The following is a 288358-nucleotide window of genomic DNA, read 5'->3' as shown; positions in this document are numbered from 1 at the left end:
TTTGAGCAGCAAATCACAGAAAACTTGACAAACAGTGGCATAAACCATAAGTGTAATTTTTCATTTTCTTATTAGGTGATTTGGAGATAAGCAGTACTTAGATAGATACAGTGGTTCAACAATATTATTCAGGACTCAGGCTCCTTTGCTCTTTTCAGATTCTCAGCATTTGTCTCTTTCTGTCTTATTAGAAATGCTGTCTTTCATTTGAAGGACAACTGGCTTAACAAAAATGGGAAGCACAAAGAAGAAACATTTTTTAGAGTGTCTCAAAATATTATACAGGTAAAAGTGTTCTCTGGCTTATGAAATTACATATTGGATTCGTTTGGTAGGAAATTTCATTTCTTTCAGAGGAAATAAAATAATCCAGCTAAGTTGCTCAATTACAGTAGCCTTGTATTGAATCATTCTGCTTGCCTTTTACTCTAATTATAAATACTTCTGTTATAATAAAGCTTTCCATGAAGATTTTCCTGTAGGGGAAGAAGACCATTAGTGGGCCAGAAGACTACATTCCAAGGTGGTTAAATAAATTAACAAATCACAGAAACTTTGAAGCTGTATGAAACTCAATTCATATCTGGACTTGGCCATATACGAGTTGTGTGAACATGGATGGTTTATTCAATATTTTTGACCTTCAAGTTCTTCATCAATAAAATAGGAGCCTCCATAAATAAGAGAGTCAATGTAAAAGTTCAAACAAATAGAAGGAATGTACTGATTGGTTTCAGGAAGAAGGGAAAAAGGAAGTTAGTTCAGAAAGAGGCAGAAAGGGAAGAAGGAAGGAAGGAAGTTATTTTTCCATTATTTAGTTGATGTTTTGACTTATATATAAGTACTATAGGAGATTAGTTAGAATAAGTCAGTCAAAAGTAACCCCTGAAATCAAGAAATTTTTTGTTTGGGGTCTAAGGCCTAGTTTTAAGCTCTGGAACTCAAATCTGTAAACTACTCCAAGTTTCTTTGCTCAAGCAGGCATAGTCATCGCAAATGATTGCTCCAGACTGCACATTGTGGATATCATACTCAATAGCTTTCTATTGGGTGTAATGTCTAGACTTGTTCCTGATTCTGCACAAAGAATGACACCAACCAGGTCCCCGCCTTCTAGCAGTTATCCTCTGAGATAGTCAGTACATATATACCCATACTGAAGCGTGGAGACAGCACCAAGATGCTAGTGGCTATAATATGATATCAGTTCAAACAGAATATTCTTCCCCCCATCAATGGAATTTCATTTTATCTTCCAATGGCAGAATGCAGATTAAAAGTCTAGTTGTCATCCTGCATCTCGTTACTGACTTTAGTCACAGAAAAACCAGCTATCCTGAAAATCACTGAATGTGATCAACAAGGACTCAAGCATATGGGAGTTAGTATTATGTGTGACAGAATACAGAGTATTTTTCCTTAAGCTAAAGAACTTTACCAAACATCATTCCCAGGTTAAAACAGCATACATTTTGATAGAAGCTGCAAAGAACATATTTTGTTTGCAATCTGGCTGGCAGAAAGGGGGTACCGACTGCCCATCACTGGGAAGAAAATGATGGGAAAGTTTTCATTAAGACTGAACCTGCAAACAGCTGTCAACCAGGAGGTGAAGCAGGATAGTCATAAATTATGAGGAAGATGGAATTACTGGGCCCCAGCTAATCCCTAAAGAAGATACACTTGTTTTAAAAAGGAAACAGTAATTAATAGGAATCAAAATTATTACCCAAAAGAAAGCTTAATTCCAAAAGGAAAATAGCTTTTTATCATGAATCCAATATTCTAATAGTTAAAACATATATTAAACTAGCATTTGTCTACAAATGTCTCTCCCTCAACACTCCCGTATCATCCCCCACAGAAGCCCGTCACCAGACTTACACATACATCAGCAACCAAAAACCTGTTATTCTGTCTTCCTCATTTTTCATGATAGACAAATGGAATGTGGAGAGTTTGAAATGCTGATGGTTTATCCAATGGAAGTGTTTAGAGATGGAGAGAGACATGGATTTGTTGTTCTGGCTCTCTGTAGGTCCCTGAGATGGATCGACAGGTATCTTCATCCAGATCCTTGGTTGGTCATTGTTCCCAGATTCTGAGCCACCAGTGGCCTAGATTTAACTTTTTCTGTTTCTGTAGATTCTGGTCGACATCCTCACGTACTTTGTCCACAGCCTGTGTCTGTTTTCTCCCAGCACGTATAAGCCAGAGCCATTTAGAATGCCCTCAACTATAAGGGTTTCTAAATTTCTCAGGAATCTACGGAGAAGTTTCTAGGATTTTGGAAAAGATGTTTTGGGAGTGGACTATACTTTGCTGCACACTGTAGTAGTTCATTATCCCTAAAGGAAATTATTCTTTGTGAATTATGAACAGAACCAAGATGTCATCATTTTACTACTGACCCTTCAACTAAAGCTATTATCTTGTCCATGGAATGATACCCAGGCCTGTGGTTATACAGAAATAGCTTATCCGTTTCTTCTTAGAGTCAACATTCAGCAAATATTGATAGCAGCTGTTGCTGCTGATGTTTAGTTGCTCAGGCCTGTCAAACTCTTTTGTGACCCCCATGGACTGTGGCCCGCCAGGCTCCTCTGTCCATGGGATTTCCCAGGCAAGAACACGAGTGGGTTGCCATTACCTTCTCTAGGGGATGCTTCCAACCCAGGCACTGAACCAATGAATCCTGCATTGGCAGGTGGATTCTTTACCACTGAGCCATCAGGAAAGCCCATTGGCCAGGCTATTTGGGTTTAACTTTCCTAATCTCCCTTACAGAAAAGATCCCTTCCCAGAATTCAAATTTCTTATAATTGAAAAGATACTAAGCAAACTGTCAAACAAAAATAGGAGTTTTTCAGATAATTGTGCAAAGAGTTTTTCTTTGGCTTGTATAGGACAAACATCAGTAGCTGTTAATCTGTATTTCTAAAAACAAACTTTCCTGTCTTTCAGACAGTTCAGACCACAGTACTGAGTGGTTTGACTATAGCTCGAGTAGAAGGCTTTTCTGATTTAGAAAACCGCTACTCGTATTTGAATATTCACTTGTCCATCCTCACCTGATTCATTTATTTACTTGATCTATCCCCACCGGCTTCCCTAGAGCAATTCTGGTGGCTAGGTGATTTTTTTAATTTAAATAAAAAACAGAATGAGCTAGCCACGCATCTTCTCTTGTTTTCATTTACAAGATGTGCTTGCTTAATAAAGTAGAAATGCTAGGAGAGATGACAAGTTCAAACTGGGTGGCAATTTGGCCAAACCTGAACTGCAGGGGGAAGGTGTAAAATGGTGGATGAATGAATAAAGTGGACGGGCAATTTGGGGTGAGTGCTTTGGGGACACCACCTGCTAAACACTGAAACCTTTAGAAACATTGCTCATGTGGAGAATGAAGGGTAACTGTGGGCAAGAATTAAGAATTGTAGATGAGTCCACTGGATGGAGACCGTTAACAGGGGGAATACACTGAAGTTACCAAAGTGAGGACAACTGTCTTGTTAGCACTTAATTAGGATGATAGGTGTATCCCTGGTACCCTATCAGGCCTCTTTCTTACTTTTAAATTGTAAGAGTTGGGTTATTAGGCATGGTCTCTTTAATTACCTTTATATTCACTTGTCCAATAAAACTGATAACAGTCATAGTGTCCTTCAGACTCAAAACATTAACTCTACCAGCAGTGCAGATGAATAAGAGAGAGAGGACCCTGTCCACCTCTAATGGGGCTTTTCAACCAGCCCTCTAATCAAGCTTATTGCTGTGAGCCCTGAAGATCCATACAATTACATGAATATTGGAAGGAAGGCTTTACTCTTTCCCTCTAGCGTCCATATGAAAGCTCAATCTCACCCAACACAACACATGTAAACTACTCAAGAGACTTCTAGGAAAAGAACACCTGGCTGGACTTGGATTCAGTACCCAACATCCAGTCTATGCGATAATATGTACCTGACATCAAAGTCATTGGTTATTTTAGGAAATCTGCATTTTGGGGCTTCACTGTGAAAGTGTTAGCTGCTCAGTCATGTCCAACTCTTTGCAACCCTTTGGACTGTAGCCCACCAGACTCTTCTGTCCATGGGGATTCTCCAGGCAAGAATACTGGGGTGGGTTGCCATTCCCTCCTCCAGGGGATCTTCCTGACCCAGGGATTGAACCCAGGTCTCCCACATTGCAGGGGGATTCTTTACCATCTGAGCCACTAGGGAAGCCCAGATGCTCTTGAGCGCTTCATTATATTAATGCACAGAATTCAGAACATTATTCCACAATGGTTATTATAAAAAATTTATTCATCTTACTTGATCTAATAAAATGTTTCCTCCATAGAATTACAGACAGGAGCCTAACTGACTGAATTTCCACATTGGCACTTATTTGGGCTTTACTGAAATATGACATCTGTGAATGACTGGAGGAAGAAGTGAACACAGCCCCTCTGGGCTGGCCAGAACTAGGAAATGTTTGGCTTGCCTTTTTAACACAAAAGAAGCCTGAATTCTAACTCAGGCAAGATGGTTTTTTGAGTTCAAAATCTTCTCAGTCTGCTGGCTTTCCAAATAAAATCGCTATTCCTTGTCCCAATAACTCATCTCGACTTATTGGCTTGTTGCTTATTGTGCAGTGAACAGTAAAAGCTTGGACTCAGAACAAATATTCTAATAAAGTGAAAGTCTCTCAGTTGTGTCCAACTGTTTGCGACCCCATGGACTATACAGTCCATGAAATTCTTCAGGCCAGAATGCTGGAGTGGATAGCTGTTGCCTTCTCCAAGGGATCTTCTCAACCCCGGGATCAAACCTAGGTGCCCCATATTGCTTTACCAGCTAGGCCACAAGGGAAGCCCAAGAATACTGGAGTGGGTAGTCTTTCCCTTCTCCAGCAGATCTTCCCAGCCCAGGAATCACACTATGGTCTCCTGCATTGCAGGCAGATTCTTTACCAACTGAGCTATCAGGGAAGCCTATTCGAATAAAAGGATTTTAATAAAGGGAATAACTACAAGGGTGAGTGCTGGGTTAAAGGAACCAACAAGAGATACCAAGGCACGCAGATATTAACAACAAAAGGAAGTCAAGGCTATCACTTTGGTTAAAGAAGCAAGGAGAGGAAATAGTGTCATCAGAGCACAGTGAAGTCTGGAGCCACAGAGGAGGATCTGCCAGGGACGAGCTGTGGTACTCAGCTACTCCCAAAGACAATCAAAGAAGAAAGAGAGAGGACATGAAATACACTGATTATCTTTCTTCTAGCCCTTTCATCTCCTGTCAGTGTTTCCCTTTGGCTGAGACCAATCAGAATTCAGAAAGGGAGCAATCTTCTGGGGCACAAAGCAGAGAGGATAATAGATTGCAGAGAGGGCAACAGAAGAACCATAACCACCAAGACTCAGGAAAACACAAGAGAAGGCAAAAAAAAACAAAAACAAAAACAAACACAAAACTGTATAGAGTCTTCTAATCATCTCCTCAAATTCCTAGAATCTTCTGAGTAAATTCCTAAAAAAACCATTAATACCTATAGTTTTTACCAGAAAATTCATGGGCCTGTGCCAAATGGCTCTGGTTTGTACATGCTGGGAGAAAACAGCCACAAACTGGGGACAGAGTACTTGAGGATGTTGTCCAGAACCCACAGAAACAGAAAAAGCCAATGCATTTGGTGGCTCAGAATCCACCCTTGAGTCCTCTTCCAGTCACTACCAGCCTCCTCAAGGACAACCACTCTCATGAATTCTATAAACAAACATTAGATTTAACTGATTCAAACTGTATACAAGTGGGAAAAGACATTTTGTGTGTCTGCTTTCTTTCATTCAATACTCTGTTTCTAAAATTCTCCTATGTTGTTGCATGTAGATGGAGCATATTCATTCTCACCGAAAGAAGTAGGGACTTCCCTGGTGGTCGAGTGGTTAAGAACTCGCTTAAGAACCCACCTTCCAATGCAGGGAAACATGCCCACAGGGAGACTAAGCCGATGTGCCACAACTACTGAGCTGATTTGCAGCAATGAATGTTCTGAGTGCCCGCAGCTAAGACCTGATGCAGTCAAACAAACAAAATAAATATTTCTTTAAAGAAAGAAGTATACGAAGTATATGAAGATACTTCAACTTATTATTGATTCTACTATTGAGCAGGCTTCCCTGGTGGTTCAGATGGTTAAGAATCTGCCTACAATGCAAAAGACCTGGGTTTAACCCCTGGGTCAGGAAGATCCCCTGGAGAAGGGAATGGCTACCCACTCCAGTATTCTTAGCTGGAGAATCCCATGGTCAGAGGAGCCTGGTGGGCTACACTCCATGCGGTGGCAAAGAGTCAAACAGAACTGAGTGACTAACATTTTCCCTTTACTTACTTTCTTTTCATGGACAATTTTGCACATATGAATTTTGAATATGTATTTGCATTTCTTTAGGGAATGTAAGCAGGAGTAGAATTATGGGGACATAGATATACATATTAATATGTCAAATATTTTCCCCAGATAGTCCAGTGATTGTTCCTATTTATAGTCCAACTAACAGTGCACAAGCATTCTGGTTACTTTACTTCCTTACCAGTATTTTGCATTTTTTTTTCTTTTTTCACTTTAGCCCTTCTAGTAGATATATATTCAGTTACATTGTGGATTTAACTTGCATTTTTCTGATGACTAATAAAGTAAACCATGTTTTATATACATATTGATCACTTGGATGTTCTCTTCTTAGGCATTCCAAAAGTAATTAACAGAATCAATTATTACAGAATTAATTAAAGATAACTAATACTGGCATAATTACCAGTGAAGTGTCTATTCCAATATTTTGTCCATTTTTTCTATTGATTTTTATATTTGTTTCCTTTTAACTGGTAAAAGTTCTTAGTACATGATTGCAAATATTTTCACCCACTCTGTGAGTTGTATTTTTTTACTACCTTGGTGATATCGTCTGATGAACAGAAGTTCTCAATTTTAATATCCAATTTACCATTTTCTCTTTCGTGTTTCAGAGGGTTTTTTGTCCCTGTCTAAGACATTTTCACCTGCTCTGGGATCATGAAGATGTAGTTCTAAAAATTTTGTTATTGTTTCTTTCATATTTACACCTTGATGTGGATGTTGATTTTTGTGAGGTAGAGTCAAGTTAACTTATTTTTCATATCAATATCATATTGACTCTGAAATATTTATTCAAAAGATCATTCTTTATCTATTATATGGCAGTGTCAACTTTGTCAAATCAGATAAGCATTTACAGGCAGATCTGTTTATAAACTTTATCTTGTTTCATTGTTCCTTTTCTTTTCATACTTAAGCCAGTATTGCATGCATGCATGCTAAGTCACCTCAGGCATGTCCTGCTGTTTGCAACCCCATGAACTGTAGCCCATCAGGGTCCTCAGTCCATGGGCTCCTCCAGGCAAGAATACTAGAGTGGGTTGCTATGCCCTCCTCCAGGGGCTCTTCCAGACCCAGGGATGGAACCCATGTCTCTTATGTCTCTTGTATTGGCAGGCAGGTTCTTTACCACTAGTGCCATGCCCTTTAATTAATGCTGTAGTTATTAATTATTAATTCTGTTAATTACTTTTGGAAAGAGGTAGGTAGGTAGAATAGGGAAAAGGAGTCCAAAATGGTGGTGGCTAAAAGACAAGGAAGGGAAAAGCCCGCAAAAAATAGAACAAAAGAAGGTCCGAGGACCGGAGTGAGGACCTCAGGTAAAACAAACAACGCTCCTGGCTGGCCCAATGTACATAGGACAGGCCCAGGGAGAGATAAACATATAAATAGAGGAGCCAAAGCTAGCTCTCTCTCTCTCTCTCCCCTGGGCACTGGGGCGCTCTTCTCCTCCTGTCTTCATGCCTCGAAGATGGATTTTCCTGCTCTCTTCTAAATACAATAGAGCTGTAACACTGAGCTGTAACACTGATTTGTCTAAGAGCTATAACATGGTCTATTCGAGACCTGAGAGCTATAACACGGTCTATCCAAGACCTGAGAGCTGTGACATGCGGAGGGGGCTTTAATGTCCGTCACTCCAAATCTTTGTTGTGGCAAGACAAAGAACCGAGGAACATATACTCGAGTGACAGAAAGCCTGAATATTTTCATCTGGAGTGGGGACTGTTCAACCTACTACTGGTGCCCTGAAACTATTTGTTGAATTATCAGGTAGATATTTTATATTTTTATTTCAACAGATAGAGTTTAGTAATTTTAAAAGTTGAGAAATATGGTGTGCCTGTTTTTTACACAGAATGTAAGAGTATATGAAATTTCTACATGAAGATGACCCCCACTAACACTAGATAACACGTTCCTATTTTTTGTTTTTCCACAAGGACTTTTTATGGAACAAAGATGGGGGAAATGGCATTATAAAAGTTTCAGAAAAATTAATTTGGTAAAGTTCAATACTCATTAGTGATAAAAATTAACCAAACTAAAAATAAAAGGAAAATTCTTCCACCTAATAAAGGTCACTTATGAAAACCCTACACCTAATGTCATATTTAAAAAAAAACAATGTTTTCCCCCTAGGATCAGGAACAAGGCATGGATTCCGCTCTCTTTACTTCTATTCAACAATGTTCTAGCCAGAGAAATGAGACAAAAAAAACAAAAGGAAAGGAAAAAATAAAACTGTATTTTTCCACAAAAACACTGCTATAGGTAGGTAGAAAAAACTACAGATAGAATCTATAATAAAAAATATACAAGAACTAATAAATGAAGTTAGGAAAGCTGCAGGATAAAGATCAACATATAAAAACCCATTGTATTTCTGTACATGTATATTATGATACTGTATAATCACTTCAGAAAATAATAAACACTTAGAAAATTTTAAAAATTTACATACCACTTTTAAAATCTTTCTGAAACATAAACTGCTTGGGGACAAGTTTTTAAAATATGTGTAAAGTCTTTTCAATGAAAAGCATTGTTGAGAGAAACTGTGTGCTTAGTCACTCGGTTATGTGCGACTTTGCAACGCCATGGACTGTAGCCCACCAGGCTCCTCTGTCCATGGAATTCTCCAGGCAAGAATACTGGGGTGGGTTGCCATGCCTTCCTCCAGGGGATCTTCCTAACCCAGGGATTGAACCCACGTCTCCTGTATTACAGGCGGATTCTTTACCAACTGAGCCACCAGGGAAGGCCTGAGAGAAACTGAGTTGGACCTAAATAAATGCAGAGTATACTCTATATATATGGATTGGAACATTCGATATGGTTAATGTCAATCCTTCTGAAAATTAGCTATAGATTTGATGGAATCAAAATCAAAATCCTAGCAGTTTCTTTTCTAAGAATTGACAACTTGATTCTAAAATATATATGGAAATGCAAATAGCAAAAACAACTGTGATAGAAAGGAGAGCCAACTTGGAAGAGTTATTGTTCTGACTTCAAGATGTACTATAAAGTTATCAGACATGACAGTGTGGTATGAGCAGAAAAAAAGAAATTTAGAGCCATGGAACAGAAAAGAAAGTTCACAAATCCATATATATAAGGTCAATAATTTTTTAAAGAGATAGTAAAGTAACTCAATGGAGAAGGACAGAATATTCTAAGAAATAATTTTGGAATGATTGGATACTCATGAACAACAATTAAACTTGACTCTTAGCTCACAACATATGCAAAATTAAATAAACAGAATACATACCTCTACGTAAAAGCAAAAGTTATAAAACTTCTAGAAGAAAACATTGAGAGGGTAGCAGGCAGGAAGGCCAGGGGTCTCCAAACGGAGGAAATAGCCTGCAAGTGTCAGACATTTTTACCTCTCTTATTAAGCTGCAGGAGGAAACAAACTAGCGATATATTTTTCCTTCTCTATACAAATTTAAAAGGAGGTTTCTCTTAACATACTGTGTTGCCATAATGACACCTGGTTTCACCTGAAGTTAACTATTCTCAAACCTAGAGATAACCAATGCCTTTTTCTTATGGAAATGTTTGTCTTAAGCTAAAAAGCAGAGACATTACTTTGCCGACTAAGGTCCATCTAGTCAAGGCTATGGTTTTTCCAGTGGTCATGTATGGATGTGAGAGTTGGACTGTGAAGGAGGCTGAGTGCCGAAGAATTGATGCTTTTGAACTGTGGTGTTGGAGAAGACTCTTGAGAGTCCCTTGGACTGCAAGGAGATCCAACCAGTCCATTCTGAAGGAGATCAGCCCTGGGATTTCTTTGGAAGGAATGATGCTAAAGCTGAAGCTCCAGTACTTTGAACACCTCATGCGAAGAGTTGACTCATTGGAAAAGACTCTGATGCTGGGAGGGATTGGGGGCAGGAGGAGAAGGGGACGACAGAGGATGAGATGGCTGGATGGCATCACGGACTCGATGGACATCTGAGTGAACTCCGGGAGATGGTCATGGACACGGAGGCCTGGAGTGCTGCGATTCATGGGGTCGCAAAGAGTCGGACACGACTGAGCGACTGAACTGAACTGAACTGATGCTAATGTACTATGCATTTACCCCAAACTCTGTCTTCAAGTCGGTTCCGCCTCTTGGCTCAGAACCTACTTGACCAACCAGTATGTTATACTCAGATATTGTTCCTCTAATCTATGTAAATGAAATTATTTGTATGGTGATCTGCCCTTCTTCAAGAATCAAGTTAATCATTTTATGGCCCAGGATGATCCATCTGATGCCAAGATTATCCCAAAATGCATCTTATGGGTGAGGGCCTGGTGCCATTCTGAGTTTCAAGACATTCCTTTCTTTCATTAACAGACTGCTAGTGACTATATAACATCTAGCTGAAGACTAGCAGGGGGGTACTCTTTCTGCTCTCTTCTGATGCCTATGTCAGAAGCTTTCTCTATCTCCTTTATACTTTAATAAAACTTTATTACACAAAAGCTCTGAGTGATCAAGCCTCATCTCTGGCCCCGGATTGAATTCTTTTCCTCTGGGGGCCAAGAATCCTGGCATCTTTGCGTGATTCAACAACAACTTTTCAACATGGGAGAAACATTGTTAACTTTAGGATGGGAAAAGATTTCTAAGAAATGACCCAAAATGAACAATTAAAAATGATAATTAGGCACCATCAAAATAAAAAACTTCTCTTTGAGATCAAGAGAAAACAAAAATATAAACCACCAACAGGGGGAAAATATTATGCATTATATGTGAAAATGAATCTTAACAAGGTTTTGCACCTGAAATCCAAAATTTATATGACTATTTTCCTATTCTTCCAAGGTATTCTCCCAAGAATGGCACATAATTTATGCCGTAATGAAGCAATGGACAGCAGATAATATATGTAGTAGGTGCCTTTGGGCATAAGTGGTTAATTCTTTCACAGAAATTCCACTGAGAAAGAATGTCAACTCAATAATAAGACAATTAACCTAATTGTAAAATAGTTTATGAGTCAAACACACTTCATGAAAGAATATATGTGAATCATCAATATTACTATGAGAAAATTTTCAACATCATTAATCATTAGAAAAAAGTACATTCAAACTACAGTGAGATCTCACGCACAGCCATTAAGTGGATAAAATTGAAGACCCTGGCCATACCAAGTATTTGCAAGGAGGTTGAATGGTTCGAATTCTCATATATTGTTTTTATTTTATTTATTGATTTGGCTGTGCCAGGCCTTAGTTGTGGCCCACAGGATCTTTGATCTTCACTGCAGCATCTAGGATCTTCAGCTGCAGCGTGCAGGATCTTTAGTTGAGGTGTGCAAATTCTTAGTTTTAGCATGTGGGATCTAGTTTCCTGCCCAAAAATCAAACCTGAGCCCCTTGCATTGGGAGCACAGAGACTTAGCCACTGGGCCACCACGGAAATCCCTCTTAGACATTGTTGATGGGAACATACATCAGTTTGGAAAGCAGTTTCTTATCAAGCTAAACATACTCCTACCATGTTACCAAGCATATCTATTCCTAGGTGTTTACCCAACAGAAATGAAAACACACATCTACATAAAGATTTATACACAAATGTTCCCAATAGCTTGATTCATAAACAGCCAAAACACCAGAAACAAGCCAAATCCAATTACATGTTGACAGGAACACATAATCCTGGACACAACCAACCCAAAACCTAACCTGGAAACAACCCTTCTAAAGCTTCTGATTTAAAGTATCAACTTTAAGAGTTCCTTTTCTATCCTATTAGAATGTGAAGATGAGAGTCCATAGAAAGTAAACACTTAAATGAATGAGTTTGCTCTTGGATTTGCTCTCACACTTCCCTCTGTGAAGCAGGCAGAGCAGGGAAAGGAGACCATTCTTTGTGTCAGTGGTTCTCAATCTGGCCTGCACATTGGTTCCATCAGCAGAACATTAAAAACAGAAACAAAAACAAAAAAAACAGTATCTGGGTTGGGTTCTACCCCTACAGATTCTGATTCCATTGCGCTAAATATTGTCTAGGCAAAAGGATTTTTTTAAAGTTCCTCTCAAATGCAGGCGATTCTCATACGTAGCCAAGGTTAAGTACTATTGCTGTTTTTGAGGATAGTCATTCTGACAGGCATGAAGTGATATCTCACTGTGGTTTTGATTTTCGTCACCCTGGTGATTGATGATGTTCAGCATCTTTTCATGTGCCTGTTAGCCCTTGGATGTTTTCTTTGGAATACTGTAAGTCAGCTATAGCTCATGTTTGTTAAATAAAGAAGTTTTGCTGTTGACAGCATCTCTAGCTCTTCTGCAGTGAGTGTGATATATTAGAAGAATGCATGGGATTATTATGACAACCAATTACGATCACACATATAACAGACTTGCACAGTACCTGGTATATGGGAGATGTCCAAACATTTTTTCCCACATTCCTACTTCCATTCCAGTTTCCCCTCTAAAACTGTATTTCTCAGGGAGGCCATATTCCTTTTAGGTGACAGCTTCACTATTAAAATGGGCTTCCCTGCTGGCTCAGCAGTAAAGAATCTTCTTGCCAATCAATACAGGAAACAGGGGTTTGATCCCTGAGTTGGGAAGATTCCCTGGATTAGAAATGGCAACCCACTCCAGTATTCTTGCCTAGGAAATCCCATGGACAGAAATCCATGGGATCTCTGGAAATCCCAGAGGAGCCTGGCAGGCTATAGTCCAGGGGATCACAAAAGAGTCGGATATGACTTAACAACTAAACAACAGCAACAAGAATCAACCACCAGAATCATAAATCCTTTAGGAGTTAGGAAAAAAGCAACAGTAGGAATGAGAAGAGGGCTGTTCATAGGCAGGATGGATAGATACCCAAATGTGGTATTACCTAATTAAAACTCTTACTGTCTGTCCCTTAAAGGAAGCCAAAACTGTGATAAACAGAGGTCCTTCCTTGGTAGTCAATTTGTTTCTCAAAGATTCTAAAAAGAAAGTTAAAGTAAAGAAAGTAAAAGTAAAGTAAAATGATGGTGTGAAGTTACGATCTCTTTTTAAAATATAATTTAGGCAAATCACTTAGACTTGTTCCACCGTCCCTTGGCACTCTCTCCAGAGGGGATAATATGATGTCTCCTTACCAGACAGGTGCAGTGGGAAGACTGGACAACTTTCCACAGGCCCCTCAAGATGAAAGTCATCTGACAAACTGAGGAATGGACTTTTATAAACTTCAGAACAAAGTTATATTCTTTGCAAATCAAAGAGTGAGCTTGGTCAACAGATATGTTTGTCCTCTTTGGGATAAGTTTAAAAGTTGAGTAAAAGTCAACATCTCTATATAAGGTACATCCAGCATTGTTTAAAGATAAATAGCAGGTCATCCAGGGGGCAGTGTGGCTGTGTTATCCATACAGACCACTGAAGCAACCTGAAGCAATTTGCTTCTTACTGACTTGGACTATAGTTTAATAATGCCATATTTGCCTTTTAGAACACGTGTCAAGCAGGCAACTTCATTTTCCTTCACATAGGAAATGAACTGATGCTCCCACAAAATGACTTGCAGCAAAAGACATTAATGGCTCTTCTAGTCTATTTTATCAGAAGAAAGTAAAGGACCACATGAATACCACATGATATCAGTCATTTCCTGACACACTGGCTTAGATTAATAAATAATAAAATGGGAAGTAACTAAGTTGTCATTTAAGGGCTATAATAAGCTTATTTGTATAAAACAATGTTTTATCTTATGGTAGGTATTTACCATCCACCAGGAGCTTATTTCCTACCGAAAGGTGTGAAGGTTCTAATGGTCCTGCTTTCTACTTGTTGAAAACGGAGTGTTTCAACAACTAGATATTACTATATATTCATTCCATATTTCTGAGACACACATTCTGTTTTCCCAAACAAACTTGGAAATTTTATATTGGCTCCTAAAATCTTGTACTGATGTACCTTCCAGAAGGTATTAACTTTGGTGCTTTAAATGGCTGTATAGTCAATATGTCTGTATTGTAACTTTTATGGAAGTCTTTACTGATTTCATAGAGAACTATAGTGTAATAGCAAATCATTATCGTGTGCTTACAAAGCGTTCTACTTTATCTGCACAATAGCCACATGTATTAGGTAATTATTCTTGTTTCACAGGTAAGGAAACTGAGGCACAAAGCAGTTAAGTAATGTGCTCAAAGTCCAAAAGTGAGAATTGTTGAAACTGATGTCTGAAACTAGGCAGCCTACCTCCCGAGTTTATGTCTTTTAGTCCTATGCTATAGTGCCCCCATATTCATTCTTTTATAACATCTTACTAACCTTATTTAAAGAAAGAAACAAATCTTTTTGTTGCCAATTCAGGATCCCAACCATAGCTCCAAATCAACTTAACTTGGTTTTGCATCCAAACCCACCTGTCTTTACCCCTTCTTGCACACGCTTTAATTGTTAGAGCTCTTGTTTCCTCTGCATTTTAGTTGATTTTGGTGATTAAAGAGCACTGTTCATCTGAAACAAAAGCAAAGACATTTCTGCCGATAGCAAAAAATGACAGCTGAAACAGCATTTAAAGTACATCTTGAATAAATGTTCAAAAGCATGCCCTTAGGGCAATTTCCTGTTTTACTGGAAAATCTACTTTGCTAGTGTCTGATAAAATTGTATGAACAGTGGAAGCTTAATTCTCCAAGGCATGTTCTATGAAGCATTTGACAGCTTATCTGATGAAATCCACTCTCCTACCAGTTCAGAGACCATGAGCCCCTCATGGAGGAAGCCCAGTATGAATGGCTCTTGTAGCCTCAGGGCTGATGTTATTAGTTCCTAAATGAACTGATTAGTGTTTCGTTGACTTAGTTCCCAGCATCTCATATGCTTGACATGCCAAAGATTTCCCATTTTGTATAATCAAACCACTGTTGGAAATTACTTGCTTGTGTGTGGAAATCTTATTACATCTATTTAATATTTTGAGCCATCTAGGTGATTCAATAAATTTAGACAAAATTAAATAACAACTTACAAGAGATAAGATGAGGTGTCAGTCCAGAGCCACAATTAAATGTTTCACTTCCTAAAACTATGGCAAGAATAAGTAAGAACAAGCATTCAGAGTGTCAAGTGGATGCCCCAGTGCCTCAGAACTAAGACTAGGTGGTAGAAAAGAGTATGACACAGAAATGTGCCTTATTAATAAAATACTCCCCATCGCACAAGTCAAAAATACATCAACAACTCTTAAAATTCAAGTACATGTCCTTAAAATTTTCAACCACAGATCCAATGATCTATACCAAGCTGATTAGCCTATTCTGATCAGTAATTCTGAGCTTATGATTATACACCTAACCAGTATCAGAGTCTTTGAACTCTAAGTATTTGCCAGAATTTACATATGTGTGTGTGGGCACGCATCTCCCACCCTCCTTGGATCAAGTGCTAATTAATACTGATCAGCCTGCATAGAGAACAGTATTTATGACCTGATGTAAACCAAAGTGATCTAACATGTATCTTTCAGGAAGCCATCCCAGCAACAAGCTGGATAACCAATAGCCTCATTTTGGGATCTCCACAGAATTATTTTGGGGGTCCTCATGGAACTGTTTTTTACTTTGGTGTGCTGTCATAAAGGACTGGGCTGTGCTTAGTCACTCAGTCGTGTTTCGACTTCATGGACTGAAGCCTGCCAGGCTCCTCTGTCCATGAGGATTCTCCAGGCAAGAATACTGGAGTGGGTTACCATGCCCTCCTCCAAGGGATCTTCCCAAACAGGGATCAGATCCAGGTCTCCCACACTGCAGGCAGATTCTTTACCGACTGAGCCACCAGGGAGACAAACATGAGAATTTGGGGTTTATTTCCCATATAGATGCATGTAGAAGGGAATGGCACTCCACTCCAGTATTCTTGCCTGGAGAGTTACATGCACAGAGGAGCCTGGCGGGCTACAGTCCACTGAGTCACAAAGAGTCAGACAAGACTGAGAGACTAACATAAGCACACCATATAGATGCAACAGAGAAAGTTATTTCTCATGCTGTATTGCATCTTTTATGAGAAAAGCCAAGGATACTTTTCTGGGGTTTCAAAATTGCTCTACTTTAGAATAATTGGTTAATTTTTGCCTTATGAACACTGTAAAGAATGTTTTTCTTTTTCTCTTCTAGACAGTGTAAAACCAAAGTTGCAGCTCATTCAAGAATATGCACCAGTTTCTGATGAGCATTGCATGTATTTATCTGAGATTCATCCTACATTTTTTTATTGACCTACAGTGGAATTTTGTACTCCAAGGCCAAATTTGCCTGTTACTCCAGATATCTCTTGATTTCCTACTTTTGCATTCCAGTCCCCTATAATGAAAAGGATACCCTTTTGGGGTGTTATTTCTAGAAGGTCTTGTAGGTCTTCATAGAACTGTTCAACTTCAGCTTCTTCTGCATTACTGGTCAGGACATAGACTTGGATTACTGCGATATTGAATGGTTTGCCTTGGAAATGAACAGAGATCATACTGTTGTTTTTGAGACTGCATCAAAGTACTGCATTTTGGACTCTTTTGTTGACTATGATAGTACTCCATTTCTTCTAAGGGATTCTTGTCCACAGCAGTAGATATAATGGTCATCTGAGTTAAATTCACCCATTCCAGTACATTTTAGTTCACTGGTTCCTAAAATGTCAGTGTTCACTCTTGCCATCTCCTGTTGGACGACTTCCGATTTGCCTTGATTCAAGCAAACACCCTCTTCCAACAACAGAAGAGAAGACTCTACACATGGACATCACCAGATGGTCAATACTGAAATCAGATTGATTATATACTTTGCAGGCAGAGATGGAAAAGCTCTATACAGTCAGCAAAAACAAGACCAAGAGCTGAGTGTGGCTCAGATCATGAACTCCTTATTGCCAAATTCAGACTTAAATTGAAGAAAGTAGAGAAAACCACTAGACCATTCAGATATGACCTAAATCAAATCCCTTACAATTACACAGTGGAAGTGACAAATAGATTCAAGGGATTAGATCTGATAGACAGAGTGCCTGAAGAACTATGGACAGAGGTTCATGACATTGTATAGGAGACAGGGATCAAGACATCCCTAAGAAAAAGAAATGCAAAAAGGCAAAATGGTTGTCTGATGAGGCCTTACAAATAGCTGAGAAAAGAAGAGAAGCTAAAGGCAAAAGAGAAAAGGAAAGATATACCCATTTGAATGCAGAGTTCCAAAGAACAGCAAAGAGAGATAAGATCAATGCAAAGAATGAGGAAAGATAAGATCAATGCAAAGAAATAGAGGTAAACAATAGAATGGGAAAGACTAGAGATCTCTTCAAGAAAATTAGAGCTACCAAGGGAACATTTCATGCAAACATGGGTACAATAAAGGGCAGAGATGGTATGGACCTAACAGAAGCAGAAGATATTAAGAAGAGGTGGCAAGAATACACAGAAGAACTAAACAAAAAAAGATATTCATGACCCAGATAACTACAATGGTGTGATCACTCACCTAGAGCCAGACATCCTGGAATGTGAAGTCAAGTGGTCCTTAGGAAGCAAGACTATGAACAAAGCTAGTGGAGGTGATGGAATTCCCATTGAGCTATTTCAAATCCTGAAAGATGATGCTGTGAAAGTGCTGTACTCAATATGCCAGCAAATCTGGAAAACTCAGCAGGGGCCACAGGACTGACAAAGGTAAATTTTCATTCCAATCCCAGAAAAAATCAATGTCAAAGAATGTTCAAACTACCACACAATTGCACTCATTTCACAAGCTAGCAAAGTGATGCTAAAAATTCTCCAAGCCAGACTTCAACAGTACATGAACCGTGAACTTCCAGATGTTCAAGCTAGATTTAGAAAAGGCCAAGGAACCAGAGATCAAATTGCCAACATCTCCTGGATCATTGAAAAAATAAACATGTCTTTCTGCTTTATTGACTATGACAAAGCCTTTGACTGTGTGGATCACAACAAACAGTGAAAATTTCCTAAAGAGATGGGAATACCAGACCACATGAACTGCCTCCTGAGAAATGGATATACAGGTCAAGAAGCAACAGCTAGAAATGAACATGGAACACAGACTGGTTCCAAATCAGTAAAGGAGTACGTCAAGGCTGTATATTGTCATTCTGCTTATTTAATTTATATGCAGAGTACATCATGCAAAACACTGGGCTGGATGAAGCACAAGCTGGAATCAAGATTGCCAGGAGAAATATCAATAACTTCAGATACATAGATGACACCACCTTTATGGCAGAAAGTGAAGAAGAACTAAAGATCCTCTTGATGAAAATGAAAGAGGAGAGTGAAAAAGTTGGCTTAAAATTCAACATTCAGAAAACTAAGATCATGGCATATGGTCCCATCACTTCATGGCAAATAGATGGAGAAACAGTGGAAACAGTGAAACACTTTATTTTCTTGGGCTCCAAAATCACTGCAGATGGTGACTGCAGCCATGAAATTAAAAGATGTTTACTCCTTGGAAGGAAAGCTATGACCAACCTAGACAGTATATTAAAAAGCAGAGACATTACTTTGCCAACAAAGATCCATCTAGTCAAAGCTATGGTTTTTCCAGTAGTCATGTATGGATGTGAGAGTTGGACTATAAAGAAAGCTGAGCACTGAAGAACTGATGCTTTTGAACTGTGGTGTTGGAGAAGACTCTTGAGAGTCCCTTGGACTGCAAGGAGATCCAACCAATCAGTCCTAAAGGAAATAAGTCCTGAGTATCCATTGGAAGGACTGATGTTGAAGCTGAAACTCCAATACTTTGGCCATTTGATGTGAAGAACTTACTCACTGGGAAAGATCCTGATGCTGGGAAAGAATGAAGGCGGGAGGAGAAGGGGACAACAGAGGATGAGATGGTTGGATGGCATCACCGACGCAATGGACATGAATTTGAGTAAACTCTGGGAGTTGGTGATAGATAGGGAAGCCTGGAGTGCTGCAATCCGTGGGGTCACAAAGAATCCGACACGACAAAGCAACTGAACTGAACTGACGGTGGATTTACAGTGTCATGTTAGTTTCTGGTGTACAGCATAACATTTTTATGGATTATTCAGTCCATTAAAAGTTATTTTAAAAATAATCGCTATATTTCCCTGTGCTGTACAATATATCCTTATTGCTTATCTATTTTATACATAATAATACACATTTCTTAATCTCATACCCCTATCTTGCAACTCCCCCTTCTGTCTCCTGACTAGTAACCTCTAGTTTGTTTTCTACATCTGTCAGGCTGTTTCTTCTTTGCTATATTAATTTATTTGTTGTAATTTTTAGATTCCATGCATAAATGATATCATATAGTATTTGTCATTGTCCGGCTTATTTCACCAAGCATAATATTCTCTAGGTCTAACAATGTTGGCTCAAATGGAAAAATTGCATTCATTTTATGGCTGAGTAATATTCCATTGTGAAGAGGAACTAAAAAGCCTCTTGATGAAAGTGAACGTGGAGAGTGAAAAAGTTGGCTTAAAGCTCAACATTCAGAAAACGAAGATCATGGCATCTGGTCCCATCACTTCATGGCAAATAGATGGGGAAACTGGAAACAGTGGCAGACTTTATTTTGGGGAGCTCCAAAATCACTGCAGATGGTGACTGCAGCCATGAAATTAAAAGACGCTTACTCCTTGGAAGGAAAGTTATGACCAACCTAGACAGCATATTCAAAAGCAGACACATTACTTTGCCAACAAAGGTCCGTCTAGTCAAGGCTATGGTTTTTCCAGTGGTCATGTATGGATGTGAGAGTTGGACTGTGAAGAAGGCAGAGCACCGAAGAATTGATGCTTTTGAACTGTGGTGTTGGAGAAGACTCTTGAGAGTCCCTTGGACTGCAAGGAGATCCAACCAGTCCATTCTGAAGGAGATCAGCCCTGGGATTTCTTTGGAAGGAATGATGCTAAAGCTGAAGCTCCAGTACTTTGAACACCTCATGCGAAGAGTTGACTCATTGGAAAAGACTCTGATGCTGGGAGGGATTGGGGGCAGGAGGAGAAGGGGACGACAGAGGATGAGATGGCTGGATGGCATCACTGACTTGATGAATGTGAGTCTGAGTGAACTCTGGGAGTTGCTGATGGACAGGGAGGCCTGGCGTGCTGCGATTCATGGGGCCACAAAGAGCTGGACACGACTGAGTGACTGAACTGAACTGAGCTGAATATTCCATTGTATATGTACATACTACACATTCTTTGGCCATTCACCTGATGATAGGTATCTGGGTTGCTTCCATATCTTGGCTATTTAAATAGTGCTGCTAAACAGTGCTGGGAAAACTGGACAAATACATAAAGAATGAGGTTATAACATTTCCTTAGACCAATACAAAAATAAGGAGGACTGAACACTTAAATATAAGACCTGAAATTATAGAACTCCTAGAGGAAAATGTAGGCAGAACACTCTTTGACATAAATCATAGCCATATTTTTCTAGATCTGTCTCTTAAGGCAAGATCAAAACTAAGCAAATAAGACTAATTCAAATTGAAAGTTTTTGCACAGCAAAGGAAACCATTAACAAAACAAAAATACAACCTACTGAATGGGAAAATATTCACAAATGATTTGAGCAGCAAGGGGTTAATATTCTAAAATATATAAACAGCTTATACAACTCAATATCATGAAAACAACCCAATCAAAAAATGGGCAAAAGACTTGAACAGGCATTTTCTCAAAGACATGCAGATGGTTAACAGGCGCTTGCAAAGATGTTTAATATTGCTAATCATTAGAAAAATGCAAATCAAAGCAACAATGAGATATTATTTCATACCTGTCAGAATGGCTAGCATGAAAAAGACTGCAAATAACAAATGTGGTGAAAATGTGGAGTAAAGGGAGCCCTTGTACACTGTTGATGGGAATGTAAATTGGTGCAGCCACTATGAAAAATAAAACAGAAGTTCCTCAAAAAACTAAAAATAAAATATATGATCCAGGAATTCCACTCCTGGGTATAAAGCCAGAACATGCACCCCAATGTACATCCTACATTTTAAATCTCACCTATTCTTGGGGTGTTTATCTTCTTGCACTGATTTGATCACAAACATCATCTAGATTCAGAGTGTGTATTCCGGTCACTTGAAATTTCACTGGAGTTTATCAAGGCATAAATAGATGAATGAATGTCCTGGGGTTAAGCACATTATTTACATTTCAAGGTGATTCTTGTGATTGTGTGGCAAGGCTGAAAATGGGAACAAAGATACAGTTACTGATGATCATGAAAATCTGACAAATTCAGTAACAAAACATTCCATTTGCTGGCTCTATAATACCAAGATAATTACTTAATTTCCCCAAGTCTCATTTTTTCTTAATGAGAAAGGTGATATTTCATACAGTTGTTACAAACTATTATTCATTATCTAATCATGAGATCATTTATTCATTAATTCAACCAGTAGAGTAGGTTGTGTACATACTACAAAGTGCTCTGCATACTAGGAACAGAGCAGAAAATAAGACAGGCAAGGTTCCTTCTTTATTCTTATGAGAGGAGATGGAAAATAAGAATATAAGCCAATAAACAAGATCATTCCAATAGAGTAAGTGCAGTGAATGCTGACAGAGAAGTTGGTCATAGGAGTCTTCTTAAGAAAGTGACACTGAGCTGAGACCCAAGTGATGAGCAGCATCAGTTATACGAGACAGAGGGAGGAGCATTTCAAAGCAGTTCAGGCCAAAGCATCAGCAGATTTAAAGGCCACGAGATAGAAACTCACTTGTTTCCATCAAAGAAAAGGAAGAAGGTCACCATGCTGATTATGGTGGGTGAGAACAGAAGGATTGGGAAGAACCGAGAACACATCCACCACCTTCTCTGTACTTGGCATACAGTCAGTCTTCTTATGTGGTAGATGTCAATTACTGTGTTTCAATATGTTTAAACATAGACTGGAAAGCAAAGATTGTTTGAAGTTATTTTTGCCACTCTCAGGAGTAAAACAAACAAACAGAAAATACTTCATCTAGTTCTGCCATGAGCCAAGTCATAAAGCAGAAAGTAAGAAAGATGATGGGTAGAGTGGGACAATGTCAGTTCCCTGAAGAGGCACCTAGGATTTGTCCTCTGAGCATGGGCATAAAACAAGAGCTGTGTAAAGGTGTATAAAATGTCATCACCACACCTCCAGGGTCCTCACAAAGTCCTGACTCTTGATGAGGGTACAAAACAAGGACTGAGAGCCACAGTGGGTTAGTCCTCAGCCCCTCTCCTCCAGTAGCAGATACCCCACAATGGAGCCTCTGTTTCCCCTCTAGAAAAGGTAAATTTAAAAAAACCCATAATAGAGTCTCTGCTTTTCAGGTGCTTGATAACTACTAAGACAAGGTTATTTTGTTGTTGTTCAGTTGTTAAGTCATGTCTAACTCTATGCGACCCCATGGATTACAGCATGCCAGGCTTCCCTGTCCTTCACTATCTCCTGGAGTTTGCTGAGATTCATGTCCATTGAATTGGTGATGCTATCTAACCATCTCATCCTCTGTCACCCCCTTCTCCTCCTGCCTTCAATCTTTCCCAGCATTAGGGTCCTTTCCAATGAGTTAGCTCTTCTTATCAGGTGGCCAAAGTACTATGCGTACACTCTGTGCACACAAGACTATGCACACACATAAAGAGAGAAATGACTATGGTGCAATAGGAACAATTACTACTCTCTGCAAAAACTGACCAATAATACGCAGTATATGCCATGTTTTACCAACATTCCATCTTTGAGGATGTATGAAAAATACCCTGGAAATTTTTGTATAAAATCGTCCTTTAGAAAAACAATAGATCTTTATTACATAAGTTAACACAATTGTATAGGAATTTTGGGAAAACATGAAGCCTTTTGATCATTTTAAACCTGTGATACTATAGCCAGCATCCTGAACAGCCTTAAACTCTCATATGGTTTGTTTTGTTAAAGAGATAAATCCAGAAGCCAAACTCATATAGCTGAATTATCTTCAGCATCTAGAATCAGGTAGAATTCTTTCTAACTTTTTTCTTTTTGCACGCCCAGTTGCTAAATCATGTCCAGGTCTTTGCAACCCAATGGACTGTAGCCTGCCAGGCTCCTCTATTCATAGGATTTCCCAGGCAAGAATACTTCTCCAGGGTATCTTCCCAGACCAGGAATCAAACCCGTGTCTCATGCTTGGCAGGCAGATTCTTTACCACTGAACCACCAGGGAAGTTCCACCACCAACACGATGGGCTTTCACAATGGCGAACATGTTCTATGTAAGAAAACTTCTGATCTCAACCGAGAGAAACAAAGCAACTACTGAAGTGTCACTGCTCAAATGCAGTTCTGCAGGAGCTTGTATTTCCCCAAGGGCCCCAGGAACTTCACAGTAGAGAACATTCCAAACTCTGTGCCCTCCGGAGTGTCTTGGGGACCAAAGAAGCTGGTGTTTAGTTGAATCTGATGCCCTGCAACTGAGCACTTTTCATCAAGCATCACAGTTCATAAACTCATGAGAAAAGATGGTAGGATCTCCCTTAATTCCTAAAGTAGATAACAAATGTAGAAGGAAGGATTCTATTTAACTCCTACTCTGGGGAAAATTTATAGATAAGATAACAAATGGTAGAAACACCACAAAAAAACAAAAATACAGAAGATCTGATGTGACTTCTTGATATCTATGTGAGTTTTTATGAGATAAGAACCATCTGGCAGTTGTCTGCAGTTGGGGTTGGAATTTTGGTCTTGTTCCTCTGTCGCTGTTATTGTAGTTCATTTTATGTGGAAAAACAGCAGCTAGAGTGGCCTTTGAGACTTTACTTTTAACCTTCTCTTCTAAGATCTTAGAACTTTCACATGGTGGACATAAAGCTGATTTATGGGGTTCTGAAATCTGTCATAGGCTTGGGGCTTTCAAGACTTTCCCAGATGATAAAGAATCTGCCTGCAATGCAGGAGACCCAGGTTCAGTCCCTAAGTTGGGAAGATCCCCTGGAGAAGGGCATGGCAACCCACTCCAGTATTTTTGCCTGGAGAATTCCACGGACAGAGGAGTCTGGCAGGCTACAGTTCATGGACTCGCAAAAGAGTCAGACACAACTGAGTGACTTTCATTTTCTGAAAACAGTCAAGTCTTTGTAGATAAGCATTCTGTAGCAAGTTGGGTGAATTTGCTTTTGCTATTTAAAACTACTGATACTTCCTTAAAAAGAAAACCAAAACTAGCCTTGAAACATTTCTTGTAACCCAGTGATTCACCTAGAACAGCAAATACACTCATCTGGTTCTTTTATAAGATGTTGGGATACTAACACTCCAAGTTCAAGTTCATAAAAGACTGCAACTTTCCTAAAATGCAAAATATTTCCCTCAGTTATTGGCTGTGGGAATTTTTTCCAAGTTATTTTTTTCCAAACGCACAGTTCATTTTGTAAAGATGAATCTTTCTAACAGGACTTGATTGAAATCATGAGACCCACATTTGACAGTCTGCTTCTCAACCCACCTTGAGCTTCAAGATTCAGTAACGATGATGGGCCTCTGTGGTTTATGTAACAGATGCTTCTTTGTGAAGCATAAGTGCAAACTGAAATGTGGGTAGCAAGGCTTTTCAGAGTTCACACGGATCTCCCATCCCCATCTGTTCTTAGCCAAGAACCTCCACACTGGCTCTGAGTACATGTTTCTAGAAGTTCTTATTTACTCCATTTAAAAACAACTCAGAGCAGTTGCACCTCAACTTACATCATTTGGTTTTCAGGCAGCCTTCTCAGTGTCAGCTCAAAATGTCCCCCACAGTCTAAACCAAAAGTTCACTGTACAAACTTGGGCAAGATTCAAAATATAAATCACAGGTGCTTGTCAAGTTCATGTAAGCACTTGAAGGCTCCCCAAGGACACGTGCACAGAAAAGCTGACTACCTACAAGAGACAGAGAAAGGCCAGCTCGGGTCAGTGTGTGGGTCCCCTTTCCTCCTGCACCTCTCAATGAGTCCAGAGCAAAGCCTACCTCGCCTTCCTCTTTGTGAGCAGCAGGGGAGTGTGACAGACACAACCTAGGCAAAAACCAAAGTTGTAACCTTGTTCCGGGGACGTCTTGGAGCACATCTTGTCTCTGCAGGCTCACTCACTTCCACGAAATAAACAAAAGAGGCAGCAGAACTCAAACTCTCCGGAGAGTAATCCCTTCCAGGACTCAGCTTTCTGAAATGCCATTATTTGTCACTCGGCACGAAAGTCTTCTATGTCCTGAGCAGTGACTATGCAGGAACAGTCCTACCTACACAGGAGGACCAGGACCCGCTGCCAGAAAGCATCTCAGAGACAGGCAGGGAGGACTATGAGAGCGAAGGGACAGCCTGGTGAATCATGCACAGAGGGCAGGAACTCTGCAGCTCCACGAGCTGCTGAGGACGCAGATTCCCCAACTAAGAAGATACTTCACAGAAAGAGGAAAAGTCTGGGGAAAAGGGAGGAGTCTGAGAGAGATCACAGGTAAGATCCATAGAAGTTTCCACGGAGGTCTTCTGTGATGCTATGTGCAACACCAGAACAGGAATGGGTCCTCTCTGTCCTCAGCCACACAGAAGCAGAAGAGCCAGAGGAGAGTCGGGGAATCACCTGGTGGGAATTCCTAGAGAAAACGCCCGTGACGCGGCCATCACTGGTGTCAACTGTGTCTTTACAAATTAAGACCTCCCCTTCCCCCCAACACACATTTGTTGTTCAGTCACTAAGTCTTGTCTGACTCTTTGTGACCCCATGGACTGCAGCGCACTAGGCTCCCCTGTCCTTCACTACCTCCTGGAGTTTGCTCAGACTGATGTCCCCTGAGTCGATGATGCCATCTAACCATTTCATCCTTTGTCTCCCCCATTCTCCTCCTGCCCTCCATCTTTCCCAGCATCTTCACATCATCTGTAAAATCAGAAAACCAAGGGAAGTAGACAGAAGAAAGTAGAAATGTACAGAAAAATTAAGAGAATGTTGAGAGAGATGAGAGATGGAGCAAGGTGAGAGGGAGAGAGAGAAGCATGGAGGTTGGGTGCAGGGCACAGAGACTGCTTCTCTTTTTTATTGGAGTCTAGTTGACTTACAATGCTGTGTTTCTGCTGTGCAGCAAAGTGGTTCAGTTATGCATATATATCCTTCTCCTGTTGATCACAGGATATGGAATATATTTCTCTGTGCTATACAGTAGGATCTTGTTGTTTATCCAGACATTGCTTCTCTTTAAAAAGAAAACAACAGGATCGCTTCTCCCAGGGAAAGTGTTCTAAGCATGGGGACTACTAACTTTACCCACACTTGGATGAAGCTAACATTTTCAATTGAACTATTTTTATTTCTCCAGAATAAGAGAAATCCAAGGAGATAGATGCCCCTCTTTTGGCATAAGCTTCAGCACACAGTGGCGCAGGTGGTGTTTGCATGACTTTTCTAAAACTTCTTAGAGAGGGAAAGTAAAGGACTCTGCTACTAGACCCTTTGCATATGTTATTCCAGTAAATTCTAGTAGCAATTTCTTGATCTTGCCAATATTATTCCTACTTTGTGTAAAGAAATAAAAACTCAAGAGGTTGACTGAGTGAAGTTTGGACAGATGGAAATCAAGGATTTGAACTCAGACTGTTTGGCCCTGGAAATTATGTACAATCACTTTATCCCACACTGCCTGTGAGTCCAAGCACCTATAACTGAAGAACTCACCTCCTGTACTCATTTATTTTATGAAATCGAAGTTTCATGCAACTTCACAAAGACCTTGAACTCTGGCAACCTCAGCTATTTTAATCTTAACATTAATGTATTACTAAACAAAAACAATATTGCTTTATTTTTTAATTCAATGTATTTCTTAAAGTGAAAGTCACTCTGTCATGTCCAACTCTTTGATACAATCCATGGAATTCTCCAGGCCAGAATACTGTAGTGGTTGCCTTTCCCTTCTCCAGGGGATCTTCCTAACCTAGGGATCGAACCCAGGTCTCCTGCATTATAGGAGGATTCTTAACCAGCTGAGCCACAAGGGAAGCCCAAGAATACTGGAGTGGGTAGCCTATCCCTTCTCCAGTGGATCTTCATGACCCAGGAATTGAACCAAGGTTTCCTGTATTGCAGGTGGATTTTTTACCAACTGAGCTATCAGGGAAGCCCAAGCCAGCTATTTAATTGCTGCTGCTGCTGCTGCTGCTGCTACTAAATCACTTCAGTCGTGTCCGACTCTGTGCGACGCCATAGACAGCAGCCCACCAGGCTCCCCCGTCCCTGGGATTCTCCAGGCAAGAACACTGGAGTGGGTTGCCATTTCCTTCTCCAATGCATGAAAGTGAAAAGTGAAAGTGAAGTTGCTCAGTCGTGTCCGACCCTTCGCAACCCCATGGACTGAAGCCTACCAGGCTCCTCCATCCATGGAATTTTCCAGGCAAGAGTACTGGAGTGGGGTTGCCATCACCTTCTCCATTAAATTGCTAAATAATATCAATTTGCTAAATTCCACCCCACTGCTGCACATCAGCGACTCTTGTTGAGGTGACCAGTGGTTCTCTCCTGCCAAATCCAGTTGTCCAGACAGTCCTCACCTCACAGGACCTGGTTGATAGGATTTGACACTGGTGATTATTTCCTCCATTTGAAAGTCTTTAGTAACTTAGTTTTCAGAAAATTACACAGTCCGGTTTTCCTTCTGCCTCAACTAATGGCCCTCCACAACCTCTCGTGCAAGCAATTTCTCCTCTTCTTCCCCCTTTTTTAGCCACATCAACTCCCTAATTTATTTTATCTGCTGTTTCAGTTTCAAATACCATCTGGATATCCCAGACACAAATTCTGCCATAAGCTTCAGATTTACATTTTGAATTGCCTAGACATCTTCCAATGAATCTCTAACAGGCAGCTCAGATTCCGTGTATCAAAAAAAAAAAACAAAATCCTTGCTTTCCCCTCAAATCATGATCCTCTCTCAATCTTTCCACTTTTAGTAAATGGAGCCTTCGCTAACCCAGTTGCTTCGGCTAAAACTGCAGGAGTCATCCTTAAATTCATTGACCTCTTACATAGTGTATCAAATCCAACAGTAACGCTTTTGATGTAATCTTAAAAAAAACGCTGAAACTGCTAAGAGAGGACAATTTAAATGTTCTCACCCGAAACAAAACAAAATCCAGTAAATACATGAATTGATTAATGCATCAATAGTAATTAACTTTTTGAGGGGATATTTTCACAGTGTATACAAATATAAAATCAGCACATTGTACACTTTTAAATCTTGCAATTTCTTTAATCATATCTCAATGAAAAACTGTATAAAATAAAATAATAAATTTTATGGTAAACATTCTAAAATCCAGACATTTCTTCACAATCTATTGCCATTTTCCTAATCCCAGATTCCATCATCTCTCACCTATACACTTCCCAGGTGGCACTAGGCATAATGAACCCACCTGCCAACAGAGGAGACATAAGAGATGCAGGTTTGACCCCTGGACCAGAAAGATCCCCTTGAGAAGGGCATGGCAACTCACTCCAGTGTTCTTGCCTGGAGAATCCCATAGACAGAAGAGCCTGGCGGTCTACACTCCATAGAGTCACAAAGATCAAACACGACTGGAGTGACTTAGCCTGCATGCACACTCACCTATACCATTGCAGTAACCCCCCCAACCCCCAACCCTAGCTTCTTCTCTTACGCTTTGAAAATATATTCCCAACACACTCAGAATAAAAGCCAGCTTTTCATCTACAAGTTCTTACGTGACCTGGTCCTGCCAGTCTCTATGATCTCGTAGCCCATTCTTCCCTCACTCATTCTTTTCCACCCCCTTCTCTTGGTTCATCAAACACACAAACTCACTTCTACCTCAAGCCTTTGCATTCACTGTTTCCTCTGCCTAGAATGCTCTTTCTCCAAACCTCCTCATTCATCCATCCTCTCATTCCATTCACTTCTTTTAAAATGTTACCGTCTTAAAGAGGACTCCCTTACTACCCAACCAGAGATCTTCCTCCATCTTTGCCCTGAAGTGTACACTGTATTTTGGAAAAGGCAATGGCACCCCACTCCACTACTCTTACCTGGAAAATCCCATGGACAGAGGAGCCTGGTGGCCGACAGTCCATGGGGTCGCTAAGAGTCAGACACGACTGAGCGACTTCACTTTCACTTTTCACTTTTATGCATTGGAGAAGGAAATGGCAACCCACTCCAGTGTTCTTACCTGGAGAATCCCAGGGGTGGGGGAGACTGTTGGGGTCACAGAGTCAGACAAGACTGAAACGATTTAGCAGCAGCAGCAGTACACTGTATTTAGTTTCACTGGATGTCCTAACATATAACATATTGTGTGTTTATTATTTGCCACCCAAGTTACTAATTCCATATGAGGAAAGACTTTGTTGCATTTGTTCTAAGTGGTATTTATAGTGTATAGAACAGTGGGCATGCATGCTCAGTCATAACTGACTCTTTGCAACACCATGGGTTATATAGCCCACCAAGCCCATGGGATTGTTCTGGCAAGAACACTGGAGTGGGTTGCCATTTCCTCCTCCAGGGGATCTTTCTGACCTAGGGATCGGACCCATATCTTCTGCATCTCCTGCACTGCACGCAGATTCTTTACCCCTGAGCCACCAGGAAGCCGCATATATCAGTACCTAATACATATTAGGCCCTCAAAAAATACTTGTCAAGTGAATAAATGAATCAATGAGTTAGTATTGGGGAATAAAGTGGAAGGAAATGGAGAAAAAAAAATGTGCAGAAGAGGCCTGGGTCAAGTGACATTGGGCCTCAAAGGCCACAGGAAGGAGTTTAGGTTCTGTTCTAAATACAGTAGAAAATCTACATTGTACCTTAATGAGAGATGAGGCATTATTTAAATAATGTTTTAAAAGATGACTGTCTGCTTTGTGGAGAATGACATGTATGATTTCATGCAATTTTTGAAAATGTATGTACAAACCAGATTTTGGAAACTGAATAATATTCTCAAGGCATCACAGTAATCCTTAGACTCATAAGATAAAGAATCCATGGAAATGGAACTACTGTTTATTTTATGGAAACAGATTTTCCTATGAAGGTGGAATAAGAGCAGAAACTACTTCAGATATGCCGTACATAGATGCAAAACATCTTAATTTAAAAGAAAAATAATTACTTCAAAATATCTTAATTTTATCCTCTACAACCTTATGGACCTAGACTTTTTTTTATAGTCTATTTGAACAAGGAGAAAATTTAATCACACTGTTAGACTTCTTAAAGTTACTTTTACTTTAATCAGGCAAAAATAACATATGGATATAGAAGAAAAGGCATAATGTGAAGAAAATGAAGACAGGGAATTATAAGGCATGGAAAAATTTATCTTCACAAGTTAGACACATTTAAGCTTATTTTATCTCATCAGAACAATATAGCTTCCCCCAAACAAGAAAGGAGGCTTGCAACTGATTAATAAACTCAAAACAAACTTTGAACTACACAGAGGAAATATTAAACATTATACATCTTTGCTTTGTGCTGGGGCAATGGGAAGCCATATTTTGTGATATTCCAGTCTCAAAAGTGGTTTAAACAGAAAGTATGTTTCATGCCTGTTCATGAGAACTTTTTCTTATCAGCAACATTCATGTAATAAACAGCCATTACTCTAAAGGCAATTCCCAGGATTGGGAAACTGAGGCAAAAAATGTGCCTGAACAGCATGGGAAATGCAGCCAATTAATAATAAAAAGAGGCCTCGAACTAAGGGTCCTAGTCTACCCTTGCACAATTCACATTTCCTTTTAAAATGTTTACATGTAGAAGATGGATTCAATTAAGATAATGGAAGAAACCAATTCTAACCTCATGAGTCGTGCACATAGAAATATGAAACAGATGAGAAGTTCGTTTGCAACCAGTTTTATTTCAGGAGAAGGGAAGGGGGACACCCCTCCCACAAAAAGGAAGGGTGAGTTTGAGGCAGACTTCTTCATTAAGAACTAACAAATCCAAACCAAAGACATTTCCTTCTGTGAAAAAACAATCAGGCAAATGTGGGTCACATGTGAGTTAACCAAGCAAAATTGGAAGGCTTGCACATCGTGTTGACAATGCATCTGCATAGACACAAAGTGAAGCAGAGAATGAGAATGAAGGTTTTTAAAATTTATTTATTTGTAATTGGAGGATAATTGCTTCACAATATTGTGTTGCTTCAGCCACACATTAACATGAATCATCCATAGGCATGTGTATGTCCCCTCCCTCCTGAATCTCTCTCCCACTCCAACCCTATCCAACCCTCTAGATTGTCACAGAGCACCAGGTTCAAGAAAAAAGAAAATGGAAAATGAAAATCTGGTTCTTTTTGGAATTTTATCTCCTCTTCTTAACTGAGGACTTTCCAGGTGACTCAATGGTAAAGAATCGACCTGTCAATGCAGGAGACATAGGTTTGATCCCTGGATTGGGAAGATCCCCTGGAGAAGGAAGTGGCAGACCATTCCATTCTTCTTGCCTGGAAAAACCCATGGACAGAGGAGCCTGGCCAGGTACAGTCCATGGAGTCACAAAAGAGTCAGACATGACTGAGCTAGTCTTAACTGAATACCAGTCCCAAAGTGCAATGTTCTTGTATTGATGGTAAGCTCCTTGAAGGCAAGAGATATGTCTTATACTCTTTTTAATCTCCAATATCCACAACTCAATGAGTGTTGTGATGTGTTTGTGCTTAGTTTCTCAGTTGGGTTCAACTCTTTGCAACCCCATGGACTGTAGCCCACCAGGCTCCCCTGTCCACAGGATTTCCCAGGCAAGAATACTAGAGTGGATAGCCTATCCCTTCTCCATGGGATCCTCCCAACCAGGGATAGAACTGGGGTCTCTTGCATTACAGGCAGGTTCTTTACCAGTTGAGCTTCCAGGGAATGAATGTTAAATAATAATAATTGAAGAGAAGAAGCAGAGGAGGCAGAAGAAAAAGAAAGTGGAGGAAAATAAATGTGTTATTATCAGAAGGCTTTGAGCTTGCAATAAGAAGTATTAATGAAGAAGCCAAAACCAGGGCTTGCAGAATAGGGGACTACCTTCCTTTAAGTATTTAACTTTAATTGCTATGTCAAAGGTGATGCTAAAGGTAAAGAATGCTCCTGGCAATGCAGGAGACATAAAAGGTGCAGGTTCGATTCCTGCATCGGGAATATCCCCTGGAGAAGGAAACAGCAATCAACTCCCATATTCTTGCCTGGAGAATTCCATGGACAGAGGAGCATGGGGTGCTATAGTCCACAGGGTCACAAAAGGTCATATGAAGGGACTTAGCACACTCGCATGCACACTGTGTTAAAACCACTCTTCTAGCGTTAGTAGAGAGCACTGTCTAAATCCAAGTACACATTCCAAATGCAGCTTTACAAATTGGCTCAGGATCATAATTCCTTCTGGATCTCAACAAAATTGAGATTGTGGTGGGGGATGGGAAAATGACCTCCCCGCACCCCTCATTCCACAGGCAAAACTTCCCAGGGTCTCTTCCAGTGCCCTGGCTTCTTTTGCTGGCTTCCCTCTCCACCAGCTCTACAAGGTGGACAGAGGGGAGCTATCATCACCTCTGGAAGCTTGCCACTCACTTATGTTTCACATACTAAAAATGACCAGAAGGAACCTTTGATCCCTATAAGAAAAGGACAACCCCTTTTACTGAACCTATCAATGGACACAGCTGAACTCACAGAGCTGCTGTTTTCAAGCAGGATTTGACACTGTAAGCTTCCAGAAGGTAGAATTCTCCTGGTTTCTGCTTGTAAAGTACACATCAGTGTCTCTTCCACAGTGTGTCTTGATACTTCTGATGGTAATGATCACTCTGAGTGATTTGGTTAAGCTAGATAATAATTTTATCCAAGGAAGCGTTACTCATGTCTGGAGAGACTGTACTGATCAAAAGATTCTAAAAGTAGGAATCTGGTTCAGCAGGTGAGCCTGGCAGATACTGCAAGTCCAGGCGGGCATGGTTCAAAATATTCAGCCAGTTAATATAGGAGGAAGAAGGGTAGAGCCACACAAGACACCAGAAATGAGTCCTGTGAAAATAAAGGGAGGCAATGATCTGGGCTGACAGGCTCAAGCAGGGATTTTCAGCTAAAGGGATCGGATTAAACAAATGCGCTTATCTCTAGCTCCCTCTCAGCCCTAAAATTTGGAATGAAGGATAAAAATGATACTAATTAATAAAAACAAAAAGCATTATAGATGGGATAATAGGAAACAATATATGTCAATATCATTTTGGAAGTTGGAAATTCCAAGAACTAATTATAATTGATTTAATGGAGCCAAAAACTGAAGTCAGTTCTCAAAAGAATGTGAGAGGGGGGCTGATACAACAGAATTCATTCAAATCTTTGTAAGAAACAGACTTCCAAGTCCACTTCCTGGCTTTCACAGCTGGGTGACCAACACAGACATGAGGCATGAGATTTATTCTCTCTGAAACTGGACCAGAAAGGCTCTGCCAGAAGAGGGGCTGAGAGAGGTCAAGGGTGAAACACCTCACTTAAAACAGGGGATTGTATTACATTTTGCATATTGAATAATGTCTTGCTGTGTGAGTGAACAAACATTCCCAGGTCTGGAACTGCAACCAGAAGGTTGGGGCTTGGGAGAATAATTTATGAGGATCCGTAGGTATAAATTATCATATGGGCAGAGGGCTCTGTCGCCCTGGAGATCTTGTAATGAAGGCACCTCATTTTTCTTAGTCAATAATAAAATGAGAAAAAACAAAATGCGATAACCAAAACTCTTTGGCAAGCAACTGTTTTTATAAATACTTTACCTTGGAGAATTTCAAACATATACATAAGTAGAGGGAACGGTGAAACAAACCCATTACCCGCATTCAACAATTATGAACCTCAGCAATTGTTAATTTATTTTCTATTGTATTTCTTATTTACTCCCTTCCTTCCCCGGCACTTCCTTCTTTCCCTTATTATTTTGAAGCAAGTCGCACACATGTCATTTCATCCACAAAGAGTTCAGTATTTCTATCTGAAAAAATACATATTATAAAACTTCATAGATTTAGAACTAGAATATAGGTATGAACATTGATCAAAGATCATTTTGATTGGTTGAGTTTTCTATATTCAGTTCTTTTAAATTAAAAAATAAGAAGACTAGACTTACCTGCTGGTCTGTTGGTTAAGCATCCGCCTGCCGATGTAAGGGACATGGGTTCAATTCCTAGTCCGGGAGGATCCCAGGGTAACCAAGCCACTGCACCGCAGATACTGAGCCTGTTCTCTAGAGCCTCGGAGCCAGAACAAGAGAAGCCACAGCAATGAGAAGCCAGCACACCTCAAGGAAGAGTAGCCTGTGCTCACCGCAACTAGAGCAGGCCTGCAGGCAGCAAGGAAGACCCAGTGCAGCCAAAAATAAACAAATCTTCAAAAGAAAAAGGTAGATCACAGAGTCAGGACATAATGGCATAAAAGCCAGTTAGAGACATCATCAAAATGCCCTTAATTAGCCAGTGCAATATTTAAGTGACTTCCTAAAAGTGAGGCACTGCTTGGAAGTAAAGTGTAAATGAGTACCCAGAATGATATGGAATCAATGAGCTTCAAAGAAGTAGGCATTTATGACTCTGTGGATGGTAGGGTTTTATAAGATCTGCTACTTTCTCCAGTGACTTGGGGTTGTGTGAGAGCAGCTAAGACAGGAACATTTTTCCTTAAATGATTCGAGCTGGAATTGGCTGAAAGAAAAATGCATTCAAGATTTAGAAGGTGAAAGGGCAGCGGCAGCCATGTTTACGCTGGGAAGACTGGTCATGAGCCAAGTGCTATTGTGCCTCTCATCATGCACATTGTCACGGACAGGCTGGCTCACCTTGGCGGTGTAGGGCAACATCCAGGCCTCAGTTCTTTCAGCTTCTTTCAGATCTTACCCTTCAGCTCCCACACAGTAAAGAGCAAGGAGCATCAGTTCTTTTGCAGTCACCCACACCATCAAAGTAGAAAGCATGGAAGCAATCAAAGAAGACCACCATGAGTTCCAGCAAGAGACCGACACAAGTACCCGCTAACCTTCACTGGGTTTCACTTTGTCCTTCATCTCCCACACTTCATGCCTTTCTTCCCTCCGGCTTCTCCCACCTGACCTAGGCCCAGTACTAGCCATGAAGGCAGCGTTTTTACATAATGACTTAACAAGCTCCCATAATTACACAAAGTCAAATCTCTATAATAAATCTTTTTTTTAAACCACTTCTGCTTCTCTGATCAAATTCTTGCTGATACACCTGCATGAAATCGATTAAAAATGTATGGTCTAAAGACATTTGAGGAATTGCTATTGGCTTCCATTTTGCATCTGGGCTCTTTTAAGATAGCACATTTCTCAAAATCAATGAGACATAATGTCTCTGAAATGCACGTGTAATCTTAATTGGCGCAATATGTTAAACTTCCCACAGCCTGCTCAACTTCCATTATTTAATTTGATAAATTTATGAGAATATGTGAGCATTTAGCAGAGGGGGTTTGGGGACCTTCTTGTTAATAATTGTGGGTAGGCTTAATGGGGTGGAAGTCAAAGGAGCTACTGTTAACACTTTAGAAATAGAGATGTTCAGTTGAGTTTCCTATTTGTCTATAGGGATGAGGTAAACCTTGACTTCAAAGTCAGTTTAGGGGTTTCTAGAAGGTATTTGTGAAATATGGGGCCTGGCTGAGAGGATGCACATGAGAATTTCATGAAAATGAAACACTGGAAGAAGATAAATGAGGCAAGAAGCAGAGAAAGCTACCCTGTTGCTTCATTTGTCCCTTTAATCCTTTGCCCAAAAATATTTACTAAGAACAGACTACTATTCTCTGAATATAAGGTGGGCAACTGGACAAATGACATTCTGCCTACGTGAAATTTATTCTTCCTGAATGTGGACTTACATGAATAAATGGACGAATAATTTAAAAAAAAAAAAGCAAGCAAAGAAAGTGACATAAACAATACAACATAAATCCATACAGTGATAAGTGCTATGAAGACGGTAAAATAGGATAACTGGGGAAGAAAGTAAGAGGGAGGAAGAGTATCTATCTTGTTAGGGTAGTCAGGGAAGACTTCTCTGAGGAGGTGACATTCGTGCTAAGACAAGGTGATAATATTGAGGTGATCACATAAAGATCTTGGGGAAGCGCATTCCTGGCAGGGAAACCAGTAACCACAAAGGCTCTAAGGTTGAAATGAGCAGAGAAGTTGGACATGGCTAACGCATGAGGAGGGTGAAGATTTGCAGGGCTTTGTGAGTCTTACTCATTTCTGTGGGAAACCATGAGAAATTTGAATCAGGGACGAAATCTAATCTGATTTATATGCTGAAGAATCTGTCTGCCTAGAGGGATGAGAGTAAAGGACCAGATCCCAAAGGATCATTAGTTTTATCTTAAGGTCACCCAAACAAAAGCAAGGGAACAATCTGTGAGCATCCGTAACAACTAGGTAGTTAATGGCTGGTGCGCTGCGGTCCATGGGGTTGCTAAGAGGCGAACACGGCTTGGTAACTGAGCAACAGCAGCACTGAGTGGCAGCTGGGTCATGCCGCCACCATGTAATATCATGTAGCAATTCGGTATCAATACTGAGTTTTGCTTAACTGACTCAGGAGGTTAAGTGGACATTCTCCAGTTCTGAGACTGGGGACCCTGATGAGAGCCTCTGAGGCCTGGAGTGGTATTGCAACCACAATCTCCACGGAGGATAGGAGTCATGGCTAGAGGGAATTATTCATCTCTGATCACTGTCAAGTTAGAGGGTTCAGACCTCACGCCAACTCTTCTGACCTGAAAGGGGTTGAAAAGACTGTTAGGAATTCAACATGAAGAACTAGGCTTACAGGCAAGATGCTTAATCACTTGAGAAACATCTCAGTTGTGACTTATTTATCTCCTAAGTGACTTTGTTCTGTTGCCCTGTTTATTTCAAATATTTGAAGCTCGAATTTTACTGCTCAGGAAGACTGAAGACAAAACCCTTATGTTATTTGCAAAGCATGCTCGGGCCTCCAAATGGGCTGTCAGAGGAGGGCAACAAGCATGGGTATGCATGGAATGTGCCAGAGAGGCTAACCTAGTTCTGAGGCTAAGAACAGCCAGCAGCCCAAAGCATGGTGTCTAAGTTCAAGCAGAGATGTGGTTGTGATCCAGGCTCTTTAACTGAGAAGAGGTCTGAACCTGTGACTTATTAATAAATAAGGCATAGGTTCAGGGCTTCCCAGGTGGTACTAGTGGTAAAGAACCCTCCTGCCAATGCAGGAGACGTAAGAGATACGGGTTCAATCCCTGGATCAGGAAGATCCCTTGGAGGAGGGCATGGCAACCCACTCCAATATTCTTGCCTGGAAAATCCCATGGACAGAGGAGGCTGGCAGGCTTCAGTCCATGGGTCACAAAGAGTTGGACATGACTGAAGCAACTTAGCCTGTGCACAAGGCATTGATTCATATCCCGTTGTGGAGACATGAGGATCCTGAAAAGTTTTGAGTGAGGAGGGAAGAAAACCATTTTTGTAGGTATAAGGGCAGGTAGGGGTTAAAATGGCACCCCATTCTAGTACTCTTGCCTGGAGAATCCCATGGATGGAGGAGTAGGCTGTAGTCCATGGGGTCGCTAAGAGTCAAACACGACTGAGCGACTTCACTTTCACTTTTCACTTTCATGCATTGGAGAAGGAAATGGCAACCCACTCCAGTGTTCTTGCCTAGAGAATCCCAGGGATGGGGGAGCCTGGTGGACTTCCGTCTATGGGATCGCACAGAGTCAGACACGACTGAAGCAACTTCACAGAAGCAGCAGCAGGGGTTAAAATGTAGTTGCAACCCTAACTCAGTAGCTTGTGGCTGGGTTGCAACCCTAACTCAGTAGCTCATCCCAATGAGACCATAAACAGGAAAACTGAGCCCCAGGCAGAACAAATCCTAGAATTACTCCAGAAACAACCTGCTTGCTGAGGCCAAGCTGGTCTGTACACTGATCAAGTACCAAGCAAGACTGAGCTTCCAGCTATAATTCTGTAGCTCCTGCAGCTGAGGAAGATAAGTGGAGGTGTGCTGGGGAGCCAGGTTGCAGGCAGGTAGATTAATCCTGGCTTTCATAGAAAGTATCCCTTGTTGTTCCTTGCTGTACGTTGCCCTTTACGCTTTCTGTGCTGACACTTTTGCCTGCTCATCATAACCTGCTTTGCACAGAATAGGTTTATAAGATGCTAGGATTTTAGGTAATGAGATATCAAGTACTAATTAAAAAGTTGACTTCTGATTGTTGAGATGAGGCATTAGGTTCAATCCCTGGATTGGGAAAATTCCCTGGAGGAGGGCATGGCAACCCACTCCAGTATTCGTGCTGGGAGAATTCCATGGACAGAAGAGCCTGGTGGGCTACAGCGCATGGGGACACAAAGAGTCAGACAGGACTAAGTACACACACACCCATTACACTCCGCTAATCTTCTAGGAAGGACAGTGATGGAAAATCAATTTATGTTTTGGGCAAAGCTTTTGCTTCAACCCTTACACTGTCTACTTCGACTGCACAAACCTGGGGGTGGCAAACATTTTCTGTAAAAGGCCACCTGGGAAACATTTTAGGCTTTGCAGGCCGTGTGGTCTGTTTCGCAACTGCTTGACGCAGCTACAGACAATATGTAAACAAATGAACATGACTGTGATCCATTAAAACTCTATTTACAAAATCAGGTAGTGGGCTGGATTTGGTCCACGAGCTGTAATTTCTAACCCCTGGTCTATATCATCACTCGTCAAACATTTCTGATCACACATCATATGCATATATATAAACAGACACAGGCATACATACACACATACATACATGTGTAAAAATAATGTACATAATATAGTATTTATATTTTAACATGCACAGACAGTAGTCATTTTAAAATCCCGAGATGAAAATGTAAGTGAAAGTTCTAACATTTTCTTCCCATCCTTTCAGCTGATCAGCCTGCGTTACTGGGGGACACACACTCAGCTGTCACCTCTGTAAACACAATGTAAGCAAATGAGTGAGTGAATGAGTGTGTTGTATTTGTGCACACAGATGCCTTCATTTGCATTACGATCCACTCCATGGTCCAAATAGTGAGTAATAAATAGAATAAATAGGGCTTTGAAGTCAAGTACAAACCTAGACTTAAATTCCACCTCTCCCATTTGCTACATGACCTTGGAGGAGTAAATTTCTCTAAGCTTAGTTTTCTCTTCTGAAAAGATTAACCTAAAAAATATATAATTACGTTTGACACGTGGATTAAAATTTATTTTCAAGTGTTCAGTGAAGTGCCCAGAACACAGTAAGAACTCAAATCTGTGTCTTTCTCTTGCTTTTCCAGCAAAATTAGAAGTCAAGTCTAGCTGACATGTCACGTCTGAAGCCATAAGCAATACTAGAGTTTTCCCATCTTCCTCCTTCAAATCACACCTCTTCTTCCTTCCCATCATGACCCAACCTGTTACCTGACTCCACCCATTCGAGTAGACACCACGCAGTGGTGTGCCCACGAGAAGAAGGGCTTCCCTGGTGGTCTAGAGGTGAAATCTACCTGCCAATGTGGGAGACATGGGTTCGATCCCTGGTCGGGAAGATCCCACATGTCTCAGAGTAACTAAGTCCTCACATCACAACGACTGAGCCTGTGCTCTAAAAACTGTGCTCTGCAAAAGGAGAAGCCCCCACCCCACCCTTGCTGCAGCTAGAGAAAAGCCTCCACAGCCACAAAGACACAGCACAGCCAAAAATTTAAAAATGAATTAAAAAATAAAATTATAAAATAAAAAAATTATTGATCAAATTTCCTTGTGAATAAAGATATAAAAATAAAATTTTTTTAAAGGGCTCTGGGATTCCACACTTCACTTCTGCCTCCTTAGCCCTCACAGAGATCATTCCCTACATCATAATTTGCTACCTACCATCCCCCAAGAGATTGGCTGATGTCTTTACTTTCTCTGCATTCTTTAAAATCATTTTTCTTGGTGAGGCAGCTGGGCCTAGAGTGGAACCCGCACCCACTTGACTGCACTCACCAGCCTAAAGAAGCTATCAGACTTTCATTCCAATGTCCAGGGTTTTTTCTTAATCCTTTGGAAATAATCAAAACATCTTCTGTGAATCAAAAGAGCATTAACAGAAATTAGGATGTTAATGGCAGAAAGATTTCTGCAGAGTAACACACACACAGCGTTCTGGTCCTCTCTGGCCGTCCGCGTTCATGGCTAACCTGTGATATAAAAATCAGATCCAATGGACTGTGCCAAGCATGTCATCCTATCTTCTCTTGCCTAGAGAGTGACTAACTTGGGCCCAATAAGCACAGACATGTCATTTTCCTGAATCACCTTGATGTAACTCTTACTCGAAGGAGAAGGGGACGACAGAGGATGAGATGGTTGGATGGCATCACTGACTCAATGGACATGAGTTTGAGCAAACTCAGGGAGACAGTGAAAGGGAAGCCTGGCGTGCTGCAGTCCATGGAGTCTCAAAGAGTCAGACACGACTGAACAACAGCAACTCTTACTACATCTTTCATGCAGAGAATTTTCAAAATGCTGGTTTATACACAGAAACCATGAAAACCCTTAGAAAGTGTAAGGCAGGCACTGAGACAAGATGCTAAGGCTCTGTCACAGCCAGAAGAATTGGATGCAAGATCCTTTCAATAAAACCCAACAGAGAAACACACGGTCATTGTTCTGGACGTTTATCAGTCCTGTAACAAGACGAGCCAAACACAATCCAGACCAATTTATCTCAGCAGGATGTCCCAGGTCATCTCTCTTAGAACAAAGCCCTCCTGATTCCATATGGAACAGGACAAGCCCGTCCTGATTAGACAGAGAAGCGCTGGTAATATGATCTGAATCAGGTTCCCAGGACCCCAGTGAGGCCACAGGAGAGAATCCATGTGAACCTGCCCTGAATGCTCAGAAGCACAACCAGAAGCTTTGTTATTGATATTTTTAGCTGCCTTTGTGTTCCTAGCACTTGGCTGGATATGCTGGATGGATACAGGAAGATCAAAGACTGTCCTTCCCTTCAAAGAGTCCCCATTTGGGAGAAAATAAAAACCTCCTGGCTGCTGAAGACTTGCTTCAGTTTGCATTTCCACACCCTCTGGAAGCCTCTCCTTTCCCCCAGTGATTTCAGAGGCACAGCATCAGCTGGGCACAATGGAACGAAATGGAGTTTCTACCTCAAGAGGCTGGGAACAGATAAACCGAGTCTTTTAACAATAATTCTGAGACTTCTCTGGTGATCCAGTGGCTAAGAATCTACCTGCCAGTGCACGGTACACGAGTTTGATCCCTGGTTGGGAAAGATCCCACCTGCCGAGGAGCTGCTGAAGTCGTGAACTCCAACTACTGAGCTTGTGCTCTAGAGCCCGGGAGAAACAAGAGAAGCCACCGCCCCTGCATCGTAACTAGAGAGTAGCCTTTGCTCACCACAACTAGAGAGAGCCCGTGCTCAGCAGCGAAGACCCCGCACAACCAAAGATCAAGAAATAAAAACCATAATCCCTATCTGAGGCTTACTTTTTAGATGCATCTCAATTTGATGACTGTAGTTCCAAACCACCAAAAAGAACAAAATATAATGCAAGATATAATACAATAGACATCTGAGTATCTATCCCCCCCAATTTAATACACTTTAACATGTTGCCATTTTGGCTTCAGAAATTTATTTTTAAAAGTATGAAAATTATAGTTTTAACTACAATCCCAATCCCCCATCTCCTTCCCCTCCTAGCCCCAGGACAATCAGAATCCTGAGTGTAGGATTTATCCTTCCTTGTGAGTAGTTGCAAGTTTTGTTATAAACATGTACACAGGATACAGTATATCACTTTGTTTCAAATGAAAATTTTATCATTTTGCATAAATCCTTTGCCACCTACTTTCTTCATTCAAAACTATGTTTCCATTCTATACTGATTGGATTTCAGTATAGTTGAAAAGATACATTTCCAAGATTTTTCCATGTTATTTCATAGACTGCAGCCCATTCACTTTAGCTACCATAGTTCTCCACTGTGTCCCAGGGCTTTTTTTAATCCACATTCCTACTGATGCTATTCTAGATTATTTCCTATTTTTTATTGTTATAAAAATTACCTCAGTGAGTGTTTTTCTCCTTGAATCTTTTTACTGTATTAGGCATGCATGTTGCAAAGTTGCTTTAGTCGTGTCCGACTCTTTGCGACCCTATGGACTGCCAGGCTCCTCTGTCCATGGGATTCTCCAGGCAAGGATACTGGAGTTGGTGCCATGCCCTCTTCCAAGGGATCTGCAGACTCAGGAGTCAAACCCACGTCTCTTATGTCTCTTGTATTGGTAGGCAGGTTCTTTACCACTAGCACCACATGGGAAGCCCCATATCATACATCTGTCTTACCTTTTAGTTATTTTAACCATCTCCTCCTTTTGGGTGTAGTTATGAAAAAAATAAAGGACAAATGTTCAACCCACCCCTTCACCTAATCTTTACATGTGCGTCTGTAACAACCTTATGTGCATTCCCAGACATTTATTCTGAATTAAGAAAAACTAAGTTTGTTGACAGCAACTAAAAATATCTCTAATAGCAGCAAAGCACGTAGAAGGCAATGGCACCCCACTCCAGTACTCTTGCGACGGAGGAGCCTGGTAGGCTGCAGTCCATGGGGTCACGAAGAGTCGGACACGGCTGAGCGACTTCACTTTCACATTTCACTTTCATGCATTGGAGAAGGAAATGGCAACCCACTCCAGTGTTCTTGCCTGGAGAATCCCAGGGATAGGGGAGCCTGGTGGGCTGCTCTCTATGGGGTCACACAGAGTCGGACACAACTGAAGCACCTTAGCAGCAGCAGCAGCAAAGCAATCAAGCATTCATTTATTAACTTTCTGAGGGTTGTTTTTTCCTAAGGACTTGCCTTTCCATGACCAAACGGAGAAGATCTACATTCAGAAAAGCTATCTAATTTCCAAAATATGGTTCTTTCTAGGCCATAATAAGAGAGTTTTTTTCCAAGGTATCTTTAAACTGCGGTTTAAAATGGTTGATTCTGGAATTTCCTAACTATGGAAACATACACCATTCTATGTTCCTCACATGCCCATCATGAACTGCTCTCCTTCAAACAATTGCCCATTTCCATTTCAAGCACTGAAATGCCAGTCTTACCAGGGCGGTGACTCAGTCACCCTGGGCCACAACAACCCTAGGGGCCAAGTTCACTTCCAGGAAAGAGAAGAAAATGAGCTCAGCACGGCTGGGCTGTTCCTGGAAACTGGTGTCTGAGCCTTTGAGGACATGAGTGTTGGTGATGTCTTTTTAGGTTCTAGGACTTAGGAGATGGGGAAGAAAGGGGTGGGATGATGAAGAATTACAGTAAGAGGTGTTTGATTTTTTTTTTAAGACTTTTTTCCGCTTTATTTCTCCTCAGCATTTTATTTATTTATTCATTATGTTGAGCTGTGCTGGGTCTTCCTTGCTGCATGCAGGCTTCTGCTAGTTGTGGCAATGGGGTCCCTCCCTGGTTGCGGTGTGCAGGCTTCTCCGTGGTGGCTTCCCTTGTTGCGGAGCACGGGCGCTGCGGCACAAGAGTTTCAGCAGCTGCAGCTCCCGGACTCTAGAGCACAGGCTCAATAGCTGTGGTTCCCGCGCCCAGCTGCCTGGTGGCACGTGGGATCGTCCCAGATCGGGGATCGAACCCGTGTCTCCTGCATGGGCAGGTGCATCCTTTGCCACTGAGCCACCAGAGAAGCCCCTATTTTATTTTTTTTTTGGGGGGGGGGACTTGGAGTTTTATAATGAGATATTTAAAAGAATGATTTAAAAAAAAAAAAAGGAGCCTGCATTTTGGAGCAAATCCAAAACCGGAACGCCCAGCTCCAGCAATTTTGTAGTTTGGGGGATTTTTCACTAGGCGGTGTGTTACTCCCCCTCTGCTCCAGAATATCAGGCTCCTACTATCCAAATGCCACTCAGGGTCCAGGTCAAGTGCCCAGAGTCCAGAGCGTGACCCTCTTCCAGTGCTGCCCATCTGAGAGACGCCTCCTGCCAACCCCATGCAGCCAGTAGGCCTCCTGCATTCCCTACTGGTCCCAGCAGCCAAAAAAAAAAAGGCCACCAAGCTGAAGGCCTGTTACCTGTCCCTTCCAGAACCAAAGCATTCAGCTGCATGTGTGACCCACACCCCCAGACCTCGTCAGACTCTTCATGTGTCCACCCTCATCAGCTTAGCTTTCCCATCTCCACAGTTTCTTGATCTCATCCCACCCCACGCTGGACACTTCTTCCATCCAAATACATCTAAGCCCCTGGACTCCTGGCCTGTCTACCTACAAGTTTGACTATGCACCAACCTATCTGTCAAGTACCTTGTCTATCACCTCAAGGTCAACCAGAGCATCAGCAGTTATTTTTCACTTCATTCATACAACAGGTTTTGTTGTGCACCTACTAAGTGCCTGGCACCACAACAGGTCTAGTAAGAGGGCATGGCCTTCGTCTTGGCGGGGGTGGGGGTGGGGGCTACCATCTATTGTGAGAGACCAAGAAGTCAACAGGCCCCTATGATGCCAGCTGATGAAGGGCTATGAGATCCACCAGCCACAGGCCTCCCCTCTCAAAAGTGGTTTCAGGTAACTCCTGAAGCAGGACGTGGAGATATGGAGAGGGTCGAGGAATGTGAGCTAGAGCAGAGCAGCACAGAGGCAGAGGCTCAAAGGCAAGAGAAAGCAGAGCAAGGGAAAAACTTTCCATGTGACCCTGGTAAGAAGGAGGGAGATGAACTCCACACATGGGTGGCTGCTCTTGGTGCGCTTCAGGCCCTTTAGAAATGTGGAAACAGGATCTGGCTAACCCAACCCCTCCCCAGACAGAAGGGTCAGGGTTAGCACCTGTGACGATACAGCCCTAAGTGAAACAAAAGGCAGGGAATTCATTCCACACCCAACTAGAATGTTCAGGCCCTCCTGCTTACTTCCTAGTGACGGAGCCACAGGGTCAGGTCAAATCCAACAACAATGTTAAATGGTCATGGTGGGTCGCCACAAGATCGTAGTGTGTCCAGGGTAAAGACAAGAAGGGATTCAAAATACTATGGACCTTTCCCTATTCATCATTACCTTCAAGCCTTAAAAGGCCTACAGTCTAAGAATGTTTTTTACATGTGCTGACTCACTCCAGGCAGGACTCCACTCTTACACTAGTTAAGAGAGTGACATCGGTCCACCCAAGTGGTACCACAAAAGCCTCTGGTTATTAGCACATGTAGCGAGCCAGGTGATTGAGGTTCAAGTTCAGCTTGGAAACTCAGAATGGCACTTCACAAAGAATCTGAGTCGGCGTCTGGACTTGATGACTCCATTTCCTCAGGGCCCGTGGCAATTTGGCTTTCCATGGATCACCTGTGCAAGAACATAGGCCAGAGATGGACAGAAAGGACAAAAAAGAAAAGGAAAATGGAATAAGAGAAATCCAAGAGGAAAGAGAATTCCAACTGATTCTATCGGATCCGACCCCAAAATAAATGGCAGCTCTTTTGGTATTGATGGGATTGATTCTCAATAACCAAGCATAAACCACTTTTTGCTTACACCACCAGTACACTATAAATAATTCACTTAACAGAATTCCTATTCTCTGCAAAACAGCATGTTTACAGTTAATCCGAAAATATAACTAAAACAGATGTTGCCCTCCTGTGGACTGAACTGGTATTGCTAATTATCTTGCAAGAATTTTAAGTGAACTTCTGAGGATTACGTTTGTAATCTGCACCTATAATTGTCTGTATTAATTCACTCAAAAATAATTATTTTTTTCATAAGTATATTTGTGTTTCTTTCTAACGTGAAAATGTTTCCAGATGGCCTATTTAAACAAAATGTGTCCCTTCACAATGGTTTTCAAATCATGAAATCAATTTTTTGAAATTCATTTTGTGAGTCATGATAAATTTTTTTAAAGAGTTATAAAATGGAACAGAAAAGAATAAGTAGAAAATATTAGAAAGGATTTAAAAGATAAAAATCCTCAGCAAGACCAGGGCTCATTAAGAAATGGGCATTGTGAAGTGTAATTGGTGCAAGACTCAAGTGACCGAACAATGTAGCATATGCGTATCTTAGCTGTTGCTGTCTTGTCTCTAAGTCATGTCCGATTCTTTGCCATCTTATGGACTACAGACCACCAGGCTCCTCTGCCCAGGCAAGAATACTGGAGTAGGTTGCCATTTCCTCCGCCAAGGGATCTTGCCCACCCATCGATGAACCTTCCTCTCCTGCACAGCAGGCGGATTCTTGACCACTGAACCACCAGGGAAGCCCATATCTTAGCTAGAGGAGGTCTTTTGCTCTTTTCTTCACTAGTATCTCACTCGATTTTCTAACACAGGGTGGTGAATTTGACCGTCAACCTAACAGCAAGGGACTTCCCTGGTGGTCCAGAGGCTGACTCCCAGCTCCCAATCCAGGAGGCCTGGATTCAATCCCTGGTCACGGAACTAGATCCCACAAGTCACAACTAAAGATCCCATATGAAGACTCCCTCCTGCTGCAACTAAAATCCAGCACAGCCAAATAAATATTTTTTTTAAAAAAACGTAGCGGACCAATGGATGTGGAAGATAGAATTCTAAAGTGGCCCTAAGATTACTGCCCCCTGGTGGACAGTTTCGGTATAATCCCACTTGCGTGCGTTCCCTGCAGGAAACTAAGAGAATCGCTCCTCTGATTAGATTACTAACCTATTGACTTTTGAGCTAATCAAAAGAGATTATTCAAGTGGGCCAAATCTAATTAAGTCAGCCTTTAACAGGACTGGAAAGTGAAAGTCGCTCAGTCGTGTCCGACTCTTTGCGACCCACGGAATTCTCCAGGCCAGAATACTGAAGTGGGTAGCCTTTCCCTTCTCCAGGGGATCTTCCCAACCCAGGGATGGAAGCCAGGTCTCCCTCATAGCAGATGGATTCTTTACCAGCTAAGTCGCAAGGGAATCCCTAACAGGACTGGGCCTCCCATTAAAAGGACAGGAGCCATGTAGCCAGGTAGGACCTTTAGGAGCTGAGCCTAAGCCAGGCTGACGGCCACCAGAGTAGGGCCCTTGGGGCCACCATTGTTAAGGACGTGAATTCAACCAACAGCACGAACGAGGATAAAGGAAGAACCCGAGCTTCAGAAAGCGAGGCATCCCGTGAGACGCCTCCATTTCAGCTCTGAGAAGCCCTGAGCAGACAGCCCAGTTCAGCTGAACCTGGACTTCTGACCTATGCAAACCATAAGATAATAATCTTGTGTTGTTCTAAGCCACTAAGTTTATGACAGTTTGTCAGGTGCAGCAATAGAAAAATAATAAGAGTTAATGTTCCACAATTTAATGTTATACTTGACAATCCATCGTGAAGCAAAATACAGCTAGTTTTATCCTTTGCAAAAATGTGGGGCCTTTTCACTGAGTATGAGTTAAGAACTTTCAGTGTTACTTAGGGTGCTTGTCACGTGCTCTGAATTCTTAATCGTAACTGTATCATTACAGTAGTCCAGTTGTCCTTCAAATCGATGTTATTAGAAGGTAAAGAGAACTGCATGCAAAATTCAGAGTTATGCTCAATTTTAGGTTAAACTACTGGATCTAAAAATATGAACTGTATAAAAAATATTTCTCTAATCAACAAACTGATTTTATTTGCATCTCATTCTAAAAAGAAAAAAGTACAGGATTTTATAATATCATCTTATGTTTGTTTAATTGTGCAATGAAAATAATAAACCAAACAGTATGCTCTTTCAAATAGTCTTAAAAACAAAAGTTTACACACTTCAAAATTGAGACACCCAGAAACACAAAATGTGAATTTATTAATGTCCCTTGAATATTATTTAAGTAGTGAAGCAATTGGTAGTTTCTTAGCCATTCTACGACTATTAGCCTCATATTTGCTGTATTTAGAAGTTTATCATGTAGCAAAGGAAGAGATAGCAGCCAACAAAATGAAGTTCTTCCTACACATATAGAAACGTTTTATGAGACTTTCATGCTAAATATGCTAATGTGTGAAAAGCTCTTTTTTGTTTGCTTTTTAAACCTTTTGAACCCCTTCACTCATTTCTCTCACCCCACATCCCCCCATTCCCATTTCTGGTAACCACCAGTCTCTAAGAGCTTGGTTATTATTTTTTGATTCCATGTATAAAAGAACATACATTATTTCTCTTTTTCTCTGACTTAGTTCACTTTACACAATAGCTTCTGGGTCTGCCCATAATATATAATATTCTACTGTGCGTGGGTGTTTCCTTCGTGATATACACATGTCACATTTTTTTATCCATTTATACTTCCATGGACACTGAGGTTGTTTGCATATCTTAGCTTTTGTAACTAATGCTGCAATGAACATGGAGTGCATGGAACTTTTTGATTAGTGTTTTCATTTTCTTAGGATAAATATCCAGAAGTTGAATTGCTGGATCGTGTGGTAGTTCTATTTGTAATATTTTGAGGAACTGCCATGAAAGTGAAATGTGTTAGTCACTCAGTCATGTCCAATTCTTTGAGATTCCATGGACTATAGCCCACCAGGCTCCTCTGTCCATGGAATTCTCCAGGGAAGGATATTGGAATGGGTAGCCATCCCCTCCTCCGGGGGATATTCCCTACCCAGGGATTGGACCTGGGTATCCAGCATTGCAGGCAGGTTCTTTACAGTCTGAGCCACCAGAGAAACCACCATACTATTTCATATTAGCTGATATTCCCAGAAACAGTGCACAAGGGTTCCTTTTTCAACACATCCTCACCAACACTTATTTCTTGTCTTTTTGCTAGAAGCCATTCCAGCAGGTGTGAGATACCTCACTGTGGCTGTGATTTGCATTTCCCTGATGATTAGTAGTGTTGAGCCAGCTTTCATGTACCTGTCGGTCATCTGTATGTCTTCTATGGAAAAATGTCTACTCAGATATTCTACCCGTTATTAAATCAGATTGTTTGGGGTTTTGCTATTGAGTTGTATGAGCTCTTTATATATTTTGAATATTAACCCATTTATCAGATGAAAATGAAAGTGTTAGTCGATCGGTCATGTCTAACTCTTTCTGACCCCATGGACTGTAGTCTGCCAGGGTTCTCTGTCCATAGAATTTTCCAGGCAAGAATACTGGGAGCAGGTTGCCATTTCCTTCTCCAGGGGATCTTCCCAACCCAGGGATCGAACCTGGTCTCCTGCCTTGCAGACAGATTCTTTACTATCTGAGCCACCAGGGAATCCTGTTTATCAGACAATTTGAAAACGTTTTCTCCCAGCCAGTAGGTTGCCTTTTTATTGATGGTTTCCATTGATGTGCAGAAGTCTTTTCATTTGAGCTAGTCCCACTGATTTATTTTTGCTTTTGTTACTTTTCTGGTTGGATTCAAAAAATTCTTTGCCAAGATTGATGTCAAGGATCTTACTTCCTCTAGGAGTTTTAGGATTTCAGATGTTACGTTCAAGTCTGTAATCCATTTTGAGTTAAAGTTAATTTTTGTGCTTGGGTAAGACAGTGATCCTCTCTTTCTTTTGCATGTAGCTCTCCAGTTTTCCAATACCACCTATTGAAGAAACTGTCCTTTCCCCCTTGTACGTTCTTAGTTTCTCTGTGCTAATGTATGTGAGTTTATTTCTGGCCTCTCTATTCTGCACCATTGATCTAGGTATTGTTTTCATGCCACTATCACACTGTTTGAATTGCTGTAGTTTTGTAGTAGAGTTTAAAATCAAGGAGTGTGCTGTTTCCAGCTTTGCTCTTCTTGCTCATGGCTCCATACAAATTTTGGAAGAGGAACTTAAAAGCCTCTTGATGAAGGTGAAAGAGGGGAATGAAAAAGCTGACTTAAAATTCAACATTCAAAATACTAAGATCATGGCATCCAGTCCCATCACTTCGTGGCAAATAGATGGGGAAACAATGGAAGCTGACAGACTTTATTTTCCTGGGCTCCAAAATCATTGTGGATGGTGACCGCAGCCATGAAATTAAAAGATGCTTGCTCCTTGGAAGAAAAACTATGACAAACCTAGACAGCTTATTAAAAAGCAGAGATGTTACTTTCCCAACAAAGATCTATATAGTCAAAGCTATGATTTTTCCAGTAGTCATATATGAATGTGAGCGTTGGACCATAAAGAAGGCTGAGCACCAAAGAGTTGATCCTTTTGAACTGTGGTACTGAAGAAGACTCTTGAGAGTCCCTTGAACTGCAAGGAAATCAAACCAGTCAATCCTAAAGGAAACCAACCTATTCATCCAATCAACCAATATTCATCAGAAGGACTGATGCTGAAATTGAAGCTCCAATACTCTGGCCACCTGATGTGAAGAGTCTACTCATTGGAAAAGACCCTGATGCTGGGAAAGATTGAAGGCAGGAGGAGAAGGGGATGACAGAGGACTATATGGTTGGATGGCACCACTGACTCAATGGACATGAGCAAGCTCCTGGATCTGGTGAAGGAGAGGGAAGCCTGGCGTGCTGCAGTCCATGGGGTTGCAAAGAGTTCGACATGACTGAGCGACTGAACAACAATACAAATTTGGGGATTGTCTGTGCCATTTCTATAACAAATACCACTGGAATTTTGATAGAGATTGCATTGAATCTATAGATTGCTTTGGATAGTGTGGACATTTTAACAATATTAATTGTTCCAACACATGAGCGCAGAATATATATTTCCATTTATTTGTGTCCTTTTCTTTTTTTTTTCTTTAATGTCTTATAGTTTCAGTGTACAGGTATTTAACCTCCTTGGTTAATTTTATTTCTGGGTATTTTATTCTTTTTGATGCAATTGTAAGTGGGATTTTAAAAATTTCTCTGACAGTTCATTATTAGTGTATAGAAATGCAGCAGATTATTAAGTATTGATTTTGCATCCTAAAACAAATTCACTTATTCTAACAATTTTGGATGGCATCTTAAGGGTATTCTATGTGTAATATCATGTCATCTGCAAATAATGACAGTTTTACTTCTTCCTTTCCAATTTGACTGCCTTTTCTTTTTCTTGCCGAACTGCCATGGCTAGAGCTTCCAATACTTTGTTGAATAAAACTGTTGAAAGTGGGCATCTTTATCTTGTTCTTGATCTTAGAGGGAAAGCTTTCAGCTTTTCATCATTGAGTATGATGTTAGCTGTGATCTTGTCATATACGGCTGTTATTATGTTGAGCATGTTTCCTTCATACCTGCTTTGTTGAAAAGTTTTTGTCATAAATGGATGCTGAATTTTGTCAAATATTTTCTCTGCATCTGTTGAGGTGATTATATGATTTTTACCCTTCATTATGTTAATATAATGTTTCACATTGATTTGCAGATGTTGAACCAGCCCTGCATCACTGGAATAAATCCTACTTGACCTGGATATATGATGCTTTTAATGCATTGTTGAATTCAACTGGCTAATTTTTTCCCAATCTTATGAGAAATAATTGACATATATCACTGAATAAGTTTCAGGCACAGGGCATGATGGTTTGATTTACATATATTGTGAATGATTACCACAATAGATTCAGCTAACATCCATCTTCTCATAGAGATATAATTTTAAAAAGGGAAAAAAATTTCTCCTGTGATAAGAACTCTTAAGATTTACTCTTAGCGTATCTATCTGTGTCAGTTTCTGTGTCAATCATAGTGTTAAACATTACATCCCTAGTATTTATTTACTTTAAAACTTTCCTTTGTAACTCTGGACCAGCCCCGTCCAATTTTCCCTCCCCCACCCACACGGCAAGCCTGACCTATTTTCCTATGAGTTTGGTGTTTTGGGTTTTTTTTTTTTATTCCACACAGTAAGATCATACAGTATTTACCTTTCTCTAACTGACTTGTTCAGTTTGCATAATGCCTTCAATGAGATTCATCAGTGTTGTCACAAGTGGTGGTATGTTCTCCATTTTATCACTGAATTACACATACACACACACACACACACTCACATATATATATATATTGCAACTTCCTTTTCCATTCATCCATCTATGGACACTCAGGTTGTTTCCATGTATTGGCTACTATAAATAATGTTGCTATGAACATGGGGATACAGATATCTTCTCAAATTACTGTTTTTGTTTCCTTTGGATATATTCCCAGAAGTGGAATTGCTGGATCATATGGGAGTTCTAGTCATAATTTTTTAAAGCTCTTCCATAGTGTTTCCATAGTAGTTGCATCAATTTACAATCCCACCAACAGTGTATTACTTTCCCCCCATATTCATGCTAGCATTTGTTGTCTTTTTTCTTATGATGGTCATTCTAACAAGTGTGAGGTGATATCTCATTATGGTTTAATTTGCATTTCCCTAATGGCTAATGATGTTGAGATTCTCTTCATATACCTGTTTGCCTTTCATATATCATATTTGGAGAAATGTTTATTTGACTCTTTACTCATTTTTTAATTGGTTTGATTTTTTTTTGTTATTGAGTTGTGTGAGTTCTTTATATATTTTTGATATTAACTCCCTGTCAGATATGAGGTTTGCAAATACATCTTCTCATTCTGTAGGATGTCCCTGCCAAAAATATTTAGAGCATGTCTGCCCTGCAGACACCAGCAAGAATCAAGAAGACTAAGTTTGCAGAACCCCAGACCATAGAGGAGAAGGTGGGGAGGGAACAGAATCTGAAAACAGAAAGATTATTTAAAAGATGACAGACAAAGCAATTAATTTCTTCGGTCCTTACCTTCACTATATGCAATCAAGGGACTAACCGTAGCCTACACTTTTAAGAGATGGGGTGTTTACTTTTGGATAAAATGAATAATGATTCACCTCCAGGGCCACCAGACACAAAGGAGAGGGATGGTGAGAAGCTATCCTGAAGTCAGGGGATTCAAGAAGATTCAGCATCCTCCTCACACAATGGAGGACCTACCATCAAGCTTATTTCCCCAAAGCAAGAAGTCAGAGGGTCCCTCTTTGGAGATACTAAACCACCCTAGAGTTCTGACACTTGGGAGTCATCACAAGATCACAAAAAGCCACTGATCAAATATTCAGCATTCAAAGAATCCATTGATCAACAAGCCCCATAGACACGTCTGTCTTTCCATCAAGCTTAAGTGCCTCACTGCTAAATATCATCAGTCTCCACATGCCAGAGAAAGACCAAAAGAAACAAAAAGAAGCTTTGAAGGAACTGAGAAAATAAAAGAAATGGAGGAAAATTTCAAACAACTCTATTAACTTTCTCAGAAAGGGAAAAGAACATACTGCTTCCATGAAAAAATAAAACAGAATACTATGAAAAAGGAATAACAGAACACTAAAAGGAGGTCATAGGAATTCAAAATAGCCTAAATTTAAAAAAAATAAAAACTGTTTGAAACATATTAGAGGAGATCTCAGGAGAGAAATGCAAAAGAATGGATAATGGAAGAGGAAAGATAGGAAAGTCGTAGTAATAACAGCAGCTACAACACAAAAATAGAAAATAGGCATGAGTTTCATACAATAGAATTCACAGTCTATGGCAAGACCAAAAAAACTACAAACATAAAATTTTTTCTCTGCCCTTTGGCTTCTTCCCTCCTCTCTGTTGTGCACTGTGTATCTTGCAGTTAGGCATCAGCGAAACCTCCTTCATGGGCAGAAATACCTGCTCCGCTGTAAAGCACAGCATTCTCCTAGCGCCCATAAGACAGCTCCTTAAAAGAGAACATTCCTTCTTGATCTTGCAAAGAGTCACTATGGCCCACCACCTTGTACTTGCAAATCTGGATTTTGTAACTGTCAGTAATACTTCATTTAAAGTACAGTCCTGCTTAAAACACACACTCACACACACACACACACACACACACACACACACACACACACACACAGAAAGAAGCTCCAGTTCTTGGAACTTTCCGAGATGGTGTTCCTGTGTCATAATCCTCAATTTGGCTCCAGTAAAATTTTCCATTTCTTCTTAAATCAACTGAGTAATATTTCGTTGACAGTTTTCAGATTTCCAGACCCCTTTGGGCACCAAGTACAATGTAACTGGTACACCAAAGGGTCAGAAAATAAAAGGGGAAATATAAAGGACTGAGAAGAACAGCATGGGATTTCTGAGTACTGACACTGGGATCCAGATGACAATAAAATGCTGACATCAAAATTCTAAATGTAAATGACTTTCAAGTTGGAATTCTATGTGACCCGTCAAGTCACCTTAACAAAAGCATACTTAAACCTGATATGTCTTCAAAGCATTATATCTTCTGTACACCCTTTTTCAAGGAAGCTATTGTTGTTTTTCAGTTGCTAAGTCGTGTCCAACTCTGTGACCCCATGGACTGCAACACTCCAGGCTTTTCTGTCCTTCATTGCCCCCTGAAGTTTGCCTAAACTCATGTCTATTGAGTCAGTGATACCATCCAACCATCTCGTTCTCTGCTGTCCCCTTCTCCTGCCCTCAGTCTTGGGTTGACCCAAAAGTTCACTCAGGTCTTTCTGTAACATCTCTAAAAAAATCCGAATGAACTTTTGGGCCAACCCAATACTAATAAGTGTGCTCCATGAAAATGCGGAATATACTGAGAGTGATCTGGTGTTAGGAAACAGGAGAGCCAGTCCAGGAGAGAAGCAAAGGAAACTCAGCTGTGCAGCAGGCTCAGGTAACAACAGAAGGGAAGAGGCTCCAGAGCAATGTCTGCAGGGAAAATAAAGAAAAATTGGGATTGATAAATCAGACATTTTTTGACTATCAGAGCTGTATGGAATGTACAGCAGTTTTTTTAATGAAATGGTTATTGCATAGCACAGGGAACTCTGCTCTATGTTAATGTAACAGCCTGGCTGGGAGCGGAGTTTGGGGGAGAATGGATACAGGAATATGCATGGCTGAGTCCCTTTGCTGTCCACTTGAACCTATTAGTATCACAACACTGTCAATCAGCTATACTCTAATACAAAATAAAAACGGTTAAAATAAAGAAATAGTCATTATCTCCTGGAAAATACAGTATATGAAGTCAATATTGCTGAGGTTAAAAGCTTGTTTAATTATACTGGGGAAATGGAGGGAAGATGTGGAAGAACGTGGGTAGCCTTGAGCAGTGCTCACCAATATTCCAAATCGCTTCTGCTTCCTGGACACCCAAGATCTTGTTTCCTACTTCCTGTGCAGCGAGAGAGGCCGTGTGAGCAGCTCTGGTTACATGGAGTGGAGATGGCCCACATCCCTCTCGCTCTGGGGTACTCGGGGCTTGGTCTCTGTCTGACTCAGTTTTCTCTCTGCTTTGATGAGCCCTGCTGCTCCCTGTTGAGAAAGTCCTGTTATTGGAAGGGGCAGCATGACTACTGTGTAGCAAAGGCTGCTCTGATTCCACTGGACCCCAGGCAGTGGTCCCCAACCTTTCTGGCACCAGGAACCAATTTCGCGGAAGACACTTTCTCCACAGAACTGGGCAAGGGGCATGGTTTGGGGATGATTCGAGTGCATTACATTCATTATGCACTTTATTTCTATCATTATTATTATTATTATCAGCTCCACCTCAGATCATCAGGCATTAGATCCTGGAGGTTGGGGACACCTGCCCTAGAGCACACAAGAGAAATGGCTGTTTTTAGCCTGAAATGTGGAGATTCGTTGTTACTACAAGATAATCCACATCAGGGGTTAGGAAAACTTTTCTGTAAAGGGTCACAAAGTAAACATGTTAGGCGTTGCAGGCCATGCCTCGTCTCCGTCACATATGCTCTACACAATTCTATAAAAATGTAAAAATCACTATTAGCTTGTATGAAGATTGTGGGAAGATGGGCTGTGGGCCGGGATCAGTAGTGTGCACTGTCAGCCAGCCAGTTGTGTCTTTTTTGTTGTTGTTAATTTTCATTTTAATTGGAGGCTAATTACTTTACAATATTGTAGTGGTTTTCACCATACATTCACATGAATCAGCCATGGGTGTACATGTGTTCCCCATCCTGAATCCCCCTGCCCACTTCCCTCCCCATCCCATCCCTCAGGGTCGTCCCAGTGCACCAGCCCTGAGCGCCCTGTCTCATGCATTGAGCCTGGACTGGCGATCTATTTCACATATAATATACATGTTTCAATGCTATTCTCTCAAATCAACCCACCCTCGCCTTCTCCCACAGAGTCCAAAAGTCTGTTCTATACATCTGTGTCTCTTTCGCTGTCGCATACAGGGTCATCGTTACCATCTTTCTAAATTCCATATATATGTGTTAATATACTGTATTGGTGTTTTTCTTTCTGGCTTACTTCACTCTGTATAATAGGCTCCAGTTTCTTTGAAGCTGGAGAAGGCAAAGCTTTGTCACCCAACATAGCAGATGGGGAGATCTGGGGACTTAACACCCTTTTGTCTGCCAGAAGACGCTGAACAAACATCTCAGCTCTGAGTGGGAGACCCTCTGGGGTGTGCTCACTCTTTCCCAGAGTATAGTTATGGGCTTCAATTTTGGCAGGTGGCCGAATAAACCCCCTTGAGTGCCCCCTTTCCTGGTTCTCCCGATTCCCACTCACCTGTGGCACGTCCCACACCTCCCAGTTAAACTGCTGACCGTTGTCTCAGAATCTGACTCTGTTGTCATTTTTCACTCAGTCATGTGCGACTCTTTGCAGCCCCATGGACTGGAGCACACCAGGCTTCCCTGTCCTTCACCATTTCCCGGAGTTTGCTCAAACTAATGTCCACTGAGTTGGTGATGCCATCTAACCGTGGCATCCTCTGTCCTTCCCTTCTCCTCCTGCCTTCAAACTTTCCCAGCATCAGGGTCTTTTCCAGTGAGTCGACTCTTTGCATCAGGTGGCCAAAGTATTGGAGCTTCAGGATCAGTCCTTCCAGTGAATATTCAGAGTTGACTGCCTCTGGGAAAAGTCAGATGAATAGATCTGTGCGTAGCAGCCCAGCTGTTACTGCAGGAATGGAGCCCTTCTGTGCTACTGACTTAACTGTCAAGCGGTGAGAGATAAGGAAAACGACATCAGAGTGGTGACCCACGTCATGCCCCTGTCACAGCAACACACCTGTGATAGCTTCTCATCTGGGAGGCTGCGGAGAACGGACCACAGCCCCTACTCACATCTCATCATTGGACATGACGTTCACCGAAATGGCTCTGCCAAGCCCGTGTGTTAAACTGGCTTAGCTCTGGTTAAACACTCTTCTAGGAAGGGACCAAACTCTGCCTATCTTCTCCAGGTCTCCTATGTCTTTCCCTTCCCTATCCACAGTCTGAAGGCAAGCACAGTCATCTCTGTGGTGGGTATGATGCGGGGGTCCAATGGGGGTGGCTCCCTCCCCTGCAGAGAATAGCTGAAACCCTTATCCCTCAGACTTTCTTGCTGTAAGGATTCCAGATGCACCCCAGGCTCCACTGGTCAGATGCTCTTGCAGGCATGTAATTACCCTGGGCGTGTGCGTGCTCTGTCGTGTCTCTTTAATGTTGTTCAGTCACTAAGTCGTGTCTGACTTTTTGGGTCCCCATGGACTATAGACCTCCAGGCTCAGCTGTCCATGGAATTTTCCAAGCAAGAAATACCAGAGTGGGTGGCCAATTTCCTACTCTAGGGGATCTTCCCAGCCCAGGGATCGAACATGCGTCCTTGTGTCTCCTGGGTTGACGGTTGGACCCTTTAGCAAACATCTGACGTTTTGTGGGCAAACATGGAGGCACTGGCTTTATTCTGTGGCAACATCAGCAGGAGTCCCTTATCTGATCAGTGCTTTCATGGGTGGGACACGTGGGCACATGATCCATCTGCTTTTTGTTGCCATAGATCTGGAGGGCACGGTGATGAAGCCTGGATGCAGCATGTCCTGGTCCCTGGACCAGAGCATGGACAGTGCATTAGTGGAGCCAAGGATTCCGGGGCAGCTTCTGATTCTGTCTGCCCCATCCCTCGTACCATTAGCCCGTCTCCTGGTCTGCAATGCGGGGTAAGGAGCTGTTCTCAGAGGCCCACCTGTCTTTCCAGTGATCTTACAGGCATTCATTTCCTACATCAAATTCCTTCTGCTTCAAAACAGCTAGTCTGTGGACCCTGCACTGAACCCAGGCTGATGCCGTCTTAGATGGCATTCTTGCCTTCCAGTCTTCTCTCGGCAGGAGTTGGCTCCCTTCTGCACTCTGCATGGGTTCCAAGTCCCCCTAAATTAGCCCTTGCCCACGCCTTCAGCTGAGTCTCTTCCAGCGCTCCGCTGCATGCAGCAGGCTGCTAAATGGAACAGCTCACCAGACTGACCAAGCATTTTAGCATCTGTTCTTGCACATGCCATTTCCCTGCTCATGTACTGGCCCCTCCACAAGGAATGACCACCCCACTCTGTGCTCACTTCCACACTTGGCTCTCCGTAGTCCTTTCTCCATGTAAAATGAATTTTAACTTCACATTTGTACAAGTTACTTTTTTGGCTAAAAGCCAGGGTTCACATCTGAGCTCTGACACCCAATAGCTCTGTGACATTGTTTAACTTCTCTAATAGGTAACAAAGACACATGGCATATGAGCTCATGTATATCCTAAACAGGAACGAGAACGAGCTCCTAAATTCAGAGAACAAACTGCTGGTTCCCAGAGGCTGGTGGAGAGTAGGTTAAAAATGGGTGAAGAGGGTCAAAAAGTATCCATTTCCTGGTATAAAATTAATTCTAGGGATGTAGAAAAACAAAATAAAGTGGGGATGCTAATAGTATTTAGAGGCTTCCCGGTGGCTCAGCAGTAAAGTATCCACCTGCATGCAGGAGATGTGAGAGACTCTGGTTCAGTTCCTGGGTCAGGAAGATCCCCTGGAGGAGGTGACCTACTCCAATATTCTTGCCTGAGAAATCCCATGGACAGAAGAGCCTGGAGGGCTACTGTCCATGAAATCAAAAGAGTCATATAATACAACTGAGCATATGACTGAACATGCACACACAATAGTATTTACATCAGTGGGTGTTTTAACTGTGCTTTCTTAGATTTGTTATGTCTGTTTGGCATCCGTTCATCAGAGTCAAACTATCAACCAAGTGTTGACCTCTCTCCTGAGTGGGCAGACTGGCTGCTTCAAGGCCGGGTCCCCAACCCCTTCTTATCCAGTTCTCACACACCAAACCCATACTCCCCGGTCCTCATCAAACCAGGGCCAAGTACTACGCAACTAGAAACACCTTATAGCAAGCCCCCGCCACCCTGCCCCTGGAACTATTCAGATCAGCCAGTTCTAGACTGTTTATTCTGCCTGGCTATTCTTCCTTGCAGAGAACCCAGCTAGAGACTCCAGCCTAGACTTCCGCCTCCTGACCACAGCCTGGCTCTGCGTGCTGTGACCTGCCCCTTCCTCTCCGGAAATGTGAGTCATAAAAGTCTTCTTTCAGTGGATCAACCTCCTGATGTCATCACTCAGTCACTTCCACAAATTAAAACCACACAGGTGTAATTTTAGAACAAACTGTGTGAAGATTAAATTAGAAGAAAACTTCTAAAGAGCTTCGTGGAGTGTCGGGCACATAGGAAGAAAAGTGTTAGTGTTACTATTAATAAATAGCTTCCCACTGAACTTGGGAGTAAAATTCAAAGCCCTTCCTTATTTGAGGTTCCACCAGCTCCTGCTCCTGCCTCTCTCTCCAGCCAGGGCTGCCTTTGTGGGCCGGGACCTGTGCAGTGGCACGTAGCCTGGTGCTCAGAAGGGCCCTGTGGTTGGTTTAATGCTGTACTGCTGCCATCCTGTAATTCTTAGTGTGTTTTCACACTGTTCATTGTGAACTGGGCCCACAAAACACGGAGCCAGTTGGGCCATTAAGGTCCAGCCCCACCAGCGTTTTTTGGCCCTGTATACACTCCCAAATTTTTCGTCTTTACCAAAAATAACTATCCCATTTGTCTTCATTTGATGAATTCATATGCATCCTCAGCTTAAATCTCTAAAGGCCTTTCTGGAGCATCCTCCCCACTCCTCCCATCCCTGTTATTCTGTATCTTAGCTCCTTGCTTGTCCCTTTATAGGAAAGACATGGTATTCGTTAGATCTGAATTTCTCTCTTACTAGAATCAAGAGTGTCACTTCCATGAAGGCAGAGACCACAACTGACTTGCTGGCTGGGTCACCCTGGGAGCCTCTCAGAACAAAACCTGACAGCCTCAGAGATTTGTTGGCTGAGTGAACTCAGAACCTGTTTTAAGATCAAACTGCTGACCTTACAGAAGCTGGTCATTCCCTTGGTCCGGTCACCACTCTTTCTCTAAATACATTTTATCATACAGTGTTGCACTGTTTACATGGCTAAGTCTGATTTCTCTGAATTTTAAGGAGTCCCCAAAATCTAAATATTGTCTCTTCTCCCTAGTCCCTGGCTGAATCATGAATTTCACATACAATTAAAGAGTTAGATGTAAGGTGATTTGGGGGTCCTTTTGTTACCTAGGAGGATGATAAAGGTAAATTATTATTTGATAGGTTAAGAGCGCAAATTGTCATTTTAGGGGTTAACCACTAAAAGAGCAAAGGAGGATTAGGGTATAATTTTCAAACAGGAGACAAAGGTAGAATGAAAATACGATCTAAAGGAAGACAAAAATGGGGGAGAAGGAATAGATTTAACAAACAAAACTCATTAAGAAGGTGACAGATTTCTATCTAAATATGTCAGTAATATTTTATATACAATGGCTTAAATGATCAAGTTCAAGGACAAAGACTTTCATTATAGGTTTTAAAAAGTACTGAACCGTATGCTGTTTAACCTAATAATAGAAGTTTGAAAGCAAAGGTTTAAAAATATATGTCATACAAACACTAAAAGAAAGATGTAGCTATTTAAGATCTGAAAAATAGATTTTTAAGACATTTTAAAAAAAAGATAAAGACTAGTTCAAAGGTAACAGGTTCACTTTGCCAGGAAGATGAAAGATACTAAATATGTACACACCAAATCCTGTGGCATAAGAAGACATACAGCAAAATCTGACAAACTATAAAGAGTATATAGATAATCCACCGATAAAGTAAGAGGTTTAATCATGCTTTTGGAAGTAGAAAAAACACAACATCAGATTTTTAAAACATGACTGGACTGGACTCCAGGCCCCAGTCAGTGACTTTACCACTAAGATTTATCACATACGTAAGGGAGAAATAACTCCAATATTAAACAAATCCTCCCAGCTACAAAAACACAAAATACTCCCCAATTCATTTTATGAGACTAACACCGTCTTCATTCCAAAACCTAATAGGGACAGTTTGAGATGGAAAAAGTATAGAACTATTCCAAAAATTGGACAAAACTTCTAAATATTAGTAAATCAATCTATTTTTAAGAAGAATAATGCATTATGACCAAGTTGGATTTATCTCAATAATTCAAGGTTGATTCAACATTAGAAAAATCCATCACAAAGTCATCACATTAATAGATTAAATGAGATAATCAAAAAGCCAATGCTCTGTGGCAACCTAGAGGGGTGGGATGGGGAGGCAAGTGGGAGGGAGGTTCAGAAGGAAGAGGATGCATGTAGCCCTGTGGCAGATTCATGCGTTATATAGCAGAAACCATTACAATATTGTAAGTTAATTATCCTCCAATTAAAAATAAAATTTTTTAAAATGAGAATCACATTTTAATAGATGCAGGAAATTTGTTAAAATTCACATTCTTTTATGATAAACAGCTCTTTAGCAAATTTGAAACCTAATGGTAAAACCAGAAAGCTTTTCAGTTAGCAGAAAGATGGGTATCTGTTATCATTTATATGTAATACTTCATTGAAGATCATAGGCAAGCTATAAGAAAGAAATATAACATTCATACATTTGACTGTGTATATGAAGATTCTAAATATAAATTAACATAACTTACATACATTTAAGGTGGTTGAATAAAACATTTGAAACCAACCATTAGGAATGAAAATTTTAAAATATCATAAGTATAACATCACATAAAGAAGTATCACAGACCTAGAAATTAATCTTGCAAAAGGCATTTCAGTCCTCTGGGGAGAACCTGCATATTTTTATTGAAAGAGAAATTAAAGAATACCTCAGTCCGTAAAAGAAGAGGTAGACCATATTTGAGAATTTTAAAATTTAGTATGTAAACAGTCAATTTCCAACATATTGAATTACAACTTCAATGCAATCCCATCAAAATTCCAACAGGGTGTTTTTCTGGCTAGTTTATTTAAAAATACATACGGAAATGCAAAGGAACAAGAATATCCATGACACTCTTAAAGGAAAAGATACCAAAACTACTCTAGTTAGCAAAACCTAAGTATAAGGCTGTTTTGTGCTTAGCTGCTTAGTCGTATCATACTCTTTGTGGCCCCATCGACTGTGGCCCACCAGGCTCCTCTGTCCATGGAATTCTCCAGGCAAGAACACTGGAGTGTGTTGCCATTTCCTTCTCCAGGGGATCTTCCCAACCCAGCAATCGAACCTGTGTTTCTTGCATTGGCAGGCAGATTCTTTACCACAGAGCCATGACGGAAGCCTGTTATGTAGCAATAGCTAACTAGTACAGATGTCAGCTGGGCTAGATTGGCTGAGTTCACTCAGCACCACTGTTCCCTTCTGTGTAGGAGAACTGAGCTTCTCAGGACCCCTTTTCCTGTGTGAGTTCCGGCTTATTACCCAGTGTGAGGACTGCATGTGAGACAGAGGGTGTCCGTGAGCTCAGCCAGAGGACCATGGTTTTCAAACCTTCCCCACCCACAGCTTCATCTCTGTTGGAGGAACTCCATCCCTCTAGGGGCCAGCCCAAACACGTAGGGTTTTTCTTTTGGTTTCTAACAGTACATCCAATCCACAAAGAAATCCTGATAGCTACAGTTTTAAAAGGCAGCCTGAACCTGACCATTTTATCTCCTCCATCACTATCCTGCTGGCCTAGCTCATCCTCTCTTGCCTAAATCGAACAGTTCGTCTTTATGCATCTCCATTTCTCAGTCTGTTCCCACCAAATATGAGTGATACTTTTAAAAAGTCAAATCATGAACGCTGCTACTCAAAACCACGAACAGCTCCCATTCCAGAGTAGAGTCAAAGCCTCGCTGTGGCCCACATGCCCTCCACAGGCCTTTCCCTGTCTCCTTTCTGCCCTCATCTCTACCGCCTCCCTTGTGTTCCTTCTGCCTGCAGCCACATGGGCCTCTCTGCTCTTCCTCAGACATCCCGGACAGATGTACACTGTCCTAAGCCCTCGCCTAGGCGGCTTCCTCATTTCCAGCAGCTCTTCTCAAAGATGGCCCAGTCAATAGGTCTGGGGTGAGCTTGAAGATCTGCATTTTTAGTAAGCTTCCAAGAAATGCTGATTCTAATGCTGCTAGTGTGAGGACCACGTTCTGAGAAGCTGTACCCTAGGGCCTCTATTGATGTTCTCTTCTATGCATCTGGAATAAATGTTCTATACTACGCTAGAGAGAATTGTGAAAATGACCACCAACATCATTTTGTGTTCAGTAGAATTCCAGGTGAAAGAGGCTGTGAAATAACTTTAGGGCTGGCCCTCCAGCTCTAAGTCTTTGTTCAGGTGTCAACTTTTTAGTGAGATCTACCCAGATGACCCCACTTAATAGTGTGATCTCTCCCCATCTCCATTCTCTCAACTCTCCGTACGTTCAGCTCTTTCCTTTTCCTTTTTTGCCATAGCACTGAAGACCTAATGTATTGCAATTTACTTACTTGTAAGTGGTTTAGTATCTCTCTCCTAACTTGGAATGTAAATTCCAAGGTGCAGGGATCTTTGGTTTTTATTGCAAGGGCTGAACAGACTCTTTTGAATATAAATGAAATAGTTGATTTGCAAATGAGTTAAATTCTTTCATCTTCTCAGCAGAATATAAACTCATTTTTTATTAAATGTACTGACTTGACTACGTATGTTCACAGCAAGACTGCAGTAATGGTAAAAACCAGACTTCTGAGATCAGATATACCTGGATTCAAAAGTCAGCTTCACTGTTTTTCTCCATAGAACTATGTAGAAAGGCACACTTTCTAAAAATAAAAATCTCAAATAACTTCAGAAAAACTCTATTTTAAAACTTAGCATTAAAACCTTTACCTAACCTTCCCATAGCACCTTCTGGCAAAAAGTTTTCCAATATACATCAAATAAAGTGTAGACTAATAACAAACACCTTGCTGTTTCACTGACACTGAGAAAGTACTTCAAGTTCAACCCCCATAAAATACTGGCATCTCCACTGACAGTATTCACCCAGGAATGGGTTTCTAGTTCTTTGGGTTCTAGTGACCTTCCTACGTGGGACCCAAACCCCACTACAAAACTAAAATCTCACATCTCTTATCCCAAGCATTTGAGAGAAAGAGTTGTTTACAAATGTGAATACTCTGCCTACCCACTTTAGGTCTGACCGACCTGTATAAGAGCATTGCAACGCTTTCACAACTGCGGTGAAACATAGGCGTGGGGCTGGTATCATTTACGCTGCACATCCATGCGTGACCTGATATTGCCGAAATAGTCTTTATTTCTGAACATTCCAAAACAGCGGGGTACACAGTAACAAATATTAAGTCATATCCCGTAAGAAAGCATTCATTAGTGCAAATGGATTTTGTAAAAGGTCTATCAAAAAGATTTATTTGCTTTAAAATGCATTCATTTCCAGAAGCATTGTTAATAAAACGTTACAGTTTCATCCTCTGTAAAAGTATTGAAAATCAATTGTGGTACAGTAGCAAACATTGCAGATATTAAGTGCAATGAGCTCGTGATGCCATTATAAATGTCAAAGCCAGGAATGACAATAAATTAACAATGAAAACAACAAGACCCATTTCACACTGCTGTCTGGCTGTCTCCTTGTAATGCTTCAGCTTACATTGTGCTCATTCAACAGAAAATTATGTATCAATTGTGTGATGGATTTTTGCTGATATATCCCTAGAGCTAAAAAAATAGTACCTTACCACAAAAATATTTTTATGGCACAAAATTTAAGTTGTTCCATAGTGGTTCACATAGGTGTAAAAAGAAATAGGCACAAAAAATAAAATTCCTGTAAACTATAAAAAAGTAAATTTCAAAGCATACGTTATATAACCTAGTTGTAAATATGCAATGTATTAAAATACAGAACATGTAATGGGAAGATGTTTAGAACATGTAAGTAAATTGAACAGGTTAAAAAAAAAAACAAAAACCTCAGATGGCAAGGAAAGCATTATGGATACACCTCAATTCTCTCAAAAAGGATTCAGGTACATTATCAGTTCTACAAAAACTTCCTAGCTCTAAGTGTCACAATACTGCAACCGTGGATCTGTGACCACTGCAGTATCTCAGGCAAATATTTAAGTGCAATAATTAGTCTCTGGTGATTGGTCCACTGAAAAACAATGCAGTAGATGTGTTAAAATGCAGAAGGGAAAGAATATCCTGACACCCGCTGTTACCCAGCCAGCTGGGTAACACGACCCTCATTTCCAGTTCTTTCCCACTCCTTAAGGGTACAGAAAACAGCATCAGTAGCAACCGTCTCTCCAGTTTCCATCCCTCAGCGTGCTGAGTGAAGACAGAGGCTTTGGAGGCTGAAGGAAACTGTGAAGGGATTAAAAAAGGAAATGGCTTGTAAGTAACCAAGCAAGTCCCGTCACTCTCTCTGGTCTCCCCACCCCCACCCCAGCAGCGACAGCGTGCTGGCACTTTCCCACGTGTGCCTTGGGGCTCCGGCCGTCAACAGGCGCACTGCAGGAAAACCCAGTTCTCAGCACGTGCCACGAGTGTCGTATGTGCACAGGCAGATGTGTAACGTAAGTGGAAAATGACCAACATCCTTAACATGTAGTAAGAGCATTTTAAAATCAGAGAAAGATAATACATGACAGAAAAATGGCCTGTAAATATCAGCGGTTGCTTCACTGAAAATTTCTTCATGTAATTCTATTTGTATTCAATCTTACAAATAAATAATCAAGAAACTTGCCTATTACGTTGGCAGCGAATTTTTAAATATGTTAAAACCAATGTTTGCCTAAGTTTGGGGAACCAGACCCTCTATCTGGCAACGACAGCCTATCCAGGAGATTAGTTCGAAGACAGACATCCAAGGACAAATATACTGTCCACAGTTAACATAAGCATCAAACAATGTGATTCTATTCAGTCATGAATGAAACACAGCCCTGCATTGAACTAACACGCATGAAAGTGATTTCCATCTGGATAGTAACATTATTTATTTTGTTTTGCAATAGTTTCTAAATTTGCTTTTGATCTGAGCACCTATTATGCATCAGAAAACAAAAAATATACATACCTAATGCATAAATAAAGGAAAATTTCTTATTCCCACATCTTTTGCGAACTGTCACCATGGTTCCCCCTCCCTCTCCTCCTTCAAATACTAATTTCTTGTAAGGTTTTTATGTATTTACTGCCTCCATTGTTGCATCATCTAATCTGTCAACTCACTTTTATGGAATTGTTTTTTAACCATAAAACACTCCAGCAGATCCACTTCAGAAAGGGCACAACGTGACTGTGAGCTCATTGAACATGTGCCTGGCAAGCAATGTGGAATTTAAAAAATTCTACCTGGAACATACCAAAGTTCCCAACATAAGCTAATAAAGCCCCAACTAAACATCACTACGATGCTTTTAAAATCAAGACTGTGGGAGGAGGGTGTGTTGTGTACATGCCTAATATCATTTGTGACCATTCTGATTAAAAAAAAAGATTGAAAAGTATTAAATCCAGAGGCAGGAGGTCATGAGTCAGGGCACAAGGGGAAGAGTTACCGACCAGGGTTAGACAGAGGAAACATCACGGTGGTGCCTGCAGACCACAAACAGGGCTACAAGGAAGAACGGACCAAGGCTCTCACCTTCTGACAGGCTGTGCAATTTTGCTTCGAGGCAGGTTACTCCCATTTATTGCCAGTGAAGGTCTTGGAAGTGCACTGCGGCCCATGACGCCGGAAGCTGCAGCTTTGGTGGGGGTGGGGATCCCAGTGTTGGAGTATAACTGTAAGCTGTTGGATAAGGGCGCATTACTGCTGCCCTGGACGGTTGGGCTCACGTAGGCCGTGGCTTTAAGAGGCTGCCGCACTGACGCTGGGAAATGTCCCACGCTGTGCATCCTGTGCTGGAGCTGCCCTGGGGACGGAACTAGGAGGAAAATGAACATTGCACGTTCACCACTGCCTGCACAGGTGCCACGTTCAAAGACGCTGATGCTGTCTGAAAGGTTTTAAATGCACATACAAAGGTGTCTACATACTGGGCCCAGCTTCTTCTGAAACACAATATATATAAAGTGTTATCGTTCAGCAGCTAAGTTGTGCTAATCCAACTCTTTGCAACCCCATGGACTGTAGCATGCCAGGCTAAAGGCACCCAAACGTTAAGCCTAGAGAGAAATGAAAGCATGATATGAACACACTCATGTAACCATACCCACATCAAGACAGCAAAACACTGCTGGCGCTTCAGCAGCTTCTCACGTATCCTCTCCCAGTCAACATGCCCCCCAAGTGACTGTTACTTTCACTTTTATCACCACAGATTTGTTATTCCTATTTTGATCTTCATGTAAATGGAATTACAGAGTATGTTCTCTTCCGTGACTGGCTTCTTTGACTCAACATTATGTTTCTGAAATTTATCCATATATTTGCATTGAGGTGAGGTATTCCACGGAATGTATTTTATAATCCATTCTCCTGATGATGCAAAGCTTGGTTACTTCTAAGTCTGGGGTTTTATGAACATTCTTGAATATGTATTGGTGTTCAGATGTATTATATTACAAGTATATTCCAAATTTATAACTATTAGGATAAATGAAGTTAGCAAAGCTGCTGAACAGAATATCAAAACAGAAAAAAATCAGTTGTATTTCTAAATTATCAGTGAACTAAAATTTGAAAAAAATATTACTTATAAAAGCATTTTTAAGATAAAATACTTAGGAATAAACTGAACTACATCTGTATTAAACCTCTATATAGGAAGCTACATAACTTTGACAGATAAGAAGATCTAAGTAAATGAGGGGATATTCCATGTTAATGAATTAGAAAACTAATATTGTTAAGATACCAATTCTAAAATTTATCTACAGATTAAATGAAATTTCAAAAAGTCTATCATTTGAAATGAAACTCCAGAAGAGTTACTTCAGGAAGGCAGTCCTATTAGTCCCTTTAACTCTCCTACACACAAGACAGATAACTACATTAAGTTTAAAAAGAAATAATACAGAAACTAGTCAAGATTAATAGACACAATCCTAATTTTACAAATGAGAAAACAAGGATCAGAAAGGATACATAGTTTCCCATGAACTTATGCCCAAGCAAAGACCCAGACTCCAGCTGCAGACCTAGTGCCCTCCTTCCGGAGTCGCCTCTCCAACCTTCTCTGTTCACTTTGTTCACTCCAGAAGGCATACCAGTCCAGAACTTGCTCTTCATGAAACACAAGCGTGATGTTTATATACACGTACGATGTATAAAGGATATTCGCTTAGGGATCAAAGTCAATGAGAACAGAGTCCTGGGATCTGAAACAAGTTCATGACTGACCTCCTCTTACACATTAACACTCAAGTTCTTTTGTTTTCTCTCATTATTATGCTTGAGTTACACACAATGATTTTTCTATTTCCTTCATTTCTTTATGTTTATTAATTGCAATTCTTCTATAAAGAAGAATTTCCCCTCTTCTCCATTTATTCAATTAAGTATGAACCTATGATTATTTAATCTATGGGTTATAATCTTTTAATATAATCATTTATTCTGTGGCTCAATCTGTGGCAGGTTTGGTCTCTAGTAGTTTCATTAAGTTGTTTCCTATATCCTTTTGACATGCTCTTTCATCATTTTTTCAGGACTTCCATCAAGATTTTCCATTGTTTGTAGGGTATGTTCTATTTTGGGTTACTTTGATTTTTCTGGCACTCAAACTGTACTACTGATCCACATTGAATTAGAGCTCAAAAAACTCCTAAGCATTACCCTAGTTGCTACTGTGACTACTGTATTTCCCCTTTCTATGTTTATACTGTTGACTTTTATACTCAAGCACAGAACTTCTAACTCAGTTAAATTTCATCATGATGTATCTGGCCACCTGTCCTAACCTCCTGACATAAAATTAGAAAGCAGCCCTCAGTTTCCCACCATTAGTTCCTAGGCTATCTTCTGTGTCTTTACACAGGCCTTTAATTCAAATATTAACAGATGAAGCCCTAAGATCCAGCCCTACAGCGTTCATTTACACATTTGTTCAAACATCTCCTGAGAGCTATGGTCGACGCCCAGGAAAAGCCAATAAGCTAGTATGGAAGATAAACATAATGGCAGTCAAGTGTGACACACAGAGCGACGCAAGCAGCGACCGGAAACCTGACCCGTTCTCAGCATGTTCTGGAGGTACCTGGGGTAGTGTATCAGGGGCACCAAGGCGTCTGCTGGGTGGAAGCTGAAGACATCTGGTTGACAGTGCTTGGCCACACACTTGGCCTTCCAGGTCTGGGCACATCCGTACTGGGCCTGTGGCCTTGAATCTGCCTCCCAGGGGTCAATCTTGGACTTAACCCTGACTACCCATACAAGTCAGAGAAGGCAATGGCACTCCACTCCAGTACTCTTGCCTGGAAAATCCCATGGACGGAGGAGCCTGGTAGGCTGCAATCCATGGGGTGGCTAAGAGTCAGACACGACTGAATGACTTCACTTTCACTTTTCACTTTCATGCATTGGAGAAGGAAATGGCAACCCACTCCAGTGTTCTTGCCTAGAGAATCCCAGGGATGGCAGAGCTTGGTGGGCTGCCGTCTATGGGGTTGCACAGAGTCGGACACGACTGAAGCGACTTAGCAGTAGCAGCAGCAGCAGCAACCCATACAGGCAGCATGGGTTGGGGGTGGGGAACCTGGAGCCAAGACATCCCCACACAAAGTGAGAACACAAAACACTAGACTGTGCTGTCACCATGCTCCTCATCACTGGGTAAAACACACAGAGAATGAAAGGCTGTGGGCAAACTGCAATGGGGCAGCTAAATCCTACTCTTCAGTCACACTAGAACAGAACTGCATTTGCCCTGGGAAAGCTATGGACTGATGCAAAACAAGACCACGGTAAGAGCTGGACAGAAGAGCTGTGCTTTCCTCTGAGTAAACATATCAAGTGCACAGCTAGAAAGAAGCAGGACTGCGCAGAAAACATTTTTGTATGATGAGCAGAGAGATCAATCACCATTCAGGGCTTCTACTTCTATCCTTAAGTATAAAGGCTAACATAATTTGCTAATTATTAATTGGTAACATATAATTTGCTAATTATTAACAGGCACCAGTGAAAATACTTCTTAATGGTGAAATACAAAATAAAAGTCACAAGGATAAAGGTTTCCTGTAGTGTTCAGAGAAAGAAAGAAAAATGAAATAGTAAGATATTTTCCTAATGGTGTTATAACTAACTGAAAATTACCAAAAAATCTGTCATACTTACTACAAGACTGTATTCTTGAAAGTCCATTTGCAGCTCCATGCAAGCTTGAGTCAAAACTCTGACTATTCCGCACGGTGACTGGAGAACTCCCGTTGCTACTAACAGTGGTTGTACTTGGCATCCGAGCTAGGTTAGGCATACTTCTTCGGAGCTTGTCTAGAAAAGTATTTTACTGTGTTAAAAAAAAATCACTACTTTTATGCTGATTAAGACACTAGATTTCAAAAGTAAATACAAAGAGAAATCATATTTTGTTCAATGACAAACAAATTATCACACGTGTTATGAACTCTAAGAAGCTAACTGATTATCCCTCGTATAGGGAGACACTTAATGTCTTCAGAAAGGCTCCACCAAACAAACAGCTAATGGAAAGCATTTGTTCTTTAAAAAAGGGAGGGATTAGCTAGTCAATTAGCTGTCTGTTCTTAGATAAAATTATATCAAAATGAGGTTAGACAATAATCTTACAGCCATTAACATAAAAAAAAAACCTACAAATTGTTACATATTAGTTACAAAAAAAAAAAAAAAACACCTAGAGGTGTCAAACCAACTATTACTGAAACTTCTGCTAGAACATCAAAAAGGAAGAAATTCTTAAAATTCTACCTTGAGATGTTTTGAGATAGCCACTCATCACATCAACATGATCACATTAACTTCTAGGAAGTTTTAAGGGTCACGAGTATGCCACCAAATCTTTGGAGACTTCAAACACTTCCCTTTCTTTTTCTTGCTGAATACACCTTCTACCACCAAGAGGCAGCAGAGGGTAAGCCACGCACAGACCTCAGTGAATTTTAATTCAGCCACTAAGCATCTGAGCCTGTACGCACACACAAGACTGTAGCTCTACAATGTAGACAGTTTCCTCTTTATTAATACCATGCCCACAAGCTAACGTATATATATCAGGTCATTCAAGCTCAGAAAACAGATATATTTGAATACTAAGCAAAAACTCATTCAAGGACAAACCTGATTCCTTTTTCTCTCCTTCACACAGACACAGCTCCATCTCCATCTCTTAGATCCCTGAAGTCACCTATCTAAAAAGGGGTGTTATCTTCCAAGTTTCACCTCCCTTCCTCGTCCTCAACTCCAAGTCCCGTCAATTCTGCCTCGTAAATATTTAGCACATCTCCCTCTAGCACCTTAGCACAGACCTCATTATCTGTCATCCACATTTTCACAAAATCCTCTTAACGGGTTTCTGTGCACCCTGTCTGTTCCTCCCCACCGTCCATACACCTGGTGACTTCCAGCCACTTCCTAAAACCGTCCAATCACGCCCCTTCCCCTTCCTCTGAAAGCCCAAGCTCCTGGGCTGAGCAAAGACCCTTCCAAGGTGTGGTCCCTGCAGACCTCTCCACCCTCACCTCCTGCTGCCCCTGCCTCACAGCCTGCTTGCCAACCCGAGTGAACCACAGAGTTTCCAAATACTTCACGTGTTCCTGCATCCATGAGCATGCTGGTCCTTCCTCTTGGACACCATTCCTCACTTCGTAGAATGAATGAATGCATATTTATGCCATACAGTGGGCTTCCCTTATGGCTCAGCTGGTAAAGAACGTGCCTGCAATGTGGGAGACCTGGTTCGATCCCTGCGTTGTGAAGAGCCCCTGGAGAAGGAAACGCTATCCACTCCCCATTCTGACCTGGAAAATTTCATGGACTGCATAGTGCATGAGGTCACAAAGAGTCAGACATGACTGAGCAACTTTCACTGACTCGTGGTATACAGTGTGTTAGACAGGTGAGTTTCCAACTCTCAATGGGATTATAGTCTAGACCATTATTTCTCGATCCTTTATTCTATTATCCATCTTTGGGGGTCCATTAAGGAATAAAGGCAGCAGCCAGTTACCCACCAAACATCTCAAGCTAGCCTTCCCGTCAATACAGGTCCTCAGACTAACACCACCATGTAGCTGACTGCCCTCCTCCCCCCACAAAATCCTAAAAATTACAGTTAGCAAATGTTCTGTAAGATTTAATTATTTCTCATTCCTAGCAAACTACTCCAAATACAGTAGTCCCTCCCTTTCTTATCAGCAGGTGATACGTTTCAAGACCCTCGGGAATGCCTGAATCCATCAATAGTATTAATACATAGTACTGAACTTTGTAAAGCTTGCCTGGTGGCTCAGATGGTAAAGTATATGCCTGCAGTGCAGGAGACCCAGATTCAATCCCTGGGTTGGGAAGATCCCCTGGAGAAGGGAATGGCAACCCACTCCAGCATTCTTGCCTAGAGAATCCCATGGACAGAAGAGTCTGGCCGGCACAGTCACGGAGTCGCAAAGAGTCAGACGCAACTGAGTGGCTAACACACACACTGAACAGGATGCTTTTCCTACACAGGCACTGACAGGCAGGTAGTATACAGAGCCTGGATACACCTGACAAAGGGAGGACTCGCGTCCCACCTGGGACACAGCAGGAAGGCACAAGATTTCCTCACAGTACTCAGGACAACGCACACTTTAAAACTTACAACTGTGTATTTCTGGAATTTTTCCATTTAACATTTTCAGACTGCAGATGACCATGGGTGACCGAGGTAAGTCACAGGTAAAGAGGGACTACTGAGTGCTCCTTTTAATCCCATGAACCCCAGAAATATTCCAAGGACTTTGAAGAGCCATCCCTTTTGAACCCAGGCAGTGTAGGAGCTATGGAAATGGTGAAGTATTAACACACACTTCTGTTTTTAATTAAATTAGATCAGTATTATAACAATTGTTTTCTTCCATCTATATTATTTTAATAATTTAGAAAAATAATTGATAGATTAGTTTCCAAGTTACAACTCTTATTCTACAGTTTTGTTTAAATAATACTGTGGTAACAAATGAAGGTTCAGATATCTGAGCCATATCAATAAAAGTTTAAAAAAAAAGTGGAGATGAGGAAACAACCTTTACTTTTTTAGCACTTTTAACTTTTTCAGAAATTTTTGTTCCGGGTGAAATAGTCATAGTTTCCTTGATTCCTTATAACAAACTTAGGTTAAAGGATTACATGTTACATAAAGGAGAACGTATATCAGATGACTTGATGTCCAACTATACCTGAGTTATTTGTCTACATTTTGCAACCAAATGAATGAAAACTCAGAGACATGGAAAGACAGGGAAAAAGTATAAGTGGTAGGCCAGGCTGGCAACTCAGCATCTACCAGCCTTCAGGGCTTATGTGCTCAGCCATCAAGTTGATCTGCCCGAAGTTCAATCCAGAGAACAGCTGTTATCTTCCATTTCCTTTGCATGCAGAGACCAGCCCTTTTAGAGAAATAAAACTACCACAGTCAGACACTAGGCTGAGATATGTTTCCATTTTCCTAATAGGAACCATCATAACACAGGTTTAGGTAAACCCAATCGGTTTCATAATGGTGTTGAATGTAAGTTAACACCACTTTTCTGAGGGGGAACAATGATCCCACTGATAATACTAATCAAGATGCAGGGAGCATCTGCTGGATAGGCAGGATGTGACCAAAAAAAAAAACCCTTCACGGGAACAACTCTGGGTGCGCTCTCCCACAGTTTTAATGATCCAGTAGTTACTGTCTTTGATATAAGCTTAAATAAATTGGTCATCAGTGGCAGTCACTTTACCTGCCACAGTTTTCTTTTAGATTTGAAATCTGAAAGTATTAAAGAGATAAGTTCTAACTATTAAACCTTAAATATGTTCAAATGATCTCTCAATTCGCATGAATAATTACAAGTACAAAGGAAGATAAAGTAAAAACTTAGTACACGCTGGCAGGTGATGACTAGTACAATTTGTATCTGCCCTTGCAATATTTTTAAATAACTTGCTTAAGTGATCATTTCTGGGCCCAGGTGTGAGAAATGGTGCTGTATAATAATTCAAAAATATTAGTTTATAAATACGGCTTGTTTCTCTATATGCTATAGGAGGATCATTATCGTAAAAACATACCAGGCTAAAATATCACGATTATTCTCCATATAGCTCTTGGAAGTCATGATCTAACTCCTGGGAGTGGGGAAGGAAGATAAATGATGAAGAGGGAGGTAGAAAAAAAATACAAAAAATACAAAAATACATATATTCCAACCCTCTGTGCTGACATCAGGACACATACCTTGCTGTCACCACACACAACCTCAGCCTCCATATCTGCACTGCTGTGCAGACTTAATTCTAGATGTCAGGAAGTCAGGGGAAAGCACGCCCCAGCACCCCCTAGGTCTCCACGTGCATGAGCAGCATCCTCGCCAAGCATGGTCGTCCAGGCTCACCATCCAGCACTCTGAGCCAGAGGCAGGCGGGGAGAGACGCGGGGTTTCGAGAAAGACAAGGGAGGGTGCAGCTCTGTGTCTCCAACTCTATGAAGCTCTTCCATGAGCCCCTCAACTCCCGCAACCCTGCCACACTATACTTGGACCAGGCGCAACATAAAGATGCTTCCCATTTCTGACTCCATCTGTTACATCACAGAGGTTTTCTTGAAGCTGTAAATCTCTAAGTCTGGGACACGGAATCAGAAGCTGATCAGTCAGAGACTTAAGTGTACACCAACTGAACTGGTAAGGTCTTGAGGCTGTACTTAAGGTCACCTCGGAAACATTTACCCATTATTTATACTGACCTTAAAACCCATTTCTTGGCCACATAGGAAAGATCTGAGCATATCAGATACCAAAGCAGCATACAACCTACCTCCTCCGTTGGTCCTATTTGGCTGCTGATCTGGAGTCTGGACTTGAGGTGAATAATACTGTTGCTGCTGGTAATTATTCGAAGGAAAATACTGGGAACTGGGGCTCCTCCTACACTCCCGAATGCTGGAGAAAGTCTGTGAATGGGGTATTCCTCTTTGGAAAGGGGAACATCTTGGAAGACGGGGCTGAGGTGGTGGCAAATGATCAAACTCCTCCTCATCCTCCAGGCTGAATCGATCATATTCTTGATCACTACATGTCCCTTTTTTTCCTGAATTCAGTGACACACTGGAACTGTGTCTCGACACGGATGCTGAAGTAGAAGCATAATCTTGCCTGAGACCTGTAAGAACAACAGGAAATGCTATTACCTTAGGAGGCACTGCAGTTTGGCTTAATTATCGAGTTCTAGTTCATCAAATACCGCAGGAAAATTCACGCCAAGCACACGATTCAAATGGAGACCCTCTGTCTTGCTCTTAGTTTACTAAAACCCAAGAAAATAGACACATTTACCTACCAAACAGACAGCTAATACTAGACTATCCTGTTTTAGGGGGAAAAAAACTTGACCTAATTCCAGGGATGATTAAATACATGGCTCTCGTTCATCAATCAGTGTCTGTCAATATCCCTAAGCAATTCCTGATGAAATCTGGAGAGATGCTTAGGAAGGGTGCTTAGGAAAACCTATTCATCATCATTAGGAGCAGTTAACTCTGAGTTAAGACAATTCAAAGAATCAACTCTCTGCCCAGGTAGGAGCTCCTTCTGCTCCCCACCCCAGCTTTCAAAGTCAAAGGAAAGTCCAAAACCTAAGGCACAATATTTTCTTAACAAGGTCACTTCTCTTGTTCTTTTTGTTACTAATATTACCTTTTTGAAAGCATGCTGACACTTCAAAACTTCAATCATTTGGGGTCATCCTCAATGACAGTCATCTAAAAATAGTCAACCTGCAAGTCTCTGCTTATTTATCTCATTGCCAACTCACAACTTTTTTTAAAGTGGTCTGTGCCTGACTACTTAACTTCTGAGGCTGACATCTCATTTCTCAGCTACCTATTTTTTTGAAAGAGTTACTGTCAGTTTACTGTTACAAAATATAAAATGATCACTTTTCCTCTCAAAATGTTACCTTATTAAATCCTGCACAAGCAATACAGTGTTTCTCATAGTAGCCTTGCTCAATTCTAACAGCAGGAAACTGTTTTTGCTCAAATGATACTTAGCTATCTCTATTTATGTTGGCCTGAGAAGCTAACTCCAAAATAAGCTGAGCCCAGTTCTGTGATCTACATCTTCTTCTGCCTTTTGATACCATTAACACCATGGAAGTCGTTCATGCTCAGATTACTTGCTGTAACTTTACTGCACAACCGTTTCCAATTATCCCCTAAACTGTCCCATTTCTAATTATCTCCTCTTCCATAATTATCTATCTTTAGAAGTGTATGTTTTTTATTGAAACATAGTTAACTTACAATGTTTTGTTACCTTCTACTGCATGGCAAAGTGACTCAGTTATACATGCACAGATACATTCTTTTCCATTAGGGTTCATCTCAGGGTACTGAGATAGTTCCCTCTGCTATCCAGCAGGTTCTTGCTGTTTATCCACTCAATATATATTAAAAAGTCTGCATCTGAGAAGGCATTTTTAGTTGAATTTTTATTAAGATAACTGCACACTCACATGTAGTTCTTGGGAATAATAGAGATTTTTTTGTGCATTTTGCCCACTTTCCTTTGATGGTATCATTGTGCAAAATCATAGAATAAAAGGACAACTAAAATACTGGCAGTATACAAACCCCTCTGATTTAGATTTTCCCAGTATTATTTATATGTATGTACATGTGTTCGTATTAAATTCTATACAATTTTATCACCTGTAGACTGGTATAACTACCACCACAGTCAAAACTGCGACAGGCTCCCCAAATCCCTCACGCTGCCCTCTTAGAACCATGCCCACCTCCCTCCTGAGAGCCCACATCATGTCCCATGTCCCTGAGCCCAACAGCCACTACTATGCCATCCATTTCTAAATTGTCATTCAAAAATGTTATCTAAAGGGAATTATACAGTATGCAACCTGGGGCATCTTTTTCACTCAACATAATTCCCTGGAGATGCACCCAAAATGGTACGTCTAACAGAATTTCTTCTTTCTTCTTGCTGAGCAGTACTCCACAGTATGGAGGTATCCCAGCTTGACGGACCACTTATTATTGAAGGACATCAGAGATCATTCTGGTTTTTAGCTATTATTATAAATAAAGCTGCTAGGAGCATTCATGTACATGTTTTCTGTTTTTGAACACAAGTTTCCATCGTTCTAGGATAAATGCCCAAGAATACCATGTGCTGGGCCTTATAGAAATGGCAGTTACTCTAAGAAACTGGCAAACTAGTTTCCACAGTGGCTACACTGGCAATGTTTTTACATCCACGTATTTTGGCTGGAGTATATCTCAATACTGCACAATGGTCATGAGGCTGAGAAGCACTTAATTGCTCCTCCTCCAGAGTAGGGTGGTATAAGAGAAAGAACAGAACTGTTTGCCCATTACCTGCGGGAGAAATGCCTGAAATCTTAGATTTCAAGTAGAAGCCTCTAGTGTAAGACATTTTCTAGTTTAAAAAGAAGGACATACTTTCTTCTTGCAGACGAGCCATGATCTGAACATCTGTGAGGTCCTGTAACTTGTATCCCATGGAGATAGAATCATCTTCCAGCTCGGAAGTACTCAGCTCACTGTCTATGGATGACTGGGGACTGAGAGGGGAGCCCCTGGATGTGTAACCTGAAAATAAGGAAACATGTTTGTTATTAACTCTAAAGAATGGATATCTGTATGTGCTTTACATTACAGTTCATACATCAATAGTCAGCAAATCAAGGCATTCTCCAATCAAAGGACACAGAGTGGTTGACGGACATATTAAAAAAGAAAAAAAGACTCCTTTGTATTTTTCATAAGTCACCAAAAAAATGACCAGCACACCACTGTGACAAGACAATGGCAAGACAATATGCATGTTTTCACATGTTTGTAATTCACATACACAAAACCACTCATTTTCTGTTTTTTTTTTTCAAAGTGAGTTTTCATAGTTCAAAAACCACTCTCTGCTGTACACTACAAAAAACTGTCAAGAAGGCAGATTTCAGTGGATTTTACATACATGTATTTTTTACCACCATAAGACAAGAAAATTCAATACTGCTAAACCTGCATCCTATTAGCTTAAGTATATACCTACAGGCATTAAGATGCACATGCTGTACACTTCCAACTAATACTCAGACACGCTTGTTGCTGGTAACAATGGATTATATATTTTAAAATAAATTTTAATCTGGTACATTTTTTAAACAGGTGCAAACAGCAGTGCCATACATGGATAAGAATATCACACATAAAAGGCACATGTCCACACAAAAGCACATACAAAACCTGCATAAACCTTTATCACTCTATCTGTGATGACAGAGTCCTCACAGGAGACTACAAGTCACTCAGGAAAGTAAGTAGTGACTTGAGATAAGACAACCAAGGAAGGAAGGACCCAAGAGAGAAAACTGTAAGAATGGAGTCACACCAGTGCTCAAACAATGAAGGAAATGTTGAGACGGCCATCACATAAAACTGTGACTATTCTTTCTACATAACCTTGACTTAAAAAGTGATCAAAAAGTTTTTAAACAAGATATAAAAGTCTTACAATCTTCAACCATAATAAAAGTACCTCTAATTTTGTTCAACATTTAATTTTAAAAGCACATTTGGAAATACATATATGTAATATATACATTTGATAAGGAGGGAAAGCTGCCTGCTATACACAATGAAGAGCAGATTAATGATACTAAAGTATAAATTAATGCTAGCCTTTTTCGTACCCAATGTAGGTGTACAGCAAACTCCCCATTGTGACAAAATTACCCTCAAGCTTTTCAATGAAAGGTGGATTATTTTTTAAGCTGTGTTTGGTGACCGATTCACAAAGTAAGCAGCTAATCAAGAAGTTGAAATATTACCTGTTCTTTCAGGTGTTAGTATTGCTTTATTTGAGGTTTTAGAGAAGCTGGGAGTATTAATGCCATTGCTATAAGGGCTGAGTCTTGCCACAGGACTATAAGGAAAAGCCAGTGAGACATTTGAAGGGAAGAGACTTCGCCATCGGCTGGCTGTCACAGAAGCAGAAAATAAACAGCAGCAGTTAGCTATACAGAAGCAAACATGGACTGGTCAGAGAGAAAGAGAAGAGGTCAAAAAAAAAAAAATAAAGAGACAAAGCAACTTTTCACTCTTAACTGACTCATTTATCTTAGGGAAAAATGTGTAAAAATGGGCTATTTGTGAATAAGGGTCCTATTTCTACCACCATGAAGAACAAATCAATCAGAAGCACCTTGATCACAGTCAGTATGTCTATATAACAATGAAAATTTGTCTTTCATTTCCTCATTATGAATGTTTTGTTTTTCTATTTCTGCACAAAAAACTTAAATGTTTTAATAATATAAAATGTTAAGGTCAAAAGAAAAACTCAAAGCAATTTATAATTACAGAAACAGTTCTTTTAATATTAACTGTTAATGGTCCTATAGTTTTTTCCTCAAGGTTTATTTTCAACCCATTTAATATTAACAAATGTTGATCAAAATATTTTTATGAAAACTTGTTCGTGGATTATGGAAGAAACAAAATGACTACCGCATTTCTGAATGGGCTTGAGGCCAAAACAAATTTTATGGAAAAATGATCTATAAAAATAACACAAGGGTGTATATACACCAAAACTTACTGACAGTTATTTTAGATAGCAGGCGTAGAGATAACTGATAATCTGTTGGATTTTTTTTTTTTCATAAAAAAAATTTCCCAAATTTTCTGCACTGAACATGTTATTTACATAACTTTTAAAGGTAGGATTACACATATTATTAATTTAATACTATAAAATAAGGAAGAAAGGAAATGGTAACCCACTCCAGTATTCTTGCCTGGGAAACCTCACAGACAAAGAAGCTGGGCGGGCTACAGTCCATGGGATCGCGGAGAGTCGGGACATAATTGAGCAGCTGAACAAACAGATACAGAAAGGAATGTACCTGCATGAGCAGGTGATCTAACTGTACATTATCTCACATGCCGTAATTAACATATTTCCCTCCCCCAAAATTCCCAGGACCATAGGATCATAAAAACACTCTAAATTGTAAAAAAAAAAAAAAAAAAAAAAAGTCACATCTAAAATCACTCCCTCTCTCTTCATGGAGTACAGATTCCTGAGCTAGTCAAAACACACTTTCCTAAAAAGCAATCACTTAGATGTATATTAAGTGGATACTTAGTATATATAAAAGCAGGATAGGAGGGAAGAAATAAAAAATATAAATTATATTAAGTTTCACTTTGAGCAGTAACTTGGTTATATTTGCTGGAAATTTGATAAAACTTGAAGAAACATGTATAAAAAGGACTGCTCTGAAACGCACTCCCCAGGACACTTTTAATGAGCAATGCTAATGAGCAAATAGCTGAAAAGTGTTCAAAAATGGGAGGCAGTGGGGTGGAAAGGAAGAAGCTGTGGGCTGTGGGCAGGCAAGAAAGTTAACGAGCTTCAATCCCAGGGCTGGTGAGGTCCTTGCAAAATATCACCAAGGTTATTTACAAGAGCAAAATGCTTCCTGTTACTTCAGGAAGAATTCTTGAGAAATAGTAACATCCCATATGAACAACTACAGAAGTACCTGTTCCCTATGCAGATGAAAGAACTAGCTGAGGAATCTGCATTCAGCAATTCTGTTTTCAGAATCCACACTTTTCAAGAACTGGACTCTGCCAGGAAGCCACGTTCCTGGTTGACACCAGTCATGACCCTTATCTAACATGCAACTCTCTGGGGGTTAAGGAGTCCTTCCCAACCTGCCCAGAGCAGAGATGTGCAGAGCTGGTTGGTATTCCCTGCCCTAAACCACCAGATATGTACACTGAGCCCCAGACACACTGAGAAATAGTAGTTAAGATGCAATACCCACTATGTAGTTTGTCTCATACCTTCAAAGTTTCTCATTAACAATTCTGTATTAAAGAAGAAAGAAATGCCCAACTGCTCTCTGTGACTGCTCACTTGCCTAACAGATGATGTTACATCACACCAGTCTGATCACTCACCAGATTACAGTGACTGCGTGTTCTCACCCACAGATGCAAGCGACAACGCATCACAACTAAACAGCATTCATTACTCTGCACAATGACTTCTGTGACCCAGCCACCCAGCATAATGGCACAGTGATTGTGGCTATGACAGCAAGATCCCAACTAAGAACACAACTAGCCATCTATTGCGAGAAAGAAAGCTCTGCATTGTCCTCTTGGCATGGAGGATTTTAAGAAAAGGGAGGAGAACTGTTGCGGAGGCAAGCAAACAAAACAATGATGTTGTATTCATGCCCAAGGCTGTGGTGCAGGAGGAGAGGGGAGTTGAGTGGAAGCCGCTGCTTCCTAGTTATTCTTCACTCTGTAGCTGAAGAACTGCAACAACTTTAACGGGAAGCATTTTCATAGAGATTAAAAACAAACAAAAGAACTTTTCATAAGGCAGTTTTGCTTTTCCCAATTAATTAATGGATTTTCTGCATATAAGGATATCAAATTATTTGAGAGGCTTGCTATGATGATCAGAATGACCCTAAGAATCTATGTTTGGAAGTGAGAGTTGGATGGTAAAAAAAACCCAAGTGTCCAAGAACTAATGCTTTTGAACTGTGATTTTGGAGAAGACTCTTGAGGGTCCCTTGGACCGCAAGATCAAACCAGTTAATCCTAAAGGAAATCAGTCCTAAAAGCTACAACACTTTGGCCACCTGATACGAAGAACTGATTCATGGGAAAAGACCCTGATGCTGGGAAAGATTGAAGGCAGGAGGAGGAGGAGATGACAGATGATGAGATGGCTGGATGGCATCACCAACTCAATGGACATGAGTTTGAGCTAGCTCTGGGAGTTGGTGATGGACAGGGAAGCCTGGTGTGCTGCAGTTCATGGGGTCGCAGAGAGTCAGACATGACTGAGTGACTGAAGTGAAGAAAGGAGCAAGACAATTTTTTGATGAAGGCCAAAGTAAGTGATAATTTGGCCTTCTGAACAGCTAATTTTCCTATCTTCCTACTCCAGAGTTTTAAGTAAAAGGCTTCTTCAAGTCAGATTAAACAGACTTGTTTGGCAAGTCTTGACTTGGCAAGTCGTTCATCCCTAAATGCCTAAGTTCAACTTTCTGCCAGAACACTTCTGTCTGCACCCGTGTGGTCCTACAGCCACTTCCTTGATCAATACCCTGGCCATCTCTTGCTAAAGCAGCACATCTATTCCTCTACAAACTTCCAGCCATCCACGCCGCCCTCAGCCAGCCTGCTCTGAGCATCACCCGCAGGCTTGTGGCGGTCACCAACCACTTTAACCGCTCTCCTCCTTTCTCACGTAGTGCAGTGGCTTTTCACCAAATACAACATCTGGAAGGTAGTACAGATCATCTCACTCGTACCCTTATCCACTCTCCTGCACCCCATGGCCCACATCTAAATAGTTTCTAAAGCTTTCTTGTTAAGAATACAATTGGTGTTGGTTAACCTTTCAACTTTGCCACCTTCTATCTAATAAGCATTTTCTATTGAAATAAACGTGACAAAGTATCAATACTAAATTGTGGATGGATCCCTCATCTTCCTAGAGAGAAGCTAGTTTGAGTGTCTAATGGCCTATCAAGTTATTTTATGTACACCTTCAAAGTTATCTAACTTCAAAAAATAAATTACACTCTACCTGTGAAGCTATTTTTTATACATCATTAAGCAAAGTATGACTTCCTCTGCAAAAATCAATTTGATAAATGCTCCAGTGGTGATAATGTCAAGAAAAATCATAACAGATAGGTAATGGGACAGGTTTAAAAAAGAATGTAAAGATTTTAATTTTCCACACTAAATATTCCTAACAAAAATTTTTCCAGAAACAATGACACTCCATATCTTGATCATCTTTGCTTAGATTCATTGTAAATATTTGAATTTTTGTTGAATATATATATATATATATATGCATATAATCAAAATCTAAGAATTCAGCATGGCTTAATTCACATAAAAAGAATAACTGATCTAATGTGAAAATCCTAGTGATAATCCTCAAAAGGACAGTATACATCAACCTAAAAAAGTTCAAAATAAAGTAATGCTCTACTGTGGGAACCGTCATTTTCACACTTTCCCCTCATTACAGACAGAGCCAGCTGAGTACCTAATACAATGTCCAACACATAAACTTTGACTGTGGTTAAAATCTTGGCAACTTCACTAATATTCCCCTATTTCAAACCATTCTACCATTCCTCCTTTCACATCTAAATGATTCTGCCAACTTTCTTAAACCTACTATAACTACAATTTAGTGTATCTTTGAAGACAAAGGTGAGTTGAGACATGTCAGTCCAGCTTGAGACCAGCTGAAGCTATACCTGTAAGAGCACTTCCTAGTAACTGCTCAACTGCATCACACGTGCAAAGCCAAGGAGACATGAACAAGAGATGCATATTCAGGGAATGGCCAGTGTTAGGACAGAAGCAAAGGGAATGTGGAGAAGAATCGGGGCTAGAGACATTGGAAGGATCTACTTACGTCCTGTCACAGGCAGCAGGGTTCCCCAGCCTCCAGGATCTAATGCCTGGTGATCTGAGGCAGAACTGATGTAATAACAGAAATAAAGTGCACAATAAAGGTAAGGCACTTGAATCAAACTGAAACCATCCCCCCATTTCCAGCCTGTGGAAGACAAAAAGGTTGGGGACTGCTGGTATACAGTATTGGCCTTAATATTCAACTAGTGTTTTGACTTTGTAAAGGAGAAAGTCATGACCAGCTATGCTATTTTATGATGGCATAAACAGCCATACAGATGATGCACTAATTGGGTAGAGACTGATGACTGCGAGACGGGTTAGGAGGCTTCATAGCGGAGCTGGTAGAGACCTCACAAGGTACAGTGACATCTAAGCTCAAATGGAGATACCTGGTGGCTCAATGAATACAGGGAGCAGAGCAAAGAAGGAAGGCAAGGCCAACACCATGGATTCTAAGACACAGATGTCACCCACTAAAATGGGAGAGATGAGATAAGCATGCTTAAGAAAAAATGAACTGAATTCAAGGACATGCCTACATGCTGGTGCTCAGTAGAGTCAGAATTCAGCAGAGAGGGCTAGAGACAAAGAGACCAGAGGACATCAACAAGTAACTTAGGTGAAGCCACAGGCATGAATGAAAGCACCCAAGGAGACTGTAAGGAAGGAAAAGAGAAGAGGCTTAAGGAAGGAGCATTTAAGTGTGAGAAAGGGAGAATGAGCAGAGGAGGCAGGAGACGAAGGTGGGTTTTGTGGCCTCTTATCTGTAAATCAGAAGGCAACAACGTGTTGAGAAGGCAGAGGCTGGAACAAAGAATCTGTGAAGTAGTAATGACCTGGGACAAGTATAAGCTATTATGTAGGCGAGTCTGGACAGCATCTCTCTGGAAGAAAACTAATCTCAACAGGCAATCCTAAACAGAACACATGACATTAGCAAGTGTCCTCTTCATGATTCTCTAAAGGGCATTTATGTCCTATTGGGTTACGATAGTTGAACTGTGGTGGTTGTATTATTCACAGAAATGTCAAAGTGACCACTTGTTATAAATAGTAAGGGAAAAAATAAAAACTCTAGTGACTAAAGGTTATTTGCCACTAGGGAATTTGAGAGATCCAGGGTACAATCTTAGTAAGAGGAGTTAGATGTGAGTCTGGAAGGGCTAGATGGCTGTGTTCAATGCCAACAAAAGTCAGAAATCACAGCAACAGGCCAACGCAAGAACTGGCAAATGTTTTCTGTAAAGGGCCAGCCAGTAAACACTTCAGGCTTTGCCACCATGAGGTCTGTGCTGCAACCACTCACCTTTGCCCACTCTACCATCATGGCATTAAGCTAACCACAGAGAAAACACACATGAGCGACTATGGCTATGTGCCAACGAAACTTCATATATACCAAGGGCTGAATTTAATAGAAAATATGGGTCATGAAATACTATTCATTTCTTTCAACCATTTAAAAATGTGAAAGAGGCCATACAAATACAGGTAGGAAGCCAGATATGGCCATTATCTACCAACCCTTGGGCTAATACACATACCAGTTTTTTAATATTCCCTCTGATAAATATATAGGATTAATATTCTAGTGCAAGGGTACGTCAGAGGTTGAGATGTAACAGTGAGGGCCGATAGCATGCTTCTTCACTGTCATCTTTTCCTAACATGTTGTAGTAAAGACACACAAAAGGCTGAAAGACACTGGACACCAGAGCTCCGGTCTCCATTTTGCCAGATGCTAGTTCTCAGATCTGGAGCAAATCTGTGTAGCATCTTTGTGTTCCTGTGTTCTCGCTGGAAGAGAAGGTGTGATCATCGGAGGGTAACAGGCAGGGCTGTGGTGAGTGTGAGACAGAAGTTGGCAGCATGTGTTCACAAATCGCAGAGCATTTTTTAAGGAAGACTACAGAAAAGGAGGGGTGGCCTGTGAAGAAGGCTGAGCACCAAGGAATTGATGCTTTTGAACTGTGGTGTTGGAGAAGACTCTTGAGAGTCCCTTGGACTGCAAGGAGATCCAACCAGTCCATTCTGAAGGAGATCAGCCCTGGGATTTCTTTGGAGAGAATGATGCTGAAGCTGAAACTCCAGTACTTTGGCCACCTCATGTGAAGAGTTAACTCACTGGAAAAGACTCTGATGCTGGGAGGGATTGGGGGCAGGAGGAGAAGGGGACGACAGAGGATGAGATGGCTGGATGGCATCACGGACTCGATGGACGTGAGTCTGAGTGAACTCTGGGAGTTGGTGATGGACAGGGAGGCCTGGCGTGCTGTGATTCATGGGGTCACAAAGAGTCAGACACGACTGAACTGAACTGAACTGACAGAAAAGTGACAGCGAGTTGGGGCAAAAACATTTTATTAAATTCTGAGGGAAAATGTCCTAGAAGCTAGGTGGAAGAAAGGAAGAATGCAGAAGTGATCCACTTTTCCTAATACTTAGGCAGTTTAGCCTCGCTTCTCAAAATGATACGTATGCTTTTTACATTATAGCTCATTTAAATGAGTCCCCAGGCTTAATCTTTCCTCAGCTGTTACCAACTCAAACAAAGTACTGAATCCTGAACCTTCAACAGTTTGGCCAGGATAGGTCAACAGTTCTCACTTATTTACCCAAAGACTATCTCAGAGGAAACAAATGTCCCAAATGACACATTTTCTAAGAAACCCTGTTTCTTCAAAACCACAGGCTCCTAAGTCATATCTCTGACTCTTAAATAATGTTGTTCTTTCCCATAGAGTCTCAGAAGGCAGAGGAAAAGGAAGCAAGGAGGGATTCACACGCACTCAATCCCTCCTATTTTATCCTTTCTTTTATGCAACAGGTAGGCAGCCCTCAGGGCGTCCCAGATGGAGACAGTGGTAAAGAACCCCCATGCCAGTGCAGGAGACGCAACAGGCACGGGTTGGACCCCAGGTTTGGGAAGATCCCCTGGAGGAGGGCATGGCAACTCACTCCAGCATTCTTGCCTGGAGCATCCCCACAGTCAGAGGAGCCTGGCGGGCTACAGTCCATAGGGTTGTAAAGAGTCAGGCACGACTGAAGCGAGTGAGCACACAGGCAGCCCTCGGTTTTAAGCCAGGCTGAAGATTTCAACTATACAGCCCTTACAACACCAGTTACAGGGGGCTCCAGGATCACTGAAGGGCGGGCGACAGAACTCTTCTCGTATTGGCAACAGACCACAGCATTTTGATCCAAGCCCACACGTCACTGGGGCAGGAAGAGCTCTGTTTTCACAAATCATTCTCTCCAGAATAAACTTCCTAGGTGATCATATTACAGCTTTATGTATCCACAGTCCGCAGAAATGCTTGGCACACAGATGCACTCAAGTGTTTGGACTAAGCTTAAACATGGGAATTAAAAACCCTGGGCAAATGCAGCATTTTACAGGTTCACTATTACAAACTGACTGCGCAGACAGAGGTAAAGGTTTTCTGGACTTAAGCTAACAGGATGTAAGCATTGCCGACTTGGCTCCCACCTGCGCCAGGCCCCTGGAGTAGTAACATACGGCGTGTGGCTTATCTGATCCACTGTTATTACTTGGTGGACTTCAGTGGCATCCATTTCTCCATGGCCTGATAAAGAAGCATATGGGATCTAGGGGGTCCTATTGCTACTCTGAAATAGGTGATCATTAGTGCTCTTTCCCAAATACAAAGTAAAGAGGGTCCAACTCATATGCATGTGCCAGGGGATTCACAGAGAGGTTAAAGACCTAGACGATGAGGTCCTTAACTGGTGCACTCTCACAGGCTGCCTCATCAGAGTCAGTTGCTCCTCACACCCAAGTCTCTCCCTCTTCCAATTACACCTAGAAAAACCTACTAGGTTAACTTGAATCTTTTCCGACAAGTTCAGTTCATTCAACCTATGATGACAAATGTAATGATTTAAAATTATATGTTTTATACATAAATACATATACCTATGACCCCAGAGCATGCTGATACTCAGTATTTAAACTTCTAATTATATTCAAGTGTAATAGTTTATAATTTATAAAAACATGACTGCCACCACTAAGTAACATTAATGAAAGAGCTCATTTAAGCATATAAATAATCCCTAAAGATAGTCAAGAAAGTAATTTCAACATTAAGATTTAAAATGTATTAGATTTGAAAGGAACTAAAAGATGTTGTATATTCCCAAAGATTGGCAGATAAACGTTTAATACTTGTTGAATACAAGTTACAAAATTTCACCACGAAGGAGCATTAGTTAATATTTATTCTGTAAGGACCAGTTTCATAATCACTCTTAATCTGAACTTCAGAGATAAACTAATATTGCTGGTTAAAGGATTCATCATCACGATTCAGGCATTAGGCCTTTGCTACTTTTCAGACCCTCACCAGTCCCAAGACCACATGCTGAACACTCTTGTCTCGCAGCTACTACTGGGTCCTTCTCAGGTCTTCCCTAACCAGGACAATGGTCTACAAGTCAAGCTGGCAAAAGAGGGCTGGGAAGAGAAATTCTGTGGATTGTCAACTTGTTTCCACTTAATCACTGGTCAGAACTGAAGATAAGCTGCCAGCTTTAAGTGCAGCTTTAAATCCAGTGTTATCCGGGGCTGGAGTGACCTCTACAGCTTCACAAGTCATCGTCATCAGACTTTCCATCTGCAATTAACAGGGGAGATTAAAAATAAATCTAAACTTGGTAGTAACTAGACTTCAAAGGCATGTTTAAAAATTCCCTTGCAGAGAAGTCAGTTCCCTCCCCAGGTCTGATTGCTATGGCTTACATCAAATTTAAGGACAGTGAAGATAGCCACAAAATGTGAGAAGAGGGCCTATGTGAAAGTAACAACGGAACTGCGAAGAACAAGGGGAAAGAGTGACTGAAGGCTCTGTCAGTGACGCACTGTTGGCACGTGGACTGCACACAGCTGTTCTCAATTTTGACGAGAGCCAAATCATGACAGCTGGTCAGAACAGTTCGCAAGTTCTACACGGCAGTGATGAGCAGGGAAGATGTTACAGATTCTGAGGCTATGAAGAAACAGGCTACATGACCTCACGTCTGAATATGGTGAGTTCCCCCCAACCAACACTAGGGACAAACTGAAAAGAAAGTGTGAGTCGCTGAGTCGTGTCTGACTCTTTGTGATCCTATGGACTGTCAGCGCACCAGGCTCCTCTATCCATGGAATTCTCCAAGTAAGAATACCAGGGTGGGTAGCCTTTCACTTCCCCACAGGATCTTCCCCACCCAGGGACCAAACCCAGGTCTCCTGAACTGCAGGTGGAGTCTACCACTGAGCCACCTGGGGAGCCCAGATAACCAGTAAGAGTCTTTCTGGCCATGAACACGTACAGTCTGCTGAGAATCCAAGCCCAGGAGGCCAACAGACAGCACCAGTAGACGTTCCTAGAGAGAAGAGTGCTAGAAATGGGTTCTGGACCATCCTGCCTGTCTAGTGTCTCATGAGCTGGGGTACTCTTCTGTCAGGAAGGGGCACAAAACATGTGGCCAACATTCCAGTGCCCTAAAAGGCCTCTGACCTACTAATCTTGAGCGGTGGTAGAAAGGAAACCTAAACAGCCAAGTTTTGACATAGCAGAAACATTTTTCGGCCCTAAAACCAACCACCTCCATGATTTTATTAAAATATCTGCATGGAGAAGAACATTAAAATATACACAAAGGTCAAAAACAGATCCCTTTTCCAGGACTGTTGCTTTGGAATTCGCAACAACTATGTAATTCACATGTGAATACAACTTTAAGTAGACAAACCACCAGCTTGTTTGTACCTGACTCCCTGCAGTGAGAAGTTTCGACATGTAGGGCATGCTCACCCTCTCCAACCTTTTATCCACAGATTTGATGGTTCTATCTCAATGTTGTCAAGGTTTCCTGTGAATTCGTTCTGTGCTAAAGCTGGGTTTAAGGTTACCACTGGCTGTTAAGCCATATAAATGTGGCATTACAGTGTTTTGGTGTAGTAAGTACCATTAACTGGAGAACTGAGCATTGTCAAAGGCCCCAAGAGAAAAAGCAAAAAGAGAAATAATTGTTTGGCACTAGACCCGAACATCGCCAGCCTGCAGAGTCAATTCGTTTTCTTGTATTTCTTGCCTTCTTCTAGGTCATCTCAGTGGCCAATGTGTTTGAGAGCTGATCCATCTTTTTCCCGGTACTTTTTCCATCATGAAAATAAGGTGCATAAAGTAAAATTTCCTAAGTCTTCACAGATCCGAAAACTTCTTCCCATTGTCTCCATAACTCATTATTTGCCTGGGTACAAAATTACAGTTTGAAATGAACTTTCCCTCAAAACTTTAAAGATATGTTGAAGAGAACTTATTTCTTCCTTAGCACATTTTTAGGATTTTCTAGTTAACCCTGGAAAATCTGAATTAAACCAGGATGTCAAGATCTTTTTTCATCTATCCTAGTGTACACTGACGGCTTGTCTTTTTTTCAGCTCAAAGAGAATTTCTTCCGTTATTTACTGATTCTTTCTTCCTTTAAACTATCTGTTCCCGTTTCTACAACTGTTAAAGATGAGAGATTCTGGGTCTGTCCTCCAAGTGCCCTCAGTTCAGTCGCACAGTCGTGTCCAACTCTTTGCGACCCCAAGAACTGCAGCACGCCAGGCCTCCCTGTCCATCACCAACTCCAGGTGTTTACCGAAACTCATGTCCATCGAGTCGGTGATACCATCCAGCCATCTCATCCTCTGTCGTCCCCTTCTCCTCCTGTAACTTCTCTCAATTTTCTCTTTTGGGGAGATTCCTTTGCCTAATTCAGATAAGTGGCTTGGTTCTTAGCCCTCTCCATTTGTACTTCAGTACTTTTGAGAAGTTAAAATGGATAAAAATAGTAATACTTTGACCACTGCTCTTCTGAGCAAGCTGTTCTTGTTTGAAAACTGTATTACCCTCTTAAATAGGAACGCACTGAGCTCTCAATTCCCATAGTTACTTCCTCCTACAAAGTCATTGATCTATTTTGTTCATGTCTTAAGTTTTCTCAAAACACAAGTGAGACTTGACTGCTGGTTCATTATTTATGAATAAAGACTAAGTTAATCTGAATACGTAACTAGCATGAGTTTCTTCTGCACTAGTATAGGTATTACCCCAAGCTGCCTCTAAGAAAACAGACAACAGCCACTACGTAAACAGGTGGATTGTTCCATAAGCAAGCTCCCCACAGGTGCCTGGACAGAGAGCAGCAGAGGGGCTGAGATTCCCAACCACACAAAGGAAAGAGGTCTCTCTCTGAGGGGAGGAAGGTGGAAGGAAGGCTTTCAGAGTTCCTCCAACACTCCTCCTATCCGCTTCTTCAGTCTAACACCTGGCGTCACCTCGAGCTCTACCTCTCAATCAGATCTCTCTGCTTCCTGTAAGAATACATACCTGGTTTTACCCTGAAGATGAGACACCCCACCACTTGTGGTCATCAGCTTCAGCACACACTAGCAACTCCTACTGCGAGAGTATCCTCTTCCTGATTCCACTTCATTATCCAAAAAAAAAATGCAATGAAAATGGAAGATCATACATGGTCACACTGCATGTGCACACTTACACATGTATATGAACACACACACACACACACACACACACACAAGATGACTAAAACCTGAATGTCATACGATTTATACTTTTAAACACTCACCCCAGTTCACTGAGCTATACTCTTACAGCTGTAAGAAGTGGAAAAAGACTACACTCACAAGTATTCAACACACAGTGGCAGGAGCTCCAAAAATCAAACACATGATACTTGCCATTATATACTAGTTTAAAGCACCATGTATTATAAATACACGAGACTATCAATGCCTTGTATTTTCAAAGTCAATTAAGCACAATGCAGTGTTTGGCCACATTTTAAACTCCTGCTTCTCACAGGAGGTCACACAAGAAATTCAGGATGTTAATGAGAGAAGCAGAAGGAAACATTTTTAAGTTTAAGCTAAAGGGACAGGGAGGCCTGGTATGCTGCAGTCCATGGGGTCACAAAGAATCAGACACAACTCAGCGACTGAACAAGTTAAAGAATTATCTGAAGAAAATGCTAAAGCCTAACTTTAACATGCCAAAGAAATTTCAAAAGTCGCTATTTCAACTTTCCAAATCTCGCCAGATTTCATGAAACGCTCAGTCGTGTAAGCCAATTTAGACAATACCCTGAAGATTTCCTGCCTGTCCAAAGTCACGCCACTCCTTTGCCTAAACTATTCAAATGCTTCCCGACCATCTCGAGAGAGTCCAGAGTCCTCGACCCTAGTTTCTTGAGTCACTCAGCTCACGTGTTCTCTCTTCACTTCCCTGAGCTCCACTCCCACCACAAGGGTCTGCCAGCGCCTCTTACATCACGAGCCTCGTCCCGCCGCAGGGCCTTCCTACAGCAGCTCTTGTGGTCTGGGCTGCTCCCTGCCCTCCTCCCTGCCCTCCTCCCCTAGTATCACCAGCCGAACTTTTGCTGAGGCTCTGACATGTCACATCCCCAGGAAAGCATTTCCTGGCCATACCCCCTCAGGGCCCTGAACATCACGATGCTTGTTTTAAGGCAGGGGCCCCTACCTTTGGGATCTAACACCTGATGATCTGAGGTGGGGCTGATAATAAAGTGCACAATAAATGCCATGTGCTTGAATCACCCCAAAACGCCCCCAGCCCGGTCTGTGGAAAAACTGTCTTCCATGACACTAGTCCCTGGTGCCAAAAGGGTTGGGGAACAGTGGTTGAGGGAAAGGAAACAAAGAGAACGAGAGCTGCAATCCGTGTCAGCCGTCCCTTGTACAGGATCACCATCTCCAAAGGCCAGGCGGACAGTTCATCCCATTACTGCACCCTCAGCCCTCAGCACTGCGCCTGCACCGAGCAAGTGCTCCATACATTTAGTTCACGATTCAGCGTCTGAATCATCTCTGATCAAGGCCTAGTGTCTCAGGAAAGGGGTCTACAAATTCTTCCAGAAATTGGCTGTCTCGTAAGCAGTCCCAGGGCTTCCCTGGTGGCTCAGTGGGTAAAGAATCTGTCTGCAATGCAAGAGATGCAGGTTCGATCTGAGGTGGGGAAGATCCCCTGAAGGAGGAAATGGCAACCCACTCTAGTATTCTTGCCTGGGAGACCCCATGGACAGAAGCCCTGGCGGGCTACAGTCCATGGGGTCGTAAAGAGTTAGACACAAAGGAGGGGCTAAACACACAGAGGCCCCAAGAGACAAGTATGAGCACCTACCAAAAGAAAATTCTATTGCCATAAAGACAAGTGCAATCAATCATCAAGAGCTGCGCGAAAAGCAGTCAACAACTGCTTTGGGAGAATCTGTTTTGTTTTTTTCTCCTTAGGGTAGATAACAAAATAGCATATCAATTATGTCTTCATTATAACAAATGTTATTACTGTCATGTAAGTTATTGCTTATTTTAATAAATAAGCTTATTTCTAATCATGGTAGAAATGCAAAACAAAACTAAACCAAACAGAAACACATGCATAATTGGCAAAATAAAAGCAAGGGCGACTGTTTAGGAATGTGTGGCAAATGACATATCCATGTTGCTGGATATAAAGGGACGGAAAGTGTATTTCATGGGAACACAGTCCCTATTAGTGTGTTACTTCCTGTACTCAACATACTTCCCAATAACGAGGCACACACACTGGAGCTATCCCAAGTCCCAAAGCAGAGCGAGGCAGTGATGGAAGCACATGGCCGTGATGATGCAGCTTCGATTTTCAGCACACAGAGATAACAGCAAATGTCAAGAGACCCTGTCTCCATAGAAACATTTTAGTGTGATTCCAGATTACTTCTCCAACAAGAAAGGGAACCCTTTACGAAGCTTACCTAAAATGAACTGTATGGACTCAGTTTTAATTTTGTCTTCCGAATCCGACAGAGCACCTCAAGACTGGAAACACGAGCTGATGGAGATAGCATCTCAGGCCACGCAAGGAGAAACTGGACAGGCTCCCGGAGACAGACACTCGATAAGGTTCTTAACGTTCAATTTGTGTGGCTTTTGCTAATGAAAAAGGCCACCTTCAGAGCACTGGGTTAGCTGACAACTTCCTTCTTCACTGGCTAAACTTAGAAACACTCCATCATAACAACTAAGATAAGAATGGGAACTGATGTCATATGAAGATAAGAGGAAAAACTCTATAAAGAAGCAATATCTCTTCTCTCTTCACATTTGCTTAGGACATCTTCCCAGGGGAAATGAGAGACAGTCACAGGGAAACATGACCCAAGATGGCTAGGTGTGCAGGGTGACACTGTTGGTGAAAACTATACCCATGCTCAAGTGTGACCTGTCCTGATTCAATAGCTGTGGACATTCAAGAATCTTAAGGCAAGATAAGCTTTTATTAACTGGCCCCAAATTAACTGAGCCACATTATTGGGTGTTTCATATTACTTAGATAGACTTTTTGATCATTACTTGGTTATTTAACGTCCCAGTCTCATGACATAGACTTAACAAAAGACTCTAGATAAGCCTTATTCCAATTTAGGATATCATGTGAGTTAATGCTACCCGTGAAAGTTCTATAAGTATTTGTTGTTTATATTCTAAGGGGTGGGGGAAGTGGGCAAGAATGAAGACAAGTGTGTCAGAAATGGAACAGAGATCTAAGAAAAGGGATAAAGAGGCCTCTTGAATTTCCTACTATTACTGAATAAACTATACTTGTAAAACTTCCATTTGAGACCCCTAGCTGTACCAAGTATCTTTATTTATAGGTAGAGAAAACAGTCTCACTCCCAAAGGAGAAAAAAAAAAAAACATTATTCACTGTCTATCAATAGCCAAACCAAGAGGATTCCCTGTATTTTTTGTTTCACTCTCTAAAGAAAGAACTACATATTAGGAATGTGTCCATACATTTACATAGCAGTTCCCATTTTTCAAACTAAGTTCCCATTCAACATCTCCTGAAGTCTCTCTAACAGCCCTGTGAAATCTGTTAGACGGCCCCACTTAAAAGCAAGACACTAGAAACGCACGACAGGCCTGACTACGGGGTTAGGTAGGGCTGCTGCACTGGGAAGCGCCACACCCGCTGGACCAACAACTCTTCCACACATCCCTTCATTCAGCCGTGAACAGTGTCTATTACACGCCAGGTTCCCTTCTACAATTGGTATGGCCAACAGAACAGAGTCCTGTCCTTCGGCAATTTAGATACAACCCTGGTCTCAAAGAAGATGGTCAGTGATGTTTGTTACGTGAAGATGCTGATGGTTCAAGAGAGAGACAGAAGTCTAAACAAAAAGAAAAACACTTTATGACTGAATTACTTGAGACTTCTAGAATACATGGCATACACTACTCCATTTGACCATGCATGCTATTTTATAAAGTTTAAGTTAAAAGTGTAATTTCTGATGCCAGTTAATTAGCTGTAATGATTAGCTATAATTACTCCAATAAGAATTCTTCAGTATGGAGGATTAACTATGATTTCTTCTCTATTCTCTTACAAAACCACCATAAAACTGCAGCTAACCCAAGTCTAAATCCACATGGAGAAGAGGAGAGGAAATATTATCAGACTAAGAAGAATCATTTTATTTAGAAGTTTAAAAACCAGACAAACATTAGGTGATGGACACAGTTGGGTTTCAACATTCTGACAGTCCACAATGGAGGATAAGTGAACAAGGGCCTGGTAAAGCTCTGAAACTGAAGGTACAGGTCCCAGAGGGTACGGCACTCTACCCTACCCTACCCACAGGGAGTCTGTGGTAGCAGACACAAGATGACTGAGGCAAAGTGTATGGGAAAAGCACCAAAACCCTTAGGCTCCCTTTCTGGCTCATGCAGCTGCTCCTCTCCTGCTTTATCAAAGACAGGTTTCATCACTTAACCTGAAATACAAAGCTGCTAGATTTACAATACTTCACACAAACAAGTGTGCCTTACGAAAAGACAGGGGGATCAAGAGACTGTCTGTGAACTAGCTTGTAAACTCCATGAGGACAGACTTCAAATATGTTATGGGCACTTCTGGATCCCCATCACCTGCAATAGTGCCCAACACATAGCAGGTCCATAATAAATACGTGACAAGAGTTTAGCAGATGCGCTTTTTAAATCTTCCAAGAAAGTAGAATACGCCCTGCAAAAAAAAAAAATCAAGAGTAAAAAAAAAAGGAGAAAAATATAAAATCTGAACACCAGTCTAGGAAATTCAGCATCTGACTAAAGGAGTAGCTAGAAAGATACAGAGTAAACTGGAGGGGAGGGATGATCACAAAGAAGCAACACATGAAATTTTGCAGAACTAAAGTTTCCAGATTAGAAGTGCCCGCTGTCTAGCACCAAAAAAAAAAAAAAAAAAAGCAATTTCAAAATACCAGGAAGAAAAGATTTAAAATATTCAGTGTACTTTAAGCAGAGCGATCAAAAATGAGAACGGTATAGGACTTCGACAGCAATCCTCAAGCTAAAACATAATGTGACACTACCTTCAACTGCTGGAAAGGGTTTCTAACCAAGAAATCTAAATGCAGCCCAAAGAACAATCAAGTGTAAAAGACAGGTCCAACAGAGTCACTTTCAGACATACGACATTTTCAGCGTTTACCCCCCACATATCCTCTATCCTCTCCTGCTCCCCACAAAAGCCAACAGCAGAGTATACTTCACTAAACTAGGGAAGTTAAGGAAAAGGGAGTCTCCACTATTAGCAATATGATGCAGAAGAAACGATGCGGAATTCCCAGGATGAGGGCCAAGGAAGTCCCACCATGATAGATGCGCACAGGCCTACGGAGAACAGGTAAGGCTGCGGGGAGAACGGAGGCCGCTACCCGGAGAAGAGTTAAACCTCATGTAAACCCTTGGTGGGCATCCACATCTAACCGCACTGGGAAGGTTTCATTTGGAGAGTCAGAGGATAATTAATTACAAAGGTCACTAACTCTAGGAAAAACAAAGTTAAATAAAACAAAAAAGAAACAATGATAAAATACTGCATGGCTTAGATATGACTCTTGCTATCATAATCAGTATTCATGTATCCTAAGATTGGTAAAAGCTACATGGGAGAATATGCCGAGAAAAGAAAATAGCTGGGGAGGGTGAGAGGTGGGAGTTAAAAATGAAACCGTCACCACTCAAAGTAGAAAGCCAACCGATAAGGACTAAATTGGATAACTCAGGCAGTAGCCATAAAATCATGGAATTTAAAAAGTGGGTAGACAACAAAACCAGAAAAGCTTTTAAGAAAGTGCATCTGGGTAATAAAATGGGCATGGGACAATGGGGTGGGAACTTGCTATTTTCCTTATTACGTCTAGAGGACTAATACTCACTAAACTATAGATGTATTGTGCTATATAACATATTAAGCTTCAAAAATTGTTTTTCATCCTTTGGACCACCTATTCTAATCCATTTCTTCTTCTCTCATAATGGGATTATGGATCATGGATCTTTGGAACAAGAGCATTTAATGTTACAGCAAAAGAGGATTTAGATTTATATACAAATTTAGTAAAGGACTAATTTTGGATTTGAAAAGCTAGTTCCCTGCTCGAACACTTTCATATGAAAGTTAAATTACACTATGAATTAGACTGTAATTCATGTCCTCCTGACCTCACAATTCTGCCTGAGCCCTTTGCCAATGAAATGAAAACTAGATAAGGCACTAGATAAAATTTAGATAATATCTAGATAAAATATCTAGAGTAAAAAACTAGATGAAAAACTAGATAATAAATCTAAAGTCTCAAAAATAACCGATTAGGATTATTTTTCAGCTACAATATGCTACACTGTGTTAAATCACCTTGTGTGCGAGTGAACTAAAGCAGGGGTCGGCAAACCTATGACCTGGGTGGCCTAAATCCATCCTGCCTCCTTTTATAAGACCACCAACTATGAATATTTTTAACCATTAAAAGTGGCAAAAAGCAAAAATTTTAAAAACAGTGTATTTATTGACACATGAAAAAACAATCCCATGGAAACTCAATTCTCTGTCCACAGCCTTGTCCATCAATGTTTGTATATACAGCTGTTTTCTAGGGATGGCAGAATTGGATGGCCCACAAAGCCTAAAATATTTCCTGTCTGATCTCTTTCATATTGTTGATCCTTGACTTAAAGGATTCTAACTGAATTTTATTTTTATTTCAAATGAAACTGAGCCAAATGCATAGATGAAAACATACACAAAAGAAGTCCTTGAATCAGAGGTGTCTGAATAAGGAAACTTAAGGATACAACCCTTGAAAGAGAAAAGCCCAGGGAGTTTGCTGATCTGCTTAGGGCCATTCAGGGCACTGGGACCAGAATCAAGAGCAGAGTGTTGGCCATCCTCTTACACATGCATCTGTCACCAAAGTTTTAACCCTAAGAAAATGAAATGCAAAAAGCCAAAATGGTTGTCTGAGGAGGCCTTACAAACAGCTGAGAAAAGGAGAAGTGAAAGAAAGGGGGAAAGGAAAGATATATCCATTTGAATACAAATTTCAAAGAAGAGCAAGGCAAGATAAGAAAGCCTTTCTCAGTTATCAATGCAAAGAAATAAAGGAAAACAACAGAATGGGAAAGACTAGAGATCTCTTCAAGAAAATTAGAGATACCAAGGGAACATTTCAGGCAATGATGGGCTCGATAAAGGACAGAAATGGTCTGGACCTAACAGAAGCAGAAGATATTAAGAAGAGGTGGCAAGAATACACAGAAGAAATAGATAAAAAAGATCTTCACAACCCAGATAATCATGAAGGTATGATCACTCACCTAGAGCCAGACATCCTGGAATGTGAAGTCAAGTGGGCCTTAGAAAGCATCACTATGAACAAAGCTAGTGGAGGTGATGGAATTCCAGGGAAGCTACTTCAAATCCTAAAAGACGATGCTGTGAAAGTGCTGCACTCAATATGCCAGCAAATTTGGAAAACTCAGCAGTGGCCACAGGACTGGAAAAGATCAGTTTTCATTCCAATCCCAAAGAAAAGCAATGCCAAAGAGTATTCAAACTACGGCACAATTGCACTCATCTCACACACTAGTAAAGTAATGCTCAAAATTCTCTAAGCCAGGCTTCAATAGTACATGAACCATGAACTTCCAGATGTTCAAGCTAGATTTAGAAAAGGCCAAGGAACCAGAGGTCAAATTGCCAACATCCACTGGATCATCAAAAAGCAAGACAGTTCCAGAAAAGCATCTACTTCTGCTTTATTGACTATGCCAAAGCTTTTGACTGTGTAGATCACAAGAAACTGTGGAAAATTCTGAAAGGGATGGGAATACCAGACCACCTGACCTGCCTCCTGAGAAATCTGTATGCAGGTCAGGAAGCAAATCAGGAAAGGAGTACGTCAAGGCTATATACTGTCATTCTGCTTATTTAACTTATATGCAGAGTACATCATGCGAAATGCTGGGCTGGATGAAGCACAAGCTGGAATCAAGATTGCCGGAAGAAATATCAATAACCTCAGATATGCAGATGACACCACCCTTATAGCAGAAGGCAAAGAAGAACTAAAGAGCCACTTGATGAAAGTGAAAGAGGAGAGTGAAAAAGTTGGCTTAAAGCTCAACATTCAGAAAACCAAGATCATGGCATCCGGTCCCATCACTCAAATAGATGGGGAAACAATGGAAACAGTAACAGATTTTATTTTCTTCTCCAAAATCACTGCAGATGGTGACTGCAGCCATAAAATTAAAAAACGCTTGCTCCTTGGAAGAAAAGCTACGACCAACCTGATGCTACTGCTAAGTCGCTTCAGTCGTGTCTGACTCTGTGCAACCCCACAGATGGCCTCCTACCAGGCTCCCCCAACCCTGGGAATCTCCAGGCAAGAACAACACTGGAGTGGGTTGCCATTTCTTTCTCCAATGCATGAAAGTGAAAAGTGAAAGTGAAGTTGCTCAGTCGTGTCCGACTCCTAGCGACTCCATGGACTGCAGCCTACCAGGCTCCTCTGTCCATGAGATTTTCCAGACAAGAGTACTGGACAGAGACACGACTTGGCCAACAAAGGTCCATCTAGTCAAAGCTATGGTTTTTCCAGTAGTCATGTACGGATGTAAGAGTTGGACTATAAGGAAAGCTGAGTGCCAAAAAATTGATGCTTTTGAACTGTGGTGTTGGAGAAGACTCTTGAGAGTCCCTTGGACTGCAAGGAGATCCAACCAGTCAATACTAAAGGAAATCAGTCCTGAATATTCACTGGAAGGACTGATGCTGAAGCTGAAACTCCAATACTTTGGCCACCTGATGCGAAGAACTGAATCACTGGAAAAAACCCTGATGCAGGGAAACACTGAAGGCAGGAGGAGAGGGGACGACAGAGGATGAGATGGTTGGATGGCATCACCGACTCGATGGACATGAGTTTGAGTAAGCTCCAAAAGTTTGTGATGGACAGGGAAGCCTGGCATGCTGCAGTCCATGGGGTCACAAAGAGTCAGACACAACTGAGCGACTGAACTGAAATCCTTTGTTCCTACTCCACTCTTCAAACTTTCTATTACTACATCACTTATTCCGTTTTAGTTAAAATGCTAGTAAAACTTGCTGATTTCTAATTTGGCCTTCCCCATAGGTGGCTCAGTGGTAAAGAATCTACCTGCCAATGCAGGAGACTCGGGTTCAATCCCTGATTTGAAAAGATCCCCTGGATGAGGAAACGGCAACCCACTCCAGTATTCTTGCCTGGAGAATCCCATGGACAGAGGAGCCCTAGCGGGCTACATTTCATGGGATCACAAACAGTAGGATATGACTGAGCATGATACACTTAAAAAGGATGTCTGTCCCCATTTTCTGCTAACTACGCCAGTAAAGCAGTATGGAATACTACTTAAGACCAGTCTTCAGTGTTGGGGAGACCCAGGCCCTGGCTCTGCTTCCTAGGACCACTGTGTCCTCATTAATACTTTAAACTTCTCTAACCGTCCCTTTTCTCACCCCTGAAAGTGAGTGGAGTCACTGCCTCAGATAAGCACAGTTAGAACACAATGAAAGATGTCAAGAACTTAATGTTCTAACTGTCCGAATTAAGAGCTCGAGAAATGCTGTCTTATCATGTCCACATTTTATAAACATTTGTTACCCTTCAAGAGTTTCATAGGCCATGTTCTCAAACCTCAACGTGCTTAGGAACTGCACTGGTGACCTTGTCAATGTAGATTCTCTTGGCCCTACTCCCAACTACACTGATTCTTTCATCTGGAGGGTTAAGATTAACGCTTAACCCCGTTTTCAACCTCCAGTGTGATCTGGACATGAGTGATCCATGGAATAAAGTGTTCCTCAATAATGAAACAGATACCAAGAGCATAGGAAACAAGCAAAAGTCTCAGTAATCACAGCCATAAGTACTAGCCCCCTTTATCAAAACAGCCAAGAGCTGAGTACTGCTCAGTCCTTTTGCTTTTTCTTTCCCTGCTACAACTGTCCTGATTTTTTTTAAATGTATGTTGGGCTCCATAATTAATGTTACATAGAATATGAGACTATCTCACAGTTTATAAAGGTTAGGACTTCCAGTTACACATCCAAGTAAACATTTAGGGAACTCAAAAGTCTGTACCCAGATCCCAGTGGAACCCCAGTTTGCTATCTTGGAATTCAGCCACACAATCTTATAACCATCTGAAGAGAATGTAAGACTGATCCATTTTATTTAGTGGTATGTTTGTAAACAAAGAAAAAAATAGAAAAATATGTATTCCTACAACCCTCAAAGGAGCTGAAAACAAGCACAGAACTAAATATACTCTACACTGAGAAACCCTCTTGTGTAAACATGTGCAGTGAATTGCATGCAACACCCCCCCTCAGGGTAAGGTGCTTCAGTTAAGTGTCTACTCCAAAACCAGCAACAAGACCCAGTGGACAGTGGCAGGAGTTTGAGAAGGTGGATAGACAGGTCGAGGTTACCTTGCTCCAGTCTAAAGCACAGGGAACGCCTTGCCGCTTCCATCTCCGGAGTCGGGTTATCTAGGACATGTCTACACCACTGCAAAGGGCTCAGGGATTTCTCTGATGACGGGAATGTCTTTGAAGAGCCAACGTACAACCTTAAAAAAAGAAATCTACATTATAGGGATTATATAGCTATATCGAGATTACCTCTCTTCTACTTGAGAAAACAACATGTATTTAACAGTTTCTATAACTTAACATTTAATTATTTCAAAATACCAAAGTTATTTTTAACAGACAAACATCCCCGAGTAGAAGATGACACCTTCTGTAGCTTGGTGGCAATGAGGACTTCAAAAAACTACGGAACATTGTCTCAGCGGGTCAGAGATCTGAGGCTTTTGTTACTGAACTGACCTCGAAGGGGCCACCATGAGGATTTGACCAGCTCACTTGTATTTCTGGAAATGAACATTTCCAACGCATCTCTTTGATGACAGCATTTTCTGTGACCTTAGGCTAATGCATATAAACATGATGTGGCAAACTAGGCGAATTTGATTTGCATTTAAAAAAATAAGTCTAAAAACAAATGAAAGTCAGCTATGTGTTGATTCCCTCAACCCTTAAATATATCAGGTATGTCCCCTGTCTCAGGTCTATGCTAAATTTGGTAGGTCCTTACTTCTCAATTAAAACCTGACCACTTTCAAAAATCTGTTTTGGGAAGGGCTCATGCCAGCACACTATTACACAGAAGTGGGCAGGATAACCACCCCAGAGGCATTACAAGTCATAACATGGATTTTTCTCTCCTGGATGTACTGTTCAAAGGTACATTTTAGAATATTTTCGAGTGACAGGGCAATACAAAAAGCTTTCTCTTCAGGCTTAACCAGCAGGACTAAAAAAAGGAAGAAAGAAAATTACAATCACAGGCTCCAGTAATTGACCTTGCTATATAAAGCAGTACTCTAATTACAAATCTCATTAAAGTAAAACTCTTTCAAGCAAAGTTACCATAATTCTAATGCGGTGGTATTCCTGAAATAACATACTTTGTTATTCATTCTTTTATGTTACAGTCTGGTCCACCACCTATCAGAGTAATTTATCTCGGATGGTTGAGGAATGTACTATTTAGCAAATTTCCCTTATAGTTCACGGTTGGCAAGCTTTTTTCTATAAAAGACCAGCTAGTAAATATATAGGCTTTGGGGCCACGGTTTCTGTTGTAACTACTTAATTCTGCCTCTGCAACCCCAAAATATCACAGATGATAAATAACAAGTATGGCTGTGTTCCTATAAACTTTATTTATAGATACGGCATGCTGAATTCCCCATAATTTTCACATGTCACAAAACAGTATTCTTTTGATTTTCCCCAGTCATTTAAAAATGTAAAAATCTAAGCTGATCAGCTACATTTTAAACCAGGCAGTAAGTCCAATATGCCCATGGGACACGGTTTGCTGACTCCTGTTTGACAGGAACGTTCTAAAATACCTCTTTTAATCAATTTAATAGTACTCCTTATATATTATTCTTCCCTTAGAATGTGGCCCACAGTCCTGCCTTCACTGACAATATATTGGTTAGTTCCAAATTCTTATTCCTGAGTCCCACCTTGGCCTGCTACGGCAAGATGATTAGCAAGCTATGTGGATCCTTGCCTTTCACCATTCCTTGCTGTCAGACCCCTAAACTATTACCACAAAGCTCTCTCTATACCCCTAGGTAAACGTTAGTCTAGGCCAGTTGTTTTCAATCTTTGACGTATCAAAATCTGAGGATTTGTTAAAACACAAATTGCTAACACCTGATCATTGCTGGCAGCTCCAACCTACCTGATTCAGTAGGTCTGGAGTGAGATCAAAGAATCTCAACATCTAACAAGTTCCCAAGTAATGCTGATACTGCCATCTGGAGACTCTACCTTGAGAGGGATGTGCTGGGCTGAGCCAACTGTGCCAATTCCATTAATCCCATCTGCCCAATGATCAGTTTAAGCACACACACTAGACACACTGAGCAATAAAAACTAAGGGGAAATACTTTGATGGGCATGTGAGCAAGTTTCTCCCCGTGTTTAAAGGGGTCACAAAAGACCCAATTATGTTTCCTACAACAAGTACACTTTAAAAATAAATGCACGTGTTAAAAGAATAACAGAAAGACAAACAAAACCTACCCACAAAGAAAGTCAAGGCTCAGAAAGTTTCATTATCTAATTCTACCAAATATTTGAAGAACAATTCTTCACAAATTCTTTCAAAATAATAGAAGAGAGAGGACATCCTAACAGTCTATGAAACCAGCATAACTATGAAACCTAATACCCAAACCAGATACAGACATTACAAAGTAAGAAACTAAAGACCAACACCCTTTATGAACACAGAACCAATAGGTCTAAATGTTTTAGCAAATTCAGTACAACCATATGTAAAAGGAATACATCATTACCAAGTGAGATTTATCCCAGGAATGAAAGGTTGGCTTAACATTCAAATATCAGTGTAACTTACCACATATACTAAAATAGAAAAACCATATGATAATCTCAAAATACAAAGAAAAACATATGACATCCATTCCTGATCAAAACTCAGTAAATTGGAAACAGGAGGAAACATCATCAGTCTTACTAAAGACGTCTACAAAAAAAGCTTAGAGAAGGAAATGGCAACCCACTCCAGTATTCTTGCCTGGAGAATCCCATGGACAAAAGAGCCTGGCAGGCTACAGTCTATGGGGTCGCAAGAGCGGACATGATTTCGCAACTAAACCACCACATAAAAAGGCTCCTTAATGGTGAAAGGCTGAACACTTCCCCCTTAATATCAAGAACAATACAAGGTTTGCAGGTTCTGGCCACTGCAATCAGGCAACAATTTAGCTTGGATAGAAACAAGTATATCTGTTTTATGACATGACCATCTATGTGAAACACTGAGGAATAAATAAAGTGAAGTGAACGTTGCTTAGTCATGTCCGACTCTTTGTAACTCCATGGACCATACAGTCCATGGAATTCTCCAGGCCAGAATACTGAAGTGGGTAACCTTTCCCTTCTCCAGGGGATCTTTCTAACCCAGGGATTGAACCCAGGTCTCCTGCATTGCAGGCAGATTCTTTACCAGCTGAGCCACCAGGAAAGCCCAAGAATACTGGAGTGGGTAGCCTATCCCTTCTCCAAGGGATCCTCCTGACCCAGGAGTTGAACCAGGGTCTCCTGCATTGAAGGTGGATTCTTTACCAACTGAGCTTATCAGGGAAGCCCGGAATATACAAAAAAATACTAGAATAAGTGAGCTTAGCAGCAAAAGTGTAGGACACCAGATCAAAGTACAAAAGGAAGGAGCAACTAAAAAAAAAAAATTAGTAACTATCAGTATTTTTGAGATTTCACTTCCCATTTACAATAGCATAAAAAAAACGTAAGATGCCTAAGGATAAATCTGACGAAAGATGCAAAGACCTTTTCCTTGAAAACTACAATCATCCTGAGAGAAATTTTAAAAGATATATATAGACAGGCCATGGTCATAGGTCAGAAAACTAAATATTGTGAAGATGTCACTTAGCCCTAAACTGATCCATTTAACAAAATTCCAATCAAAATCTCAGCAGGCTTTTTGTAAAAGCTGATTCTAAAATTCATATGTAAGTGCAAAGATCCTAGAAGAGCCAAAACAATGGATTCAGAGAGCTGCTGCTAACTAATTAAGACTTATTACAAGGCTACAGTAATGAAGACAATTTATCAATAGGATGACATGAAGATAAATAGATCAATGGAAAAAATAGATGGTTCATAAATAGAAATACAAATATATGGAAAACTGATTTTTGACAAACTACAAAGACAATTCAATGAACAGGAAGCAGTGTTTTGAACCAACAGTGCTGGAACAAATACATGCAAAAGGTGAGCCTTGATCCATACTTGACACAATATCCAAAGTTAACTCAAAACAGATCACAAAAATGTGAAATCTAAACTGTAAAACTTTTAGAAGAAACCATAGACGAAAGTCCTGCTGTCTTTGGGTTGGCAAGTATTACTTAGACACATTTTTTAGACTGCAAGCATGATCTAGGGGAAAAAAAAAACAACTGGACGTCACCAAAACTAACAAGTCTGTCTGCTCTTTCAAACAGACTATTAAGAGAATGAATCACAAACCATGGATTGAGAGAAAATACTTACAAATCATTTATCAGATAAAAGAACTTATAAGGGGAATATATGTGAAATTCTGCAAACTCAATAAGCAACCCAGTTTTTAAAAAATTAACAAAAGATTTAAACAGACATTTCACCAAAGATCTATGGATGGCAAACAGATGTTGAAAAGATGCTCACCATTACTCATTAGGGAAAAATGAGAGCCCCAGTGAGACACTGCTACACAGCTATTAGAATGCCTAAGGAGAAGACTAGCCATAGCAAGCCTTGGTGACAATCTGGTGCAAACAAAACTCTGCTACCCTGCCAGCGGAAATATAAAATTCTGGCAGCTTCTTTAAAAATTAACATACACCTACTCTCTGATCCAGCCACTCAAAAGTCATAAAAGTATTTACCAGAAAGACACAAATGCTGTGTGTCCACACAAAGACTTAATAGCCCCAAACTGAAAACCTAAATGTTCACAAAAAGATGAACAGATAAGACAAACCATTATTGTGCCCCTATCATCTAAAACCCTCACAATAAAAAGAAATGAACTAGTGATTCATATAACACATGAATTTCAAAATGATTAAATAAAGTCCCCTACATCAAAACCCTCAATTCACAAACTTTCAAAGCTGCAAACATGCATTCATATCTAACTAGTCACGTTAAGTTATCATAGTTCACGTGACTGGCATACGCTGTCAGTGAACGTGCACTCATCCTCTATAATTGGTTGTTCTTCTGTGTACTTTTCTGTGCAGGACTGTATAGAGGACACTATCTTTAAACCCATGATGTATGGAAGCAAGTGTAAAAGCAGCAGTGATGTAGTGGGTACTACTAAGAAGCGACAAACAATAACAATGGAAACCAAAGTGAAAATAATAGAGCGAAGCAAGGCCAAACAGTGGTAGAGCTGTTGTGCTGTACTACGGTACTTTTTAAGGTACTCTACTTAAAGTCTAAAAGTGTATTTTCCTTGTTTATGTATTAATTGTGTTAAAAGTATTATAAACCTATTACAGCACAGTACTATATAGCCGATTGTGTTAGTTGAGCACCCGGGCTAACTGCTGGACTTAAACAAATGCACTCTCAGAAAGAACTCATTTATATGCAGGGGACTTGTCATATCTTGATTTAAAGAAGCCAGACCAAACAAAAAAAGGACATGCTCTGTGATTTCACTGATAAAAAAGTGCAGAAAATGCAAACTAACCTAGACTGATAGAAAACAGACCAGTGGCTGAGTTGGAGGTGGTCAGGATCAGGAGAGAATGAAATACAAGGGGCCACGAGGAAGTTTGGAGTGTTGGAATATATTCAGTATGTTGACTGTGGTGATAGTTTTATGGATTATACATATGTCAATATATACAAAATAGTACATTTTAAATACATGCACTTTGCAGTTCACTTACACAGTAATGAATCTTTATTAAAAACGTCACAAGACAACAAGCAGCTGACTGCATCCTGTCCCTCAGTGAGCCTGGAGCTGCCATCTCTCAGGTAGGTGCCACAGCCCCCACAGACATGAGCCACAACACTAGCCACTGTGCAACTTCCTTCTATTTCAGTTTCTTTTAATAAAATTTCCTCACTGCTTAATACACAAGTTCATGCCCTGCCTGAGCCTTGGATTGTTTACAAACCTCTCTCAGCACCCAAGTGAAGTGCTGCTCTGCACATCACCTCCAGCCTCTCCCGGGACAACTGCTCCTTCCTCCTGCCGCTAGAAACCTCCACCAACCAGCCTGCCTCGGCATTTCACACACTCCCACCAGTTTGGGGTTTTTTTTTTTTGGTAGTGTGTTTTACTTTTAGCTCGCAGGGATCCCCTTAGAAAGATGTCCTTAATCTCTCCATGCCCGCGTAATCTGGTTCTCTCATCTGACCACATGGCCTTACAGCACACTGAGAAGCAGCACTCACGTCCCAGAGGCATTTGTGACTGCTCTGGGACCCGCTCTGCCATGCTCACGTACAGGGAGTTATCTCTTTCGTCTTCCGTTGTCCATTCATGCTTTCTGCTACTATGTCTCACCCTTATTCTGCAGTTCATAGAATCTGGAGGTGAGCCTATGACTGAAAGCAAAGAATTCACTTGAAAGTCTGCATAAGGAATAACTGGGACCTCAGATCACCTCCTCTGCTGCATACGCACAGTCCCACCACTCCTCCACCACAACCTAAGTCCAGAGGCTCACTATGTGGCTAAGGGTGACCCAGAGAAACTCTGACTTCAGGCACGCCAAACTTAGCTGAAAGAGAGAAGAAGCACTTCACTGAACCAGAGGGACGAACTGAAAATCTTCTTGCTAACTTGCCCTGTTTTCCCCTTTACATTCCTAAAGCTGACTGCCTTCTATCTCCCAGGAGTACAGAAAGTTTATGTTTGGAAACCCAGATGAACTCAAGAGAAGACCTAGAGGTAATGAAACCTAAACTGACCACCCAGCCCATGTCTAGTAAAGTCAGCCAAAGAGCTCCACCCACAGAGCCTTGACAGATCCATTTCAATACCACCTTTGGGTATGAACAGACAACAGAAGACATCAGATACGTGGAATATTCCTTTTAAGAAAACCATGAGACTAAAAGTAGAAGCGGAAAAAAGAACTGAAGAGAAAAACAACGCAAGTAATAGATGAAAAGTCCAAGACAATTATAACTGACATCATCTGAGAAAAAAATGTTGTATTCACAAGACAAAACCAGGATATTTACAAAGAAGTAGCTCCTTCTTTCTTGGCAAATGAAACTATTAAACTTGTTAATAGAAGAAACAAAACATTCAATAAGTGAGCTTGAAAGATCAAGTTGAGGAAGTCTTCCAGGAGCAAAACATAAGGATTAACAACAGGAGAAGAGGGATAAGAAAATTAAATGATTGTACCAGGCAGGGCCAATCGGACTATTTTAAGTTCTAAACAACATGAAAGTGAAGAAAGTTTTTGTAAAGGCCAAAAATTGTCCAAAGTTGAAGGCAGGCCATCAAGTTCTAGATTGAAGGCACCCACAAATGCCCAGTGCAACAAATGAACAGACCGACCCATACACGGTATACAATGACACTTAAGAGCCTTAGGGATAAAGAAAGAAAACTAAAGAAAAAGTCACAAAGAATTTACCATCCAAATCACAGTGCACTTCAACAGCTGTAAAACAATAAAAACTGAAACAATGGAACAGGGCCTTTAAACATGAGGAAAAATAACTGACTTAGACTTTTATAGCCAGCCCAACTATGAATCTTGCATGAGAATAGAATATGGACATTTTCAAATACACAAGATTTCAAAGTCCTTCTCATGCATGTCCTTAGAAAGCTATTGAGGCTGCACCCCACCCACAAGAATAAATGAAATTCTGAGACAAAGGTTTATGAAATAGGAGATCAGTACTACCAAGAAACCTAAGGAATTACCAATGCCAACAGCACTGTGCCTCTAGTCTAAGGAGCCATCAGTAAAGGATGGAGCGATGGAATTAAGGGTTCTAGAAGGGATGGCACTACAAAGCAAATTTTTAAAACCAGATTTAAGGTATTATCAAATATTTCTGAACTTCTTGAGAAACTTGATGACTCCAGGAGCATGTTTAGAAAAATAATTAGTAACTAGTAACAAGGGATTAAAGAAAGTGAAAAGAAAAGAGAGAGGCTGTTACTAACTCGTGGGAAGAACAAAGAGATTAGAGAAAATGAATTAACAGGGCTCAGCTAGTAACAGTCGAAACTAATGATTTAAGGGAAAAAACTATGAAAACACTTATGAGAAAGAAAAGAACATGGCAGATGAAGGGAAGAGTGCTTAGTCTTTATTTTCTAAAACAAGTCTATAGCTTTTGAAGATCATGTAGTGTAAAGACTTTAGAAATAAAGAATGAAGAAACTGCTACAGGAGTATACAGCAGTATCTATATGGAAGACTCAGGGGTATGAGACAGTTGAAGACTGTTGCTTTCTGCAACAGGTCTCTGTATAGATGAGTTTTTTGTATTATTTACATCCTATTTATTGTATTACTTTGACAGAACTTTAGAAGCAGTATGAAAATATATGGCATGAAGACAAAGGATCATTTTTAAGTCAGCTTTGTTTTAACAAAGTTCCCAGGATAGTTTTGAGCCTACTCTTTCTCTGGCTAGGGCTAGAATTGGATTTAAAAGGAAGTAAAGGGCAATTAGTTATGAAGACCATGTGGTTACAAACTCCCCGAGTATGTCTCCAAAATTACATAAGCAAGGTAAAACCTGTGTTTCTCATAAATGGCTATCTCAGCAATGTTTACAATATCCTAATTTGCCACTGTTAATACAACATACCTCCTACCAATTGCTCTTTCACCTTCTACTGCTTCATTGATGGTATGTTAGAATCTGGCAAGAATATCTAAAAAGGCTTAGTCTAAAACTTGAGGATCCTACAAATATTAGAAAAGCTATCATTTAAAATGTCACACTCTAATTTTCCTTCCGTTCTCTTCAAACCTTCCAAAAGTTAATATTCAAAGCCTACCATAATAACCCTTAATGCTTCAAATGTATTTCAAAATGTCTAGAAAAATTGTCTTGGCTAATCTCAACGTTTGGTTCTAAAAACAACCTTTTTACAGATAATCAAAAATAAATGTTACCGCAAAACAATTACATGCGTGTCACAGACCTGTCACGGAAGAGGAAAATGTGTCAATTTTCAGACAAGCCATTTTAAGAGGCTTCAATCGCTAGAAGTTTTATATTAAGGAAAGGTAAAACACGGTAGCTGATTAACAAGCAATCAATCTTTAGTCAGCTTAGATTCATTAGCACATGCTAGGGTTAAGCCTGTCAGAAATCTACCCCCACTAAACTATTTAAACGGCTACATCAAGTCTAAATTTTAGTTATTGAAGGGTCCGAAAGCAGATACTCCCTCTCATTTACATTTAGATCTAAACTCTATTTCAACCTCTCCCTGCAGGGTTTTCAAAGTTATTCATTTAAGAAGGCACATCAGCACAGACTTCAGTCAACTCCCCTTGCTCTGAGAAAACACTGCATATTTTCAATTAACATTGTCAGAAAGTGAAGTACCCTCTGGTCTTTTCGCTGAAAATCAATTATGAAAAAAAAAAAAAACCAGTTTAGGTGGTCTAATTTAGCTGTGCCATATGTATAGCACAAGGTGTTCAACAGCTTTGATGCAAAACTGGCAATGATTTTAGCCAGCTGTCCAGGGTCTTGATGTTATACAAGGAGGACGAATATCTCATTCACTAAGCTTTCCGTAATTTGTATATACCACCATTTTACCCTTGTATCATTAAGAACTTTTCTGTCCTTCCCAACTGAGCAAGCTAAAATCCCTGCCACATCCCTTTTACATAAACCCCAATACTCTGCTAATTGCCACTCCACTAAAATAAATGCTTCCTTATATGGTTATATTTTATATCAGCTGGCATGTTTTGATCTTGGCATTGTCTGAATATGTTCGTCTTCTGGTTGAGGTGTGCAGGCCCTGAGATGCCCCAGCACTACACTATTCTCAAGGGAATTGTGCTCCTCTACTTGTTTTTCCAAATCCATTTTGCTTTAAAACAGAACAAATCGGAGTTAGAAAAATCTAACTTTAGCCATAATGCACAAGTGCACGTACTATTTCAACGCAGGACACATACACATAAAACTGAAATAAGTTTAATCAAGCCATGTTTGCATTATAAGATACAGATACTCTGATCCTAATTTTATAGTCTATTGCACTTCATTAAAAAGTAATACAGGTCAGTCCATGAAATGGACTTCACAGCCTACTAATGGGTCACAACCACGCCTGGAGGAAAAAAAATAATCAATGGTGTAAACGCTTTTGAATCCACATAATCTGATTTTTAGTCAATTCTTTCAGTAAATAACTGAGGAAGTTCACATAAGTTATTTTTCCTTGGCGCTTCAGTCCCTTAACACTGAAATAGGTCAGAGAAAGGTCTAGTATGCACTGTTCCCATCACCACTCCATACCGGTCTGATTCCCTCTCCTGGTCCTAAGAAGGACCCTGGTCCTTTTTAGCCTGGTGACACTAGACAGAGAGCCCTTTAAAACATTCTTTTGTGCAGACCAGCAAATCATCCATGTGTGAACTGGGACTTTAGTCCTTTTGAGCTTTTAATTTGCTGCTGATGATCAGTTTCTCTGCTGTACTTTCCAGTCTGTGGTCTCCTGAAGAGCTAAGGCTGTCAAGTTCGTAATATGATGGCATCCACAGTAGAGCAGGATGTAAAGTTTACTATAGGATTATAATAACTGGACTTAAGATTCTGAAACCACCATCAACTTAATTTTCACAAATTTAATTCTAGCAGAACTGTGCTAAAATAACCAGACTATACTGAGGCAAAGTTAAACACTTTAAAATTCAACTAAGATAACAATTTGAAGAAATTAAGACAATTGTTTTGTTTCAAAGCTTTTCTTCAAAACAAAAAGCAGAACACATCGTTCTTACATCCAATTTTTTTTTTAATCAGAAGATGCTTTTAGGTTAAACAACTTGTTTGGGAAAAAAGGCCTATGAGATCTGACTGATTAATAAACTATCACCAAGCAAATATTATTCTGTTATTCACCTTTTCTACGCATAACTCTTGAGCCAAATTTTGCCTAGGTTGTAATAGAAGATGAACAGTTATATTCTAAGATTTTATTTGAAGAAGTAGACTTACATAAAAGAAATTCTATAATGTTCAATGATTAACCTACATTTGTGAACATACTTTCCGGAACTATCCTTCTCTATGACATTTAAGCAGGAAGTACTATTCTAAATAATCAATTTGTTTAACCCATTAGGAGAAAGTCATGATAAAAATGCATGAAAAATTGTAGGTAATAAAAGTTAACAGTAACTTATTCCTTAACAGTGTTACTTTAATAATGAATCTAAAAAGAAAAGATACAAATGAACTTACAAAACAGGAAGAGACTTATAGACTTTGAAAACCAACTTATGCTTGCCAGGACAAAGGGATAGTTAGGGAGTTTGGGAAGGTCATGTACACACTACTATATTCAAAACGGATAACCAACAAGGACCTGTTGTGTAAGACACAGAAATCTACTCAATGTTATGTGTCAGCCTGGATAGGAAGTGGGTTTGGGGGAGAAAGAATCCATGTATATGTATGGCAGAGCCCCTTCACTTGTATACCCGAAACTACCACAAAATGTTAATCAGCTATAATCCAATATAAAACAAAAAGTTTAAAGTCTGGGCAAAAAAATGATCCAACTGTTTGCACAGGGGGACAAATTGGCAAGATACATCCAACGAAAGCTAAGTGTAAAAGTACTGATGTGTACATTTGCCTGTTAATTTGTGTAATTATCTTGAAGGTAACAGGGTTAACTGAGTCACAGCAGTAAATTAAGGACAAAACGGAAGACCTTTGTGACTTTATGTTCACTTCTGTGTTTTGTCTTTTGCCATGAATATGTAAAAACTTTAAATATTTTTAAAATAATCAAGTACCTATTTTGTCAGCTTCAATTGTTCCTTAATAAACAGGGGTGGGAAGTAAAGCTGCTCTCCTGCAAACATATCAGGGAAGCCAAACGACATCACCAGGGTGGGACATGAGGTTTATAGGGATGAAGAACATCAGAGAACTCTTCAAGCATCAACAAGCGGGCTTAGTTTTGAAAAGTAAATCCCGTTGACTGCTTGTTCCGCAATAAACCAAGTACTGCAATACAAAAATCTCAACATATAAAAGTGCTATGATAGGAAGTTTTCTATGAATCAGGCGACTTAAAAAAAAATTTAAGTGCATCCCACTAAGATTAAAAACCTCTCCCTGTTTTTCCACTTGGGATTCTAACCTTGGTTTGTTCTGAGGAAGATAACTCTAAACAGTGTGCCATTTGTCTGTAGAAACATCTGTAAAGCGTCAAGGCACTGATTTATTCATTCACCTATATATTTGATGAGGGAAATTAGTAAATCCTGCTACAACTCAAACCTGGTTAGATTTGCTTCAAATCATCTGAAGTGCTAATTGGCTAATCTCACTAAGTAGGTGGTTTTTTAAGTTACTTTAATGCTGTTTTGACAAAAATTTAACTACAAAAAGAAACCCTAGGTATCAAAATACTAGCAACAGTTGGAGGATAACAAAATATAGCTGAAATCCATTTAATAAAAGAAAATATTACAATTATATTCACAACGTGTGTGCTAGTAAATCTAATACATTTGTAAAATAGTAAGTGTATCATAATAAGTTTTAAAATGCTAATAGTTCTAAAGCACAGGATCGATCCCCATCCAAAACACAGTAAGTTTCCTTCTATTATTTAAGTACACATCTCCAGAAAAGGCCAAGTGGGGACTAATTCAATCTAAAATAATTTGAAAGTGGGGAAAGGGCTTACAGTTACTAGGTAAGAACCACCATGAGGGCATCTTCTGGTGCCATATTCAGGCTGAATTTGAGGTTACAATACAGCCTGGGGACTTTACAAAAATGAAACTGTTTAAGTTCCAGAAAGCAGTGAGTGGCTTCAATATTCACACCCTGCGCCTCCAGCCCAGCTGCCTGAACGTACTCAGAAAGAGGGTGCCTACCCCTATTTATAGAAAGAGTTCCAAGTATTTTGACTCTCAGAATCACCTCAATTGGTGAACCTTACAGTCACAGCTCTCACCTTAAGAATGTGAAAAAAAAAAAAAAGGAACCAAAAAGGTCTCCATCTTTCATTCCCTCCTGAGCAATCATGGAACAGAAACACAAAGAAAGTGAGGAAAACCCAACGTGAAGACAGGAAGAGGACCTGAGATTAAAGAGAAAAGGACTACAACTGTTCTTCATGCCACTGCTAAGTAGAGGTGAATGCCGTTCACTTACCAGGCCTGAACCTAAGTCCCACCTGATCTGAAGGGTCTACTCATCTGACCACATCACACTGCCTCTAGTGACCGAGGACAACATGAACCAACCAAAAGGCATGAAGTGACTACTCCATGAGCAAGCACCATTAAAAATCAGAACTATAACCACTACCGCCCCCAGGTACTCACTCAACTGTGAAAATAGAGCTAACAGATTTCAACCGAATAAGGGCTGCCAGCCTCAAGTTTTCTGATAAAGTTCCTAAAAAAAATTAAATAAAAGCAGCTTCTCTAAGCTCACTTTTCTTGAATCACCATTTTTTTTATTTAAGCAAGTTCCTCGGGTCCTAGGTAACAGTGCCTTCAAGCTGCTCACACCATTCCCCGAAAAGAATTTTTTAAAAAAAAAAAAAAGACACCATTACTGATAGGAAAGCGAGTTCAGCACACTGCGAAAAGCAAGTCAGTCTCTGAAATGAGAAGCTATCAAACGATGCAGCGAATGAAGACAACCAACAGACAGAACGAACCTGTTCGAGAGAGAACCATCACTAGGTGGCTTAGGGTACCAAGGAGGTAGGGACAGCACGCCAATGCTGCCCAGCCTTGCTTTGGGAGGACAGAACAGTATCAGCGGAGATAGAGGCCAACCCCTACCCATCCCCCAAAAGACTGACAAAAAAAAAAAAAAAGCAGGACTGAGTGACAAAAAGACAGCGTGGATTTTGCAGTTAACGCTAACGAGGAGCTTCGTACCCAATCATCAGCAAAGAAGACAAAACAAGGAGATGAAAAGGACCAGCTCATCCCCAGACAACGGGTCAGCCTGGTGATGGATCAGCCTGAGCTATGAGAAAATAGGTTTCCACCCTGGTCAACAGCCTCTGCTTACCGCCCAGCTCAGCATCAGCCAGGTCACCCCGTCTACGGACGATGGCTGTGGTCCCCCTTCTCCCGCCCAGCCCTCGCCCTCCCCCGGGGGTCGCAGCGAAGCTCGGCCAATACCAGGTGTAGTCGTCCTCGTCCCGCCAAGCGGCCAAGCTCTCCAGGTCCAGCGGCTCCACCTCGTCCAGCAGCGTGGGGGGCGGCGAGGAGGGCGCGGCGGCGGCCCCCGGCGGTGTCCCCGCGCCCCCGGGCTCCGGGCCGCCGCCGCCGCCGCCCGCGCCGAAAAAGCCCGCCGCAGGCTTGAAGTAGACGAAGGGCGCCTCGGGGGGCTGCGCCAGGCTGCAGAGCAGGGAGGGCGCCGGGCTGGGCAGGCAGTAGGTCCCCGGGAAAGCGGAGCTGGAGCCGCCGCTGCCGCCGCCGCCGCCCCCCGCAGCCAAGGCCAGCCCCAGCCCCAGGCCCCCCGAGGCGGTGGCGGCGGCCGGAGGGCTCCGCGGGGCCAAGGGGCTACAGGCCCCGGCGGGCGGTGGCGCGGCGGGCGGCGGCGGCGGCGACAGGAGCAGCAGGTGCGGGGCGGCGGACGCGGTGGCCGTCTGGCTACGCAGCTGCTCGTTCTGCTTCTCCAGCATGCGCACCAGCTCCTTCAGCTTCTTCACCTCCAGCTCGGTATTCACCACCTGCCCGGAGCCCGCTCCGGAGCCGCCCCCCGCCGAAGCGCATTTCACCTGCTCCGCCATCATCGTGGGCCCAGAGGGCGCCTCGGACACCCGGGGAGGGGGTGGGGCTGTGCCGAAGCGCCGGCTCCTCGCGGCGCAGGGAGAAACTACGGCTCCTTTCCTACCGCCCCGGCCCTGACGGCCGAACACGTTAGGCGGAGGCCGAGCGGGCGATTCGCATCAGCACCCGGGCCCAGCCTCCCGCCGAAGCAGCAGCAGCCGCCGAGCCGCTCTGCACATGCTCAGACCGTCCCTCCAGTCCCCTGGGCGCCGTGGAGGCTCCGGGTTTTAGCCGCGGCCCCCGGGCGGGGCGGGGCGCGGGCGCCGGGTGGGCGGGGCCGGGGTGTAGGACGAGCCTTTGAGGTGGGGGCCCGCGGCGCTCGCGAGGGGCGGGGCGCGGGCCGGGGTCCTTGGGCCCCGCCCCCAACCCCAGGTGCCTGATTGGACCCGGCCAGCACTTTCCCGCCACCGGCACTTCCTCTAGCCGCGGCCGGGGAGCGAGCTGCGCCGACTTGAGAGCCAGGGGCTGTGTTCCAAAAAAGCAGGCGCTGCAGGTGCCTGCCTCGGCGGGAGGCAGCGAATGCCCGCAGGTTTGCTCTCTTGCCAGAGCGCCTGTGCTGAACGACAGCATCTACTGGCCACTAGCTGGTTAAACCAATAGAAATCCAAAAGGCCAGGGAACGTTGAGTACCAAAAAGTAAAAACGTGGAGCGGAAAGGCTTTGAGATGATGCTGTTAAGCCCCTAATTGGTAATGCAAAAACAGAGTGGCGAGAGAGCGAAGAGTCCAGGAGAAAGAAAATCGCCCTCACTAAGAGGGGGAGAGTGACCAGTTGGTAAAGAGCCAAGTGTTCAGCTTATTCTAAAGTCGTCCGATTTGAACTGTTCTGCTACCACCAGTGTTTAACACGAAAAAGAGCATTTTTATACCATGTATATATTCATACATTCATTAAACAAAAGATCTTTGAGCTCCTAACTCTGTGCCAGATACCGTTCTAAGAGTTGGCCAAGCATTCAAGTGAACAAAACAGACAAAAAATCATTGTGGGAGAAACATGAGTAAAATTGAATGATGTTCCATCTGTTAAATAATTTACAAGCTCTTAGGTCAGACTTGCTGGGGTGGGGTGGGGGGGGGGTGGGGAAGAAAAGCAGAAAACCTAGGAACTCTGAGCCCGGTACCCCTGCGAACTGCCTTTTCTTCCATCTTCCGGAAATTATTGATAGATCTGCTTTTAAACGGGGTTGGGGGAGGGTTCTTAAGCAGAAGAACTGAGTCAAGTTTCATTCCATTAATATTGACGTAGCATTTGCGGGTGTTTAACACGGAGAAAAGTCTGAGGGCTTTATTATAAGACACTTCCGCACAACTGGCTCTCATCCTCAGATGATACACTATCTAGTAAAGCTCTGGGACTTTTCCATACCAGTCTGTGTGACCATGTACCACATCCCTCTGGAACTGCTCCCATATTGTTTCTGTTGGTTTTATGACAGACACAGCTCTGTGCCTTCCTGCTCAGAAACACTTGTGTCTTGTCAGTTGCCCATTTATATCTCCAACTTGTGTGTGTAGGGAGCGTGATCTCCATTTCACTTGCTTGGTGAGGTATTCCGTAAATCAGATAAATATGTGTAATTGGTTCCCTGAGTCTTCCTACCAAGCGTCCCAGCTTGCTAGACCACCGGAACCACCTGTATCACCCATCACCTTTCCAAGTTTCAGTCTAGCGGCTAGATATTCTGGTTATTACTAAAACCTGGAGAAGTGGAGTAATTCTACCGAAAGTCCTAAAGTAAAGAATCTATGGAAGGATTTTCCGCATGCTCAGTGGCAGATGCAGAGAGCAGTATCCTTGCAACACAAAGAAAGGGAGACAACAGATACAATGAGAACAAAGAGCTGCTGGGTTCCACAGTAGCAAAAGAAATTGGGAATAGGCGCAGAAGAGCGAAGGCAGTGAGAATTAAGACCTAAAGAAAAGGAGTCATTTTTCTGCAAAATTTATATACCCTGGAGGAGAGAAAAAAATCTCGCTCCTCCCCCATATACTTAGTAAGGTGTATAGAATATATCCAAGCAACCAGTAGTCAATCCTGAGAACTGTTTTCTAAGTAGCAATTCGTATTTTAAAAAATCTTTGTTGTTTCCAAAGAGAGCATTCCTTGAAATTTAGACCTCGGAGAGATGAAACGGTCCCATCCTAAGTTTCTATACTGCATTTCTTCTTCCAAAAAGAAAACTTTGCCCTCTTCCTAACTGTTTTTTAATTGTGAAGAAATTCAGGTCTAGAGAAATTTTAAATCTTCTCTTTCTTTACTATAAATCACCTCTTTTTTTTCCCCTTCTGGGAATTACATATGTATACACCCAGAAACACTCAAAATGCACACTGATTTTAAGTTGCTTATCTCCAGGATGCCTGTCTCTTTAACTCGTAATTAAAGAGGTTGATGGTGTCAAGGTTTCAATTAAGCAGTCTTGATTTTTTTATTTTGATGCAAATTTGTAAGCTGTGTGTGTTGAAAGAAATTGCATGCCTAGCTTCTCAATTTTAAAATATTTTTGTTTTAAATGAAATACATGGGGTGATTGCAGAGATTTACAAACAAGATATGGAAAATAAAGGTGCATATTTCATTAAAAACTTTATACTTTAAGGATACATTTGAAACATCATAAATTGATGAGAATTATCCATCTATCTCACATTCAAAATCAGATAAAGAACCAGTGCTTCCCATTCCTTACACTCCAGAACTGTGGTCACTGGGTCACTCTAGTGAAATTCAAGAGAGAAAATAACTTATTTTGATTTGTATTTTTCATATATACCTGTAATAGTATCTATGGACATCAAATTGATTCATCCACAAAATTGCAAAGACAGCATAGTTTCTTCCTGAGTCTGTAAATCTGATTCTCCATGTTAATCTAGGAACAGTCCATTCTCCTAGTTTCACAGATAGGCTAACAAAGTTAGATTACTTGCCCAATGCAGTCTTGAAAATGACAACAATTCTTGGCACAGTTTCTGGTAGCCCAGCCACCGTTCTCTTTGTGCCTTTGTCTCAGAGTGAAATTCTACTAAGAGTAAGCCCCTTATGTTTTAAGTGCAGATTTTCCATCAGTGCAATGGATATACCCTAATATGACCACTACATTCATTCAGGTTGATAAATCCAAATACCATAAGGAGAGAAAATCACCTGATACGTTACCAAGGGTTGTGTACTCAATCATGTCCAATTCTTTGTGACCTCATGGACTGTAGCCTGCCAGGTTTCTCTGTCCATGGATTTTCCAGGCTAGAATACTGGAGTGGGTTCCCATGCCCTCCTCCAGGGGATCTTCCCAACCCAGGGATCAAACCCGTGTCTCTTGCATCTCCTGCATTAGCAGATGGATTCTTTTACTACTGTGCCACCTGAGAAAATCACCTGAAGATTAAAGATCCCCAGCTCCATTTTCAAGTTCATTTAGAAAGACCACAGTCTTTGATTATTTTTTTTCCTCTTAATTGAGATTCCTGTTTATCCATGCAAAATAGTTCTGAATAATATGGGTCCCCACTACCCTTGTCCAGTGCCTAGCAAGTCTAGCACTTAGCAAAAACACATTGAAGTGTCTTTTTAAAGAATAGATGAATAAATAAATAAATCCCCAAGTTCTAGCTGAAATTTAGACAAAACCCTAATAGGTTACTTCTATAAGCCTCATTTGTCATATGGTAACAGCATGGGAGGATTAGAAGGCTTTTTGCAGACTCCATGATAATTATTTCTTGTCTGACCTAATTAAAGGCTAGAAAAATGCTTGCTGCATTAATGTATGGATTTTAGAGTAAGGGAATAACACAGAGAGAAAACAAAAATATATTAAGCCAGAATTTATGTAAATCAATCTCTGTATGGGTTGCTCCATTCAGACCCCACCCAACTCTACCACTAGAATTCACACCAACAACCCCTGTAATTATACCCTGTAAGATTACATATAGTGGTAGTTACTATAACAATAATAGTAATAATAATTCTGTTGACTTGGCAAGGTATCCTTGTCAGAGCCCTTTTTAATGAACACTTATCAGGTATCTATTATGTTCAAGTCACGATGCTAGATAACCTTTTAAAAGTAAGACAGTGTCTCCACCACCAAGACCTTATCGAGTTGGTGAAAGAAGCATATAAACAATTGATTAAGACTTAGTGTGTTATGTGTCATGATAAAAATACAAGTCAAAAGCTTAAGGAGTGCCCAAGAAGGAACAATTAATTTTGGCTAAAATTTTGGGAAGACTTCATGTAGAAAGTATATGTTATTTCATTTGATTCTCCTTAGCAAGCAAGCGAGGCATTGGGCAAGTACTGTGATATTCATTTATCAGACAGAATCTGGGCTATTTCAAAGCAACAACAGAAGAAGGATACAGCACAGAGCTCTAACTCCTGATCAATATCATTTCCTCTGTGGTCAATTTGTTTTGTTTCTATGACTCACTCACACATCTACCATGCCCACTAAAATGAAACTTTAAATATTTACCTTAATTGTAGCTAGGGGTCTTACTAAATGCCACATGTTCTAAGCCCTTTACTTGTATTAACTCATTTAATCATCAAACGCCCTTTGAAGTACTTTCTATAATTAGTCTTGTAAATGAGGAAACTGAGGCACAGGAAGTCAAACAAATTACCCAAAGTAGTGCGCTCAGTCGCTCAGTCAACCCCATGAACTGTATTCCACCAGGCTTCTCTGTCCATGTGATTTTTCAGGCAAGAATACTGGAGTGGGTTGCCATTTCCTCCTCCAGGGCATCTTCCTGACCCAGGGATATAACCCTTGTCTCCTGTGTCTTCTGCATCAGTAGGCAGATTGTTTACCACTAAGGCACTTGGGAAGCCCCTGCCCAAAGTTACCCAGCTACAAAGTGGCAGAGCCAGGAATTGAAAGCCAGGCAGTCCCAGCCTGTTCATTGCAGTATGTCTTTTCTGGTCTTAAGCTGATCCCAGCAGAATACCATACTCTGTTCTTAATAGTTTATCAAGAAGAACTATTGACTTATGCAAAATCAATAGCCAGGAATGCCTTGAACAAAGTCTGATTCATTAACAAGCAAATATTACTGGAACTTAAAAAGTCACCAAGCACAGATGAGAAAACAGTAGGTTTCCAAAATCAACAAAGTTGCCAGTGCTGGTACAACAATTCTGACAGTACAAAGGCTATTCATTCAATGCTTATTTCTGCACAGATGACAAAACAGCATGAACTGTCACTGCTTTGTACTGTATTTCTAGGCATTTGGATTCTTCACATGTCAAAACCGCTCTTAAGAATACTCAGAGGAAACCGAGTCACAGCCTATGTTGGGTTTGAACAGATCCCATCATGATTTTGGATGTATTTAAAAATTCAAAAATGTAAAAATAATTTTTTGAAGTTCATAAACATTTCAAAATCTGAAACTTTCAAAACTAAAACAGACGCTTTTGAACAAGTTGTTCTTTTTGAAAGGAAACATATAAGGTTACTTAAACCTTGAAAAATAGGCATCTTTTCATTTTTCCTTCATTTTTTTAACTTTATAAGAGAAAAATGAATCTGGTATAACTTGAGTCTTGCTGGCAAAAATTGGTACTCTATATTACCATTGCACTGGATGTCTAGAGCTTTTGAAAGTGTTTGAATTTTGAACAATCTAATTTCTTGTTTTCCTCAAATGTTTCTCTCATCATAAAAGTCAGTGTGGTAGTTTTCTTTCTTTAATTCAAAAGAGCTCTTTTTTTCTTTGATAATTTCCAGAGCTTTTATTAAAAAAAAAAAAAAAACTTCTTTGCAAGAATTTGTGATCGTACTGGAGTGTTAGAAATCAAAGTCAGAAATCATTTGAAAGTCTGACACAGCAGAGCAAGAAGTCTTTCTATGATAGTGAGTCCTTTAGTTCTCTTTCAAGTTACTGGCATAGCTGCAAGGACATTATGGGAATCTAAGCAAAACGCAATACAGAAAACAGTGCAGTGTTCTCTTGGCATAGCATCACATTCTAGAAATTATCAGTATAAGCCAGCCTCAAAGAAGTCACTGCAAGTTTACTCAAAGTAAACCTACTCATGCAAGTTTACTCAAAGTAAACCTAACCATGGGCAGTGCACATAATGAATTTTCAGAAAATGCAATAATTGATACCCATAACCAGGTTATCTGTGTTTCACTGTTACACTCATCCCAAATCCTTCATGGAGGCAACAGTTATAATCATGTCACTGAAGGACTTTGTCATCATGATTACAAATATATTCTTACTTCTCATCTTCAGGAATATTTTTTGTTTGTTTAGTTTCAGAAAGGAAGTGTCAATTAACAGAAAATACTTTATTATGAACTAATTTTAGGGGGGCCACAGCACGTGGCATGTGGGATCTTAGTTCCTCAATGAGGGATTGAACCTGTGGCCCCCTGCATTAGAAGGGTGGATTCTTAACCACTGGACCACCCCGAAAGCCCCAGAAAATACTTTATTAAAAGATATGATACCTTTCATCAAAAGAGAATGCAAAATATCTCTGGGGTATATTTACTCTGAGAACTAAATAATACCAAACAGGATGAGGGGGTTAACTACTAGACAGATCTCCAGCTTTGTAGCCAGTTTAAAGCCTCTGTTTTCAGACTGTAGGCTTTATTTAATGGTAACTGTAAGCATTTTCTATTAGTTCATGAAAACAGTGTCTGAAAGTTCTCCTGTGCTACTGAAAACCTGGAAACAGAGAAAACAACGGACAATAAAATTTTAAAAGATCAGGCTCAGTAGGTGATGAGACCAACAGATTGCAAATACAGATTCAAAGAAGAGAGATCTAAATTAATTTCGTTCATTGAGGACAGACATCTTCCACAGAGTATAATGTGGAAACCTAACTTGAAAGTGAGATGGTAGCAAGCTGTCTCTAGGATGCTGCGGCGTTGCACACATGGACACACAGGGAGAGAGCTAGAGTGGGACTCAGAAGACTGTTGTCTTTGCTCAGGTACCTATCATTGTTAAGGCTGTGGTAAACTATTGATTCCTAGTTCACCAAGGTAAAGGTAAACTTGCCTGCCAATGCAGGAGATGTAAGAGACACGAGTTCAGTCCCTGGGCTGGGAAGATCCCCTGAAGAAGGCCATGACAATCCACTCCAGCATTCTTGCCTGGAGAATTTCATGGACAGAGGAGCCTGCCAGGCTGCAATCCATAGGGCTGCAAAGTCAGACAAGGCTGAAGCAACTTAGCATGCATCATTGCCGAGGTAAGATTAAAGTACCTGCACAACCCGCATGATAGCTCAGAAAGCTACTGCCTGAAAGTGGCAAAAATTCCTTCCATCCACATTTCATCACCCAAAGCAAGTCACAAGGTTACATATACTTTTAAAGCAACAGGAGGAATGCATGTAAGAATTAAAGATTTTAAAATTTAAAAAAATAAATAAATAAAATAAAATGTTAATACTCATAAAGAAAAAAAAATAAACAAATACTAATAAAAAAAAAAATTAAAGCAACAGGAGTATGTCATGGAACTTAAACTGTGGACAAACCCCTGTGTCTTTGTTTTCTGAAGTAAAATGCTGCCTCAGTAGTTAATGACTGGGAAATGCAAAGGAGTAGAAACAAACAATAGCTGTTGGACTGGGGAACTAGTAACAATTTAGATTATAATTCTGCCACAGAGCAGAATCACTGAACTCGCAGTTCCCTGAAAGATATAGATAAAGGCCGGACACGCATTCCTGAGTTATTTTTACAGGAAGCAGACCCCCTCCAGATGAAAACTGCGGACCACAAGAACATAGACCCTAGACTAGTTAAAACCAGAAGGTTGATGACATTTCAGACTTCACCTTGATGCCAACCAATCCAAGAACTGTCCACAATCACGCCCCACTCTTTGAACACTATGAAACTCCTCCCTACCCTCTCCAGCGTTGGAGGGCACAGTTTTGAGGGCATTAGGCCACTGTGGCCCCCTTTGCCTGGCAAAGCAATAAAAGCTACTCTTTCCTCCTTTACCCAAAACGCTGTCCTCATGTTTCTAATCGGCACCAGTGACCAGAGGCTGAGTTTTGGCAACGGTATCCTGTGACCTGAAGGAGAACTGGAACTATTTAGCGTACAGCACTGCCTGAAGTGAAAAGTGGAAGTGTTAAGTCCGTCCCTCAGTCGACTTTTGCAACCCCGCAGACTGTAGCCCACCATGCTTCTCTGTTCATGGAATTCGTCAGGCAAGAATACTGGAATGGGTTGCCATTTCCTTCTCCAGGGGATCTTCCTGACCCAGGGATCATTGCAGGCAGATTCTTTACCATCTGAGCCACCTACGATGCCCATAGCACTGCTCACTACAATGTAATTTTAAGTAAATGTTTCCTGCTACTAAATAAATTGAAGGCTGAGATTTATCTTAAATATTTTGGCTGACTATTTTAAATTTTGGAATCTCCTGCTTTTATGGTTATCTGGCTAGAAATTCATTGTGGTTATATCTTGAAATTATTTGTAATTTAATAATATAGTTTTCATTTAAATATATATCTAAACTTTCTTATTATTTTTTACTCAGTTCAGTTCAGTTCAGTCTCTCAGTCATGTTCGGCTTTTTGCGACCCCATGGACTGCAGCACGCCAGGCCTCCCTGTCCATCACCAACTCTCAGAGTTTATTCAAACTCATATCCATTGAGTCAGTGATGCCATCCAACCATCTCATCCTCTGTTGTCCTCTTCTCCTCCTGCCCTCAATCTTTCCCAGCATCAGGGTCTTTTCTAGTGAGTCAGTTCTTCGCATCAAGTGGCCAAAGTCTTGGAGTTTCAGCTTCAACATTAGTCCTCCCAATGAATATTCAAGACTGATTTCATTTAGGATGGACTGGTTGGATCTCCTTGTAATCCAAGGGACTCTCAAGAGTCTTCTCAAACACCACAGTTCAAAAGCATCAATTCTTCAGCACTCAGCTTTCTTTATAGTCCAACTCTCACATCCATACACGACTACTGGAAAAACCACAGCCTTGACTAGATAGATCTTTGTTGGCAAAGTAATGTCTCTGCTTTTTAATATGTTGTCTAGGTTGGTTATAACTTTCCTTCCAAGGAATAAGCGTTAAAAATTTCATGGCTACAGACACCATCTGCAGTGATTTTGGAGCCCAAAATAATAAAGTCTATCATTATTTACACTGTTTCCCCATCTATTTGCCATGAAGTGATGGGACCTGATGCCATGATCTTAGTTTTATCAATGTTGAGCTTTAAGCCAACTTTTGCACGCTCCTCTTTCACTTTCATCAAGAGGCTCTTTATTTCCTCTTTACTTTCTGCCATAAGTGTGGTGTCATCTGCATATCTGAGGTTATTGATATTTCTCCCAGCAATCTTGATTCCAGCTTGTGCTTCCTCCAGCCCAACATTTCTCATGATGTACTCTGCATATAAGTTAAATAAGCAGGGTGACAATATACAGCCTTGACACACTCCTTTTCCTATCTGGAATCAGTCTGTTGTTCCATGTCCAGTTCTAACTGTTGCTTCTTGACCTGCACACAGATTTCTCAATGATTCCTTATTTAATGGCATTGTGATTAGAAGTCATTGGCATATAAATCAGATTCACTGACTCTTTAAATTGAGATATAATTGGCATATAATATTATATTAGTTTCAGGTGTACAACATAATGATTCAATAACCATATGTGTTGTGAAATGACCACCACAGTAAGTCTAGCCAACATCCTAATGTATTTACATTTTTTTCTTGTAATGAGAACTTTTAAGATCTACTCGCTTAGCAACATTCAAATATATAACATGATATTTTTAATCTGTAGTCATCAAGCTGAATATTATATCCCCATGACTTATTTATTTTATAACTGGAAATTTGTACCTTTTGACCACCTCTCTACCATCAAACCATGCACTCTGTATCTATGAATTCATTTTTTGGTTTTGTTTTATTGTGTTTTGTTTTAGATTCCATATGTAAGTGAGATCAGACATTATTTCTCCTTGTCTGAGTAATTGATTCATTGAAATTTGTTGAGACTTCTTTTGTATCCCAGGATACTGCCAGCATTTGAAAATAATCCGAGTGTGCTTAAATAATATATGTAATTCTATTTGTTAGGTGCAAGATACAAAAACACTATATATTTATACACATATAAATATATAATACTTATCTAAACAAAGTCTTCATGAAATTATATATTTATGAAAATATATTATGAAATATATAATTTGTATAAATTTATTTGAAATCAAGTCATTAATGTTATTCAAATCTTCTACAGTCTTGCTAGATTATCAGTTATTTGGTTGAAAAATGCTTGAATGTCTTATCTTGATATTGTATGTATAAACGTATATATTCGTTGTGTTGTATATTTGTGCATATATGTTCAGTTCAGTTCAGTTCAGTCACTCAGTCGTGTCTGACTCTTTGTGACCTCATGAATCACAGCACGCCAGGCCTCCCTGTCCATCACCATCTCCCAAAGTTCACTCAGACTCACGTCCATCGAGTCCGTGATGTCATCCAGCCATCTCATCCTCAGTCGTCCCCTTCTTCTCCTGCCCCCAATCCCTCCCAGCATCACAGTCTTTTCCAGTGAGTCAGCTCTTTGCATGAGGTGTCCAAAGTACTGGAGCTTCAGCTTTAGCATCTTTCCTTCCAAAGAAATCCCAGGGTTGATCTCCTTCAGAATGGACTGGTTGGATCTCTTTGCAGTCCAAGGGACTCTCAAGAGTCTTCTCCAACATCACAGTTCAAAAGCATCAATTCTTCAGCACTTAGCCTTCTTCACAGTCCAACTCTCATATCCATACATGACCACTGGAAAAACCATAGCCTTGACTAGACGGAACTTAGTCGGCAAAGTAATGTCTCTGCTTTTGAATATACTATCTAAGTTGGTCATAACTTTTCTTCCAAGGAGTAAGGGTCTTTTATTTTCATGGCTGCAGCCACCATCTGCAGAGATTTTGGAGCCCCCCAAAATAAAGTCTGACACTGTTTCCACTGTTTCCCCATCTATTTCCCATGAAGTGATGGGACCAGATGCCATGATCTTCGTTTTCTGAATGTTGAGCTTTAAGCCAACTTTTTCACTCTCCTCTTTTACTTTCATCTAGAGGCTTTTTAGCTCCTCTTCACTTTCTGCCATAAGGGTAGTGTCATCTGCATATCTGAGGTTATTGATATTTCTCCCGGCAGTCTTGAGTCCAGCTTGTGTTTCTTCCAGCCCAGGGTTTCTCATGATGTACTCTGCATAGAAGTTAAATAAGCAGGGTGACAATATACAACCTTCACGTACTCATTTTCCTATTTGGAACCAGTCTGTTGTTCCATGTTCAGTTCTAACTGTTGCTTCCTGACCTGCATACAGATTTCTCAAGAGGCAGGTTAGGTGGTCTGGTATTCCCATCTCTTTCAGAATTTTCCACAGTTGATTGTGATCCACACAGTCAAAGGCTTTGGCATAGTCAATAAAGCAGAAATAGATGTTTTTCTGGAACTCTCTTGCTGTTTCCATGATCCAGCAGATGTTGGCAATTTGATCTCTGGTTCCTCTGCCTTTTCTAAAACCAGCTTGAACATCAGGAAGTTCACGGTTCATGTATTGCTGAAGCCTGGTTTGGAGAATTTTGAGCATTACTTTACAAGCATGTGAGATGAGTGCAATTGTGAAGTAGTTTGAGCATTCTTTGGCATTGCCTTTCTTTGGAATTGGAATGAAAATTGACCTTTTCCAGTCCTGTGGCCACTGCTGAGTTTTCCAAATTTGCTGGCAGATTGAGTGCACCACTTTCACAGCATCATCTGTCAGGATTTGAAGTAGCTCCACTGGAATTCCATCACCTCCACTAGCTTTGTTCATAGTGACGCTTTCTAAGGCCCACTTGACTTCACATTCCAGGATGTCTGGCTTTCAATTAGTGATCACATCATCATGATTATCTGGGTTGTGAAGATCTTTTTGTATAGTTCTTCCATGTATTGCCACCTCTTCTTAATATCTTCTGCTTCTGTTAGGTCCAGACCATTTCTGTCCTTTATCGAGCCCATCATTGCATGAAATGTTCCCTTGGTATCTCTAATTTTCTTGAAGAGATCTCTAGTCTTTCCCATTCTGTTGTTTTCCTCTATTTCTTTGCATTGATCGCTGAAGAAGGCTTTCTTATGTCTTCTTGCTATTCTTTGGAACTCTGCATTCAGATGCTTATATCTTTCCTTTTCTCCTTTGCTTTTCACCTCTCTTCTTTTCACAGCTATTTGTAAGGCCTCCCCAGACAACCATTTTGCTTTTTTGCATTTCTTTTCCATAGGGATGGTCTTGATCCCTGTCTCCTATACAATGTCACGAACCTCATTCCATAGTTCATCAGGCACTCTATCTATCAGATCTAGGCCCTTAAACCTATTTCTCACTTCCACTGTATAATCATGAGAGATTTGATTTAGGTCACACCTGAATGGTCTAGCAGTTTTCCCTATTTTCTTCAATTTGAGTCTGAATTTGGTAATAAGGAATTCATGATCTGAGCCACAGTCAGCTCCTGGTCTTGTTTTTGTTGACTGTATAGAGCTTCTCCATCTTTGGCTGCAAAGAATATAATCAATCTGATTTCAGTGTTGACCATCTGGTGATGTCCATGTGTAGAGTCTTCTCTTGTGTTGTTGGAAGAGGATGTTTGCTATGACCAGTGCATTTCCTTGGCAAAACTCTATTCATCTTTGCCCTGCTTCATTCTGCATTCCAAGGCCAAATTTGCCTGTTACTCCAGGTGTTTCTTGACTTCCTACTTTTGCATTCCAGTCCCCTATAATGAAAAGGACATCTTTTTGGGGTGTTAGTTCTAAAAGATCTTGTAGGTCTTCATAAAACTGTTCAGTTTCTTCAGCGTTACTGGTTGGGGCATAGACTTGGATAACTGTGATATTGAATGGTTTGCCTTGGAGACGAACAGAGATCATTCTGTCATTTTTGAGATTGCATCCAAGTACTGCATTTCGGACTCTTTTGTTGACCATGATGACTACTCCATTTCTTCTGAGGGATTTCTGCCCGCAGTAGTAGATATAATGGTCATCTGAGTTAAATTCACCCATTCCACTCCATTTTAGTTCGCTGATTCCTAGAATGTCGACATTCACGCTTGCCATCTCTTGTTTGACCACTTCCAATTTGTCTTGATTCACGGACCTGACATTCCAGGTTCCTATGCAACATTGCTCTTTACAGCATTGGATCTTGCTTCTATCACCAGTCACATCCACAACTGTGTATTTTTTTTGCTTTGGCTCCATCCCTTCATTCTTTCTGGAGTTATTTCTCTACTGATCTCCAGTAGCATATTGGGCACCTAATGACGTGGGGAGTTCCTCTTTTGGTATCCTATCATTTTGCCTTTTCATACTGTTCATGGGGTTCTCAAGGCAAGAATACTGAAGTGGCTTGCCAGTCCCTTCTCCAGTGGACCACATTCTGTCAGACCTCTCCACCATGACCCGCCCACCTTGGGTTGCCCTGCAGGCATGGCTTGGTTTCATGGAGTTAGACAAGGCTGTGGTCCTAGTGTGATTAGATTGACTAGATTTCTGTGAGTATGGTTTCAGTGTGTCTGCCCTCTGATGCCCTCTTGCAACACCTACCATCTTACTTGGGTTTCTCTTACCTTGGGCATGGGATATCTCTTCATGGCTGCTCCAGCAAAGCACAGCATATATGTTCATGATTTATATCTTGTGTATAATTCATTATTATGTAATTTTTTCTTTGGGCTTCCCAGGTGGCACTAGTGGTAAAGAACCTGCCTGCCAATGCAGGAGATGTAAGAGACAGAAATTTGATCCCTGGGTTGGGAAGATCCTCTAGAGAAAGGAATGACAACCCACTTCAATATTCTGGCCTGGAGAATCCCAATGGACAGAGGAGCCTGCCAGGTTACAGTTCATGGGGTCGCAAAAGAGTTGGAGGTTACTGAAGCAACTTAACACTCATGCACACCTTACCAAAAAATTAAAAAACACCAAGGACAAACCACTGTTTAATAGGATTGTAGTAGAGTTTGAAAACTAGGATAAAGGATACTTTTTAAATAAACATCTCAGAATTGTACTTGTGATGGTTTTCACCCCTTTTTTGGGAAAGCGTGGAATGGAGATGATGAGGAAGGTTTACATTTAGATTTGTTTTAAATTTTAAAAGCTGTTCTTTTAAATTTACCATCTGTTACTTCAGTGCTTCCAAGTGGCTATGGTAACTGTTCAGGGCTTCTAGACTGAACAGTGGTATAATTGAGTATGGCTTGACCCCTACTGGGCCGTTCTCATGGAGGGAGATCAGCTTATTGTGAATCTTGTCACATTACAAGAGGGTTCCTTTGCAAAAATGTTAGCCTTCTGGTTGACGCATAGCAGAGATAAGAATTAGTTATAGACTTTCTGGTGACTCATTTGAATTACAAGGTGCTAACCCTGCAAAGAAAATTCTGTTATCTTCCTGAGAGAAACTTCTCTATATACCCCAGTATTTCAACATTTTGATACAGATCTTAAATAACACTAAGTAAATATGCTTAAGGTATGTGAATTAGTTTTTGCTAAGAACGAATGATTCATACTCTCAGTGTTAAGTTTCCATCCCTTTTCTGGAGGTACTTTTATTTGTTGAAGAAATTACTGGAAATATTTTGCTGATAGTGGTGTTGATAGAGCCATTTGGAGATTGTGATGTGTGCACCATAATATGGGCTATGGGGGAAAGGAGATATTCACTAAGACCAATGAGTTTAACCTTACAACCTTGAATTGAATTGTAATAACAGTGCAGATTCATGTATATTTTTTGTGAAAAAAATTATTTTTAGCACTATCCACTGAAATGGGCTAGAGATATTGATCAACCCAATAGCGATGTTACCCTAATGCCTAGAATTTGGTCTTTAAACACCATTTTCCACAGAGAGAGATATAGGTCCTTGAAAAAAGAGGCTAATAGGAGGTCTAAGGTAGGAAATATACTAGATAAGCTTGAAAAGTGTTATCAAAGTCTAGTTGGATTGTGTGAAAAGGACCTGGAGCCCACTTGAATAAGCGCCTACCATTCAAAGATCAGACAACTTAAGTATCAACAAGGAACAGTCTCTGACACGGATTGAAACACATCAAATAATGTTTAAATCCTGGGGTTCAAAATAATACTTGAATACATAGATAATCTTTGGAGAATACTAGGGCTTTGAGTTATTATTTTGGAAACTGTTAACTAAACACTTCCCTGGTGGCTCAAATGGTAAAGAATCTGCCCACAATGCAGGAGACATGGGTTCGATCCCTGGGTTGGGAAGATCCCCTGGAGAAGGGAATAGCAACCCTCTCCAGTATTCTTGCCTGGAAAACCCGTTGGACAGAGTATCCTGGTAGGCTACTGTTCATGGGGTTGCAAAAAGTTGGACACAACTGAGGGATTAATACTTTTAAATAAAGGATAAAGTCTTTATCCTGCCTTTTCTATACATATTCAGACTAACCAAATTGTGGATGAGAGAAAGTATCTTTTTATAGATGTATTCTGGCTAATAAATGAAAAGGGGAAAGTAGAACGAAAACATCACATTTTGAAATTGCCATGAAATTGTTAATACCACCAAATGAAAGACAGTATGTGCTTCTGATGAAAGTACCCAATATCACTTATGAAGCAGTCTTCATATAGACACACACACGCATAGCACCACTACCACTACAACCACCAGCCTCAAACCTAAACTTAACCACATCTCAAGACAGAGCAATACGAGGGCCAAAAACATGTCGAAAGCCATCGACATATAAACAGTAGGAGACTTTCTGAGACAAGCAACTCAACTTCTCCTTCTCCCCATCCCCTTCGTTATTTCCTCCTCTCCTACAAAACGACAAAACTGCATGGTGGAAGAAAAAAGAGATGGAGGGGAAAATCGTTAGATTAAGAGCCAAGAGCATATTAATCAAATGCAAAAAACAGAGCTTTTGGAATCGTGATTCAAGCAAACTTAGAGAACAATGATAGTATAAATTGAGACATGTGAGCACTGCCTGGAATTGGAGTAGATTAAAAAATTACATTGGAGGAGGGAGATGCACTGATAATACAGTGTCAGTGTTTTAAAAATGTAAACATAGTAAATTGCTATATTGAAACACTTTCATGAGGCTGAGGTAAGTGGGAGTGGGGATGGAAGAGTGGAGGGGTGGAGGAGGTGGGAAAGGAAAGTTTGTTTCTTTCTTTTGCCAAAAGAATATATAACTTGTGTTTCAAATTCAGTTTTAATGCACCCTGAACCATGTATATGAGCAGTTTAACAATTAATGGATGATACACTTAGGGCACATACCTAGGGGAAGTTTCTCTGTAGCCCGTTTTCCTCAACTAAATGAAGTGTATTGGAACTTGATGGCAGATTCAATCATCTGCATATATACTAGAGTTTATAGAATGTGCTTAGTTGCTCAGTTGTGTCCAACTCTTTGCGACTCCATGGACTGTTGCCTACCAGGCTCCCCTGTCCACCGGGATTCTCCAGGCAAGAATATTGGAGTGGGTTGCCATGCCCTCCTCCAAGGGATCTTCCCAACCCAGGGATCAAACCCAGGTCTCCCCCATTGCACACAGATTCTTTACTGTCTGAGCCACCATGGAAGCCCAAGGATACTAGAGTGGGTAGCCTATCCCTTCTCCAGGGGATCTTCCCAACCCAGGATTCAAACCAGGGTCTCTGCATTGTGAGTGTATTTCTGTACCAGCTGAGCTATCAGGGAAGCCCATTTATAGAACAGAAGTCTCAATACCTAATGAAAGAGTTAAAATACATATGTGCCTGCATTTTGGTATTTTGTGTTTGTTAAAATTTGGTAGAATCCTAATTTTTTTTTTCACTTTTCCTCTTTAAATTAATCATCCAGCATTGAGCTAGAAGACAACCACAAGTAAAATAATAATAATAATAAAGGAGTTTTTGAAGCTTAATATTTTGAAACTTACATATGTAATCTTCCCCCCTGTAGTATGTATTTCCTTTACCATATCAAAGTATTATGGAATGAAGCACATCAGCAGCAATTCTTACAGTATTTCTTGAATGACTTTGCTTCCACTTACAATTGTTGAAAATTTTCCTGGGTTGTGACATCTCTGAAAAGGTAAGATATTAGATCCAGAAACACATGCATGTAAAGTGTATGAAACACAGTTGATGCCCAGTGACTGGAAGTTACTGTGTCAGAAAAAAATAATTAATATTGACATATGCATTGATTTTCCCCATTTCCCTGCCTATTACAGAATATCTGCATTGGTGAGCCCCGCTTGCCATCGCTTCCCACTTCCTAAAGAGGATGGATAATTTTGCGCTGAATTTAAGCCTAAATTAATGTCTAAACAATGTGATGAGAAAGAAGAGAGAGAAAAGGAGGAGGGTGGTATTAGGTAGGCTATGAGTTTAAGAGGTTTTTTTGTTTTGTTTCTGGTTGGGGGAGATAGGATTGGGGATGGGGAAAGAGGACTTTAATAAAAACGGATGTGTTTTTTATTTTTTAATTTTTAATTTTTAAAATCTTTAATTCTTACAAAGATTTTAAAAATTAAAAAATAAAAAACTAAAAAAATTTAAAAAAAAAAAAACGGATGTGGAGCATGTATTTGGGCCCTCTTGAATGTCCTTTGAGAGTCACTACTGAAAGGTGGAATTCTCCTTAATTACATTTCAAGAGTTGAACTATGCTTCTTGAATAAATGTAGCACTGTGATGGGACTGAACCCTGAGTGTCTCTGGATTTACAAGATTTACAATACTATTTACTTGAAATATGTGTAGTAAAGGATTAGCATTGCCCAGAGAGCAGTTTGCCTTTGACTCCTGGGAGATCCCTGGAATGCCCTGCCTTCTATGTGTGTCTCTATTTGTGGGGGCACCCTGAGCCACTCCAAATGTTCTATTCTAACTCTGAGATTTGTGGTGAAGGCTTTGGGCCACATAGTATGAGCCCTATCTGGGGTGGAGGTAGGGGGCTGTAGACTAAGGTCAATGATGTGAGCCATCAACCAAGTCTACCTGACTGAACCCCAGTAAAAACATCTCAGCACCAAAGTTGAGATGACCTCAGGTTGTCACAACTTGGTGTGTATTGTCATACATAATTGCTTGGAGAAACAGGCATGGGCCACACAAATCCGCCTGGAGAAGACACCTGAGGACCTGTGCCTGGCATTTCCTAAATCCTGCCCTGTGTGCTTCTTCCTTTGGCTGATATTAATCTGTATCCTTTCACTATAATAAACCATAACCAGGAGTATGACAGCTTCTGGAAGTCCTTCCAGTGAATTATCGAGCTGGACAGTGGTCTTGGAGACCTCTTGAACTTGCAGTTTGTGTCAGAAGTTTTGGGGGCTCACAAACTTTACAGAAGTGCATGGTGAAATCTATTTCTACACAAAAATGTAAAGTGAAAAAAAAATGTATGGAAAATCATAAAAGTGAAAAAGAGGACTGCATTTTAGAAAGGAACCTAAGACTATAGACCAGTATGCTATTTATCCTGCACTTCCTGGGTGTCTCAGTGGTAAAGAATCCGCCTGCCAATGCAGGAGACACAGGTTTGATCCCTGGGTCAGGAAGATCCCCTGGTGAAGGAAATGGCAACACACTGCAGTATTTTTGCCTAGGAAATCCCAAGGACAGAGGAGCCTGAGGGCTACAGTCCATGGGGTCACAAAAGAGTCCAACATGACTTAGCAACTACAACAACAACAACAAGCTATGCTTCCAGAAGAAATATTAGAATATATATACAAAATAGCAAGATATAAAAAATAATATGGATTTATCTTAATTTTACGTTTTTTAGAGTAGTGATAAATATAGTAAATCAGGGGCATATAACAAATAAAATACATATCAACTTTGGTGAAATTGTTATTTGGTGCCAGGGTTTGACTCTTTCAAGCATCTCATGTTAAATGAGATCCAAAAGGACTCTTCCTCAAGTTCAATAGTGACACACGTGCACAGTATAAAAAATAACTTAGGAAAGAGGAAATGTATACAAATGCAAGCTAGGACAGAACTTGGTTTGCAAATGTATGGCACAAATTGATCCAGAATCGTAAAAACCACAAGTTAAGTAGGAGTTAGCAGTGCGTCATTGTAATGCCAAAAGTTAATAAAATACTGAATTATCTAAATAAGAGAATGGCATGTGAAGCTTAGTCTGTCACTGTGTTCTATTCTGGTGAGATCATTTTTAGATGACTGCGTTCATTTTAAAACCCCACATTTCGTGAAAGAGACTTCAGCATGTTGGGTTCCAATCCTAGCTTTGCCCCTGACAGACTGGCTCTAGCATGGAGCTGTTCAGGAACAGAAGTCGCCAGTCCTCTTCATTTCTGGATCCTGTTAATGGGCGTACTGGGTCAGAATCATACTTAAATGGCCACACAGATCTAAAATTCTTTGTTCATCAAGGAAAGACATTATTGGGACTTTCCTGGTGGTCCAGTGGTTAAGGCGACATGCCTCCAAGGCAGTGGGTGCTGGTTCAATCCCAGAGCCAAGGTCCCAGGAGCCCTCCTAGCCGAAAAACCAAAGCATAAAACTGAAGCAATGTTGTAACAAATTCGAAAAAGACTTCAAACGTGGTCCACATCAAAAACTCTTAAAAAAAAAAAAAGACATTATTAACAGGGATGAGGATTGGGAGGTATACATCACAATGTCTTTGTATGCCAAAGCATATTTTATTTATAGGAGACCCTGGGTTACCATCATCCAGCGATAAGCTCTCCGGAGGAATGAATCAAGAGTAAAGCTCACTGGGCTCTGTGCCAAGACTACAACCTGCTCTCCCAATGCATTTCTCTGTCTTCATTTAGTGCCAGAAACCTTGACACCTATTGCTTGGCTAGGAGACAATGTCATGACCTTCCTGCTGTTGTTTTTGTTGTTCTTCTCAGTCCCATGGACTGCAGAACACCAGGCTTCTCTGTTCCTCACCATCTCCCAGAGTTTGTCCAATTCATATCCATTGCATGGTGATGCCATCCAACCATCTCATCCTCTGTTGCCCTCTTCTCCTGCTGCCTTCAATCTTTCCCATCATCAGGGTGTTTTCCAACGAGTCAGCTCTTTGAATCAGGGGGCCAAAGTATTGGAGCTTCAGCTTCAGCATCAGTCCTTCCAAAGAGTATTCAGGGTTGATTTCCTTTAAGATTGACTGGTTTGATCTCCTTGATTTCCAAGGGACTCTGCTGTTAAGCGTGGCTAGTTGAATGTGAGTCACAGGAGTGAGGGCATATTCTTTATCACATCCTTTCTTTTTCTCTTGTTTCAGCCAGGGGCACAGTCACAAGAGCTAGCTTTGATCATGAGATGCTAGGAATGGCAAAACAATACGCTTTAGACAATTTTGTGGACAGAGTCTCCTGTTTTCTTATGAGAAAAAGAAAAAAAAAATCCACCGTGTTTGAATCACTGTATTTTAGAGATTCTCTGTTATAGCCACTTCGTTGTGCCCTGACTTATTTAGAAACTGGTGCTGGAGATAGGCTGCTATCAAATAAAAGCCTGAAACAAGTGGTATGGGCCAGCTGTTTGTGCAATAAGGAGCAAGGAAGTGTTGCAGGCTGGAAATTTGATGACCCTTGTTATGCCATGGAATAACATTTGGCAAAGTTCTTGCCTACTTTACCATCTGAGCAACCAGGGAAGTCCTGCCATTTGCAACAAGGAAATCTTGCCATTTGCAACAAAATGGATGAACTTGGAGGACAGTATACTGGTGTATACTTAAATATGGGTTTCCCTGGTGGCTCAAATGGTAAAGAATTTGCCTGCATTGCGGGAGACTTGGGTTTGATCCCTAGGTTGGGAAGATCTCCTGGAGAAGGGAATGGCAACCCACTCCAGTATTCTTGTCTGGAGAATTCCATGGACAGAGGAGCCTGGTGGGGTACAGTCCATGGGGTCACAAAGAGTCGGACATGACTAAACAACTCTTGCTTACTTTAGCTTTGGAGCCCGTAGTTCTAGCTGAAAAGATTGAAAAAAAACTCAGAGAGTCAGTACATGTTTGCTGTTCCTTACTGCATTTAACAAGATACCATGACAGAGATGAAGCAGGTGTCCATTAGCCAGTCTGCAAGCATAAATACTTAAGCATTGCAGTTCTGCTTCACTGAGAGCTGCAGTCTAAGTTGACTGAGAGTTCAGTGTGTGTGTGTTCAGGTGCTCAGTTGTGTCCAACTCTTTGTGACCCCACAGACTGTAGCCTGTCAAGCTCCTCAGGCCACGGGATTTTCCAGGCAAGAATACTGGAGTGGGTTACCATTCTCTTCTCCAAGGGATCTTCCTGACCCAGGGAGGGAACCCATCTCTCTCGTCCTGCATTGGCAGATGGATTTTTTTTTTTTTTTTTACCACTAGCATCACCTGGGAAGCCCAGTGAATGAGCATTCAATCAAGCTAGAAAAGCGAACTTCAACTTTATGACAAAGAGCAGAAGACAGCAATGTTTCTCAGAGACTGTACCAGGCCTTCCATTAAACACTCTCCCTCAGACAACGCGAATCAACTTAACTGCAAAGGTCATTTAGTTGAAGGAGAGGGATGAACTAAGCATAGTTCAGTTCAGTTCAGTCACTCAGTCGTGTCCAATTATTTGTGACCCCATGAATCGCAGCACACCAGGCCTCCCCGTCCATCAGCAACTCCCAGAGTTCACTCAGACTCACATTCATCAAGTCCATGATGCCATCCAGCCATCTCATCCTCAGCCGTCCCCTTCTCCTCCTGCCCCCAATCCCTCCCAGCATCACAGTCTTTTCCAATGAGGCAACTCTTCGCATGAGGTGGCCAAAGTACTGGAGCTTCAGCTTTAGCATCATTCCTTCCAAAAGAAATCCCAGGGCTGATCTCCTTCAGAATGGACTGGTTGGATCTCCTTGCAGTCCAAGGCACTCTCAAGAGTCTTCTCCAACACCACAGTTCAAAAGCATCAATTCTTCAGCGCTCAGCTTTCTTCACAGTCCAACTCTCACATCGATACATGACCACAGGAAAAACCATAGCCTTGACTATTGAAAACATTATGGAGGAAGAAAATGGCAGCCCACGCCAGTATTCTTGCCTGAAAAATCCCATAGGCAGAAGACATGGAGGACTATAGTCCTTGGAGTTGTTAAGAGTTGGACATGACTGAGCAACTAAGCACTAGCAGGTACAGTGAAGGTAACACAGAGTTCCCATACGCCTCACACAGAGGTTCATCTATTATGAATACCCTACATTAGTGTGGTTGCTTTGCCACAATTCATGAGTCAATTATGAACTAAAGTCTTGGATGTGAGGGTGATCTGGCTGCAACACCTGTCACCATACTGATCACCAGGGATGATGTGGTTGATCTGTCTGACTAGGTAGGTGACCTCCCTGTCTCATCACTCCCTGTGTGTCCCTCCCAACGCTGCACACTTGGTCCGCCCTCCCAGATGGAGGAGGACCATTCTTGGGTCGAGGGTATACGAAACGCGTGCTCCCCTGCTAGAACCTGCACACAAGCTCTCAAGGTCCGGTTGTAGAAAAACGAAGGGTAGCCAAGCTTCCAGGACTCCAGACACATCCTAATGAGTCTACATGTGGCAGTCTGCCTTTGTTTAAAATTTAAAAAAAAAGAAACAGTAGAGCCTCTATTTTATCCTGAATTCTTTGGGAATAAAGGGTTCTTTCTTGTTCCAGGGTCTCATCCAGGAACCACATTACATTTAGTTGTCATATCTCCTCAGGCTCTCTTTTCTGGCTGCAAACGTGTTTCAGACTTTTAAATTGTTGATGTCTTTGACAGTTTTGAGGAGTACGGACCATTCAATAAAGATGTGTATTTTCCCCGGTGGCTCAGTGGTAAAGAATCTTCCTGCAAGGTAGGAGACATGGAGAAGTAGGTTTGATCTCTGGGTTGGGAAGACCCCTCTGGAAAAGGAAATGGCAGCCCATTCCAGGATTCTTACTGGGAAAATCCCATAAACAGGGGAGACTGGTGGGCTATGGTTCATGCAGTCTCAAAGAGTCTGATATGACTGAGCGACTGAACACACACACACACACACACACACACACAATATGTTGGGGGAAAGAAGGCTTCAGAGAGGCTGTGCTATTTTTATCGTATCCTATCAAGTGCATACTAGTAATGTGATCAATTATTGTTGGTGTTAATTTCGGTACCTGTCTGAAGTTTCGATACCTATATTTTGTTTGTCAGATCCCTCCTCTGTAAATTGCTTTTCTTCCTGTCCCATTCTGTGCTCTGGGAGGTATGTACTGTGCAGCCCACATATAGAAAGTGAAGGGTTATGCTCGACCTCCTTGAGGATGGAGTAGCTCCATCAATTATTTGGAATTGTGCATAGGAGATTTGTGTCTCCTCCATTATTTACTTATTCAATCATCTATTTATACCAGCACTGACTCGCAAACCTTTATTCTATACTTTGGGTTATAATTCAATACTATGTTATTTATTCAGTTGCTCAAATGTCAGCTTTGGCCACTGGGAGCTCTTTCAGTCGACTCCTATGTCCCTTGGACATATCCATATCATTCCTGTGTACCTCTGTATGTGCACGTGTATGTTTGAGCATTTCCTTATTTCCTGACACTACAAGATGTTCTGGGTGCATCTTCTCTACATCCTGCCCTAGCCCTAAAACCAACCATTTCTCCGAGGACCCTTTGTCCCTTTTATTGGGGAATGGTATTAAAAATCAAGATCTGGATTTATTGCCTCTAAGCTCTGTCAGCTGACAGAGCAAGAAAATAAATGTATGTATACTAACCCAAGTATTAATAAATGTGTATACCTATAGATATTTCTATATGTAATCACCTGTGTCTATATTAAGGTAAACATGAAATCATATTGATGTCTCTAACTCATTCATTACCACAAGGATCCTTCCTGTTTCCTCCCCTCTTTATCTGCAATCTCCAACTCCAAAGGTAAGAAATCTGGCTCCCAACAACTATTGTCTCTTTACTAAATTATCAATTCCAGTATATATATATACTGGTTTCAGAATTGTTAACTTGACTCCATGAAAAACAATTGGACCCACTAGAGTATAGTGTTCTTGCAGTTACTTGTGTCTTTAGTCTTCCACACTCCACTCATTTCCAAAGTTACTAAGGTCAGCACATTTTCCTCTCAGCACCTTTCCTGAGACTGTTTCACACATTTGCGATACTATTGGATTCTTTTGCAGCATTCCACATTCCATCCTGGGATCCCTTGCTCCTAAACACCTAAATAAGACTTAAAATGTGCATTTGTTAAAGTTCATTCTTTGAACTTCAAAGTTCTTTGGGTTTTGACAAGCGCATTGTCATGTGTTCACCATTACAGCATACAGGATAGTTCGACGGCATTAAACGTTTTCCCCATGCTTCACCTATTCAGCTCTCCATTTCTCCAGCCCCGTTCCCCCGAAGCCCCAGAAATCACTGATCTTTAAAACTTACTCTTTCTTGCACCTTGTCTCTATGGTTTTGCCTTTTCTAGAATGTTACATAAGTGGTTTGGTTTAGTCACTAAGTCACATCCAACTCTAGCGACCCTATGTACTGTAACCTGCCAGGCTCCTCTATCCACGGGATTCTCCAGGCAAGAATATTTGAGTGGGTTGCCATTTCCTTCTCCAGGGGATCTTCCCGACCCAGGGATCAAGCCTGTGTCTCCTGCACTCCAGGCAGATTCTTTACTGACTGTGGTACCAAGGAAGCCCATTACATAAGTGGAACCATACAATATGGTTTCTTTTTCAGACTGGGTTTTTTTCACTTAGCAACATGCATTTAAGAAGTGTACCTGTTTCTGAAGGTTTGATAACTCATCCCTTCTTATTGCTGAATATTATTCCATTGTATAGATATACCACAGCTTTGTTGAGACACTTGTTTACTGAAGGACATCTTAGTTTCTTCCAGTTTTTTGATGACTGTAAATAGAACTGCTATAAACATTTATGTGCAGCTTTCTGTATGAACATAAGTTTTCAAATTAGTTGGATAGAAACCCTGGAGCACAATCACTGACTTATGTGAAAGAACACGTTTAGCTTTGTAAGAAACTGCAAACTGTCTTCCCAAGTGGCTGTGCCATTTTGTACTTGCATCAGTAATGAGTGCATGTTCCTGCTGCTCTGCGTCCTTGCCAGCAATTGGCATTCTCAGGTTTTAGCTTTTAGCCATTTGAATAGTCAGGAAGTAGGCTCATCATTATTTTAATTTGCATTTCCCTAATGAAAAGTGACACTGAGTGTCATTCACGTTTATTTGCCATCTGTATATCTTCTTTGGTTAGGTGACTCTTCAGATCTTTTGCCCATTTTAAAGTTATGTTTGTTTGTTTGTTTCCTTAGTGGTTAGTCTTCAGAGTTCTTTGATATGCAGAACAAATTCTTTATCAGATATGTACTTTGCAAATATTTTCTCCCAATCTGTGGCTTATCTTTTCATTATCTTAACAGTGTCTTTCATGGAGCACACATTTTTTTAACAAATTGAACTTAAATCTTTTTTTTTTTTATTTTATAGATTGCACTTTTGATGTTATATCAAAACACTCTTAACCAAGTTTAAGGTCATGTTGTTTTTCTCCTGTTTCCTTTGAGAAGTTTTGTGGTTTTGCATTTTACATTTAAGTCCATGATCCACTTTGAGCTAATTTTTTTAAAAGATGTAAAGTCTGTGTCTTGGTACTGCTTTTTTCTTTTCTGTACATGGGTGTCCAATTATCTCAGCACTGTTTAAAAAAACTATTCTTTCTCCATTGAGTTCTCTTTGTACTTTTGTCAAAAATCAGTAAACTATATTTGTCTCAAAATAATTTTAATCTGTTCATGAAACCAATTATATTCAACAATGTCTTAATGAAACAAATTTAAAAGGCATAAATGAATTCGATGAAATATCACCATTCATTTGATGATGTACATTTTTAATAATATATTATGAAACAACCACAGCTTATCTCTTGTCTGCTTCTTCAACCTCATCATTTCATGCTCACTAATTCCAGCCTCCTGACAATCTTTCTGTAATTGCCAAGGTCACACTTGCCTTAGGGCCTAAACACTTTCTTGTGGGAGACTTTCAATCCAATTTGCCTTTTATGGACCTGAAGGGTCCTTGAAGCTGGTGATCTTTCCTTTTCTCTTGGGAAAAGAGGTGAAATTAACAAATTGTAACTGTCAAGAAAGTTACATTAAGATCTGTATGTTCCTTTCAACCAGATACATTATTCATATTGCCACAAAGGAATAGAACATGTAACATTTATAAAGTTCCTGTGAGAAGTCTCTTCTAGACCTGAAATGATGCTGCTCAACTGTTTACTGTCTCTTTTTGGAAAACAGAAAGGAATTCGATCCTGAGTGCTGCCTCAGATGAGGTGAGCAGTTGTCATACCTGGCCCATTGCTTCCACTTCAGGTGAGCATTGGTTCAGACCCACCTCTGACACGCTCACTCCTTTATCCAGTGAGCAGCTTCAGCCTGAGGACCAAGATGGAGTAACCATTTGGTGTAACCCACCCGTTGGCAGAGACCTGAAAGCTATCTACGTAATATCTGAATATTGTTTTGCATGCGGAATAGAGGAAGCTTAAAAATCCTTTGACTGTTCTCTGTCTCTTGGCATCTATGAATTTGGATCTCATATTTAAGAGAAACAAGGACACATTTAACCCAGAAAGTGGAATGATTTTGGCCAATCCTAAAATATCTCCTCTTGGAGTGCTTTTCCCCAGGCTAGTTCCTTCTCATCATTCAGCTGTTATCTGAAATATCATCTGACAGTATTACTTTTAAATACTACCCCTTGACCTGGTTGCTGTATTTTATTTCCTTCATGGTCTTATTTGCTTTCAGAAATTATTGTGTTTATTTACATTTTGTCTTTCAAATTGCTCTTCCAACCTTTCTTTAGAATTTAAGTTCCATGAGGGCAGGAGTCTTGGCTATTTTGGTTACCATGGAGATCTGGGACATAGATTCTAAATGAAGATTTTTAAGTTATTGGAAAATGAACAAATGAATGAATGAATGATGGTAGATTATAAGCCATGCATTTTTTCCTACAGACTCTAGAATGATTGGATTTTCATGTATGAATGAGAATGTTTCAAAGGCAATGAAGTTAGAAGATCTTTCCCAGGTGGTATTTATAAGTGATGCTGATAATCAGTTTCCTCTATAAATTGAGACCATTGCCTAACTCAAGAGGCATCTGAACATTTCAATAATATATCAGAAGCCATACTTCTCAAACAGCAGGACAAAAAGGTCCAGTAAACGTGAATCAGGATGGTGCCCAACAGTTGTGTTGTGACAAAGTCAACAAGCAATTCTGTAGCACATACAAAACATTCCACAACTCTTAGGTATCTAACGAAAGAGTTATCTGAGAAGGGGGTAAGCGTAGATTTATAGATCATGCAGTGTTTGGGCTGGGGGGGTACAACAGCACATCAATGTTTTAAATCTCACATTTTAAGTAGCAGGAAATAGACTCACGAGACAAATGGCCAATGCAAGTTAATACAGGTATATATGAGTGAAAAGACTGACTTAAAACTCAACATTCAAAACACTAAGATCTTGCCATCTGGTCCCATCATTTCATGGCAAATAGATGGGGGGAAAATGGAAATGGTGGCAGACTTTATTTTCTTGGGCTCCAAAATCATGAGGATGGTGACTGCAGTCATGAAATTAAAAGACGCTTTTTGGAAAAAAAAGCTATAACCAACCTAGACAGCATATTAAAAAGCAGAGACAGCACTTTGCCAACACAGGTCTGTCTAGTCAAAGCTATGGGTTTTCCAGTAGTCATGTATGGATGTGAGAGTTGGACCACAAAGAAAGCTGAGTGCCAAAGAAGGGATTTTTTAGTACTGAGGTGCTGGAAAAGAGTCTTGAGAGTCCCTTGGTCAGCAAGGAGATCAAGCCAATCAATTCTAAAGGAAACCTTGAATATTCACTGGAAGGACTGATGCTGAAGCTGAAGCTCCAGTACTTCGGCCACCTGATGTGAAGAGCCAACTCATTAGAAAAGACTCTGATGCTGGGAAATCTTGAGGGCAGGAGAAGAAGGGGGTGACAGGGGATAAGATGGTTGGCTGGCATCACTGACTCAGTGGACATGAGCTTGAACAAGTTCTGGGAGTTGGTGATGGACAAGGAAGCCTGGTGTGCTGCAGTCTATGGGGTTGCAAAGAGTCAGATATGACTTAGCGACTGAATAAGTGTCTCTGGGAACTGTTGAATGCTATGAAATAGGTAGAATACTAAAAATAATTTATTTACATTATACCAAATAACCAGTATATTCAGTATACACAACAAAAAATATATATCACAACAACAAAAAATAACATTAACATTGTTAGTTTGCCTCAATGTAGACCAAACAGTCACTTGTTTTGGTAGAGCTCTGAATCAAGCTGAGCTGGAAAATGTCCCAAATGCTCATGATTTTCTATCATAGTAAACAAGTCAGAGAGTGCCCCAGTTGTGAGAACTGGACCATCTCATCACTCATATCTAATTATAGGAGTGATTGCAATAAAATAATTAGGGATGCACGGATTACTTCTTGAATAAATTTTTATTTCTTGGCCTTAGTAAAAGAAAAAAAAAGATTTTAACAGATTCTATCTCCAAGATTACTAGATAAATTTTATTTTGTTTTTTGAAGAATGTTCTCATAGTAGAGCAATTAATTATCTTTTAGAGACATCTTTTGATTAGTAATAGAATCCAGGACCTGGTATTCTGAGATGTCGGCACTTGTGTCCAGGAAAAATATGCCAATCATAACATAATTCGCTGCAAATAAAAATGAGATCTTACAAATTGTTTTAGAAATCTGTCATTCCTATGGTGCAAATAATCCCAGACATAATGAAGCGGACTTGGTAAAATCAGCAGCCCTTTTCACTTCACTCTGTATCTACTCTATTTTTACAACAGCTTTTGGTTTAATTTAATACATTATTGTAGAAGAAAGGGTCCATTAAACAGCTACAGAAGAGTGAGAATCATGCCCCTTTTAGGTTGTTTTTTTTTTTTTGAAGTGAAGCATTCAACAGTAGAGTCCTTTAAAAATGGTATTCAAATGATTTTTAATTACTACAAAGGCATTGAGATGTTAATACACTTTCTATAAAAGAGAGGGCTACTATTCTACTCATCCTTTCCTGCCACGAATTTCAACTCTAAGAAAATTATTTCTTTTGATCCACTCTGATAGCATGTAATAAGAGAACAATAAAACATATGGCTCAATTACCACCACTTCTCATCCAGCATGAATTAATGAATATCAAATTATTATTAATTGTTTTTTCTGGCTTCCTCTCCATAGGACAATGATTACACATTGCTGTGTTTTGATAAGTATTTAGTGTTTAACACTTTGTAGACCAGTGTCTAACAGGAACAGATGCTTGAAATCATTATATGAAAGAATCATTCTTTATATTTAGCAACACTTAGAAAATAACGTGATTATCTTTTTGGTCTCCTTAGTTTGTCAGTTTTTTTATAACTGCCTTAAACTCCCTTAGAATCTCACCCTCTCTCAATGTTCCATATGCTTTCCTTAGAGAAGCAGTTCCTATATGCATATAAAATAATGTATAAGTGTGATGTCTCAATTTTAATAATAATAATTTCATACAAGATTACCGACTTTTCAATTCCTTAAGAAAAAGCTCTTTAAAAACCAATGTTATGGCTTGAGCAGACAAAAAATTAAGCAGCATAGCACAGAATACAATAAATTATGATCGCTACAATTGACAATATCAATGTCATTGAGTACTATTTATAGATGACGCACAGGAAGATTCTGTGTAACTGACCGTTTTATTTTTATAAGCCATCTGTAAATATAAGGTGCTGTGTAGTAGGAATAGGTATAGCATGCTAAAGAACATGTCTTTGTAGTCCATTACCATTATGTCTCATAGATCATTTACAAATCCGAATTTTGAAAAGAAAGCGTAACAAATTATAATACGTAAACTATACATGCCATGTGATTTTTACCCATTGCCAATAAATGCATGTGTTTGTATTTATAAAACATGTTCTATAAAACTTATATCTGTAATAAACTAAAGGACGACAGCAACATTAAATTGTTTAGATATCCTATCTAGTTCCACATGCTTAACAAACACAGATTTAGGTATGATTCTAAAGATCAAACAAAACTTGCTTTATAATCTGAGAGTTTTGGAGCAGAAAGTGACCTCACCTCAGAAATCATTTTGTCCATTTCCCCTCATGTTACAGATAATAGCACCAAAATCTGAATAGTTTAAGTGATTTTCTGAGGTCCATACACCTTTATACACTAACATCTTTCTGCCAGACTTTATCTTTCTGCCAAAATTTCTGTCAACATTTCTTCTGCACATAAGAAATGTACATATCTTGCTTCCTTGACAGTTTTGTCAAGATGTCAGTAACATCTGTAGATCCAAATCCCTAGGGAAACAAAGATGAGAAATTGGGAATCTTGGTCTCTAATGGAAATTGTGATGCACAGCCTAATACTGAGCAGAGATGGACCTGGTCAAGGCTGACAATGCTCACTGCCATCAGAAACATCCTTTCTTTGATGTTGGTAGCTAGACCACTTGAATTTTTTGTCTCTAAATCTAACCAGATACCAGATGGTTCCCTTTATGTATGTGACCTTAGTATAAGCAATTATATTATTTATGCAATAGCAGAATTGTTATACAAAGAGTCAGTCATTGGTGTAAAAGCTTTTTTAGATTACATGTTCTTATAATAAAAATTTTAATTCTTCAGTGAATACTTTCCTCTTGATTTTCATGTGCCAGAATTACTGAATCCACTTGGCTGAAAAATGTAAAGAAAATAAGTTATATATACAAATTTAGTACAAAAATAAGCTTATAACTAAAGTTTTAAAAATAATTATTCATCAGTGAGGGTGGGGGTGGACTAAGCAATGTACTTTTACCACCTACTGAATTCATCACTGCGGCAAGGCTTTTGGTCATACTGTGAATATGAAGCACTGATGCCCTGTATTCATATTTATGACATGCTTGAGAGTCATGTCTTGATAACTTACATGTACTATAAAAGTACACACAGACAGGGAGGAAGACACAAAGACATCTGAGTGTTTTGGTAACCACATCTCCTAAACCATTCCATGGACTCTTGGGACTGAAAGTTTTAGAGCTGCCACCATGCATATCAAGGCCCCCTGATGTAACACTGGATCCTGATAAGGCTGTTCAATGAGGAAGAAAAAGGAATATGAGAATGGCTGGAATATGAGAAAATAGAAAGCCAAGTATGAATATAATTAGCTTTGTTCTTGTCATTGATTCTGCAGCCTGATGGAACGTGGGTTTCTGAATATTTTTCAGAGCATTTTCCAGCTGTAGCCTCCAAGCACCTCATTAATATCACACATTTGTCATTAAATTCCATATTTTGGATCCCATGTAACAACCGCAGATGTTCTTTTCCATTCGCCACCAGCAGGAAACTTTCCCTTTATACACCATTAACTTTAAAGTTTCCATTTAAAATTAACATTAAAAGGTGTTTAGTTTAATAACCAAATTAAATTATAAAAGTATATTCCAGTGCAAATGTAAAAGGTCATTCACAGAAATGCACTTTAATTCTAACAATGATCTGAGCAAAGAAGATATATTTTTGTTTGCAAAAAACGGAAAATTTCCTACAATAAACGACCTACGCTTATTTGTATCTATGCCTGGTCTCATATCAGAAGAAAACATAAATTTTGACTTATTTTATACCATAAATGGAATGCTACCACTGTATCTGCAGCTGAATTTTTAATATAATTAATAAAATACTTTCCATTTTTGAAATATTTCAACGGTATCTAAAGCTCATTAATGTTAGTGATAGTTTCTCACAGAGCTCAACACTTACCTACAACTTTAGAGTAGCAAGATTCACAATGTATTGTCTGTCTATAAATCCAAATACTGTCACCTGCTTGTAGGTTTTCCAAAGGTTGTTTGCATATTTCACACTAAAGGAAAGGTATGTATAAAGTTTACATTAGATACAAAGTTTAGATTCTTGGTTAACAGGATTAAAAAAATAACATTTTACTTTATTCCGTATCATCCTTTATAGCAACACTCTGATGAAGAGAACCATGAGAGAAAGTAAGAGTATACTTGTCTGATCCACACACCAAACTTTCCAAACAAATTCTCTCATAAATCCCTCTACTATGAAGGCGTGCATTTCAGGGCATACCTACTACTGAAGTTCCTACCTAACTCACAATAGAGTAGATAAATATTTTCAAAAATTGGTCATGCCAAAGACAAGATCACTGTTGGATATTGCAAATAAGAACACTAAGTGTATTTGTGTATTTATTGTTTGCTTACTAATGGAGAGCTATGCTGTCCTGATATAGCGTCATTGAGCAAAACAAACTTCTGACTCCAGACACAATTTAGGGGGAAATTTGTTTCAAGTTATGCTGGTTAAAGAGGCAAGAAAGGTTTAACATCTACCTTAAACCTGTGCTCACTGGAGCAAGTCTACTGCCAACTGGCTGGCTTTCAAGTTCATCGACGCAAATTGTCATAGGTCAGTTAGACATGTTTAAGCCAGTTCAGGTAATTCTCTATAATTATGGCTATAGAGTAATCTGTCTTTTCTTAGGAGTATAGGGATATTTTTATTCTCAATAGTATTTTATGATTAAAATGACAATGGAAATAAATCATCTAAAATATAACAAAATGGAAATTATTCCTATTGACCAAAGGCAATAATCAGGAGAATTTTCTTCTTTAAAAAGTTTTGTGCATGATAATTTAAAATAAAGAGCCTTAGACTAATTTTTGTTCCACTGAATAAATTTGAATAACTTCAAGGAAATTTTACTGCCTTATAATGAAATAATTATGAAATTTTCATGTCTTACTTTATATAGAATTCTATATATGATGGCCTAAATTTGGATTTTGTTGCCTCAAAATGAGGCATTGAATTTGTTATTACTTTGTGTCATTGCCTGAAGCTAATTGAAAGAGAAGCAATCAAGTGTCAAAGTATTGGGCTGGCCAAAAAGTTCATAACATCTTATTGGAAAACCCAAACAGACTTTTTGGCTAGCCTAGTATTACATCTACCTGACTGAATCAGATAATTTTCATCAATCATAGAATCTATCAGCACTAGAAAGGACCCACAGATTCAGGCTGTGGTTCTCAAACTGGCTGCCTGTCAGATCTATCTAAAGTGAAAGTGAAGTCGCTCAGTGGTATCGGACTCTTTGCGACCCCATGGACTATAGCCTACCAGGCTCCTCTGTCCATGGGATTTTCCAGGCAATAATACTGGAGTGGATTGCCATTTCCTTCTCCAGGGGATCTTCCCGACCTAGGGATCGAACCCAGGTCTCCCTCATTGTAAACAGACGCTTTACCGTCTGAGTTTCCAGGGAAGTCTAAGATCTATGTAAGAAGTCTTAGATCTATCTAAGAAGACTTTAAAAACACCAATGCCCAGAAATAATCTCTAAGATTCATGATGTAATTGGGGCTGGTCTCAAGCATTTTATTTTTCTCATCATCTCCCCGAATGATTATAATGTTCATCCTGGCTTGAAAACCACTGGTCTGATCAGCTATGTCATTTTACAGATGAAGAAACTTAGGCTAAGCTAATTTAGGTGATTGTCCAAAGACACACGGCCACAATTAGTGTCAGTTAGAACTCAAACTCAGGTCTTCAGGTTCCTAGCTAAGTGCTCACCTAGTTGTACCAAGAACTATATTGTTGACCTACCTAATACTTTTGTGAAAATTAAAAGAAATGGCATATGAAGGCACAAATTGTGAAGCATCCTACTATGTATACTTTATTATTATTATTATTATTCTACCAAGACACTGACATTGACAAGTTGCTCAGTCATGTCCGACTCTTTGCAACCCTATGGACTGTAGCCTACCAGGCTCCTCTGTCCATGGGATTTTCCAGGCAAGGGTACTGGAGTGGGTTGCCATTTCCTTCTCCAGGGGATCTTCCTGACCCAGGGATCGAACCCCAGTCTCCCGCATTGTAGGCAGATGCTTTACCATCTGAGCTACGAGGGAATCCCAAAAGAATTTTATGAAGGAGGAGAAGGAAGTGAAAGTCACTCAGTCATGTCTGATTCTTTGCAATCCCATGGACTATACAATCCACGGAATTCTCCAGACTGGAATACTGGAGTGGGTAGCTTTTCCCGTCTTCGGACGATCTTCCAAACCCAGGGATCGAACCCAGGTCTGCTGCATTGCGGGCGGATTCTTTAACAGCTGAGCCACCAGGGAAGCTTATTTCACTACTGCTGCTGCTGCTGCTGCTAAGTCGCTTCAGTCGTGTCCAACTCTGTGCGAACCCAGAGATGGCAGCCCACCAGGCTCCCCCGTCCCTGGGATTCTCCAGGCAAGAACACTGGAGTGGGTTGCCATTTCCTTCTCCAATGCATGCAAGTGAAAAGTGAAAGTGAAGTCGCTCAGTCGTGTCTGACTCAGTGACCCCATGGACTGCACCCTACCAGTCTCCTCCGTCCATGGGATTTTCCAGGCAAGAGTACTGGAGTGGGGTGCCATTGCCTTCTTCTCTGGCTCATTCTACTAAGCCATATATAATTATAATTAATCATGCTCTCAAAGGCAGACTGAGTTTTAACTATTGTTAAGCCCATCGATCCTAATTTTATGATGTAAGAAGCCAGTAACTTCTTCTCAAAAATTTCTTTTCCTTTTTGGATTTCATTATATATTTAATGCAATGTGGAGAAGGCAATGGCACCCCACTCCAATACTCTTGCCTGGAAATTTCCACGGACGGAGGAGCCTGGTGGGCTGCCGTCTCTGGGCTCACACAGAGTCGGACACAACTGAAGCGACTTAGCAGCAGCAGCAGCAGTATGACTTATGAAAATGCTGCAAAAACTTTTCTAAAGAGAACAAATGTTTATCTTTTTATAGATTTAAATATGTAGAATAAGAGTTATCAACGTGTCAGTAATCAACTCTAAGCCTAAAGTCAAGAGAGTAATTATAAACCTTGGAGTTTCAGGCTGAGAAGTCAAAAAAATATTTAAACAGTGCATTATTAATGTGCATGACAGTGTTTCTGAAAGTTTTAACTTCATCTCATATATTCCATTAGATAATTATTTTTATTCTAGTCATTTTGCAATTTTGTATGAGGATTAAATGCAAGAAACATAGCCATACCTTGAAGCAAGTCGAATGGCAGCAAATTTGTAATTCATCTAAAATCATCTTGGTTTCTGTGCCCAGGGGTTTTCGACAGTAAGTGCACATGTCTCTCTCAATGACAGACCTATAGAGATGTAAGCAGTTAAAAATAAATTTGTCATCATGAAGAAGACAGATGTATTCCCCATAAAGTCATATGGCAATAACATGTTAATTTTATTGATACTTCAGTAAACTGTGTAAAAATCATGGAAAGTTGAGGACTTACTTATCCTAGTAATAGACTGGATTCTTCTAGTTATTTCAGAATGATATCAAAGAATTAACATAAAAGACAGTTTCAAATTATTAATTCATTAGCAATCAAAAGTGCATCTGAGCAGGTTAAAGATGTTCACAGTTTCCTAATTGAACTAGGTCATAAGTACCCCCTTGAAGCTAGAAGAGGGTTTTAAATTATTAATGTACATATATCATAGAAAAATTATGTTGAAGATTAATATAAAAATTTAATTCTCAAACATTCAGTAGTACAAAAATAGAAATCCATTCAAGAATATGTTGGTAAATTCACAAATGATGGATACCCTGGACTATAGAGTCCAGAATCACCAAATTCTCCCTTGCTGATTCTCTTGGTGTCATTGCAAGACTCAGAATATTAGGGTGACTTTAGTGACAAAAATTCTTTGCTATTTACTTTGGAAAAATAATGTTCAATAGTAAGTAAATGATTAGCAAGTTCTAAAGCCCTCAAGTCACATCAGAGCCTTAATAAAGGGTCAATAACTATGTGATTCTTATCCTTTTGGAAGGTCTTAGATAGTCTTAAATAGCACCTTGGGCAGAGTTTACTAGTCTCAGGGTGTTAGCATAAAAGCCTAAAATTTCCAAAGTACTGGGGTAGTGAAATAAAATAGCTAATACTTATAGTGCTAATATGCTTAACCTGTGCAGCACATTTTCCATGCACTTTGCATATATAAACCTGTCTATTCTTCATAACAGCTCTGAGAAGCAGGTTACTCTTATTTTTATCATTATTGTACACAAGAGGAAGCTGAGGCATAGAAGGGTAAGTCATGCAGCCAGTGAGGGGCAGAGGCAGGATGTGAATGAAAGCAGAGTGGCCACAGAGCCCTGGGTTGCCTCTGGGCCTGCCCGTTGGCTGGGCTCACTAGATGATAAGAAACTGGTTATGCCCAGAAACCATGATCAATCCTATCATCAGGACCAGGACTCAAAGCAGAGAGGAGGCAAAGAGGATGGGAAGAAAGGGTAAGAGAGGCTCCTCTCTCCATGGAATTCTCCAAATAAGAATCCTGGAGTGGGTAGCCATTCCCTTCTCCAGGGATCTTCCTGAGCCAGGAATTGAACCCTGGTCTCCCACACTGCAGGCAGATTCCTTACCAACTGAGTCACTGGGAAGCCCATACATATGTACACACACACTTAAATTTCCCATTTAGACTGTAAACTCTTCAAGAGTAGAAAGCAGGCACTTTCTAGCATCCTTGCATTCCAGAGACACAGAGAGGAGCTGGGAATATAAAGAAGAGCGAGAAGGTCTCCTTCAGGGAGAAGTTGCTTTCCACTAGGGTAGCCAGGTGGCTGGATGATCACCATGTATTACGGACATGTGAAGAGTTAGGAGAGCACAGCCAGATGAACAGCTAATCTCTGGGGTGAAGTAGGAAAGGCTTGTCAGCATAAATGCCAGGTGAGTTAAAGCTTGAAGGTGAAGGAGCTCTCAAGGGGAGGTGGGGAGGGGCATGATGGAAGGGTTCTAAGCAGAGTGAACAGAACGTGTCAAGGTGAGACACAATGAGGGTGGCTGGAGTGGTTGAACTTTAGTCCCTATTCAGCAGGACAAGGTTCTGAAGGCCCATAAATCCTGTGCAGAGGATTTGGTCTTTATCCTATAAAGCGGTACTGGCCAATTTACTGTGTGTGTGAGCTTAGACCACAGCACTTTTAATGTGTTTTCCAATATAATCATTATTATAAACTTAATATGCAGAAAATGATTTGAAACCACTTAAAGTGACGAAAGTACATATAACGACTTAAAACTCTAATTTATTAAGAATTTAAATTGTGATCATAAACTGAAGCAATGTTTAGTTCTTGGGCACAATTAGGAAGAAAACATACTAAATTTAGTGTTTGCCCTAGTACTGGGTCTCTCAGTCATAAATTTTCATACCCTAATAATTTAATGTGTGTGCATGCTCAGTCACTCAGTTGTATCTGACTCTTTGTGACCCCATGGACTGTAGCCCACCAGGCTCATCTGTCCATGGGATTTTTCACACAAGAATACTGAAGTGGGTTGCCATTTCCTTCTCCAGGAGATCTGTTTGACTCAGAGATCAAACCCATGTCTCCTGTATCTCTTGCATAGGCAGGCAGATATTTTTATCACTGAGCCACCTGGGAATCTCTTATTTTATATATAGTAGTATATATACATCAGTCCCAGCCTCCCAATTTATCCCTTCCCTCCCCCATCCCTTGGTAACTATGAATTTGTTTTCTACATCTGTGACTCTATCTCTATTTTGTGAATAAGTTCATTTGTGCCCTTTCTGATTCCCCATATGACAGACACCATATATTTGTCTGTCTCTGACTTAGTTCACTCAGTTGATAATCTATAGGTCCATCCATGTTGCTGCAGATGGCATTATTTTGTTCTTTTTTTATGACTGCATTAATGCTGCTGCTGCTACTGCTTCAGTCGTGTCCGACTCTCTGCGACCCCATAGACGGCAGCCCACCAGGCTCCCCCGTCCCTGGGATTCTCCAGGCAAGAACACTGGAGTGGGTTGCCATTTCCTTCTCCAATGCATGAAAGTGAAAAGGGAAAGTGAAGGCGCTCAGTTGTGTCTGACTCTTAGCGACCCCATGGACTGCCACCTACCAGGCTCCTCTGTCATGGGATTCTCCCAGCAAGAGAACTGGAGTGGGGTGCCATTGCTTTTTCCAACTGCATTAATGACTTGACTTTAAATGGGATTGACATGATTAGATAAGAAGTGTGGGGAAACAGCTAATTTCTCACAATAATCAACATAAAATGTTACCTGACTGTCAACGGAGAATTGACTTTTGCTCTGATGACTGAAAAAATTTCAAGGACCACTTGGGGAACAGGAGTGAAATTCTTCATATGAAGAGCAATACTTTAGTGAAGGATGTTTTCCTTCACTTAAGCTAACCGTTAAAATATGAGCCCACCAAACTCTGAAGTTGCTGATGCTTTTACTAAGATCATACTGTTAGTCAAAGATCTTTTCAGAGTATTTTGAAAAATCTAGTTCTGCTTTTTTTTTTTTTTTTGCTTATCTAGACAGTATTTGTGGTGCTCACGTAGTCACATCAAAGAGCTATGACTTAAAGGCAAGACACTCATAAGACCCTTGGTAATACAAGATCTCACAAAAGTGACCAAAAGAGGATATAATTTTGATGCCTGGTTCATCTGTGTTTCCCTCAGCAAATGGGACATAGGTGTTTTGTTTTGTTTTTTTTCCTGGAGTCATTTATTGAGTATCCATGAGGTGCCAAGGACTGTGTTCCAAGCTGAGGCTGTGCATAAAAATATGTCCTGACCCTCAGTGAGTCTTATTTCAGCACCAGCGATAGAGAAACACCGTCAACAGAATATCGGACATTTGCATTACAGCTGGTTTCCAGTGGTTGGGTTGCAACATGAATTATTTATTTTCTTTTTCTCTGCTGGAAGTCTGCAGACTCGTGTCACATGAGTGTCACCTATTTGCCCCACTGAGCATTACATGCTAAAAGAGAGTAATCAAGAGCAAAATTCTGGGGTCAGTTTACCGGCATTAAATTGATGCTCACTCTAACCCTCCCTCCTGGGCACTGAGCCCATGCTCGGAGTGGGTCGTAGCAGTGCATCCATGCAGCTGTTTGTAAGGTGAGCTGGCTCTAGAAGACCACAAGGAGAGAGGGCTGAGGACACGATCTAGGGATGCAGTGAAGCCTAGAGGCTAATAATGTGGGGGCAATGGGGACCCCAGGGATCACAGCAGAGACACTCGCCTGGGAGCTAGCTGTAAACACAGAAAGCTCTACTGGAACGAAGTACATCAAAATCAGAGAATGACGGCCAGGAAGCCAAGCAACAAACTCCTGGATGCAGAGGTGGTTGTACTTCCTTCCACTCATACAATCAGCAGTAGAACAGTCACTCTGGGGAGGGGCATCTTCAAGTTCAATGGACAATAAGAATGCTATATATATATATATATACATATATATATATAATACTTGTAATACTCTAGTATATATATAGTATATATATATAAAACACTTGTAATACTTTAGTATATATATACAATATATATACTTATAATACTTTAGTATCTATATATAAGTATATATATACTTGTAATACCTTAGTGTATATATATATACACTAAAAATATTAAATATATATTATAAGTGAGTACATGTATACATATCTAATAAAAACATGTTATTTATAAAAGTAAATATACACATATATATGTAACCCACCAGGCTCCTCAGTCCATGGATTTCTCCAGGCAAAAATTCTGGAGTGGGTTACCATGCTCTCCTCCAAGGAATCTTCCTGACTCAGGGATCGAACCTAGATTTCCTGCATGGGCAGGCAGATTCTTTACCATCTGAGCCACCAAGGAAGCCCAAGAATATATATGTTTATTAATATATGTGTGGATATGGGTATATATATACTTGTATGAATGGAAGTACAAATATACTCACCTATCTGAAGTCGAATAAACAGTTTGTATGTATTTTCCAGAGACAGTCTCCTGATATCCATCCTTTGGTGATTTGCTAGAAACAAGCACATACGGACATGTGAGAACTGGGCTATTTCCCTAGTGTTGAAGTATTGATGTATATTAATACCCCTATGTAGGCAAGGAAGCGTGCATACACACACATACACACACTCGCTATTGTTATTCTTCGTGATGTTATATGTCAGGACAATGTACTAACCCTTTTTTTTTTTAACCTGGAGAAGTATTGATATGCAAGTTACCTCCAAGGTGACATAAGTTGACATATACCCCTAAATAAAGAATGGGGCAAGGAGAGCGCAAGCACAAGTGTAAGCAGGAAAAGCAGTTATCGTTTTTCATGAAATTTGTCCTTGCACCTCCTTTATTTTTACTAAAAGAAAGCTAACTGTTGTTCTAACATAAAGAATATACACAAAGCATGACTATACTCATTGCAAGCAAATATAGACAGACAGCATTCACGTAGAGAAATACTCTTGAACTTTTGGGGGAAACTTTGGAAGCTTTTATTTTTACATGAAAACATCCAAGAATTTTTTAGAATAAAGCAAAAAATATTTTAACTTTCGAAAGTCCTCTTTGTTCCTTTTCCGCTCCAGTTTGTAAATGTCATTCGCTCCTGGAGACAAATGAAGAGTGCGTTGCGCTAACCAGCTGGCAGCCTGTAATTGCCTCCCTGGTAAGTATGCTACCTAGGAACATATGAGGACCAGAAGCAATGTGTTCCTATTATTTCATACAGTGAGGGGTAACTCCACATGCCTCACCTGGGATTTTTTAATGAGAAATTTCTCTCTCCCCGCAAACAACCTGCAGGCATTTGCAGTCAGAAAGAGAAACTGCTTTATGGAACACAGAGCCCACAGTGCTAAATGAGTTTGTGCATATTGACGCATGACATGTATACAGACATTCCCATTTTATGGGTCAGAAAACTGAGACTTGAATTGAGACAGGAAATTGAAGTCAAGTGGCTTTGCTGAGGCCACATGGTCAGTAAATGACAAACTCAGATTTGATTCTAAATCACTATCAATTTTAGGGAGAATTGGATTAAGCAGGAAAATCAAGGTTGAGGTTGCATTTCACAAGGAAATTTATTCTTGGGTTTGAAAAATCCTTTTGAGGGGGAAGGCTGCTCAAATCCGGACACACCTTGAATTTATGGCGGCTCCACACCCACCCCGTACACTGCTCTCTGGTCTCTTTGAACTGGGTGATGATCAACACGTATACAACCTATAGTTCATCCATATTTAAATGCCCCACTGTTACCCTATGCCACAATTAGGCTAATTCTTTTTTATAGATCCTGAAAAACTGAATAACTTGTGAATCCCTGATCTTGGTGGACATTTTCCTCAACATCTATCACATCAGGCAGCAGAGTTTCTGGGCTTGAGCATATTTACTAAAAAGTTATACCCCTTGTTTCAGATTAGAGGTGAACAATAGAAACAATTAAAGTGTGACTCCAAATTAACACAGGAATACTTGTGTGATTTTATAAAGTTCGTTATGGGCATGTATGTTTATTTGACTACTTTCAAATAACTATCCTATGATGTATACATGTGTTGTATTAAAATATTATTTAGTTTGTCCTATGACTTTGTATGATTATTTGACAACTACTTAAAAATATGACTTCCCTGTAGCTCAGATGTAAAGAATCTGCCTGCAACACAGGAGACCTGGGTTTGATCCCTGAGTTGGGAAGATCCTCTGGAGAAGGGAATGGTGACCCACTCTAGTACTCTTGCCTGGAGAATCCTGTGGATAGAGGACCCTGGTAAGCTACAGTCTATGGGGTTGCAGAGTTGGACACGACTGAGTGACTAACACTACTACTGATAATAACGGAAAGATTATAAAGAATTATTAAAATATATCTAAAACTCAGTACTCTTTTAAATGGTCTGTTATTTGAAAAAAATAAGCATACCTTAAAAAATGACATTTCTTCTTAAACACAGATTATTTCAAAATTATAAAATACATAAAGCAAAATACTTCAAATAAATTTCCAGTACCTATTCTCCACGTACGTCCTTGTGTACACAACTGTATCCTTTGATCCTGCATGCCTGGTTTCAGCATTGGAGCTGCAATACAAACCATTTGACTTTATGTTTAAAGTTTGTTTATAGGATAATCAAATCAACAAGGCAATTATCCAATCCAATGAAAAAATAATGCTCATATATGCCTTCTAAACTATAACCTTTGAAATAGAAATGTTAAACTGGTATTAATCCATTTCTGAAAAATTTATTTATGTTTCCCATTTTGTCTTAACTTCTACTGTCTTGGCCTATTTCCAGAATACTACTATGAAAATCGGTCGCTCGGGAAGTCTATTGTAGACCATAATGATTACTTTGAATATCTGTGTACTATGTTTCAGTGTCTATTACCCTAATGTCTCATTCATACTTCCAAACCATTGCTTTCTCCACAAATCTCAGGCAAAAAGTGGACCTTAATTAACCAACATGATAACACCTGATTCAGTGAAACCTTTAAATCTATCTAAGGAAGTCAGTTCAATGTCACAATCATGTTTTTAAAAAAATTACAGACTTTTAAGGAAAAATCACATCTACACTTATTCATAACTGACAGCTTACCAATGACCAAGATGTTTACTCAACATCTTTGTACAAGCCTATAAAGCCACTGGTTAAAATTAAAAATTTCTGCATTTCAAACAAATATCATATATTCACGCATATATATAGAATCTAGAAAAATGATACTGATGAACTTATTTGCAGGGAAGCAAAGAGAACAGACTTATGGACATGGGTAAGGGGGGAGGAAGGAAAGGGTAGGACAAATGGAGAGAGTAGCATGGAAACATATGACTAACATATATAAAATAGATATCCAATGGGAATTTGCTGTATGACTCAGGAAACTTAAACTGGGGCTCTGTAACAACCTAGAGGGGTGGGATGGGGAGGGAGACGGGAGGGAGGTTCAAGAGGGAGAGGACATATGTGCGCCTATGGCTGATTCGTGTTGATGTATGGCAGAAACAAACACAATATAGTAAAGCATTACCCTTCAATTAAAAATAAATAAATTTAAAATTAGAAATTTTTATTGGAACACAAAAAAAGGCACAAAGACAACAACAGCAAAATTCAAAAATTTTCTGTATTTCAAAGGAAGGATCAGGTGGCATGTGGATGTTTTCTTAAAAAAAAAAAAAAAAAAACAACAAACAGGATATAAAAAAGCCAGAAGGAGAATGGACCTGTCATTTATTCTATAATTGACCACAGTACCTGAGCATCTTCCTGGCTTCATAAGCATAGGCAGCTGTTCTAGAGGATGGGCTGATTAAATTCTCAGTAGATCCAGTGACCTGGCCATCTTGCCTGAGAAAGCAAATGCAAATATTTGGCACTGAAAATCAAGGCCACTTAGAGGATTTTTGTTTTATTAAGATTCTGCTCAAACAACATTTTTTAAAAACATATAGTAAAGCTGTTTCTGTTTGCCTGGTTTCTGCACATAAACACAGACAGAATACATGTACTATTTTACTCTTCCATAGACACAACTGTCTTCCCATTATGAATAATCTATAGGCACGTGTCACATTACCTAACAGTAGGACAGAATACTTTTTTAACCAAGGGCAGGAACCATATGAACCTGGCTGCAGTAACATTCTCACAGCACCAATGCCATTTTTGAAAGTTTTTCATGTATAACATATCTGGGAGTTTATCTATTTAATGAAAATTATCTGGGGTTGCTTTGAGAAATTCCGGTTTCCGTTTTAACAGAAAAGCAGTACTTTGAAGATCACTAAAGAAATTTGACCTAGATTTCTGCTAATCTAAAAATGTCACTCTGCTCAACAAAGTGTAGGCATATTTGCTTTTTCCTATGAAACAGTGGAAAATTAATGCAGGCATAGTGAAAGCTTTAGCTCTTTTTCTTTCCTCATGTTAGAAAACTCTGACAGAGGCAAGACATAAAAATCAAGAGGAGAATTTAGATCTCAATCATGATTTATCATTCTTGCCTGGACTGTTCCTTCCATTTCCAGGTAGCTTTTAAAGAAGAGAAAAACAATTGTTCACATATTATCCTCTCTGGCATGTGGAAAACCATCTTCTAGTTTTAAGACAGATATTTCAAAAGATACTTGGCAATGAGAAAGTAGAATGAATATTATTAGAAGATTCTCAAATGTGATCATTTATGTCATTTCGGAACAATAGACCTAACTAGGAAATATTTGGAAATATTCAGATCATATAGTAAATAATATAAAACCCAATTTCAGCAAATAGTTTGAAAGGACAAAGGTTGTCAATGCATGTGAAATGTGTTTGTACTGCCTCAGAAAGGTAAAATCACACATTACCAGTTTGTGAAACCTGTAGTAGGAATGGGAAATACTTTGCAAACAGTTCTGATAAGGATTGAATTGTGTCCTGCCAAAAATTCTTATATTGAAGCCCTACACCCCAGTGTGATGTGGAGACAGGGCCTATAAAAAGGAAATAAAGGTTAGGTGAAATCATAAGGGTGGGGCTTTAATCCCATAGGACAGGATGTCCTTATAAGAGGAAGCTTATAAGGACTAGAGCTTGCTCTCTCTCTGAGGACACACAGAGGAAAGGCCATGTGAGGACATAGTCAGACACAGTCATATGCAAACCAAGAAGAGAGTTCTCATCAGAAACCAGTCCTGACATTGGTCCTCGTGAATTTGATGTTCTTGCTACATCGTGAAAGGATTCAGAGATAGGTAAGAAGTAGATTTATTTAGAGAAGAGCACAGACAGAGTGTGGCCATCTCAGAAGGAAAGAAGAGAGAGGCTCAAAATGTGGTATGGTTAGTTTTGGTAGACTGGGTAATTTCAGAGGCTAGTGAGTGGGAAGATTACTCCAACTATTTGGGGGAAGGGGTGGAGATTTCTAGGAACTGGGCCACTGCCCACATTTTGACCCTTTATGGCTGGCCTCAGAACTGTCATGACGCTGGTGGGTGTGTCATTTAGCATATGCCAATGTATTTGGCCACCTCATGCGAAGAGCTGACTCATTGGAAAAGACTCTGATGCTGGGAGGGATTGGGGGCAGGAGGAGAAGGGGACGACAGAGGATGAGATGGCTGGATGGCATCACTGACTCGATGGACGTGAGTCTGAGTGAACTCTGGGAGTTGGTGATGGACAGGGAGGCCTGGCGTGCTGCGATTCATGGGGTCACAAAGAGTCGGACAGGACTGAGCGACTGAACTGAACTGAACTGAATGTGTTACAATGAGCATATAATGAGGCTCAAGGTCTTCAGCCGTCCTGGACCTAGTTGGTTTTAATCAGTTTTTTCATGTCCTATGGCCATGTCATTCTTTCTAAGGTTTTACCCTGTGCCCTTCCTCCTGTTTCAACAGTATCTTGATCTAGAATTTTAGTCTCCAAAAGAGTGAGAAAATAAATTCTGTCTTTTAACGCCTGGTCTGTGGTATTTTGTCATAGCAGCCTGAGCAGACTAACACAAGAAGCATCTCCTGGTTGTGTTTACAGTGAGACTAATGACAATACTTTATAATCGTCAATAAAAACCAGAGGTTAGTAAATGAATTTGGAATGTGGAACAGCAAATCCTTTCTTGGATTTGCTCCTCTTGTAATCTGGGAGGATAATACACTTTTTTAAAAAGAAATCTTTTATTTTGGATCATTTTAAAGGTATAGAATAATGGCAATGATAGTTCAGAGAATTCCAGTATACTCTTCACCCAGCTTCTCTTAATTTTAACATCTCACACAACCATGATCCATTTGTCAAAACTAAATAATTACCGTTGGTACAATGTCATTAGCAAAACTACAGACTTATTTCTATTTTACCATTTTTTTTCAATGATCTCCTCTCTCAATTTCAGATCCAAATCAGGATACTACTTCCACATAATCACCATGTCTTAGGGTCTGTGATAGTTGATAAGCCTTTCTTTATCTTTCATGAGATGGTGATAGATCTTACTAAGGAAATTCTATCTTGATGCCAGTAAGCGGTAACACTAATTTTTAACATTATTTAGAATCATAGAAATAGTTAGAGAAACAATCTTTGGAAACCAATTAAATAATCTGTAGTGCTTTTAAAAGTGCTTTTAAAAAGGATTACTCTCTAAAATATATAAGCAGCTCATACAGTTCAATATCAGAAAAACAAACAACCCAATCAAAAAGTGGGCAGAAAACCTAAACGGACATTTCTCCAAAGGCATACAAATTTTCAATAAACACAAGAAAAGATGCTCAATATTTCTCATTATTAGGGAAATGCAGATCAAAACTAAAATGAGGTATCACCTCACACCATTCAGAATGACCATCATCCAAAAATCTACAAAAAAAAATGTTGGAGAAGTTATGGAGAAAAGGGAACCCTCCTGCACTCTCAGTGGGAATGTAAACTGATACAGCCATTATGGAAAACAATATGGAGATTCCTTAAAATACTAGGGAAAATCTACCATATGACACAACAATCCCACTACTTGGCATATACCCTGAGAAAACCACAATTTTAAGAGACATATGTAACCCAGCGTTCATTGCACCAATACTTACAATAGCCAGGACATGGGAGCAACCTAGATGTCCATTGACAGATGAATGGTTAAGATATGGTACATATATGTGATGGAATATTACATAAATGGAATGGATTTGAATCAGTTGTAGTGAGGTAGATGAAACTAGAACCTGTTACACAGAGTAAAGGAAGTCAGAAAGAGAAAAGCAAGTATTGGAATATATATATGGGATTTGGAAAAGTGATCTTGATGAACCTAGTAGAGAACAGAGCTGTGGACACAGTGGGGAAAGGTGAGGGTGGGATGACTGGAGAAAGTGGCATTGATGTATATACACCATCATGTGTAAAACAGATAGCTGGTAGGAAGTTGCTGTGTAAATTCCTGGTGCTGCGTGACGACCTAGAGGAGAGGGATGGGGGAGGGGAGGGAGGCTCAAGAGGGAGAGGAGAAATACATATGTAATTATTATGTCTGACTCACCTTGTTGTACGACAGAAACCAACACAACATTGTAGAGCAATTTTCCACCAAGTAAAAAATTAAATTTAAAATGTTACTGGGTCCCCGCATCAGATATTCTGACTTAATTGGTTTAGTGTAGGGCTTCCCAGGTGGCGCCAGTGGTAAAGAACTCGACTGCCCATGCAGGAGACATAAGAGACCGGGGTTCAGTCCCTGGGTCAGGAAGATTCCCCTGGAGGAGGGCATGGCAACCCACTCCAGTATTCTTGCCTGGAGAATCCCATGGACAGAGGGGAACCTGGTGGGCTACAGTCCATAGTGTTGCAAACAGTCAGACAAAACTGGGGCAACTTAACAGGCACATGACTTGAGTACTTGGATTCTTTTAAATCTCTCCAGTGAGTCTCACATGTAAGACAAGGTTGAGAACCACTGCCTTAGAGGCAATGTGACATTTTATCCAAAAGAGCACTGATTAAAGTGTGGTCCCTGGATCAGCTGGTGATTCTGATACCACTGCAAAGGAGAACTCTCCACCAAAGTATTCCTCTTAAATGCCTTGAATAATGTTCATAAAAAAGAGCTTAAGGCTCACAGTGTTTTTTGCTGGATAGCTTTATTATTAAGTTATCCTTCACTGAAATAAATTGCTGAATTGTAACTTAGGATCAATGGTCACAGTTTCATTTCTAAATTAAATAGCTTCATAAACTATAAACTAAATATTGTGTTGGAACTTACAAAATTCCAAATGGAATTTCACTTGAGAAAATGTTTTCTGCAGTGGAAGTTTACCTTGAAATTTTAGCTATCTAAAACTTTTATACACAGACATTTGATGTGAGAACATCAAATGGTACTGCCGATTTAAGAAAACTGGTAGTTCCTCAAATGGAGTTACTATAGGATCCAGTAATTCCACTCCCTAAGTATATACCCTCCCTAAGTCCATCCTAGAGGAAATCAGTCCTGAATGTTCATTGGAAGGACTGATGTTGAAGCTGAAACTCCAATACTTTGGCCACCTGATGCAAAGAACTGACTCATTTGAAAAGACCCCGATGCTGGGAATGATTGAAGGTGGGAGGAGAAGGGGATGACAGAGGATGAGATGGTTGGATGGCATCACTGAGTCAATGGACATGAGTTTGGGTAAACTCCGAGAACTGGTGATGGACAGGGAGGCTTGGCATGCTGCAGTCCATGGGGTCGCAAAGAATCAGACACGACTGAGTGACTGGACTGAACGGAAGTATATACCCTACCAAGAGAAATGAAAAAACTCTGCACAAAACTTTTATATGAATGCTGATCACAGCATTGTTCATAATGGTGAATTACAATCTGATAGTGGAAACAACACAAAAGCCCATCAGCTGATGAATAGATAAAATTCTGTCTATTCACATAATGGAATATGTGAAATTTGGCAATAAAAAGAAATACTGAGACATGTTACAACATTGGTGAATTTTGCAAACATGCCATGTGAAAACAGTCAGTCACAAATATTTTATGATTCCATTTATATGAAATGTCCAGAATCAGAAACTGAAAAAGACAGAAAGTAGCTTAGTAGTTGTCCAGAGCTACGGGCTGGGGGAAAATGATACATGACTACTAATGGGCATGTTGTTTCTTTCTGAGTTGATGAAAATGTTCTAAAAGTGATAGTGGTGATAGTCTACAAATCTGAATATACTAATCAGATTGCATATATATTTGTGGATATCCAGTTACTATACAGAGTAAATACATTCATAAAATAGAATAAGTCTCAGTTTAACAGATTTATTTAGATTTCCATGGTCCTGTTTGACTTAACTTTGGCAACCTGACTCCAATTTCTTTTTCTTTTTTTTAATTAATTTTCATGAGGGTATAGTTGCTTTACCTTGTGTGTTAGTTTCCACTGTACAGCAAAGTGAATCCATTATGCATGTACATATGTCCCTCTTTTTTGGATTTCCTTCCCATTTAGGTCACCGCAGAGCACAGAGGACAGTTCCCTGAGGTATACAGTGTCAGGGTGCTTAATCACTCAGTCATATCCAACTCTTTGCAACCCCATGGACTGTAGCCCACCAGGCTCCTCCATCCAGGGGATACTCCAAGCAAGAATACTGGAGTGGGTTGCCATTTCCTTCTCCGCTGCTATACTGTGGGTTCTCATTAGTCATCTGTTTCACACATAGTAGTGTATATGGAACAACAGACTGGTTCCCAATTGGGAAAGGAGTATGTCAAGGCTGTGTATCATCACCCTGCTTATTTAACTTATATGCAGAGTACATCATGAGAAATGCTGGCCTGGGTGAAGCACAAGCTAGAATCAAGATTGCTGGGAGAAATATCAATAACCTCAGATATAAAGATAACACCACACTTTTGGCAGAAAGTGAAGAACTAAAGAGGCTCTTGATGAAAGTGAAAGAGGAGAGTGAAAAAGTTGGCTTCAAGCTCAATATTCAGAAAACTAAGATCATGTCATCTGGCCCCATCACTTCATGACAAATAGATGAGGAAACAATGGAAACAGTGACAGATGCTATTTTGAGGGGGTTTCCAAATCACTGCAGATGGTGACTGCAGCCATGAAATTAACAGATGTTTGCTCCTTGGAAGAAAAGTTATGACCAATCTAGACAGCATATTAAAAAGCAGAGACATTACTTTACCAACAAAGGCCCCTCTAGTCAAAGCTTTGGTTTTTCTAGTAGTCATGTATGGATGTGAGAATTGGACCATAAAGAAGGCTGAGTGCCAAAGAATGGATGCTTTTGAACCGTGGTGTTGGAGAAGACTCTTGAAAGTCCCTTGGATTGCAAGGAAATCCAACCAGATCTCCAACCAGATCTCCAACCAGATCCATCCTAAAGAAAATCAGCCCTGAATATTCATTGGAAGGACTGATGTTGAAGCTGAAACTCCAATACTTTGGCCACCTGATGCAAAGAACTGACTTATTTGAAAAGACCCCAATACTGGAATGATTGAAGGTGGGAGGAGAAGGGGACGACAGAGGATGAGATGGTTGGATGGCATCACTGAATCAATGGACGTGAGTTTGAGTAGGCTCTGGGAGTTGGTGATGGACAGGGAAGCCTGGCGTGCTGAAGTTCATGGGGTCACAAAGAGTCGGACACAACTGAGCAACTGAACTGAATGGAACTGAGTGTATATATGTCGATCCCAATCACTCAATTCATCCCACCTCCCCTTCACTCCTTGGTATCCATATGCTTGTTTGCTCTCTACATCTGTATCTCTGTTTCTGCTCTGCAAATAGGTTCATCTGTATCATTTTTCTAGTTTCCACATATAAGTGATACACAATATTTGCTTTTCTCTTTCTTTCTTCACTCTGTGTGACATTCATGTCTCTGCAAATGGCACTGTTCCATTCCTTTTTATGGCTGAGTGGCAACTTGACTTTAAATAGCACAAAATAATTTCAGCTGATAAATACCCAAGTCACTGCAAACTTTATAAACCTCTTTTGCATAAAGAACAAAAGTTTACTGAGAGCTTCTGCTGCGCTGTACGCAGTTGTTCACTTGTGTCCAAGTCTTTGTGATGCTATAGACTGTAGCCCGCCAAGCTCCTCTTTCCATGGGATTCTCCAGGCAAGAACACTGGAGTCAGTTGCCATGCCCTTCTCCAGGGAATCTTCCCAACCAAGGGACTGAATTCATGTCTCCTGCATTGCAGGCAAGTTTTTTTTTTTGTTTTTTTTTTTTTTTACTGCTGAGCCACTAGCAAAGCCAGTTTACTAAGAGCTTACCATTTTGAATTGTTTTGTGTATTAGGATTGACTTCCACAAAACTATCAAGGTTTTGAGTTCTTGTAAAACTTACAGATTTTAAGTATATAAAAATAACTATTCTTATGGTAACCAAAGAGGATAGCAGTGGTGGGGAGCAGAGATAAATTAGGAGTTTGGGATTAACATGAATACTACTAAATATAAAATCAGTAAACAACAAGGACCCATTGTATAGCACAGGGAACTATACTCAATATATCGTGATAATCTATAATGGAAAAGAATCAGAGGAAGAATATATATTATGTATATGTATAACTGAATCCCTTGGTTGTACACTTGAAACTAACATAACATTGTACATCAATTAAACTTCAGTAAAAAATAAAATTAATACAAGGAAGTACTCTATTTTGGAGAAATAGAGAACTTGAGACCAGAACACCACTTTAATTTACTAATTTTCTCTACCTGATCAAATCTCTAAATCCCTGATTCTCAATTTTCTTTCAGTGAAATCTTTACCCATTTTGAGAGTCAAAGGAAACTTTCTATTCTGTAAACAGAATGAAGTGACATGTTAGTCTCTCAGTTGTGTTCGACTCTTAGTGACCCCATGGACTGCAGCCCGCCAGGATCCTCTGTCCGTGGAATTCTCCAGGCAAGAACACTGGAGTAAGTAGCCATTCCCTTCTCCAGTGGATCTTTCTGACCCAGAGGAACCTGGATCTCCTACATTGCAAGCCTGTTTACAGGCTTCTCTGTGAGCCACCAGAGAAGCCTATAAACAGAATAGATGGGCACGAAAATTGGACCCAGGGATTTCTTTTCAACTTTTTTTTTTTTCAAGTGAAAATTTTTATCATAGTTGTTCTGTCATGGCTGGGGCAGTGCTACATTTTACATTTAATTTGTAGCTAGATCCTGTACAAGACTGTGATAGAACTGAAGACGGATGAATGATATCTAGACACAGAACTCAGGGATGAGCAAAACATTTTGTAGCAGTGGTTAAGGCCTCTGGGCATAACTGACTGTGATGATCACAACCCCACTGGGAGAGGGGAGCATTTGTGAATGTACCTGTGGTTGTTGGGTTATGTTAGGCAGGAGGCACAGATGAAATTGTAGGGAAGCAAAGGAGAGCATGCACACGTTACTGGGAGCCACGGTGTTTCCATCACACACCTCTTCTACACAGACGGCCACGACCCCACCTTGTTGAAGGAGACTGGACAGCCTCAGAAAGCTAGAGGAAGAAGTTATGAGGAAGGAGGAACTGGGAAGTGGCTAAAGTCCTTGGTTACCAAACAGCTATAGAGTAGAGAATGAAAGTGTTAGTCACTCAGTCATGTCTGACTCTCTGTGACCCCAGGGACTATAGCCCGCCAGGCTCCGCTGTCCATGAAATTCTCCAGGCAAGAAAACTGGAGGCAGCCATTTCCTTCTACAGGGGATCTTCCCAACCCAGGGATCAAACCCAGGTCTCCTACATTGCAGGCAGATTCTTTACTGTCTGAGCCATAGGGAAGCCCTGGTAGAGAATAAGGGCATAATAAGTAGAGGGAAGAAGAGGAGAAAAATAGGCAGAGGCCAACACTCAGGAATGACTGAGCGACAGTAATGACAAAGACCTAGGGCTAATGTCTGGGGACTCCTGATGGAATGCCCTCTGGCCAAGGACGAGCAACCTTCCAGGGAAGGCCTCTGTGAAGCCTGGCCAGCCTAACGCTTCTGCCCTGGAATTTCCATTTCCTCATTAATCTTTCCATGTGCTTCCCAGGTGGCGCTAGTGGTAAAGTCTCCTACAAATTCAGGATACCAGACACAGGTTCCACCCCTGGGCCGGGAAGATTCCCTGGGGAAGTGAATGGCTACTCACTCCAGCATTCTTGCCTGGAGAATCCCATGGACAGAGGAGCCTGGCAGGCTGCAGTCCCTGCCCCCTGAATTTCTGTTTCCTCATTAATCTTTCTAGTAAGACCCTGTTTCATGAATAAGCCCAACTGAAACTGAAACACCTCTCAAATCGCATTCAGGGAAAAGTTCTTTCATGATACTTCATCGTTTATGGTCAGTTTTAAAGTCTTGATCATTTCCAAATAATACTTGAAAGAGATTGGTTAATTGTAAGCCCAGTACCATTCCCAAAATGGTGGATCCTTTTGACAATGTATCCTCCCTTGTTCTCTCAAAGGCTTGCTTGAGATCATGGAAAGAGAACGCAGAAGATGATTTAGGGAATGAAGGGGACAGAAAGAAACTACGTACCTCGCACAGGAAAGAGCCTTTAACAGACAGGAAAACCAAGCAAACCAAGCAATGAGCCAGTTCCTCTACTTTTCTGTCCTCTGCATGAACCAACAATATCACTTATTCACATAACAAAAAATTTTTAAACAGAAATGGCAGCTTCACCTTGCTGCTGCTGCTGCTAAGTCGCTTAGCAGCCCAATAGGCTCCCCCATCCCTGGGATTCTCCAGGCGAGAACACTGGAGTGGGTTGCCATTGCCTTCTCCAATGCATGAAAGTGAAAAGTGAAAGTGAAGTCGCTCAGTCGTGTCCCACCCTCAGCCACCCCATGGACTGCAGCCTACCAGGCTCCTCTGTCCATGGGATTTTCCAGGCAAGCGAGGAAGGTTAAAAACAGAAACCTATTGCTTTTAGGGCCCTCCCACATGTGGGGGGGAAGAACAGTTAAACATCTAAAACTTTGAAAATTGTTTCCTAATTTAAACAATCTGTAACAACAGTGAAGCATAGCTTCCATCCTAACCTTCCTTGTAAAAGAAACAAAAAGTGCAACAGTTTCAAAGCCAGGATCCTCTGAGGTGTAAAGAAATTCCAAAATTAGGTCCCATTTCCTGGCTCTGACAAATCTGTGCGTTCTTTTAGCACTAGGTATCCAAGGCAGAGAATCTCAAAGCACTTTCTGCACCGCTGAAAACCTACCAAGCAACAGTAAGTAAAAATAAATCTTCACAGCCCAAGTGCAGAGCACTCAATTTCTGTCATGCCTTTTACACTAAGCCATTGAACACCAGGCCTTTACTCAGAAATTCTAACAGAATTCAAATTTTGTTACCTTTTTTCAGATCAGCTATTAAGCACCCTGTGGGTGGTGTTGCTTAGTTGCTCAGTTGTTTAGTTGCTCAGTTGTGTCCGACTCTTTGCAAGCCCGTGGACTGTAGCCTGCCAGGTTCCTCTGTCCATAGGATTTCCCAGGCAAGATTACTGAACTGGGTTGCCATTTCCTTCTCCAGGGGATCTTCCCAACCCAGAGATTGAATCCAAGTCTCTTGCAGTGGCAGGCAGATTCTTTACCACTGAGCCACCAGGGAAACCCAAGTACCCTGTACATTTTTCTTTAAATTCAGATAGTATTTATATTTAAACATCATAGTACAGTTCAACCTCTCAGAAAATCGTCCAGGGTTACATAATTTATGAAGGTTCATATAGAATTCATAAGAAAAACGTAAATTAGAATAAGTCTTACCTTTCATTCTTATTCTTAGACACATTGTAATTTATGTCAATTAAATTTTCTAGGTTCTGGTCTCTACAGGAAAAAACATAAGCAAATATTTAAATATATATATGTATATGTGATTTAGCTACATATGATTTTAAGAAATAAAGCATTAGAATAAAACATTTTAAACCAGTACATAATTTTAAACATAGGCATTTGTGGTTGTAAAGAATATGGGACATTGAAAATCTGACATTGAACTATTAGATCTATACAACTCAAGTAGAGCACAAATTACATTATGCTGCTGCTGCTAAGTCGCTTCAGTCGTGTTCGACTGTGTGCAACCCCATAGACGGCAGCCCAACAGGTTCCCCCATCCCTGGGATTCTCCAGGCAAGAACACTGGAGTGGGTTGCCATTTCCTTCTCCAATGCATGAAAGGGAAAAATGAAAGCGAAGTTGCTCAGTCCTGTCCGACTCTTCACGATCCCATGGACTGCAGCCTAGCAAGCTCCTCTGCCCATGGGATTTTCCAGGCAAGAGTACTGGAGTGGGGTGCCATTGCCTTCTCCTTTACATTATGAGAGAGAAGTAAACTAAGTTTTTTGAAGGTTTGAGAAATTCAGTCTGAAAAGAAATAACTGATTGATATCTATCAGTTGAGTGAATACTTACTTCACATCACAAAGGACTAACTTGTGTATTTCCATGTGGATTATCTAGACCTCACGGAACCTTGCAGGACAGCATACAAGGCTCAGCAACTCTAAGTGAATTTTCCAAGGTCAATTAACTAATTTGTAAAAGAGTCAAGGCTTGAAGCTGAGCCATCTGCTCATCTGAAATCAATTCTTCAATATTTAATTAGAGTCTTCATTCCAGATTTTTGCATAACAGAGACATGAGAAGTCAACCCAAAATTTGAATCAACAGTCCACAATGTGGAGGATGAATGGGATAATTAGATTCTTAAATCTTGGGCTACAATGATTTGTCACACTTTCATGAGATACAGTGTTCTCTGGTGTGTTATGTACATATTAGCTGCTTATATATTTTTTTTATAATACTGATAGTTCTTAATCTTTTTCCATGAGTTTGGAAAAGCTTTGTCACCAACCCTACTGGTTTGCAGGATGGTTTAGAAGTAAGAGTGAGGCCATTTCTTTTCATGCATTGGAGAAGGCAATGGCAACCCACTCCAGTGTTCTTGCCTGGAGAATCCCAGGGATGGGGGAGCCTACTGGGCTGCTGTCTATGGGGTCGCACAGAGGCGGACACAACTGAAGTGACTTAGCAGCAGCAGCAGCAGCATTTCTTCCCCTACTTTTATGGGCCAGTTAGTCAACCTTTCTAAGCTTCCTTTTGTAAACCAGGATAACATCTAAGTTCATAACGTTTCAGTGAGAATAAATGAGTTAGTGTAAATAAAATTTATAGGCACAATGTCCATAGTTATGCCTGAACTGAGTACGAATAAACAAGTGATAATTAATGGAAGTGTAGTGACGCAGCAGTTGGCACTATGAATTCCAAAATGTTGAAGGACTGTGTTTTCATTTCTGCTGTAACTTTTCACATCTTTAGCGTTAACTCCAGTTTTCATAAATCTCCCTTCTCTGGTCCTGAATGGTTGATTTCAAGTAAGGTTCTTTTACATGGAATCAGTGTATAGACTCAAATTGACATTTATAAGGATAAAAAATAATATAAAAGTCTTTGTATTTATGTGGAGTGAGACTTACTACTCTTTTTATATAACATCCAAGCCATCAATAATTGATAAATATGCTAATTGGGCAGCATTCCATAGCTATACTTAAAGTTCACATTTAAAATACTAGCTACATATCTTTGAAAATGTAGAAATTAATTAAATTAATTTTTAATGTGAGTTATAGTAGAAAATATGCCAATTTAATATATGTAAAAAGCAAAGGATTTCAGAAGTAGCTTGGAAGTATCAAAATCATTTGATGCTACAGTCTGAATAATATAAAATTCAAAACTGACTTCTCCAGCATAGCTGCTAAAACTGTGTGAGGAGACCTCCCAGATCTCATCTTTTGAATTTAGAAAGAGAGACAGCAGGCTTTTCCTTTGTAACTCTTGATCAATTCAGTTCAGTCACTCAGTCGTATCCGACTATTTGCGACCCCATGGACTTCAGGATGCCAGGCTTCCCTGTCTATTACCAACTCCCGGAGCCTACTCAAACTCATGTCCATCAAGTCGGTGATGCCATCCAACCATTTCATCCTCTGTCGTCCCCTTCTCCTCCCACCTTCAATCTTTCCCAGCATCAGGGTCTTTTCCAATGAGTTGGTTCTTTGCATCAGGTGGCCAAAGTATTGGAGTTTCAGCTTCATCATCAGTCTTTCCAATGAATATGCAGGACTGATTTCCCTTAGGATTGACAGGTTCGATCTCCTTGCTGTCCAAGGGACTCTCAAGAGTTTTCTCCAACACCACAGTTCAAAAGCATCAATTCTTTGGCACTCAGCTTTCATTATAGTCCTTGATGGTCCTTCCTTAATTACTAGAAGCTTCTCTTGACCTCAGGACTCACCATAGTATCTTGACAGCCAGGGTATTAAATTATCCTCCCCCTTAATGTTTAAAAATAATACTTCACTAAACACTTGTGAATAATGGATTAAAAATTAAGTATTTAACTTAACTTTAAAGGATCATGGTCTTCCATAATCCGGTTTCCCAGCAATGTCAAACTGGGATGGTTGGCAGAGGCAAACACTGAGAGAGAAATGTGAATCTTAGGGAAGGAGAATTCTATCCCAGGAAGTGATTCTCCCTCCAAAGCTAACCTTGGATGAACTGAGTGGCATTTTTAAAGGAAGCTGGTGTTTTTCATTATGACTTAAGAATAAAATCACATTACTGTGACTTAACACGGCCTTGCACGCAGTAGCTGCTCCAAAAATACTTATGGCCTTAAATATATTTAAATTCTCTTTTCTCCTTCTCTGGTGGAAATTTATTGCTACCTTACCCAGCTCTGGGAAAAGACATGAAAAGGACGCCAGGGGAACGATGTTAGACCCTGAACCTTTAAGGTAGCCAGCTCCGCACACATCTAGGTACAGAGTATACACCAGGACCACAGAGAAAAGTTCACAAGAGATGGTGATGGACATTTCACCTCCATTTACATCAGTCACCCAGAACCTGCCTTACTTCACCCCTGAATTGCACATATTTCTTTCCTTTTTTTTCACTCAGCTCCCAACCCTGGCTTTGTTTCCTTATTTTGGAACACTTCCTTATGGGGTCAAATATTGCCCTTCCACCAAATTTATATGCTGAAGTCCTAACACCAGCATGTCAGCATGTGCCTTTATCTGGAGATGGGGGTCTTTACAGAGATCCTCAAGTTCAAATGAGGTCATCAGTGTGGGTCCTAATCCAATATGAATGGCATCTTTATTAGAAGAAGGAATTTAGGCTTGGATACACACAGATGGAAGGCAACGTGAAGACAAATGGTGAAGACAGCCCTCTACCAGCCAAGAAGGGCGGCCTGGAATAGATCCTTCCATCTAGGCCTTCAGAAGGAGCCAGCCCTACTGACTTCTTGATCTTAGACTTCTAGACTCCAGAATGATGAGAAAACAAATTTCTGTTTTAGCCCACTCAGACTATGGTTCTAGTTATGGCAATCCCAGCGAACAAATACAGATTCACTTCTGCCCTCACGACAGATACTATTATGTACAGTTCCTCGGCCTGATGCTGGCTACCCTTACCTGCTTGGCACTTTTCACTCCCAGTTGCTACAGATACTGCATCTTTGATCTGTCTATACTTCCATTCTCCACCCCCACCCCCAGGACCCAATCTTTTGGATCCTAGCTATGGTGAAGGAGGGCAGAAGTGGATTTAGACCTAAGCAAGGAGGAGACACCAGAAGCTCACAAATCCAACCACTCCAGGTAGATAATTCAAAATTGGAACCTGTACTTGCCTTCAAAGAAACACACTCCCAAAGGGATATAACTGTGAATCATCAAATAAGCCATGTTATTAGGGTTATAGAAATTTTGCTGGTTTTATTAAATAGTGCCACATATCAAGTTTGCTAGAGTGGGCTATAAGATTTTATTCTGAATCCTCTATACTAATATTTAAAGCAAAATTAAAAGTTCCAGGTTATGAAAAGTACAAAATGTGGATTTGCTATGGCTGTTCACCCTGATTGGTGTCATCAGTTAGGTTTGGAGATACAATAAAAAAAGTTCAGAATGCCCATAAACTTCCCAAGCTGAAGAATGTGAAAATAAATTTTCATTTTTTAATTGAAGACCACATCTATCACGTCATGTCTTTTACACCATGGTAGTAGATGAAAAGCTGTGAGTCAAAGTGTGAAAAATAGATTTTTATAGAAGCCCAGCCAAATGCTGCCAGGTCGAACAAACGCTTGATTCCAAACCCTTTCTGTGGCAGTTCGATAGAAGGATGACCTGGTAATTTTGTAATTTTATGAGCAGTCAGAATCAACTTTAAGAAAGACCACCAATTCTCTGTGAATCCAGCAAGAAGTGCTATAAAGAAATTTTGTTAACCATAGTAACTAAAAATGTTTTTCTTTATGTAGATTTCAAAAATTTAGGGACAAATATGAGTTATCTGTTATGTAGAATCATAGCATATATTTTGAATGTAGGTATTTATCTGTTATAATCATGTAATTTATTTTCTACAGCCCCATTAAGGAATATAACACTTCTTAAGAGAGCAGATTAAGCGCCCCCCCTAAAAAAAAAGAGAGAGAGAGAAAGATTCCAGGGACCAAGCTATCATTATATCTCGTATAATACAGGTTTTCATAAGATATGCTCTACATGGAAGTTAACAGATCACTCCCAACTGCTCTTCCTCTCTTATGAGGATGTGGGAGGTGTTTATTAAAAGCGGCAATATGTTTCTCTCTCTACAGCTTACTTAAATTGTTTTTGCAGAGTATCAAACACATTTGCAAAATTAAAAGCCTCCATATAAAAAATTCACTATGGTCCTTCTTTTATGCCAAGAACTAAATCTTAAGCTTTAAGCTTTAGTTCAAAAGGAATATTTATCTCTCTGAAAGAAGTATAGGACACAGTGAGATAACTGCTATAACACTTCAACTCTACTGACTTCGCAAAATGGGTCCAGCATTACATATTTTTATAATTAGCTTTAATGAGGGAATCTTAACGATTTTATATTAAAGAAATTAACAGGTCCATAGAGAAAATGATCAACTTAGATATTTTAAATATAAGATACGATCAAGAATTTCAGTGGCTCTAATTCACTCTGGTTCATTGAGATTGTGGTTTAAAATAGAGTCATTGGTTTAAGCAAGGAAGCCAGTCATAGGATATCAGATCCCTCCAGTCTGGTTTTACGCCTGAGAGCCCAGAGTGTTAGAGTTATGAGGCACTATAGGTTTTATCTAGCTAGGGGATCACAGGCCTTCATTTATTTTGAGATTTAGCATGTAACTCAGAGAATATTTATTAAGCACCTACTATGTGCCACACATTGTGGTATGCACTGTAGATAAAGAAGTGAACAAGACAGACCCAATATTTGCTCTTAAAAACCCAATAGTTGAAGACAGATCATTAAATAATAATTCCCTGTAAGAGGCAAACATTCTGCAGAACAGAATAATAGCTTGAGAACATCTAGAAGGACCTGATACAGAAGTGATGGGTCAGGGTGGGCTTCTCAGAGCCTGAGTAAAATACATCTAAGCTCACATTTGGAGTATAAATAGCAGTTATCCATGCAAGAATGATGGCGGAGGAGCAAGGTATGAGCAGGTCAGAGAGTGAGTGGCTGGACTTTGCTTGTGGGTGGAGCCTAGCAGGGAATGGGGGTGGAAAACCTGTGGAGGCAACATCATGCTAGGCTTTGGAAACCAGGGTAAGGGGTACACGTTATCCAGTGGCAATGAGAAGACACTGAAGGATTTCATCAGAGGAAGGACAGGATCAGATTTATGTTTTAGGAAGATCACTCGACAGTGTGGCAGACGGACTGAAGGACAGAAGGTATCACTGACAGCAGATGGACTAGTCAGGAGACCTCACAGTAAGCTGGGCTATAGTAGCAAGTGGGGATGATGAAGTGTCTCAGTTGCTGAGATAATTAGGAGAAGCATTCAAAGTGACCTATTGATTTCAGGGAATGAAGCAACAGAAAGGGTCAAGGTGGCCTCCCACCTCCGGCTTTCTGTCTTGGGCAGAAATGTGAGAAAGACGCAATAGGGAGATAGGAAAGAATTCTTGTCTCATTGAAATACTAGCAAGACATGTCTCAGCAAATAGGAAACCCTTTATAAAGAAGGAAGTATAATATTACAAGAGCTTCCCAGGTGGCGCTAGCGGTAAAGAACTTGCCTGCCAATACAGGAGACATAAGAGACGTGGGTTCGATCTCTGGGCCGGGAAGATCCCCTGGAGGAGGACATGGCAACCCACTCCAGTATTCTTGCCTGAAAACTCCCATGGACAGAGGAGCCTGGCAGGCTACCTTTATAGGGTCAGAAACAGTCAGACACGACTGAAGCCACTTAGCACGCACGCAGTGCATAATTCTACAAATAGTTCAGAATACTTTTTCTACTTTAGATGAACGATGCCCTTCTAACAGTAAAGACCTGTTTCACTGGATGTGTTTCAACCTATGGGAGCAGCTGCTTATAGGCTACAGATAACTGAGAAATATTTACCTTTCTTTAATGTTGGTTCATAAAAATGTGAAACTCACTGCTCAAAGTCACAGGGTTTTTCCCTGAGTAAATGAAAATTCTGTGCACATCTGCATTTATTCACATTGTTGGGTTCCTAGAAGAGCTCAGGGACACCTGCTCACATTCTGATTGATGACTGAAGTTTATTCCGCCCCTAACTGTGAATTAAATATACAGCTGCTGGAAATGTCAGCAAAGTCACACAAAAGCAACTCTGATTCACTGCTGTTATACTATTAAATAATCAGTGCTCCTGTCACACTGAATTGGATGTAAAAGTGCTTTGCGGCTATTATTTCTACGGGGAGGCATGTTAAAATGCCCCCTCTCTTTACCCATTAAAATCGATGGGCCACAGAGATACGCTGTAGATACAGGTGACTGAACACAGTGAATGAACTCCCTTTTTTCAAATAGGCAGCTCAGTCTTCCCTGTTTATTCTGCAATGATTCTTGAATATCCTGGCTGATTATCATCAAATCAGCGACCCCCCACCCCGCCCACCTCCTTGTAGCTCAGCTGGTAAAGAATCCGTCTGCTATGTGGGAGACCTGGGTTTGGCCCCTGGGTTGGGAAGATCCCCTGGAGAAGGGAAAGGCTACCCACTCCGGTATTCTGGCCTGGAGAATTCCAGGGCTTCCCTGGTGGCTCAGGCAGTATAGAATCCACTTGCAATGGGGAGACCTGAGTTCAATCCCTAGGTTGGAAAGATCCTCTGGAGGAGGGCATGGCAACCCACTCAAGTATTCTTGCCTGGAAAATCCCCAAGGACAGAGGTGCCTGGCAGGCTATAGTTCATGGGGTCGCAAAGAGTCGGACATGACTGAGTGATGAAGCACAGCATGAATCTATATACACTATCGTGTAAAGTGGATAGCTATGAGAAGTTGCTGTATAACACAAGGAGCTTAGTCAGGTGCTCTGCGATGACCTAGGGGGGTGGAATAGCGGGAGGGAAGGGAGGCTGGAGATAGAGGTGGAGAGGAGGCCTGGGGGTGGGTGTGGGGAGGCAATATACATGTAATTTGGGCTTCCCTGGCGGCTCAGAGGATAAAGCATCTGCCTGCAATGCAGGAGACCTGGGTTCGATCCCTGGGTTGGGAAGATCCCCTGGAGAAGGAAATGGCAACCCACTCTAGTATTCTTGCCTGGAGAATCCCATGGACAGAGGAGCCTGGTGGGCTACAGTCCACGGGGTCGTGAAGAGTCGGACACGACTGAGCGACTTCACTTTCACTATGGTTGATTTGCATTGTTGTATGGTAGAAACCAACACAACACTGTAAAATTTTAAAAAGAAAAGGAAAAAAACCCCACACAAATAGAAAGGGCAAATGAAAACACTAATGTAGAAAACAAACTAAAAGACTTAAGAACCAGGCTGATAAGCATGTCACACTGTCCTGTTGCTGCCTGTGGCTTCAAAGCACTTTTCTGTATGTTATTCGCTTTCTTCATCCCAGAATGGGAAAGGAAGTCGCTCAGTTGTGTCCGACTCTTTGTGACCCCATGGACTGTAGCCGACCAGGCTTCTCCATCCATGGGATTTCCAGGCAAGAGTACTGGAGTGGGTTGCCATTTCCTTCTCCAGGGGGATGTTCCTGACCCAGGGATCGACCCTGGGTTTCTCGCATTGTAGGCAGACGCTTTACCGTCTGAGCCACCAAAACCTCACTATTTACCATTAAAAATTATGACTCTCCTTGAATGGAATGATCAACGCTTAAATCACTATGCTAAATGGTAAAGGCGAACACTCCTCTCTGAAATGAACATCTTTTACAAAGCAATATCAAAAGCATAAGACAACTTCCAGTTACTACCAAAGACTTAAATAATAATTCACCACCTGATTAAAGTGCACACGCTGAAGATACAAACACTATCAGTTGTAGTATAGTCTTAAATATACATGCAAAAACCTAACTAATTTGCATACAGTGTTGAAAAAGGGCTTTCTACATTCAGTTATGCCTGGTAAGTAAGCCTTGTTTTAAGACATGGGTTTTGTAAATATGGTTATCATTGAGGCCTCTATCTCTTTGGGAAATAAAGGATCAACATATTTTTTAGAAAGAATATGTAAATCACAATAATAAAACTATAATATTATTCAGTTATAACTATGGCTTCCTTGAACTTTTAAAACAATTTTTCCTGAAAAAATTAATCTGAAACAAACTGAACTATGTGTTTTCAACATATACTGATCTTTATCATGAATTAAATCCTTCCATTGTAACTGTACTTCTAAGACAGACATTTCAGGAATGGTATGCAACAAATCCTATTAGAAATAAGGACGATATTCAATGAATAATGAGCCATTATCACTAAGATCTGATTAATTTTTCGTGCCTTTTTTATCCTGACACTTTTCACTGGGAGTTCAGTAGTTAATTCTGAGCATATGGATGTTCATAAAGACTGAACTTGTTCGTTGATCTTGGTTAGCTACTCCATTAATTCCTACAGACTAGTGAGACTAGAATAGTGAGACTATAATTCCCAGCTATATATTTATTACAACGAAATTTCAGGTCAGCAGAACAATGTAGACTTCTGATACAACGCACTCTGGACATTATCAATGTATAAGCTCTTTTGGTGAAAGATACGACATAAAGATAAGACATAAAGACTTCCTGGAGAAAGAAATAGCAACCCATTCCAGTATTCTCAGCTGGGAAATCCCATGGACAGAGGAGTCTGTGGGCTATGGTTCATGGGGTTGCAAAGAGTTGGACACAACTTAGCAACTAAACATGTATGACATAAAGATAGTGAACTGTAAGATATTTACAAAACTCAAAACGGAAGTTCAAGGGTAAAATCTGCTGGATTTGCTGTGGAGCTGTAATTCTGAAGACGCAGTATCCTTTTCAATATTCTGGTCCTCTGTAAGCATCTATGTAAATCACTGGTTTGGTCCAGCTTTTCCAAAATGTGTTTTACTCTTAATTTATTTCACACATTTTTCATTTCCGTCCTGATACTCTATTTCCTATGGACAACAAACAAATATTTTCTTTGTGCAAAAAAGAAATACACAACTGCATGTGAAAGAGTGCAGTTGATTCCAGAAGAGTACAGCATGTTCTTTGCTGACAGGAAACACATGGGTTATAAATGTGTGCTCATTTGAACACAAGAAAAACAAAAGGCTTCTTTTTTAAAAAGAAAAGAAAGAAAGAACGTTGGGTACATGTCAAGAGAGTTAGGCAAAGTCATTTACCGCTTAGTATTCCTGAGTGCTGCAGGTTTCACTTGAATGAGATTGTCTAAAGCTTGGCTGTTAAAAAGAGAAAAGACACACACTCTGATTAGTAATAGGGTTTTTTTTTTGCTTGTGCTAGGTCTATAAACCAATATTATAAATCTGCTCCACTCAGGAGCAACAGACAGGAGAGCTATGAAATGACTACTTTTATTTGATTACCTTTGATTGCTTCTGATGACTGCAGGATTCACTTTGATGAGGTTATCGAGATCCTGGTTTCTTTAAATAGAAAAATAAAAAGGTTAATTATAAATTCTTTTGGTAGGCTCACTAAGGTTATAAATCTGCTTGAACTAACAGTAAAACAGAACATCCTTCCTACCCAAAGTACAAAAATTAATACAGTTCTATTACCTTTGATTGTTGAGGAGAATTTCAGGATTCACTTTGATGAGCTTATCAAGATCTTGATTTCTTTAAGTGCAAAAAAAATTAAAGCAGTTTTGTTAGAGATAATCCAGGTTTAAGTTGGTTGGAACTGGAAGAAGGGATTAGCTATTTTATCGTTGGTTGTTGCTGTTGTCAGACTCTTTTGCTACCCCATGGACTGTAGCCTGCTAGGCTTCTCTGTCGATGGGATTTCCCAGGCAGGGATACTGGAGCAGGTTGCCATTCCCTTCTCCAGATGATCTTCCCAACCCCAGGATTGAGCATTGGCAGAAGGATTCTTTACCACTGAGCCAACAGGGAAACTCATCTATGACACCTATTGGTTTGGCATAGAACAGATTTGAGATACATTTCAACCAATCCAGGGAGGATACATTATGTAGGATCAAGAGAAAAACTACTCTGACTTTACACAGTTTGTGTTCAGAGCCCATCTACCAGCGCACGCTGACTCAGAGTCCACAGCAAACATCTTGTGATTTATCACTTTCACTCTGCAATGCTTTAACAATACGAAGATACAAATGATTACAAGGTCCTTGATATTTTAAAAATCATATTCATCAACTAATGATATCATTTTGTAAAAAATTAATAAGCTCCAAAACTGGGATTATACTTAACATAAGGCTTGGCAAAGAGAGTTCCAGAAATCCATCAAAATTGTGACTTCTCTTTCCTCTATGATGACTTAAAAAGCTGAAATCATGGTCAGATTAGGGACATGCTCTGATAACTGTCCACTTCCCAGTTGAAATGCTATCACTTTCTTTCCTCAGTTAGAGAACATGGTTTGCTATCACTCATTGCATCCATATAATATTTTGTTTTTAAGGGCTGGAAATTAGTGATTTTTCAAAGTGTTCCTCTAAACCACTTTATCATATTTATCCAAAGAAATAGAATAGCCCCCAGTAGCAAGAAATCTTGGGATGGATAACACCTGCTTCCAGTCAGTTTTAGACAGTTACCTGCCTGTATCTCTTTCCCCCTCCAAAGTCCTCTTACCTTAAATAAAAATATAGTTTACTCTTCAAAAGTCTGATGGGAGATTAAGAACTAAAGGAGAACCACTTGGAGGTTAATCATCAAAAAGTCTGAGAAAACCTACATGGGAAAAGAATCTAAAAAAGAGTGGTATACGTATAACCTGACACTAACACAGCATTTTAAACCAACTATATTCCAATAAATTTTTTTTAATCTGAGGAAATAAATGTTGTGCATTTCCCTCCCCACCCCCTAAGCATTTCCATAGAATTTGCTTCCCAGCTCATGTCTTCACTGAGTTTCAGCTCTTATCCTTGTCCTCAGATCTCCATGGTAGACAAAAAGCCCTTAAACAAATTTTCAGTTTTGAGTTATCTTCAGTAATAATATTCTCAGTTAAAGATAATCAACTGGTGTCTACAAACAGTATCAAAGAAATGACAAACATATGAGAATTATCCAAAATATAATGTTCTTGTATAAACTGGTTACAAAATCTGTGTAAAATTAAATTGTGCCTGAAAGACAATCTTTAAAATGTTGATTGTAGAATAAAATTTTGTAGAGGAAATAATATGTTCAAAGGCCTCAATCTTTTAATACATAAGATCCATCTCAATATTTTTGTGTAACTACATATAATTTTCACCTACCAGCATAATTAAGAGTAAATTATATAAAAAAGCAAACATGAACATGAGAAATTCCTTTTTTACTGTTCTGCTCAGGACAGAAAACTTGGTTCATTGCAAAACTTAGAACTATGCTATATCATAGAATGGTATCATAGTTCTAGGAGTACTACAATCATAGAAGTCATTAAAAAATACATTTTACATCATAGCTCAATACTTTACCTTTTTGTCAGTCAGTCAGGCAGACACACACACATAATAAAATATAAACTTCACAAAGTAAGACTTCCCAACGTAAGAAGAACTCTCATTTTCTGTTCTTTTTCACTTTAGTTAATTAGGGGGGAAATGCTGACTGCCAGTCACTAAATTAATTACAAGACCATTTAATGGATTTTCGTCTACAATTTGAGAATCACTAGCTTAGAAAACATATAAACACATGCTATGATTTACCACTTCTCCTAAAATGACAACACCTGTGTTAATAAAGCAAATCCTGAATTGCCTTGATTGATAGTATCATGCTACATATTTTAATGAATTGAAAACTTATAGACACTTTTTTCAGGCCCTGGATTCTTTAAAATACACAGGAATCTGATATCTAAATTTTATCCAGGAAACAATGTTATGTTTTTCCTATTCAAGTTACTGCTTTCATTTATTTTGCTTTAAGGATATAGGGGAATACATCAGCACATTTAGCTATCATTTCTTTCACGTAGGTCTCCCAGGTGGTGTAGTGGTGAAGAACCCACCTGCCAATGCAGGAGATATAAAAGATGTGGGTTTGATCCCTGGGTGGGGAAGATCCCCTGGAGGAGGGCATGGCAATACAGTCTAGTATTCTTGCCTGGAGAATCCCATGGACAGAGGAGCCTGGCGGGCTATGGTCCATAGGGTAGCAAACAGTCGGACATGACTGAAGTGATTTAGCATGCACCCACTTGCATGTAGTTCAAAAGTTATAAGGTGTTTTGTGGTCATTGGCATAAATTTGCGCCATAGTCACTTCAAAGACAGAAGTAACGTTTCACATGACCCTGTGAAAGCAGTGGAGGACATCCTCTAGCTGTCCCATGGCAAGAGCAAAAGGCCTAGCTTTGTAATTTCCACTCTTTCCTGAGGTGCTAGATCAACTTTCATTTATTTTGAGATCAAAGTCTGTGGACTGTGATTTAAAGACCAGGAGTTGGGCTGGGGGTTGAAAGATCTCATGGAAGGCTATGAGATATTCACCCCTGGCCTCTGTCTTCTCATCTGTAAAATGAGAAGACTGGATTGGGTCTAATCCTCTGCCCATCTTTAACATCTTCTACTCCTAGGAATCTATGAATATAAATTTTACTCGTTGTCATATTTATTGAATTAGCTATTTTATTTCTCCTTTTCTTTTCAAATGCAACTCACTGACAATACATTCTATATTCAGCAAGCAGTACATATATTAAATTGACAACCTATTATTGCCTTGGAGTCCCATCTATGTGCCCCCAGTACATAATTAGCTTTAATCTATGATAATTGCCTGCTGTTAATAAGATTGAGTATGTCTACTGAATTCTCTTTTTTGGCACCCACGGCCTATAATTATACCTAATGTGCACCTAATGATACCTAGTTGTAAGCTTCAAACCCAGTAGGTGTTCAGTAATTATTCACTGCCTAACAGATCACAGAACCACTATTCATCTTCCACTAGTTTTCTCCGTGACCCTGGCCAAATCACTTAACCTTTCTGAGTCTTAATTTCCTCTTCTGTAAATTGAATATATTTGACTGGAATGTGAAAAGTGAAAGTTGCTCAGTCTTGTCTGACTCTTTGCAGACTCCATGGATTGTAGCCTGCCAGGTTCCTCTGTCCATGGGGATTCTCCAGGCAAGAATACTGGAGTGGGTAGCCATTCCCTTCTCCAGGGGGGAATCTTTCCAACCCAGGGATTGAACCCAGGTCTCCTGCACTGCAGGCAGATTCTTTACCACCTGAGCCACCAGGCCCTGCTTTAACTGGAATAGTGGTTTGCGAAATTGTTCAAACTAACTGGGCTATGAGTTCTCTGAGGTTCCTTCTTTCCATCTCCAAAATTTGTGATTTTTCTATGTACCAGATAAACTCAAAAAAGTGAAATCATAAAAACATTTAAAAATGTATACAAATATACATATATCTATAATAGTGGCGTATAATGATATAAAAATCTAAATATATACAATATTACATATAAATATATAATCTAAATATATACATATGTCTGTGAGGCAAAAATTGAATTTCATTTTTCATCATCACAGATACTACATTATCATTTTAGGTCCATTACTTTGCTAGGAGCAGCAAATCATCTAAAAAATAATGAACCTCATAAAATTTCCACCAACTATCAAACACTTTCCAAAAATAAGATGAATAAATTTGCTTATAATGAATCTAATGAGGTGTCCAGCTCTTTTTCAAAAATTAACAACCATTAACAAATTTTAGTCAAACCCAGAAACAAAGGTATTGCCATCAATACTACAAATCATAAACAGGGCATAGACTAACTATGTTTCTAGCCCAGTCACTCCCTTCGCTTGCTTTATCTGAGTTGTCTTTCTTTCTATTAGCAAATACATATCTTATTTATCAGGGATATATAAAATTCATGATGACTTTTCAAGATTTACATTCAGTTTGCCCATGGAATGATTACAAGCCATTTATATTCATATTATGCTTAGTTAAGGAGAAACAAACCACAGCAAGTAAATAACATCTTTGTCTTACCTAGCCGTGTTTTTGACAGCTTTGGGGCTTACGTTAATAAGTTCATCAAGACCTTGTTCACTGCTAAAACAAAATAAATGGTCAAATGCAGTTGGAAATTAGAAAATTTTATGACTGGTGTTTTTTCTTTTGACACTTGTAGATCATTTGTTGGGATCCTAGACAAAAAGTGATAAATGTACTGAGTTTCTACTTTGTCTTAAATAGTTATCTTTTTTAAATCCTCAAAGGAACTGAATTAAATATCACCATTCTCTTTTTATAAATAAATTGAGTTGCATGAAAGTTAAGGCCTTCTTTAGGCCAAGTATAGGAAATAACTGACAGTGAATTAGGTAGCCACACGTTGCCTCCTGTCCACATTCTTCCTCTCTCTGTTCTCAGTAATTCCTTACAACTGCACAAGGCTTTTCACCAACATTATTATCAAAATAATTTTGAGAGGCAGCTTGGAGTTATTCTCTCACGCTTTTCTTAACTTTTGCTCCAGTGGACAATGAGTCTTAACTTCTTAAGAAGACCGGAGCATATTCAAACTCTTGCAGAAATATTATAATCAAGTATTGGAAGGTTATGTCACCAAATTTCTGAAGAGTCATTTAAAAATTAATCCTCAGGTTTATGAAAGAGAATAAAGCCAATATTCTTTGGTTTATTCAGTTTTATGAACTTATAATTTATTAACTAAATTTGCAGTAATAATCTAGTTAAGCTATAATTGCATTAAATGAGTTTCTCAGGTAGTCATTATACAGAATTAGCTTCAATATTACAATTTGAACAATATTATTATGTAACAAATTGAAGCAATATAAAAACCTATCCAGCATTGTTACATGTCAGCAAATCAATTTCTCTCTCTTTCTTTTTTTTTAATATCCCTTTCAAACATCCTTAGCCAAATAATTAACTTTATTCTGGGGCATAAATTGAAGACTTGCTCATGAGTCTTCAACAATACTAATAAACTTACTTTTTCTTTGCTGAGGGAGTCACTTTAATAAGACTGTCCAGGTCTTGGCTCCTAAAAAATGTAAATTTTAATAACTGGTAAAATCAAATCAAATCAGTTATAATTTGTATATTTTTTCAATTGTAATATTGAATAAAATGATTGTTGCTAATTCAAAACTTCACTTTATTGAATATTCTTTTTAGTTCTCTGTGAAACCAGAGAGCTAATATAAATTCATTTCTCACACAACTACATATATATGAAAATTTATTTTTATTCTTATTCCTTTCAAGACAAACTCAATTTAAGTTGCTCTTAAATTTCTTATTCCTGTATTGTATTTGGTACTAGAATCAGCATTTAGAATTTGTTTCAAGGTTGTAATGAACAAGATAAAAATTTGAATTGTACATCGTTTCAGTGCATTCCTTGCTTCCCTCTCCTCAGAATAAAACAAAACAAAAACCTGGAACTTTTTTAAAAAGAGTGTATTTCCTGATTCTAAGGTATGGATGTAATATAAATAATATGAATATGTAATATTGAGGCAACTCCAAGATACTAAACAATTCAGAATCATGCTTCATGCATGATCTATATCAGAACAAAGATGACTTCTGACAATAAGATTTGCTTTTGTACTCAAAAAGGCAATATATTTATTTTCTTTATAATAAATACATTTCTTATATTTATTTTTTATAAAATAAATAGAGGAAAACAATAGAATGGGAATGACTAGAGATCTCTTCAAGAAAATTAGAGATACCAAGCGAACATTTTATGCAAAGATGGGCTCAATAAAGGACAGAAATAGTAGGGACCTACTAGAAGCAGATGATATTAAGAACAAGTGGCAAGAATACACAAAAGAACTGTACAAAAAGATCTTCACCACCCAGATAATCATGATGGTGTGATCACACACCTAGAGCCAGCCATCCTGGAATGTGAAGTCAAGTGAGCCTTAGGAAGCATCACTACAAACAAAGCTAGTGGAGGTGATGGAATTCCAGTTGAGCTATTTCAAATCCTGAAAGATGATGCTGTGAAAGTGGTGCACTCAATATGCCAGCTAATTTGGAAAACTCAGCAGTGGCCACAGGACTGGAAATGTCAGTTTTCATTCCAATCCCAAAGAAAGGCAATGCCAAAGAATGCTCAACCTACTGCACAGTTGCACTCATCTCACATGCTAGTAAAGTAATGCTCAAAATTCTCCAAGCCAGGCTTCAGCAATACATGAACTATGAACCTTCAGATGTCCAAGCTGGTTTTAGAAAAGGCAGAGGAACCAGAGATCAAATTGCCAACATCCACTGCATCATCGAAAAAGCAAGAGAGTTCCAGAAAAACATCAATTTCTGTTTTATTGACTATGCCAAAGCCTTTGACTGTGGATCACAATAAACTGAGGAAAATTCTGAAAGAGATGGGAATACTAGACCACCTGACCTGCCTCTTGAGAAATCTGTATGCAGGTCAGGAAGCAACAGTTAGAACTGGACATGAAACAACAGACTGGTTTCAAATTGGAAAAGGAGTACGTCAAGGCTGTATATTGTCACCCTGCTTATTTAACTTATATGCAGAGTACATCATGAGAAACGCTGGGCTGGAAGAAGCACAAGCTGGAATCAAGATTGCTGGGAGAAATATCAATAACCTCAGATATGCAGATGACACCATCCTTATGGCAGAAAGTGAAGATGAACAAAAGAGCCTCCTGATGAAAGTGAAAGAGGAGAGTGAAAAAGTTGGCTTAAAGCTCAACATTCAGAAAATGAAGATCATGGCATCCGGTCCCATCACTTCATGGCAAATAGATGGAGAAACAGTAGAAAAAGTGGCTGACTTCATTTTTCTGGGCTCCAAAATCACTGCAGATGGTGATTGCAGCCATGAAATTAAAAGACTCTTACTCCTTGGAAGGAAAGTTATGATCAATCTAGACAGCATATTAAAAAGCAGAGACATTACTTTGGCAACAAAGGTCTGTCTAGTCAAGGCTATGGTTTTTCCTGTGGTCATGTATGGATGTGAGAGTTGGACTATGAAGAAAGCTGAGTGCTGAAGAATTGATGCTTTTGAACTGTGGTGTTGTAGAAGACTCTTGAGAGTCCCTTGAACTGCAAGGAGATCTAACCAGTCTATCGTAAAGGAGCTCAGTCCTGGGTATTCATTGGAAGGACTGACGCTGAAGCTGAAACTCCAGCACTTGGCCACCTCATGCGAAGAGTTGACTCATTGGAAAAGACTCTGATGCTGGGAGGGATTGGGGGCAGGAGGAGAAGGGGACGACAGAGGATGAGATGGCTGGATGGCATCACTGACTCGATGGACGTGAGTCTGAGTGAGCTCCAGGAGTTGGTGATGGACAGGGAAGCCCGGCGTGCTATGGTTCATGGGGTCGCAAAGAGTCGGACATGACTGAGCAACTGAACTGAACTGAGGCAATAATAGCTCTAAAAGGGGGCTTCCCTTGTGGCTCAGTGATAAAGAACCCGCCTGCCAATGCAGGAGACAGGTTTGATCCCTGGGTCGAGAAGATGCCCTGGAGAAGGAAATAGCAACCCACTACAGATTCTTGCCAGGAGAATCCCATGGACAGAGGACCCTGGCAGTCTACATACAGTTCATGGGGTCGCAAAAGAGTCAGACATGACTTAGTGACTAAACAACAACAATCTCTAAAAAGACATTTCTGTTTTTGTACTGGGCTTTCATATCAACTCTAACACCAAAAGGCCTAAACAAGATATATATCTTGATATATATTATTATTGGACAGTTTATTATATATCCTGAAAAGAAAAGAGACTAGAAAGGCTTCTATCACCTAACTAATCTTTAGGATTAATCTATACGTGAATTTTATTGTGTTCATATCCTTCCATGTAAATTATTGCAATCTGTTATATTGAATTATTTGAAATTGTCATCTTGTGGGTCAAAGATTGTTGAATGTCAACAATTTCATAAGATTCAACCTAATAGATAACTTCTTAGGTATCTTGTTTGAACTAAGCATTGATTGGTGCAATGGGGACTCAGCAATGAAGAAAAACAGTAACAGTAATAGTAACAGCAATGCTGCTGCTGCTGCTGCTGCTAAGTCACTTCAGTCGTGTCCGACTCTGTGCGACCCCAGAGACAGCAGCCCACCAGGCTCCCCCGTCCCTGGGATTCTCCAGGCAAGAACACTGGAGTGGGTTGCCATTTCCTTCTCCAGTGCATGAAAGTGAAAAGTGAAAGTGAAGTCACTCAGTCGTGTCCAACTCTTTGCGACCCCATGGACCGCAGCCCACCAGGCTCCTCCGTCCATGGGATTTTCCAGCAAGAGTACTGGAGTGGGGTGCCATCGCCTTCCCCAATAATAGCAATAGATAATGTTTAATAAGTACTTGGGGAATAAATGCTTCATAAGCTAATTTTTCTGGTAATTCACAAAGAAGGTAATTCTTACAATCCCCACTTTACAGATAAGGAAGCTGAGAATTCAAGGAGGTGAAATGATTTGTCCAAGGCTATACAGCTAACAGATATTCTCTAAACTAAAAAATGTTACTACCGAGTGGAAGAGATGTACACATGACATAATGCAAGGCATGGCAGAGGGTGGGTGCCGAAACAAGGCTCACACAGATCGCATGGGAAAGGTCACATTACTAAGGCTTTCTTCACTTTACAAACTAAGTCATCTTGGAAGAGGGACAAGGGATAACTGTCTTTCATAGAATCTTAATCTGTAACATAAAGTATTACGTGGTCTCTGGATTGGGTATCTGACCCTCAGACAGTGACAATACATTATACTTATTTAGTGAACAAAATATAAGGACAATTTAGAACTCAGTATTCAAATAAAAGAATGATAAATTCTTCACTCTAACCATAAGGTGAATGAAGCAATATATGCAATGGAGGCTGTGTTTTGGAAGCTGTTCCAAGTACATGCAAGGTTGATCTTCTTCACCTACCCACATGAAATACTGCCTAGGAATCAGCAGTCTATGGTCCTCAAGCTAAATCCAGCCTGAAGGCTGGTTTTACAAGTAAAGTTTTATTGGAACATAGCCATTCCCATTCCTTTACAATGTGTTATTAATGATTGCTAGTTTAAATAAAGACTGTTTTGGGCCCCTATACCTGAACTTTTACTCCCTAGCCCTTTAAGCAGAAGTCTGACTCCTGATCTAGTCTAGTAAACTTTATATGATAACTATCTACTGTAAAAATAGAATTCCTAGAAGCAAAGTAAGATAGAAAACTCTGTGAGAGAGATGTGTGCTTTGGTACCTTTTGTATTTAACTCACATTCAAACTAGCATAACAGTATGTGTTTATAGGTTCATGGTTTGGCTATATCCCTTTGGTTACTTAATACAGTGTACCTTAAAGAAAATTCTTTTTTGTTATCTTTATTATTTCAACGAACTAACTATAATTTTTTAAATGACCTCCCAACTTTAGGAATTATTGGAGTATAAATAGAAGAGGAAAGGAAAAAAATGATGACGGATGGAAGATGAATGAAGGAGATTTTCTTCACATGAAGACCTTCTCTTAGGCTGCGTGTCTCTAGGAGATTGTTTGGGGAAGATACTTCATCCCAGGAGGAATCTCGATTTATTTTGAGGAAATCCCAGCATGGAAAACAAATCCCACATGAATAAGAGATTATTCTCATATTTTAAGGAGTTCCTCCACAAATATTCACAGCCAGGAAGCCCTGAATAAGGGAATTGAACACTAGTTTTCTGACACAGAGCTGTTGTTTTGGGTCCCCTTATTGGCGGTTTCTTTGATGGAACAATCAGTTTTATCATATTTTCTAAGTTGAATAGAATAAAATGGAGAAATAGAAGAGTTTCATAATCCTCACCCTTGGTTAGTTTTGTTTGTTTCCGGAGTCACTTTGATGACGTTGTCAAGACTTTGGTCCCTTTAAGACATGGAAAAAGGGATGAGATCCTGTGACAGGTTACATCAAGTGGTTGAAAATATTTACTAAAATGGAAAAGCGTTTTTTACTACAAAAATATTTTACTAGAAAATATTTACTAAAATAGAGATCATCTCAAGGGATTGGAGGTTTTCATTGTTGACTCTGAAAATATATATTTGGACCCAGCTATAACCACATAGAAATAATGAACAATAATTAGTGGTTTCAGAAAATTCATGATGTGCCAGGCACTGTGCTAAGTGATTTATGTGATTTATATGATTCAGTGCCCATATCAACCCTATGAAATAGTATAAAAATATTAATAAACAGAAACCTCAATGAAATAGAGTTGGCAGACCAGAATGGGGGCTCTCTCCTGCCCTGTGACAATAGCAGAAGCCAGCAGGAAGAGGAAACACTGTTCTCCTTGCCTGGCAAGGACTCAGCCAATTGAAAAGCTGTGAACTCTGTTTACTTCAGTCCTCCCAATCTCTGTTCCCCCCTCCCCTCTATAAAAGTGTTCTTCCTTCCCCTTCAGGGACTTGCATGTGGCTCCCCATGGTTGCAGACCCCAGACTACAATTCTCTGATGATCTGAGCAAATCCGTCTTGGCTGGAGAAATATCTGACAATCTATTTGTTTCAGGTCAACAATAGGAAGTATCATCATCTCCATTTCACAAAAGGAAAAACTGAGACCCACAAAGATGAAGTTTTCCCCACATGGCCTGTAGCGGCAAGGCTGGAATGGAAAGCTATGTAATTAACCCCAGAGTGTGCACACTTGGCATAACACCAACCACCTTATTGGAAATTATTAACTGAATTGACATTGGAAGTGACGAGGGAACATCTGGCCCGATTTCCTCACTGTGAGGATGAGAAAACCAAAGTCCAAACAGGAGTGTGATCAGGCCCATTTCTCACTGTTAGTGAGGGCAGAGTCATGCCTAGACCCACATCTCTGGGTTCTGGTCTGATGCTCTTTCCTCTCTCTTGTGCCATCCCTCTGCTTAAGAAAAATAAACAAACCAACCAATAAAAGTGTCCTGACCACTACTGTTTGGAACAGGGAACTCTGCTCTGTTATGTGATAGCCTGGATGGGAGTTTGAGGGAGAATGGATACACGTATATGAATGGGTGAGTCCCTTTGCTGTCCACCTGAAACTATCACAACATTGTTAATCAGCTATACCCCAAAATGAAACAAAAAGTTTTTAAAAAAGAAATAAGTAAAATAATTGCATATAAAAGACTCTACCCAGTAAACCATCATTTCCCTCAGCCCTTGACAACCAAACACTTTGTTTTCTTGGTTGCCAATGGGTTTGCCATTCTGGATATTTCAGATAAATGACATATAATTGTGAAAAAAAAAAAGGTGACTTGTCCATCCTGGGAAAACACTGCACCTCATGAATCAAAATACCTACATTATATTAGAAATTGGCTGACCAAAATCTTTAACAGCTTACATATGAGGTGGTGCAGGTTACATGGTTTTTCTTGAACTATCATTGATACATTGATACTATAGCAGTGTCAGTCTGCTGAAATGATGATTTAAGTATGTTTTTAAACATTGGTTAACATGAAACAAAAAAGAGGAATGTACTAAATCTTACCCTTGCACACTTTTCCCAGTTCTTGGGTTCACTTTGATGAGGTTATCCAGGTTTTGGGAACTTTAAACAAAAAGAAACATAGTAAGTAAAAATGAAATTATATCAACTAATTAAGTCAAGCCAATTACTTTAAAGGATATATGTGCTCAAGATGAATTTGACAATTAAGTTTTGAGAGAAATCAATACCAGTCTATATGTTTCACTTAAAAGAGTAAAATTTTTGACTTTCATTGCTATCAGTTTCCTATATACTCTCAAAATAAAACAATAAAACTAGGGGAAGATTGAGTTTAAAAGATCATCTCTGGAACTATTTGCCCGAAAAATCTTACCTTGTCAGCCCTATTTGGTATTCTACCTGATGCAATAGCTATAATTAAACTGTGTTTTGTTAATAATTTCCATTTAAAGGGATTTAAATGGAAATTTAAACACTTTTGTATTTAAACACATTTTCCTTTAAAGGGATTCTATATCCATTATTTCACATGATCTTTATAATAATCAAACAACAAAAGTGGAACAGACATTATGATCTTCATTTTATAACTAAAGAAGTCTCAGCTTGGTATTCAAGGGACTTGCTCAAAGATACCCAGCTGATAAGTAGTGGAATTCAGATATTTTGACTCCAAACCTCTTTTAAACACAGCTTCTCTAATGAGAGCCACAAACTGATTCAGAACTTGATGCACAAATTGATGGGAAGGAAGAAAGATAAGGTATAATCCTCACCTTGGGTTACTTCTGTTAACTTCAGGGGTCACTTGGATGAGATTGTCAAGACTCTGGCCCCTTTAAAACATAGAAAAAGTGGTATGGTTAATAACAGATTACAACTAAGCTGATAAAACTATTCATTAAAACTCAGAAACAGTGTAAACAACCAAAATCATGCCAAAGAGCTGAAGATTGTTAAAAGCACACAGAAGTATGTAGGGATTTATACATTTCTGAAACTTACTGAGACTCAGAGAGACAATACTTTAATCTTGGAGCCATCAGGCACTAGCAAATACTGAGATAGGCCTCTACTTTGATTCATTGAACGCTATGCCCTTAGCCTTTTCCAGGTGCACTAAACATATTCTGTAATAGTCTGTGTACACATTCCTGGAACATTCCACAAGGCACAACTCCACCCATCAGCTTCCAACATGCTGTGGGAATTTTGAACTTTGGAGAACCCTTATTTTGTAAAATTGTCAGCCGTTAGCAGATTTTCTGTTTAAACACTGGATTCAGATAAGTGTACCCTTAATATTCATTTGAAGGACTGCTGCTGAAGCCGAAGCTCCAATACTTTGGCCACATGATATGAAGAGACAACTCATTGGAAAAGACCCTGATGCTGGGAAAGACTGAAGGCAGGAGGAGAAGGGGACGACAGAGGATGAGATGGTTGGATGGTATCACCAGCTCAATGGACATGAGTTTGAGCAAGCTCCGGGAGATGGTGAAGGACAGGGAAGCCTGGCGTGCTGCAGTCCACTGGGGTCGCGAAGAGTCAGACATGCATAACTCAGCAATCGAACAACAGTAACAAGAAGCAATTTGTTAAAGTCTGTAATATACAATCTGTTATCTCTTGCTTATACCTACTGTGTATTAAAACTACAAATTTTGACTGGTTGTGTTGGCAATAAACAATAAGATGAAAATCCATCAACTTTTGAAATGTAAGTTATAATGTAAAACTGTAATGTAGAACACCATGTAGTCACTGAGAATGACTCAGTATTTTACAGTTACCCTTTAGGATACGCGCTTCTGATCTTAATGGAATTTTTCTTTTTCCTATTGCTCCTACATGTGTTTTCCACATTCCCAGTGCCAGCCAATGTGCCTCTGATCTACAGAGGATACCATATGGGAAAAGAACATCCACAGAAGGCACATTTATACCCTGTATCCCCATGCCCCATGGCCCTGCTAGGATCAGATCATAAAGTCTCCAAGGTGATGTCAATGCAACATCAAAAGATACAGATATCTGGAAGCAGCTAGCTAGATGCTGACTCATGTTCTTCCTTATTTCCAGATGTCTGAGGATGTGCACATCCATGCTAAAAGCGGCAATAAAAAGTTTGAACATTTTTCATGCAAATAATGAAATTGTTAACCCCGAAAAAAACAACTATTCTATCCCAGAATATCCTATGTTGATTTTTTTAACCCTTTGTTGCCTAAACAAAATATGTGGAATTTGAAGGCTGCTGCTGCTGCTAAGCCATTTCCTTCTCCAATGCATGAAGGTGAAAAGTGAAAGGGAAGTTCCTCAGTCGTGTCCGACTCTTCGCGACCGCATGGACTGCAGCCCACCAGGCTCCTCCGTCCATGGGATTTTCCAGGCAAGAGTACTGCAGTGGGGTGCCATCACCTTCTCCGATTTGAATGCTAGTGGCTGAGAAAAAAATATTCTCAGGATTCTGTTTCTAGTACTTTGAGTACTAGAGTACTTTGAGTACTAGAAACAGTAGTACTCATTGGAGTACTCAAGAAGAAATCCCACAGCATTAAGCATTGCAACTCCTCCCTTGTAATATCTGTGTTGGTTCTGTTGGAGACCTTGATCTCTTTATTTTGAATAAAGCACACAGAGGGTTGTCTAAATTTTAAGGTTCATAAACTCAATAAAGAAGAATGTGCTAGTGGGAAGCAGTGGGTGGGTGGGAAGCAGTGCCTCATAGTGTATATCTCTTCAATACTTATGCAGTCTTTCAATCCACAAACAGTTATGGAAAGCCTACCATGGCCCCAAGTGCTGGGATAGCTGTGACCAATACAGACAGGCTTAACCCTAAAGAAACGTCCATTCCAGGACTTCCCGGTGGTCCAGTGGTTAAGAATCCACCTGCCAATGCAGGGGACTCTATTTCCATCCCTTGTCTGGGAAGATCCTACATGCTGCAGGCAACTAAGGGCACCACAATTACTAGAGTTTGGCACTCTAGAGCCCACAAGCCACAAGAACTAAAGCCCACATGCCCTACAGCCCGTGCTCCACACCAAGAGAAGCCACCACAAAGAGAAACCCATGCACTGCAACTGGAGGGCAGTCCCCACTCACTGCAGCTAGAGAAAGCTCACGTGCAGCAGCAAAGCCCCAGTGCAGTCAAAAATCATAAATTAAAATAAATAAATTTTAAAGAGAAGCTTCCATTCTAACTTGGCGAGAGGCAGGCTATATGCAATCAAACCTATAAATGAATGCTACAATTCTAGATAATAACATATGGTATTAAAAATCAGTGCCTGGTGCCTGTGATGCTAGGTTTGGAGAAGGGCTTGGTGATGCAATTATATTCAATGGTTAGAAACAGTCTCTTTGAGAAGGTAACAATTTGGAAATAGAGCCACCCAAAGTGGGAATAGCAGTCACAGAAGTGTTAAGGCAGGAGTGAGGCTGGATAGAAAAGAGGTAAGTTTGGCTGGACTTTACTGAACATATGAAAGGCCATTGCTCAAGTTTAGAACTTAATTCTACCTGAATTAAGAGAACTTCAAAAGTTTTTTAATAAGGGAGGGAGACAATCTTATTTTATCTTTAAGACAGCCACAGAGTTTAATGATGCTTGGTGAAAGGAAAAAAAGAAGACTACTGCTGTTAAAGCTCCCAGGAAGCACACACATACAAATACACAAATAGACACAAAGACTGCAACACTCTTACACACATACACACAAGTACACACACATACACAATCGTGCACATAGGTACTCATATACATACAAAAGCACATGGATATACTCACACATATATTCAGGCACACATAAGCATTTGTGCAGATGTATACAATCACACATATGTCTGCACATACATGCTACACTCATATGCATTCACGCATGTAGACACACATGTATGTACACACTAGTATATATATGTGAATGCATACATTTGCGTGTGTGTGCATGTGAACACATAGGCATACACACACACACCCCACAACCTATGAAAAACAATAGATAATGATTTGAAATACTCTCTTTAATAAAAATTAGAAAGGTAAAACATAAATTTTTCTTGTAGAGTCAAAGTAAACTAAGTATTTGAAAGTATCTAAATTATTGTTGTCGTTTAGTCACTAAGTCATGTCCAACTCTTTGTTACCCCATGGACTGTAGTCTACCAGAGTCCTCTGTCCCTGGAATTCTCCAGGCAAGAAAACTGGAGTGAATTGCCATTTCCTTCTCTGGTGGATATTTCCGACCCAGAGATCAAACCTACATCTCCTGCACTGGCAGGCAAATTTTTTACCGCTGAGCCACCAGGGAAGCCCCATCTAAATCATTAAGAAAACATAATTCATGTGAATCTTTATTATTGCTCTTAATTATTTGTATCTCTGATGTGCCAAGTGTGATAGTATTATGATCTCTAAACTGAAGCATGGGGCAAGTGACACAGTCAGAATTTGAACTCTGATCCTTTAGACTCCCTGCTCCCTTTCACTGCCTCAAGCTCCCTTCCAGAAACACCTAGGTAACCAGGGAAATCAGTGCTTTCTTCTCAGTTTATTGGCTGCAAAAAACTGCATGTCTGTAACACAACGGGTCACTGGGTCTGCAACCACACCAGCATTGCTGAGAACAGGACGGCCTGACGATGCACACCAGCTTTCAGCCAGCCGGGCCCTGGCTCTGATGGGGCCTGCAGGCATTAGTGCCACATTTTAGAATCAACTCATAATATCATGTACCGAGTGAATGGAATGGAAAGAGGTTCAAAAGAAACCACATGGAATTACTTGGTACGCTTCTCAGCAACATGACAACAAGCTCAGTTTCAGATATGATCCATCTGTCTTTTAAAAAATAAAAAAAAAAGCAAGAGGACATAAGCTTTCCAGATTTCCTTGGCAATTCATGGGTAGGGCAAGTCTTTTACAAAGTACGCTTTGTTAACCTCTTCATCTTTAAACATACATTACAAAACATACATATATACACACTGCACACAAATATAGTATACATGCACACACAATCTGTACACAAACACATTCACACACACTGCTTACACACCCACAGAATACACTTATTTATATACGCTATACACGTACACATATACACATACTACTTATATACACACATATACATATATATATATATATATATATATATATACACACATTGTGATGGGCTTTCCTGGTGGTTCAGATGGTAAATAATCTGCCTTCAGTGCAGGAGACCTGGGTTTGATCCCTAGGTTGGGAAGATTCTCCAGGAGAAGGGAATGGTATCCACTCCAGTATTCTTGCCTGGAGAATTCCAAGGACAGAGTAATCTGGTGGGCCACAGTCCATGGGACTGCAGAGAGTCACATGGCTGAGCAACTAACACTTTCACTTTCTTTTCTTTTTTTTAAAAAATATTTTTATTTTTACTTTATTTGACTTTACAATACTGTATTGGTCTTGCCATACATTGACATGAATCTACCACGGGTGTACATGCGATCCCAAACACGAACCCCCCTCCCACCTCCCTCCCAACAACATCCCTCTGGGTCATCCCCGTGCACCAGCCCCAAGCATGCTGTATCCTGCATTAGATATAGACTGGTGATTCGATTCTTACATGATAGTATACATGTTTCAATGCCATTCTCCCAAATCATCCCACCCTCTCCCTCTCCCTCTGAGTCCAGAAGTCCGCTATACACATCTGTGTCTTTTTTGCTGTCTTGCATACAGGGTCATCATTGCCATCTTTCTAAATTCCATATATATGTGTTAGTATACTGTATTGGTGTTTTTCTTTCTGGCTTACTTCACTCTGTATAATCAGCTCCAGTTTTATCCATCTCATCAGAACTGATTCAAATGTATTCTTTTTAATGGCTGAGTAATACTCCATTGTGTATATGTACCACAGCTTTCTTATCCATTCATCTGCTGATGGACATCTAGGTTGTTTCCATGTCCTGGCTATTATATCCACACAGTGATGGTTAATTTCACATGTCAGCTTGACCCGGCCACAGGGTGCCCAGATATTTGGTCAAGTATTATTCCAGGTGTGCTGTGAGGGAGTTTGGGGATGAGCTTAACATCTGAATCTGTAGACTGAGTAAAGCAGATGGCCATCCCCAGCATGGGTGGGCCATGGCTATTCAGTTAAAAGACTGAATAGAACAAAAGGGCTGAGATAAGAGGAGACTTTGCCTACCTGAGTGCTTGACCTAAAACATTGCTCTTCTCTTGCCCTTGAACTGAAGCTTAAACATGGGTTCTCCTGGTCTAAGGCCTTCAAACTGGAACTGGAACTACACAACCGGTTGGGTCTCCATCTTGCCAACAATAGATCTTGGGAACTCTCAGCATCCATAGGGGTATGTGCTAATTCCTTATAATAAATCTCTCTTTATACCTGTATATCCGACTGTATTTCTACTGTATATTCTACTGTTTTGTTTCTTTGGAGAATCCTGATTAATACACGCTGATACACATATCAACACACTTATATATATATACATACATTTATACATAACACACTTTTTATATCTTTAATAAATAGAATTCACTTAAAGTATATATTTTAAAACTTTTGATTTATTTTATATTGGAATATAGCCAATTAACAGTGTTGTGATAGTTTGAGGTAGACAGCAAAAGGAGTCAACATACAGATACATGTATTCCCTCTTGCTCAACCTTCTCTCCCATCCCGGCTGCCACATAACATGGAGCAGAGTTCCCTGTGGTATACAGTAGGCCCCTGATGATTATCCATTCTAAATATAGAGTGTGTATACATGACATTACTATTTACACTGTACATACACATACGTGGCTCACACACACACACACACACACACACACACATACACACAAAGAAATAAATACTAGATAAAGGTAGTCAAGTTCCCATTAAATTTCTCAAAATCTACCTTATAGCAGATGTCACCTGAGAATAAATTGCAAAAGGTCACTTCTGTGTATCAGTCATATAGAATTGCTTAATATGATGTATTTGGGAAAAAATAGTTCATGTGGTTTGAATTCCAATTTGCTCTCCTGAATACAAGTACTCAGAATTCCAGTGAGTTTATAAATGTCAAAGGAGAAATGAAAAGCTTTAAATTACTTACCTCTTAATATTTTTATTTGTTTCAGGATTTACTTTAATAAGCCCATCGAGGTCTTGCTTCCTTTGAGTAAGGAAATGAGTTTTAATGAATGTCATTAAAATAAAACACTAATCAAGTGAACAATGATTGGAAAAATTAAGAAGTGATAAAATATACACATTCTCTAACAATGTAATTTTTAAAGCTCTAAATGCAAATTAAAACTCTTCTCTCACATCCTGAGCTAAAAACCATTTAAATTTCTTAATTTATCAACAAGAAACAGCATATTTCTGTTTTATTCTCAAAATGTGTGTGTATATATTAAATGACTTGCTATTTAACAAAATCAACTTTGCCCTCAGATACATTTCGTTTGCATATCCCAGATGGGTGGCACTTATTAATGTAAGCTATTAATAGATAAAGTTCTATACTGGATCCAGATATAATATAAATTTCCATCTAATAAATCAGATATAATTGCCTGTTCTATTTTTAGATGACAGTAATAATATAAATAATAGTTTTACAGTATTAAAAATAATAAGAAAAATAGATGTCTTCATATAAATGCAACCACTCCCCCAAATCAAGCCTTTTAGAATATAATTAGATTGTGTGTGTGTGTGTTGGTTGCTCAGTCACGTCCAACTCTTTGTAGCCCCATGGACTGTAGCCCAACAGACTCTTCTGTCCGTGGGATTCTCCAGGCAAGAATACTGGAGTGGGTAGCCATTCTCTTTTCCAGGGGATCTTCCAAACCCAGGGATCGAAACCAAGTCTCCTGCATTGCAGGCAGATTCTTTACCTTCTGAGTCAACAGGGAAGCCCGTAATTAGATTATGGTAAATTATAAGAGCAAGAAAAGGCCTTAACATGGTAGGAAAATGAATGACTCAATTCCTGGGGAGATGCATGTTTCCTCCATTAAAAGGCACTGAGAAATATCAGAAAGAGCATAGCCCGAATTCAAAGGGGGCAGTAGGAGATGGCAGAAGTACTATGACTGGGCCCTGCTGCCTTGTGGACCCAGCTCTGAGCAAGGCCAGGATGAGAGGCTCTTACTCACAGTGTGTGCACCTGCCCAGCGCCTCCCTTAGACTGCCTTCTGAGACACCATCCTTAGAGAAGTTGATGTCATGAGTTTTAGTCAAGCCTCACTCTTGGTTACCTTTGCCATTTTAAAAACTCACTTTTAAAATGTCAAGATTGTATTTTCTTTAGACACAAAGGAATTCAATTCAATAACTCACCTCTAAAGCCAAACCAAAATCTGGGAGAAAAGGCAATTTCCTATCAAACATTGGGACAATTCTTCAAAAATAAGCAATTTTATGGGGAGCAAGGAGGAAAGGTCATGTGACCCATCATTCTTACCCAATTCCATGCCAGTAAAACATGTTTCTGAAATTAAAGTGCTAAATCATTTTATCTTTGTGCTTCCCTGCGGCTCAGATGGTAAAGAATCTTCCTGCAATGCAGGAGACCCAGGTTCACTCTCTGAGTTGGGAAGATCCCCTGGAGAAGGAAATGGCAACCCACTCCAGTATTCTTCCCTGGAGAATCCCATGGACAGAGGAGCCTGGCAGGCTACAGTCCATGGGGTCACAAAGAGTCAGACAGTGAAAGGTCATGTAGCCCCTCATTATTATCCAATTCCATGTTAGTAAAACATGTTTCTGAAATTAAAATGTCAACTCATTTTATCTTATTGTCACTTACAGAAATCAGATTTAAAGACAATAGTATGTCTTACCCAGTGGTGTTTGCACTTTCTTTGGGATTCACTTTGATAATGCTATCAAGGTCTTTACTTCTTAAAAAAAAGAAAATTAGATCAGTTTCAAAGTATTCCCATAGTATTTTTTAATATACACACTCCACAGTATTGATGATTAATTCAAGCTTTTGGAGAAAATTATTAAACTAGTATTAAATTCTTTTTGTTATGAAACTTATCTATCAATAAAAAGTTAACTTAATTTCTAGGATTCTATAGGGCTACATAAATTTAAATTAAGATAGAACGTACTAGAGACTCTCCAAGGTAAAGCTTGGCGCAATAGGGTTCAGACACAGAGGAGAGGAGCCAGACTCAAAGCTATGTCCCCCTTCAATGGGCTGAGAAAATCATACAGCTAACCCAGGAGAAAATAACCAAGATTCAGAAACATAAAAGCTGATCTCACCCTCTGCTTGTCTGATCTGTCGTGGCATTTGCTTTAATAACCTCTTTGAGATCTTGGCTTCTTTGGGAAAAACATGAAAACCTGTATCAGTTAGGTTGCATTCAGTTTTCCCTGAAAACCATGTAAACAAGAACGTCCCTGAAAGGGTGTCAGATGTTTCCAGGGCCAACTGACTGGAGAAATTGTGATGTAATTTTTCCTTAGCTTATCTTTATTAATTTCCACAGTTTAAAAAGCTTCACCAGGACTTCCCTGGTGGTCCGGTGGTTAAGATTCTGCACTCCTAATGCAGGAGACCCAGGTTCAATCCCTGGTCTGGGAACTAGATCTCTCATGCCACAGCTAAGACCCAAGACAAACAAATAAATTAAAACACACACACACACACACAAAAACACTTTACCAACACACTTCTCACTTTGCTTTTTTGTCCTTTATATTTCTCAATTTGAATAGAAAATCTGTCTCATTTTTTATTTAAGAAAATATAGAATAACAGGCTTTTCTGCACATTAGTGCAACTCAAGCATGTGGTCTTATGGAAACAGGATTCATCATATTCCTTACTTCCTCTCTCTGACAGACCCCAAAGTGCAACAGCTCATCTGTGACAGAGGAAACCATAAGACTCCATTTCTAATGAGGTGTAAAAAGCTAACATGGAAAAAGGGAGCCCCATCACATTAGAAGCTTTACTTACCCTTTCTCGATTTTGTCAGCCCTTTGATTAACTTTAATAAGACTTCCAAGGCCTTGGTTTCTTTACAACATTGGAGGGGGTGGAGAGAATGGAACAGTGGAGAGAGAAAGAGAGAAATTCAACAGCAGATTTCTCACAATAGGAGTAAGATATCATCAGTACCTAAAACATCAGAAGTCTTTAGAAATATTTAATTCAAGCAGCTCTTCTCATGCCAAATGCTGATATGCTAACTATCCTATAGTGAGGACCTAACCATGACTCAGTCATGATTAACTCAATTTAAAAGTTCTTTCCACATTTCAACTTTTGCTTTCTTTATCCTTCGAGGGTGGGTCGGTGGGAAGCTCACTTTAATACGTGTGTTGAGATATTGTCTGCCTTAAAATCATTCATATCAAGGGTGGAAATCAGAGGATCAACATTTTGAATCTAAACACTTTGAAGATTTAGAAAAGTCATCTTTAATAAAAAGAAACCTTGGAAAAGCAGAAATAACTCTATGATGACTTCAGTACTTTATATAAGTTGGTCACAACCAATAAAACTTTCACAGGCTGATAGCTTAAAACAGGGAAAATGAAAGCTAATCTCTCTAAATCCCCCGATTGTTCAATGTTATTTTCATCTGTCTCTGTCTTTCACTGTGATAGGACTGTTGACATCTGAGGTTTTCTTTCTGTGTAAAGAAGAAGGAGGGAAGAAGGAAAAGGAACTATGCCTGCCCCCTACTACACCATTGAGAGCTGTCTTTTCTGCATCAAAGCCCAGTCACCATCAAGTTATCCCAGATCATAAATCATTCCCTTTTTTCCTCTTCCCTAGCCCATACAATGATTGACTTGTGATACTCATCTTCTGTTTCCTGATTTCCACCACTTTAATGGAACTTTCCAAATTTCATTTCTTAAAAAATCTGAAATCTCATCTTCTCCTCTAAAACTCATATAACCGCTTCTAGAGAATTGACTGCTTTCTTACTTCATCTGTTCTCTATTTGAAAAAAAAAATGAAATAGAGGATGCACACATTCCTCATCTGTGACAGAGGAAACCATAACACTCCACTTCTAATGAGGTGTAAAAAGCTAACATGAAAAAAGGGAGCCCCATCACATTAGAAGCCCCATGCACATTAGAGTGCACATCCATACTATATCTGCTAAGTCACTTCAGTCGTCTCTGACTCTGTGCAACCCCGTAGACGGCAGCCCACCAGGCTCCCTCGTCCCTGGGATTCTCCAGACTAGAACACTGGAGTGGGTTGTCATTTCTTTCTCCAATGCATGAAAGTGTAAAGTGAAAGTGAAGCCGTTCAGTCGTGTCCGACTCTTAGCGATCCTGTGGACTGCAGCCTACCAGGCTCCTCCCATGGGATTTTCCAGGCAAGAGTACTGGAGTGGGGTGCCATTGCCTTCTCCTCATACTATACTAATAAGTTGTTAATAAGTATTTGATGTCTGAATGAAGGTGGTGATTATCAACACTTTTTACTATATAGACTTTGTTAAGTGTTCTACATTAGAGAGGGTTAAGAAGGCATACTGCCAAGCTTGACCAGGAAAGCTAGAATATCTGCCTATGCACAGATTGGCACAGATGAATGGTTTTTAAAGATAACCAGGACAATAGAAATCATCATGTTAGGAAGGCAAATCTAATGACTAACCGAATACAAGGTAAAAATAGCCAATCTGGAGAAAAAGCAGTGGAGACCTCATATACCTTTAGCCTTATGCAGTTCTGCATTGTTCTGGGAATTTTCTTTAATGATACTGTCAGAAGTTTGATATTTTTTCAATATGAAAAATAATATCAGTAGTAATTCATTTTCTAGTATATCAGTGTCGGTCTAGAGCTGTAAGTCAACTTCTTTAAATATTCAGTTACTGACCATTAATTAACACTTTTTATGATACAAAGTCAATAAAAGCATGGCTTTTGACCTTGAGATGTTTACAAGTGCATCTGAGTGATAGGCAAATGAACATTCCAACTGAAAAATGCTTTAGTCCTTGGTAAAGACTTCAGGGGTGAGAGGCTATACTACTGGCATCAAAATGTCTTATAGTGAATATGTTTGGTCCATAAACCAGCCTATTGTCCACTGCTTCTAGTGATCTGTTTGACTTCTTTCACTTTCAGATGTAAAAGGGAACTTGGAGACCATCTGTCTAGATCATACCCTTCATTTTATGGACTGAGGAAACAGAGGCCACTTGTCCAGGGTCACCCTGGTTTATCCTAGTGACAGAGGTAGCACCAAGACACTCTCCCCTCCATCTCCTGACCCTGATCAAGGGTCTGTTCCACCAGCCTGTCTGACTCTTGTCTTGAGCAGAAGGTCTCCCCCAGGAAATGGCACACAGTTTACGAATCAATCAAAAAAGGCTGTAAGAGTCTCAATCACATCTTACCCTTTGCCATCTTTATCTGTCCAGGTATTCACAAACATGAGATTTTCAAGGCTTTTGGCTCTAAAAAATACAAAGAAATTAAAATAAGAGACTGCATATTGAAAAAAAATTATGTGTTATCTTGAAAGGTCAGATACAGTAAAAAATTTTCATGAATTGCTCATTTACTCTTACTGAATAGAGCAGCAGAAATCCTTCTGGGCAATTATGTCTGAACTAAATGTACAATACTGAGTGCACCGCCCCATCTGTTAGCACATTTTTATGCCAGGGAAGATAACTCCCTTCCAGCTAATGTCTGAAAGAATAAAACAAGCAATCTGGGAGATAATATTTTCAGGTTAGAGACAGATGCACTTACCTTTTCTCCATTAATTCTGACTTCAGATTTGCTCTGAAGAGACCATCGAGACCTTGATTTCTTTGAAAGAATTGAGTAAAAAACCTTGTCACTATTAATGATGGATACTTAACTCATCTAAGCAAAGATCAGTTTATATCTGAGACAGGAAGTAGAAGTTGTTTGGGAAAAGATGAGCCACAATTCCTGAAATCACTTTATTCCAAACAGATTTTTTTTTTCCTAGACTCAAATATTAAATTGCAGTGGACCTTGGAGAGAAGAAAAGAAGATACATACTAGGGAGCCTCAAGCTGTAATAAGTCCATTGTTTGCACTGTTTGCATTCAAGAAGTGATATTCTGTTTTAATATGAGCCAATATTTACAAAGCTGGCCATGACACGTGGACGCCTGGAGTTTCAGGATCTCCTGAAAGTGTCCTGCAACTCTGGGCTTAAATTCTCACATTGCAACTGTAGCTGAGAAACAGCCAGGCAGCCGGGACCGGCATTCCCTCCATGTTTCAGAGCCAGCTCCCTTCATGCATCTCTACTTACCTGGCCTCATCAGACTGTGGAGTCTGATTCCTGATCTAATACTTCCTCTGTAAATTAAAATTTAAAAAAAAAAACTGAAAAGCAGCAAATCGTAGTGAGTCGTTGGTTCAGTTCAGTTCAGTAGCTCAGTTGTGTCTGACTCTTTGCAGCCCCATGAACCGCACCACGCCAGGCCTCCCTGTCTATCACCAACTCCTGGAGTCCACCCAAACCCATGTCCGTCAAGTCGGTGATGCCATCCAACCATCTCATCTTCTGTCGTCCCCTTCTCCTCCTGCCCTCAATCTTTCCCAGCATCAAGGTCTTTTCCAATGAGTCAGCTGTTCGCATCATGTGTCCAAAGTATTGGAGTTTCAGCTTCAACATCAGTCCTTCCAATGAACACCCAGGACTGATCTCCTTTAGGATGGACTGGTTGGATCTCCTTGCAGTCCAAGGGACTCTCAAGAGTCTTCTCCAACACCACAGTTCAAAAGCATCAATTCTTCAGCGCTCAGCTTTCTTTATAATCCAACTCTCACATCCATACATGACCATTAGAAAAACCATAGCCTTAACTAGACAGACCTTTGTTGACAAAGTAATGTCTCTGCTTTTTAATATGCCGTCTAGGTTGGTCATAACTTTCTTTCCAAGGGAGTCGTTGGTAGTCATTTATTAATAGATCATTTTTGTCAACACAGGGCATGAACAATCACATCTCTTTATCATCAGATCTGTGAACTCATTTGACACTTGCTTTGCTTCTCCTTCACTCTGGTACCTACTTATTTCGTGCGTTAGTGGGCCAAGTAACAGAGAGAGAACTAAAATTGCACTTCAAGCTTTAATTAATAAGATCTTTAAATTATGCAGTTACAAATGATTCAAAATAAGCAGGTAATATTAACTAAGAAAAGTGGGTTTTGTAATGATTAAACTAAAAACATTCAGTGACCAAACGAAACTATTTACATACTAATATAATAGAATTTCAGGAAGATAAATGTGTTTATTTTTATAACTGCTTTACTAAACAATGGTGTATGAAAATCAATGACACTTTAATATTAGTACCTTTAAATTGTAATAACCATTTGTAACAATGATGAAGATTTCCGAAAGCTTTTTGTTCAAGATTTGTAGGATACTTTTCATGCTCAAAACTACTGAAAAGTAAATTCAGTACTTACCTATTCAAACTTTTGTTCATTTTGATGAGATTATCTAATTCTTCACTTTGGGAAAAGAAAGAATATCTCCCATCAGTAAAAGTCAGGGATAGATTCAGCGTAAAACAACTATTTCTGAGTTTTCTGAAGTTCAACAAACATCCCACCTTCATCATCCATGAAAAACATGTCTAACCTGCCAAAGCTCTCCTCAGACAGACGTTTCTGCAACAAATCTTTCCCAGTCCTTTAAGTGAATAGAGATCCCTACATTTTTGGAAGCCTTGCAGTGTTTGGGGTTTTTATATCTCCTTTATGGTACTTACCTTGCTGTACTTTGTAATGTATTAGATTGGCCAAAAAGTTTGCTTAATTTTAAGTAAAAATAAGACGTGTTTTTCAGATTCACCAAGAATTTTATTGAATAACATATTTACTAACCAAACTTTTTGTTTTGCCCAACCCAATAATAATCACACAATTTTCTCCTTGCTTCTACATATATGAGTGTGAGTGTTCATAGAGAGAAACACAGACTCTACACACATTCCCACACCACTTAAAATTTAGATCAGCTTTATATTGGGTCCTCTTCAGTGCTTAATCTGGAGTTTTTCACACAGTAGATGCTTAATACAAGGTCAAATTGCATCAAAAATACACATATGTTGACTTATTATAGATTCTATCTTTGCATAATGTGCTTGCACAGAGAAAATTTTGGAAAACACTTGTTTATCAGTAAGTCTGGTCTCTTTCTTGAATTCTACTCTCCCTCATTCCAGATCAGCTAGATTTGCACTCCTGTTTTTGTATTTGAGAACTGTGAAGTCTATTGGCTGCTTCTGCAGGAGCTGCCTGTTTAAGCTAAACCCCTGGGTTCTGGAATATTCCTTAGCTCAGCCCTCTCCCCCAAGAAGGCGGCCGGAGTGGTTTTTCCTTCCTATTTGCTCCTCACAGAACCTCCTCCCCTCATCCCTTCTATCCACCTGCTTTACCCTCATTTCTCTTGCCTTCCTCATCCAGTTTTCCAGTTCATAAATCCTGGTTCTCTCTTCTTCCTGCTCTAGAATCACACATTTTCCACACTTCCTCAATGTTCCTCTTTCTTCTTCAGTCATCACTGGTATAGACCAGGAGGCCAAGTAAGTAGGTAGTTAGACATTCAGGTTCCCAAGTCAGGGATACTTGGCTTCCAATCCAGGCTTTACTGCTTATTACTTGGTGACTCTGGGTGAGTTGTCTAACCTCTTGCTCCCTCAATTTTTAAGTCACAAAGTAAGAATACTAATGGTCCCCACCTCAGAAAAGAACCAATAAGTTAATGAATAGAAAGTGATTAGTGTGATGCCTAGCATGTCATAAACTCTCAATTAATTTTGGCAATTATAGTAAACAGTTCCCAGTCAATATTAATGTTTTCACTTTTTAAATGCTCACTATATTTATTTTTTAAACTGAATTTAGAGGCACCAAGACTTTGGCTCAGCTGTAGAGAGGTATAGTCACTGAGTGACTAATGTGCTTGGAGATGCCTGGTACCAGCAGATCACCAGAATAGTTACTGGGATGGTCCTCGCAGGGGCCTGAAAAACTTATTCAATCAACAGCCATCACAGAGATGAATCCTTTCAAGTAATATTGCATATTCAATGGTAGAGTCAAAGGCTGAGAATAAATATAGAAATGTGAAAGTTGCTGATCCTGACAAAAAATGGATTAATGTTCTATCCTTGCATGGGACAAATGTTACCCAGACCCTAATACAATGTTGTATTGTCATCTCTTATTTGAAATTCTACCTTCCAACTCTGAGGCTACAAATCGGTTCTATGTCCCCTAGGGAAAGAGCAAGCTCTATACATTTCCGCTCCAAACCTTTCTGACTGGTAAGTCACAATGATGAGATTATCAGGATTTGAGGTTCCACAAGAAAATTAGCATAGATCATGAAAAGACACTCTGTGGGAAATTAAGTAAAATGGGGACTGCATTGTGAATGAAGAAGCTGAGCTTTAAAAATGGCATCCAGTTGATGAAAGCTTGGATATTAAGTTTTACCACTGCATTTGCAATAAACTAAATGCTCTTAGTCAGATAGGAGTAATAGTCCATTTCCCAAAGGAGTATTACAAAGCAACTCAGATAAAAATAAAAGCTATATTGAGTCCCTACATATAGCCCAGAGCATCAGACATTTCCCCTGGTCCCCATCAAAGTTGCAGCTTCTTCCTGTAAAGAACGTGTCTGGCTGTGGAATTTGTGTATCCTGGTGAGGAAGAGGGGACAGGAAAGCTAATCCAACTGAAGCTCTCACTGTTTTTGTTTGACTGGTGCCAAACCGTAATTGCCCTTCGGCATCACTCACCTATCTTTCCCTTAAACAGCTGTCAAAAAATTACCCAGTCCAAAAAACTGTTCAATCCCCGTAAAAATATTACCTCAAACAAAAATAAATAAATAAAATGAGAAATCTAGATACATAGACAACGGAAGAAATGAAAATGAAAAATTTAGGATATTTTCCACTGTCTCTTTCCAAATTTAGACTGTGTCCATTAGTTGCAGAGAAGAGCTCACCGTCACTTCTGTGACTTCTCTTCAGGTCTTTGAGCTGGCAGTCCTAACAACCCTCTTAGCACTGCTAACTTCCACTGAACAAGGGAAAAATTCTGTAGGCACAGGATTAAACCACGGAATGCTTATACCCAAGGTTTTCTCACTGCTCAGCATTGTCTTACCATTATCCACTATATAAACACTTCTGCTTTGCACAAAGCATTGTGTTAGCCTTTGTAGATGGCAGATGGTGAGAAAGACAAAATATCTGCTCTAGGAGATTAAAGAGATAACAAAGAAGATGAGACATTTACATAAATACCACAAGACAATACTAAATATGATTAGCTGCTATGTAACTTGAATAATAGGATTCTAATCACTTAAGGAGGCAAAAGTCACATCTCACTGGGTCACTCACTTGGAAAAGACCTCACAGAGGTGTTGGTATCTGATCTGGATCTTGAAAAATGGGTAGAACTTGAATGTATTGATATGGTGGCCTTGAGGCTGGAAAAGCCCTCATGAATAGAATGGTATAAACAAAGGCAGAGGCTCTGGAAACTTCAGAAAGGAAGTGGTTTAATTTGGTATTGAATGTAGGATAAATGCATTGGTGAAGTCCAAAATTTCTAAGGAATGTTAGGTCAGAGCCAGGTTAACAAGGGCATTGCATGAAGTTATATGCAATTGACTAGGCCGTGGGAAGCCAAGTGGAGTGATTTTTCAAGTAGAATCATAGAAAGAAAACTCCAGCAGTGATGGGTAGTGATGGTCTAGTGGAAGAAGAGACTGGAGGAGTGTCAGTCAATCTGAATAGCTACTCTGATAACCTGTGATGGAACCAATGAGGGTTTGAACTGGGTGAGACCATGGGGGTGTGCAGGGCACTTTAGACATTTAATCCATACATGCCTGATACTACGCAGAGGGGTCAAGATGGAAGAATCAAAAATGATTCCAGAAAGGTGAGCTTGCCTGAATGAAAGAACACAGAGAAGATAGGAAATACCGCATTTGGGGAGGAAGTTGACAATAACCTAGGGCATTCTATAGGGGGGTGCTGGGGAGATGGGTAAACACAGATCCGGGTCAGAACATAAATTCAGGATGGGGGTTTGGAGCAAGGTCACCACCATGAGCATCACTCCACAGAAGAGAAAGCGGAGAGAGAAGAATGTCCATCAGTGTCAGTATTACCCATTTCTCAGGAACTCTAATCTAGAGACTGACTCTTTCTTCCTTCAAATTATATATAATGAGCAGCATCAGGATTTCGTTCATATTTGGAAGATTTAAAGGTACTGGCTAAGCATTTTTGAAACAGAGAGAGAAGAAAAATGCAAGTTCAAAACCTCTTGAGCACTCACCCCTTGTTAGTTTTCTGAAGCGAAGTGGCCACTTTGACAATGTTCTCCAGATCCTGACTCCTTCAAACAATGAAAAATAAACTCATGTCAATGACAACTGAGCTATGCTTAAAGGAACTAAAGTATCTGTGTTCAGTGAAGAAAGCAAAGTCCGTATGTTATCAGAAATCACTGACTTTATCTGAATAACAACAGCCTATCCCATCAGCTCACAGCACTCACACACTCGCACTCGTGCACGCCGGTCACTCCACCCAGGCATTGCCTCTGCCACCTAGTGCTCACTGAAACAATTACAGTTTCTCCTAAAGACGTGTATCGGCTATGTGCAAGTTACATACTTAAAAAGGATACGGGGGAAAAATTGAATTAACTGCACAAGTAAACACAAAGTATGTTCAGAAGTTTTTCTATCAACCATAGAACATTATAATGTCATTGAGCATACATTATACATAACATTATAATGACACTGAGTATACATCCTTGGGCTTCCCTTGTGGCTTAGATGGTAAAGAATCCACATGCCAATATGGGAGAACTGGATTCGATCCCTGGGTCAGGAAGATCCCCTGGAGAAGGGAATGGCAACCCACTCCAGTATTCTTGCCTGGAGAATCCCATGCACAGAAGAGCGTGGCAGGCTACCACTCACGGGGGCACAAAGAGCTGGACGCGACGGAGCGACTAACAGTTTCAGTTTTCAAGGAACATTGAGCAACATATTCAGAAGATCAATCAACCCCCTATATGAAGTGAACGTATCTGTCTTCTTAGGCTTCCAAAGGGAAAGAAAGCACATTTAATACTGTAGGGTATGTGGAATCACCTGACATGTAATGGACTTAAATCGCCAGGTCATGAAAAGGAATAATTTTAGGTTTACCTGAATTGAGACCTGTGTTTCATAAACAATACTGTATAGAAAGTTAACAGAGTTCCATGAAGAAAGAATTTTGGAGTCAAGTAAACTGAGGAAACATAACTGACTTTTAGAGATTTGGACTGTACATACACGCACACTGAAGGCTCTGGAAATTCATGATCGAGAACCCTATTCTCCTGTGTTTCCTAAATGTGTTGTCCTTTAAATGTCTCTTTCCCAGAACATTCATTGATATCTTGTGGTACATGGGACATACTGTAGAACATGCTGTACCTTAAGCCTGTAGGTACAAGGTATTCCCCCCAAAGGTAAGGTATCTGCGTGACATAAGTCTAAGCATCACAGGGGATAATAAAGAGAAAAAAAAACATACATAAAATTTTGCACTTTGAACAATGTTTTCAATTTAAAAAATTGTTTAAAATAAAGATTTATTATAATGGTAAATTAAGCTAGGCTTCCCAGGTGGCTCTAGTGGTAAAGAACTTGCCTGCCAATGCAGCTAGACATAAGAGACATGGGTTTGATTCCTGGGTTGGGAAGATCCCCTGGAAAAGGGAATGGCAACCCACTCCAGTATTCTTGCCTGGAGAAACCCATGGACAGAGGAACCTGGAGGGCTACAGTCCATGGGGTCGCAAAGAGTCAGACACAACTGAAGCGACTTATCCCACATGCACAAGATGGTAAATTACTGCTGTGTTTTTTACCATTAAAAAAAAAAAAAGCTGGTTTATCATATTGGTTGACTTATAAAATAACATTGTTCAAAAACTAATTTCAAAATAGTATTTTTTCAAATAAATAAATAAAGATACATCTAAAGCAAATACTAAACTAGATGGGATGTTTAAGACAATAGGTGTAAACCAGGACTGTCATGGGGAAATCTTAGTCAAAAGCATCAGTACAATTTGTAAGCCTTTTATTGATGGTGCAGGAGAAGCTCAGTGACCTTATCATACAGCCAATTCCAAGCAAAGGTTTTGTAGACATTCAATCAGATGACTGTATTTCCACCTATTCCCTTACACATCAACGCCAGCTATATCATAGACTCTGGGACAAGTGTTAGGAATAAAGAGAGATTTTCCTTTCTTAAGGGGTTTGATCTTATTCTGTTATCATATTCAGGGAATTTTGGTTGTTCTTAATGTAATACTAAGAAATAGCAATAAAAGGAATAAAATTCTCTAAGTACATATACAATGATTTATTACCCACTATTGAAGTCAGCTGGAAAACTGATTTTGTCCGTTTTATTAATTTCATGTATGTTTCAGTGTTCTAATAAAGCATACTTTATCATTTATACAATTAAATAAATATAAATATAGAGATATCAGGATAGATCATTGTACCTTATACTTCTTTCAGCAGATCTGTTGGCTTCTGTATATACGCTTGGTTTAGCTGGATATATCTGCCTATATTTTTCAAATTAAAGATAATGTCTGTTAGGTAAGAAAACACTTCTCTGTTAAATTTAAATTTATGAGAAAACATTTACATTCAAAGAGATGAAAGTGTGCTTGCTGGAATAATAGCTCTATGGAAATAAACTTCTAAATATGTTCATGTTCATTTATTTTAGTTTTCAGTCATCAATAAAGCAATTATCTTTATTAGATAAAAACACTTATCTCAATTAGATAATGGTAAAATGTTTTTAAATAGTAAAAATCATGTTTTGTTAGGTGTCAGAGGAACATCTTTTTCTCAAAGACTCATCCCATTTGAATACTATCATAAAATATATTTGCTCAGATAATATGGTAAACACTTTCCTTTTTCCAGCACACCCACTACATTAGGAATGACCACACTGAGCTGTTAGAATTAAATTTTACAATGTTAGGTTCTGTGACAATTTGTGGTATAAGGCTTTTCTCGGCTTTTTTTCTAAGTATCTAATTGACCTACTTACACATTCTTGCTTGTTCTCAAGAAACTAAATTCGACTATTTTTTGTACTCCTGAGGACATGTGTTAATTACAGAGGAAACACTTCCCTTTCATATTCTTTCATTAAAATCATCTTGCTGTGATTAAAGTAATCAGGGTTTAAAACATGCAAGTTGTCCTCATTTTATATTTAAGATCATTTGTGGAAGAAATAAATTAGAGTAGTAAAAACAGATTAGACCAGTTCTGATGAAATTTAGCTTCTTTTGAATCTATTCAATTCACTGCTCTAAAATCTAATGTTTTGAATTCAGGACGTACTAACACCAACTTTTTTTAGCCCTCTAAAAAATCCTATTCATATTAATATTAAATTGCTCAATATTGCCAAAGTAAAAGGAAAAATAATATAAGATAGAAAGCCTGAAAAGTTATTTTCAAGTGTATAACCATTGCGCAGATTAGAAGTCATAAATCTGGCCTATATTTTTCATTAATTTAAGGAAGAAGAATTTTTTTAACATTAAAAAAAAATTATCCTGTCCTCCTAAGGACAAAATTTCAAAGATCCTGTGACATTTCAGTGAATAGAAATTCAGACCTGAGTTTTTAACACATTAGGTTGAATGCCTAAAGTTACACAGCCCTGTCACGCAATTAGCATTTTCTTGTCAAAGTTATCCTCTTAATAAAGAATAGTTTTCCAATAGTCCTACATGTTGTCAAAAAAAATCACCATCAAAAAGTTAAAATACAAAAGAATCAAAGGCAGGCCATCAAGCAAGTCTAATGCATTCAGTCTTCACTGGGACATCATTTTAAAAAATCTCTCAACAATAATGGAAATGTGCTGTGTAGGTCTTGGAAAATAGCTTGAGATTAGTAAACTGTTTAACAGCAACACATGGGGAGGTGCTCAGATCTCCAAATTAGTCTCTAAGTATTTGTTTCTAAGTATTAATTAGAGAGCACTGGAGTTTCAAAATGGAAAAGCAAGTCTGTCTTTTTTTTGTTGTTGATTTGGACGCAAGGTAATTATAATATTTTTCAAAATTTGTTATAGCTTTTAAATAAGTTATGAATGTCTCAATAAGACTAAAGAACTACCCAAAGGCATTTTCTAACAAAAAGGAGGGTTTGAACAGTAACACAAAGTTTTAAGAATATCTTTTGTGAGAAAATGTAGCTCTTAATGGGAATCTTAACTAGTTAAGATATATATATGTGTGTGTGTTTGTGTATAAATATATATATATTGCTGTTGCTGTTGTTCGGTAGTTAAGTGATATCCAACTCTTTGCAATATATATACATATCAATATATAAGCAATATATATACATATCAATAAACAGGCTTCATTGGTGGCTTAGTGGTGAAGAATCCACCTTCAATGCAGGAGACATGGGTTTGATCCCTGGGTCAGTAAGATCCTCTGGGGAAGGAAATGGCAACCTGCACAGTTTTCTTGCCTGGGAAATCCCATGGACAGAGGAGCCTGGCGGGTTACTATCCCTGGGGTCACAGAGAGTTGGACACAACTGAGTGACTAAATCACCACTGCCACACGTGTATACACATATATTTATATACAGGGAGGGAGGGGTTCCTTACATATTGGTTCCCAGTACATAAAGGAGAGGAAACCTGAGTATGAACATCTCCTGGGCTGACTATTGCTCAGTTTCCATCTTGAAAGTCTGTTTCCATAGGACAGCTACCGGCCATAAGTCTCCAGAGACAAACATAAATACACGTTTGTGTGGGCAAATGGAATTAGTGCAGCTTTCCAAGTGCTTCTGCAGTGAAAGTGAAGTTGCTCAATCGTGTCCGACTCTTCGCGACCCCATGGACTATATCCTACCAGGCTCCTCTGTCCATGCAATTTTCCAGGCAAGAGTACTGGAGTGGGTTGCCATTTCCTTCTCCAGGGGATCTTCCCGACACAGGGTGGCTTAGAGGGTAAAGTGTCTGCCTGCAGCGAGGGAGACCCGGGTTCTGCAGTGAACCTGCACAAAAAACATACCCATGCTTTGCACAAGTCACAATTCGTATGGTGTCATTTCCTTTAAACTTCGTTTTGCAAGAAATTCTGGAATGCTAGATCTTACCTATTATTCTGCTTCAGCTGGTTAGGAGATGAAACAGCGGAACTGGGCTTTGGAGGTATCGGAGGGTGAACAGTTGGTTCCCTTTAGAACAGAAAACAGCAGTTCATTTCACCATGGAAACCAGGTAAATTTTGGCTTCTATTCACCAAATGCGTTTATTGTCTATGTGGAAATATCTCACGCGTCTTACAACCCCCGTGCATGAGCTATTGGAAAGGCCAGGACGTTTGGAGTTCTAAACTTTAAAGAAGTCAAATCTGTAAATTACAGAATTCATTTAATCAGATTTTTGGAAACCCTGTCCTCCCCAGCTATAGCTTGAAACATTATGTGTACTTTAAACAGCTTAGTAATTTACTAGACTATTTCACTCAAGTTGTGATATTTTGGGTCAGCAGCACATGAACAGAGTAAATGGTTCCTGGACTAAATTAACATATAAGCTTCTTTAGGAATTATGTCAACTATCAAGCTGCTATGGAAACAGCAAGAAAGGTTTTCAATTCCATAGACCTTAAGATGAAGTTGATTTGAAGCTCTTAACTAAATCCACCTTAAACATTGACAGCACAGGCCGGTTTGATGCTGGCAGAGCTTATAAACACTGTCAGCCTAAACTTTCCAACAAAGCACCAAGACAGCCTCTGAAATGGCATGATTTGATCACCCAGGAACTGAAACAGGCGATTATGGGCATATTTGGGGTGGAGTCAGCTCTTTATTCGGGTTTCCCTGGTGGCTCAGTGGTAAAGAATCCACGTACAGTGCAGGAGATGCAGGAGACATGGGTTTGATCCCTGGGTTGGGAAAATCCCTTGGAAGAGGGCATGGTTATCCACTCCCGTATTCTTGCCTGGAGAATCCCATGTCCCACAGAGGAGCCTGGCAGACTGCAGTCCATAGGGTCACAAAGAGTCAGACACAACTGAAGTGATTTATCATGCACACACACAGCACTTTGCCTAGGGCATGTCACTTCCCTACCCCCGAACTCCCACCCCAGTAGTTCCCCATAATCCTCGAGTACGTTCCATAGAAATACCCTGTGATCTCGACTCTGTACCTCTCTGGCTTCTGCGTTGCACTAGGGAGCATGTAGGCTCTGGAGTTGGGCTGCCTGAATTGCCAGCTGTGTGATAAGGGCCTAAATTATTCCATTTCCTCATTTGTAGTAACCCTTCCAACAGCACTGTGGGGGTGCTGTCGGGACTGAATGAAATCATGCTTTTATTTAACACATTTATTGGTAGCTTTCTATGCATGAGGCACTCTACAAAGTGGATAATTTCCCTGTTTTCAGAAGGTTTTCAATGCACAAATAAATAAATGGCAGATGAATAAAAGTACTAAGAAGACAATAAAGCAGTGAGAGAATATAGTGATGGTGTGGGAACACCTGTGTGTGAGGTGAAACAAGCCAGGACCTGCAGGAAGTGATCAACTGAGCCAGGAGGATGTTGGAGAAAGAGCATCATCAGCTTTGCAATGGCATCTGACACTTGCAACTGGATGAGACCGCCCAGGAAGTCAGCCTACGCAGAGAAGGAAGAGGGCCAAGGCTGGAACCCCGGATCCCAGCAACATTTAGACATCAAGAATAGGGGGAGGAAACAGCAAAGGGATCTGAAGACAAGCAGCCAAAGAGAAAAGAAGAGAAATACAAGGGTGTGGTGCCAGGAAGTCAAGGGAGACAAGTGTTTCCGGAAGGAGTAACTAGCCTTGCCAAATGCAAGACATTTGACAGATCAGATAAAACTGGGGTGAAGAGTTACCGTGGTGTTGGCAATATAGGGTTCATTGATAAACCTGACGAAGGCAGTTTTGATGGAGCAGTAGTGAAAAAAAAAAAAAAAAACCAACCTCCTAGGAGTGGATCTCAAAGAAAATGGGAGACAGAGGGATAGACATAGAGAATTCTTTTGAGGCACTTTGCAGTGAAGAGGGAAGAGAAAATTGGGAAGCTACCTGAAAGTTGGTAGGGCAATGAAAAGTACGAGAGTATGTAGATATGCCAATGGAATGTTCCAGGGAAGATGGCAAATTTGATGGTTCCGGAGAGTGAGCAGAAAATGCTTAGACATGGGAAGCAAGAAGATTGACAGCACATGCAGGAAGGCTGGTCTTGGAAGCACAGAGAGCAAGCTCATTGAATCCTCTCTTCAGTCCCAGAGATAAGTATGCTACTTCTTCCTACTTTATAGATGAAAAGATGCAGGCACAGAAAGTGAAAATAAATACCCTGTGATGATACAGCTGGTAAGGGGCAGAGTGCAAAACCCAAACCAAGAAGTCTGGCTCCATAAAGCATCCCCCATGATGCTGTCTCTCAAGGATTCTTTGGGCAACACCAATGGCTCCGCTGAAGTCAATGCTCATGGAACTACAATAAGGCCAATACCCATTGCTTTCTTCTGCCATACTCGGTTCTTTAGGGGCAGGAACAGATTGAACAGAGAGTGGATTTAAGGAAGCTTCTAATTCAGCCAAGAGAGTGCAATAAAGACCGATGACAGGGAGGAGAAGGGGATCTGTGAGGAGGTGATTACAGTGAAGGGCTGTGGGAGCTGAGATGGACATGGAGGGAAGTGAGGATGTGAGGGCAGAAGGGCTGTGGAAAGATGGTAGGATCAATTGACTGGGGGTTGTGGGACTGGGAAACTTCTGGCATCAGAGGACTGGAGGGATTGAACCAGAAAGTGTAGACAGAAGGTGAGTAGGTGGAAAATGGAAGCCAGAAAAGGGAAAGCTTTGAAGTTTTGTAGTGTATATGGTTTCTTACAAGGGGAAAATCTGTGGGTGGCTGGGGTAGGGCAATGGACAAGATCATTGGAGAGGAGATCAAGAAAGTGAAAGTCCAGGATGGGAAGGATCCATTACATGAATTTGGGAATCACCAGGCATTATGAGGGCTTCCCTGATTGCTCAGTTGGTAAAGAATCCACCTGCAATGCAGGAGATGCCAGTTCGGTTCCTGGGTCAGGAAGATCCACTGGAGAAGCGATAGGCTACCCACTCCAGTATTCTTGGGCTTCCCTTGTGGCTCAGCTGGTAAAGAATCCGCCTGCAATGTGGGAGACCTGGGTTCGATCCCTGGGTTAGGAACATCCCCTGGAGAAGGGAAAGGCTACCCACTCCAAGATTCTGGCCTAGAGAATTTCGAGGACTATACAGTCCATGGGGTCAGAAAGAGTCGGACACGACTGAGTGACTTTCACTTTCAGGCATTATGATGGGAGGAGTGTGGGGAAATAGTGAGCCAAGTGCTGAAGTCCCCACAGGGTGAGGGTGAGATGACTCCAGGGAAGGAGAGACGCTCACAGGAAATGGCTTCAAGGAGGGCAGGGAGAAACAGAAATTAGCAATAAGGAGCAAACAGGATCCCTCCTCTTCCTCCAGACCACACAGTGCATGGGATTAGAAGAAAAGCAGCTGTTACTGAGAAGGAGGCTGGGGGAGTAGGGTTCTCTGGGAGAACCCACCAAGGAGGGGAGAGATCATTCAGTCAGGGACGAGACTAAAGAGGAGTGAGTTTTGACGATAATGGATGACACATCCAGGAAGGTTCTGTGGACCGGTTTGAGGGGTTGGGATGCTGTAGGGCTGGGTCACAGAGAAAGCGATGGCACCCCACTGCAGTACTCTTGCCTGGAAAATCCCATGGATGGAGGAGCCTGGTAGGCGGCAGTCCATGGGGTCGCAAAGAGTCAGACATGACTGAGCAACTTCACTTTCACTTTTCACTTTCATGCATTGGAGAAGGAAATGGCAACCCACTCCAGTGTTCTTGCCTGGAGAATCCCAGGGACAGGGGAGCCTGGTGAGCTGCCGTCTATGGGGTCGCACAGAGTCAGACACGACTGAAGCGACTTAGCAGCAACAGCAGCAGCAGCAGGGCTGGGTCAGGTTCAGTGATGCACAGAGCTCTGCAGGGATGATCCAGGTGATAAGAAATGATCTAACTGGGGTTCCCATAGGGATCCATGGCCACAGGGGTGGGAGACATGACGGAATTAGTCCGGAAGCTTTTCTGGCCGAGTGTGGCAGTGAGTCCCTGGTGAGAAACAGTGGAGGAGTGGACACAGAGCACAGTGGGTCTTCTGGTCCTTGTGGCTTTGAAGCCAGCAAGAGGGCAAGGCAAGGCTTTAAAGCACCGCCTGGCTTAGTGTAAGGGTTGTGGCTGCTGTTGTTTTCATGCCAAGTGGTCCCAGCGCTGTAATGGAGCCAAACCACCGGCACTTCCTAATCCCATCCCACCCCACACCACGGTCTCTCTCCTCTGGGGCGTACCTCCTGCTACTTTCCACCTGGAGAGCCCTCCTTGCCCTTCAGCCTCTGGTTGAGGGGGTTAGTGGGTGGAGTGGTACCCAATGCTCTGGTGAACACTCTTCTATGTCTCCCAGAGTAGTGCACCTTCTTCACAACACATACTGTGCTGGTCTGAATTGCACATAATTTTCTGTCTCCACCCTGGCTGGACCGAAAGTCCCTAAAAGGATAGTTACACACTACCAAGTACTAGGATTGTACACGATGTTGGTGCCCGATAAAGATGTGTTGGAAAGGGGAGCGATTGGCTGAATTTTTATTTGGTAAGCTTTGAAAATCTGTTCAAGGTTACCTGTCCCATAGAAGTCCATTGTCCGTTGTTGACTCCACTACCAAGTACCTGGTAGCTCAGCTGGTAAAGAATCTGCCTGCAATGCGGGAGACCTGGGTTCAATCCCTGGGTCGGGAAAATTCCACTGGAGAAGGGATAGGCTACCCATTCCACTATTCTTGGGCTTTCCTTGTGGCTCAGCTGGTAAAGAATCTGCCTGCTATGTGGGAGACCTGGATTCGATCCCTGGGTTGGGAAAATCCCCCAGAGAAGGGAAAGTCTACCCACTCCAATATTCTGACCTGAAGAACTGCATGGACTGTATAGTCAACAGGGTCGCAAAGAATCAGACACAACTGAGCAACTTTCACTGAGTACCTGGTGGGCGCTGGCTGCTCAGATGAGTTATTGTGTAATACGATATGCCTGCAAAAAGTAATTTACAGGAAAACACTCTCCCAAGGCAATTAGATGTTCTTTTATTTGTATTGATTGTCATCATCTTCTCTTCTCAAAACATATCCCTGTGTTGCAACAATGTAATGTCACTCAAATGATAATGTGTCTTTCATGCATCTGTGTTGATGAGCTGGTTATATGCATCTCTTCCAGGGACAGAGGAAAGGATAAGAAGTTGGTTGGCCCCAGATATTAATGAGTCTACACAGAGCACTGGATATCTAAAAACAGGCAGGAGAGTAGTAACAAGATGGAAAGGAAGTTTACAAAAAAGGAGACAAGGGATGGTGCCCAACTTTGCTTATGCCAGAATCACAGTGATACAAAGCTAAGTTTTTTCCATGTAAAGTGGTGCTAAGTTACTTCAGTCGTGTCTGACACTTTTGTAACCCCATGGACTGTAGCCCACCAGGCTCCTCTGTCCATGGGATTCTCCAGGCTAGAATACTGGAGTGGGTTGCCATTTCCCCCTCCAGGGGATCTTCCCAACTCAGAGATCAAGCCCTTGTCTCTCATGTCTCCTGCATTAACAGCTGGGTTCTTTACCACTAGCCCCACCTGGGAAGCCACTAAGCCCTCAAAGAGGCCGGAAAAGATTGCCTGGATGTGTCTGAGAGGCAGAGATGAGTAGAGAAGAAGATCTGGGTGTACAGGAAGGAGATGGTTTGGGGAAATAAAAGTCAGATGTGCATTTGTGAAGGCCAAGAAAAGCAGAGAAGCGAGAGTAATGCATTTACACCCCTACTGGGCTGGGCCAGGGCAAGGCCACGCTGACTTCAGTCCATCTCAGAGGAGCTTTTTGCATCTCCGCAGTGACAGTCACAGATGACAGAACCCCGGCCCTGGGGGCAATGAGAGGCGTCATTCAAGCTGAGCCAGGAGCTTGAGGCCACGCCAAGCGGGGGCTTTAGAATGCGAGAGTGAGACAGGAAGCTGTGGCCTGGAATGTTTCGAAGAGACAAAAACAAGAGACATTCCCGTGAAATGATCTTGTCTGAACACCACTGTGAGATGTGCGTTTAAGCTTGGATCAGTTGACCCTGGTTCACCCCTGTCTTTCCCTCCAGCCTATAAGACCTTCCTCGGGGTTGATGACGCCACACTAGCTGCTATAATTGTAAAAAAATAACTTCCAGGAATCAAAAGGCAGCTTTCCTGGGCAACATTTGAAAACCTGCAGATTGTAGCCCGAAGGCCAGAGCTAATAGAAATAACACTGTCAACCTGTTTATGTTCCCTCATTTCCATAAGCTCCTGCAAAGGTCACCTCTTTGTATTATGGTTTTTTGGAAAACATGCTTGGCTCTGTGACTCGTGTTCCAGAATGACTTTGTGAAGAACCTTTCTATGACTCAACACAGGTCAGGGCTGAAAGAATAATTGACTCTTAAAAACTGATGGTGAATTTTGTTTTACTTCGTGAAGTGATGTAGCCGCTTAGCAGCATGCTTAGCTGTTGTAGTCTGCCAGTAGAATTCTTATTCCAACAATAGCGAAAGAAATGGAGCTTACATTTTTTTGAGCTTCAGTAACATGTCAGCTTGTCCAAGCTGACATACTTCTCACATACTTTATTTTATTTAGTCTATATCTATCCTGTGGAATGTGTGTATGTGTGTGTGTGTGTGTATTTATATATATATATATATATATATATATATATATATATATATATATATATATATATAATATATACAATTTATTTTTTTCACTGAGTCTCAAAAAAGGTAAGCAATTTGCCCTGGGTCACACTGGTAGTAAGTGACTCAGCCAAGGTTCTAACCCAGTCTTACTCGTGTCTGATTCCATGCTTTCTCCTCTATATCAGGCATCCCCTTGGTCTGTGGCCTGTTAGGAACTGGGCTGCAGAGCAGGAGGTGAGTGGTGGGCTAGTGAGTGAAGCTTCATCTGTATTTACAGTTGCTCCCCACCGCTCACGTTACTGCCTGAGCTCCACCTCCTGTGAAGATCAGCAGAGACATAATAGACGTAATGCACTTGAATCATCCTGAAACCATCCCCCCTCCCTAGTCCACGGAAAGATTATCTTCCACAAAACCTGGTGCAAAAATGTTGGGGACTGCTGCGCTCTATTGTTCTGTATTAAACCATTATTCTTCCAGGTATTTCCAATGAAAATCTAATAACAATAACAGATCCTGCATTATTTGCTTGCCCAAAGGTGTCAGTTCAAAAGCACTTATTCCACAACTGCCCTAGTTATTATGTTAGGACATATAACAAGCACAGTTGGGCATTCAAGGCTAGGAAAGGTGTGATGTGGTCCATGGTCTCAAAGAGCTTGCAGAATGCAAGGCATTCTAAAGATTCCAGAAAATAATCTTTCGATTATTTGTTCAAAAGCATGATTGCTCTAACAGTGTCTTACTTTCAGTGGCCAGGAGCCATTTCAATGAACCACACCACAACAAAGAGCATGCATTGAACAAAAATTTCAGAGACCTAGGTTTTAGACTAGTTTTGCCACTGACTTCCAGTTTGATCATGGAAAGAACACTGACCCTCTCTGAAGAATCTGCTTCTTCATTTATAAAAGGATGAGATTGGCTCAGATCTGTGGCTGGCAAACCACGCCATGATCATGAGAAGGCAGAATATTGCAAGCAATCTTCAATTCCACAGTAGTCGTGAATACTACTTGCTATGCGCTAAGTACCCTGAATACTCATATACTGTACTTTCTAAATGTATGACTATTCAGTTGTGGTTAATAAAATTTAAATGGCATAATTTAATATAAGAACACAAATAAACTTTAGCTTCTAATAGACACAGAGGGATAGAAATTTTCAAGTATTGCTGAATTCATAGCAGCACATTCTGAATTAACTTTCTCCTCATTCTATTAAAATACTTTAAAAAATAACATATCCTGACTCAGGTTTATGTTTTAATTATTTTGAATAAATATAATTGGTATTCTAGGCATTCAGATACAATTTTAAAATCACTATACTTTGACATTTTACTGAGCGTTTTAGACTTAGTTTTTGCAAAATGGCTTCTAGTTAATACAAGAAGATGTTTGTTGTGATAAAAATTAAATATACTGATTTAATTTAGGGTGACAGCAAACTTCGTAGAAGGCTTGGTACCAATAGAGTTAAAAATGTTGCAGCATAATTAGAAAAGCTACATTTTACCATTTATAGTTACAGATGGGAAAATATAACTGTAGTGCAAGGTTGCCATAGCAACCCACTTCTCAATCAGATTTTTTTTTTCTCCTCCATATCTACCAATCAGCTAAGTGGAAGTGAAAACCACTGAAAGAGAAGAGATTGAAATATGGATGAGAAATTATGAAAGTACGTAACAAGCATTTCACAATATGGTGATTTCCTGCATGTGTTTCCACTACTTTAATTTTACCAGATATTATGCAATTTATTTTCTGACTTTGGAAATGATTGCAGAAAAAAACACATTGGTTTTTTTTTTGTTTTTTTTTTTTGGTGGTGCTGGTGGTTTGCTTCATTGCTTCTCCAGAATCACTACAATGGGTAACACTGTAAACATTCATATTGTTTAAGCAACTGCTACCTAAATCTGGCTTCCACGAGTTTCTTAAATGAGCTTCATATGCCATCAAAGCACTGTATCTCTGCATCACCTAAATACAAAGGCATATGTACTTAAATTTACCGTAAACAGAATACCAAGATTTGAAGGTGGGTTCTAAAATCAGAAGTGACTTTAATATTAACTTCCTAGAAATGCTGCATCTGTATTTTATTGCAATTTGACTGAGCACTTCTCACGAATGGCACCTATTATCCACACCATTGGCTCAAGTCCTGGCATATGTTATCACTCTTTTAAAGACTCAAAGAAAAGAAAAAGTTTAAGAGCTTGAGAAATTAAGATAGACACTAGTGATTGCTGACAAATTGCTTTGCGTCAGGCTTTCTGATAAATCTTAAAATGAAACAAGTGGAAAAGGAAAAACTTTCACTGGCTCTGCCCTTCTAATAATTTTCCATATTGATGACACATGTATTTCTTTTATATGTATTTCAGAATCTTGAATATATAGAGCTCAAATTACATTACACCAAAACATTAAAACAGAAGCAACATTCTGAAATAATGAAAGGGATTTGAACACGGGAAAGGGGGTAAACCCGTGATCACAGAGGAAGGAGAGACAGATCACTGCAATGAGGAACAAAAGTTGTAGAGCTAAAATTTGATTCAGTCCTGATTAACATGGAAAGAAACTATAGGTTCTGATGGCAGTTGAAAACAGGATTTCAGAGGAAATAATCTTGTTAACCCAGGTTGACAGGCTTCCCTGGTAGCTCAGCTGGTAAAGAGTCCACCCATAGTGCAGGAGAGCCCAGTTTGATTTCTGGGTTGGGAAGATCCCCTGGAGAAGGCATAGGCTACCCACTCCAGTATTCATGGCTTCTCTCGTGGATCAAATGGTAAAGAATCCGTCTGAATGCGAGAGACCTGGGTACAATCTCTGGATTGGGAAGATCCCCTTGAGGACAGCTCAGCAACCTGCTCCAGCAAGTATTCTTGCCTGGGGAATCCCCATGGACAGAGGAGCCTGTCCTGTGACAGAGATGGGCTACAGTCCAAGGGGTCGCAAAGAGTTGGACATGACTGAGTGACTAAGCATAGCACACACAGCACATACAGGTTGGTCATTCAAAACCCTGTGCTAGAGTTTTCCCTTCTGAACAAGAGAAGAAAGAGATCAGAGAACATTTATATCCAAGGACCAAGGAGTTACATTAGAAAGCAGCTAGAAAGAGTTTTATTTAAGTTCAGAACTTTACCTGCTGTGTCTTACTACCATGAATTACAGCTTCTTTCTCTATGTGTTTTATCAGAAAGAGGGCAAGAGACTTTCAGAGACATTTGACTCTTAATTCCAAAATGTTGTTTGATCAGCAGATCTTAACCTTCTCATTGCAAGACTAATGTGTGTCATACATAAAATGACACATCTTAAGAAACTGCTTTTTTTCTTTAGCTCTACTATATAGTTATATTAGAAAATTTAGCTTGCTCATTTAAAATCTAGTTGAATTCACCGATGTGATAGACATGAGTTTGAGTAGGCTCCAGGAGTTGGTGAGAAGCCTGGTATGCTGCAGTCTATGGGGTTGCAAAGAGTTGGACACAACTGAGTGACTGAACTGAACTGAATTCACCAACCTCATGTTAATTATATAGACAGAATGAGATGTAGATATATTTCTAGATGTAGCTATAGAAATATCAATGGCTGTAGACATAAGCATAGACTTGTAGAGTGATAGGTACAGATATACATATAAATATAGAGAAAAGTGTGATATTATGGGTTCTTCTATTGATAAAAAAAAAAAAAGCTTAAGACCCTTTGTGTGCAGCTTACATCATACCTGTAACAGATTTTAATCCAAACACAACACCAATACAAGTTGTCAATCGAAACACGACTAAGTTTGGTTCTTCCACACTACGTAAGTCAAGAAAGGGAAAACTGAGGAATGGGGTAGTCCATGGGGTTAAAGATCACAGAGAGGTTCAGTTCAGTTCAGTCGCTCAGTCGTGTGCAACTCTTTGCGATCCCGTGAATCTCAGCATGCCAGGCCTCCCTGTCCATCACCATCTCCCAGAGTTCACTCAGACTCACGTCCATCGAGTCCGTGATGCCATCCAGCCATATCATCCTCGGTCGTCCCCTTCTCCTCCTGCCCCCAATCCCTCCCAGCATCAGAGTCTTTTCCAATGAGTCAACTCTTCCCATGAGGTGGCCAAAGTACTGGAGTTTCAGCTTTAGCATCATTCCTTCCAAAGAAATCGCAGGGCTGATCTCCTTCAGAATGGACTGGTTAGATCTCCTTGCAGTCCAAGGGACTCTCAAGAGTCTTCTCCAACACCACAGTTCAAAAGCATCAATTCTTCGGCGCTCAGCCTTCTTCACAGTCCAACTCTCACATCCATACATGACCACAGGAAAAATCATAGCCTTGATTAGACAGACCTTAGCTGGCATATTCTCTGTTTTTGAATATGCTATCTAGGTTGGTCATAACTTTTCTTCCAAGGAGTAAGCGTCTTTTAATTTCACGGCTGCAGTCACCATCTGCAGTGATTTTGGAGCCCAGAAAAATAAAGTCTGACGCTGTTTCCACTGTTTCCCCATCTATTTCCCATGAAGTGATGGGACCAGATGCCATGATCTTCATTTTCTGAATGTTGAGCTTTAAGCCAACTTTTTTGCTCTCCTCATTCACTTTCATCAAGAGGCTTTTAGCTCCTCTTCACTTTCTGCCATAAGGGTGGTGTCATCTGCATATCTGAGGTTATTGATATTTCTCCCGGCAATCTTGATTTCAGCTTGTGTTTCTTTCAGTCCAGCGTTTCTCCTGATGTACTCTGCATATAAGTTAAATAAGCAGGGTGACAATATACAGCCTTGATGTACTCCTTTTCCTATTTGGAACCAGTCTGTTGTTCCATGTCCAGTTCTAACTGTTGCTTCCTGACCTGCATACAGATTTCTCAAGAGGCAGGTCAGGTGGTCTGTATTCCCATCTCTTTCAGAATCTTCCACAGTTTATTGTGTCCACACAGTCAAAGGCTTTGGCATAGTCAATAAAGCAGAAATAGATGTTTTTCTGGAACTCCCTTGCTTTTTCCATGATCCAGCAGATGTTGGCAATTTGATCTCTGGTTCCTCTGCCTTTTCTAAAACCAGCTTGAACATCAGGGAGTTCACGGTTCACGTACTGCTGAAGGCTGGCTTGAAGAATTTTGAGCATTACTTTACTAGCACGTGAGATGAGTGCAATTGTGCAGTAGTGTGGTTCGGGGGAAAAACATTCAGGAAAATGATCTCTCCTTGTAATAACTGGGAATGGGTGTGTGGGAGAAAATGAAATCTCTGGGAAAGATTAGGTGATGGAAAAATGAAGGTTCACAAAATGAAGAACAGAAATGAGAGTGAATGTTGGTATTAACGGGAAATTCTTTTGCAGAAGAGGAGAAAGGGGAGAAAGGGAGATGGAGACCAGTGAATAAGTAAAGGTCAAAGGGAAATAAAGTTAGCATGGGCTATTAGCTAGTATTAAACATCACAGTTCTCCATTTTTATCTGTTCTTGACCTATTTCCATCTTCTTTTTGTTCTTCTGGGGACAAAGATCTCTTTTTGAAACCTTTGATTTCCTTTCATCATTTAATAATTGCTTCTAGTTTTCGGCTTCTGCTGAAAAGGCTACTACTTCTCAGCCCCGAGAATGCACTGGTATTAAAGGTGAGAAATAGAAGCAGTACTTCGAGCTGTTCCAACAAAAAGCACTTTAGGAATCAAAGGCATTGCTATATTACTATTATTCTCTCCTTTCCCTGAAAGCTTTGGATAACATTAGCTCTGATCCTCAAAGAACTCAAAGTCTTCTGGTCTAGCCATTCTATTAATAATCTGTGACTTTAAGAAAGGAGTGGATATTTAAATTCATCAACCTTATCCAATAATCTTCTCTCTGCCTTAAATCTGGTGCTAGGCATCTGATCCAGAAATCAGAAATAGCAGCACTGTAACTTATTTTATCTTCCATGTAAATCACATCCAGCTATGCATAAACTGTAAGGGCATGTAGCCAGGCAGTATCAGTTCTGTTCAGAGATCCACGGCTGAATGTGCACTGAGCTCATATGATGGGAGTGCATGAAGAGCCCTTCCGTATCTTTACACAGTTATATAACAGTTGCTTATTATGATGGTAATTTACATGAACAATGGAATAACACATAAAAGATAAAAATAAGTTATTTGGGAAATTAGTAATAAATGTTTCTAAGTATCAGTTACTGTCTATCAAGACAAAATTGGATGGAATATACAGTGGTATCTTACAATAATAACTTGGGTAGTTCCATGAAAGGTACCACTCGTGGAGAAATAGCTAAACACAGCCTGAGGAGAAAGGAGGTTATAAATTAGGGACATAATCCATATTTGGCAGTTCATATAATTGGAAACCACCCACAGGTTTACAAAGATGAACAGGTTTAAAAAGAAAATATTTTAAGAGAAGGTTGGTATAATTCCAAGCTGTGATTATTCAACATGTCCAATCATTTTATACGTATGTTATACACATATAATACATATGTACACACACACACATATATAGATGAAGCCAAGGGTATGAAAGACAGTTTGAGTTCTTTTTGTCTATTAGTCAACTAAAGTTATTTATGTCCTTATAGATTCAACTTAAATGATAAGACACTTCCAAATATACCTATTATTTGGAAATAGAAGACACATTAAAAGCCTGTGCAACAGCTGAAAACTTTGGGAAATAAAACAGTCTCATATGAAACAAGGGCACTGCTTCATACCCTTTTTCCAAGTGTTAGACTGGGAAAATGAATCCCATTTAAACATGGAAATATTGGGTGAAGATATTCTAGGGGTTGATGACATGGAAATAATTTTGGATACCTAAAACCAAAACCAACTTGGAGACCTATTTTTCTTCAAGTGCTAATGACAACAGATTATGAGAGGCCTCCACTGTGTCTGTTTCACTGAAGGCTTGAGGGTAGGCTCCGTGTTTTGTTCACTGATATCTCCCAAGATCCTAGAACAGTATCGGGCATACAGTAATCAGTTATTATTAAATATTTATTCAGTTAAATGGTTGTTGACATTCCCAGTATGGAAATTGTAGAACCAGGTGTTCTCCACATGGGCTCTAATTTAGTGATAATTATTGCTCTCAACAGCAACAAAAAAGTAAGAGCAAACACTACTCATCTGTCACTTTACGTTTACCAAGAACTTGCCATACACATTCCCATCCTGACATCTGGGTTCATCAGAGCAAAAATGACTGTGCACCAGAGCCCACACTGGGGCCCCACCTAGTGATGGCCCCTGTTCTCTCCCCTGCCCCCCTTATGGATCGAATGACGTCCTCTCCAAATTTGTTTGGAAATAGGGACATTAGTAGACACAAGTAGGTGAGGCAGGAGTCATGAGTTGGGGTGAGAGCATACCAGAGTCGGACGAGCCCCATTCAATAGGACTGGTGTCCTTATAAGAGGGAGAAATTTGGACACAGACAGGCACACAGGGTAAACACCATGTAAAGATGAAGGTGGAGATTGAAATGGTGTGACCCCATGGACTGTAGCCTGCCAGGCTCCTCTGTCCATGGAGTTCTCCAGGCAAGAAGACTGGAGTGGGTAGCCATTCCCTTCTAAAGGGGACCTTCCTGACCAAGGGATCAAACCTGGGTCTCCTGCATTGAGGGCAGATTCTTTACCATCTGAGCCACCAGGGAAGCCCTTATACAAACTAAGGAACACCAGAGATTGGTAGGAAAACACCGGAAGCCAGGAAAAAGGGTGGAATAGATCCCCTCTCAGAACCCTCAGAAGGAACCCCGTCAACACCTTGATCTTGGGCTTCCAGCCTCTGGAACTGTGAGACAATACATTTCTCTCACGCCACCCACCTTTATGGTACTTTGCTACAGCAACCCTTAGCAAGCTAAAAATACAGACATTTACTTCTCAAAGCATGTCAGATTTCCTACCAGGCACAACTTGTACCCTGACCTCACTTTCACTGGGCACTATCTTATTCAGAGCTCAGAGTTCACAAAATTGCCTCCGCTTTATTCCAAAGCATCCACAATTATATGTTGTCAATATCTAACACATTCTTCCATCATGTTACATAGCAATTACCTCTGACATCTTTCTCTTACCTTCTGCTTGCTCCTGTGTTTGGGGTGGTGGTGTAACCTGGAGGGGGTGGTGGAAACCAGGACTGTCTGTTAAGAAATGACATCAGTTATAAATATTGTGCTCGAAAGACCTGACCCCACCCGCATGTCTTCCAGGAAAAGCTGAAAATAAATTGACAGGTAAAAAGGCAATGAGATGACTTTCCTACAAGGTCTTAGAGATAAAATGAAAACTATTTAGTTCCTGCCATAGGAAGCAACGGCCTATATTGCAGGCAATCTGCTCTCCCAAATAAATCCTTTTGCCCATTTCCTCTGACACTAAACAATGTAGACACTTCTTTAAAAAGAAATCTGCAGGAAACCTGGAAAATAATAATGTTAAATCTATATGGTAGGTTCATGGGTGCTCATTATCAACACACCTCTCTGTTTTTCTGCGTTTCTGAAACATTTCATAATAAAAATAACAACACTCTAATGTTCTACTCAAAATATGGTTTAAAAAAATCTGTATGACAGGAAATGCTGAAAGTAAGAATATTGAAAATATAAATGAATGCCACAGCAACGCCAAGCTCAATTTTATATAGATGCATATGAGCAACTAAGCACACACATTTATACATACATGTACATATATATACACACACATGTATATCCAATTAGAAAGATGCCTTCCCATTATTAAGACATCATTTTAGTTGGTAGAGATAGCTGAGGACTTTGTCAAAAAGACTAAGTTACAGATCAAAAATGATGTTCAGAGGAGAGTAAGATAGCCTGGAAAAGGAAGATGAAGGATAAGGACAGGAGAGTCATTTAAATTCTCGAAGTTGGTCTATTCTCCGAGATTGCAGGACTGCGCTAAGATGGGATGGGAGTAAAGCAAAGCCAATTTCAGCTCAGTGCAAACCCCGAGAGCTTAGTCAAGGCACATCACAAAAGAGAGTCATGCTTCTGGCTGCAATGTTCCTGAATGATGCCTAGCTTATCAGAGGAAAGATTCTCGCCCTGGGTAGGAGATTGAACTAACGGACCTTAAATTTCCCTTTCGGTTTCTTCTAACAGACAAGAAAGGATCAGGGGAAATGTGAAATTTGGATCCAAGAGAAGGGTACTCTTATTTCCTGAGACTCTGTAGACACAATCAAAATTTCATCTGTAGGAGAAAATAGAATCAGTCATTTCCCTCCAGGAGAACTGCAGGAGCAGTGTGGCAGTCAGCCAGCTCATCAGCAAGCACTGAACACCTGCCCTACACCAGGCATCGTCCTGTGTGTACGTGCGAAGTCGCTTCAGTCGTTTCTGACTCTTTGCAACCACATAGACTGTAGTCCGCCAGACTCCTCTGTCCATGGGGATTGTCCCAGGCAAGAATACTGGAGTGGGTTGCCATGCCCTTCTCCAGGGGATCTTCCCGACCCAGAGAGGAGCCCATGTCTTTTACATCTCATGCATTGGCAGACAGGTTCTTTACCTCTAGCACCACCTGGGAAGCCCAAGCATGGTCAGAGGAGCAAGCAAAGAAAATAAGAAAATTTGAAAAGCACTGAGGTTCACGAATGCTTGTTTTCCATTCATGTCATGATTCACTGGCACTATGTTCTCTTCAACATGCAAAAATCACTTCCACCGTCCCATTCTGTCACATGAAGAAGCTTCCACTGCTGAAGATCTGCCTCTTCCTCCATGCCTACTAGATAAAAGGAAGTTAGCACAAGAGAAATTGGAAGGCCGTGCAGGGGAAGTTGAAGGAAGAGGTAGTCAGCACGCAAACAGAGACCGACGCCTCCAGATAGGACCCTTGACCCTGAACGTGGAGGAAGCCTGATCTACAGAGCAGAGGCGGCCTCCAAGACGCAGACTGGTTTCTGGAGTCTAGTGACGCTTGGCTACACTGCAGACATTGTGCAGGATAGTTCCTTGTAGTAGGACTCTTAACATGTGTTACCTGAAGTAGCTTTGCTATCTGAGCTCTAGCATCAAAACATTACCCAGCTATTCAAGACCCTAAGATAGCACATATGAAAATAAGAGCAGATTTGTGGTTATCAGAGGCAGGGGGACTGAGGGAGATTGGAGGACAGTGGCTAAAAGGTAAAAACTTACATTTTTTTGTCCTTTAGACCAACTTATTTTATAACCATTCGAAATATCATCCAACAAAAGACAAAGATGTTATAAGTTCTAGGGTTGTAATATATGACATGATGACTACAGTTACCATGATTGTATTATACACAGGAGTTCCTATAATGGTAAAGAGTCAGATGGTAAAGAGTCTGCCTGCAATGTGGGAGACCTGGGTTCAATCCCTGGGTCAGGAAGACTCCCTGGAGAAGGAAATGGCAACCCACTCCAGTATTCTTGCCTGGAAAATCCCACGGACAGAGGAGCCTGCCAGGTTACAGTCCATGGGGTTGCAAAGAGTCAGACACGAGTGAGCGACTTCACTTTCATATCATTTCATGATACATAGAAAAGTAGTTAAGAGAGTAGATCTTAAGAGTTCTCATCCAAAGGAGAAATGTTTCTATTGACATAATGGATGTTCTGTGAGATGATGAATGTCGTGCATGCTAAGTTGCTTCAATCGTGTCCAACTCTTGGTGACCCGATGGACTGCAGCCTGCCAGGCTCCTCTGCCCATGGGATTCTCCAGACAAGATACTGGAGTGGGTTGCCATGCCCTTCTTCAGGGGATCTTCCCCACCCAGGGATCGAACCCGTGTCTCTTATGTCTCCTGCATTGGCAGGAGGGCACTTTACCACTAGCGCCACCTGGGAAGATATGATGGATGTTAATTGAACATATTGGGTGATCACCTCACCATATGTGTAAATCACACTATACACCTCAAGCTTACACAGCGATACATGTCAATTATTTCTCAATAACACTGGAGGAAAAGATAGCATTTTTGAAAAGGAGATTGGGGAGGAAAGGACTGAAGTGTGAAGACAGTAGGCACCGGATCCCCGGGAAAGGGAGCAGGGAAGGAGGAGGAAGGGCGGAGAGCAAACTCTAGATGCGGCCCGGGGGCCTTGGATGATTCGGTGCAGACGTTAATAAAGATCAGTCTGTGAGAGAACAGCAGGAAGAGGGCCTCCCAACAAGCCCATCCTACCTCTTTTTCTTCACAGGAGTAGTAGTGGAGGTGGAAGCTGGGGTGTTGGTGGCATTTGCACCGGACAAACCTCCGGGTTGCCTGTTTTGTCACAAGAACAAGCAGTGAGCACATTGCTGAAACTTCATTTTATCTCCCCTTTGAAAGGACTTACAATCTGCTCCTAATCCCACCACAAAATGTTTCACTTGAGGATGAAAGAACAACAACAGAAAAAGTTCTTCCTTAGTTTACCCATTATACACATCACCTGGCTTTCATTCAGATAATTAAAACAGAAGGAATTGAATGGAAAAGTCATTCATTATATGACATTCTGTGTCTGAAACCCAGACCAATAGATTTCGATATGCTTTGATTCCACATCAAAGGATTCCAACAAATATTTTAAAATCCTGTCTATGCTGTGACTCACAATTATATTACAATTTTTTAATTAAATACATTAGCTTGTTTAAGAAAACATTTAAAAATCACACTGTTTTAAATCTCTGTGTGTGTTAGTTGCTCAGTCGTGTCTGATTATGGAAGCCCGCTAAGCTTCTCTGTCCATGGAATCCTCCAAGCAAGACTACTGGAGTGGGTTGTCATTCCCTTCTCCAGGGGATCTTCCTGACCCAGGGATCGAACCCAGGTCTCCTGCATTGCAGGCAGGTTCTTAACTGTCTGAGCCGCTAGGGAAGCCGAATCTCTGTTTAGCATTTGTTAATACATGCAGACCCTCAAAAAACTGAAGTGACTCAGGCCTGTCTCAACTATTGGAGGGCAGTCCAGGGTGAAAATTACTTTTTTTGAAAATACAAATTTAAAAATCAACCAAGTTTTCAAAAATATATCTACTTTGCTTGTTTATAACCACCATTAGTACATTCCAGGGAAAATGCATTTTGTCTATACAGATTGTTAGCAAAGCCATGATTTCAAGACTCAGCTGAGCTGTAGATGTGATGGGTGTTTTGGGAGGCAAGTGAAATGTACAAGAAGAGAGTTGCCATAGGACTAGGAAAAAATTTTAAAGTTCTATGGGCAAAAAACTAAAAAATCTAGACTTTTAAAAAGAAAAGAAATAAAGAATGACTTAAGCTTCAGTGTTTGATTAGAGCAGAGGTTGGCAAACTTCTTGTGTTAAAGTCCACATAGAAAGTACTTTAGGTTTTGCTGACCACTTCAGTATTTCTATCAATACTATTCAACCTGTCAAAGCTGGGGGTGGGGGGCGGGGCATGGCTGTGTTACAATGAGACTTTGGCCTGAAGACAATATACCTTGATTTTTTCTTGGACATATAGGAAGAAATACACTTTATTCTTAAAACGTAAGATCATTTAGAGAAGTACATACATCTTTGTCACTTCTGGTGGTTGAAACGTGGACACATTTCTGGTAAGAAAATGAGAAGGCAAAGTTTGAGCAGCAGCAAAGAATAAATTCTTACATCAATTTGCAGTTGTCCATGAATTTAAAGTTATTACAATTAAAAGTTAATATTAGTTGTGAGAAAGAAAAAGAAAGTATCAGTAGTTGAATACATTTGAAAAGTTGATCTCATGGCTTTTCACCTTTTGTGTATTAGATTCCAGAAAAAGGTGTTTTTCTTTAGAAATTTCATCTTTTAAGCCCAGTGTTTTTCTTTGATGGGTTCAATAATTTTTGTACCATAGGAATGTAAACTTTACATTTACATGTATTTCATAATACTTCCTGTTGCCACCAGGATAATTTAAACAGACACAGAAATGGGGTAGAATGATGGCCTGAAGCAATGAATTCTCTTCATTGTGAAGCCAGGAATAAGAGTTTATTTCTCTTTAACCATGAGCAGGAGCCAAGTTTTTATGCCAGAATTATTTCTGTTTAAAAAAATACAGGATAAGGGTTTACAGAAAGATAATAAGTAGGACTGAAGAACTGTATGCAAGTAAGTAATGCTTAGAAAAATATTGTACTTGAACCTTTCCCCAAGTTAGTAGATACTGGTACCTATTGGTTAGTCGGTTATCCAGGGTATTGGCCTTATATGTTTTAGCAGCATCATTTCTGTTTGAAATCCTTTATAAAGAAATAAGACAAAAGTCTGGATCAACATTTAGGTTTTTAAACTCCTCTTAGACCTCTTTCACCCTAGAATCACTTCACAACATAACCTTTCTCTAGTGAAAACAATTGCTTTTCAGGTATCACATTTTATAAAATTTTACAATAAAAAAAACTGTTATACTCACCACAAAATCTATTTATTAGGCCATTTTGATACAGTTTGTAACTTTTAAAGTTTATGCTTTTTAGCTAGACTTTCTGACTCATTAGCATTTAATTCATTAACTATTTCCTTTTTCATTGTTGTTTAATAATTTACCCAATGACAGTACTTTCTATGTCACTAAAAGGAATCAATGGAAGACTTAAGCAATTTAAAAAAATGTTCTATGGTATCAGTTCAGTTCAGTTCAGTCATTCAGTCGTGTCTGACTCTTTGCGACCTCGTGAATCACAGCACGCCAGGCCTCCCTGTCCATCACCAACTCTCAGAGTTAGCTATGGTATAGACAATGCTATATTTTTGTCAATCTCTTTGTTTTCCTTCTGGGCACACAGGAAGACTGCATATCCCAATCTTTAGTACACGTATATTGGGATCATGTGATTGAACTCTTAAGAATATGGACAGAAATATTATTCATGACTCCCAAAACCATCACAAAACCTCTCGCATGATCCCCCATGCTCTTTCCTCCTCTTCTACTGCAGCTTTGGTGCTCATGGGTTGAAGATGGAAGAATTACAACATGGAAAGAACCTAGGTCTCTGAGTCATTTTATGGAGCAGAGATTTCCCCTAATTTTCTAGGATATCACTTTGAACTCTGCTGAGAGCAAGCAATAATCTTCTATTGGGCTAAACCATGGAGATTTGAGGCAGGGGAGAGAACTCGTCACAAGAATTGCTCTACCCTGGCAAATTTGTTTACATTGACTAACACATTGTGTTAATAGGTCCTGGGGACCATCAGAGGTTTAAAACACTCTAAACTCGGGTCTCCATAGGAGAGTAGGTCTGGGAAAGGTGTGTTTGTCTGTCTTTGGGGTCAGAAGACAAACTAGGAATCCTGTAGCCTGCATGCCAGTGGTGGGATCTCACAACTGCAACCCCTAGAAAAGCACATCAGAAAGGAAAGCTCTTCCTGAGATGTGAGGCTGCCTTCTGGATTCTGCAGGTTTGCACAAAACTGCAGCCCCATAGACTGCAGCCCACCAGGCTCCTCTGTACATGGGATTCTCCAGGCAAGAATACTGGAGTGGGTTGTCATTCCCTTCCCCACGTTGCACAAAACTAGGATGGGGAAAAATTAGGTTCTGGAAAACAAAAGGTCAGCAAGATTCTTCTGCTGATCTCATACTATGGGTCTATTATTAATATAATTTTCTCTAAACTGTTATCTTTATCATTCATGTTATTTTTAAAAAATTAGCTATGGTAGTGAGCACATAGCATCTGTTTCTTTTTTAAAGATATTTATATATTTATTTAGGCTGCAGTGGGTCTGAGTTGCAGTACACAGGATCTTTCTTGTGTTAAGCGAGATTTTTCCTTGCAGTGGGTGGGCTTAGTAGTTTCCGTGAGCAGACTTGGCTGCGACACCACATATGGGACCTTAGGTCCCTGATCACAAATCAAACCCACAGACTGCAAGGTGGATTCTTAAGCACTGGACCACCAGGGAAGTCCCACCATCCACTTTACTACAGGGCTTTATATAAACTGTTCCTGGGAAGATGGACGATAACCTCGCCTTGCTCTAAAAGAAGCTCATGATGGAAACATATGGCTTATTTTTCCCAGCTTTAAAATGATTTCAATTCCTAGATGTCATTGTGACATGTGTAATTAAAACATTTGATAAATAATTCTAATACATGAAATTCCCCAAGTCAACCCCACACAGTTTCTGTTTATGGTGCATAATGACAATACCTTGAACGCAAACTGGTAACTCTTGCATGCAAAAAGGGAGGAATACTGAATTATCCAGAGCTCCATATTCTCAACTGACTGTTCACAATCCAGGTATTAACTTGTACAGAATGAATCCACATTTAAAACTCATGATGTGGAAGAGGAAATGGCAACCCACTCCAGCATTCTTGTCTGGGAAATCCCATGGACAGAGGAGCCTGGCGGGCTACAGTCCATGGGATTACAAAGAGTCGGACACAACTTAGCAACTAAACCACCACCATCCTCAAGGTATTAATCACTTTTACATTCACTTGTTCGTTTAAAAATCCTCTAGTAGATAACAAAGCTCATCTTCCTAATGACTTGTAGGGTTTCTACAGTGATTAACAAGGTTTGAAATTAGTGTGTGTGGGGGCAATGGAATAAAACAGAATCGCTTGTTATGCTTCCTGAAGGATTGAGTGTCTGTTATATAAGAAAATATTATATGATGGTGATAATGATCTTAATTGAAATTTTTTTTAGAGATGTCATATGTAAGGGGTCTAATGCTCAGAATACCACCATCGAAATTGAAGCTCATAGAGAATGTAAAAATAGAAAGCAAATAGGTTTGAGAATATTCTGGCATAAATTATTTTTAGTTAATGAGGAATGTAAACCTTCAGTGTATCTCTTAGACACTTTAGCGCTGCTGCTCACAGAAGGTACTGGCACTTACGTTTGAGGTGCTGTCCCTCTGGTTCTAGATATCCTTTGTTAAAAGCAGGAAATAAGATGGAAAAATGTATCTGGATGGAAATGTCACTCTGTTGATTTGTAAATTATGAATGTATACTTTAAAAAAATAATTTAAAGGTGTAAACAAATGATTCGTATTTAACTTGATATAGCAGCGAAAAAAGCAAAATAATAATAATAATAATGTGAGCCATCCTGTATTTTGGCTGTTGCTTTAATAAAGGATTTGCACAGACATGCAAAAAAAAACAAAAAAAAAAAAAAAAAACAAAAACTCATGAAGATCACTCAGGTGCTCATTAGACCAAAGACTACAAGTATATTCTCTGCACTAATTGCTACTGAGCCTCTGATAAGTTTATATTTAAAGGGCTCTGCAGTAAATCATGGTGAATATCATAAACATGATGTCATGTAATCCTAAATCGTAAAACTTAAATGTTCCTTGCAAACTACTCAGACTTTAGAGCCATCTATAAGATCTTCATAGAAGATAAAAATAATCCTGGGAAATTGCTATTCTGGTACCCTGAAAATAACAATCTGTCTAAAGAAAACAGAACCTTAATTTCAAACATCTTCAAGGTTTAAATAAAGGAGGATTGTGATGTTAAAATTAAATGAAATTAATCAAAATTCTACAGTGTTTGTCTTTGTGGGCAATATAGCATGGAATAATCAAAATAGCTACCTACTACTCTGCAATCTTCTCTGCTCTTCAGAACATCACTACAAGGTAGATGTAATTATTTTCATTTTATAGATGAAGAAATAGAGTCTCAAAAAATGTGAGTAGCTTTCTCTTGGCCATACAACCAGGAAGCAGTCTGTCTCCAAAGTTTTTCCAGTAGGGCCCACTGTCATACACCTGGTTCTGTAGTCTAATTGTTGCAACATTGATGAGCAACATGTCTTTCTTCAGTTATTATTTTTCACCTCCACTATCTCTTTCACAACACTAGGGGGATAAGTCTATAAATAACATATAAATAATTGTGTATAATGTAGATAATAATTTATATAAATATAAATAATATAAATCATAATGGACAGAACCATCATCCCAATGCGCTCATCAATTTCTCATTTCTTAGGGAGATTAACTTGGTAGTTCCCTTAGAAATGAAGTTTCTATCAACTTGTGATATGAGATAGATTGTTTTAATAGGAGTCAGTCTTGGAGACAGGAACTACTTAAACAGAATCAGCAACATGATCAAAAGAACCAAAGGAAAAGTTACACTTCCACAACAGAACACTAGAGGTCTCCCTAACCGCGGTTTTTCAAAATTAGATATGAAACAATCTTCAGCATTTGAGCCATATTAAATGCTACGGTATACTATTGATTACCTATGTTTCTTTAGAACACTTCACAATTTTACCAACAGATTTATATTTTAAAAGGGAACTCTTTAAAGGTAACTCAGTACTTTTCTCATATTTATTTATTACACACAATAGTACTAAAATGGCACACACGTGCACACTCCTAATATATTTGACCATCTTCCTCCTAACATTACTTCGCGTCTTACACTTGGAGTCCCCGGCATGATGGGGTCTGACTCCTGCTACCAGGGCTTGCCTTTCTTCACCTCCTCTCTGTTCTCTCCCTCACACCTGTGCCCACACTTAGAGGGATGAATGTAGTTCACTGTTGGGGGTGAGCTGGGGATAGGACTGCCTGGGGAAGCTCATCTTCCAAATATGCACTGCTAATCCTCTGTGTAGATAAAGCAAGAAATCTCTGGCTTCATTTTCTAATTTTTAAAATGAAGGGTTTGGGCTGGTGTGGTGGTTTGGAATTTTGGCTGCTCATCAGAATCATGTCATAAACTTTAAAAGATGCCCAAGGCCCCCTCAGACTAATTAGATTAGGATTTACGGAATAAGAGCTGTTGGAACCAAATTATCAGTGCAGTCGAAAAGCTCTCTAGGTGATTTGGGCTTCCCTGGTGGCTCAGATGGTAAAGAATCTGCCTGCATTGCTGGAGACCTGGGTTCAGTTCCTGGGTTGGAAAGATACCGTGGAGAAAGGAATGGCTACCTACTCCAATATTCTTGCCTAGAGAACCCCATGGACAGAGGAGCCTGGTAGTAAAGAGACAAGACTGAGAGACTGACATCTTCACTTTCTACGTGATTCAAATCTGCTGCTGAGGTTGAGAATGACTAACTGGCTTGACTGTGAGGTCTGGTCTAGTTCACTGCTAATGTTCTAAGGTTCCATCTTGACTGGCCGGATATAAACACTCAGACACAAACATTCAGCCTGTAAAGGCTTAGGTCTCCCGTATTTACCTTTCTTGAGATAAATTACCTCACTTGTAAATTCATCCCTAAGGGTTTCCTGCTTCAATTAACAGAGTTCTAGGACAGCCCGCAAGGCCAGGATGAACAGACAGAAGCACTGTGACTCCCCTCTCACTCAGGGCTGTGGAGATGCGATCCTGGATAGACACTTTCACAAACTTAATTCTTGTCAAGGTTGTTAATTCCAAGAGAGATGTCACCCCCTTAGTTCGCTATTAGGGAGATTGACTTAAAAGCCTATAAAGAGTGCAGAAGCGCATGCATTTGCTGTTTTAACTGACGTTGGCCTGGTCTGAACATGGAATCTATTAGATGCCATCAGTTTCAGCGTATGTGCTGCAAGGGCAGCAGGTTGCACGTTTGTTTCCAAAGACAGCACATCTTTAGCTTATGGGGTGTGGCTTCAACTCTTGATGGCCTCGGGCATTCACCGTGTCTAGACTCCGAATGAAGATATGAACTTTGTTCTTTATGCTTAATAAACACTTCTGTACTCAGCTGCTAAGTTGTGTCTGACTCCATGCGACCCCATAGACTGTAGCCCACCAGTCTCATGTCCCCAGAATTCTCTAGGCAAGAATGCTGGCGTGGGTTGCCATGACCTCCTGCAGGTGATCTTCCCCACCGGGCATTGCACCCAAGTCTCCTGCGTCTCCTATATTGGCAGGCAGATTCTTTACCACTGAGCCACCTGGGAAGCACCTCTACCAGATATAAAATTTAAACGTGGCCTGTAGCATTTACGCTTCAACCTGAATAGATATTCCTTGGTTTTCTGTTTATGAGCCCTTCCTTTCCTTCCATCTAGGAGTGAGCCAACAACAGGCACAACACAAAGACTCATGTATAGCCATGTGGTGACTCCATGGCCGAAAGAGCAGTTTTACTTTCTAGAGTAAAGAGCCAATGTCTTTATCCTAGAGTGAATCAAATTACTGTGTTATTAAAATATATAGTCTCTCCATAAGACAGTTAAAATGAAAACTGCTGTTTCTCTGCCTCCGGAATGGAAAAACAGAAGTTAGAACAAGAATTGGTGACTCGCACTCAAAGAAACTATATTCTCCTTTTAAAATTAAGCAGATAACACGCAGCGCCCATCCCATCTATACTCAAACCAGTTCCTTTAGAATTTTTCCTTTTGATGTACTATTAGCAAGATTTTAGGAAAATAGCATAGCAAGTCAAGATTTTGTGAGTTTTGAAGAAGATAATTCCATCTTTATAGCCCTCTGTTCCTGGGGATAAAATATAGTTTGAAGCTCACTTTGGTAAACATTTAGCTGCCTCATGCCTTATAAGAAATGGGATTTAACATATCTTATACATTCCACTTGCTGGTTCAAAACACCTTACCTGTCCAAAGTGTCATCAGATCTGTACCGACTGATTGTGGCCTTTGGCTCTTCCCTCTCATTTGTTTTCCTGTAGCAAAAAATAATTATAGGAAGATCAAATAAATTATAAAAAGTAGTTTATACAACTTCCACAGATTTAGTAAAGTCTTGGCCTATTGGGGTAGGAGATATATATGTTACCAAGAAAAGACATATTTGGAGTACCAAAATTGTCCCAGGCTTTGACCTGACTAGGATAAACTAGCAAACCCAATTCCCCATGCTAATAAAAGAATTCTTCTTTAGGTCCAATTAATCTAATTACAATGTAACATATTCAAATTGAGGATAAGGATATGTGAAACAAGCAACATAACATGCAAAAGCATTAATTACTAATATGTACCGCTTTCAGTGTTGTTGTTGATTTTTATGTGATAGGAACTCAGTCCCTTATCATCAGCTCTGTTGTGTTTACAGTTTCATCAGAGCCTTATGCCAGCACAATGGCTATATACAAATCAGTCTATTAGGAGTTCAGCACCGTGGACAGGGTTGAAAGCAGAGGCCTTGCTGGAAGAAAGAGGGAGCAAGAGAGAAGAGAGAGAAACAGGAAACAGGAAGAAAATGAACAGAGGAAAGTGGTAGAAGAGAGAAAGGATGGAGGGGAAGAAGAGAAGAGAGGGGAGCCTGGGAGAAGTAGGGGAGGAGAGACAGTGGCAGAGAGCTGAGACAGATAATTTGAAAAAGAGGGAGCAGAGAGAAGACAAGAAAGTTAGAGAAGGAACCATGATCATCAAAGCACTGGGGATAGCTTGATCAGACTGATCATTCAGCAAGAAAAGCCTATTCAATGTCTTAACCCTGTGATACAGGGAAAGTAAGCTCTTTGGAGAATTCTACCATGATTGACTGTATTTGCATTTCAAAGCATCATTTGAAGCTAACAGATCAAAGGTACTGAATCAGAAAATGTACCAAAACAGTATACTATTTAAGATGCAATTTTTAACTTGATGTAGTGTATCTTTATTAAGCAAATATTTGCAGGTATAAACCATATACTGTATTGATGACAGTATATCATCAGCAGTATATCATCAGCTGAGGAATGAGTTACGAATTAACTATAGACCCTGCACACACAGAGCTAGAGGGAGAAGTAAGACATGTATGTCCAAGCATAGAAAGTGGTCAGTATCAGAAAAGAGGTTCAGGTCAAGTACAAGGAAGTTTGAAGCTGGGAAAGCTTGTTTGGAGACGTGGGGATCAGAGAAGTCTTCCTGGATGAGATACAAGTTGAGCTGGGACTTGAAGGATAAACCGACATGAATGAACAAAGATAGAGGCAATAGTGTTTGTTAAGGAAAGAATAATGTTTATAAAAAAGTAACTAATGCAATCTCTTGTGTTTTTAAGGAAACTCAGAGTGAGGTTATGGTGAGACTCATTAGCAGGTATAATGCATGGGTGCAGATGGAACTGACCCCCATCCAGGAAATAGCTCCTCATAGACGCCATTGCTTTGTCTCATTAGCTGCTTCATTCTTTCAGGTACTTATCACCACAGAACATAGCATACTGTGTTCATTTACATTCAATCTCTCCCTCCTCTACCTTTAACCAGGAAGCTTCCCTGATAGCTCAGTCGGTAAAGAATCCGCCTGCAATGCAGGAGACCCTGGTTCGATTCCTGGGTTAGGAAGATCCACTGGAGAAGGAATAGGCTACCCACTCCAGTATTCTTGGATTTCTCTGGTGGCTCAGCTTGTAAAGAATCCACCTGCAATGCGGGAGACCTGGGTTCGATCCCTGGGTTTGGAAGACCCCCTGGAGAATGGAAAGGCTACCCACTCCAGTATTCTGGTCTGGAGAATTCCAGGGACTGTATAGTCCATGGGGTCACAAAGAGTTGGACATGACTGAGTGACTTTCACTTGAATTACTTGAAGTTCTATGGAAGCAAGGGTGTCGTTTTGTTCCCAGACTGCAAAATATTGTCTTGCTCCGAAGGGCATCTCCACTGGTACTCTTTGTTGTGCTTTCTGTCTCCTTTGACATGTGTTAATGATCTTGCAGAGAAAGGACATAGTAAAATGTCCTGTTGTTTATGCATCCTATGAAGCTTGTCTTCTAGCATGACGAGACAATTATTTATTTTCCTTTATTTTCAGTCTCTGCTCACGTGGAACCCTTGGGCATGTTATCACTTCTGCTGGAAGTGCCTCTTTCCTGGCCCCTTGCTCACCAGCTACCCTTTCCTACTTGGAAACAGCTTCCATCCTTCAAGCAGCAACACCAATGAGCACTTCCTCAGGGCGGGCTTCCACTCTTACAGTCAGAGTTACCCTCTGCTTCTTCCCATAGCATGGCCCACACTTCTACAAGCACTTTGCATGGTAAATCTGAGTATTTGTGTCTATGGATCCACCTTTTTCCATGAAATGTGAGAGCACCTTAAGATCACAGCTGGCATCTAATGAATCTTCGTATTCCCAGCACCTGGCACAGTGTCAGCACACAGTAGGTGCTCCAAAATGGTGTTGGGTGAACACCAAAGTGGACACAGCCTCTGCAGAAGGATGGAAAAGTATCACACGGATGTCTGTTTGTGCAAATGCAAGGAGAAAAGTAACCTACACTACCTTTTATAAAGATGTCATTTGAGATACTTGCCAAGGAGTCCAGGGGGAAATGTCTCAGGCGTATAGATTTTTATTTGTGAAGATAAAACAGCTCAATGTGCTGCTTTAGCCAGAATGCTGTCCAGCAACATGAAGGGTTCAGGTAACTGATATAATTTTAAATATATAAAATTACCATAGAAGGCATTACAATTACATTATCTTGAAACATGGCTTCCCTGGTAGCTCAGATGGTAAAAAATCCGCCTGTAATGTGGGAGACCTGGGTTTGATCCCTGGGTTGGGAAGATCCCCTGGAGGAGGGCATGGCAACCCACTCCAGTATTCTTGCCTGGAGAATCCCATGGACCGAGGAGCCTGGTGGGCTACCGTCCATGGTCACAAAGAGTCAGACATGACTGAGCAACTAAGCACACACACATATCTTGAAACATTAAGAACACGAATCTTAGTTTTCCTGGTCATGCTTCACAACAACTATGTTCTTTAATAGTTCCAGACAAAGGCAAATACAATGGAGGGTGTGTTTTCCACTGGTGCCTGGATTCAAGTTATCAGGTTCCCCTTGTTTGGTAAGAGAGGGCCAACAGAGAACAAGAACATAAGCTTCAAAACCATGAAGACCCAGGACAAGCCACAGGACAGTCAGCTAAATCACAGAACAGTCAAACAGAAGAACTAAGGCTGGGAACCCAAAAACCAATGGGATACGTCATGTAGAGGGGGGTGAACCCAGGACCCTTCAGTTCAGTTCAGCTCAGTCACTCAGTCATGTCCGACTCTTTGCGACCCCATGAATTGCAGCATGCCAGGCCTCCCTGTCCATCACCAACTCCCGGATTCCACTCAAACTCACATCCATGGAGTTGGTGATGCCATCTAACCATCTCATCCTCTGTCATCCCCTTCTCCTCCTGCCCCCAAATCCCTCCCAGCATCAGGGTCTTTTCCAATGAGTCAACTTTTCGCATGAGGTGGCCAAAGTATTGAAGTTTCAGCTTCAGCATCAGTCCTTCCAATGAACACCCAGGACTGATCTCCTTTAAGATGGACTGGTTGGATCTCCTTGCAGTCCAAGGGACTCTCAAGAGTCCTCTCCAATACCACAGTTCAAAAGCATCAATTCTTCGGTGCTCAGCCTTCTTCACAGTCCAACTTTCACATCCATACATGACCACTGGAAAACCATAGCCTTGACTAGATGGACGTTTGTTGGCAAAATAATGTCTCTGCTTTTTAATATGTTATCTAGGTTAGTCATAACTTTCCTTCCAAGGAGTAAGCATCTTAATTTCATGGCTGCAATAACCATTTGCAGTGATTTTGGAGCCCCCCAAAATAAAGTCTGACACTGTTTCCACTGTTTCCCCATCTATTTGCCATGAAGTGATGGGACCAGATGCCATGATCTTTGTTTTCTGAATGTTGAGCTTTAAGCCAACCTTTTCACTCTCCTCTTTCACTTTCATCAAGGGGCTTTTTAGTTCCTTAGAACACGTCAAAATTCTGAATACTTTTTAAATGGTTTAGAAAAATTCACATATAAAAACTCCAAAATAGATATATTCAAAGTGTCCACTTAACTTTTTTTAAATTTTTATTTGGGTATAGTTACTTCAGGGCTTCCCAGGTGGTTCAGTAGTAAAGAATCCACTTGCCAATGTAGGTGACATGGGTTTGGTCCCTGGGGGTCAGGAAGATCCGCTGAAGAATGAAATAGCAACTCAGTCCAGAGAATCTCATGGACAGAAGAGCTTGGTGGACTACAGTCGATGGGGGTCACAAAAGAGTTGTGTCCAACTTAGCAACTAAACAACAACTGTTACTTTACAATGTCTGCTTATCTCTTTAGAACCCCACCATGAAAAACAATCATAGTCCTTCACTAAGTATGTCTTGGTGGTAGACGCTGCCCATGGAACTGGATAAAACTTTAGTCTGAGAAATAACTAGGTTCTTCTGCTGGGTGTGGCTGTTTGTTTGTGTGTTAGTGTCAATGTGCTTTAGTAAGAATATTGTCTATTCATTTTATCAATCTTAGAATATTTACATCATTGTGACTATGAGTTTTGCTTAAATTTTCCTACTAATTTGATTTGTCTGGCCACTGGCCACTGAGTATCATTTAGCGATTTTCCACATGCCTAGGAGTTTCTGAAAAGAAATGTTGTTTTCAGTCGTTAAATCGTGTCCAATTCTTTGAGACCCTATAGACTGCAACACACTGGGCTTCTCTGTCCTTCACTGTCTCCTGAAGTTTGCTCAAACTTATGTCCATTGAGTCGGTGATGCCATCCAACCAACTCATCCTCTATTGCCTCCTTCTCTTCCTGCCCTCAATCTTTCCCAGCATCAGGTATTTTTTCCCTTGAGTCAGTTCTTCGTATCAGGTGGCCAAAGTATTGGAGTTTCAGCTTCAGCATCAGTCCTTCCAATGAATATTCAGGGTTGGTTTCCTTTAGGATTGACTGGATTGGTCTCCTTGCTGTCAAGGGATTCTCAAGGGTCTTCTCCAACACCACAATTCAAAAGCATCGATTCTTCGGTGCTCAGCCTTCTTTATGGTCCAACTCTCAAATCCATGCATGACTACTGGAAAATTACAGCTTTTCCTCTATGGACCTAGTTGGCAAAGTGATGTCTCTACTTTTTAATATACTGTGTAGGTTTGTCACAGCTTTCCTTCCAAGTAGCAAGTGTCTTTTAATTTCATGGCTGCAGTCACCGTCCGCAGAAAAGAAATGTACTGTCCCATAAAGCAAGTGAACTCAGCTGTTATTTCTCTTTTAGGGTTCCTTTCTCTAAGGCTTGGAAATATCTTATCTCATCATGTTTTTGTGGGAGCCTTTGCTCTTTCCCGTCAGGAAGGCCACCGTGGTAGGGTGAGCAGTGGATTGATGATTCTATACCTTCAAACTGTATTTGGGGAGCAGAAAGCTGGAGAAGCATAGTTTGCTTTGTGAAAATCCCTAATGTTGTCAGATTCTCCTTCACGTGCCCAGAACATCAGGGAAAGCCTGTGGCTAGGCACCAATATTCAGCCTTGAACAAGTCTACTCTCAAAAACAACTGTCTTTGTGTTTCTGCTAATGATGTAACTTGTCTGAAACACCTACCTGTCCAAGGCATCGTGGGAATTATGTCTGTGGAGCACCGCCCTACCGTAATTTTCATCTCTGCAGAGAAAGAACAAAATTAAGTCACATGAAAAGTTATCACAGTCTTTAGTAGGCATTAAATAAGGCAGGCAGGAAAGAGCTCGCAATGCTTGGCAAAGTTAATTCAACCAGTCACCACTTGAAAGAACACGGTGAAAAGAAACAAGTTTGGGAGTACAAACGACCATTATTCTGATTTATCCCATGAGATTTCCAGGTGATTCCACAACAGAATGGGTGTTTGCTTTTTGGTTTTGGTTTCTTTCATCAGAGTGTGGGAATGCTCAGCCAACTACTTTGTATATATTAGAAGCATGCTTTTCTGCAGGAAGGCAAACTTTTTTTTCAAACATGTTTTAAATTTAATTAAGCCTGTTATGTCTGAAATTTTTCCCGTTGATGACCTTGATAGTTTTCCTTGACAAAGTGTAGGAAAATACATACCAGTATTTGTGGTTAAGAAGGTTGATTGTTCACAGATTAAGCCTATTTTTGACCCATGAGATTATATGGTGTGCTCTGTTTGGTCCTTACAATACCCTATAAATTAGGCAAGGGAGACACTCATATCCAATTCACAGATGAGAAAATTGCTCAAGAAGTCTGTGGCTTTCCTAAAGCTAAAAGATTAGCAAGTGGCAAGGGTAGGTTTAGGTCCCAGATCTCTATATTCCAAACTTTTGCTTTTCCTGCTGGTCAATCATGCAATAGGACTTCATACATAAAATCCTAAAATTAAATATTTCTTATTTTGTACAGTGGACCTGAAAATACAGGCAATGTTGTGTGTGTACGTGCTAGGTTGCCTCAGTCATGTCTGACTCTTTGCAACCCTACAGACTGTAGCCTGCCAGGTTTCTCTCTCCATGGGATTCTCCAGGAAAGAATACTGGAATGGGTTGCCATGCCATCTTCCAAGGGACTGTAGCCAGCCAGGTTCTTCTGTTCATGGGATTCTCCAGGCAAGAATACTGGAGTGGGTTGCCATGCCCTCATCCAGGGGATCTTCTAAACCCAGGGACTGAACCTGCATCTCTTATATCTCCAGCATTGGCAGGCAGGTTCTTTACCACCTGGGAAGCCCACAGGCAATGTTAGGAAATGTCAAAACATGTAGTAAAGACTTTGGTCTTGAGCCAAGGCAGAGAGTAAGTATCTGAACCTTTCAATGTGAACCCAGTCAAACCTGAAATATCACATTTCTCCTGGTTCTGCTCCACTAATGTTACTCAACACTCTGGAACCACTGACAATAAAGCTATAAAAGAACTACAGTAGATAATTAAAAAGAAAGACGAACAGTGAAACTGAAACAATTCCAGCAAATATACACCCTCAGAGATCCCAAGAAAACCCTCCAGATTCCCGGTATCCCCTCCCTACACTTGGGGGAGAGCAGCAGACGACAGACGCAGTTTTTGCCTAAAGAAAAATTCTAACGAAGGGCCCAGCACTGGGCCAGCGAGTGTGGGGGAGGCATCAGAGCCAATTCCCCCTTCACTGAGAAGCTGTCACATCGTCCAAGCTTCCCTAGGCCTTTTTAAGGAAGTGTGTCTGGCATAAAACCATCACTCCTACCGACTGTAAACTGTCTTAGACATCTCTATCTCCCCACATCTGTGCAAATACTTGCAGCGCCAAATTTACCTTTGATCTCCCTCTGTCACTTTGGAAAAATAGAAATGTCATAATAGGTTTCAAGAGAAGCAGTAAGTGTTGCTTTATAGAAGGAAATGACTGTAGTCCAAGGGTGTTAACTCCAAAACTTAGTGTGTGGAACTGATTGTTGTCTAAGAGTGTTATCTCCAAAACTTAGTCTATCTCCAAATACCCCTATGGTTCCTTAAAATAGTAGAATTTAACAACAGAATTTAAGAGACATTTTTGTTCACCAATTACAAGTATGCTCCTCAAACAACCACTCATGGATAGTTTAGTAGAAAGCTTGGAGTAAGTATCCTGTAATGCAGCGCTTCCCATCTTCAGTGCTCTTGACATTATGGGTTTGCTCATTATTTGTTGTGAGGAGTGTCCTGCGCATTGTATTAATAGGTTGTTTAGTGGCATTCCTAGTCTCTACTGACTAGATGCCAGGAGTACCCCACCCCTAGTTTTAACATCTATTAATGTCTCCTGACCTTGTCAAACATCCCCTCGAAGCAAAATTGTCCCTGACTGAGAACCACTGGTGTAACAGAAAGACAATGGGTCATGTTGCTCTCAGCTCTACCATGTAATAGCTGTGTGCTCTTGGACAAGTTACCTAACTTCTCTGAGCCTCAGACTCCTCTTCTGTAAAATGAGAATGTAATACCTACCTTGTATGATCTCTTCAAGAAAATTAGACATACCAAGGGAACATTTCATGCAAAGATGGGCTCAATAAAGAACAGAAATGGTATGGACCTGTCAGAAGCAGAAGATATTAAGAAGAGGTGGCAAGAATAACACAGAAGAACTGTACAAAAAAGATCTTCACCACCCAGATAATCACGATGGTGTGATCACTCACCTAGAGCCAGACATCCTGGAATGTGAAGTCAAGTGGGCCTTTTAAAAGCGTCACTACGAACAAAGCTAGTGGAGGTGATGGAATTCCAGTTGAGCTCTTTCAAATCCTGAAAGATGATGCTGTGAAAGTGGTGCACTCAATATGCCAGCAAATTTGGAAAACTCAGCAGTGGCCACAGGACTGGAAAAGGTCAGTTTTCATTCTAATCCCAAAGAAAGGCAATGCCAAAGAATGCTCAAACTACTGCACAATTGCACTCATATCACATGCTAGCAAAGTAATGCTCAAAATTCTCCAAGCCAGGCTTCAGCAGTATGTGAACCATGAACTTCCAGATGTTCAAGCTGGATTTAGAAAACACAGAGGAACCAGAGATCAAATTGCCAACATCTGCTGGATCATCGAAAAAGCAAGAGAGTTCCAGAAAAATATCTATTTCTGCTTTATTGACTACGGCAAAGACTTTGACTGTGTAAATCACAAGACATTGTGGAAAATTCTGAAAGAGATGGGGATACCAGACCAGCTGACCTGCCTCTTGAGAAACCTGAATGCAGGTCAGGAAGCAACAGTTAGAACTGGACATGGAACAACAGACTGGTTCCAAATAGGAAAAGGAGTACATCAAGACTGTATATTGTCACCCTGCATATTTAACTTATATGCAGAGTACATCATGAGAAACGCTGGGCTGGAAGAAGCACAAGCTGGAATCAAGATTGCCAGGAGAAATATCAACAACCTCAGGCATGCAGATGACACCACCCTTATGGCAGAAAGTGAAGAGGAACTAAAAAGCCTCTCGATGAAAGTGAAAGAGGAGAGTGAAAAAGTTGGCTTAAAGCTCAACATTCAGAAAACTAAGATCATGGCATCTGGGCCCATCACTTCATGGCAAATAGATGGGAAAACAGTGGAAACAGTGTCAGACTTTATTTTTGGGGCTCCAAAATCATTGCAGATGGTGATTGCAGCCATGAAATTAAAAGACACTTACTCCTTGGAAGGAAAGTTGTGACTAACCTAGATAGCATATTCAAAAGTAGAAATATTACTTTGTGAACAAAGATCGATCTAGTCAAGGCTATAGTTTTTCCAGTGATCATGTATGGATGTGAGAGTTGGACTGTGAAGAAGGCTGAGCGCCGAAGAATTGATGCTTTTGAACTGTGGTGTTGGAGAAGACTCTTGAGAGTCCCTTGGACTGCAAGGAGATCCAACCAGTCCATCCTAAAGGAGATCAGTCCTGAATATTCATTGGAAGGACTGATGCTGAAGCTGAAACTCCAGTACTTTGGCCACCTCATGCGAAGAGTTGACTCTTTGGAAAAGATCCTGATGCTGGGAGGAATTGAGGGCAAGAGAAGAAGGGGATGACAGAGGATGAGATGGCTGGATGGCATCACTGACTCGATGGACATGAGTTTGAGTGAACTCTGGGAGCTGGTGATGGACAGGGAGGCCTGGCGTGCTGCAGTTCATGGGGTTGCAAAGAGTCGGACACAACTGAGAGACTGAACTGAACTGAACTGATGATAGTTGTGAGATTTAGTGAAGCTTTATATGTAAAGTATCTAGCATCTAGCTTGACATGTAAGAGGGAATCAAGGAACATATGCATATGCGTGTATCTATATATGTAGATACACACATATGTACATACATGGGCTTCCCAGGTAGCTCAGCTGGTAAAGAATCTGTCTGCAATGCAGGAGACCCCAGTTCAATCCTGGGTCAGGAAGTTCCCCTGGAGAAGAGCTAGGCTACCCACTCTAGTATTCTTGGGCTTCCCTGGTGATGCAGACAGTAAAGAATCTGCCTGCAATGCGAGAGACCTGGGTTCAATCCCTGGGTTGGGAAGATCCCTTGTAGGAGGGCATAGCAAGCCTCTCCAGTATTCTTGCCTGGCAAGTCCCCATGGACAGAGGAGCCTGGCAGGTTACAGTCCATGGAGTCGAAGAATCGGACACAACTGAGTGACTAAGGACACACACACGTATGTGTGTGTATGCTGCTGCTGCTGCTGCTAAGCCACTTCAGTCATGTCCGACTCTGTGCGACCCCACAGATGGCCTCCTACACACACACACACACACACACACACACACACACACACACACATATACACACACACAATTTATAATAAATATATCTGGGTTGGACAAACACCTATTATAAACCCGTGCTGGCAATGAGGCAATATGTTTAGGGACATAGTCTTCAAACCTTTAAACATACAGCTAATAGATGTAATGCTTAAAACAGACAATACTTTCTTGGTGGTAAATGTCTTGACTCACGAAGTGACACTGCATTTGGCACCTACCTGGATCTAGAGGTATACAGCCAGTGGGAAGTAAAACAAGCCGAGAATTTATCTATTTCACTTGCTCATAAGGAAATTTCAGATACATTATTATTAAACTTGTAAACTTGGAGTCATACTTCCATTTGTTTCAACAGACATGATCAATATATACCAGGAATATCCCCATCATGGACTAAATATTACCTTTTTGGAAACTGGAATGTCTTTTTTTTTTTCAGGTTATCAATGTCTACGCTACTCATAATGATGAAATCCTGCTTTCTCTCACTCACAACTCATATTCTTTTAGGTATATGGATATTTAAGATGGTAGAGATACTGTTAAAAATCTGATATAACCAATGTATGCTTACTAAATCTTACCAAAAATGAGGCCAAGCAACAAAGTGCTCTAGGAAAAACAAGCATCCACTTTCCAGTTGGCCATTAGTTTCCCAAATGGAGAATAGCTCTTTCTTCTCCCCCTTCCTCCCTCCCCACGCCCTCTTACCTTTCTTCTTCAGGACGTTTCTTTATCCAGCTGTTATCCTGTAAGAAAGTCCTTCTTTTGTTGACCTCCTGGAAACCCTGTTGCCTCAGTGTGGTCCCCTGTGTGGTAGTCTTCATATCTAACAACAGAAAAATGAAACCTCAAGAGATACAGTGCCATGGAGTTGAGTGTGTGTCTGCTAACTTGGAAATCTTGAGAGGCGCATCTGATGGTCCAGCCTCCATCTTCTAGGCTAGAACCTCCAGTACTATATCAAAGTAGGATGCACTGGCAAGAAAGAACAAATCCCACACCTATCATCAAAGATAACATAACATATAAGACTGCTCGGGTGCCAACTGAAACTACCTGTGCACGTTATGAAGCCCTGCCCTGCACCTGGGAATGTAGAACCACAGGCCTCAGCTAAATCAATACTGCCACTTTGCTCAGAAAGAAATATACCTTGGAAGGACACACAAGACTGTTTTGGAAGTGCTTATAGTACTCAATAAGTCCTGGTGCTTCTGATTATAAATAATGTGATTCTTTGATCTCATGGGAGTCAGAAGTACAGAAGGCCACCTATACTTGATTTTTAAAAGAAATCTTTGAATTGCAATTGGATGAGTGAAATCTACAGCACCCTGACTTTTATCTTAAGCCTAACTTTGGCCATGTTAATGAAATTAGACTGCTGCTTCTAAGCATTTCATAGCTACATGAAAAAATTAGGAACTATGGATTGTTTTCCCCAGATTTTTAAAATTTCGGAGTAAGGGAAATGGCAGCTACATTACCGTTTCCTGTGGGAGATGTTTTTCTCAAGGTGAGATTGGACATGCTCCCTTCCAGTCAGGACCTAAAAGAAAAATGGGGATGGGGAAAAACACGACAACGACTTAACAAAGAATCAACAAGGGGCTCGTTCATTGCTAATGATACACAGTTTTCAATGACATGGACAGTCCCATAACCTGGTATAACAAACACATGATATAAACTGTCCCCTGAGAACATGAGAGTTCATCTATTCCAATGTATTTATTTTACAGATGAAGATACTGAAGTCAGGAGTATTTACTGTCCCCTATGTTACAGGACAAGCAATTGACTGAATCAGCCCATCAGTTAATTCATTTATTCAATGACTAAATATGCATTGAGAGCTTGGCACTGAACCAGGAGGTGGAGGCAAGAAAGATCATATGACAAGTGTCTGTTCTGGGGCCCTAAAGGTACTGTGAGTCCCAGGTGTGGCCTTTCTGCTTAACAGAGAAGTCAGCCCTGAATTTCCACAAATGTGGGACTCTCAGTTTTTAAACCAGAGAAGGCAGTGACACCCTACTCCAGTACTCTTGCCTGGAAAATCCCACAGACGGATGAGCCTGGTGGGCTGCAGTCCATGGAGTTGCTGAGTCAGACACGGCTGAGCGACTTCACTTTCACTTTGCACTTTCATGCATTGGAGAAGGAAATGACAACCCACTTCAATGTTCTTGCCTGGAAAATCCCAGGGACGGGGGAGCCTGGTGGGCGGCTGTCTATTGGGTCACACAGAGTCGGACACAACTGAAGTGACTTAGCAGCAGCAGCAGCAGTTTTTAAACTGGAAAAGTCCTGGGCCAATAGCGATGACTTGGTCACCCTAGGTGGGGTGTTATATTTTTTGCAGAGTCCATCCCACCAGATGGTGTATGGAATGTGGGAGGGGCCCTCCATCTTGAGTCAGAATCAAGTCCTAGGTCCAGCTTCATGACATCAAAGTTCTGAACCACTTAATCTCCCTGTAAAATGGTCTAACGAAACCCACTACCTACCTCATAAGGGTGTGGTGATCATCTGAACAAGGTACACAAAAATCACCTTGTCAAACTATAAATGAGTGAGACTTAGAGTTGCATCGTCAGACAGCAGTTTACAGGTATAATGTGGGGGTTATAAAGCCCCCATCTCCCACCCTCTGGTTCAAATGTATCTCCTACGATAATGGCCTATAGGACCTGAAAAGGTAAAGATATATTTTGTGGATCAAGGCATCGTTTCCCTAGGGTCTTCATTTAGAATATCAGTGCCCCAAGAGTGGGTGAGAAGTGGAAGCTGCTGGTGACTTTACCAGCCTAGTGCTTGGCACTATGGGCTCACAGCTTCATCTCTTCTGGGAAATTGCCCTTGGCTGGTGGGACTGCCAGTTATACACCCTCATCCATGACACCTGCAGCCAGCAACTTGACTACCCTGGAATGCAGAGCCACGTCTGCAGGCGACTGGTGCTTCCGCCCTCGCCATGGCAGACGTTGGGCCAGCAGGGGGCGCATCATTGCCCAGCTCATTCCCCTGCCTCCCCAACCCTCCCCCTCTTCCCTTTCTCCTTCTCTCAGACACATACCCTTCATAAATCACAGGCACCCAAGGGCCTCTCAGTCACTGCTTCGAGGGGACCCAACCTCAGACTAACAACCAGCATAAGACTGACAGCTATTCACTCCGCAGAGAGTCTCAAGGTCTCAGTGAAATTTAAAAGTTGTCATTAACTCGTGTCCAACTCTTTTGTGACCCCATGAACTGTGGCCTGCCAGGCTCCTCCGTCCATGGGATTCTCCAAGCAAGAATACTGGAGTGGACTGCTATTTCTTTTTCCTGGGGTTCTTCCCAACCCAGGGGTCAACTCACATCTCCTGTTTGGCAGACGGATTCTTTACCACCTCGCCACCAGGGAATTGGAAAGACCTGCATCTAAGGTTTACTATTTACTGTGTCCCTTTGGGGATGATATTTGTAGTTCAGCTCCCTTCTGTGTAAAATGAGATGAACTGTGGTTGTTTTGAGGGTCAGATTTGTCCATCAAGATGATGACACAGGCTTCTATCACCTCAGAAAGTGTAAAGCAAAGACACAGAGGAGGTGTGGTTGGGAGTGGGGAGGAGATGCACAGCCTGGGCCACTGGGTGCTGGACACGCAAGGGGTGTAGGGCAGACCCTGTCTCATGTATTTGAGTGAGTGAGTGAGTGAGTGAGTGAGTGATGTCGCTCAGTCATGTCTGACTCTGCGACCCCATGGACTGTAGCCTACCACACTCCTCCATCCATGGGATTTTCCAGGCAAGAGTACTGGAGTGGGCTTCCGTTTCCTTCTCCAGAGGATCTTCCCGACCCAGGGATTGAACTCTGGTCTTCTGCATTGCAGGCAGACGCTTTACCGTTTGGGCTACCAGGGAAGTCCTCAAAAGTGAAGTTGTTCATGTATTTGGAGGCCCCTCAAATTTGGAAGAAAGGGGAGGAAAAAGGACCTGGCAAACTTCATTCTCAACCACTTGTTCACTTCACCTCAGTCTGGCCTCACTTCTCCGGGCTCTTGGGTAACCAACTTTCTGTTTCTAAATGGGCTCTGATAAACCTTTTCCTGAGCCAATAGAGACCTGAAGGGTTTGTAGCCAACTGAACTGGGATTCTGACGTGGGCAGAATGCTGAATGTACAGCTGGCAATGTATTTGGAGAGATTGAAAACTCAACCATGAAACACAGGGCAGGGTCCACAGAGAAGAGGCATTTGGCAATTAACTGCTTATTTGTCTCTCCCAAAAGACCGAGCGTCCTGTAGGTCAGACCCAAGGCTGTCTTCTCATTTCCAGCCTGTGGGACAGAGTAGAAGCCCCTTCAGTGCTTACTATGCACTGAGTTATGTCCTTTTCAAAGTTTCTAACACCCCAGTATCTCAGGATGTGTCTGTATTTGGAGGCAGGGCTTTTAAAGAAGTGATTACATTAAAATGAGGCCATTAGGGTGAGACCTAATCCAATCTCTCCTCTGACCTTATAAGAAGAGGAATTTGGATGCACAAAGACACCTTTTCTCTGGTGTGAGAGGACGCAGACAGAAAGAAGGTGGCCATTCTGAAACTGAGAAGGGAGGCCTCAAAACTGAGGACACCTTGATCTCAGACTTCCAACCTCCAGAACTATGAGACAACAAATTTCTTTCTTTCTTAAAAATATTTTAAAAAATCTTTTGGCCCCACCACATGGCATGTGGGATCCCAGTTCTCCAACCAGGGACGGAGCCCTACCCCCTGCATTGGCAGCTCAGAGCCTTAACCTTAGGACTTCCAAGGAAATCTCCCAGATAACAAGTTTCTCTTACCAGCCTGTGGTACTTTGTTTTGGCAGCCCCAGCAAACTAATCGAGTCCTTATGGGGGAAGTAGTTTAAACATTTCTAAAATAGCCAAGTCATTCAAACAGCTTCCTGCCACCGTATCTCTGAACTTCATTTTTTTAATGGCCCCACTGCACAGGGCAGTTGTCCATAGCCATAGTATCTGTTCTCGACAGGGTAACTCACGGGCATCATAAACTCTTCCTCACATAAACTCTGCACAGCAGCTATTACCTCCGTCTCCCAGATACGACACCTGAAGCTCAGGGAGAGGATGTAACCTGCCAAAGTGGAAACAAGCAGAATCTGGTTCTAAAGTGAAGCCAACTCATTCCTCGGCAACCAGCAATAATGCTTGTGATGAGTCACTGCAAGACAGGACAGGTACCTAGCATTATATTGAGAGAGGGCAGGTACACAGCAGGGCCTGTCTGACTCTTGACATCTCTGGAGTCCCGTGATCTCTGCCCCCAGTGCCTGGCAGCAGGAGAACCAGGACAGCTTCTCAAGGAATCACTGCAGCAAACAAACACACAGAGCAGCCTAATCTGTGTATTCCCTGACACTTCCTAGCTTACAAACCTAGGTCCGTACAAAATGTGCACACAAATGGTCATGGCAGCATTATTCCAAATAGCCAAAAAGCGAAAATAACCCAGATGCCCATCTATGGATGAATGGGCACACAGCATGAGGTACACCCATACAGTGGAATATTAGTTGGCAACTAAAAGAAATGAAATGTTGATACGCATTACAATGTGGATGAAACTTGAAACAAGCTAAGCGAAAGAAGCCAGACTTAAAGGTGACCTATGTAGGGTTCTATCTGGATGTTGTTTATTTAGATTTTCCTTGGTATCCTCCCCATATTCCACCTCAATTTCCCCCCAAGCCAGGCTTCTGCTGCCCCTTTAGGCTCTGCTGGGTAAGAAAGAGGAGAGTTCAGACAATAACAATTCTGTAGATGATGTTATAGTAGTATATAATTTATCTCATTTCATCTCCATAGCCATGTTCTAAGAGTAATATAATCCCAACTTAGCAGAGACATGGCTAGAGCAGTGGCTGAGAGGCAGAGCTGGGACTCCGCCTGAGGTTTTCCAGCTCAAGGTTCATCATCTTTTCCTCTCTGCCAGGGACTCCCTGCAGTTGTAGAGAGAACAGCACCTCCTCTTTACCTTATATTTACTCTTCCCCAGTGGCTCAGCAGATAAAGAATCTGCCTGTAGTACAAGAGATATACAAGACCTATGTTTGATCACTGGGTTGGGAAGATCCCCTGGAGAAGGAAATTGCAAGCCACACCAGTATTCTTGCCTGGGAAATCCCACGGACAGAGGAGTGTGGTAATATGTAGCAACTCCGTATATTTGGGCTTCCCTGGTGGCTCAGATGGTAAAGAATCTGCCTGTAATGCAGGAGACCTGGGTTCGAAGCCAGGTCAGGAAGATCCCCTGAAGAAGGGAATGGCAACCCACTCCAGTATTCTTACCTGGAGAACCCCATGGACGGAGGAATCTGGAGAGCTACAGTCCATGTGGTCACAAAGAGTCGGACATGACTGAGAGACTAACACACACATGCTGTTGCTGCTGCTGCGAAGTCACTTCAGTCGTGTCCAACTCTGTGCGACCCCATAGACGGCAGCCCACAAGGCTCCCCCATCCCTGGGATTCTCCAGGCAAGAACACTGCAGTGGGGTGCCATTTCCTTCACACACACATACACACCTTCTATTCAAGGCTGGCTCTAATCAGATCCTGCTAAAGTATCTGATATTTTCACACTTTGGTCCAGAAGGAGTCATAAGCTCCGACATCCAGACAAGATCAGGTCCCTTACTGCTGTCTCCCTGCCAATGATTAGCCTCTGCTGCTGCTGCTAAGTCGCTTCAGTCATGTCCGACTCTGTGCGACCCCATGTATGGCAGCCCACCAGGCTCCCTTGTCCCTGGGATTCTCCAGGCAAGAACACTGGAGTGGGTTGCCATTTCCTTCTCCAGTGCATGAAGGTGAAAAGTGAAAGTGAAGTCGCTCAGTCATGTCTGACTCTTTGCGACCCCATGGACTGCAGCCTACCAGGCTTCTCCGTCCATGGGATTTTCCAGGCAAGAGTACTGGAGTGGGTTGCCATTGCCCTCTCCGATGATTAGCCTCTGGTATCCCATAAACACCTCTCTGGCTCCACCCAGAGTCTCTGGGATACTTTCTAGGAATAGCTTCCAATGACCTCACTCGCTTTCTCTGGGACACCCCAGTTTCAACTTGTTCCCTCTTTCATGAAAGTTCCTGGGAAGAATTAGGCCTTTTGTACTTCACATTTTCCATCTCTGAAACTGCCAGACTGAAGGTAAAAGTGGCCATCTTTGGACTATGAACTAACCTCAGGACTGAAGTCACACACTAACAACGGCAGAGCGGGAAGTTAGAAGGAGCAGGGTTCCTTACAGAGTTGCCAGACAGCCCCGGATGATCTAATTTTTAACTTTGGGCGAGAGAGAAGTAAACCTCCTAGTTTCTTCCTGAGTTTACTCTTTCACATTTTTATCACTCAAGCTTAGTGCTCTTCTTGCCTGTTACAAGGTCACTGTGTAGGTCTGAAACAGAAGGTCTAAAAGCCCATGGTGGTCTTCAAAATATGAGATACTAGTGACTCTTTAATTAGTAAAACACTTTTTCTTGCAACATGTCCGTGTGTTTGATGCCCATAGCAAGAAAGATCATGTGTTTAGTTCCTACTGTTGCTTCAGATTGTGCCACATGCTTAGTGCACATCGTCTTATTCAATCCTCCAGGTGAGTATCATTACCTCTAATTATAGGAACTCAAGAGAGGCTAAATAACCTGGCCAAGGTCACAGAGGAAGGGACAGCCAGGAACTGCAATTAGGTGCCAGGGTCTTCTCAGGGCAGGATACTGTGTGTTGCACAAAGTATCATGTGATGTAGCCAATCCCAGATATGCAGGAAGTGCCCGCAAGTTCCAAAAGATGGGAGATAATGGGAGAGGAGCTGGGAGGAGCAGCAGCAGTAAACAGCTGCTCCATCGCCACTGGGCAGCTCAACCCCGAGCCTCTCCCCTCCCGTGGCCACACCGACGCCGTGAGTGGCCTGGCACTATTCCTTACCTGACTCCTTCTCTGAATCTCTCTCCCTACTCACTGGCTTGATAATGTTTTATACTCTTTCCTAGCTGCTTGCTGTCCATCGACTCCTTTTAAACCACCAAAAGCTTAAGTTGAAAACTCTGATGTGAAATGAGACAGGAAACTATAATGTATTCTATTTTTAAATGATAATAGTTTAATAAGTACGCAGGAGCTTTTTTTAAGTGAAAAATGACTAATAACAGTGGGAAATTTTTTTTTCCATCAAATCTACATGTTTCACTCACAACTGCACAAACTTCCTCAGGGTTATCTGCTCTTTTATTTTTCCTTAGGACCCATTGGCCACAGCACCCTAATTATCTTCTTATGTCAGCCCATTTGGTGGCCCCAGAACCATTTCTAGAAGCTCCAATCTAAAACCTTTAAGGTGTAAGCTCCTCTTTCATCAACCTCTAATTCCACAGAAATTCTACAATTTACAATGGAACACTCTCCATCTTGACCAGAATATACATTTTTTACATGTAAAGAAATTTTCTATATTGCTATTAAAAATGGATCAACAATATAGGTCCTTGTGAATAATGCTCTTGTTAAACAAATAACTGTTTGTAGAATGGATTGGAGATTAAAAACCTTTCAAATTGGTAATGTCAAGAAATACATGCAGCAAAATCTCATTGTTATATTATTTTTTAAAGAAATTACTTATTTCGGCAGCTGAGATTATGCTGTTTCATATTTACTTAACACCCAGATAATCACACTTCAATAGTCTCAGTTCAGCCAATTAGATTAATTTCTAAGTGCTTTCCTTGGCCTCCTTCCAATCAAGTTTTAAACTTCTCATGAGAACGATGCAACTGTCATCTTGGCCTCTCAAAATGCCGTTACTGGCACATATGCCAACAACTATATTTTAAATGTGTAATATCATGGTAAAAGATGTGTAAAAAGATGTGTCTCTATTATGCTGGGAGCTCCAGAAACTTTTGCCTTTTAAACCACCAAATGCTTAAGTTGAAAACTCTGATGTGAAATCATGTTGTCAAAAGTCAATAGGGAGGGACTTCCCTGGCTGTCCAGTGGTTAGGACTTCACACTTCCACTGCAGGGACCTGGGTTTGACCCCTGGTTGGGGAAGCCACATGGCATGGCCAAAAAAGTCAATATTGTAAAAGGAAAAAAAAAATCTTTTCCACTTTTGGCCTCTCTTTCATTTCCTCTTAGTGGCCAAACACCAGAAGGTGATAGTTTGTATCCAATTCTACAGTTTTGCCCAAAGACATGTGTATTTAGATTTTAGAAAAAAATTGGTCTTCTTAAATTCTGAATTACAAAGCCAGTTAAGTTTTCCACGGTTTTCTTTGGATGCATTTGAAACTATCAAACATCCCCTATTTCTTCAATTGCTGTCCCTTTTCGGATCCTCTTCATCTCCCTTTGAGCCTTCTCAATTTCTATCTTGAATAATAGCACTTCCTTGAGAGATTTAGGTCATCACATGATCTGCCTGCCCCCGGAGCCAGTCAGCCCCAGCTCCTGCTAGCCCAACTCTAAGACTGCCCTGGGTCACCTCCCAGCTAAGCTGCACTCCTCTCCATCTTTTGGGTCCTCCTGACAAAAAGACTTTGTGGGTTTCTCTCTTCCCTCCCAAGGACAAAATGCCTCTCGATATACCTAATAAGTGCTACGGGTTACCACTCCCGGCTAACTCTCCCTAAGAAAGATTGTGTGAGCAAAGCAACTGGAATGAGGTGGTGCAGAGATGAAAGAGACCAGGAAGAGCAAGACAGAAAAGAAAAAAAAAAATGCAGAGCAGAAAATAGGATAACAAACTAGAAGATGAAAGAAAAAAAGAGAAAAACGCCAACAAAAAGAGTTCACCACTGATACTCGGTCATGTGATAGCGTTAGCCCTATTCAGCTTAGATTGTATATGTATTATGCTTAGGGCTTCCCTGGTGTCTCAACAGTCAAGAGTCCGCCTGCACTGCAGGAGCTGCAGGAGACATGGGTTCAATCTCTGGGTCGGGGAAGATCCTCTGGAAGAGGGCGCGGCAACCCGCTCCGGTATTCTTGCATGGAGAATCCATGGACAGAGGAGCCTGTTGGGTTACAGTCCATAGAGTCACAAAGAGTCAGACATGACTGAAGCGGCTTAGCACGCATGCATGTATGTATTATGCATAATACATACCCACATAATGCCTTAAGGCTGATACTGTGATTATCCTCCTTCTCCACCTAAGTAAACTTTATAATGAATGATTTCAGTGAAGTCAGAGTCTTTTTGCAGAAGGCAGTGCAGGAGTTGGAAATGTGGAGAGGGGGTGATATTAGTCCTTTCTGTTTTATAGCTGAGTAAACAGTGGAAACAGTGTCAGACTTTAATTTTGGGGTCTCCCAAATCACTGCAGATGGTGACTGCAGCCGTGAAATTAAAAGACGCTTACTCCTTGGAAGAAAAGTAATGACCAACCTAGATAGCATATTGAAAAGCAGAGACATTACTTTGCCAATAAAGGTCCGTCTAGTCAAGGCTATGGTTTTTCCAGTGGTCATGTATGGATGTGAGAGTTAGACTGTGAAGAAGGCTGAGCACTGAAGAATGGATGCTTTTGAACTGTGGTGTTGGAGAAGACTCTTGAGAGTCCCTTGGACTGCAAGGAGATCCAACCAGTCCATTCTGAAGGAGATCAGCCCTGGGATTTCTTTGGAAGGAATGATGCTAAAGCTGAAACTCCAGTACTTTGGCCACCTCATGGGAAGAGTTGACTCATTGGAAAAGAGTCTGATGCTGGGAGGGATTGGGGGCAGGAGGAAAAGGGGACGACAGAGGATGAGATGGCTGGATGGCATCACCAACTCGATGGACGTGAGTCTGAGTGAACTCTGGGAGTTGGTGATGGACAGGGAGGCCTGGCGTGCTGCGATTCATGGGGTCACAAAGAGTCGGACACAACTGAGTGACTGAAGTGAAGTGAAGTGAATGTCCTTTAATAAAAAAAGAAAACAAGGAAAGTAGGAAAAAAATTCGCTCTTTTTGGAAAAAGGTTTTTAGGATGAGTACTTTGCCTCAAGTAACACAGCCAGTGCACAATTGGGATTCCAACCCAAATGGACCTGACATCAGAGTTCCTGTCCCAGAAGCTGGGGAAATAAAAAGGTGCCAACAGGTAGAAAGTTACCAGGTTAAAAGAAAGGGTGAGGAGAATGACATTTCCTTTGCAACAGAAATGGAACTCCACCAAGAGAGAGATTTGGGGCAGACTTTCTCTGATCTTCTTAATAAAGTATCATGGGAACAGCAGAGAGATAGTTGGATGCTCCAGAGTTAATTAACTCTCCAGAGTTAATTTACTGAGCTTCTAATATACTTAGGTAAATTGATATCTTTTTTTAAAAAATAAATTTATTTTAATTGGAGGTTAATTACTTTACAATATTGTATTGGTTTTGCCACACATCAACATGAATCCACCACAGGCATACAAGGAAAAGACCAAATGTGAATAGTTACCTAGGAGAAATCACTTAAGTGATAGGGGGAAAACTAAAAGCAAACACAGACTATGGAAATAAACACAGCAAAACTGCTTAGAATGACATATGTAGCTTGGTGGTATTCATTTTTGTGTATGAAAAAGCCTTCATGGTTCGATAATACCTACTAGTACTTGCTTCCCAGAAATCACTGATAATAGGGAAAAACGCCTAGAAACTGAAAAAAGCACAAACGCTATTAAACTATTTTCAACAGAAGAATAAGAGAGACTCTATAATTACAAACCAATAAACAACAGCATTATCTTCTGTGAGATAAATACAACAAACCACCAAGCAACTAATTATCACCTAAAAGAACATGAAATATTACGTACGAATAAAACAAACAGCGCTTCACAAAGTGTAAACGTTAATAATTGCATTTAAATTAGTGGACTATGTTTAGCCTTCACACGCACTGTAGAAGGAAATCCAATAATTACGAGGCTGGGAAAGACTTGCTTAGCCTGCTGTGATGGTTAGAAATTTGCTATTTCTTTAGTTACACAGCTTCCCAGTCTACACTTACCATTAGAAAACTTGCTTACTGAGGGTGAAATAGTTCAGAATGTAGCACAGAGGAAATCTTGGAGCCAGCGAATCTGGAGTCTGAAAACCATCGACCAAGGGCTTTCCGGGTGACTCACTGGTAAAGAATCTGCCTGCCAATGCAGGATATGTGAGAGAGACAGGTTCAGTCCCTGGGTCAGGTAGATCCCCTGGAGAAGGAAATGGCAGCCCACTCCGGTATTCTTGCCTGGGAAGTCCCACGGACAGAGGAACCTGGAGGGCTACAGTCCATAAGTTCACAAGAGTTTGGACACAACTGAGCGACTAAACAACAAACCATCGAACATAAAATGTTTTTACTGCTTGTTCTTGCTTTTAGCATGAGCCCCCAGCTGCCCTTGTTTCCGCCACCAATCTCTACTGAAGAATGGTTGATAACGTCAAGTTGCAGCATGCAGAGTCCTAGTCTCTGTGACAGTGATTAAATTCATATCATGACTCTGGCCTAATGTTTATTATTAATAACAAAAATTGTATCTAATAAAAATTATCTATTGCCTGAGCCCCTCAAGCACTATTTTCAGTTCTAACTGAAAACATTTGCTAAATGAGTGAAAGTGAAGTCGCTCAGTTGTGTCCAACTCTTTGCGACACCGTGGACTGTAGCCCACCGGGCTCCTCCATCCATGGGGTTCTCCAGGCAAGAGTACCGGAGTGGGTTGCCATTCCCTTCTTTAGGAGATCTTTCCAACCCAGGGATCAAACCCAGGTCTCCTGCATTGCAGGCAGATGCTTTAACCTCTGAATCACCAGGGAAGCCAAAAAACTCAAATTTAGACCATGCACTATGAACCAAAATACTGTTACCCTAAGTTCTTTATCTTAATCTTATATCATATTCACTACAGCTCTGTCATGTGGTCAGTCTTCATCTCAAGTTTACACAGTAAAATCTCTCATTGTATTAGTAATATATGTTCAACAGAAAATGTGGAAAATATAAGAAAGCACAAAGAAGGAAAAAGTCAGATACCTTTCATCAACCTTTGTTCTTTTCCTCCAGGGTTGTTTTATTATCATTATTATCATTTTGCATATTACAGCCTATTGATGCACATTTTCAATACCATTTAAAAATATTTGAATTATTAATTCTTCTGCAACTAAAAATATTTCATCTTATGGGTCTATCAGTATAACATAACTCCTCTGTTTTTTTCCAAGAAAACCATACAAATCTTTTGACCACATCCTTTATTATTCTTATCTATGTCTTATAGATCTTTAGAAGTAAAATTATTTGCCAAGGGGTGTAACTTCTAAAATGTACTTGGTCTCTATTGTGAAATATGTTCCCATAAACTTTATACCAGTTTACAGTCCACCCTCAGCACATGAATGTCCACACATTGGCTTATTTATTGGATTTAGAATTGTCATTTATTAGTCTCTTTAATGATTTAATAGGTGAAAGTGGAATCATTTTGGCTCAAATGCATATTTTTATGATTTTACTGGTTATTTTCTTATTTTGTGAATTATCCATTGATTAATATTACAGATTTCTTATTGCTTTCTTATTTTCTTTACAGGAAAATGTTTATATGTCTGACATCTTTTTATGTCAGAAATATTTATTTTTGCTTTCCCAGTATTCATTTGGCTTCTAATTCTGATTTTTCACTAGCAGTTTCTAACTTTGTAATTCTCTCTCTTTGCCCTTATGAATTCTTTCACTCCTTAAAACCCCTGTAGACCATCAATAAAACTTTTTTTCTGACCTCAAAATCCAAGTGATCACCAAATACTGTAACTCTTCTCCTAGATCTCTCTTGATTGTCTTTCTTTCTATATTCAAGCTGGCATGATCTGCTTACTGTGTTAACAGCTTCCTACCTATATTCCCAATCTCTAGACTTTCACTCTAAATCCATTCTCACAAGTCACCACTCTGCTTAAAATTCTTCAATGGCCTCCATTTCTGTCAGGATAAAATCCAAATTGTTGACAAGTCTGTACCTTCTGTAGGTCTTCTTTCTTCCCACTCCCCATGCTTCACTCAGACTCTACTTTCAGCGAGACTAGGGAATTTAGCCACGCAGTCGTATCTGACCTTTTGTGTCCCCATGGACTGCAGCCTGCCAGGCTCCTTTGTCCATGGAGTTTTCCAGGCAAGGATACTGGAGTGGGTTGCCATTTCCTTCTCCAGGGGATCTTCCCAACCCAGGGGTTGAACCCAGGTCTCCTGCATTGCAGGCAGATGCTTTACCATCTGAGCTACTGCTAGACTAAGTCATTCCAATTCCTGAGGGCTCCATCCTTTTCATCACCTTTATGCTGTTGCTCACTCTACGGTTTTTGCCTAAAGCATTCTTTCTGAGCCTCTCTTCACCCATATTCTCCTTTCAGGAAAGACTTTCCAGGTCGCACATTACATATCCTCCTAGAGGCATTCAGTGATGCCATCACAACCTGTCTGTACCTCCACTTCTCCAGGCTGAGTTAAGAGGCTTACTAAGTGTTCACAAAGCAAAGAGTACCTCTCCATAACAGCATTACCAGACAGACTGCCTGTTTTCGTGGCTGAATAGTTTGTCTCCAACACACATACACATTGTAAATCTGAGGGTTGTAACCAAGACCATTTTCTCTACAGTTGTATTTCCAAATATTATTATTGTATCTGGCACATAATCAATTCTAGAGGAACATTGTTGCAAAAATGAGATGAATAAATATTTACACATTTTCTTCTAATTAAAGAATGTATTTTATTGTTACATAGAAACTCCAATCTATATGAATTTACTTTGATAATCTCTTTCCCACTGATACATGATTTTTCCTTTGTCACATAAAAAATTTCTTACATATTCAGAATGTGCTTCACGGCTGTCTCTTCTGTTCCATAGATCTACCATTAGTTTTTTGCAACAGAAACAAACTATTTTAGTTATTGTCTTTTTATAATACATTTAAATATTTAATACAAGCACGCCTCACTAATTTCCCTTGTAGAAATTCTATCAGCTATTCTAATTATTAATTTCTTAAGATAAACATTAAAATTATTTTCTTTGATTTCAAAACAAATATTCTATCAACACTTTTGATTGGAACTGCATGAATCCTATAAAGTGGTTTAAGAAGAGCTGACATTGATGACATTCAATCTGTTCATCCAGGAATCTACTCAAAGATGTTTTTTCTCAACAAAGTTTAGGCCTTATAGTAAACGTCTGTGATTTTCTTAATCTAGGTCCCACATTTTTCGTACGGAATTTTTTTCTCCATGTTTTACATCTCTTTGTGTTTTTGTGAAAGACTATGTAAGTCATATTATCTTATTATACAAATTTATGCATAATTAAGTAGGAACCCTAAATTTTCTTTTTATTCACTGGTACTGTGAGGTAAGTATGATCATACAAGTGACACTTGGTCAAAGTGGGGTCATAATTAAATCCAAGTCTATCTGGATTCCAGCCTTCTGTAGATTCGTTTCAAATGTTTCCTTAACAAGAGAGAGAACACTGGGAAAGATGAGGGAGGAAGGTAAGGCTGCAGGGAGGCCATTTTCTCCAAAATATTTAAAATTAGTTCTTGACGTGGATGTACTATGCATTTCCTGTGGCTTCTGAGAATTTTCTGGAATACTGTCACAGTTTCCTGAGATGGGTGTATTCTAGTTAAAAAAGCATGGTCTATATGATTTATTACTTTCTCCCAGAGGGTTCCATTAAAAGGAGACTTAATCATATTTTAGGCCAGGAAAACTTGGGTCTAGAAACAGAGTAAATTATTTAGACACTTAGAGCTCTAAAGTATACAATTACAATGAGTTCAGAACTAGAAGTAAGCCAGTTGTTGTTTAATGGATAGCTATAAAAAGCACTTTTCCATTTAATAATCACAGTAAAAGGATGATTCATATCTTTAAAAAATTTAGCAACTAACATAAACACAAATCTAATAAATATAGCTGTTATCTGACAGAACATCCATTTAAGGAAAGGCCTTCACCAAATTCTAAAATCACATGGATTTCTTTACAATGGACTAGAAACCCTTAAGAAATATATCTGATAAAGACTTTTGATTCAAAAGTAAACTTCAAGCAACTACAAACAAGTTTCCAGTAATTAATACACAAAACCCTTATTTCAAAGTTCTCAGCAAGAGAAACATGATCAACCAATAGCCTAGAAGCAGGATAATGTCAGGAGACAAACTGTGGGACCAGCAAAGGTTTCCCATGGACCACTGGCTGGTCAATGAGTCTATCACATCCCTCTTGAAGAGTGCTTGGAGTCGATGCCCAAATCATAGGGTCGCTATCAGTGAAAATCGCTTCAGTTGACTGCTTAGTTAACTATATACAGTTCATCTCACAGTCTGGGCTTTGTCATTCAAAACATCTCCTCTTTGTTGACAAAGTCCCCAGGAAAATGAATCTCTCAGCTCTTTCAGTCAAAATTCCAGCAGTTAGAGGAGTCAGCCAGGTGAACAGCACCTACAGACTGGCAGCCGAGGTGAGGCTGGCTCTGAGTGTGAATATCACAACCTGTAACCTACATACAACCTACATGTGCATACTACGTCATCTTCTTAGACGGGGCTGACTGCTCCAGTTGCAAACTTATGTCAGTTGGCTCTAAGATTTCACATGAAGCTAAAATTTTAATAAAAATCCTGGCCTTTTATCTGAATTCTCTGTCTACCCTGACATTCAGAATCGACCAAATATGTTACTAAAATTTTTATTGATGTAATCTCACAGTTTTCTCAAATTGATTTTCCTAGTACTTAAGTTCTAGAAGACGGCAAACACCAGAAGGACCATTTGTGCATTATAAACGGTGGAAGAGAAAGCCAGTTTTAAATCTGATCACATTTCATGACAAAATTATAATCCGCAAATGCCACCCTTTAGCTTTCTGATTGCTATAAATGTTTGAAAACCAATTATAAAATTCCTCAGTAACCTTTGAGCACTGAGCTCTAAATGCCTCTGAGATGGCAGGTGACCTGCTCAGCAATGGAAAGTGATGGAAGCTCTAGAATTCAAGGCCGAGACAGATGTGCTGTGGGAAGCATACTTCTGAAGGAAAGAGAGCTCTCGTTCTAAGCGTGATTAGCGCCTGGGTTTGACTCCCACAGCTCTGAGTTTCGAATGGAAATGGTGGAGAAAAAACACAGGTCAGGCAAATCAGCTTAGCTATTAATTATAAAGGAAAGCCTGGTTAAAATAACTTTTCTATTCCTATCAAAGGACTTCTAAAACTGGTTTTTCAGGACGAGGATTTCAATAGACATTGAAAATCGCCCCCACGTACATTAATCAATTTGTAAATTGGAACTCAGGATATAACATAGTCAAGTTGGCAAAATGCACACGAACGAATCTCTGCAGGAAACTGCATACCACCCCGCAGCCACTTAATCCCGCCCTGCTTTACTCCTTGGTACATTCACTCAATAAACATGATTTTCTTATTTGGAGAGGACAGGGTGGAGGGCTAGCCCTCTCACACAGCTCAGTGACTGACTTGCAGTGTTTTCAGCAGCCAAGAAAAACAAATAAGACTTCTTATCTCTAAAACGGTAGAGCTCACCATTTCAGTAAAAGCATCATCTGTGAAGACAGGGAGCTCCTTTTCAAAAAGGTTTTTATAGTATCTTGAGAAAGTAAACCAGCAAATGCTGGCCCCTCGACTTAAAGAATTTACTATCCTTATGTGTGACCAGATTTGCCAGCTGACAGCTCCCACATGGAAACTCAAATAGGCTTTCATTTCTCTACTGCCAGAAATGTGTAAAATTGTGGAGAATTTAAAAGCAACGCCATCTAAAATCACAACAAAGAGCAGCAGAGCTGTGGACAAGCAGAGCAGCCAGTTGGAAGCTGTCAAAATTTCACTGGAAAGAGGACAAAGTTAAGAGAGTAAGTTCTAATTTTAACCACTTGTAAAGGAAGCAGAGAAAGTGACGCAATAAAGCAAATGTCTTTACCTTTGCAAATATAATTCAACTTACCTGTCTTGGGCAGAAAACCAGGACTTTCTGTCTAAACAATCTGCAGTGATTCCCTCGGGTGATCCAGCTGAGACGAATGAGTACATGGGGTTTACTGAAAGCAGTTTCCACCTCCACCTGCCTGTGTTAATGAACAGTTCAGAGGCTTCTCCTTCAGTGGCTGAGTCACCCAGGGAGGGGGTGGGTGGTATGAGAGAGGGTGTCACCTTGTACAAATACCAATTCAATTAAACCAGCTCACTCACCGACCTGCTGTCTTTGGTGAATTCTTTCTGCAATTTATGGCCTCGGTAGACCAAAAATATGTACTTCTGTTATCACCCTTTTAATTGGCATCAACAGTACATACAACTCTACCTTGACCAGGTGCCATAGTATCCAACCTATTTTGGATTCTCTTTTAAAAAACAAAGCAGAAAACTTAAACTGGGAGGGTTCTCTTCTCTGCCCATGGTGCCTGGAAGACTGGGGCCCGGATACACACACAGGAAATGCACTGCTGTTTGGAATCAAGATCTTTAGGAGAGAAAAGTCCTTTGGAAGGCTGAGATCAGGAAATAGGAAAGCAATCTGTTACATCCTGAAGTAAATGTAAGAATTCTGATCGTTTTGTGATTTCACCACCTATAAAAATGTGAAAAGCATCCTGGAAGCTTCTTTCTCATCTGAGAGCAGCAGTAGACTCCAGTGTCGAAACGTGCTTGGAGAGCAAAAAACACTGAAGCGGAGCCGCACGAGGTGGGGGCCCTTATTACAGGTTCTGAAATGTACCTTCCGTGGCAGCCAGGAGTCTTTAAAGAAGCTTAGTGAATCTGGAACACTGCTGAGAGGAACGAGTCATTAGAATGTCCTGGGTCATCTTTATTCATCTGCCACACCAATAATTAACCAAATCCTTCCCATTTCAAGACAGTTCCTGAAAAACCACACAGTCATAGAAGTGACCTATAAGAAGATACAGAAACATTCCCATTAAAAGGTTCAGGCAATTGCAGGATGCAGTCATTATGGACTGGGACATCCCTATCTTAATGTGCCCTTATTCTGTGTTGAGGATTTGAACATTTAAAATGGAAAACAAGGACTTCCCTGGCCATCCAACGGGTGAAACTCCATGCTTCCAATGCAGGGGACAGGGATTCGATCCCTAGCCATGAAGCTGAAATCTTACATGCCGTGTGGCTGGGCCAAAAATTTAAAAAAAAAAAAAAAAGTCAAATGGAAAATGTTCTCTAAAGGTTATATTTATATACATATATATGTATATAAGTGGTGGTGGTCGTGGTGGTGGTTTAGTCGGTAAGTTGTGTCCGACTCTTGGGACCCATGGACTGTAGCCCCCTAGGCTCCTCTGTACGTGGAATTCTCCAGGCAAGAATACTGCAGAGGGTTGCCATTTCCTTTTGCAATGTATATATGTATATCTATATTCCCTGGTGGTTCAGATGATAAAGAATCTGCCTGCAAACCAGGTTTGATCCCTGGGTTGGGAAGATCCCCTGGAGAAGGAAATGGCTATCCACTTCAGTATTCTTGCCTGGAGAATCCCCACGGACAGAGGAACCTGGTGGGCTACAGTCCATGGAGTCGTAAAGAGCTGGACACGACTGAGCAATTAACACTTTGACTTGAGAGATATATATATATACACATACATATATATGTATATATATACATGTTTATTCAGTGCTTTCAGAGAATTTTATGTCTGAAAGGCATTTTAGAAATACATTTAAAATTTCTGTGAGGCCCATAAATATTGGTTGGACTGAGGTTTGGATATTAATATTACAGATGAGATAGTTGAAAAACCAAGATGTGACTTGGCTCATCTCAAAAAATAAGTATTTTTTGAAATATTATATTCAGGATCATTCAGTATTCATTTAGCTGAATGAAGGGCTAAAACAGTTTCAGAGTTAGCTTGTAGGGACAAGTAATATATTACAGAATGCTTAAATGTATGTTTTCATCCTTTGTAGAATATAGAAACAGAAAATAATTTCCTACTTTGCAATGAAGAAAAATATACTGCCCAAGATGCATTATAGATTTTGAGCTTCGAAACAATCATTTCTGCATGGAATTGAAGATTTTTATTATCTAAATTGTTTAATTATTATTTTATTATTCTTTTACCTATACTTTTACCTATACTACTAAGTCACATCAGTGTCTTTCCGTTTAGAACTAAGTCTTTGATTCAAAAAAGGGCTAATTCTAAACACCTGGACAAAATTCAGACTTCCTCATTGCCGAACAGACATTCAGGCAAGACTGCTGAAAATTAAGAATCTCAGAGTTCAAAGAGGTCAGTCAAGTATGTGCCAGGGGGTGGAGGCGGTCAAATAGGTTTAGCCTTAGTTTCACTCAGGCTTTGAGCTGGGGAGCTTTGAACATGCTTAGAATAACTCAGCTTTACCACGCCTAGTTCACTGTGAGAGGCAGGGTTCTTGAGACCTCTAGAATGTAAGCTCCTAGGCTGGGATGGCAAATGTTTTATCCAGGTTGCCAATGTCAACCGCTTGGCATTAGCTGCCTGGGGTGATAAAATGAGGTTTGTAAGGTGACTTTGAACTTACATACAAGACTCCTTTCGGAGAAGGCAATGGCACCCCACTCCAGTACCTTTGCCTGGAGAATCCCAGGGATGGGGGAGCCTGGTGGGCTGCCGTCTATGGGGTCGCGCAGAGTCGGACACGACTGAAGCAACTTAGCAGGAGCAGCAGCAGCAGCAGCAGACTCCTTTGTGGTGTGCTCAGTAATGCCTGGGAGAAGGCAATGGCACCCCACTCCTGTACTCTTGCCTGGAAAATCCCATGGACGGAGGAACCTGATAGGCTGCAGTCCATGGGGTCGTACAGAGTTGGACATGACTGAGTGACTTAGCAGCAGCAGTAGCAGCAGCAGTAGTGCCTGACTCTTTGTGACCCCATGGACTGTAACTCACCAGGCTCCTCTGTCCATGGGATTCTCCAGGCAAGAATACTGGAGTGGGTTGCCATTTCCTCCGCCAGGGGATCTTCCCAACCCAGGGATGAAACCTGCAACCCCTGTCTCCTGCTTTGGCAGATGGGTCCTTTACCACTAGCACCACCTGGGAAGCCCCACATAGGGGAGAGCCACTATCGATTGGTTCTCAGACGGGGGAATGTTTGCTGAACCTATTGCCCGAAACAGGACAGTGCTTTTTCTATGTGTTGTATTCCAGTGAAACAGCAAAAAAATGAGCACTTATTACTACATTATAAGGAAAGTAGCAAATACTTATACAACACTGTCTGTGTGCTAGGCATTGTTTTAAGAACTTGCCGTACGTTCATTTAAGAATTGCTAATGTTATGTGCCAGCCTGAATGGGAGGGGGATTTGGAGGAGAATGGATACATGTATATGTATGGCTGAGTCCCTTTGCTGTTCACTTGAAGCTGCTGCTGCTGCTAAGTCACTTCAGTTGTGTCTGACTCTGTGCGACCCCAGAAATAGCAGCCCACCAGGCTCCCCTGTCCCTGGGATTCTCCAGGCAAGAACACTGGAGTGGGTTGCCATTTCCTTCTCCAGTGCATGAAAGTGAACATTGAAAGCGAAGTCGCTCAGTCGTGTCTGACGTTACTATAATATTTTTAAATTAATTTATTTTTATTGAAGGATTGCTTTACAGAATTTTGTTTTCTGTTGAACCTCAACACACATCAGCCATAGGTATACATATATCCCCTCCCTTTTGAACCTCTCTCCCATCTTCCTCTCCATCTCACACCTCTAGGTTGATACAGAGCCCTGGTTTGAGTTTCCTGAGCCATACAGCAAATTCCCGTTGGCTATTTTACATATGGTAATGTAAGTTTCCATGTTACTCTTTCCATGTTACTCTTTCCATACATCTCACACTCTCCCCATGTCCATAAGTCTATTCTATATGTCTGTTTCTCTGCTGCTGCCCTGTAAGTAAATTCTTCAGTACCATTTTTCTAGATTCCATATATATGCGTTGCTGCTGCTAAGTCGCTTCAGTCATGTCCGACTCTGTGCAACCCCATAGATGGCAGCCCACCAGGCTCCCTCATCCCTGGGATTCTCCAGGCAAGAACACTGGAGTGGGTTGCCATGTCCTTCTCCAATGCATGAAAGTGAGGAGTGAAAGTGAAGTCACTCAGTCGTGTCTGACTCTTAGCGATGCCATGGACTGCAAGCCTACCAGGCTCCTCTGCCCATGGGATTTTCCAGGCAAGAGTACTGGAGTGGGTCGCCATTGCCTTCTCCGATACATGTGTTAGAATATGGTATTTATCTTCCTCTCTGACTCACTTCACTCTGTATAATAGGTTCTGGGTTCATCCACCTCATTAGAACTGACTCAAATGCGTTCCTTTTTATGGCTGAGTAATATTCCATTGGGTATATGTACCACAACTTCTTTATCCATTCATCTGTCAGTGGACATCTAGGTTGCTTCCCTATTCTAGCTATTGTAAATAGTGCTGCAATGAACAACGGCGTACATGTGTCTCTTTCAATTTTTATTTTCTCAGGGTATATGCCTAGGAGTAGAATTGCTGGGTCATATGGTGGTTTTATTTCTAGTGTTTTAAGGGATCTCCATACCATCTTCCATAGTGGCTGTATCAATTTACATTCCCACCAACAGTGCAAGAGTGTTCCCTTTTCTCTACACCCTCTCCAGCATTTATTGTTTGTGCATTTTTGATGATGACCGTTCTGACTGGTGTGAAGTGATATCTAATTGTAGTTTTGATTTGCATTCTCTAATAATGAGCGATGTTGTACAATACTGTTAATTGACTATACCCTCAATACTAATTACAAAGTTTAAAGTAAAAAAAAAAAAAAAACACAAGAATTGCTATGAAAAATCCTCACCTCCTCCTGGTCTGAATGTTTGTGTCCTCTCAAAACTCACATGTGAAATCCTAACCTGCAAAGATAATAATGCTCTGAAGTGGGGCCTTTGGGAAGTGCTTAGGTCATGAGGGTGGAGTCTTCTTGAATGGGATCATTGTTCTTATAAAAGAGTTCCCACCCCTCAGAGCCTTCTAGCCCCTCCCACCACTAAAGACACAGTAAGAAGATGCAGGCTGTGAACCATGAAAAGGGGCCTCACCCCACCATGCTGGCATTCTAATCTCAGACTTCCCAGCCTCCTGGAAGAATCAAATTCCTATTGTTTCTAAACTACAAGGTCTGTGTAATTTTGTTTTAGCCACCTGAACAGACGAAGATACCTTCTCATCCCACAGAGATTCAAAAAGTGATGCTGAAAATCCAAAAGAAAAATATAAACAGGACAAATCAGCAACTCAAAGCTCTCACATCTGTCATGCAGGGACTCAGAGAGGTTGAAAGATAGAAGGCTTCCCACTTTCCTCCCAGATGGAGAAAAGAAATGTTATGTACATGTTGCAACAAAAGCAGTATCATTAGAGTGGTAATTACAGTGCCAATTTCTCTTGGGCTGGGAGTAGACAGATGCCAGAATTAATGAATTACTGCCTTACTTCCAGTGTTGCAAGAGCAAGTGCATTGCTTAATAGGCACTGGTAGTGCCAGCATGATGCCCAACAGAGACCCCGCGGGAACCTGGGCACCATCACTTGTGCAGACCCACCGCTCACTGTGGACAGTCACTTCAGTCTCAGGTCCATGTCTTTCTTAGTGCAAGGATTAGAATGACATCAATCTCTTTACCACCCAGACAGGGTGCAGTGAAGAGATCAGGTTTATTTAATCACAAATCCATACCTGCACTTTACACACAACACCGGGAGGACCCAAAAGGGCTCAGCCCTGAGTTCCTGAAGCTTTCTGACTCTTCTTAATTCTCCAAACAGGTAACTACCTTTACCCAAAGAAACCAGCAGAGATAAGGCAAGGTAAATGATGATTATAATGATGATAAAAAATAACAACAGCAGCAACAATAGTTTAAAGATGTTCCAGTCACTGCTTAGGGCTTTCAGTTGAGTTCAGTTCAGTCGCTCGGTCGTGTCCAGTTCTTTGTTACCCCACGTGCTGCAGCATGCCAGGATTCCCTGTCTATCACCAACTCCTGGAGCTTGCTCAAATTCATGTCCATCGAGTCAGTGATGCCATCCAACCATCTCATCCTCTGTGATCCCCTTCTCCTCCCGCCTTCAGTCTTCCCCAGTATCAGGGTCTTTTCCAAGGAGTCAGTTCTTCAAATGAGTTGGCCAGAGTATTTTCAGCATCAGTCCTTCCAATGAATATTCAGGACTGATCTCCTTTAGGATGGACTGGTTGGATCTCCTTGCAGTCCAAGGGACTCTCAAGAGTCTTCTCCAACACCAAAGTTCAAAAGCATCAATTCTTCAGCACCCAACTTTCTTTATAATCCAACTCTCACATCCATACATGACCACTGCAAAAACCATAGCTTTGACTAGATGGACCTTTTGTTGGTCTCTGCTTTTTAATATGCTGTCTAGGTTGATATTAGCTTTTCTTCCAAGGAGCAAGTGTCTTTTAATTTCATGGCTACAGTCACCATCTGCAGTGATTTTGGAGTCCAAAAAAATAAAACCTCTCACTGTTTCTATTGTTTCCCATCTATTTGCCATGAAGTGATGGGTCTGGATGCCATGATCTTAGTTTTCTGAATGTTGAGCTTTAAGCCAAATTTTTCACTCTTATCTTTCACTTTCATCAAAAGGCTCTTTAATTCTTCTTCACTTTCTGCCATGAGGGTGGTGTCATCTGCATATCTGAGGTTATTGATATTTGTCCCAGCAATCTTGATTGCAGCTTGTGCTTCATCCAGCCCAGCATTTCACATGATATATCTGTGCATAAGTTAAATAAGCAGGGTGACAATATACAGCCTTGACATAATCCTTTCCCAATTTTGAGCCAGTCTGTTGTTCCATGCCCAGTTCTAACTGCTTAATGCTTTACGTATATTATTATTTCATTTACTCCTCACCAAAACCTTACACCATAGAAACCATAGAAACTGTGGTTAGGTGATAGACAGCAGAAAATGGAAGCCTAAGATCACACAGTTGGGAGTTAGACATGTCCAGAATTCCAGTCTAGACAGGCTGACTGCAGAGCCCGCAGTCTTGGGTTTGCAGGTCCACTGCCTCCCCAAAGTGCCAGAAAGGAGATGGGCACTTTACCCAAGAGACCGTGGCTGGATTATAGGGTGAGCTACATTGACATCAGGTCTGAGCCCTGAATGATAGGTGACAGTAAAGAACAATGGATTTTATCAGTAAATGCACATGTATGGACTTCCCAGGTGGTGCTACTGGTACAGAATCTGCCAGCCAATGCAGGAGACGTAAGAGATGTAGGTTCGATCCCTGGGTCGGGAAGATCCCCTGGAGGAGGGCGTGGCAACCCACTCCAGTATTCTTTCCTGGAGAATCCCATGGATGGAAGAGCCTGGCTGGCTACAGTCCATGGGGTCGCAAAGAATAGGACACGACTAAAGCGATTTAGCACACGCACACACACACAGTTCTGGTACTGTTTCAGTCCCAGTGGACAGAAAAATTAACGAGACCTGGTGATTGGTCTCCAGGCGTTCTCCATGTTTGGGGAGATAGACAGTGAATTAAGCAATTATAATACATCAAGATAAAGTAATACAGAGCAATTTTGAGGGTGTCACATAGTGAGGAGAACTTAGAAGACGTTGTTGACACTCCGTTTTGAAGTTCAGGTGGCTGAGAGGGGAATGAACCATTCATCCATTCTGCTGCCCTGGATTTTCTTCTTAATGTTTCCAGATTTTGCTTATGATTTTGCTTATAGTTTGGAGTTTGGCAATCTGAGGCATGGCTGGTTTAATTAATGAGAGACTAGGAGCAGAGCTTGCCAGGTAAGCAGGGCTTGCCACCAAACTCACCTCAATAGTGTCAAAGTTGAGAAACCCCAACTGAAAGTTTTGCTAACTTCCTCCTTCTTGCTGTACCCACCAGAATCAGCCATTTTGCAGCCCAGCGAATTCAGTTCCCCATGGCCAAGAGTGAGATTTGGAGCAGACCTTATTTTATCACTTTACCAAAGCAACAGAGTCAGCATGGAGTGATCATTGATTATTTTAATGGCTCCAAAATCTTCCAACAATTTATCAAGATTCTAGTATTTTTATGTTAATATCTTTATGCAAACAGCCTTACTTAAAAACCCAGACTGTTATTTCATAATTTCACGATCATTTTTTATTTTCTTCAATTCACAATCTTCCCACTTTACATTAGTCTCTCCACAGCCAAATATTTCATGGAATTACATCAAGCAGCCCCTTGCGATCAGAGGCCAGGCCTGTAGATTTAGCTTTATTCTAAGCATGTAGCATAGTTGTGACACATAGTAACACCAGTATTGTGGACTGAATGAAGGGATAATAATCACAAACAGTAAAAGGACCTTGTTGTTGTTATTATTGTTCAGTTGCCCAGTCAGGTCCGACTCTTTGCCATCCCATGGACTGCAACCCCATAAAAGGACAGATACAAGGTATAGTCACTGTTGGCCAAATATCCGGTTTATCTGCTTTCTAAATCTGATTTTCTAATCAAATTTTTCTATCTCTGGCTGGAGTATAAGCTATAGACTATATAATAGGCTCAGCTAAAGGCTATATGATCGGTTCTTCAACTCTCCTACAGGTTACAACTTTCACTATTCTCTTAAAAAAAGAGATTTCTCTGCATCTTATAGAGATTGCTCAAATCATATTAGCATAGCTGCCCTTATTGCCTAAGGTTGAATCCTTCACTGTCATCGCCTCCTCCTCCCCCTCTCCATTCCATGTATGTGTGTTAAGTAGCTTCAGTCAAGTGTCTTTGTGACCCCATGGACTGCAGTCCACCAGGCTTCTCTGTCCATGGGATTCTTCAGGCAAGAATACTGGAGTGGGTTGCCATTTCCTTCTCCGGGGAATCTTCCTAGCCCAGGGACAGAACCTGTTTGCATCTCCTGCATTGGCAGGCAGGTTCTTCACCACTACCACCACCTGGGAAGCCCAATTCATATCCTCATCCAATTAAATGGTGACTGGCCCATCACTGCCAAGTCTATGCTTTAATTCAGCCCAACCTTCCCCTTCTGTACTCTCAGCACCCCTGCTTTGACTGGAAACCTCACCATCTTGAGGGAACACTACTTCCATCACCTGAGAACTGGCCTCTTCCTTGTTCAAACATGCCAGCTGAGTTCGTCAGACTTTTTCAGGTAGTAGAGAACAAGATAAACTCTGGGAAGAGCCATAGCACCCAACGTGATGATACTTAGAAATCTACAGTTCGTTATAAGAAAAAGATGCACTGTAGCAACACATTAAGGACAAGTCTCACAGCTAAAGACTGTCTCATTATAGCATCAGAAAAGATACTTGTGGGTTCAGCTGTCCTTCCTCTGAAAGGGTCTTTGCAGGATATACTTTCTTTCTCATATCCAGAACCACTGACATGTGAATGAATCACCCAAATGGAGTCTCAGCTGGAATTTCTTACATGCTGCGAGTCACGTAGAGTATTCCTGCTGTGTGACTAGGGCTTCCAGAGTCTCACCAGGTATAGCCCTCAGTCTCACTGTTATCAGTAAATAAAGCCAATCAGCTGGTTCAAACCACCCTGAAACTCTCAGGGTACAAGTTAGAAAGCAATGCTATTAATTAGTATGTTTCAGATGAGGGCTGAGCATGCTTATTTATCATTTTAGTAGAATCATCCAGGCCTGCTGAAACTAATTCTCACAACACAGGACGTTCAGTATAAAGATTCCGGGGACAGTCAGGAAGACAGAAGACAATGTCAGCAGCCTTTTTTAGAAATTACATAATATTTGCTATTGGTTAACTTTGCAAAGCAACAGTGGCTGTCTAGTGCAACTCTGGGCACCCGATAGCAATTTTATGAGTCTCCCTACCATGATTCTGATTCTCTTCCAGCTTCTTTGTTCTACCATGTCACCAATTTATCACAGTCCCTGCACGGATCAGCTTAAATCCTCTGGGAGAAAGCTGCTTGCATTGGTCTGCCACCAGGCCATGCTGGGTCCCTATAGGTAGAGCTCTTGCATCAGGCCACCCCCGCACCCCCGGGCTTCTGGCAAGCCAGACAAGGACATTCTTGCACAGACACCTACTCCAAATCAATTAGCTGTGACCGAGGAAACAGCACTGCATGGGACAGGGTACTGTTCCCCTAGGCCTTGAAACTATTCAGAAGTGGGCTCCAGGCAGGGCACACAGCAAGTCAGAACGTCTCCCCAGGAAAGACACATCACCCCTTAACATTACTTTTCCAAAACAGATGCACCTATGTCCCTGCCCAGCTTCAAACCCGTCATAAGTTCCCCATGCCCCATAACTTGAATCAATTCCTTAGATTCCGAGGCAGCAGCCACTAGCCATGTGTGGTTATTTAAATTTAAATTAATTAAATTAGGAGTTCCCTGATGGCTCAGCCTGCCAATGCAGGAGACATGAGTTTGATCTCTGATCCAGGAAGATCTCACACCCTGCAGAGCAGCTCAGCTCATGGGCTACAACTATTGAGCCTGCGCTCTAGAGTGTGGGAGCCTCAACTACTGAAGCCTGCATGCCCAAGAGTCCGTGCTCTGCAATAAGAGAAGCCATGACAATGAGAAGCCCATGCACCCCAACTAGAGAGTAGCCCTTGCTCACTACAACTAGAGAAAAGCTCGCCCAGCAACCAAGACTCAGCACAGACAAAAATAAACAATGAATACATTAAAACTTATATAAGAATTAATCAAATTAGATACAATTTAAAATTCAGTTGCACTAACCACTTTGAAATACCACACAGTTCTGGGCAGAGGGCACAAGCAGAAAGTTGGTCTAGATGCATTTTTAAAGTAACTTTCAACTCCTCCAGGCTCCGCTTTCCACCACTTGCCCCCACGCACCCTAAGCTCTAACCTCATCGAAGTCCTTGCAGTGGCCCAAACATACTGCATGCTTCAGGCCCTTAATATTTTCCTTATTCCATTCCTGTGACCTGAAATATCCTTCCCTCTTGTGCAAAGGGTAATCTCCTATTCATCTTTACATGCATGCGTGCTAAGCCGCTTCAGTCATGTCCGACTCTTTGTGACCCCGTGGACTATAGTGTCAGCCAGGCTCCTCTGTCCATGGGATTCTCCAAGCAAGAATACTGGAGTGGGTTGCCACGTCCTCCTCCAGGGGATCTTCCCCACCCAGGGACTGAACCTGCGTTTCTTACATCTCCTGCTCTGGCAGGCAGGTTCTTTACTGTTAGCATTACCTGGGAAGCCCTATTCATCTTTAATGGCCCAGTGAACACCTAACATGCTCTGTGAGGATTTTCCTACTGTCCCATTCCCCAAGCACAGGCAGGCGCTCTCATTTTCTCTGCTCCAGTGGAACTCTGTATGCTTCCGTTACAGGGCTTTAGCACTTTATATGATAAATGAGGTGTACCCAGCACACCACACACCCTTCTAGGAGACTTCAACAGTGAAGGCAGTGTGGCCAGTGTTAAAGAACACAATGATGGGTGTCAGATGGCCTCTGCTAACAGCTATGTGTGTGTTATATGACCAGGGGCTGGTCATTGAGCTCTTCTCGTCTCAGTTTCTGATCTGTGCAGTGTTCCCTGCAGGATTCTGAGATTCCCTTCTCTGAGATGACACCTTGCTCTTGTATTTGATGGGTTTCTTTTTGTCCCCATAGTTCTCTTTCCTCAGTATCTGTCCCAGATCCTTCATGGTCGAGTTTCGTTTCTTTTTTGAAATCTATTTTATCTTTCCTCCAATAATTCACAATTGTATTAGTTTCCTATTGCTGATATAACAAATTACTGCAAGTTTAGTGGCTTAAAATCGACATAATTTATGATTTTAAATTTTCTGTACTTCGTATTTGGTTCTTCCAGGAGGAAAAAAATACATAAATGTGTATTCATTCATATTTTTTCCATAAAAACAAATCTGGGCTTTTATCAGTTCTGCTGCTGCTGCTGCTAAGTCACTTCAGTCGTGTCTGACTCTGTGCGACCCCATAGATGGCAGCCCACCAGGCTCCCCCGTCCCTGGGATTCTCCAGGCAAAAACACTGGAGTGGGTTACCATTTCTTTCTCCAATGCATGAAAGTGAAAAGTGAAAGTGAAGTCTAATAGCCACAGAAGAGTAAAGACAGTGAGAGAATTTTAAACTCAAAAACCAACCAAATTCCCAAGGCAGGCTAAAAAGTAATCTAAAGCCTTGATTAAATGCACTCATATGAAAAAGACATAATTTACTGACCTATGATTCCAAAGTTATTATCCACTTAAATTATGACAGTTACCAAAAAAAAGGTACATTTTATAAAACATTTCTTCTCGATCACGGGAAATTTCCAAGAAACCAACAAGATTCTGGTTCACAAACCGTGTACTAGCAAATAGACTGTGATACTGTTTGGCTGTGAGCACAGAAAGAGACCAAGTCTGATCGGAAGTCATCAAACAGAATAGAAACGCTATGACAACTTTCACTGTTAATGTAACCAGCACAACTCAGAATCAGCCCTTCTTATTGCTCATTGTCTGTGGCCAGAGGTCAGCCATCTTTTTCTTAAAGGGCCAGATAGTAAATACATAAGCTTTGTAGGTCATATCCAAAAACTCAGCTCTTCCCTCGCAGCAGAAAGCAGCCATAGACAATCTGGCCAAGGAACTGGGTGTGCACAGAATGGTCCAGAGCAGATGGAAGTGTCCGAGCTGGGTCCCTCTCTGCTCTCTGCTAGCCAGCACTATGGAGAAAGCACGGGTTTTCTTTTCCTCCTCTCCCTGTGGAGGGGGAAATGCTAAATGATAAAAAAAAAAACAACAACAAAAATTCACTTTCAAGACAGGGATAGTGAGGTTCTGAATGATCAGGTGACTTGCAAAGATCCAACAACTTCTTTTATGTGGACATGAAACCCATTGTCGTTGTTGTTCAGTCGCTAAGTCGTGCCCAACTGTTTGAGACCCCATGGACTGCAGCACAACAGGCTCTTCTGTGCTCCACTATCTCCCAGAGTTTGCTCAGATTCACGTCCATTGAGTCGGTGATGCCATCCAACCATCTCATCCTCGGTCGTCCCCCTTCTCCTTTGCCTTCAATCTTTCTCAGCATCAGGGTCTTTTCCAAAGAGCTGGACTTTCCCATCAGATGGCCAAAGCACTGGAGCGTCAGCTTCAGCATCAGTCTTTCCAGTGGATATTCAGGGTTGCTTCCCTTTAGGATTGACTGCTTTGATCTCCCTGCAGTCCAAAGGACTTGCAAGGATCTTCTCCAACACCACAGTTCAAAAGCATCGCTTCTTCGGTGCTCAGCCTTCTTTATGGTCCAACTCTCACATCTGTACATGAGTACTGGATATGGACCTTTGTCAGCAGAGCAATGTCTCTGCTTTTTAATACACTGTCTGGTTTGTCATAGCTTTCCTTCCAATGAGCATCTTTTAATTTCACGGCTGCAGTCGCTGCCCACAGTGATTTTAGGGCCCAAGAAGAGAAAGTCTGTCACTGCTTTCGCTTTTTCCCTTCTACTTGTCATGAAGTGATGGGACTGGATGCTATGGTCTTAGTCTTCTGAAAGTTGAATTTTAAGAGAGCTTTTTCACTCTCCTTTTTCACTCTCATCAAGAGACTCTTTAGTCCCTCTTCACTGTCTGCCATTAGAGTGGTATCATCTTCATTTCTGAGGCTGTTGATATTTCTTCTGGCAATCTTGATCCCAGCTTGTGAGTCATCTAGCTCAGCATTTTGCATGATGTACTCTGCATAGAAGTTAAATAAGCAGGGTGACAATATACAGCCTTGATGTACTCCTTTCCCAATTTTGTACCAGTCCATTGTTCCATGTAGGTTTTAACTGTTGCTTCTTATCCTGCATACAGGCTTCTCATGAGACAGGTGAGGTGGTCTGGTATTCCCATCTCTTCAGAGTGGTATCATCTGCATAGCTGAAGTTATTGATATTTCTCCCGACAACCTTGATTCCAGCTTGTGATTCATATAACCTGGCATTTCACATGAAACCAGAGCCTATTCAAAATGACGGAATGTTTCTTGATCACTTCCTATGTCAGGTTGGCTTTGAAGCACTTACTCTGTATCTGATTTCATCCTCGCAACAAGTTATCATCTTCATTTCACAAATGAAGAAACTGAGATGCCAGAAAGATTAAATAACATGCTGAGAGTTTCACAGAAGAGACATGGTCCAGAGTCAGGGTTTTTAACCCTCTGCTCCTTGCTGCTGTTCCTGCTGCTGCACCACATGCCACCCTTTCTACTTTCCATTGAGTGTTGTTTCTTGATGCTCTTGAGAAGTCCTTTCAATTTAGTGCATGTATTTTCTTTCCAACACTAGACTCCCCACCATTGCATCTGACTCAAGCTGGTCAGGAATTTTTTTCCCCCTCAGAAGCACTCACATAACCAGACTTGTCTATCCAGTCTAACTGTTATTCTGCAACACAGAAACGGGGAGGGGACCTGGAGTTTACACACCCATGGCCAGTCCCAGGTAGAAAGATTGAGGATGCCAGTGTTTGATCTTTGTTTGCACCACTCCAACCTGAGGAAAACCCACCTAAATATCACTCTTCCTCTGTTAGACATCTGGAGCAGCTCTGGGGCTCCCTATCCAGTTTACAGCCACCAGGAGTCCATGGAAGGCCCCCTGAAAACCCAGACTGGGGTTCCCTCTCATTTCACAGTGAAAACGTATGATTCTCTTGGCAAGTCAGGCTTTCCTGGCTCCCTAACATTGCCCACTTCACCCACTTCGTTTCTCCATAAGCCCCATGGAAGAAGTAGGTGCAAAAAATATAGGAAGGAATAGAGAGACTTCCCTGGTGGCTTAGAGAGTAAAGTGTTTGCCCACAATACGGGAGACCTAGGTTCAATCCTTGGGTCGGGAAGATCCCCTGGAGAAGGCAATGGCAACCCACTCTAGTACTCTTGCCTGGAAAATCCCATGGATGGAGGAACCTGGTAGGCCACAGTCCATGGGGTCACTAAGGGTCAGACACAACTGAGCAACTTCACTAGAGAGACACTCAGTGCACACTTCTTTTCTGAATGGGTGGATCTTCCTATGAACACTGGCAAGTGTCACCTCTAAAGCCTTCACCATTAAAATAAAAAGACATCACAGACTAAATGGCAAGCTATGAACTGAAAAAGAAAAGCTTCAAGAGTTCATGTTATAGAATCAAATATTCTTCATGTGTCTTATGTATGAATGGAGGTCCCTGTTACTCACCCAGTTGCTTAAGAAGTTATGTGGTCTGTGTACTTGCATCTTCATCCCACATTCCAGAAAAGGGGTACATATAAGATGCCTTATTCTCTGATGACTGAAACCTATAAGCATACACTCCCCCTCTGCCTTTCTTCCCAAACAAGCCCCACTTTGCCTCTGTTAGAATGCAAAAACTAAGCGCAAGTGAAGGTCTGTCTTGCGCCAAGACTAATTCCTGCTGCTGCTAAGTCGCTTCAGTTGTGTCCGCCTCTTCGCGACCCTACGGACTGCAGCCCACCAGGCTCCTCTGTCCATGGGATTTTCCAGGCAAGAGTACTAGAGTGTGGTGCCATTGCCGCCTCCGAGACTAATCCCTAGTGGGTTTCTAATGAAGCTACTTGATAAAACCTGCTGTTTTTTACTCTTTCATCCAAATCCTCACTTCTCCAACAGTAAGGAAAAAACAGACCTGGGGTTAAACTGGTAAGGCACCCCATAGGAGTCTCCAGTGAAGTAAAAGACTGGAGTAGTGAAGCAATGGTTGTATTATAAAAGAGCAGCACTGAACACCCTCCTCTCCTTTTCACTCATTCAGCAGCGTCATGGCAGAGAGAAATTGTGTGTGCTCTTTCAGGGACCTCCTGAGTTGACTGCAAAGATGAGAAGGGAAGAAAGCCAACAGAAAGCCAACATTTTTCACATAACTCTGTGATCTGCCAGGAGGGCAGAGACAAATCAAGAAATGTTAAAAAAAAATCATGTCAATTGATGTCATTTAGTGAAGGTAACCAGAGTTATTTAAAAATAACAACAAGCAATCACCATGGAGAGGAATTCACTGAAGTACTTCAGATATTTCCAGGCAAATGCCTACCCACAGAAGAAAATTTCTTGTTTCACGTTAAGTTCCCACTGTCCTGTGAGTGGTTGGACAGCTTCCTGGATCTCCCAGGAAAGGTATGCAACCTTGTGGGCTGACCCACCCTTCACAGCCAAATCTGACAAGGTCTGAGTAAATACACTCTCAAAAGCAAAGACATTCTTTGGGGATTGTGCAGAAGAATTTGGCAGCTGAGCCTTCCTTCTGAGGTGTGGCATAATGAACAAGTTCCCTAGCCAAGGGCATGGGGTTAGCTGCAGTCTCTCTAGAAGAAATCATTACTAACCTATGTTTATCCAGAAACCCACATTTCCATTAAAATAACCATAGTCTTTCTCTGCTACTGATATTTTTAATATATTAAAACATAGCAAAACAAAACTTAGCCTGGCAAATATTACTTGCACTGA

At 40.6% G+C, this 288358-nt stretch overlaps 2 protein-coding genes and 1 non-coding gene across 27 annotated transcripts; 1 reads left to right on the top strand and 2 right to left on the bottom strand.

Moving 5' to 3' along the window:
- Positions 1-56567: 56567 nt before the first annotated feature.
- On the bottom strand, positions 56568-117194 carry SLAIN1 (SLAIN motif family member 1). Of its 4 annotated transcripts, none has more exons than XM_042254965.2 (8): positions 116338-117194; positions 102284-102423; positions 79730-79879; positions 78342-78491; positions 75680-76024; positions 70979-71134; positions 67343-67625; positions 56568-57451 (listed from the first exon to the last, which is right to left on the bottom strand). In XM_042254965.2, exons 1-8 carry the CDS (start codon positions 116952-116954, stop codon positions 57448-57450), a joined length of 1845 nt encoding a protein of 614 aa, XP_042110899.1. In that variant the 5' UTR covers positions 116955-117194; the 3' UTR covers positions 56568-57447. The 4 variants fall into 4 exon arrangements, with proteins under 4 accessions (XP_042110899.1, XP_042110898.1, XP_014953713.2 ...); XM_042254964.1 differs by lacking the exon at positions 56568-57451 and adding an exon at positions 64959-66054; XM_015098227.3 differs by lacking the exons at positions 56568-57451; positions 79730-79879 and adding an exon at positions 64959-66054.
- A 28929-nt stretch (positions 117195-146123) lies between these two features.
- SCEL (sciellin) lies at positions 146124-271953 on the bottom strand. 22 transcript variants are annotated; one of them, XM_060394152.1, is made up of 35 exons: positions 271814-271953; positions 265797-265929; positions 255253-255314; positions 254474-254591; positions 249101-249160; positions 243359-243427; positions 236969-237037; positions 236330-236368; positions 234989-235069; positions 231879-231944; positions 217075-217155; positions 214422-214487; positions 212175-212234; positions 208267-208311; positions 206557-206616; positions 206196-206255; positions 203780-203839; positions 203080-203139; positions 202647-202706; positions 200909-200968; positions 194551-194610; positions 193814-193873; positions 192121-192180; positions 187254-187304; positions 186281-186343; positions 181850-181909; positions 181655-181714; positions 181451-181507; positions 171473-171535; positions 160458-160550; positions 159198-159269; positions 157118-157192; positions 152357-152465; positions 149028-149130; positions 146124-147944 (listed from the first exon to the last, which is right to left on the bottom strand). In XM_060394152.1, the coding sequence occupies exons 3-35, from the start codon at positions 255293-255295 to the stop codon at positions 147928-147930; spliced, it is 2160 nt and encodes a 719-aa protein (XP_060250135.1). In that variant the 5' UTR covers positions 255296-255314; positions 265797-265929; positions 271814-271953; the 3' UTR covers positions 146124-147927. The 22 variants fall into 22 exon arrangements, with proteins under 22 accessions (XP_060250135.1, XP_060250138.1, XP_012040193.2 ...); XM_060394155.1 differs by lacking the exon at positions 236969-237037; XM_012184803.5 differs by lacking the exon at positions 265797-265929.
- Positions 203329-203401, top strand: TRNAR-CCU (transfer RNA arginine (anticodon CCU)). Its single transcript has one exon. It is a non-coding gene; the product is annotated as a tRNA-Arg (tRNA).
- Positions 271954-288358: the final 16405 nt, after the last annotated feature.

The sequence above is a fragment of the Ovis aries genome, chromosome 10 (genome assembly GCF_016772045.2).
Source record: "Ovis aries strain OAR_USU_Benz2616 breed Rambouillet chromosome 10, ARS-UI_Ramb_v3.0, whole genome shotgun sequence".
NCBI lineage: Eukaryota > Metazoa > Chordata > Mammalia > Artiodactyla > Bovidae > Ovis > Ovis aries.
This window is presented reverse-complemented; position numbering and strand designations above follow the sequence as displayed.

Bases quoted from the DNA above. Each gene is read 5' to 3' on its own strand.
- SCEL (XM_060394152.1), bottom strand. From the start codon at position 255,295: ATGTCCAATCTCACCTTGAGAAAAACATCTCCCACAGGAAACG. The intron at 235,070-236,329 runs GTATGTACTTCT...GTGACAAAACAG, and splicing joins CCACCAGAAGTGACAAAGAT to GCAACCCGGAGGTTTGTCCG. The intron at 214,488-217,074 runs GTAAGATCTAGC...TGAAAAATATAG, and splicing joins CAGCTGAAGCAGAATAATAG to GCAGATATATCCAGCTAAAC.
- SLAIN1 (XM_042254964.1), bottom strand. From the start codon at position 116,954: ATGATGGCGGAGCAGGTGAAATGCGCTTCGGCGGGGGGCGGCTCCGGA. The intron at 102,424-116,337 runs GTATTGGCCGAG...TCTTTTTTTAAG, and splicing joins GACGAGGACGACTACACCTG to GTTGTACGTTGGCTCTTCAA. The intron at 67,626-70,978 runs GTAAGTATGACA...TTTTCCTCCTAG, and splicing joins TTCAAGAATACAGTCTTGTA to TTCCGTCCCCAGGGCAGCTC.